This window comes from Myotis myotis, unplaced genomic scaffold, assembly GCF_014108235.1.
Source record: "Myotis myotis isolate mMyoMyo1 unplaced genomic scaffold, mMyoMyo1.p scaffold_m19_p_8, whole genome shotgun sequence".
Taxonomy (NCBI): domain Eukaryota; kingdom Metazoa; phylum Chordata; class Mammalia; order Chiroptera; family Vespertilionidae; genus Myotis; species Myotis myotis.
Genome location: NW_023416390.1, coordinates 14,676,339 through 14,964,696, shown reverse-complemented (window position 1 = coordinate 14,964,696; position 288,358 = coordinate 14,676,339). Strand labels below are relative to the sequence as shown.

Below are 288,358 nucleotides of genomic sequence, written 5' to 3'. Positions count from 1 at the left end.
GGGGGTAAGGTCCTTGTTTCCCCAGTTTTGACCATTGCTAGGCACCCATGGCTTTCCGCCCTGGTGACTTTCTGTACCTGGCCCATTGTCCTTGCTCTGCTCATGTCTGTCTCACTGCCTACCACATTTATATACTACAATTTTGTTGTTGTTTTGTTAATCCTCACCGAGGATATTTTTTTCATTGATTTTTTAGACAGAGTGGAAGGGAGGAAGGAGGGGAGACAGAAAGAGAGAAAAATCGATGTGAGAGAGACACAACGATTGCTTGCCTCCCCAACATGCCCTGACTGGGGCTGAGGCTCGACCCTGCAACCGAGGTATGTGCCCTTAATTGGAATCGAACCTGGGACCTTTCAATCCACGGGCTGACACTCCAACCACTGAGCCAACCGGTTAGGGCATGCTACAATTTTTTATAAAAAGGTTTCTAAAGGTTTTTCCCCCCATCATTTTTATAGTAGTGATTGAAAAACATGTGCATAATTTCAAAAGTACAGAATGTAACATAATAAATATCCATAAACCTCTAATCAACAAAGATTAACATTTTTATTATTAGTCAGAGTTCTCCAGAGAAACAAAACCAACAGGATGTGCAAATATACATACTAGAGATTTAGTTTAACGAATTGGCTCACATGACTGTGGTAGCCTGGCCAGTCCAAAATCTGATGGGGTAGGCTGGCAGGCTGAAGACGAGGGGGGAGTTGCAATTCAAGTCCAAAGGCTGTCTGCTGGCAAAACTCCTTCTTGCTTGGGAGAGGTGAGTCTTTGTTTTTTGAAGGCCTTCAACTGATGGAATGCGGCCCACCCACATAATGGAGAGTAATCTGCGTCGCTCAAGGCCACTGACTTAAATGTTGATATCCATAAAGCACCTTCATAGAAACACCCAGAATAATGTTTGACCGAATATCTGAGCACAATGGCCCAGCCAAGTTGCTATATTAAATTGATCATCACAATTTGCTTTAAATCTTGTTTAAGAAATAAAACTGAAAAAAAAAGAAATAAAACTGAAGATATAGTTGATATGCCATTTATACTGTTCCCTGGGCACCCTATTCAACACTGATGATTTTTTTAAAATATTTTTTTTCTTTTATTGATTAAGGTCCTTATCCCTCCATGGCCTCCCTAACTCCCCCCTCCCCCCCGCTCGTTCATGCCCTCACCCCGCTAGTATCTGTGTCCATTGGTTACAAGTCCTTTGGTTGATCTATCCCCCTTTCCCCCACCCTCCCCTGCCTTCCCTCTGAGGTTTGATGGTCTGATCGATGCTTCTGTCTCTGGATCTGTTTCTGTTCATCAGTTTATGTTGTTCATTATATTCCACAAATGAGTGAGATCATGTGATATTTATCTTTCTCTGACTGGCTTATTTCACTTAGCATAATGCTCTCCAGGTCTATCCATGCTGTTGCAAATGGTAGGAGTTCCTTCCTTTTTATAGCAGCGTAGTATTCCATTGTGTAGATGTACCACAGTTTTCTAATCCACTCATCTGCTGACGGGCACTTAGGCTGTTTCCAAATCTTAGCTATTGTAAATTTACACTGATAATTTTTGTTTTGTAAACTTTTTTTGTGACTTCAGAACCCGTTTGACCCCATCACCTAAACTCCAATTTCTGGTTCAATGTTGGGGTAGGAACTGAAGACATGGTCTCACATTTGCCATAACCACATGGTCTTTCAAGGACCGTCTGGCCATAAGAAGTTGTGCATGGGCTCTATAGAAAACACTATTAGGAGCCATTGCACCGGGGGAATTCACTGGGAGTCGCTAGGTCCAATGTACTCAGAGCTCAAACATATTCAGAACACAAACCATCCCCATTCGGTTGGTTCTCCCCAAATAGTCTCACCCGCTATTATACAAGCCTGGCCTGTTTTACTTGCTAGTTTATTGCAAGGGTCGGTAAATGATGAATGCTGAAAAAACTCCCAAGGAATGAGAAGTGCCAGATAAACTCACGGTACAGTGCACTGGCCTCCAGACAGCTTTCTGCCCTGGAACCTGCTGGATAAGAGGCCTGAGCTCTGCACATTCTCGGATCCCTTCCAGAGCCTGGGACTCCATGACTGGTATTTGGAGTGATAGCGTCCCTAACTCCAGTTCTCTCTGATTTGCTGCGGTAGCTTCTAGGCTCAGAGAGACTGCATCTTCCTAACAGACATCAGGTGCAGTGTAAGCTGCAGATACCTGCGCAGCTGGCTCAGCCTTTAATCATGGAAAGAAGGCTCCTAAAGAAGGAGGTGAAAAGGCTCCTGTAAGTAAGACTGAGGATAACTCTCATTTACCATACTCAGCATTTGGTGGGTTTCCTGTCATGGGTGGTCTGATATTGGCAGGAGGGTAAACATCTCAGGAAGGTTTTATTCCTGCACTATCGAAAAAAAGCCAGACAATCTGGCCTGTGTCTCCGGCACCAGAGGCCTCACACGGGGTGCAAAGCCGGATGCTGAATCTCTAGGGAGGATGCTTCTGCCAGCAGCATGCTCATCCGAGGCATCCCTGTCCCAGAGCCCAGGATCTGGGACCTCAACCCTGACCGCTGTGCTGGGCGGGGTGTGCCTTTGGGAGGGCTCTGCTGGAAAAGATAGAGGGGAGATTTCTGAAAAATGTACTCAAGGGCCCAGCATTGAAATTGCAGCCTCTGCCTCTCTTATGGTCAGTCCGATCAACTCAGTAATTCATCTCCTGTTTCCTGCCATCGGAACTTTTATTTTTAAACAAACAAAAGAAAATATTAAGTCTCCCCATGGAAAAATGTTTTTTCTCCTGTGCTAGCTTTTCTTTGACTTGGTATTTTGTTAAGAGGTTGGTGAAAATAACAGCCGATATAAAAAGGACGGGAGGTGGGGGGGGGGGCAGCTATGTCCTATTTCATATGTATTATAGGCACAATAATAATGCCCTTTTCATCAAAGACTTCATCACAGTCCCCATCCAATGTGCTCTCTCCGCTGCTAAGATAATGATCTTGGAACAAATCCTTAAGAAACGCTGGAGTAAACTATGTGAGAATTCACATGTTTACAGGTACGTGTTTGAAGGCCAAACTATAATAAAGAACAAACCATAATCAGGAATGTTCATTCCTCCACCTAGAACTGGAAGTTCAAAAGGGATGTAAACGTAAAGTTATAGCCAAAGAATACATTTAGGGCACTCTAAATAAAGTACCATGGAATGACAGAGAAAAGAAATTGAGGATTTTTATCAATCTAAGTGTAATAAATCAGAAGAGTTTGAGAAGGCAGAAACAGACTTATCCCTCACAAGGTTACTTGCCCAAAGTGTGTGCCAAAGACCTTGACAACCAGAAGCGTGGCCTCATGGGAGCCCAGAGATGTGTGGAGGTGGACCCCAGGGCCCCTTGTCCTGCATCCAGTGCTCTTTCTTCCTGACTTTCCAGAGCAGCAACCCCTCTAGTCTCCTCCCAGAGCCCTTATTCTGTCCTCTGGAGGGATCTGAGGAGGACACACTAAACTGGACTCACTAATACATTTTTATGTATAACTCCTCCTATAAGGGTATTTGCATTCCAATGAGGAAAAGCAAAAGAATACATCTGGCCCGAAATTTATCAACCTCATTGACATTTTGCCTGAATTTCACATGGTTAGCAAGGGAATCTTTATTTTAAACAGCGGGTCTCAGTCCTTTCATTTTTGTGAACTTTTTCTGCATGTGGGGATTTATCATACTCCCTGCTTTCCTATAAATTCTGTGCCCACTATGTGCATTTAGTTTGTAGATAAATGTAGTTTAATTTCATTATGGTGAGACATTTTAAGCCTACCGCATTGCAGAATTGCCTTTGAAATCAAAATGGTGTTTTTTGGGTAATACAGTAGCCCAATAATTCTCCATATAAAAAGAAGGAATTGTGAACCCGGCTCCCAGAGCTGTCAGTGACTGCTCTTGTGTTTGGCGGGAGGGAGGGGCTGGGCAGGAACCCCCATCTGCAGATGGAACTCCCGTGTCATTTCCAGTGGTTCAATCCTGCTCTCTTGCTTTTAAGGGGAGATTATATTGGCATCAGACTTCGGGAAAAGGAATTTGACCCAAAAGGAAGAAGGCAACTCACCTTTCTAGATGATATGGTAAAGAAAGGCATGCGGGTGGAAGCCACGTCTGTGTTACATGTTAGTGAAGGGGACATAAGTACATAAAGTATGTAATAAACAAGGCTGGCCCTGGTCTTCTAGAACGGCCTCTTTCTCATCTCATCCTGGCATTCCCCACATGGTCTTCTCAACCCATTAAACTGAAAGCAACAAGAATGAGAAAATAAAAGTCATGTGACTTCTGCTATTGGCCTTAGAAAAGATAAAAAAGCAAAATGGGTGCAGGGGCAAATATTACATATGATGTTAACATTTTTTTGGACAAAATTAGCTATCATGTAGTTCTCAAGTATAATACTGGGTGGTTTTTTGTTGTTGTTGTTTGTTTGTTTTTTTACCATGTGCATTAATGGAGAAAACCAAAGAATTGAATAATCCTAAAATCCTTTCTATTATTATTCGTGTTGAATCTTAGGTTCATGTTATGTAATAAAAATTCACTTCCCGTAAGTTAAGAAACTGTGTAAAGATCTAATTCAAAAGAAACTAGTAAACCCTCAGCTTTTTATCCTCCCATTTACTGTCCTGGCACTAGCAGGGAAGAAAGGATCTCTCCCTCCTCCCCTTCTGTCTATCTGACTTCCCTGGGGGTAAGCGGTCAGGCTTGGTTTTCTTAAGTGCTTCTCAGTGCACTTATTAGATGGAGAAATTAAGTCAATTAGATAATTGCTTCTCAAACTTTAATGAGGTCTTATTACAAGGCCATTGTGATTCAGGAAGTAGGGGGTGGGGCTGGGAATTTGCATTTCTAATAAATGATCCAGTGTCACCAGTCCACGAATCAGTCTTTGGATTAAGTTTCAACAACTGACCAGGGTCCATTTCTTTCCTTTCTTTCCTCCTCCCCCCCCCCCCCCCCCTCCTCCCCACCCCCCACCTTCTCCTCCTCCACCTCCCTCTCTTCCTCCTCCTCCTCCTCCTCCTCCTCCTCATCCTCCTCCTCCTCCTCCTCCTTCTTCTAATTCACTTTTCAGTCTGGTTCAGCCCCTGGAAGAAATAGAAATAATCACATTGTTTTAAAAAACATGGGTATGAGATAGAACCTTAAAACCCATCTGAAAATGCGGAAGTCAAACTAACCTTCATTGGAATTGGTCCTCAGCTTTCCGTATGAGTCTCTTAGCAGGTCACTTAATCAGGTCTACCTCAGCCCTTTGCTCATGCTCACCCCTCCATCTGGAGGTCCTTCCCCACCTTTATAAACCCTCCCCCTCCAAGCCCCAGTTCCACCATAGCCTCCTCTCTGAAGCCTCCCAGGCTTCCCCAGTGGACACATCAGTTCCCCTGTGCCCCGGGAACACATTTCCGTCATTCTACTTACAGAATTAGGAACTGTTCTCTGGGTCCCTCTTCGTCCAACTGCACCTTTCTCTATTTCAAAATTTTAAGGGGTGGGGGCTGGGGGGTGGTGGGATTGAGACAAAAAGGGGAAAAAAGAGAAAGAACTCATGGACAGAGACAAGAGTATGGCGATTGTGAGGGGAGGGGAGTGGGTGGAGGTGGAAGAAGGTATGGGGGGGATAAATGGTGACGGAAATAATAAAATAAAAAGTAAAAAAACCAACAAAACTTAAAACTGAGGCCCACAGAACATCAATTGTTCACCTAAGGATACAGTACCAATTACTGGCCATACCTAGATGTGAGTCCAGATTCCCTGATTCCGAATGTAATATTCTTCCCAAGAATCTCTGTTTTTGATCCACAGGAGCCAAGAACAAACAAACAAACAACGACAATAAAAACAAACAAGAAAAACAACCCCTGCTCTAGTGGGAGGTGAAGGCAATGCCTGAAGATCTCTAGGATTTCTGTCTGAGCATCAGGTTACTGGGCAGAGCTAATGATCCTCACCATTGCGGACAAAATAGTAGAACAGGTTTAGCAGAGCCATTGTCACTGGGCCCAGGGAGGGCTTCGGCCAATGTCTAAGCGGGTTCCTTTGCTCTCTGTGCTTCCTGCTTCCAGGCGCACTATGACCTGGCCATCAGTGTTGCCTTGCAATGGCTGGATTGCTCGGAAGACTTAACTTGGCTGGAGTGGGAAAAAGTGTAAGTTGAAATAGTTTTTTTGTGTTTTTTTTTAATGCGTGACTATGAGGAATGAAAGAGGAAGTTCTAACTGGCATCTTCCACCGTGAGCACTCTGATGTGAAAACACTGCAGCGGAGTTCCCTCTGCAACCAGAAATCTGAAGAAACCCCACAGCTGTCAACCTGGGGAAGTCACCTAGTGTTTACATTTGTTACATCTCTGCTGATCGGTTTCCTTTTTTTTAAAAAAAAAAAAAATACTTTTATTGATTTCAGAGAGGAAGGGAGAGGGAGAGAGATAGAAACAATCGTGATGAAAGAGAATCATTGATCGGCTGCCTCTTGAATGCCCCACATGGGATGGAGCCCACAACCTGAGCATGTGCCCTTGATCTTAATCGAACTCAGGACCCTTTAGTCCACAGGCTGACGCTCTAGCCACTGAGCCAAACCTGTTAGGGCCTAATTGGTTTCTATCACATGAACATCTTTCTTGCATAGAATGTTCTCCCTTAGAAATAAGACAGTGCTTTGTTGTGCACAGGCCATGATTGCTCAGATGGCCAATTCTGTGGGGAAAGGCTACAATCTTTTCCTAAGGACCATCAAACGCAACTTTTTAAGCATTTGACCAGATATGTACCTGAGATGAGCTGTTCGAATTGTAGAATAATTTCCTTTCCAGGATTATCGGCATTTTCTCCCTGTGTGCCAGGCAGACACACTCAATTGGTAAGAATGTGGAACTAATGAGACCAGAATTGAGCAGCTTATTCCAGAGGCCAGTTATTTTTCTCCGTTCCATGGCCTTAGAACACACACCTGGCCCTGGATGGCTGTATCAGTTAGAGTGCAGTTATAATAAGCAGAAAATCCAGTTTGAACAGACTTAAGCAAGAGAGAGAGAGAGAGAGAGAGAGAGAGAGAGAGAGAGAGAGAGAAGGAGGGGGAGGAGATTTACTGCTTCTGTATTTGAAAATCCATGCGTAGCTCTGCCTGAGGCAAGACTTAATTCAAACTCAAACCACATCATCAAGACCTACCTCTTGACTATTTCCTCTGGCTAGACACTGTGCTTAGTTTCAGCCTACTTTATTGCAAAATTCAGTCCAGGGAAAAATGGATTTCTAAAAATCACAGAATTGTGTCTCAATAGCTCTGTTAACCCTGACTTGTCTGGGGGTGGAGTGGGGGATGGAAGACCGTGACTAGCTTAGTCCACAGTGTGTTTTCCAATCTTTGGAATCCGGGGGTATTTTCACCTCCCCTTGAAGCACTTAGGCTTACAGTGGAGTAAGGCAGTTCCCCCAAGCAAATTGCCACAAGAAGGGAAAGGATCCTGGTTGGCAAATCCATACTTGTCCACCATAGTGACAAGTCAGCCCATGTTTGATAGCTGTGAAAACTTGGATAGATGAGGGCAAATTCATCACCACTGTTGGAAGATTCAAAATTCAAAGATGGTGGGTTCATCATATCAGTTTTGTGAACAAGTGCAGAGAACATAGCACATGGCCATTGGAGATTACTTATGGATTATTATCACAACCTTAGCAGGTGTCAAAAACAACAAGAATAAACCCTCGATTCTTATTTATTCATGTTCCCCCTTAGGAAAAGGCCCTTTCGTGGCAGACCCATATACCCAAACCATAGAGAAAGAGAAGCAATGATCTTATCATCTTATGCTGGAATCTTAATGGTAAGGAAAAGAACACTCTTTGTATATATGAAGATGCTATATTTTCTATGCACATTTTGATATTAATGCATATTTACTTTCTCTTTAACCAATGCTTATAAATGTTTAAGATGTACTGATATTAAATGTTTCATTTTTTAAGTTATAATAAAAAGACTTTGACTTCTATATTGTATTGTGGAAACATTTATTTAAGGGACAAAAGACCCCAGAATGAAATGCATAACTAATTGGATTCAGCATATTCTGGTTTAAAATTTATTCAGAAGTTGTTTATTTAATGCACATGCTACACAGGCACAGTGCTGGACATCCTGGAGCTTTAACAGCTTTGTTTTGTGCCAAAAGAAAAGCCATGATATGATAATACATTTTGTTGTTGTTGTTGTTGTTTAACAGAACAGCATCCCAATCGAAGAAGTCTTTAAAATTTACGGGGCGGATTCTTCTGCCAATGCTGGTGCTACCAAGGTAGGGGTGACCTGAGTCTATCAATTTCAGGGATTTTTAGAGAACATTTATTTGACACGTTTATCATGTTGTACTTTTAGGCATCAAATAACAGTTTTATATCAAAACGTACAAAACCAGATGTAGCCATATCTTACTTGGGTAATAAATGTTTGTAAAATGCTTTCCTTACGTGAAGGCTCATAGGTAGACCCTCAACCACTGAGCAACACTGGCTGGACAACACTGTGCCTCTTTCAAACCATGAGATGTCACAAAAGGTATGATATGATTTGAGCTACAAAGATAAGATTCTGAGGATCACCTACCCCTGTGGGCCCCCCAAGCTCGTCCCTGCTCAGGCCTTTCTCTTGTGGGCAGGTCAGCTGCACTGAGGACCCCCTCCGCATCTTAAATAAGGAATTAGCAGAACCGCTCAATGGACATATAGCACTTCAATTATAGTAAATTGTAGGAGCGATTTTAAAACGGTCCTAGGGGCTTAATAATTTCAAAAAATTTTAACTAAGAGATGGGTTGCTATAAAAAAAGTTATTGCCAAAAGTTCCTCTCTAATTGCTGCATATATCTGAATGACCTTTGATTCCTTCAGATAAAATATCTCCTAAGCAACAGCTAACATCCTTCCCAAGCAAGAGCTTTTAAAGCCCTGTTGAATACTAATCAGATTATGTCGAATTTCCAGCCACCAGAACTGCCCACATGATACAATGTGAGCACTGTGCACAGCCCTGATGGCTTTCTCCAGGACTATTTGCTGCCACCTGGTGACAGAAAGGCATCATGGGCCCAGTATCATTCACCAGTTTTACTAGCTTCAGGTTTTTCTCCTGGTAGGGAGCTGTTTTTGCTGATAGGGAGCCATTTTTCTGCTCAGGACCTTGGACCCATAGAAGTCAACCAAGGGCCAAGTAAGTGAGGGTTACACAAATAGCTTCAGATAGATATAAACTGTCCTACTCAAATTGAACCTGGAGAAAAAAGAGCACAAGTCTCCCTTCAACAAATAAAGCAAGCAATACAAATATTCTTCAACTCTATTTGATGGAGAAAGGGGAAGAAAGAAAAGAGAGGCCTTTACACACATCTGCCTTCTTTTCCTCCGCCTACCCCTTTCTATTGGAAGAAATTTTTGTTGAATGTGCTTTGGACATAATTTGGCACTCAAGAAGTACTTGAATCAAGAAATAACAATCATAATAATACTGTTACTATGCCACAATGAAGCTATGAATAAATAGCATTAAAGTAAAAAAGATATGATTAACTCTAGATTTAGGATTTGAATTTCATTCTGCATTTAAACGCTACATTAACTGCTTGCATGCGTCATCAGATTATCGGGACTCAGAGCATATCTGACCTGGAAGTGACCTTTAAAATCATCAGGTTCGATCTGCCCCAGTAAACAGGGCAACTGGAGCTTGAAAAGCATCCGTCTTGTATGTTCTAACTGCGTCAAGAATGATGTATGGCCGAAACCGGTTTGGCTCAGTGGATAGAGCGTCGGCCTGCGGACTGAGGAGTCCCAGGTTCGATTCCGGTCAAGGGCATGTACCTGGGTTGCGGGCACATCCCCAGTGGGAGATGTGCAGGAGGCAGCTGATTGATGTTTCTCTCTCATCGATGTTTCTAACTCTCTATCTCTCTCCCTTCCTCTCTGTAATAAATCAATAAAAAATATATTTAAAAAAAAAAAAAGAATGATGTATGGCTTGCCCTAGCCAGTTTTGCTCAGTGGATAGAGCATCAGCCTGTGGACTGAAGGGTCTCAAGTTTGATTCCAGTCAAGGGCACATGCCCAGGTTGTGGGGTGGATCCCCAGTACGGGCGTGCAGGAGGCAGCCAATCAATGATTCTCTCTCATCATTGATGTTTCTATTTCTCCCTCTCCTTCTTCTCTGAAATCAATAAAAATATATTTTTAAAAAATAACTTCATAAGTTATATAAGTGTCTAACCACTAAAAACAAACAAACAAACAAACAGGAGCCAATTCTCTCTCTCTCTCTCTCTCTCTCTCTCTCTCTCTCTCTCTCTCTCTCTCTCTCTTTTGTATCTGGCATATATTTACCCGAAGGGCTATTGCTATTATAGTCACAATTGCCCCATACTTATATAAAGCCTCCTTTCAATTACTTTCAGTGTTATAGGGTCACCTTTCTGAATAGATGTTGTGCTTCTGAGGTTAGAGGCCATAGTTTATGTTTAATTCCTTACAATGCTGGATATGAAGTGAACTCTCAATCAATATTTTTGCCATTTGAATAAAAGACTGAGGTCAAAAATAAAAGTTCCCCTGCTGAGGTGGCTCTAAACTGTTCTGTTGGTAAAGAGAACACATCCTCATTTATTGTTTAATACTGGCTTCCTGTATGATACAACCAAAAGCCCATAATAATAATAGTGAAAAATCGAAGTTTACTTCTCAGGTAAAAAAATAAAAGGAATCTGGAGGTGGGCAGACCAGGGGTGGTACCACAGTTCCACCCAATTATCAGGAAGCAGGCTTCTTCTGGGTCTCTGCTCAGTCATTCCTGTTGAAAATGACAAAATCCTATCTAATAAAAGGCTAATATGCAAACTGTCCCCTCGACCGGGAGTTCAACCGGGAGTTCGACCAGGGCCAACCGCCTGCAGCCCCTCCCCTCTGCTGGCCCTGTCCCTGATTGACCCCCTCCATCCCAATTGGGGGCCAGGGGGCCCCCAGCCATGCACGAATTTGTGCACCGGGCCTCTAGTAATATATAAATGTAGTCCCTTTCTTTAAAAAAAAAAGACACTCCCCCCACCAAAAATACCCCACCTGTATATAAACTACACAATTATCTTGGAGTTCAAATTTCTACCTACTTCAAAGATGATATCAATTACGTGGGAACTTGCTCATTGGGAGTGCAGTCATTAAGAGTTTTGAATGATAGAGATAGAGCAGAATATTTTCTACTGACCTGGAAATCTAAAACTAAGTATTTGTTTTGTTGTCCTTGCCTTTTTGTTTTTGCCTCGGTTATACATCATGCAAGGGTGTCCTGTTGATGAGATGGCATCTTTGTTGACATGCATAAAAAGATTTGTGTAATCAACTTTTACTCCTGAAACCTAAAACCTGAATCTCTGTCAGTGAGAAAGCAGAAAGTTGTTGATCTTGCAGGGGGTGTTAATCATTTAAGGCCTCTTGGCTCTGATTCATTATTTGTCAGCAATTACTCAACCTTTTTCTGGGAGATGAGGCAGGATTCCCTAAAGGAATTGATGGCCAAATTGTTGCCATGGGTAATTCTATACAAAAAAAGAGAACTGAGTCAGGGAAATAAATGATGCTGCTGATACATATAAATATTTATTATTATTAATTTTAAGGCTACTATATTATACTGTGTACCAAACACTACTCTAAATACTTTACATACGCTAACTCTTTCACCCCTACCACAATTCTATAAGGTAGGTACCAGTATCATTATTATCTCATGAAGAAACAGGCACAGAGAAGTTAAAAGACGTGCCCAAGGTACATGTCTTATACATGGTTCAGCCTCCATTCCGAATCAGCCAGTTTGACATCAAAGTCCATGCTGTCAACCACTTATTGCCTTGACTAGAAGCATAGTTCAACTAGTCAATGACATCTGAGTGCCTACTATATGCTAGGCACTCTCTAAGGCTCTAGAGATAAAAGATTAAATTAGTTAATCAGCCTCTCTCCTTCCACCCTTCAATCCATTCTCCACAAAGCAGCCAGAGTGATATTAAAAAAAATAATAAAAAAATTAATTAATATAGATATATATTTCAGAGAGAGAAAGGGGAGAGAGAGAGATAGAAACCCAATGATGAGAGAGAATCATTGATTAGCTGCCTCCTGCACGACCCCTACTGGGGATCGAGCCCGCAACCCGGGCATGTGCACTGACAGGGAATTGAACCGTGACCTCTGGTTCATGTGTCAACACTCAACCACTAAGCCACCCAGCTGGTTACTCCCTAGCACATCATCTGTTTAGTATATTTATTAAACTTATCATGATGTATAATTACCCAGGTTGCCTAATAGTTTAGTGCAGCTGTGGACAAACTACGGCCCGCGGGCCGTATCTGGCCCGTTTGAAATGAATGAAACTAAAAAAAAAAAAAAGACCGTACCCTTTTATGTAATGATGTTTACTTTGAATTTATATTAGTTCACACAAACACTCCATCCATGCTTTTGTTCCGGCCCTCCGGTCCAGTTTAAGAACCCACTGTGGCCCTCGAGTCAAAAAGTTTGCCCACCCCTGGTTTAGTGTCTCTCCTCACTCAGCTCTTAAAGCAGAGCCTGGACCATGATAGGTGCTCACTGAAAACTTGTTGAATGGATGAATGAATGAATGGACAGTTCTAGCCTTGAGTAAGTTTCCAGCGCCATGCAGCCGACAGTGGATTACAATCACAACACACTGGGTTTGTTCTATGTGAGTTCAAAAAGAGCTTTGAATTCACAGATGAGAGTCAGTAATTCTGCCTTGGGGTGGAGGAGGGGGCAGAAGGCCAGTATAGGAGCGCGAAGGTGTGGAGACATTGGGCACATTTCTCAGAAAAGGTGATATTTGAGCTGCATCTCAAAGGAAGAGGAGGGGCCTTCAGGAAAAGAGCCCCTGGGCAGAGAGGAAGGAAGTAGCCACTCCAGGTAAAGGGAACTCTGGGGAGTATCAGGGTGATTCTAGGCAGGAGGGACCCAGCCTGGGAGGAGAAGACAATGTGTGAACGTGCCTGACAATGAAACCTGGGCTGCCAGGTGACTGGTAGGAACGTCTAAGGACTGTGGGCTGGGTACGCAGGCCAAGTGCCATAGGCAGCAGGCAGTAGCAGCACAGTGTGTGCAGCGTTTCAAAGGAGGACTGTTTGCCTTTCAGGTTCCCCGAGCTCCACCTTCCCGCCTCTCCTTGCACCCTTTTGCCATGTTAACAGCACCCAGAGCAGCAGAATATGCCCGCAAACAGAGTAAGCCTGCTTACTTCCATCCGTTAGAGAAGTTTAACACGGGAGGGGGACTCACAACGCCAGGTCAGAGGTGGCATGGTAAGAACAGCTCTCTGGGTGAATGCGAAAGAACCAGGAGTACTGACGGCTTGATTTCCCTCAATTGTCGAAACCAGGGAAGTATTTCTTAGACGCCTTGGTAATGGGAGCAAAACACTCATGAAGGGAAAGATCTAGAACTGTGGGTGGACTCCTTTTTTAAAAGGTGTTTTTGTTGTTGTTCCTACATGTGTCTCTAGGTGTCAAGCTAAGAAGGGGAGCAACGAATAAAAATGCCACCAGCAGCTCTAGGAGGGAAGCAAATGCCACGGAACAGAAATCATCAAAAAAGTTACCTTTGGACACACAGCCAAAGAGCAAAGTAGGTCTAAAAACACAAATTGGACCCAAATGATACCAGATGTTGGGGAGTACTTTACTTATATTGTAGTTAAAAGTCTAGCCTTTAGAATGAGATGTTCTGGGTTTGAATCTAAAGCTTACTACCTACCATCTGTGTGACTTCAGGTAAGTGACTTAGCCTCTCGGTTCCTTAGTTGTCTCTTCTGCAAAATGGGAAGAATGATGGTATCGCCTCTTAACCCTGTGGGATGATTATCTGAGATTATACATGTTAAGAGGTTAGAACAGTGCTTGTACAGAGTAACCCTAAATAAATACTAACCACTATCATCTTTTAGCTTTTGAGAAACGCAATTCACAAGTTAATCAGCTGTTATATTATGGGTTTAAGTAAGTGTGTATGTGCTTATAGTAAAAATTTCAAACAATACAAAAATTACAAGTGAAATCCACACCCCTTTCCTACTACTTAGAAATAACCACTGTTAATATTTCTTGTTGATACTCAAATATTACTATACATTGTATGTCCTACTACTGATTTTTTAGAAATAGCCAAGAAATAAATTAAATAAACAAACATCTTTATTAAAGTAATAATTATTTTATAAATGTATGAGAAATATACTTTCATGGTTTATTGTTTAAAGTAGTTTTTCATTTTATATATTTGAACTTTTTAGTCTTTTTCTTTATAGCTTACTGATATTATATCATGTATTTTAACTGATAAACAATTTTATAACCTCAAGATGAAACAATGTCTTAGTCAGGATTTTCTATATATTTCCAGCCACTGCCTTTTTTCATAAAGTAAGGGAAAAGGAGAAATTATTTGTTAAAACTCCCAGTATTCTGGAAAACAGTTTTAAGTATTTCTTTTAAACTGTATTGGTATTAGTACCTCATTTATGAATAGAGATGGGTATGAGCAACATCACATCCTAGGAAAGTGTCAATATTGGGCAGCGTTCTAGGACATGAATTTGGAATGGACAGAAAACAGCATACTCTAGTGATTAAGAGTGTGGATTCGGAGCCAGATAACTAGATTTGAATCTGGTTCCTCCATTTAATAACTTGGGTGAATTATTAAGTGAATCTCTTGTGCTTCGTCTATAAAAGGTGGATGATAACAGTATGTACCTCATGGGGTTGTTACAGGGACTGTGAATAGACATGGAAGGGCTTAGGAAGTGCCAGGACTGTCACAGGCAATAACGCACGTGCCCCCTTATTGCCACTCCGGAGGAACTCACAGCATCATGGGAGGGAAGAAGGATGGTGAGAGGACAGTCTGGGGGATCTGGTTTCCATTTCCACACAGAAGGGGCTTGGATATCAACGCTCCACTCTAACAAGTAAAAAGCTGAACAGACTGGAAAATCAGCAACTCTTCTTGGAAATGAAAGAAAGGGGAAGGCACAGGGTACACTGCTGCCCCCAAGAATAAGGTGGACTGATGGATGGGTAGAGGGATAGAGAATTGCCCTGATGTATGTTAAAGCAAACACGGAAAACTGTTTACAGAATTAGCAGGTTATGGGCATATGTATCTCATGGTTCAATTCTTTCAACTTTTCTGTATGAAAAATTTCATAATGAAATTTATGAAGAAGAAGGAAAGAGACAGAGATTGTCAGAGTGGATCAAAAAACAAGGCCCAATTATATGGTGTGTATAAGAAACCTATTTGAAATATGAAGACACACATAGATGAAAAATAAATGGATAGATAAAAATATGCCAAACTAACACTAATTTTTTTTTTTTTTAAAAAAAAGCAAAAGTAGCTATATTAATTTCAGACAGAGCTACTTCAAAGCTAGGAATGTTATCAGGGATAAAGAAGGGAAGTGCATGATGATAAAGGTTTATTCTCCAAGAGGCATAGATTCCTTAAGTAGTCACTGAACAACAGAGCATCAAACTCCATGAGGTAAAATCTCATAGAACTGCTGGAGAAGCAGATGACTTCACTGTCCTAGTTGTAGACGTCAACACCCCCCCCCCCCCCCCCGCCGTCAGAAATGGAGAGGGAGCAATTTTAGTTTAAATTTAAACCAATATACAAGAAATTCAAAGTAACATGCTGTACGAATAATACACAACCGCGAAAGGGCAAAGAAATGATTTGCTTCAGGTGTGGTCCATCAAATGAAGTATTACTTTAACTATTTTATTTTATTTGGAAACAATTTTGAGCCTAGGGAAAAGTTGCTAGAGTATGACAAAAAACCTGTGCATACATTTGACTCACATTCGCCAACTGTTAATGTTTTGCTCTATTAGCTATATCATTTTTCTCTCTGCCTCGCTATCTTCCTCTGTTCCTGTCTCTTTCTCTTTGTGTATAGATATAGATACATATTTTTTCTGATCTATTTGCAGTTACATCACCATCTCATTTTAACCCCATATAATTTAGTGTGTACTTCCTAAGAACAAAGTCATTCTCTTGAATAACCATAGTATAGTTACCAACTTCAGAAAATCTAGCATTAATACTTTGATCCAATCTACTGTCTATATATAATTTTGTCAATTGACCCAATAATGTTTTTTAAAACATTTTTTTCCCTTCTGTAGAGGATACATTGTGGGACTTATTGTATTTAGTTGAAAAATATAACTCAATTTCCAAATGTCTCAGAACAGTTCCATGGAAATTCTTTGGTACCTACATTCATCTTAACCCATCATGGTCAATAACTTAGTACCTGATACTTGACCTTAACTCCCTGTAGGTTGAAAGCTACTGTCTGTGTCCATGCTTGATACCAAAATCCTCTTTTTATTCTGCAGGTCACTTAGAAACTTGGACTTGCACCCTGGGACTTCACAATAAAGTCTCTGGGAGAGGAAAAGAAACATCATCTCAAAACTGCAGCTCTTGCCAGCATATTTTTCTTTACAGTTAGCTTTGATGCTAACTGCATTGCAGTGTTATTTTTGGATGTTGAACATTCTTTTCGTAGAGTCATATTATACGGCTACATTTGGGTTTTTAAAATGTGTGTATTTTATGCTACTTCATTGTGAGTGGAAGACTGTTAGTTGGAGAATTCCAAGAATATATAGTATTTCTATGTCAGAGCAGGCTGGCTTTTAGCACATTTTACAAATGTGTAGCATTGGATAGTGCAGAATGGTGGAGTAAGAGGCAGTTTTCCAAACTTTCAATCCAAAATAAAATTAATCTATCATTTGCCTTTACTATGTTGTCACATGGAAACATGTGCAATCCTTTCAATAAAGCATTATAAGAAAATGGGTGTAGGCTTTCGTTTAATAAAATATCATGATTAGAAACATTGATGATGAGAGAGAACCATTGATCGGCTGCCTCCTGCATGCCCCACACTGGGGATGGAGCCCACAGCCTGGGTATGTGACCCAACCAGGAATCGAATCAGGATCTCCTGGTTCATAGGCCGACGCTCAACCACTGAGCCACACCAGCCGGCCTCTTTCTTTCTTTATTTCTTTCTTGTCCTTCATACTATGTACCATGAGGTAAGTACTATAAAATAACTCATCCTCTGAGAGCTTATGTGGCTACGAAGTGGACATTCTCAGTCCACCAAGCTTTGCTCCCTCCCCCAGCCCTGGGAAGCAATCTATAAAGCAATAAACTTCCCAGTCATGGACCCAATGACCATAAAAGCCTTTCCCCTGATCCTTATCACAAGTTGACTACCAGCCGCCGATTTCTAGTTACATGAAGTACAAAGGGGAAGTTAGTCGCTGTGCCTTAAAGCATCTGTCAAAACTGGCAAAGACCAGCATCCAGATTCGTGTCCTGTACTCGACTGGCACGTCGTGGACAAAAAGAGAATTTAAGTTAGAGGGTCTCTGTCAAGGGAAATTAGTGGGTGCTGGGCATTCTGCTTCCCCAGGGCCCCTCTGGAATTCTGCGGCTCTTCTAGAAAGGTATAGATTTTTCCCTGGAAATACATGGGGCGCAATTGAATTATGTGTGGAGACACAAGCGTTTCAGGTCAAAAGTTCAGACTGATGTGCTGATAAGTTTAGAAAAACACTGGGAACCGGATAAAAGCCACTGTAGGGGCCCAGCAGGACACGTACAGGACAGCGTTGGAATATGCCAGAGAATGAGGGCAACTCCACAGGCATTTCCCCTGAACGCAGCATGGAAGAGGGCTCCATGAAATCCCCTCCTCGCCCGGGCCCCTTTGTGCTGCTCCTGCCAACGCAGCAGCCGCCCGCGATATAGACCCGCTGCCCGCTGCCACCCACCCACTGACCTCGCTGCATCCCAGCCAGCCAGCCATGGGGAAGGTGAGCGGGACACAATGAAATAAGATGGCGGTAAAACCCCTATACAAGACCGACTGGGGGCAAATGATTTCCCTGGGCTGTTCTTCCTTGCAGATCACCTTCTATGAGGACCGCGGCTTCCAGGGCCGCCGCTTCGAGTGCAGCAGCGACCACCCCAACCTGCAGCCCTACCTCAGCCGCTGCAGCTCCATCCGCGTGGACAGCGGCTGCTGGATGCTCTATGAGCGCCCCGACTACCAGGGCCCCCAGTACTTCCTGCGGCGCGGCGACTACCCGGACCACCAGCAGTGGCTGGGCCTGAGCGACATGGTCCGCTCCTGCCGCCTCATCCCCCAGGTGAGTGTGGCCTGCGGGCGATCAGGCTGCGGGGGGGAGGGGGGGGGGGGGCTCAAGTATTATTGAGGGGCATTAGGGTGAAGGTTTCCTTTAAAAGCACCCAAGGATTGCCCTGGCCAGGTAGCTCAGTTAGTAAGAGCATCATTCCAATAGCCAAGGCTGGAGGTTTGATCCCTGGTCAGGGCACAAACCGATGTTTCTCTCTTTCTCTCCCCCCCTTCCTCTCTCTCTTTCTCTCAAATAAATAAGTAAAAAATTATTTTTAAAAAAATAAAAGCACCCAAGGATTAAGTGGGCTTTAGATACTTGCCTAAGCTCAAATAGATACTTGCACAAAAACAGCACAGAATATGGGGAAGAATCCACTTAGGGAATGACTCTGTTTTGTTTTTAATTTTTGTTACCAATAGGTCAATGAAAAGTTGTCTGCAATAAATGTAATAACATTAGAGGGATATAAAGCAAAGCCTGCAAATGGGAAATTGGTTGGACAGAAAAGACAGTATTTCTAACAAACTAACGTATACCTATAGTAAGGGAGTTGATTAGGAACGAAATTATTTCCACTGTAGACTAGTAGAAATGGAGAACTCTATTGTTAGTGTAGGCTATTCAAAGGTAATGTCCAAGTGTTGGGAAAAGCAGTTGTTCTTAATTTGGAAAATCAGCTGAATTAGGATTCAAGTGACTAAACTAATTTTCACTGAAGTATGTGATTTTTAAAATCCTACTTTAGTGGTAAATTTATATGTATATAAATTCAGGCGATAACACTCATATTAAAAGAATACTAGTCAAACACTTTACATTATCCCCCTAATATGGGTTTAACACCTAGGAATCAAGGAGTTAGGTAATTAGGAGTTAAGAAAATAAGATATTTGAGCTCTAGATGGATTCTAACCCAAACATTGGATCTCTTAAAAATTTCGTCTCCTCGATCTGAAATGGAGAACAGGCATGCAAACGTTTGTTAATGTGAGTAGGACACAAACCCATACACAGCAATCTTAGAGCCTCAGGTTTTACATGGACAATCCCACGCCCCAACCCACCAAGTTCATCTGTTGTTTGCTTGCTTCTCTCTCTGTGGGTGGAGCAGACGGGCTCCCACCGGCTGCGGCTGCATGAGAGAGAGGACCACAAAGGCCACATGGTGGAGCTGAGCGAGGACTGCTCCTGCATCCAGGACCGCTTCCACTGGGGCGAGGTCCGCTCCCTCCACGTGCTGGAGGGCTGCTGGGTCCTCTACGAGATGCCCAACTACCGGGGGCAGCAGTACCTGCTGAGGCCCCAGGAGTACAGGCGCTCCCACGACTGGGGGGGCACGGATGCTAAGGCTGGCTCTCTGAGGAGGGTGGTGGATTTATACTGAAATCGGTTCACGCTACCATTTTCTCAGTTTGGAACCTAATAAAGTATTTCGTCTGTATTGTTGGCAATTGCTGGCTTCTGTTTTTCTTTCGTTGTGTGCTAGTTAATTCACCGGTCAATGGTCCCTGACAAAGGAAGCATTTCTAGAGGCCTTTAAGGAGTGAATACGTAGGAGGGGGTTCTAGAAGAGCTTTAAGGTAAAGTCTTGAACAGGTTCAGAAGTGGGGGTGGAGAGAGGAGGTAGCTTGCCTGAGAATTGAAGGCAGGTCAGCATAGAGAATTGGGAAGGGCGACTGGGGAGAACAGAGCTTCAGCCTCTGCTTTGAGGAACAACAGTCTTTTTGATCCAAGACATGGTTGGAGGCCACAGAGGGTCAGCGATGAGTGGTGAAGAAAAGCCCCCATGGCAAAAAGCCTGATTATACTACATGAGGATTTTTGCTCACTCTCAAGCACAGTGCTATGTAACTGATGCCAGGGCTGCCATTGGCCACTGCCAAACTTTTGGACTCAGTTGCAGAACCTCCTTCCTTGTCTAAAACAGCTTCTGATTGGGGTGCACCTCTTGGCCAGGACAGCAGCTGGGCCAAATACTGCGTGAAGGGCAGAAACTGCACAGCTGTACATGACACCAGCTAATACAAATAAATGGATGAGATACACGTTACTATTTCTTTTTATTATCTATGCTCATCCGAGGATATTTTTCTGTTGGTTTTTAGGGAGGGTGGAAGAGAGAGAGGGAAAGACAGACAGAGAAACATCAATGTGAGAGAAACATATCAACTGGTTGCCTCCTGCATGAGCCCTGACTAGGGCCTGGGCCGGAGAGGAGCCTGCAACCAAGGTACATGCCCTTGACCGGAATTGAACCTGGGACCCTGTGGTCCAAAGGCTGACACTCTATCCACTGAGCCAAACTGACTAGGGCCATGTTACTATTTCAAATAGATGATATAGTGTGCCATAACACATGAAAATTCTTTTGCTATAATAGAACAATCTCAAATCTAAAGACACATTGAAGAAAGCCGTAATTTTGGGCGCCCTTTGATTGAAGTTAAATCTGCTTGCTCACAAGCAAAGCCCTGTATATTAAAAATATTTTTCATTCATTTCATCAGTAGAGAATTAATTCATTTTTAAGTTGAAATTTTCCCTCCAAAGCAAAAACCTCCCATAATCTTACTACTTTACAGATTCTATATATAAAGAAGTGGAGGGAGTCCTTCTGATCCCTTCTTCATTGCTAACACTTGTTTACACGGTAAACACCCTTTTCAAAGTTTTCCCTCATTTTGTAGCTATCTCATAAAACACATGCTCCCCCCCCCCCACACACACACAAATGGAATCATGCTGTGTATATTATTCTGCAACTTGCTTTTAACATGTGATATGACATGGACATAAATCTAGGTCAGTCCCTTATTCTGTTAAGCAGAAGCATTGTATTCCATTGTTGGGAGTGTCCCTAGATTATCTCACCATTTATCTGCTGGTGACGGGCTTTTCCAATGTTGGTTTTACAAACAAGGCTGCAAAGAATGTTGCACATATACCTTTATCCACACATGTCATAATTTTTGGAGGATGGAGACCTAGAAGTGAGACTGCCTACTCACAGCACAAGATATTTTTTTATTTAAAAGACTTTGCCCAACCCAGCCAGTGTTGTTCAGTGATTGAGTATGGACCTATGAACTAGAAGGTTATGCTTTGATTCCTGGTCAGGGCACATGCCCAGATTGTGGGCTCGATCCCCAGTGTGGGGCATGCAGGAGGCAGTTGATCAATGAGTCTCTCTCATCATTGATGTTTCTATTTCTCTCTCCCTCTCCCTTCCTTTCTGAAATCAATAAAAATATATTAAATAAATAAATAAATAAATAAAAGACTCTGCCCAATTACTAGCCACCAGAAATTATAACTTCTTTGAGTTAGAGTCTTCACCATTTATTGAGCACCTGCCATAGGCTTGCCAGATGTGGCACTGGGGATGAAAAAACAACCAAAACAAAGAAATGAAAGGCATTGTCCCTACCACCACAGAGCTCTATAAAAAATACTAAATATGAACATGGTGGCTGGCAGCCACGGACCTGGAGCAAGCAGGAGGCTTGGATGCCCCAATGATGGAGGAAGCCAAGCTTCCTGGCCGGCTGCTGCCTCCTCTCAAGACAACAAAATTCAATTATAGAAGGTAAATAGAAAACCGATTCTGAGAGAACCAAGATGGTGGCATAGGTCAACGCCGGAGTTTGCTGCCTTGAACAACTACTTCAAAAGTGAAACTAAAAAACGGAACGGACATCACCCAGAACCACAGGAACACTGGCTGAGTGGAAGTCCTACAACTAGGAGGAAAGAGAAATGCATACGGACACTCAGAGGAGGCGCAGTGCTGAAGTCAGATTCTGAGGTGCAGAGTGCGCGGAGCGGGCTGGCGGCGGAGGGCGCGGTTGGCGTTTTCAATCGGGAGGGAGTCGCAGACTCTGAGCTCCAGATACAGGCGAGTCTTTAGGGACCCAGACTCAAATGGGAGAAGCGGGACTGCCTGGCTTCGGTCAGAGCGAGTGCAGCTTTCTCTCTGAGCTTTGCAGCGGGTGCTGGGACTCAGAGAGGCAGAGCCCCTGGGGACAGGACTGAGAGCCGCCATAACTGCTCTCTCCGGCCCACCCTGTTGATCCTGTGTGACCCACCCCGCCCAAGCCCTGCACAGAGGTATTTGCCAGATAGCCCCAGGCAAAGGCTAGATTAGCACCTCCCTAGAGGACAGAAGTTCTCTCACTGCAGACACAGCTGATTCTCATAGCCACTTGGCCTGGAGGTCAAACCCTCCCTGGTATTAGCTACAACAATCAAGGTTTAACTATAAGACTGCGCACAAAGACCACTAGGGGGTGCACCAAGGAAGCATAACAAAATGCGGAGACAAAGAAACAGGGCAAAATTGTCAATGGAAGATATAGAGTTCAGAACCACACTCTTAAGGTCTCTCAAGAACTGTTTAGAAGCCGCCGATAAACTTAATGAGATCTACAAGAAAACTAATGAGACCCTCGATCTTATATTGGGGAACCAACTAGAAATTAAGCATACACGGACTGAAATAACGAATATTATACAGACTCCCGACAGCAGACCAGAGGACCCCAAGAATCAAGTCAATGATTTGAAATGCGAGGAAGCAAAAAACACCCAACCGGAAAAGCAAAATGAAAAAAGAATCCAAAAATGCGAGGATAGTGTAAGGAGCCTCTGGGACAGCTTCAAGCGTACCAACATCAGAATTATAGGGGTGCCAGAAGATGAGAGAGAGCAAGATATTGAAAACTTATTTGAAGAAATAATGACAGAAAACTTCCCCCACCTGGTGAAAGAAATGGACTTACAGGTCCAAGAAGCGCGGAGAACCCCAAACAAAAGGAATCCAAAGAGGACCACACCAAGACACATCATAATTAAAATGCCAAGATCAAAAGATAAAGAGAGAATCTTAAAAACAGCAAGAGAAAGAAACTCAGTCACCTACAAGGGAATACCCATATGACTGTCAGCTGATTTCTCAACAGAAACTTTGCAGGCCAGAAGGGAGTGGCAAGAAATATTCAAAGTGATGAATACCAAGAACCTACAACCAAGATTACTTTATCCAGCAAAGCTATCATTCAGAATTGAAGGTCAGATAAAGAGCTTCACAGATAAGGAAAAGCTAAAGGAGTTCATCACCACCAAACCAGGATTATATGAAATGCTGAAAGGTATCCTTTAAGAAGAGGAAGAAAAAGGTAAAGATACAAATTATGAACAACAAATATGCATCTATCAACAAGTGAATCTAAGAATCAAGTGAATAAATAATCTGATGAACAGAATGAACTGGTGATTATAATAGGATCAGGGACATAGAAAGGGAATGGACTGACTATTCTTGGCGGGGAAAGGGGTGTGGGAGATGCGGGAAGAGACTGGACAAAAATCGTGCACCTATGGATGAGGACAGTGGGTGGGGAGTGAGGGCGGAGGGTGGGGCGGGAACTGGGAGGAGGGGAGTTATGGGGGGGGAAAAAGAGGAACAAATGTAATAATCTGAACAATAAAGATCTACTTAAAAAAAAAACAAAAAAACAAAAAAAAATACTAAATATGAACACTAAATAATAAATATATAATCATGTGACAGAATCAAGTCCTGCCCAAGTATTACTTAATACATAGGCAATCACTTTTGTTTATCAAGTACTTTTACTTAGTACTTTTAAGTCATCCTATCTAATAAAAGACAAATAGGGTAATTAACCATACCTCCGATACGCTTCCCATTGGCTAATCAGGGCGATATGCAAATTAACTGCCAATCATGCAGCTGAAGCGAACATGAGGCTTGCTTGCTCCAGTGATGGAGGAAGCCAAGGTTCCCCGCCTGCCACAGCCGGCTCTGAGCCTGAAAGCAACAGCTCTGAAAGCAACTATGTTTCAATTATAGAAGCTAAACAAACCCCAGATACCTGCTTTCAGCCAGTCGAGGTCTCAGAGCTGGAGCTGCAACAGTGTTTCAATTATAAAAGCCAAACAAACCCCAGAGACCTGCTTTCAGCAGCCGAGGCCTCAAGCTGGAGCTGGGCCTCAGAGCTGGAGCCGGCTCTCAGCTCCAGTGACAGCCATAGAAGGTAAATAAATCCCAGAATAAAAAAAAAAGAAAGAAAAAAAGGAGAAGTTGGGAGCTTCAGTCGCCCACCAGTCTGAAAACAGCCCTCAGCCCCTCACCCAGACTGGCCAGGCACCCCAGTGGGGACCCCCACCCTGAAGAGGGTGCAACCAGATGCAAACGGCCCTCAGCCCCTCACCCAGACTGGCCAGGGACCCCAGTGGGGACCCCCACTCTGCCTTTGTCCTTTCAGCTGGGGAACTGGAGGCCAGAAAAAAGCAGCTCACCAATTCTCTACCACTTCCTCCTCTCACTGTCTTCCTTTCTTTTTGCCCCTCCTTCCACCACCACCCTCCATCTCCTCCTTTCTGCCCCTTTATTCTTCTGTCTAGCCCACTGGTCTTAGGGTACTAGCAAAATGAATTTTACAATGTCCCCCTCTTGCTTTGGAGACATTTTAACAATGACCCAGAGCTACAAAAGCTTCTGTGCCAAGAGGGCTTGAGACTCACATATAAATCTTCTCAGGAAGAGAAATTCTAATAACAATACAAACATTTTGTAAATGACTTATTTTCTCTCATGCAAAATTACAATGAGCTTGCAACCCAGCATGAAATGGCCTTTTTCTTCCTTAAAATTTCAAAAGAGGAATGTGAGAAACCAGCCTCCAACCACATTTTTTACGGTCAGTTTGTGCCTTTACTTCTGTAAAGGGTTCTGAGAATAATAACGATGGATGACAGTTAATGGCAGATAAGGATGAAGAAGCTTGAGTCATACTACTTCAGTTAAAACGGAAATGTCATGTGACAAAGAAGAGTACAACAGTTGTAAAACTATCTAGTATTTAATGAAGAACACTATATATTTTCCAGTTTTGAGATAGAACTGACATACACCACTGTAAAAGTTTTCAATGTACAGCATAATGACTTGGCTTATGTATAAGAAACATTATCTTGAAAGTGAAAAAATTAGCTTGATCCAAGTAGCTTATACACTAGACAAATTAAATCTATTACTTACAACACCTGTGAAAAAACTGAGATTAAGTTAAATTAAAAAACATGGCCAGGGTCCCACAGTTAGAAGAGGCAAGGATGAGACTGTAGCTCAGGCTTGTTCCAGGTTCTTAACTGCTATGCTGGCCCTAATGTGGGGAGTTCAATGGAGGAATAATTTCTGAAATAACCCTAGGGTAGGATTTTGAAGCCTTATAACAAACAGATCCCCCATAAAAATGTTCGCTATATTTTTCATATTCTTTAAATCAAGTGGTTCTCAGTATTTTAGATTTCCCAGACCAATGGGGACCAACACAGGATCACCAATTTTAATGACGCCAAGGTCATTTAAAATTAAAAACAAAACGACACAAATGTAAAACAAATGTAAGCACCATCTATTTGTACATTCTTTTATAAAAGAAAAAAAACCCCATTTACAAAAGGAGATTTTTAATCCCCAAACACACAAGTTGCTAATAAAGTATAGTTCAGACCAAGAGATAATGCTTGCGAACTTTGATGTACAGTTTTTTGTTTTCATTTGGTAAAAACTGATAGAAACTGAGTAGAGTTCGAAAACTCTTGTTTGCGATTGCCCTCAGTACCTTCAGGGGCCAGGGAGATGATGTAAATAAGTGCAACAGCCTCCTATAAGACAAAAAGGAGTGATGAGGAGTGAAGGGAAAGTGTGGACTAACCCAAAACATTACAGAAACAGCCCCGCCAGCATGGCTCAGTGGTTGAGCATCGACCTATGAACCAGGAGGTCACATGCCCGGGTTGTGGGCTCAATCCTCAGTGTGGGTCATGCAGGAGGCAATTGATCAGTGATTCTCTCTCATCATTGATATTTCTCTCTCTCCCTCTCTCTTCCTCTCTGAAATAAATAAAAAAATATTTTAAAAAATTACAATAAAAGAAATATCTAAACACTGGGCCAACCAAGTAAAACACATCTCCAGGTCCACAGCCCTTGGGGTTACCAGTTCTCATTGTGAAAACTGGGAAGAGCCACAAACAATGAACATCACAGCAGTCCCCCACGAATCCTCTAAGTCTAACCCCATGAAATTCCCTGGTTTCATGTGAGCCCACAGAACCCAACCATGAAGCCTGAAGCTTGGAAAGAATGGAGAAGAAACCCAACAATGACTAATATAAAATTTTCTCTCCAACCCAGTGGAGATAAATAAGACTTAGATTCTTAAACTATTTTGAATTATAGAAAATAAGAAAGTGCTATTTCTCAGATACGTCATTTTGTAGACTATTTACTCCAATTACACGAACCATTGCCCTGCATGCAGCAAACTCCTAACGTGAACTAGTTTCTTTTTCCTTCACTTTTGCTTGAAACCACCTGAATGTTTAGGGAGTGACAAAGGGTTACTTACTTCCTGGACTGGAGCTCAGACAACAGAGATCCTGTTCCTTATCTCCTGCTCTCCCTCCAAAGACAGTCCCCACCAGTCATTCCTGACAACTAGCACGGAGCGCTGCTCCTATGCTGCAGGTGTAAGGATTCTCCGGTCTTAACGTATGTTCACTCAGCACACTAAGTACAACCTGGAGCTTAGGTCTAACTCACATTTGTCACTCCCAGAATTGTGGAGAGCATTGAAATCAAGCCACATCTTGGCCCAAGCCATACATTTTTCAGTTCTATGAGAAGGGTAGGGTTTTTCCCTTCCCCCACTCCCACTCCCAGGCTGAAATAAAACCTTCTTTCTTCTTAGTTTATGAAAAAACAAGCTCAAAGTCCCTTGTTTCAGTGCCCCAAATGTATCTTACATTTCAGTTGTAACTGGTCAGCGGAGGTGGTGGTCCCCACAGACTCCCCCCCCCTCCGCACACACACACTCCTCGATAAGCCCTCTGGGACTCTTCGCATTTGGTTCTCTCTCATCTTTTACTGTTTTCATCTGTCGACACTCTTCCCACAGAAACAGTTCTCAGTAAAATGATGATGTAAAAAATTTTTAATTATTCTATTTTTTAAAATTTTCATTAAAATGATGGTTTTTAGTCTTTAGATTCTGGCTGCTTATTTTTCACTATAAGTAACTTTGGAAACACATGCCTTTATGTAGTGAATAACAAGTACTGAGCTCATCATATTGTACACAGTTGGTGTTTCATGAATAAATCTCGACTTAACAAAGATTGATGACCCAAGTCAGGACAAAGCATTTCCAAGAGACAACACAGGATTCGGGGTAATTCTTTGAACATGAAAGAGGCTAAAGGCACCAGGCATCTTCCACTCCAGTGCCAGGCCGAGAAATACTTCCTCAAGTCTTCCCAACGTCCCAGCTCTAGATCTTCATCCCACCACCCACCCCATTCCAGCTGGGGCTCTGGGGCCCCTGTAACGAATTTCCTGTGAGTCAAAAGCCTCCTGCCCTCTAGTCCCCCAGAGAACAAAGGTGCATCTAGATCCCTCCAGAAACCATTTCTTGGGAATTTGGTTTTATTTTTTAAGGATCTAGCAGGCCATCTATTTTTTGTTTTGTTTTAAACATATTACTTTTTCTTTATTTCCATAAACTTAGAAATGTCCCTTTTAGTTCGTCTTTCTGAGGTTAAGCATTTTACAGCTTAACCCCCTTTAACTCACAATTAGCCAAGATAACACATCTAATCCTCGTCTACTTCCCCGTGTGGCTGCAACAAAATGAAAACCAGACCCAACACCGAAGCTCCGGGCTTGCTGTGTTCGTGTGGTTCTGTTTGTTTGCTTACCACACTGAAAGCGTGAAATCCTAGGAACTCCCTGGGTCAACATCCCAATTTCCTATCCTCTTTAGGGAGGAAGTTGTCTTAAAGGACTAATTTGAAATTCAACACTCAGTCAAAGTCATTTTCTTCCTGGTAATTAGTATTCGATGTTGCACATGAGCAGTAAGATCATTCTTACAGATTATTTCACATAAGAAGGCCCTGCCTTTTTTTCCCCTCTCCCATGTACACTTTTTTGTTTCCCCCAACCTATACAAACAACAGTGTAGACTATATACAAAAAGGCTGAAGCTCCACTTCTATTATTAAATAGACAATGCCCCAAAGACTTTTTTTTTCCAAATACACTCCACAGCATCAACCAATAATAGCAACCCGAATACTCCAGAGAGAATGGGACCAACACCCACAATAAGGCCCCTGGACTATGACAGCAAAGAGAACAAAGCGAACACGATTTGCCCTCCTCACCGGGGGCCCCTTTTGTGCTGTTCCTGCCAACGCAGCAGCCGGCTGCTATATAGACCCGCTGCCCGCTGCCGCCCATCCACCGACCCGCACGTCCATCCACCAGCCATGGGGAAGGTGAGCCGGGCGCGCAGGCCGGCGGGGGCCCCTGCAGACCCGGCGGGGCCCAGGCCGCTGAGCCTCTCCTTCCCTTCCTTGCAGATCACCTTCTACGAGGACCGCGGCTTCCAGGGCCGCCGCTTCGAGTGCAGCAGCGACCACCCCAACCTGCAGCCCTACCTCAGCCGCTGCAGCTCCATCCGCGTGGACAGCGGCTGCTGGATGCTCTATGAGCGCCCCGACTACCAGGGCCCCCAGTACTTCCTGCGGCGCGGCGACTACCCCGACCACCAGCAGTGGCTGGGCCTCAGCGACGTGGTCCGCTCCTGCCGCCTCATCCCCCAGGTGAGTCCGTCCCGGGTCCCTCTGCGCCCTCCAGTCACACCCCCGCTCACTCACCCTGCAGGGCCGCAATCTGCTTTTCCTGGCTGTAATGCTCCCTTTCCCTTTATTAGTATCTTTAAGGTTTCTTCCATTGAAAAAGTATGTGATGTAATGCTTTTTTAAATTTTTTTTTTTTTTTATTTCAGAGAGAGGAAGGGAGAGGGGGAGAGAGATAGGAACATCAATGATGAGAGAGAATCCTTGATGGGCTGGCTCCAGCACGACCCCCACTGGGGATGGAGCCTGCAAGCCGGGAATGTGCCTTGACTAGTAATCAAACCAAGACCTCCTGGTTTATAGGTCAGGGCTCAACCACCAAACCACGCTGGCTGGGCTGTGATGGATGGCTTTTAATTGAAAATTTTATTTCACTTTGTTAAAATTAAATTGACCTCCACTGGGCAAAAGTACGGCGCGATATTGTTCAGAGTGTCAAGACCCACAGATGGTGACTGAGCAACTCCTTACTACCAGGTGGCCTTAGGGTAGTGCCTGGGACCGTTTCTCTCTTTTCCTCATCTGTAAAATGGGGCCACTGGGAGTCACTAATTCCTACAGTTCTCATGAGGATGAAAGCAACTTATCTTACACATGACAAGCCACTCCCCCCCAAATAGAAACTATTGTTATGAATGTCAAGGGCCCCTCCAGTCCTGCCTTTTGATTGGGCAAAACAGGTCACCAACAACGTGATTACAACAGCTCCTGCCAAGCCCTCTTTACCCGAACCACGCCCCAGCAGCCTGAATTCCACCCTTAGGGATCCTTTGATTTGACTATGACAGAGTCTTGGGGGAAATGTACCACTTTTGTGAAGTTTGAAACCCCCTCCCAGGGTCTAATGCCTTGATCGGACCCAGACTGCCATGAGGAGCCTGGAAATCGGGGCACACCCTTTGCAGCCCTGGCTCTTCTGATCACAGACTGCAAGCTCTGGCCTTCGTTTCCAATGAAAGAGGAAAAGGCTGATAATGTTGCTCCACAGGTGCCAGGATCAAATTAGGAAACGTACCTGTGAGTCCTTTACGGACCTCGGAAGATGCATTATCACAGTCTTTTATTCGGCAGAATGAATTGCTGATGAGAGCCTTCCGTGGCAAAGAGGATTTCATGGTGGAAGAAGGAAGACGCTAAATGGGTACCTGCTGGGTAGGAACAAGCAGATAAAAGAACAAGGGCTCAAGGAAAGACAGGATTGGCCCAGCACTAACCGCTTACCTTTCCATTTCTCCAAAGGTTTTATAATCTCTTGATCTGTAAAGGCCTCTTTCATGATCTTGAGCTTCCATTTGTATTAATTACCTAAAACGGTTTTGCCGGAACATATATTAGAGCTGAGAACAGAAACCTAATCTTTATGATGGTGCCCACTTGTCAAAATTTTAAGAGTAACAGGACTTAACATAGAAAGGAAGATATTAAGGAATTGCCTATGCATAATTGCCACCAGTCTGTGCCTGACTTTGGGGAAAGCAATTTGACTTTTTCTGTCCCTAGCCTCTTATAATACTGTCAAGAGTCAAAATAATACCTGGCTGGTGTGGCTCAATGGTTGAGATCAACCTATGAACCCAGAGATCATGGTTCGATTCCCAGACCAGACACATGCCCTGGTTGCGGGCTTGATCCCCAGGAGGGGTTGTGCAGGAGGCAGCCCATCAATGATTCTCTCTCATCATTGATGTTTCTATTCCTCTCCCCTTCCCCCTCCCCCTTCCTCTCTCTGAAACCAATAAAAACAAATTTTAAAAAATAAATATAATGAACTCTTTTTAAAAAAGAGTCAAAATAATGCCATTTGGCAGTGATATATTTGTCTTTTTATTTTTTATTATTTTATATCATCCAGTATGCAGAGCCCCAGAAGACCATAAGTCTATGAAGGAGAGAGCAAACCAAATATATAAAAGTGTTATTTAAAAATGGTACTAAAGCTCTGGCCGAATGATTCAGTTGGTTGTAGTATCATTCCTTACATTGATGTTTTTCTCTCTCTTTCCCCGCTTCCTCCCTCTATACATACCCTTAGGTGAATTTTTTTTTTTTAAAAAAAGGATGGTTCTAAATAGAGCCAGCATGTATGGTCGATATAGGTTATGACCCAAAAAACTCTAGGGAGCACCATTCATATCATGGTCTCCATGAATACTGACTTTTTGAGTTTTAGGGTGTACAACCTCTCCTACTGTACACAGCAGCCCTGGTAGCGGAAGTCTCTTTCTTTAACGTGTTCAGCTTTGATACAGAAAAGATAAAGGCATGTCCACCCCCCCCCCCCCCCCAGAGCTGTGTGGGGTTGGTTGCTACCGGCTGGGTTTTCTGACTTTTCCTCGTTGGCCGATTGCTGGATCCACAGAGCAGCTCCCACAGGATCAGACTGTACGAGAGGGAGGACTGCAGAGGCCAGATGGTGGAGATCACGGAGGACTGCTCCTCTCTCCAGGACCGCCTGCACTTCCAGGAGGTCCACTCCTGCAGCGTGCTGGAGGGCTGCTGGGTCCTCTACGAGATGCCCAGCTACCGGGGGCGGCAGTACCTGCTGCAGCCGGGGGAATACAGGCGCTCCCACGACTGGGGGGCCGCCAGCACCCGAGTGGGCTCCCTGAGGAGGGCCACGGATTTCTATTGAAAGGTTTTTCCTCTACCCTTTCCTCCCTCTGGAAGCTAATAAACTATTTCCTGTGTGTTTCATGCAGCCATGCAGTCCTGTTTTCCTTTCAGGCTCCTTCGAAGGGCTCAGCAAAAATCAAGCTGGAATAATGTGCACTTTCTTACACGTATTAGAGGAAAGGGTGGTGTGGGGAGCAGTTGAGAGCACAGCCTCTGGGGCCAGAATGCCTGGGTCAAGTCCACGTCCCAGCTCTAGGTGACCTGGCAAGCTACTTAGCATTGCTGTGCTTTCACTTCCTAATTTGGAAAATTTGGGGTAAGAGCCCTGTTCGGTGCAGTTCAGTTGGTTGGAGCATCATCCCTTACACCAGTGGTTCTCAGTCTTCCTAATGCCGCGACCCTTTAATACAGTTCCTCATGTTGTGGTGACCCCCAATTTCATTGTTACAAATTGAACATAATTAAAGCATAATGATTAATCACAAAACAATCTGTCATTATATATGTGTTTTCCGATGGTCTTAGGCGACCCCTGTGAAAGGGTTGTTCGACCCCCCCAAAGGGGTCTCGACCCACAGGTTGAGAACCGCTGCCTTACACCCAAAGGTGGCAGGTTCAGTTCCCGGTCAGGGCTTGTATGTAGCTTGGGGGTTCAATTGCCGGGTCACGGTGCATGCGGGAGGCAGCCGATCTATGTTTCTCACATGGATGCTTCTCTTTCTCTCCACCCAGAAGGAAGGTAAGAGTGGTTTAAAAGCCTTTTCCAAAATCATGAATGGTAAGAGATTCTTTTGCACCTTTAAATATAGTTTGCTATGCAGTGTATTCAGAGCATACTTACAATTTAGCCAAAGCGCTCACTGAGCAAGGGTAAATGTTGTTTTGAGGGCTCCGTGACACATCGTAAGCATTTCATAAAGGAAGCCGAAGAGCGATCTGGCAGTTGTTGGGTGTTCCCTGGCTGGGGTGGCCCTTTCGAGCGGCTAGGCCTGTAGCAGAGCCTCTTGTCTTCTTCCTCCATCTCAGCACCTGACAGATCCACTTCTAACGTGTGAGCCTTTGGGTTCATGAGCAAGATGGACCCCACTCTTGTTCAAATATTTCCTCTACTTCACCTTCTAGTTCAACTCCCGTTCACTTGTGATTCCAACTCTTTTTTATACACTTCACATTTTTCTTCTCATTGTATGTACAGGATATGAGTTGCTTTACAGATGTCTTCATTAATATCCTTTAGAAGACAAAAGGATGCCTGGTCCAAATCTCATTGCCTAACTTCCTGTGTTCCTCTACCCCTCTCTCATCTCACTGGTCTTAAAATATCCCAGATCAATCTAAGCGTATTCGGAGATGACAAGCAGTCGGCAGATAATAACAGTGCCTCCTCCACTGCCCATCCTTGCATTTAAAAGCCACAACCAATCGATGTGTCTCTTTCACATCGGCGTTTCTGTCTCTCCCTCTCCCTCCACTCTCTCTAAAAATCAATGGAAAAAATATCCTTGGGTGAGGATAATAAAAAAATAAAAAATAAAAGCCACAACCTCGGCTCTTAGAATAACACCCAAGCTGTGTGTCTTGAGGGTGCCTTGAACAGTATCCTCCGAGTGATGTTTGTCTCTGCCTGAACTCTCCTGCTCCCAGCTTACTCTGGTCTGAAAGGTGAGAATTGTTGATGTGGCTCAGCAATATAGCTCGTGTCCTTCTATCTTCTGGGCTTTGCTAAGCATTCCAGAACACCTCGACCATGTGTCCTACCTGGAAGGGGAGCGCTGCCAGGCAGCCCAGGCCCCAGAGCCTCCCCGACACTCCAGCTTTGAAATGTACCCTCTCCCTCGCCCTCAGACTTTGTGGCCACCTGCCTCTCCCTCTCAGGGTCCTGGCTTAGAAAATAAGATAAATCCTGTCTTAATCTCAATATCTTTTCATTCCATGAAATCAAACTAGCCCATTCTAAACTGTCTTACCATCAGAGTCTCCATGAGCCAGCACAGAATTGCTCGAAGTGTAGCCCTGGCTGGTGTGGCTCAGTTGGTTGTATGTCATCCCAGGCACCCAGAGGTCACCAGTTCGATTCCCAGTCAGATCACATGCTCAGGTTGCAGGAGGCAGCTGATTTATGTTCTCTCTCTCTCTCTCAAATCAATAAAAACATTTTTTTAAAAAAGAATTGCTTGAGGTATAGAAAAACCTCCACACATTTGATGGCCAGAAAATAGACGTGTTCAGAGTATTGTATGTGGCGACAAGGAAAACAGTAGTGTGTTTCTGCTTTAATCTAAGCATCATTCTCCAATAAAAGAAACCAGGGCTCCTAAGGAGAAGTGATTCATTCCAGGGCAGGAGCAGAGAAAAAGACAAGATGAGTCTGGAACACCTCGTGGTACCCAGAAAGTAAGAAAATGCTCAAAGGGAGGGCGCGAGGAGGGGAGAGACACAGGAAGCAAGCTGGTGCGCGCCTAATGACAAAAGCCGGGACCCTGAGACTGCTGTCTCTCAGCTTGCCCCGGGCTAATGAGGGTTCAGTGTAACTGCCACCCTCCGGGGAGCTTTTAAAAACCGAGACACGGTGGGAAGAGCCCGCTTTCCTGCCCCCTCCTCATTGGAGCCATCAATTTTAACATCTCTATTGGCTCAGGGGCCAACAAAAAAATTCCCCATGTGGTATAACACACACAATTATAATGGCAGAGATAAAGCCTAATTGGCCCTGTTGAGTGCCAGTCGCCGCTGAGGTGATTCTCCACCGAGGCTTATGGCCCAGGAAAACACTGCGATTCTTTCGGCATCTGGAATCTATTTGCAGACACGGAGAGCCGCCTTGCTGGCACGTGGCCTGGACGGCCCAGCAGCGAGCGGGGGCTGAGCAGCTGCTGAAAGCACAGCAGCCCGGGAGGCCGGCCTGCTGTTTCCACAATGTTTCTTTCTGCCACGCAGCCAATAACAATAATCGTCCACAGTTATAGCGTTTCCAGCGCCTCTGGCGCGGGGCCAATCATTCACATCCCTCTGCTGGTTCCATCCTTTCCCAGCAACCACAGGAGGTCGGTGCTGGCGCGTCTGCTGCATTCAACGAGGGTGTGAGTTCAGAACAGGGATGGAGTGATCCCCAGCCCCGGACAGGCAGGAGCTGGGCCCGGATTCGGAGCCAGGGCTCTCTGACTGCAGAATCCTCGCATTTCACAGCCCCTCCGCGGGGTCAGGACGCGCGTGAGCATAGGAAGGTGGGGTGGGCGACCGGAGCTGGTGTACTCCCTGGATGTGGCATTTCTAGCGGTGATTTGCCAGAAGGAAAGGGGCAGAGGGAGAGGCGGAGAAAGGGCCCCACCTAGAGGACTGGAAACAGAAGGGAGGGATCTTTGAAACGAGAAACAGCTGCTTGGGAGAGTTCAGGCCTGTAACACTCAAGAAATCAGACTGGATTTGTCATTTCTGTCGTTTTAGAGATCATCAGCAAGAGGATAAAAGGTGTGGCTAGCTGAGTTCCTGCGTCCAAAAAACATTCCTGTAGCACATTTGCAGGCCCAGAGACAGCAGTGAGCGCCCCGCCCCCCCCCCCCGCCCCGCCCCCTCCCCCCCTGGCAATCCTGCTTCCTCTGGGAGGAAAGGGTTTGATAAACCATCGCTCATGTCCAGAGCATGATACCATCGGGCATTGCCAGGGTTTTCTCAAAAGATCACCTGCACTGTTACACAGGGAAGAGCACAAAGAAGTGCTGCGATGTCCCAGTAAGCTGCCCTCGGCCAGGAAGCGTTAAGGATGCTTTCCAATAACAGGAACCTGTCTCTGTGCTCCCGATGAGAGAGGACAGAGCAGCTGGACCACAACCAACTGCCTTGTTCATCAGGAGGGAGCTGGTCACTCTGCCCCCTTCGAAGGAGGGGCTAGCTTGAGTCTGTGAGAGCAAGCCAGGGACCCCTCCTATGACATGGGGATTTAGAAATGGGAGTGGGTTCCCTGTTGAAAAATTTAAATTTTTTTTTATTTTTCAATTACAGTTTACATTCAGTATTATTTTGTATTAATTTCAGGTATGCGGCGTAGTGGTTAGATAATCATACACTTTACAAATATATATTTTTTATTTACTCCTCACCGAGAATATTTTTCCATTGATTTTTAGAGAGAGGGGAAGAGAGAGGGAAATACAGAGAGAAATATCGATGTGAGAGAAACACATTGATTGGTTGCCTCCTGCATGTGCCCTAACCAGGCCCGGGCTGGGGAGGAGCCTGCAACCGAGGCACGTGCCCTTGATCGGAATCGAACCCGGGACCCTTCCATCTGCAGGCCGACACTCTATCCACTGAGCTAAACTGGCTAGGGCTACAATATTGTTGACTATATTCCCCTATGCGGTACTGTACATTCTTGTGTCTATTTTGTAACTCTCAGTCCCTTCACCTTTTCACCCAGTTTCCCAACCTCCCTCCCCTCTGGCAACCATCAATCCATTCTCTGTATCTCTGTTAAATTTTTTTAAAAAGAAAAAATGGGAAACCCATGTGGGTATCATATGATTATTGTTAATTATCTTGAGTTGAAAATGTTATGGACTTTTTGTTGTTGTTTTTGTTTGGAAAAGGGCAAGTTTCGTTCCTTGCAGGACTAGAAGGCCTGAGATCTTAGAAGACAAAACAAAGAGAAAACTTCAGCTGGAAGCAGAAGCTGAGAAGAGCAGGGAAAAGTGAGCACACCCGGGAGGCGCGGGGTTCCTGGCGGGACGGGAGCAGAGAAGGGCTCCTCCTCCGACGAGCACGGACTGTGTGAACCTCCGAGTTCCAGGGAGAAGCACACAGGCTGGTGGGTCTGAGTGCTCACAGTGTTCAAGACCAGACAAGACGCGGCGGCGCAACGTCCCGGCAGCGCCTAGAGATGCGTCAATCAAAGGGATTACAGGAGCTGGAGAAAGAGGGACATGGAGACCTGGCCAGGAGCCAGGAACACACCGGCTGGGCTGCTGCTCCAGTCTGGGCTGCTGGCCCAGCAGGGAACTCAGGCAAGAAGGGGACGCCGGTCAAATGTCACCCCTGCTCGAGGGAGAGGAGGCTGGTGGGCAGAGAGCTTGATGTCCAGTGGGAATCTGGGATTTTGTTCACCTCCGTTGCTTCTTTTCATTGTTGTTGGTAATCCTCACCGAGTATATTTTTCCATTGATTTTTAGAGGGAGGAGAAGGGAGAGAGACAGAGAGAGAAACATTGATGTGAAGGAGACATATCAGTGGGTTGCCTTCACATACACCCTGATCAGTCTGCAACCGAGGTACATGCCCTTGACTGGAATCGAACTTGGGCCCCTTCAGTCCACCGGCCAATGCTCTTTTAACTGAGCCAAACTGGCTAGGGCTCATTGATTTTTAGAGAGAGTGGGAGGGAGGGGGGAGAGAGAAACACCAATGTGAGAGAGAAATATTAATTGATTGCCTCCTGCACGTGCCCTGATTGGGGCTGGGGGTCAAACCTTAACTGGGAATCAAACCCGAGACCCTTTGGTGTGCGGGCTAATGCTCCAACCACTGAGCCACAGTGGTCAGAGCTCACCTTCATTGCTTCTGGGATCACTGTGTTGGGTCCTAAGTCACCAGCCTTTCTAATATCTTGGCGAGCCCACTTTCTCCTTGGCTTGATAATTAGAAGAGCAGAGCCTGCAGGCCACGGGTATCGCTGGCAGCTGGGACGCTTGAGCAAGTAGGGACTGGGCCCAGACACAGGTGAAGACCTGCTATGCCAGCCACGCATTCACTCAAGCAATAGTTCAACACGGGTTAACTGAGCACCTATTCTATCCCAGGTCCCAGTGCTGCTGTTAAGCAGAGGAATTTCAGAGACAGTGAGATGGTACTGCCATTAAAGCGATGGGGAAGGAGCTGACATTGATCGTTGATCGTTGATTGAGCCCTTACCTGCCAGTCACCATAGCAGGTTCTGGGAATGCTCGGAGGAATAAGGGCCTTTCCCTTTTAGGAGCTCAGAGTCCAGCAGGAGAGCCAGACCCACAATTCACTTGAGTTAAAATGCACTTCACCGGAAGGCGCTGGGGACGTGAAGGGCTTTGAGGCGCAGAAGAAGCCCGCGAACTCTTCCTGGGTAAGTAAGGAGAACCTCAGAGCGGGGTTTCTCTCTCCCTGGGGCACTGACCTTGGAGAAGGATTTTAAATAAGACTGAGAACTTAGCAATTGAGAAAGAGCAGAAGGACGCTGATAGCACCAGAACAGCCTGAGACAGGGTGAACGCAGAGCTATGGCCGGGCCTGGTGCCTTGGCGGGCAGAGAGGAGCCAGCATGGCCGGAGGAGCGGGTGTCAGGAGTGGGGGAGGCCCAGGGTCAGGGAAGACACTGGGAAGGCGGTGGAGAAGGGCAGGGGTACTTGCAGATCACAGGGGACCAGGGAAGGCATCAGCAGGCTGGTGCCACTGGACCTGTTTCCTTAGAGACAAAGGACAGACAAGTGGGAGAAGGGATGCATGCAGGGAACCCAGGGAGCCCCAAGAGCATCCGCAGGGAACTGGGCCACCTACACATGGTCCTGCCCCTTAGGAGCAGCTGGCCATACCCCCTGCCCCTGGGGAAAGGAAGGCCCAGGGTGTCAGGATCTTCCAACTTTTCATGAAAATCTAGAATTGTACCTTCTGACGTTAACTATCCTCCCGCCACCTTGACTTTTAATACTGGCTAAAGTTTTAAAAATCAGCCCAGCCTGCATGGCTCCATGGTTGAGCGCCGACCTATGAACCAGGAGGACACGGTTCAATTCCCAGTCAAGGGCATGCGCCCGGGTTGTGGGCTCGATCTCCAGTGTGGGGCATGCAGGAGGCAGTCACTCAATGATTCTCATCATTGATGTTTCCCTCTCTCTCTCTCCCTCTTCCTTCCTCTCTGAAATCAATAAAAATATATTTTAAGCCCTAGCTGGTTTGGCTCAGTGGATAGAGCATCATCCTGCGGCATAAAAGGTCCCAGGTTCGATTCCAGTCAAGGCACATGCCTGGGTTATGGGCTCAAATCCCAGTAGGGGGCGTGTAGGAGGCAGCTGATCAATGATTGTCTCTCATCATTTCTGTTTCTCTCTCTCCCTCTCCCTTCCTATCTGAAATCAATAAAAATATATTTAAATAAATATATATATATATGTATTTTAAAACTTTCAAAAATAATCACATAGGGCAAACAAAACATCCTCAAATTTCTGTACAATTAGGAACAAAGGATGGAAACTCCAGAGAGTATTATTTGGTAATTAAGCCCTGAGATTAGACAGACCTGTGTTTGAATTCTGGTTTTTCCAACTAAGCAATCAGGAGGCCCGGAGTAAGGTCTGTAGCCTCTCTGAGCCTATTGTGCAAGGTGATTGTCAGGGTTGTGAGGGTAAATAGTGCGTGTTAAGCATTGAGCACAGGACCTGGCGTGTGATCAGGCTTTAATCTGTGTGAGCTTCTGTTGTTGGTATAGCTACTGCATTATCATTACTGCGCGTTATGTATTGTGTTACCGTGTAGTCAACGCATTATTCTCCTTTTCATAAGTTAGAGTTGAGGTTGTTTTTTAGAAGATTTAAAGCACCACAAATAACCACTACAACTGCCGGAAGCCGGTCCATCCTTGCTGCTTGACACAGTCGCTGCAGGAAAGAAACATCTGCACAGCATATGTTTCAAGGGACCTGGCGTATATAGCATACTGTTCTTAATATGTTTGCTCCCCTTAGCACTGTGTGTTTTAACCAAGGTCACCTCTCCGAGAAAGGTTGTTTCCCCAGGTAGGGATTTTTCCCTGAAGTTAGGGAGGGGATGAAACTCCTTAACTAAGTGCCAGGCGGGTAGTTAATCACTTTAACTACAATCAATCATGCTTAAGCTACATAATCTTTACTCCCTGGAATGGAGATAAGAAACGCCCTAACCTTTGTAATAGAAATTGACAGGATTAAAATCAACTGGTATAAATACGGATGTAACAAGACAATAAACAGCAGAACCTCTCTGGAGATCCAGACCAGAACTTGGCTGGAGATCCTGGCTGGAGATCCTGGCTAGGCTGCTGATCAACTGAACACTGTCTCCGTGTCCTTCCTTCTTCGCAGACTCCGTCTACGCCTTTGGGAACCCCTGGACCTGCTGGGGTTGGACCCCGGCATACAACCTTTAAAAAAAAACAACCCTCATCTTTCCCTAGATTTGGTACCCATAGTGGTAAAAAAAAAAAAAAGAAAAAAAAAAGCAAATAATGTAGCTGGCGTTATTTATCTTCCAGAAAACATAAACCTGAAATCATCAAATCTTTCTCTCAAGAGTATGTGCTAATTACATTGTTTAATGAGCCTCATTCTTTCTCTCACTTCTCTCGAAGTCTTGCAAATAAGTTTTTAACTCAGAAGAAATTTTCCAGCTTACTCTCTCAACAATAATGGAGTTTGGTAGACATTTTAAATACCTGAACCTAAATTTAAAATTAAAGGCAAAGTTGGCAGCTTAAAGGACCCTGAGTGAACAAGTATCTCATGGCAAGAGCTAGGTGTTCAATGCTTTACACCAGGGGTGGGGAACGTTTTTCTGTGAAGGAACATTTGGGTATTTATAACATCATTCTCGGGCCATACAAAATTATCAACTTAAAAATCAGCCTGCTCTATTTGGTCAAAGATTTAATTAATTCACCCCTAATGCCTTGGCAGGGCCAGACCAGATGCTATTGTGGGACTTATATGGCCCGAAGGCCAGACGTTCCCCACCCCTGCTTTACACGAATCCCTCAAATATTTTGGGTCCAACTTCGCTCTGAGGGCATTCGGTAGATTGGCAGTTAGGTTTGACCAATACTGGGGTTTCATTTCTGCCTTCTAGCACAATAGGAGAGGTAAGATCAACCCACATGGGGTCAGAATGTACATAACCCTGAACTGAGACCACTGTCATATTGGGCAGGACTCTTCCAATAGCAAGTGACTGAACACTAACTCTCGAGGTTAAACAAAAAGAGGACTTATTGGCCCACATAATCGAAGGGCGTCAGACATGCCTGGAGGCAGGCGTTCAAGCAGTCACTCTCTGGACCCTCCGTCCTCCTCAGCTCTGCTCGCCCCTGTTGGCTTTCCTCTCCACAGGCTCTATCCACGTGGTGGACCTCAACAGCTCCAGACTCTCAGCATCCTAGAATCCCAACGGAGAGCTCTAATAAAGTCTTGGCATTGAGTCTCATTGGCCTCGTTTGAGTTAATTTCCCTTTTCCGGAGCCAGTCACTGTGGCCGGTAGAGTCGAATAGTAACAAATGGCTGAGATGGAAGTTTGGCCTAAGCGCTGGAATTGGAGCACCGAGTCATGGGACCTAAGCCGCATAGAACGAGAATGAGGAAGAGGTGTTTACTTGAGGGGGAAAAGGGATTTAAGAAAACGGAATAGATTCCAAGCAGGAAAAAATTCCCAGCTGCCCGCTCCCAGGTGATGCCCCACGTGCACTGCATGTAGCAAACACCTCTGCCATTCAGCAGGCGCTACCAGTTCCATCACTACGAGGGCCCCAAGCTGAGAGTGCGGCCTGTTGGTAGCACCTTATATTTCTCAGGTCAGCACACTGTCAACTTCAAAGCAGAATGTGGTTTCTTCTTCCTGGGAGTTAGAATGCTTTTTCAAAAATCGTGTTACTGGAAGGATTTAGGGTTTGGTTGGAACTTGAATAACAGTGAGTAGACCCTGGGATGGAATGACTGCACTAAGTTGTAGGATTGTTCTACCATGAACTGTCTGCAACACGGGGCCAATGAACTAGCTGATCTCTTCACGGCAAGTCTGGGGGTGACCTACAAAATGACCCCAGCTCTTTGTATGGCCAAGTCTCCCCACAACTATATAACTAGTGTTGTCCTTTAAACTATTATCTCATGTTGAAAACCAGAACTTGAACTTCTGACAATTTCTGAAACCAGGGCTTTGTAAAGCCCCCACTTATAACTTCTTATGGTAGGATTGTGCATCAAGAAGAGGCTGAGATTTTGGGGTCACAAGCTTTGAATTCAAGTCTCCAATATGCTTCTCTTTTATGTCTAATTTGTGCTTTTTGTTTGACTGAGATAGACTTGACATAGAACATGATGTTAGCTCCAGGTGTACAACACAATGATTCAATATTTGCACATATCAGAAAATGACCACCACAATATGTCTACCTGGTAGTTAACATCCATCCCCACACAGAGTTACATTTTTTTTTTTTTTTTGTGGTGATAACTTTTAAGATCTACTCTCTTAGCAACTTTCAAATATACCCGACACTATTGTTAGCGACAGTCACCAGGCTGCGCATGGCATCCCCATGACATGTGCTCCTTGTCAGCAGCTCTCCGAGCCTCAGGTTCCCTTTCTCTCAAACTCCAATAGGAATTCCTGCCCTGCCGACCTCACTGGCTTTTTATGGGACGCAAATTTGATAATGTTCGGGAAGCCAGCATTTACACTGGAAAGCGTTCTGCTTAATTGTAGGGTGGACACGTGGGGTTACTCTATCGTAAAGCTGCTGTTAGAGAGCCTCTCGACTTCCAACACATTCCTCCACTCTCCCAAGTGGGCAGCTGTTCCTATTCGAATAGCTTAGTGAATGTGGCTAGACGTCCATTTAAAGCTTAGCTTGCTCGCCTTTCCTTTTAGGGAAACAAAACCGTATTTTCTCCTTTAATAAGTTACACATTAATTCGTGTATTGTTATTTTTTTTCTTTGTAATTAATCTATTTTTTTACCTTTAGAGTATGGAAGTGTTTCTGGAGACAATATTTTTTCATCTGTATGTTATTTCTGGCTGACATTTTCCCATCTTGGATCCCTTTCCACTTCTTTCCCTCATACCCGACACGCTCAACTTCACACTCCCCACCTCCACCCTCCACCCCCTTCAGGCAGGAAATGACACGTGGCGTACACACACACACACATACACACACACACACACGAAACACATGGTCAAAAGACAGAAAGAAAATTAGGAAAAAGACAAAATTTAGGGGACCCAGAGAAGGGTGTGGACAATTGGGTAGAATTTCAAGCATTTGGACAAGGAGAGAAAGAAATTGCCAAACCGTGTGGAATGAATTGAGGGGAGGAGAAGGGGGTGCGAGTCCTCGCCGAAGAAGCCCAGAGCTCCTCTTTAACAGCTTGTTTCTTTAGCCGCCCAAGGATATGGAAGATCGTGCTCAGTGCAGGAGACACTGCTGTGTTACTACTTCGGATAACTTAAGCAGCCTCTTGTGGTTTTAAGTAAATGTAGATTTTGGACTTTGGATTCATTTTTCAAAAAGTAATGTATACAACAACATGAATGAAACTCATAAATGTACTATTTGCAAAAGAAGCCAGATGTAAAAGAATACACGCTGGCCCTGGCCGGGTTACTCAGCTGGCTGAAGCATCGCCCCATACACCCAAAGGTTGCAGGTTCAATTCCTGGTCAGGATGCCTGTGGAAGGCTACTAATGGATGTTTCTCTCTCACATTGATGTTTCTCTCTCCCTTCCTCTCTCTCTAAAATAAATTTAAAAAACTATCCTTGGGTGAGGATAAAAAAAGAGTGCATGCTATATGATTCCATTTTTATAAAATATAAATACAGGCCAAGTGAATCTATGCTGTTAAAAGTCAGGGTTGCAGAAACCGGTTTGGCTCAGTGGATAGAGCGTCGGCTTGCGGACTGAAAGGTCCCAGGTTCGATTCCGGTCAAGGGCATGTACCTGGGTTGCGGGCACATCCCCAGTAGGAGGTGTGCAGGAGGCAGCTGATCGATGTTTCTCTCTCATCGATGTTTCTAACTCTCTATCTCTCTCCCTTCCTCTCTGTAAAAAATCAATAAAATATATTAAAAAAAAAAAAGTCAGGGTAGTATTACTCTTGGGGTGAGGTAGGGAACAGGTGGGTTCTGGTAATGCACTATTTCTTAATCTTGGAACTGGATATGTGGTATGATTGTGGAAAATCATGTAATTGTCCACTCACAATGTGTACATTTTTCTGTAATATTATACTTTAATTTTAAAAATGTAAGTAGCATCAGTTACTTTAAGAACATGTTGAGTGCAGCTGCCCTGACCTTATATTTTCCCCTACTTGCTGCGGTCAGCTGGAGTGAAGAAGCATGAACAGTTGCCATCCAAGGCCTTCATTGCTCAGTTATTCATTCATTTACCACGTTTATTGAAAAATGATGTCAGAATACAATCAAGTTAGAGGAGCTGGAAATGGATGACAATCAAACAATCACCCAAATCAATATATGAGATGGTGAGGAGGCAGAGGAACTCTCGGGAAAGGCCTCTCTGAGACCTGAAGGGTGAGGACATGTTGGCAGTTGAGGATATTAGAAAAGAACGGTTGTCTGGTGGCGTTTACATATTACACTTAACTTGTCCACTAGAGGGCGACCACAGACAGGCGTTTGTGGCGGGTCCTAAACCGGTCAAGAAACTGAGGCTGCAAGTTCCCATAGCTTTTGCTTAGTTTTACTCTGGTTGACAGTGTTAGAGGAGCACAAAACACCCAGGAAAAACTGAAAGTCGAGTGTAAATTTACATGTAAATGTTGCTTTTTAGTCTTGCCCAATAGTATAATGCGGATTCCTACCAAATGCCTAATGACCTTAAAAAGAAAAAAGATAAAATGTTGAAAAGGAATGGTTGAAATAATATTTCTTGGCTTTTACACATCCTGAAAGAGCTGATCACAAGTTACAGATAAGCTATTACTATTTATGATTTATTAATGCCCCCCCCCCCCCATGCCCAGGTCCCTCCTATCTGCGGCACCTGTCACCCCCTACAGACAGTATTCCACTGTGGCTCTGCCTCATAGTAGCATCTGTTTCTCACTGAGCCAGCTAATGAGCAAATCTAATTTTACATGTTGCTTTTGCAGGCAAAAGGCGGGACAATCAATAATTTGTCACATCCTATTAAATGATCATGGTTGAAATCAGGATTAAAACCAAGATGTTTCAGCCTGGTCGGTGTGGCTCCGTGGCTGAGTGTCAACCTATGAACCAGGAGGTCAGGATTCGATTACCGGTCAGGGCACATGCCCAGGTTGCAGGCTTGATCCCCAGTGGGGGGTGTGTAGGAGGCAGTGATTCTCTCTCATCACTGATGTTTCTCTCTCTCCCCCTCTCCCTTCATCTCTGAAATCCATAAAAATATATTTTTTGAAAAATGGGGGGAAGGGACCTCAGAGGTCACTTTGGACTGCAAAAACACCCTGAAACACACCAGGAAAATGATTGGAAGATTCTTAAAGCTCCTAAGTCTGATAAAAATGATTCTGTGCCCACTGAAGCTAGCGCACGGATGGAAGGAGGGATATTATGAAATCGTGTGAGAGAGATCACATTGCTGAAAACTGGCGATCAGCATTAAGCAACCATGATGCAGATCTTCTAAGCAAAAGCAGAATTCTGCTTTGAGCGGAATGCGTTTAAAAGAATTAGAATGAATTAGAATCAACTGGCTTTTGCAGGCAAATGATCTAATATCCTTCATTAAATATTTAAGCAACGTTAGTAGTTTGTATGAGGTGGACAGCTTTTTTTGCTTTGGCAAACAAGAGTGAAATCGCTGAATTAGCAACATCATTAATGAGAAGACCTTTGTGAAGGAAAACATGCTTTATCAGAAGAAACGCCAGAGGAGTAAATGTCGTGGACTATTCTTTGTAAAGTCCAAAACTGTTCTAAAATCTGAATTAGCAAAAATACTGTGGACGTCAGCCCTAGCTGGTTTGGCTCAGTGGATAGAGCATTGGACTGCGGACTGGAAGGTCCCAGGTTCAATTCCGGTCAAGGGCACATGCTCAGGTTGTGGGCTCGATCGTCGGTGTGGGGCATGCAGGAGGCAGCCGATCAATGATTCTCTCTCATCATTGATGTTTCTATCTCTCTCTCCCTCTCCCTTCCTCTCTGAAATCAATAAAGATATATTTAAAAAATAAAAAAGAATAATGTGGACTTCAAGGGCAACATCAGAGAAAGACGGTATTTTAATCCTTAAAAAGAGGTAACGAGTTTATAATAAGCAACATGCACCTAATGACCAGCCTGAAGATACTTCTGTCAACGTAAGAAATGTCCAAACCCGTGGAGAACTTTTGAGTGTTTGGAGCCAAAGTGAAGTGGGGACTGGATTATAGGACATGAATAAGATAATGTGCTCTCTTGAGGGTGCTTATTTCAAAGGTGTGTTAACCTAGATGCACAAAAAGAATGGGCAGGGCTTGCTTACAGTAAAGATAACCTTTTACTAAAGAAGTAATGTGCCAGGGGCTACCCACAGGACGTGCCCAGTAGGAATTTGGTCACTGGACTTCTCAGATTTATTATAAAGCCCCTTTTTCATCCTCACTTCTAGACACACTCTCAACTAATGTCGACACAAAATGAAAGAACATTCAGTATCTGGAATATTTATCATAAAACGGATCATGACAAGCGGATAAGTCAATCCATGTTTGATGTGTTTTTAAATTTCATTTTAAGAACTATAACTTTTAAAATATAAATGTTGTCGAGTGTGTTTCCCTCCATGTCCCGCGTGGATTAGGGTTCGGGATCTGAAAGAGGAGCCGCACACAAATGAGAGAAAAGGGACAAGAGACAATTTGGAAATGTTGGGGAGCCAGGCGGGCAAGTCCACCACAAGGAGAGGAACTTCCACCTATGCTCAGGCCGCTCCAACCTTTTATTTGATCTGAGGTAGCCCTAGGGTAAGGAGGTTTGTCTGGGGTAGCCCTAGGGTAAGGAGGTTTGTCTGGGGTAGCCCCAGGGTAAGGAGGTTTGTCTGGGGTAGGCCCAGGGTAAGGAGGTTTGTCTGGGGCAGCCCTAGGGTAAGGAGGTTTGTCTGGGGTAGGCCCAGGGTAAGGATGTTTGTCTGGGGTAGCCCTAGGGTAAGGATGTTTGTCTGGTAGCCCCAGGGTAAAGGAGGTTTGTTGGGGTAGCCCTAGGTCGGAGGTTTGCTGTTAGCCCTAGGGTAAGGAGGTGTTTGTTCTTGTAGCCCCGGGTAAGGAGTTTGTCTGGGGTAGCACCAGGGTAAGGAGTTTTTCTGGTAGCCCCAGGGTAAGGAGGTTTGTCTGGTAGCCCCAGGGTAAGGAGGTTTGTCTGGTAGCCCCAGGGTTAAGGAGGTTTGTCTGTAGCCCCAGGGAGGAGGTTGTCCTGGTAGCCCCAAGGGTAAGGATGTTGTCTGGTAGGCCCCAGGGTAAGGATGTTTGTCTGGGGTAGGCCCAGGGTAAGGAGGTTTGTCTGGTAGCCCCAGGGTAAGGATGTTTGTCTGGTAGCCCCAGGGTAAGGAGGTTTGTCTGGGGTAGCCCTAGGGTAAGGAGGTTTCAATGACACACAGATACTATCACGATTAAAGGTAGGGAGGTTGCTTCAGCTACCATTATCTAGATTAACTGGGTGGTGCACAGTCCTGACCTTTGCTAGGACTTCAAAGGTTACTAACTTTTGGGGGTCTCTGTCTATACTCAATTAGTGAAGACCATAAATGGACTCCGGCAAAATGTATTATTTTTAATTTTTAAAATCACTCTGTTTGGTATTTGTTTTGTTACTGTTTCCTTCTTTTAATATTTTCTATTATCAAATGTCTATATCAGGTAGAGATCATTTTTACATGTAATTGAAATGTAATATAATCCTATATCAATAGATATGTACATAATAATACTAAACCATGCATTTATTTTTTTTTCCACAGTAAATTTCAGAAACATGTAGTATAATCCTATCACAGGAAGATGGTTCACTGTTTATTATGTCAGTCACTGTTTAAAAACATGTAAAGAAGGTATTCTGGAACCATCCAGAATAATTTAGGATTTTGACAATTCCCAAGACTCCCTAGGAATCCCAATTTTTTGTTCCAGAATCCTGAGGATTAGTGTCCATCAGGAATTTGCAAACACTCCTCTAGTGCCTGGCACCAAGCAGACACTCAGCATGTGTCTAGAATGAATGGATGTTGTTTTGTTTAGTTGCCCAAGTCCCGGAACATGGATGTGAATGTGACCAATCTATGCATCCTGGCCCTCCTTGGCCCACAAGTCACCAGGTTCTTAGAAGTCCTCGTGGGCCTTCCTGAAATTCTTCTGACAAATCTCACAGCCACATCCTGGATTTGATCTTAGCCCTGAAGCCAGGTCTCATCTGGAAGTCTTTTAATGGGAGAGACTGGACGAGCAAGTTTTACTTTAGAGCCCAGTCAATCCAATTCTGCTAAAACCTTGAACAATTTCCTTGTTAGATCACCTCTCGGGTTTCATAGTTTATCGTTGGCAACTGAACCCAGCCAGCTGGCACCTCCTCTCCTCTGCTTGGGCATCTCCCCAGCCAACCCCAAGGTCATGAGTAGCCTTTCCATCTTCCACATTATTTACAGATGACATCATTGCCACACTTTCTGCCTCTGCATAAAAAGAGTCCTGTTTTTCAGACTCCGGCAACATTTCTCTCCATGTCCTTCATACCCCCACCAACATTCCTCATGGCCTCTTCTGCTTCTCCCTGACACCCCATCCCAAAACCATGGCCAATGTCACAGGATTTAGGTGACAGTTAGGACAGCACCCCACTTCCAAGTACCAAATTCTATTCAAGTTATCTGTTGTGCTCAATAAACTTAGTGGCTTAGGGGCCCTGCCGGCAACGAGATGAATGTCCGGGAGGCGAGAGCCACTGGGGCTGGCTGGGCATCCCTTTCTCTCTCTTGGTCCCTCCCTCTCCATGGGGTTTCCTCATGTGGCTCCATAGGCGTCCTTATTTGACGACAGCCTCTGTCTGGGTAGTTTGCCTTCTTACATGGCAGCTCAGGGCTCCAGTCAATGTCCATATGTTTTTGGTTCTATTTCTGGGTTTTTAATTCTATTAGTCTGTTTGTTTAGCCATGGCCCCGTACCACACTGCACAGTATGTTTTAATATCTGATAGGGCTAAGGCCCCTATCAATTTTAAAAATTGTTTTCCTGACTATTGTTACATGTCTTTCCCACATAAACTTTATAATTAAGCTGTCTGGCTGTACAGAAAAGCTTGTTCTTTTTATTAGGATCTTGATAATTAATAAATTGACCTGAGGACAACTGGCATCTCTGTGATGTTTAGTCATTCTATCCAACAGCTTTATAGAATATTATAATATCTGGCAAGGCTAGTTCCCACTCAGTTTTTAACTTTTTCTCCCTGACTGTCCTTGCCTATTTATTTTTTCATATAAGCTTAGTATCAACTTGTTTGGCTGCATAAAAACTTTGTTGGTATTTTTATTGGGGTTGTGATAACTAATACATTCAATTAGGGCACACTTACAAGTCTCCCAAATTTGATCATTTCAAAATAGATAATTTTGGTTTGAATACACACACACAACAGAATCTAAAAATTCGTGCCAGATGTGAAAAGAACCAATTTAATTCAATTCATAAAATATTTACAAATTACATACTACTTGTAAGTAATATGTAATAAAAGGCTAATATGCAAATTGACCAAACAGCAGAATGACCGGTCGCTATGATGCACACTGACCACCAGGGGGTAGAGACTCAACACAGGAGGAGTGCCGCTCAGGCAGAAGCCGGGTTCACGACTGGTGAGTGCATTGGCAGTGGTGGAAGCCTCTCCTGCCTCCATGGCAGTGCTAAGGATGTCTGACTGCTGGCGAGAGGGCACAGGCCGGGCTGAGGGACCCCTCGAGTGAACGATTTTCATGCATCAGGCCTCTACTAAAATATAGGAGATGAGCCCCGACTAGGTGGTTCAGTTGGTTGGATTGCTGTCCTGTGCATCAAAAAGGTTGGTTCGATCCCTTATTGGGGTACAGGGGAGGCAACCGATTGATATTTCTCTCTCAGTCCCTTCCTCTCTTAAACAATAAAGTCAGTGGGGGCATATCCTTGGGTGAGGATTAAAACAAAACAAAAACTATAGGAGCTGAGCAAGCCGTGGTCTCTGCCCTCAGGAAGATAACTACCTGAAGAGGGCCATAGGCACTTACATAAATGACTGCAGTGTGCCTTGCCTAGCATATATCTATTGGGTTAGCATCTCATTGAGCCACAGAAATCTGCAGCCCACATATCTGCATGAAGTGCTTACATGTATCTATAGTGATCCATGGTAGAAATGTAATTTATTTACTATTGTATAGGTTGCATGCTGATTTATTATTCTCTAGGTATCCTGACCACCCCTGAAATAGTCTCTTTCAAAGGAGAAGAAAGGATTAAGATGAGGCCATGCGTGCGTTCTACAAATACTTATTGACTGCCTGCTGTATGTGAGGAACTGCTCTTGGAGCTGAGATCACAGGAGATACAAGAAAGACCACATGTGTCCTCCTGGTGATCGCATTCTAGGGACAGAGACAGAAAGCAAGCATTTAAGATATTTAAGATATAACATCATTTCAAGTAGTGATAAGAGCTAGGAGGAAGAGCAAGGAGAGGAAATACAGAGTCAGATAGCATCTCTCCCCTGGGGAGAAAGCATTTGGGCAGAGATTTGAATGGTATGAAAGGGTAAACCAAGGAAGCAGTCCTTGGAGAAGAGCCTTCCAAGCACAGGGGGGCGTCTGCAGAGCTAGGGACGGTGTGGAGCCCAAAAGAGCCGGAGGAGAAAGTAAGGAAGAGACTAGAAGGGAAGGCTGGAGGTAGACAAGATCAAGTGGAAACTCCAGGCAAAAGGAGTTTGGCTTTTGTTCTGTGAGAAGGGCTGCTTTTGGCAGGGGCATGGTATGCGTGATCTATTTATGTGTTAAATCTGGCTGCCAGGGGGAGAATGGATGGTAGTGAAGGTCAGAAGTGAGAGGTTGGGTGGGAGTCATTGTGTTGCTCGTGTGAGAGGTGAAGGGGGCTTGGATCCCTTGGGGACTGCTGTGGAGAGGGAAAGAAGTGGAAAAGAGGAAGAATGTGGGGATTTTTTGGAAGCCGAGCTAACAGAACTTGCTGAGGGACTAAATTTGGGAGTAAAGGGAAGACAGCAGCCAAGGACAGCGCTGTGGTTTTTGGCTTGCGCAACTGGGCGAATACCAGCGCTGTATATTGAAGAGGGGTGCCTGCTGGAGAGAGAACAGATTTGGGGCAAAGATCTAGAGATTTATTTTGGACACATTAGTCCAAGGTACTTGGTTACTTCCCATTAACTTTTAATATCTGGGAATAAATTCTAGGTTCCTTTTCTATTTTTCTCTAGTCTCCAATCAGACTTGTTTCCAGGAATGTTGAAGCCATATGTAAGAGAAGATATGGTCAGTGGTCATCTGGTCACTTCTCAAGGTCACATACAATATGGATTAAATCAATATTATTGTTGATAATAAAAGCTAGATAAGTCCAGTTTATTACAATTGTAATCAAGCAGGAAAGAATTAGTGGAGGTTAAACTCAGTTGCTTGCGGTGTTGTACCTGGTCAGAAGCAGTGATGAACTGATAGTTTTCAACTGGTTCAGGCCACTGGTGCATTGATTACCTGGGGGCAGAAGACTTGGTTAAGTCCTGGTGTCATCTCTGAATTGGAGTTTTCTAGTCACAGAGCATTTTCTCAGCATCTGCCATAAACAGGCCATATCACCGTGTGGGATTCTGGGCCACTGCGGTTGTTATTCTTGGACACCCTTTTATTCCCAGAGGGTTTCCCATGATTTCCCAGACGCAACTGATCACTTGGGTTTTGTTTGTTGCACTCTGATGAATCTACAAGCCCAAGCACATATTTGATGAGAACATAAATGGGTTCGGGCATGTGAAGTACTTGTAGGTGTTCTGGTGTGGAAAGGATGAGGAAGTCCCAATTAATATCTTTCCCGTAAAAGTAGCTCTTAAACAAAACAATAAGCAAAATGTCGGTCAAAAATAGCTGCGAAGGTTTCTACCAAAACCTTGGGTCCTGCAGTCGGTGCTCTCCTGGCTGAGCACCCCTGGCTCCCGTGAGAGATGGGGAAGCCCCGTCATTCCAGGCCCAGCGCGATTTACGAGCAGGGAGCGCAGAGCAGGACGCCGGCAGCCATTGTGAACCGTAAATCATTGTGCATTTGGTGGGAAAAGAAGAGTGGGTTGGTGACAGAGGAGACGAGACTTGGGATGTTGAACACATGATACAACATACAGATGATGTAGTATAGAATTGTACGCTTGGAACCTACACACTTTTGTTAACGAATGCAACCCCAGTAATTAAAAAACAACAACAATGGGTTTGGACCGTGTATGAATGATTTACATCTTAAGCACCAAATGTGCACATTTTGCCCAGCTGGTGTGGCTCCGTGGTTGAGCATTGCCTCACGCACCAAGTGGTCACCAGTTCAAGTCCTGGTCAAGGCGCATGCCTGGTTTGCAGGCGTGACTCCTCAATGGGGGACATGCAGGAAGCAGCCGATCGATGTTTCTCTCTAATCGATGTTTCAATCTCTCTCCCTCTCCCTTCCTCATTCTCTCAAATGAATAAAAACATATTGTAAAAATAAAAAATAAAAAAAATAAATGTGCACATTTTTTTCTAAAAGTAGAGGCCATTTCTTCCTATAAGGAAAGTAACATAGATTTAATATAGAAAATTTAAAATACAGAAAATTATAAAAAAGAGAACTTACCTTAACTATAACCACTACTCAGAGATTACCATTGTTAAAATTTTATTTACTAATACATACTACAAATATGTATGCGTGTATATATATATATATAAATCATTTTTAAGAATATTGATTTCTGTACACATATTTGTTAAGAGAACATTATTGAAAACTGAAATATCAATTTCTCAAAGACTTCAAGTTACAGTGAAAAGTTGCATAGCATAGATGTAATAAGTTATTTGCACATTATAGCAATCTGTGCATGAACTCTTTTACCACTACTAATAATAGCTATTATTAACATCCCTAATAACAATATTATTAATAATTCATAACAATTAGTACTGACATATTGGTAACAGAAGAAAGAATATTTTGCTGGGAGATATAAGTCCCAGCCCAGAGTTATGATCAGACATAAGACAATGAACTGTATTAAGCCTCCGTGTCCTCAAATGTACAATAAAAATCTTGGGGCTAGATGAAGTCTGAGGCCTTTTCGGTTATAAAATCCTGTCCAGGTCTTGTTTGGGAATATGGGAACTGACTGAGATGCATTTCCTCAGATGCCAAATTTTACTTTCAAATATTTTATCTGAAATACACCTGTTTTCAAGCCAAGAAAAATGGACCGCATTTTTGAAGACTCTTCCCAGGCTTTGAAGATGGGGCTTATTTACAGAGACCAATTTGTTGCTCTGCATTATTTTAGCGTGTAACTCTGTTCCGTTCCTGAAGCTTCCTAGCGTCTGAGGCTTCGGGAAGGGGGATGGGGGTGGAGGAGGCTTATTACCATGGAGATAGATGGAGCAAATGGTCACATCATCAAAAGCAAACTAGAAATGTGCAAAGCTTTTGTGATACCGATCTTTTTTTTTTTTTTAAGTAAGAAGAAGAAGAAGGGAAAAAGGCACAAATAAAAGGACAGATCTCTCTCATTAAATCCAACACTAATTTAGTAATCAGTGAAATAAAGGTACCCTTGAGAGCCCGCTGCCAGGAGCAGTACAACAAAGAAGCACAAAAGGTTGCCGGCTGCCAGGTGTAATTTCAGGTACTCCAAATGCACTTGGACCCCCTGTGCTCCTGGCTTTTCTTTCCTGATTGCCATCTTCACGGTAGAGTCGAACTACCCATTTAGTCGCCCTAGTGTGCTATCCAAATATTTAGGAGGAGGAAAATTGCAGGAAAATAACCTTTAATTTTATGATTCTCCAAAGGAAACTGTTGAAAATCAAGAGGTATGGGAAGCTAAGCATGAGCGTTAACTTATTTTTCTGTTTGTTACCTATTGCTCTGCATGACCTGGAAATCATTTTGACAGTGGGGGTAAGAGTCGAAGTTGGGATAAGAGTTAAATTTTACAGAAAGTAGCTTATATCAGAGTAAAGCCACCATCAATTAAATTGCTCATATTTTGTTGCTTCTCGGCCTTTTGGCTAAGATTGCGTGTAGATTGTTCGTATTTATATAGCTTTTCTATTAACTCCATTCGTTGCTTCATTTTACTCTGAAAGAGGCTGCCAAAAGCCTAAAGGCAGAAAAGATTTATACTCAGTTCTTCATAAATACTCCAAAGAAAGAAATCACTTAAGAACAAACATATAAAAGTTAAACTTGGCAAGATTCTGCCTTGAGCTTTCAGTCTATAAATTAGAAATAGTAATTTCATGCTTTGGGGATGTGTTAGAGATTGAGGTGATGTTTTTAAAAGTCTTTTGTGCTATTCAGAGGAAAATGCATTTTACACTCTATTTTAAATGTGAATTATGAGAAAATTTCTCTCCCCCCTCCACTTCAGACTTCTTCTCTTTGCTTACAGAAGTAAGAGAGTAGACTAATCACAATTATAAAGACATTAATTCCTCTTTTTAAAGACATTCATTTCTTTAATTGATCTATAGATTCAGTGTAGAACCAAACAAAAGCACCAAGGTGTTTTTTGTTTTACTTGAAAAAATAATACTAAAGTTCATCAGGAAATGGAAATGAGGAATAAGAAAAATTCTGAAAAAAAGAGTAAGGGGGATGTACTTAATACAACTATATGTTAAAATGCATTATAAAGTTATAGTAATTAAAATTTTTTGTACTAGAGAGGAAATAGTTGAACAGACTAGAATCGAATGATCAGAAATAAACCCAAATACATATGTGAATTTAATGTGTAAGAAAGGCAGATGAGTCAAATATATGTGAAGTAAGAAGGAAGGAAGACATATTAATAAATAGCAATGGGTAAACTGGATAGGAATAAAAAATAAAATGAGTCCTTTACCATATTTTTTTAATCCAAAAACTTTGCAGAATATTCGGTTTTAGAGGTAAAAAAAAAAAAAAAAATTATGCCCAGCTGGCGTGGTTCAGTGGTTGAGCATCGATCTATGAACCAGAAGGTCACAATTCAATTCCCTGTCAGGACACATGCCCAGAGTAGGGCTTAATCACCAGTGTGGGGCATGCAGGAGGCAGCCGATCAATGATACTCATCATTGATGTTTCTATCTCTATCTCTCCCTTTCCTTTCCTCTTTGAAATCAATAAAAATACATTTTTTTAAAGAAAAAAATTATAATATTAGTAGTTCAAACTTTGGTGAATTTACTATTTGGTAAATAATCTTGTTATACAAAAACTAAGGTACAGAATCCTAAAGTCTTAAAGGAAGAAAAAAAATCTCTTCCCAGTGTTATCTCCCACAATTTTGCCTTCTGCACTAGCCTTACAAGGTGATGTACAAAATGTTTGCCTTATCTGCCCATCTCTATCACAGTCAGACTGCAGATCAGACTTCAGTCACACATTTTCCCTAGAGCAAGCGTGGGGAATGTCCGGCCCGCAGGCCGTATAAGGTCTGAGAAATCATTGGGTCTGGCCCTGCCAAGGCATTAGGGGTGAGTTAATTAAATGTTTGACCAAATATAGCAGGCTAATTTTTAAGCTGATAATTTTGCATGGCCTGCAAATGATATTATAAACAGCCAAATAGCCCTTCGCAGAAAAAAGGCTCCTCCACCCCAGCCCACTGCAGTAATTATAATTACTTCCTCATAAGCTCACCCAACAATTCACATCGTTGGGTTCACTCTGCAATAGAAGAGATGCCAACACCTCCACACAGAGGCTGGGTCTTTATAGAATTCTCCCTCTTCCCCTCTCTTCCCATCCCCCCCCCCCCCCCATTATTAATCCCTCTCTGGACTGGCTGCTTCCCATCTCCATTTAAAACTTTTCAAGAGTGTCCAATTATAAGTGACCCAGAAAGTGTGGCACAGTCCAAGCCAGGTTGGCTCAGTGGATGGAGCGTCGGCCTGCAGACTGAAGCGTCCTGGGTTCGATTGCAGTCAAGGGCACGTACCTCCGTTGCAGGCTCGATTCCACACTCTGGTTTGGGTGGATGCAGGAGGCAACCTATCGATGTGTCTCTCTCACACCAATGTTTCTCTCTCTGTCTCTCCCCCTCTCTCCACTCTCTCTAAAAATCAATGGGAAAAAATATCCTGCCCAGCTGGTACAGCCCAGCATTTGAGCGTTGACCTATGAACCAGGAGGCCACGGTTTGATTCCTGGTCAGGGCACATGCCCGGGCTGTGGACTCGATCCCCAGTGGGAAATGTGCAGGAGGTGACCGAACAATGATTCTCTCTCATCATTGACTAGAGGCCCAGTGCATGAAATTAGTGCCTGGGTAGGGTCCCTAGGCCTGGCCGGCGATCAGGGCTGATTGGGGCCTTCTGGCTGCCAGCCAGGGCCTTCCTTTGTTCTGTGCTGCCCCCTGGTGATCAGCGCACGTCATAGTGAGCGATCGAACGCCTGGTCTCCAGGTCGAACTCCTGAGGGGACACTTTGTATATTAGCCTTTTATGTATACAGACTAGAGGCCCAATGCATGAAATTTGTGCAAGAGTAGGCCTTCCTTCTCCAGCATCGGCTTCCCTCTGGCACCCAGGACCCAGGCTGGCTTCCCTCAGGCCCCAGCTTTGTTTGGAAGGATGTCTGGTCTAATTAGCATATTACCCTTTTATTATTATAGATGTTTCTATCTCTCTCTCCTTCCCCCTTTCTTTCTCTGACATTAATAAAAATATATCCTCAGGTGAGGATTAACAAAAAAAATTTTTTTTAAAGTGTGGCACCATGAAAGTTCAGGTCCCCCTAAGTTAAGTGCTGAGAGGGAACAGAGAGGAAAACCACTGTAGCAGTGACTTCTGGAGCTTGCAGTTTTCCATGCCCGGCACTAAGCTTACAGCATCAGAAAAATCAAGCAGCAGGCTGGTGGAGTGGGGTAGCCCCAAACTGCAAGCAAGTCAAATGTCCATCAACAGGAGCGCGAATAAACAAAATACAGTTGTACTGTATGGACACGTGTGTGTTAGGGTGAGCATGGAAGAGAACACCAGGAGTGGTGACAGTGAATGAACTATGGCTGCATGGAGTGACATGGGTGAAGCATGTCAGCCACCAAGAAAGAGAAAAGCAGCCCCTGTTGGCCGGGAGCCCGTCTGCAACTATCAGTCAGCCACTCACAGGCTGGCTGGGGCTCGGTGGAGCACAAATGAGTTCACACAATAGAACATCAGACAAGGCCTGTCTGTGACCACCGCCGATCAAGACAGAAACAAGATGACCTGACCACAGACAAAACATGAATGTTATTGCCAAACCACAAAATGACCAAATATCCCCTTACGTAACCAATGGATGACGGCTGCTGCTTTCCCGCTGTGGCCTTCGCCTGGGTCTCGCCCTCCTCCTTCCAGGTAAGACACAGTGTGACACCCAACCACAGAACTGCCTCCGCTTCCTGACCAGGGGTATCCAGCCAGAGCAAATCACCCAACACAAGCCCAAATCCTGTAATAAATGTGAACACCCTCTTGCCCAGCCCGTGTGGCTCGGTGGTTGAGCATCAACCTATGAACTAGGAGATCAGGGTTCAATTCCCAGTCAGGGCATATGCCCTGGGGCGGGGCGGGGGGTGGGGGGGGGTGCAGGAGGCAGCCAATCAATGATTCTCTGTCATCACTGATGTTTCTATCTCTCTCTCCCTCCCCCTTCCTCTCTGAAATCAATAAAAATATATATTTTTTAAAAAGTGAACCTTCCTTACTGAGATGCCCTGGTTTTCCAGGTGTGTGATCTCTCTGACCGTGAGGAGTAGCAAGCCCAGCGGCAGAACGTGCCTGTTTGACTGCAGGGCGCAGATGCATTGAACTGAGTGAAAGACGCCAGTCCCCCCAAAATATAAACTTCCATAAACATGAAGTTAACCAAAGTCAATACTAATTAAATAGTTTAGGGATGCATTGCCAGGTAGACAGTAAAACTACAGAAAGAAGAGTAAGGAAATGATTTGCCAGATGTTGGTGGAGTGTTAGTTCTCAGGGGAAGGCAGGCATGGGAGGGGTTGAGGCTTGACCATGGAGTGGGCACCAGTGGCCCAGGTGAAAACGAGCAGAAGCCTGGAGGCTGCCCTGCCAGCTGTGGGGGTGACCTCTTCTCCAGATGTGCCTGAGAGAGAAGAGGACTCAAGCATTATGCCACCGGACAGGGAATGGAATCAGGAGCACGCCACCTGATAAAGCTGCAGTCCAGACATAGCTGACTTGATTCGAGGATGAGTAAGAAAACACAGCGGCCTAGGAAAAGGAGAAAAGACACCATCTCCAGGAGTCTCCAGGGAAGGGCTGGCCCAGGACTTGGTTTACTGTAGGATACTGAAGAAAACACCAGGAACTTTTATTTATTTATTGTTTTGGGTTTTTTTTTAAACTGCTTTAAAAGAGAAAAGGGGGAGGGGGAGAGAGAGCAAGAAAGGGAGAGAGAGAAAGAGAGAGAGAGAGAGAGAGAGAGAGAGAGAGAGAGAGAGAGAGGAGACAGAGAGAAAATGTTAGAAACACTAGCTGCCTCCTGCACTTGCCCTGACCAGGGACCGAACCAGCCACCTTTTGGTGTACCCAACGTACCAGATGATGCTCCAACCAATTGGAGCCACCAGCCAGGGCCCAAGATGGGCTTTTTAAAATAGGAGGGTTATGAGTTAAAGGCATGAAATAAAATGAGAAGACATTAGGATGAAATGAAAATGCAACCAGATTTTTCCTTTTTAAGGAAGAATAATGTGATCAGGAAAGATGGAATTTTTTTTTAAAAAAAACTATATTGGAGGGCACTAGTCTGTTTGGCTCAGTGGCTAGAGCATCGGCCCGAGGACTCAAGGGTCCTGGGTTCAATTCCAGTCAAGGGCATGTACCTCGGTTGCAGGCTCAATCCCTGGCCCCAGTTGGGGTGCATGCAGGTGGCAGCCAATCCATGTGTCTCTCTCACATCGATGTTTCTCTCTCTGTGTCTCTCCATATCCCTTCTACTTCCTCTAAAAATCAGTGGGAAAATATTCTCTGGTGAGGATTAACAACAACTACTACATTGGAGGTACAGCAAAATTGATGCTGTAGTGAAGCAGAAGACAAGTTAAATAACTTCCAAAATACGGAGAAAAGGACAAGGAGGTGAAAAGGGAAGCTGATAGAAATGAAGGCTAGAGAGCAATGCGGAGCAAGTCAACTGCTACTTGAGGAAAACCCAGAACAAGTGAGAAGACACAATCTCCAGAGAGCTGAGGGAAGAGTGATCTCCATGAGGGTGAGGGTGAGGGTGAGGACGGCTGATGCAGTCCTGGTGGCCACGGGACCAGACTGCCCAGAAAGGAGCCCTGTGCTTTAAACTGCACTGATGAGTGACTGCAGGTCAGGCTGTGTGGGGTCCTTCAGTTGTATCAGAAAGAGTGAGTAAATCAGAACCCTGCTAGAATAGATCCCAGATAAGGTAACGTATGAATGAATATTAACAGGTACTTAACTAGATCAAAAGTGCTAAATCTGCTAAGTCAGTGAAGAACAACCCACACTCAGACACATTCGGACAAAATTTTTGAACCACAGGATTCAAGGGGGAAAATGCTACCACATCCATTTTCTCCCCTTAAAGAAAAAAAAATACCTAAAAACAGACAAATAAAAAAAAAGTAGGACTTGCTACAAATTTACCTTCCTCTGCCATACAAAATTCCTAATGACAATGAACCAACACGTACAGAATGCTAGGGAATGAGGTTCAAATCTAATAGTACTTGAATATGTTTTCATTCAGAGAATGGCCTATAAAGACATCCCCTAGTCACAAACACTCAGGAAGGATGCAACCCGTGTACCTTCTTCAAAATTACTTAAAGAAGGTGGACCCCAGCCGACTTAGGATTGGTAAGTCATTTCTAACCGTACCCTGGAGTGAGGTGGATGCTGAAGTGTGGGGAAGGTGGGACTTGGTTGGAATGTCTGTGAGGAGGATTCTCTGGAAGGTCTGAGGCCCTGGGGGGCTGGGGTGGGCCTTGCCAAAGGCAGCAGCCCCTACCTTGACTTTTCCAAACAAGTCCGATCCCCCGGGGTGTTTTTGCTAGAATCTCTATGTTTAGTCTTTTAGACCCGACCTTGTAGAAGCATATACTTTCTCAAGGATACTTACCCTGCTGATCTAGAGCTTAATTTTAGTTCAAGCGGTTATGACGATAAAAGCCCAAGGAGGCAGGCGAACATGGCTATTTGGCAGCGGTAGCCAAGTAGTGCCTTAGCCCTCTCTTTCACAAAAACGTGTGTTTAGAGGAATCATCCATCCGTCGCTCGGGGTCTGCTGGTCAGCCCCGGCACTGAGGGTTGTGGGTTTTTAGAGGCACGGGTCTACAACTTAACAATGTAGGACTCAGCACATTCTGTTGCTTTATCTTATAAACCACATACCTCTTTCATTAGCTTGTCAGTTCCTCGTGGCTGGGTACCTTGTTTTGCACTCTGTGTCCTGGGCAGTTGGAGCGTGAGATGTTCCTAGAACACATGCTGATGGAGGCTGGGAGATTTGCAGGTTTCCCAGTGACGGAGGCAGGGGTAAAGATTACGTAAGAGTTTGCAGCAGTCTCTTCCACTAGCGTCAGCTCCAGAAAACCCTGGCTCTGAGCTTCAATGCATCTGGAATCCATGCGTGTGACCGTGTGACTTTGCATAGGTTAAGGGACCCCGTACAGACCGGCCTCGGGAGGACAATTCCTTCTGTTCTCGGATTCTCTGAAAAGACGACTTTATAATCAGACTTTCTTTAATTTCCAGACCGTTCCTAAAGTGGTGGACTCCTGAGGCTGGCTGTACAACCTGATTATAATGGAGCAGCCTGAATGTAGTGGCCGTAACTAAGTCTGAAATGCAAGCATGCGATTGACTTCTAGCTGTATTTTATAAAAGGAAGGATGAGATACGTGGGCTTGGTCAGCCCATTGTACAAATGCCTGATCCCACTCAATGCAACTCGGGGTACACTCAGCTGTCCCCATGTAGGCCAGCCTGATGCCCACCTCTCCAGAACAGCCTAAGCAATAGAACCCCTTTTCTCCAACCAGTAGAAAACATCCCCAGTTTTTGTTTGTTTTTTTGCGGGGGGGGGGGGGGGGACATAGACAATTGAAACAATCCCACCATCCGCCTCTATGCCCATATGTCTGGAGTGCTGAGACCCTCAATCCTTGATTTTCCTCTCTGGCTAAACACCCCATTCTCTTTCCCAGGAGGCACCATCAGAGCTTGTGTGTGTTTATTTGTGCCTCGTGAATCTATGTTCCTGCATAGAGGTCCGCTCAGGAGAATAAGAACGTGCTTTTAGTTCTACGCCAGTAACTAGAAAATTAGTCTTTAATCACATAGGAAAGGAGACCTGGCCCTCTACACTGAGATGGGAAAATATGGGCTATAGGTAGTTCCCAAATATAGCAGTCATGGGAACCTCTCAGGACACGAACCTTGGTTGAAATATTGCAAACAGGCATGAAGAAGGGGGGTGCAGTCCTTTGAATTGCTGTCTAAAATGTGACAAATATTTACCAAGCCCTCAGGTCACAGACATTGTCCTGGGAACTGAGGACATAAAGATACACCAAACACAGACGTAATTATTGCCTATGGAGATTATGCTTTTCCCATGACACTTACTCATGAGAAGGTAGTTCTGAATAGAAGACCATTCAAACAAATATAAAAGTTTAATTGCAGGAGTGCTGTGAATGAGGAGTGTACAGCGCCATAAATGCATGACATAGAAGTTGTTGACCTAGAAAGGCTGCAAGGGAAGGCTTTCCTGAACATCTGACTACTGAACTGAGCGCTGAAGGATGAGTGGTGGCTACCAGTGCCAAGAGCGTTCCAGGCAGAAAGGTATGCAAATGCCTTGCGGCAGAAATCAGCATGATGTGGCCGGCGTGGCTCAGTGGTTGAGTGTCAACCTATGAGTCAGGAGGTCAGAGTTTGATTCCAGGTCAGGGCATATGCCAGGGTGTGGGCTCAGTCCCCAGTGGAGGGTGTGCAGGAGGCGACCATTCAGTAATTTTCCCTCATCATTGATGTTTCTCTCTCTCTCTCTCTCTCCCTCCCTCTCTGAAATCAATCCTATATAATAAAAGCCGAGAACGACCTGTCGACCAGTCGCTATGACACGCACTGACCACCAGGGGGCAGACGCTCAACGCAGGAGCTGCCCCCTGGTGGTCAGTGCTCTCCCACAGTGGGAGCGCCACTGGGCTGACCAGGATGAGCGGCACTCTCACAGCTGGACGATCCCTGCAGGCCACGCCCCCACCAGTGCACGAATCCTGTGCACTGGGCCTCTAGTGAAAATATATTAAAAAGCAAGAAAGACAGTTGGGAGGAGCAGAGTGCAACACGCTGCTATAGAAGAAGAAAGAGCCACACCATGTCAGGTGGGGGTGGGGGTGGAGAGAGAGTGCTGCTGGGAGACCAGCCAGGGGACTATTGCAGTCATCCAGAAGACAGGAGAGGGAGGCTTCGTGTAGGCTTGGAGCAGAGGAAATGAGAAGCGGACAGCGCGGGCCACTTCCCGGGGAAAACTAATAATGCAGGAGAGTCCCCCCGGTGAGATGGAGGCCTCCAGGAACGCCGTGTGTGTGTGTGTGTGTGTGTGTGTGTGTGTGTGTGTGTGTGTGTGTGTGGCCTCCGTTCTAGAGCTGGCTGATGATAACACAGCAGGTTACATTCAGGTGGCCACACCAAGTTCAACATGTAAACGTGAGGTTGACTTCTAGCTTCAAATTTTAAAGGGAATCATGAGACGGGCGGTTTTTTCTGGAGAAGCCAACCACTGGAACATGAGTAGAAGCAGCCGGCGTGGAGAGCAATTGCCCAGGCGTGTCTTTCCGCTTTATCACCACTGAGTGATGCTGTTTCCAACCACAAGTTTCCAAAACACCAAGGGCCAAGGACCAGTCAGAGGAAGTGGGGGGAAATCACCTTGGAATAGAAGAGAGAAAAAGACAAAGATGTTTCCTGATTTTGAAACCCTGAATCCTAAGGAGCAGGGGTCCCCCAGCCAGTTTTTGTGAAGGGCGTTTTGCAGTATGGTAACTCCTGGCTTTACCGTCAGCATCTCTAAAGACAGTCCCCAGAAATAAAGGGGCCAAGAAGGGGCTGTTTTAGGGCCATTGGGCGCCCCTCCCCCACAGTCCCATTAGCGGACCTTATTAAACCAACTCAGACAAAGAGCAAAGATGCCCTAGTTAATGGAGAGTCTCCGATAATTACTCTGCTCAGCTGCTGCTTTTACGGCCTGAATGGCCTTTAAATAATGTTTCTCTTGCTTCGGTAGCAGACAATGACCTGGCAGCCTGCTTTAAGCAGTGCCAATCCCATTAGCGGAAGAATAGCAAACTCCGTGTGTGTCTGTGCCAGTGAGCGAGTGGCTGGGTGTGTTAGTGAGTGTGTATCTCTGTGTTGAGAGGCTCAGCTTACGGTAGAGATCACATTTAAATGTTGCCTTCTTCCTCTCTTTTCCTCCCTTGCTTTATGCACCTATCCCTTCCAGGAATCTGTCGGGGCCCAGAGTGCCCCAAGATGTGCCTCGGTGGTATGCAGATTACTTTGAGCTAAAGGCAATTTTAGCTTGACCAGTGTGGTTCACTGGTTGAGCGTTGACCCACGAACCAGGAGGTCATGCTTTGATCCCAGTCAGGGCACATACCCAGGGTGCAGGCTCCATCCCCAGGAGGGGGCGTGCAGGAGGCAGCTGATCAATGATTCTCTCTCATCTATGTTTTTCTCTCCCTCTCCTTCTCCCTTTTTCTTCCTCTCAGAAACCAATAAAAACATATTTTAAAAAAAAAACAAAGGCAATTTTAGCTTCAGGCTCAAGAGAAACTTCTGCCCCTCCCTTTAACCGCCTAGAACAGCGGTTCTCAACCTGTGGGTCGTGACCCCTTTGGAGGTCGAACGACCCTTTCACAGGGGTTGCCTAAGACCATCAGAAAACACATATATAATTACAAATTGTTTTTGTGATTAATCACTATGCTTTAATTATGTTCAATTTGTAACAATGAAATTGGGGGTTACCACAACATGAGGAACTGTATTAAAGGGTCGCAGCATTAGGAAGGTTGAGAACCACTGACCTAGAAGAACTTGAATCAGGGACCTTGCCCATAGTAAGAGATTACCAGAGATAACTTCTTTTGACCTATCTAGAGCAGGACAAACTTGTACTTACTAAGCATCTGCTCATCCTATCATCCTTCAGTGAGCCTTTGCAGCCCCCATGGCACCTTACCTCATTCCTAGCTCAGGAGGTCTTACTAGTATATTCCTCAACCCCCCTTTCTATCTCTGAACCTCTCCTGCATGTGGGGTCTCTGACTCGCCATGTATGCAGGATTCCCATACATATGTCGGTATTAAATTTTGTTACTTTTCTCTTGTCTCATGTCTATTTGATTATTAGACCAGCCAGAAAAACCTTGAGGGTAAAGTTTGTTCCTCCCCAACAAACCAAAGGCCTCACTGTGTCCACTGGGTCCCCTATTGGGCGAAAATCTCTTCCTGAAGATGACAGGGGCCCTCTCCAATGCTTGCAGAAGAAGCCTCGCATTCTTAGTTACTAGTCATGTCACTGTAGGATGTGATTTTAAACTTATGCCTCGCCTCTAAGAACTTCGAGTCCCAAGCCACAATAATGCAAAGAATATGGCATCACCCAGTATGTGGCAGGCAGTTAGACACAAGCAGAGCAGGGACAACAGGCCAGGTGTGGAAGGTCACCAGGGTGGAAAGTCCTGACCAGGGCCTGGGCCGGGGAGGAGCCCTTGACTGGAATTGAACCTGGGACCCTGTGGTCTGCAGGCCGATGCTCTATCCACTGAGCCAAACTGGCTTGGGCTCAAATGCTTTTACTTTACCTAAGGGGACAAACAAATTATATTATACTAGAGGCCCAGTGCATGAAATTCGTGCACTGGTGGGGGGGTCCCTCAGCCCAGCCTGCCCCCTCTCACAGTCTTGGAGCCCTCAGAGGATGTCCTACTGATGGCTTAGGGGAGCGGGGAGCGGGCCTAAGCCACAGTCTGGCCCCCCTCTTCGGGAGGTGACCGGCAGGCCGATTGGGATGGCACGGGCAGCGAGTGGCCGGCCCTGCCCCCAATTGCGCCATGGCCACTGGTGGCCTCCCTCTGTGGGAGGCAACCCCAGCAGGCCTATCTGGGGGACGGTGCTGGGCGGCCCTGCCCCGAATCGCTCCGCCGCTGCCGCCGCCAGTGGCCTCCCTCTGCAGGAGGTGACCAGGTGGGCGATCAGGGGATGGCGCGAGCCCCCATCGCCCCACCGCCCCACCGCCCCACCGCCACTGATTGCCGCCACTCCCCACCCCCACCCCATCGCTGTCCCCTCCCTCTGCCCACTGGCATTCGCCTTGGCTGGCCTGGCAACACCAGCTTGCTGGCCCTGTCCCCCACTGACCAGTTGTTCTGCTGTTCGGTCGATTTGCATATTACACTTTTATTATATAGGGTTGCTTTACTTGAAGGGCGATTTATCCACCAAAATGAGCTCTTTAAGTAGTGTTTTTTAAGGTGTGGTCCTACATTTTAACAGGCAACCCAGATAAGTGTTATGCATTGTAGTATTTGAGAGGATCTCTTTTGAAGTGTGACACTTCAGTAAAGAGACATTGACTCATTAAAATTATGCCTCTGGCATGACCACATTCAGTATGATTTTTAAAGTTAAAAATTGAGCATCCAATATCTCTTTACCAACTATATAGGCTCATAATGTTTCCACATCTTGAAAGTCCCCATACTCACAGAGCATCGAATGACTTCGATAAGTATTTGTAAGGGATCACGCAGGAAAGCTAATTTAGGTGATAGGAATGTGTAGTAAATAGATCATATCCTAGATCAGGAGAAAAGATGGCACATCAGCCTCCATGGTGGTGGCTGAAGGCAGAAGAACAAACGTTGCAGCAAAGAAAGAGCACCAAGTCTGTCTTCTGTCCTAACTGTTTGGCGATTGCTGAACTAAGCAAGCTCCCTTACGCTGTTCCTCTTCCTCGATACCTTCTCCCAATTATTAGAATCACCCATTCAACGAAGTTGCCCAAACTGGAAAACCTGGGCTAATGCCATTTGCTTTGCTTGCTTTCATCCCTGTGCAATCAGCCAAATAGTTCTGTCAGGTTTCCTCATAAATCTGTCTCTGATCCACTGCCTCCGTCTAGTCCTAGTTCCCAACGTCAGTCTCTCTTTTTCTTGGGCCCAAAAACACTGCAGCTGTCTAAAGTGATCCTTCCCACAACCACCAGAATGGTTCCCTTAAAATGAAAGCAAGACCAGGATGCTCCCATGCTTGACATTCTTCACTTTTCCTCCTTCTGTGGAATAAAATCTAAGCTCCCTGCTATGGTATATAAGACCCTCAGTGGTCTGTCCTCTGCCTACTGCTCAGGCTACCGAGGACCCAGGCCTGACTGCTGCTGCGGGCGGCTGGACCCGGGCCTGACCTCCACCCCAGGCCCCCCCTACCCCCCTGGCTCCCTCCCTGTGTCTGCTTCAGAGCTGTGCGAACAGGCGCAGCAGCTCAGCCAGCCCCAGGCCTCCCCTTCCCCCTGCCTGTGTCCGCTCCGGGGCTGCCCCCTGTCTGTCGCCATCTCCGGGCCTCACCTGCACTGTCTCCGTTTCCGGCCTCACCATCTCCTGGCCTCACCTGCATATTACCTCTTTATATATATATAGATTGCTCTCAATGAATATCTGAATCATACATATATTTTTAGATATTTTTTATTGATTTCAGAGAGAAAGGGAGAGGGAGAGAAAGATGGAAACATCAATGATGAGAGAGAATCATCAGTTGGCTGCCTCCTACACACCCCACACCGGAAGTGGAGCCCGCAACCTGGGCATGTGCCCTTGACTGGAATCGAACCCAGGTCCCTTCAGTCTGCAGGCTGATGCTCTATCCACTGAGCCAAACCAGCTAGGGCTGAACCATATTTACTTGAGCATATTTGGGGAGATGAAGTGAGGCATACTTGGCTTGCAAAGGTTAAGTTATAAATAGCACCAAAATTTTTCTGATTAAGTTTAAAACATTTTTTGATGAGATTTTTATTTCTTGGAAGATAGCATTGCTTTATTGAATCCTGGCTTGACCATGACTTTAGTAAATGAAGGCTAAAAGGAAAAAAAAAAATTAATGAAGGGATATAATAAAATCTCCTTACAGGTCATTTGGTGTTTTATTTTGTTGTAATGCACGTTTATTGAGATCATTTACCAGGAACCATGATAAGTACTGTGTGGAATGCAAAAGTGAATGGGACAAGGTCCCTGCCCTTCAGGGGACGCAGAGGGCAATATAATGCGATGACGAGAAAGGAAGAGTATCCAGGAGTGTTAACAATGTGAGCCCGGAGATTAGAGTGGGAGCAAAGGTATATTCTGGAGATGTCTGGAAAGGTGGAATGTTAGTCATGATGCTTTCAGTCGTGACAGAAAAACACTCACACTACCTTGAGGAAACAGGGATTTAATTGATAGTATCAGTTGAGAGGCCTAAAGGTATAAAGAGACAGGTGGCTCTGTGGATTTGGGGTAATAATGATGTATCAGTGTAAGTTCATCAGCTGTAACAAACACACCTCCCTGGTGCAGGATGTTGATAGTGGGGGAGGTTGTTCATGGATGGGGGCAGGGAGTAAGTGGGAGCTTTGGCTTTCTGCTCAATTTTGTTGTGAACCTAAAACTGTCTACAAAATAAGGTCTATTTTTTTTTTTAGGTAGGGCTACTGTTAGTAGACAGCCTTTTGAATGGAGACATGAACTGAAATATTTGGAATTTAGAGGAAGAAAATGTCCCCTTCTGACCAAATGGAGGAGCCTGCAACCACGGTACGTGCCTTTGACTGGAATCGAACCTGGGACCCTTTGGTCTGCAGGCCTATGAGCCCACAGCTGCCCAGCTGAGACTGTTCTCAGTCTTTATTTTTTATCCCTTTTCTGGTATCACTCCCTTGGGTCTGGGCCGAGGGTCTGTATTAGTGATAGTACGAGAATACAGTCATTCTGCAAATGTGGCTTAATGCATTTTCAGTGCCAGACCCAGTGCTTCATGCACAGTGGGAAACAATGTCCAAGCCTGGCCCTGCCCTCAAACTTCATAAACTGGTAGAGTTTTTCCCAAAGAAAAAAATTCTGAGATGTCCCAGAAATTTGCATTTTTAATAAGTATCCAAGAGCCTTGTTGCTCAAAGTGTGGTATCGCCTGGTAGTTCAACCAGAGGTGCAGACGCCCCATCACAGGCGCCCTGAATCGTAATCTGCATTTTAACAGGATCCACACACATTAAAATGTGAGAAGCACTGTTCTAGTACAGTGGTCGGCAAACTCATGAGTCAACAGAGCCAAATATCAACAGTACAATGATTGAAATTTCTTTTGAGAGCCAAATTTTTTTTTGATTAATTAAATCTTTATTGTTCAGATTATTACCTTTGTTCCTCTCTCCCCCCCCATAACTCCCCTCCACCCAGTTCCCACCCCACCCTCCTCCCTCACTCCCCACCCACTGTCCCCATCCATAGGTGCACGATTTTTGTCCAGTCTCTTCCCACATCCCCCTCACCCCTTTCCCCCCCAAGAATAGTCAGTCCATTCCCTTTCTATGCCCCTGATTCTATTATAATCACCAGTTCATTCTGTTCATCAGATTATTCACTTGATTTTCAGATTCACTTGTTGATAGATGCATATTTGTTGTTCATAATTTGTATCTTTACCTTTTTCTTCTTCTTCCTCTTCTTAAAGGATACCTTTCAGCATTTCATATAATACTGGTTTGGTGGTGATGAACTCCTTTAGCTTTTTCTTATCCGTGAAGCTCTTTCTCTGACCTTCAATTCTGAATGATAGCTTTGCTGGATAAAGTAATCTTGGTTGCAGGTTCTTGCTATTCATCACTTTGAATATTTCTTGCCACTCCCTTCTGGCCTGCAAAGTTTCTGTTGAGAAATCAGCTGACAGTCGTATGGTACTCCCTTGTAGGTAACTGACTTTCTTTCTCTTGCTGCTTTTAAATTCTCTCTGTCTTTTGCTCTTGATGAGAGCCAAATTTTTTAAACTTAAACTATTTAGGTACGTACATTGTTATTAACTTAATTAGGGTACTCCTAAGCTGGCCTTTGCTAAAAACGTCCTCAATCTGAGGGGTCGACCTCAGCGAACATACCCCCGCTTCTTCTAACGCCACTTCTTCAAAATAGACTCGCCCAGGCCGAAAACCGACTTCTGCGCATGGGCCACGAAGTTTCAATCGCACTGTTGTGCGCGCCCGCACGTGGTATTCTGTGGAAGAGCCACACTCAAGGGGCCAAAGAGCCGCATGTGGCTCGTGAGCCTCGGTTTGCCGACCACTGTTCTAGAAGATGCTGTTACATACTGAAGTTTGAGAATCACTGGTCTAGGAAGACTGATGAGCATATAGAGGAACCGGATACAATGTGATGAATGCATTTAAAGAGGAGCCTGTGAGCTCCTCTGGGCATGCATAGAAGGAACAGGTTCCTCTGCCTGAGGTTCCCAGGAGAGCTGTGACGTATCCTGCTCCTTAAAGAGCAAGGACAAGTTGGCCAGGCTAAAGAGATAAAGAGGGGATGAGAGCTCTCATCAGAGAAACCCACAGGTACCCAAGTCCTGAGGCAAAAGAGAGCACTGTACACAGTATTTAGGGAACAAGAAATGCATCTTGAATTGCAGTGTTGGTTTTATTTATTTATTTATTTATTTATTTATTTATTTATTTTTAATTGACTTCAGAGAAGAAGAGAGAGAAAGAAACATCAATGATGAGAATCATCGATTGGCTGCCCCAAACCGGGGAATCTGAAAGGCGCGCCGCCCGCCTCTCCGGGCGGTGCGGGAGGAGGAGTCTGGCCGCTGGGCTCTGGGATCCCTCCGCGCCCGCCCTAGGGCCTGGCCTCCCCGGAGCGGGTCCGAGTGTCCGGACCGGCTGCGTGGTGGCCGGCGGCGGGCCGAGGGGTGGGGCCGGGCGGCGACCGAGCGCGGGGGAGGTCATGGGAGCGGAAGGCCTCACCGCCTGGCTCTTCCCTCCCTTCCCCCGTGGTCGGCTCCCCGCTTGCCCGCGCTGGGGCCGGGGGTCCATGCGGCCCTTGGGGCCCGGTCGGGGGGGCCGGGGCCTGCGTGGGCCAGCCGCTGGGCCCCATGGGGGGGCATTGGCTCCCCAGCCCACGGCGGGAGCCCGGCGTGGGCTGCCACCCGCCCGCTGCCCCCCGGACCGGGCCCAGTGCAGCAGCGGCGGCAGCGAAGGGGCGCGCGTGCCCTAGCTCGGGGAGGCTGCCATGCTGCAGTGCACCCGCCCCATGGCCGGGCCTGCTCCGAGCGGATGCCGCCTCCAGAGCTGGGCCACTCCACCGGCCGCACCCCGTTTGCTGGGCCTGTGCCGCCCAGACGCGCTGGAGTCCCAGTCTGCCCGCAGGCCAGCTGCGGGTGCTGTGCGGGAGGGCCATCCTGCCTTGTGGCGAGTTCGAGTGGCAGCAGCAGGAGCCGGGCAAGGACTGCGCCCTCCATCTTGCCTTGGGTCTTCCATCTTGGGACAGAGCCACGTGCGCCCTCCATCTTGCCTTGGGTCCTCCATTTTGGGACGGTACCATGTGCTTCCTCACGGGAAGAAGCCGCTACTAGCCACACCCAGGATTTCTCTGGACTAACCAATAATAATCAAGGGAAGTGCACGCCATCACTATGACCGACTCGCGCCTGGCCAATCAGCGGGGCCCACAGTCCCCTCTCCTGCCCTCACTCCACCCCCCTTTAAAACCCCCTGTCCCATCAGGCGTCTCTCTCTCTCTCTCTCTCTCTCTCTCTCTCTCTCTCTCTCTCTCTCTCTCTCTCTCTCGGCCACTGGAGCTTACCGTTGCATCGGTGAGTGTGGCAGGGGAGCCAAACCTAGGTTTGAAATAAATGACTCTTTGCTTTTGCATCGGACTGACTGGCTCCCTGGGGGTCTTGGGAACTTTGAATTCTGGGCACAACAGAATCGAGCCGGCAACCCGGGCATATGGCCCAACCAGGAATCAAATCCTGACCTCCTGGTTCATAGGTCAAAGCTCAACCCCTGAGCCACGCTGGCCGGGCCGGGGTTTTCTTTTTAAATGTATTTAAATTCTGAACATCAACCAAAGAAGATACTTAAAAAAAAATTCAATGGTTAAAGATTTTCTTATTTTCTTTTAAGGGGGAGAGGTAATTAGATGTTTCCATTCCTATCACACTGCTTTCTCTGGTCTCCTTTGTCCATTTTTTTTGCATTCATGTCTTCATTCATTCATTCAAATATATAGATTGAGCATCGTGCTTTGAGCCTATTATGTGGTGGTGAGTGAAACCGAAACAGTTCCTGCCCTCAGGGAGTTCATAGGTGAGGCTGGAGCGATGGTGAATAAGCCAATGAAACAGGTAAATGAGTAAATTGAGAAAATGACTAAGAAGTGTGTTATATTGTTGAAAAAGGAAGGTCTTCCAGAAAGATCAATACATCACCATGGGTGGGGGAGGCGGGGCCTCTCCCCGGGAAGCGCCCAGCTCACCTGCCAGCGTTCCTGTTCTGCTGGGAATCTGAATGGGGGTTGAAGACCCCCCCCTCAACACCACCCCCTTTCACCATCTGGGGGCAACACCAAAGGCCAGTGAAAACTGGTTTTCCTCTCAACTCCAGCTTGAAATGAGAAGCAATCTCCCGGGTCTAACAGTCCGAGTTTCAGAACACTTTTCTGAGTAATTAGACTAGGGAGCTGCTAAAATGGGTCCCATGCAAGCACGGAACACAGAGTGGGGAACCTCGGAGGGAAGGCGGGAGGCGATCAACCAAAGACCTGGTATGCGTATATGCATAACCCACGGACACAGACAATAGGGCGGTGAAGGCCTGGGCGGGGGCGGGGGCGGGCTGGAGGAGGTCACTGGGGGCAAAGGGGGGACATAGGTAATACTTTCATCAATCAAGATAAAAATAAATAAAAATGGGTCCAGACCCTGGTAGGTTCCAAGTGAAATTTTCCAATTGCAACGCAGCATTTGGGTGTGGGGAGGAGCGATGAGGAGACTCGGCGGCACATGACATTGTTTTCAACATGTGAGTGATGCACACCGACGAGGAAAACAAAGAGGGAGGAGGCCGCAGGGTGTGGCCCGCCGGCCGCCAGTCCTCGGGCAGGAACGAGGGCTTCGCGGCCTGGAACCTTGTGCTGCGGGTCGTGCCGCCCGGGCTGCTGGGGGGAAGCTTTTCCGAGTGGGACCGTGAGCCGCGCTGGTAAACAGAGCGCCGGTCGGAGGGTTCGCGGCCGGTCGGGGAGGGTTCGCGGCCGGGCCGGGCTGTCACCGCGAGTCGGGCGGGTCTGCAAGCCCAGCCCGAGCCGGGAGTGGACGGCAGGCCCGGCAGGTGAAGGGCAGGAAGCGGCGGGGCCAGGTGAGCATCTGCCAGCTTCTGGGCAGCCTGCTGGCCACCGGGGGCGGGGTGGGGAGGGCTGGGTGGTAAATATCCGAGCGCTCCCCCGGGCAGCGGTGATGATCTCGCTGTTTCTTCCAGGCGCTGTTTTTTTTATTTCATTCTGGAGGCTGCACTAAGATGCAGTGGGTGATGGGTGATGGGTGAGGGGAGACTCCCTGGTGCCTCGTCTGCTCGTTCGTATGGACTCGGTGTGTAAGTGGAAGGCAGTGCCATTGCTGGTCCTGTTCTGTGCGTTGTCTTCAGCCCCCACCCCTCCCCCACCTCCACCCCCACCCCTCCCCCTCCCCCGGGTCCAAGAAGCCAGACCTCAGCAGAGCTTTGACCTTACATCAAGCTGGGCTCCGGGAGACACAAGTGTTGTTCCTTCCGTCGACTCCGCTCACCTTTAATGTAAAATAAATGCAACTGTGTAACCGACGGCAAGCATGGCTTGGTCTCCTGTGAGAGAATTACTGAGCTAAGAAAAGCAGGATAAGGGAATTTCAGACCCTCTCCTCCCATGGAACGGGTTACTACCGATGTGCACACGTGGGTGACAAGCTAGGACTGATCTAGAGTTATGGCTTGCAAAGCAGGGCAGACTTGGATTTCCCAGGTGAAACAGATGGAGCTGTGTGCTGTTGTCAACTTATTGGGAAGTTTTCCTTCTCCTTTTCTTTGCTCCTCCTTGGAAAAGAGAAACACCTGGGGTTTTTTTTTTGTTTGTTTTTTGGGTTTTTTTTGGTAATATTTTCATTTCAGCCGTCACAGTGAATTGTGATTTGTATTCATTCATAAGTTATTTTATTATAAACTACCATGTGCAAGTTATAATTGGAGTACCTAAAATAAATTCAAGACCGTTGTTTTCTTTTTGTTTCGTTAACTTCATGAACATGCCTGAACCATCATTGGGCTAAAAGTTCAGTAGACATGTAGCTCCTTGGTCACATAATGTAACTTTTAGTTAGTGGAAGAATATTCGGTTACATTGCACATAGGGAAGTGTTTTAAATGTACACATCAAGGAAATACTGTTGATGCCTGATGACGTCTCTACGGTGAATATTTTCACAGTGTAGTGGTTGATAGCAGGAACTAGCAAGCCAGATTGGGTTTGAATTCCTTCGTGATGACTTCCCATTTGTAATCTTGGACCATTTACTTACTGCGTTTCTTACTCTGTAGAATGGGGATAAGAACAGTACTGATCTCATAGGATTGCTATGAGGAATAAATGCGTTAATATCTTTAAAGTACTTCGACCGTGTATGTAGCAGTTGCTATATGCGTGTTTGTTAATAAATACATAAAATAAAAGTAAAGCAGTGTTGAAAGGAAGATGGTGGTAGCCAGGAGCTGGGGAAGAGGAGGGTAAAATGCAGAATAGTTAACCTGGTATAGAGTTTCAGTTTTGCAAGACGAAGAGTTGTAGAGATTGGTTGCACAACAGTGTGAATGTACTTAACGGTACTCAACTGTACACCTAAAACGGATTTAGATGGCAAATTTTATATAATGTGTATTGTAAAAGTTTCCCCACGATTACAAATTTAAAAAAGTATCCGTGTTAGCAAAGTTATGTATTAGCACACAGCAGCCCCATCCACAGTGGCCTTTGCCATCGCGAAAATGCAACTTTGGCAGTCACCAGTAAGATTCGTTTATTCGACAAATGCATGCAATTAAGGCATCATGAAGAGCACAAGCAAATTACAAAAAGATAGTGCCTAAGAGTCTATGGCAGGCACAGTTCTAGAAATGCCCCTATCCCAAGATTGCATGCCCTCATCCCCATGATGAAATACCCCTTGAATGTGTTTTATATGGCACAGTTAAATTTAGGAAGGGGACATTATCTGGGTTGGTCTGATGTAGTCACAGGAGCCCATAAAAGTAGAGAGTTTTCTCTGCCTGGGCAAATCAGAGAGATTTGAATCTGAGAAGGACTGACCCTGCTGTTGCTCTTCTGAAGATGGAAGGGACACTTGCGAAGGAACAGGGGCCACCTTGAGAAATGTGGGGGGCCTCGAGTTGCTGAGGGTCGCCCAGCATGGAAACTGGAACCTCAGACCTAGGGCCACAGGTAACTGGAGTCTGCCAGCAAATGGATTGAGCTCAGAACTGGATTCTGTGGCCGTGCCTTTAGTTAAAGGCCCCTCCTGGCCAACCCCTTGATTGCAGCCTTGAGATAGAGACCCCGAGGAGAGAATGCAGCCACGCCCACCGAGATACAGACCTCCAGAACTCTGAAATACAGAATGGGTGTTGTGTGAAGCCACTACGTTTGTGGAAATGAATTACGTAGCAATAGAAAACAAATACAGACTCCAGCAGAAACATGGGCAAAAGACAGGAACAGGCTATCCATAGAGAAGAAAATGAAATGGCGCGTAGACATATGAACATGCTTTCTCTTAATCAAAGAAATGAAATTGAAGCAATGGCAAGGCACATTTTTCCAGCTTTTTGTTTACATAGATTTTTAAAAATTATAGCTCCCCACTTTAGTAAGTGTGCAGTGGAGCAGACACTCTCGGATGCTGTGAGGGGTTTACAACCTTTCTGAAAAGGTTGTTGGCTCAGTGTATGAAAAACTTCACTAATGTTCCTACCCCTTGATCCAGTAATTCCACTTCTAGCAATCTATCCAAAGGAACTTATGATAAATGTTTTAAAAATGAATTTTCATAAATGTTTTAAACGTTTTGGTTAGGAAAGTCAGATATTGACAAGTCTAAATGCCCAACAGCAGAGGATCAGTTGAAACAAATTATGGTATCATCGAAAGATATGGTGCTATACAGACATTTAAAAAGATATTTATGCAGAATTTTAATTATGGAAAGGTGTTTACAAATTATTGTTAAATGGGGGACAAATAGGATGCCGTGGTCGGCAAACTGCGGCTCTCGAGCCACATGCGGCTCTTTGGCCCCTTGAGTGTGGCTCTTCCTAAGCCTTAGACAGTGATGGCAAACCTACGACACGTGTGTCAGAAGTGACACGCGAACTCATTTTTTTGGTTGATTTTTCTTTGTTAAATGGCATTTAAATATATAAAATAAATATCAAAAATGTAAGTCTTTGTTTTACTATGGTTGCAAATATCAAAAAATTTCTATATGTGACACGGCACCAGAGTTAAGTTAGGGTTTTTCAAAATGCTGACACGCCAAGCTCAAAAGGTTCGCCATCACTGCTTAGGAGAACCCTAATTAAGTTAATAACAATGTACGTACCTATATAGTTTAAGTTTAAAAAATTTGGCTCTCAAAAGAAATTTCAATCGTTGTACCGTTGATATTTGGCTCTGTTGACTAATGAGTTTGCCGACCACTGGATAGAGAACTGTATTACAGTATGTTCTCAACTATGTTTAAGACAAAACAACCAGAAAGATGTACCTACTTAAGAAAGGGGCTATTGAATAGGCATCGTTTATTTCCTCTTTTATACTTTTCTGTATTTTCAAAATGTTGAACAATGAACATGTAGTAGTTTTTTATGATCACAATGGTCTGTAAACATTATTTTGAAAGCAGTTAAGTCTCTGTGCTTTGGGGAATACAATGCATCTAAAACATTGTCTAGTTCAAATAATGGAGAAAATAAAAATCCATTAAGTAACTTAAATATGTGGCAGAAAGTGATTCGCCTGAGATCAGACAAGATTGGGCACGTTCACAGTGGTATGGCCACTGAAATTGATTCTTTTAAAAGAAAAACTATGCGATAGGAAATAATAAATATTGTTGGAAGGTTGGAAATAAAGTTGGATAACTTATTTCTTAATAGAGTGATCAGTGAAAGCTTTGTGGTAGAAGGATCACTGAATATTATACTGAAATAATAGGAAAGGAAGGTACATGGTTGAATTTGTATTAAAAGTGTTTGTTTTTCCATAGATGGATTTTAGGCTTTGGGCTCTCGACCTTGGTTACCTATACAAGTGGAAAATAAAGAACTATGATGGATATGTAACCTTCTGCAAAAAAAGAAAAAAAAAGAAAAAATGAAAACTCTGCATGTTATGAATAGGAAAACCAAGCTCGACCTAAGCAATTAACATTTGCATTAAAAAAATCCAAAGCAGCCCAGCTGGTGTGGCTCAGTGGTTAAGCATTGACTTATGAACCAGGAGGTCACAGTTCGATTCCCGGGAAGGTCAGGGCAGGTCAGGGCACCGGCTCGGTCACCAGTGTGGAGTGTGCAGGAGGCAGCCAATCAGTGATTCTCTCTCATCATTGATGTTTCTATCTCTCTCTCTTCCTCTCTGAAATCAATAAAAATATGTTTTAAAAAAACCCCAAAACATCCAAAGCTAATATTTTATCAGATACTTGATATGCTCTAGTCCAGTTTGATCATGTGCGGAGCCTAGTTACAGTACTTGAAGTCAATTAAGAAGCAGGAAGGTGTATGGATGGGTGCTACTCTCAATACTAGCTTCGGAACACCTGGTTTTAATAGAAACATTTGGGCAGGTTTTTTAGAAGACTTCTCTCTAAACCTTGGTTCTGAACCTTGGCTGCACATTAGAATCACCTGGGAATCTTTTTAAAATCCTGATTTCTGGGCCTCATCCTCCGGAAATTCTGTTTCTTTGTTACTAATGTGGCTTCACCCCATAACAAAGAATTCTAATGTGCAGCCAAGGTTCAGAACCACTGCTCTAAACCATTTGGAGGGATATCTAGCAAGAATTGCTTCTTTCTTTTTCTTTTAGGGTAGATTTTGTATTTGGTTTATAAGTAGCCAAATGACATGCCAGTTTGGAGCTTCTGGTGCAGGCTAAATAATTCAGAGGACTGAGGTCTGAGAAGGTGATAAAAATGACCACCAGTAGTCAGTTCCATGCATGATGTTTGCTCTCTTTCATTGGCCACTGTAGATATTACCAAACAGACAATAAAAAGCCCACATAATTTATTTTCATACTGACAATAAGGTAAGAACTTTATTTGGTCCATGAGTGTAATTAATTTTGATGGCAGCATGAGTCATGAGCGGAAATCAAAGTCAAAATATAGAGGCTGTTGCATTGAGATCTCAGGCTTGCTATTTCCATGAACATTTTGTTTGTTTTTCAGATACTCATTAACTGTAAATTTGAGTTATGTGTTTCAAATTGGATTCCCAGGTTATATGCCACCTGAGTGTGGTAGAGATTTATTTGTTCATTTATCTTGATTAGCGTAACCAATTTATAATTCAGTACAAACTAAAGCTGCCTGTTCTGCCTTATCTGGTTTGCGTTTGGACATTTATCTAACTGGAAATTTGCTAAATATCCCCTTCACCTTGTGGTCTGTAGATGTGATTATAAATGTACATTTTTCAGTCACAGAACAGGAACATATAGGTTAGAAAACATCAGAAATGTGACCAGCACTTTTTATGCTCTAGGAAATTAGCGAAATGATCTCCTCCCAGGTGTTCTTGGTCCATTTTTATCAGCACTCTAACTTTTCCAGAACAATTTCTCTTCTGCCTTTAGGGATTCATTTATTAAACATGTAAGAATTGAGCACTTGTTTTGTGCCATGGCACAGAGCTCTTGAGCTTGAAGCTAGGAATACAATATCGAACAAAATAGGCCCATTCTTGCCTTCATGAAGCTTATCATCTAGTGGGGCAGACAGACGAGTCATCAGGCCATTTCACACAGAGTGAGAAATATGATAATTGAGGACATCAGGGCGCTACTGGAGCACATAAGAGGGGCGACCAAAATGGACATCCAGGTTGCATGCCTGTGTGTTGCAGGAAGGTGTGAGGAGAGGGAGATTAAAGAGAGAAGCCCAGGAGAGTAAGTGGCCAGGAGCCCCTACAGGCAACGTTAAGGACTGTGGTTTATCCAGGAGATAACAAGTTTTTAATTTTAGAAATGGCTCAGTGTGGCAAATGGATTCGTGGAGGGCAAGACTGACTGCGAGAAGACAATGGTGGTGTCTGAACTAAGACAGTAACGAAGGAGAGCAATGGATAGATTTTGCAGATCTTGTAGAGGCAGAATCAGTATGACCAGCTGATCTGCAGTGATTGTGGGTGAAGGAGCAAGAAGGTGACGTTCATCTTTCTGGAGTGGATGATGATGCTCTTCACTATACGGAGAATGCCAGGGGGAAGGGAGAATGCGGGGGGGGGGGGGGGGAGAATGCCAGGGGGAGATGAGGAGTTTGGTTTTGTGTCTGTTAGGAACTAGGAGACAACCAAATGCAGTTGCATATGTGAGTCTAGAGTTCAGAACAGTCTGTTCCTCATCTACCATGTGGATTGTAGCTGAAGCCACAGGAATAGAGAAGACCATTCAGGAAGAGGAACTTATTAGGAGGGTCACGGGGGAATGGAGGAATGCCTTCATTTATGATATGGGCAGAGGAAGGAGCTCCTGGAAGGGACTGAAAGGAGCACCCAGAGATAAAGGAGAAATACCAGACCGACTGTGTCAGTGAATTCACGAGAGCAATGCAAAGAGTGGGTGTTCAGTAGGCCAAATACTGCTGAGAGGTCAGTCAGGAGGGGGGTGGAAAGTCTCCTGGGTTTAGCAATAAGGAAATTGTTAACCCCTGCCTGTGCGTTTTCAGCCGGGCAGAACCAGATTGCTTCTGGGGGAGAATGAATGGGTGGTGAGAGGTGGAGTCAGAAAATATAAAGAATACATTTCAAGAAACTTAGAAGAAAAAGGGAGGAGGGAGAAGTGTCCTAGCTGTGGAGGAACTTGGGGGACAAGGGAGGGTATTACTTATTTATATTTTTTCTTCTTTAAGAAGAGATACTCCATTTGAGTCATCCTGATCTTGCACCCTGGAATCCCTTCACTCCAGGACCACTAGGAAAGCCGATGCATAGCAACTCATGCTGCTATGTGCACAGTGCAGGAGGGACCCTTGACTAAATTAAAACCTTTTCCCAGAGCTTCCTGAACTCATTGCTCTCACCACTCTCTTCGCCAGTTAGTTGGTTTATAATGGAAGGAAATGAAAGAGAATATGGTGACCCTTTCCCTGGGACCATATAGACAACCCCAATTGCCATCCTGTACACAAAGCACTACATCCTATCATTTGATTCACACTCCAAAACAACCTGTGAAGAAGGTGGAACCTGAAATTCAGGCTCAAGTGACTCGCCCAGAATTCTGCATCTGGTACTAGTGCATGGAAGGTTCAAGCTCAGGTGTTCTAATTCCAGATCTTCTGATCCAAAATAATTGCCCTTCATTGAAAGTTAGATATGATGCCTCTATTTCCCCTGTAGTGGGGTCATGTGAAACCCTGGGCTTATTGTCTTCTAGTACATTTAAGAAGTAAGACTGAAAGTTGTGTGTCAACTTTGTTATTTTGTTTATACACTGATATTTCACCCCCCATCAACTCCCCCCCCCCAAAAAAAGTTATGTTGGTTTTAGAAGGAGGCAGTTTATTTGGACATGCCTGAATACTCAAAATGTGTTTGAATTATCTGTAGTCACATCTGATTTGAAACTATTTCTTTTAATTCTTTTGACACAAACACTTATTTCCAGGTTTTTAAAAAGCAAACATTTTTACGAGTGTTTGTATTTATTGGCTAAATGAAAAATGATGTCTCAGGGAAACATTTAGTGAAAGGTTTGTACAATTAGGACTACGCAAACATTTGCAAAAGCACTTGTTTGGCCTAAATGAAGTCAGTTATTACACCCTTGCAGGCATTCCAAATATCGTGTCCAAGGTCACTGAGAGAACTCAGGTTATCCGTTCAGAGAACAGCCCTTATTCTGTTTGCTCAGGCACCTCTCATCCACCATTCCGATGACACAGAAGTATTACAGAGGTGATTTTTATTTTTTTGTAAATTAAGTATAAACTGTTTCCCTGGGTATAAAGATGATATTTGGCAATTCACTTTCAGAGTTGTGGGGTTAACGAACAGTAATATTTAAAAATCAACATGAAAGTTGCTGGTGTTGGACACTAAAATTCAAAGCATCATGTGTGTAAAATTTTAGCTGTATTATCTCAAAGCAATTAATTTACTATGAATTGTGACATAGGACTGTGTGTGCATTTTAAAGATTTTTGAAAGTTGATTTTTAGAGAGAGAGTAAGGGAGAGGGAGAGGAAGTGAGAGCGAGACATGGATCAGCTGCCTCTTGCATGCACCCCACCGGGGATGGAGCCCGCAACCTGGGCATGTGCCCTAACTGGGAAGTGATAGGGAAGTGAACTGGCAACCTTTCGGTGAACCGAATGACACCCAGCCACTTGAGCCACACCGGCCAGGGCTACGTGAGCGTTTTAGAGTCTTGCTTCCACTCACTGATTGGCCAAATGACCTTGAACAATGTACTTTATTTCTTAAGTCTCGATTTCCTTATCTGTAAAGTGGTGATGACAATACCGGCTCTCTAGTAGGGTTGTTGTGAGGATTTGCCAATATAATGCAGAGAAAGGGCTTACCATAATGACTGCCCTTTAGTAAGTACTCAGTAAGTATTAGCTGTGACTCTTTAATCTTGGTCTTGGCTTAGGAATTATAAGAACTATCTTTATTGTTCTTATTTTATTAAATACATCATCCTACATTTAACACGTGTCCATCCACATTGAAGGAGTCCCAACTATCATGCCTATCATTCTAATGTCAGATCAAAACAGTTAAGGAAATATGGGCCAATCAGAGTTCCAGAGCGCAACTCCAGAATGCTTACACGCTGCAGGGTTGTTATGTAAAAATTCATTCCATACTAATAGTAGTCCATAATAAAAGAAATTTAGACCCAGATTTGGAGACAAAAGTATAGTTTCTACTGTTCTTCATACCTTGTAAATTTTTCCTTTATCCCATATGATGGGCAGAGGTTTTTCTGGCCTTCACGTTGTACATAGTAAAATAACAAGGACTCATCCTGCTATTTTGCCTTACCTTGTCCTTATCTTTGAGGGTCAAAGACAGTATTTTGTCTGCCTTTGCCAGCCTTGCTTTGCCTTTGTAGCCAACGTTATTGTCACAGATTAATTCCAGAAGGGAGGGGTCATGGATGCAGCCCATCACCACGGAGTGTATCTGCCCTTTCAAATGAGGAGTCACCTTTTGATCTTATCATGGGCTGTCTCTCTCCAGGTGCCATTTAACAAAGACCTAGGCTTAAGTTTTTTTAGCAGGTTCAAGTGTAGCAAAGAAAGAAGAAAAATCAGTTAATTACCTCTCGTGTTCATTCACCATGAATACCCACAGGAAGCAGTTTTGTAAATATGTGCTAACTTACAAGCTGGTTGTTGTTTTGAAGGTTAGAGTTGTAAGTAGTCTTCCTCCTGCTAACCAGCTGCAATGACCTAAGGAATTGAAGTCAACAGGAAGTGAGACGATTATTCATTTCCTCTAACATCCAGCAAAGGCCTCCTGTTGAGCAGGTGTGTCTGTGGGTCAGAAAGACTTGGACAGCTTGTGAAGAAGCTCTCTGTACTCTTGCCTCCCATCTGTGCGGCTGTTAGTTCACTCCAAACTCTCTCCTGGATGGGACCTCTGGAGCTGTTACTGTTGGGACAGCTTCAGGACAGAAGCCCCATTGCTAGAGCAGGTACATTGGTTCTGTTTGTTTCCTTTGTCTTTGGTTTCTTTCAACTGAAGTCATCTATATGAAGACATATTATTATGTCATTTAATTGTGTTCTGTCACTTAAGACCCTTGCTTTATTGTCCCTTGCTTAGTAATGATTCCTTGGTTATGTACCCATTTTGTTTACTTCTGTTGAAGCACATTTTACATTTGGTTTTGTGTTGTTTCCCCATTAGCTAACTCGAGGGCAGGAGCTGTGTTTTGTGTTCCTAGCATCTAGCTTAGTGTTTGAGTACTTGGCCTGGCCCATCCTCTTGTAAATGCTTGTTGAGTATAAGTGGTTGTGTGGTTAGGATTCAGCTAGCTTCTAATAGGAATGGGAACTGTTTTTGATTTTACAAAGAACTTCACGTGCATTACCCACATTTGTGCTCACAGCTCTCTAAGGTAGATGTGGGCAGGCCTTGGCAGGATTTTCATTTTGCAGATAATAGGGGCCCAGAAGCACTGAGTCATCCTGACTTGCCGGAAGTCATTCAGCTTAGAAGGCAATGCGAGGACATGAGCCCTTTTCTGGTGTCAGAAATTTGTGTTCTTGCCATTGCTACACCTTTGTCCCACTGAATAAACTCAAAACTGGGAAGCTCACACATGGGTTGGTGCTGGGGTCCAACCCCAGCAGGTCCAGGGGTCCCCAAAGGTGTGGATGGAGTCGGCGAAGAAGGAATGACACGGAGACAGCATTCAGTTGATCAGCAGCCTAGCCAGGATCTCTAGCCAGGATTTCCAGCGAAGTTCTGGTTAGGATCTCCAGCCAGGTTCCGTAGCCATGTTCTCTTGCTAGGTTCTCCAGCCAGGTTCTATAGCCATGTTCCCTCCCTAGGTTCTCCAGCCAGGTTCTGTCCAGATTCTCCAGCCAGGTTCAGTCACCAGGTTCTAGTCAGGTTCTCTTGCCACGTTCTATCCAGGTTCTGTAGCCAGGTTCTGTCTCTAGGTTCTTCAGCTAGGTTCTCTCGCTAGGTTCTGTCTCTAGGTTCTGTGGCCAGTTTCTGTCCAGGATCTTTTGCCATGTTCTCTCGCTAGGTTCTGTCTCTAGGTTCTTCAGGTTCTCTCGCTAGGTTCTGTCTCTAGGTTCTGTGGCCAGTTTCTGTCCAGGATCTTTTGCCATGTTCTCTCGCTAGGTTCTGTCTCTAGGTTCTTTAGGTTCTCTCGCTAGGTTCTGTCTCTAGGTTCTGTGGCCAGTTTCTGTCCAGGATCTTTTGCCATGTTCTCTCCAGCGAAGTTCTTCTGTCTCTAGGTTCTGTGTAGGTTCTGTGTGTAGGTTCTGTGTCTAGGTTCTGTGTCCTGTTGTCTTGTTACATCTGTATTTATACCAGTTGATTCCAATCCTATCAATCTCTATTCCAAAGGTTAGGGTGTTTCTTATCTCCATTCCAGGACGTAAAGATTTATGTAGCTTAAGCATGATTATTCGTAGTTAAAGTGATTAATTACCCGCCTGGCACTTAGTTAAGGGGTTTTATTCCCTCCCATTAACTTCAGGGGAAAATCCCTACCTGGGGAAACAACCTTTCTCAGAGAGGTGACCTTGGTTAAAACACATAGTGCCAAGAAGGTGAGCAAACATATTAAGAACAGTATATGCCATATATGCCAGGTCCCTTGAAACAGCAAGGATGGACCGGCTCCCGGCAGGTTGGATTCAACCTTCTTGTTTGTGGTCCTTCTAACAAAAGTGATTCAAAAGGTAATTGAACTTGGGTGGCTCACAGGACTTGGTAATTAGACAGGGGTTCCAGGAACTCTTTTTCCTTCCCCATAGGGACTTCATTTGACTATAGATGAGTCATCTTGATCTCTCTTTCATCATCTTTAAAATAGTCCTGCTGCTTTATTCACCTCTCTCTGGTGAGATGCTACATGTATTTATCAAGAAGTATATCAACACCCGGCTGGTGTGGCTCAGAAGTTGAGCATCGACCTATGAACCAAGAGGTCATGGTTTGATTCCAGGTCAGGGCACTTGCCTGGGTTGCAAGCTCATCCCCAGTAGGGGGTATGCAAGAGGCAGCTAATCAATGATTCTCATCATTGATGTTTCTATCTCTCCCTCTCCCTTCCTCTCTCTGAAATCAATAAAAATATTTTTAAAAAGAAGCATATCAAACAGTGTATAAACTGTACTCTAAACCATGCATGCGAAGGTGGTTATTCTCAGTAAAGCCAAGTGATTTTTGCTCAGGTTAACTGAATTTGAGGAGTTTGTGAGAAAATTGAATTACATGCAGTTCTGTATTGTGCTTGGAAATGTAGTCGCCAGTACTCAGGTTCAAGTAGAAGATTCTAAGAAGTTATATGAGCTGACGACATCTTTAAATCTAAAGCTACTTCCCTAGCTCTTTTTGGGTGTTTTGCATACTGGGTCTTAGTGTACCTCCTTGGGGGTGTCATTACCTTTGTTGTTGTAGTGTGTCACATGTTCAGCCCAGGCCAGCTGGCTTTGCTCAGCGGGCACCTACATGGACACTGGTCAGTTATTCCCTGTTGCAGTTGGAGGGTGATTTTAGCAACATGTGGTTGTTATGATGGAAATTTTCACCGTCTTCATCTCAGTCCTGGGAAGAAGATAATTTGAATGGCATTTCGGTTTGTTTTTGAATCACTGTTCCCTGCCATGGAGGTAAAGGGAAATGGAAAACATGGACTCTGCATTTTTGGACACTTACATAACCGAAGTGTGTCTTGTTTCTAAAAGCAGGACATTGGAACTTGTTGGTTTTACAAAATGGGTTTCCCAATCAAAAGCCTTGGCTCTTCAATCCGTGGTTGACCTAGGGGCGGAATAACATCACTGCCTTCAATAACAAAGCAATCTGAGATTTGAAGTGCCAGGCTTATATTTAGTTTGGTTTCTGGGAAAACATCTTGGGGCATCAAATGCCTCAATGATTTTGCAAGTGGCAAACAATAAACAAGCACAGAGATGCACTGAAAAATGCTTTAAATGGGTTGTCTGGGGGTATTTCAAAGGGACATCTCCTTACGGGTGTTAGAAAGAGCTAGAGCTCGAAGTCGCTGGAAAAGGAGGCCAGCTAAGCTGCTGATTTGGAGTGGTTTACAAAGTAACCCCCAAGTGCAGCCTCGGTGCTTTTGTTTCTGTGAAAGGTCTGAGTGAGGTCTTTTGCTACCTGACCTTTGCCATGTTATTTTTAAACCTGGTTTCAATAGCTTACAAGCTTTCTCTACCAAGAAAAAACTTAAAAGCTCAAGTCAACATAATATTTTGGAAAGCATGTCAGATTTTACTTCAGTGAGCTTATAATGAATTCACATATGCTTTTGTCAGAAAACCCAGAGTAGTCTTTATATTTACAGTTGTCACTGCTGTGCAAACACACTCTCTATGCAGTTGTTCATTCAACAAATACTTACCAAGCACCCATTGTGCCCTGGCCATACTTCTAGGCCCAGTGGAGGATTATAAAAATGAAATAGGGTAGAATTGCTGTTCTCAAGTTGATGTAAGTACAGTAGGGTAGGTGTGTGACTTTAGACAGTTTATATATCTCTGGGCCTTAGTTTCTCATCTGTAAAACGGAGATAATAGTACTCACATTGAACATTGTGAGAGTTAGAGATATAAAGTATCAAGCGATGTAACCGGCACAAAATAGGTTTTTGATAAATTATATAGTAAATGTGATCATCATTTCAGAAAGAACAGGCAGCATGTGGTATATGTGTTGGGGGCAGTACCAAAGACGTGTGGATGTTTAAAGAGAGAGCAGACTGTTTTAGGATCAACAAATGCTTGTGAAAGAGTGGATAGCATTGGAGCGTGAAGAGTGTACCTCAGGGATGACTGTAGGCAAAGTCTTGGAGTTGAGAAAGCATGGCATTTGAGAAATAGCATTCTAGTTTGGAGGAAAAGAGTATATTTTATGGAAGAGAAGTGGGAAGTTGTACAGGCAAGTGATGTCAGGATTGTGAAAGGCCTAGAGCGGCAGGTGAAAGAGCTGGACATTGTGGTCAGTGGAAGCTCCATTAAAGGATTTTATCTGCTGCCGTCTCCCAGTGTCCTGTACTTTGTCCAGCCCTTCGAGAGCACTCGGCACATATTAATTGAATGAATAACTGAGTATGATTTTAGACAAATTGAGCTTAATTTGGCCATGAGAATGCCAGGGTAGATTTGTCCCACAAGCAGTTGGGACCAGAGGTCAGGCCTGAGATTGAGACTGAAGGTGGACATTTGAGAGGCTTGGACATAGAAGTACTGTTGAAGTCACAAGTCTGGATAAATTGACCAGAAGAACCACATGCAGCTGTAGTGGGAGAAGAGAGCTTAGGCACTGTCCCCATTTGATGAGGTGACCAGTGAGGACAGGAGGAAGATGGAGACTGAGAGGGCGGTGTCTCTGAAACCCAGGGGGAAATGTGTGCAGAGGCAGGTTAACAGCATCAAGGAGGGTCAGGACTTTGAAGAACCGTGCATGGGTAAGGAGGAGGTCGGGGTAGCTGGAGAAGAGACGTTCAGTCAGGTGGCGTCAGGTTGTACGGTGTAAGTGGCACAACACGCTCTGCGGCGTTTCTTTCTTTTGTCAAGGTTAGTATTTGCCAGTATTGCTTTTTGAGCGTACCCTTAAACAGCGTGCCCAAACTGTATGTAATCTGATTCCAATGAGATATTGGACAAAAACACACCTATTGATTTATTCTCTGAGTTATGGGATCGTGACTGATTTTTCTTTTCTTACCCATATTTGTCATTATTTTCCAGAGTTTCTATGAGTGTTTATTACTTTTAGAACTGGAAAAAAACACTACAAATTATTTTTTAATGTTATACTCCTTATGCATTGTATGTCAATAAACATCTCATTTATTGAAACTTGTATACAATGTAGCCACATTTTAAAAACATATTTTTATTGATTTCAGAGAAGAAGGGAGAGGGGGAGGGGGAGGGGGAGGGGGAGGGGGAGGGGGGGGGGGAGGGGGAGGGGGAGGGGGAGGGGGAGGGGGAGAGGGAGAGGGAGAGGGAGAGGGAGAGGAGGGAGAGAAACATCAATGATGAGAGAGAATCATTGATCGGCTGCCTCTTGCATACCCCACACTGGGGCTCAAGCCCACAACCCCGGGCATGTGCCCTGTCTGGGAATCGAACTGTAACCTCCTGGGTCATAGGTTGATGCTCAGCCACTGAGCCACACCGGCTGGGCACAATGTAGGCATTTAATGTTCTCTCTAGGCCTATGAAAATGGGATCCCACGTGTGTTTCTAGCTGTCCTTCTCCGAAAGACTCCTAAATGCTTCTTACGAGGTCTCCATTGGTACCGTTTCCTTATCGGCTGCTTGTGACTTATCTGTACTTTACCAATGTGCTAACTTTGTCTTTATGACAAAAACCACCATGAAAAATCATACCTCTTGAGCCTCATGGTCCAGAAGTGTCATCTTACTGGACCAGATCCTCTTGTGGCAGATCCTTCATATTACGTAATTTTAGAAAATTCTCAGTCAGCCACAGCCTTAACCAAAGTGAAGAACATGTGAGAGCCACATGTGCTGACCATTCTTGCAATCACTCTTGATTCTGAAAAGGACTGGCAGAAACAGTTTATCCTAGGTGTCCTTGGCATTGTATTCTTCTCTATAGTCTCAGCACCCATTCAATTCTGATCACAAGCCGTTTAGTCATGGCGGGGGGCTTGGGGGGTGGGGAGCGAGGAAGGCGGGGGGGGGGGGGGGGGAGCCAGCACTTTTACCAAACAACTTGGGAGAACATGGCATCTCTGTGTGGGCCAGGCTGGTCTCACTGCTCATCTCTGCTTCTGCCTCTGTGTGGGAGGACTGCTGGATTCATCCTGTTGATTAGCCTTGCCCAATGAGCATGTAGACAGCAGATTTCCTTGTCAGACAGTAGCAATTCACTGATTCTCCATCCTGTTGCCTGCTGATGCATGCATGGGTTCTTGGGTTTGAGCTTTGATTACCACCTTAACCAATGGACCTCAGCTTCTCAGTCTATTAAATAGAGGAAATAACCCTTTTTACAGAAAGAGTATTCTATACAGAAATAAGGTGAAATATCTACAGATCATCAAGTTGGGCTGAAGCCAGTGTATCATCCGCAGTTGGTTGCTGACTGCGTTAATTGGGCTGGCGAACCTTTCCCGGGAGGAGAGACCAGGAGCACCTGGTTGTTGAATGGGTGAGGCCCAGCGGCGTGTGTCATAATTATACGTCAGTTTACAGTTTTTAAAGGCATGTTTGGACAGCTACCTCGTGAATGATCCACAGGTGAAGCAACTTGATATTAGCAACTGTATTGAATACAGGTAGCTGAGTGAGGCACCCAGGGTTAATGGTTCGCCCGAGGCCACCCAGTGTGTGGTTGGTTGGGCCAGATTTGGAACACAGTCCTAATTAGCCCCCGATTTCCAGTTTTGTGCTGAGGTAAACCACACTGCACCCACACACTGGTTTTACCCAATTCACTTTTGTCAGAGGGAAGTACTCTTCATATTTTGCCTTGTCCAAATATGTTGTTATTTTTTAACGAATTCATTTCAAAACCAGATGAGGCAAGCTAGCAGAAGGTGTTTACTCATAGATTTTAAATTTGGGCATTAGACCCTTATAGCAAAGTTAAGGGCTGTTCATCCTAATACAACATAATAAAATACTGACAAATATGGAAAATATGAAATTCCAAAACAGGTGAGGGTGGTAAACAGAGCCCAAAGGGATGAAGACGTAGAATAGAGATTCCATCGGAGGGTCAGGAGGGCATTGTGCCTGTTCTCAAGTAGCTCGGAATGCAGGGTGGGGTCAGGAGAGACTGTCGATTGAGCACAGTGCGGCAAACCCAGGCCGCTCTGTGAGCCCGAGCAGTTCGGAAGGCTCCCAACTAGGACCGAAGCGTGAAGGAGTAAAACCACGAGGTGAGTGTTGGTCAGGGGCTGCCAGTTGGAGAGGTGGAGAGGTCGTGAAGGGCCATGACCTTCCCTCAGAGGAATAACAGTGCATTCATTCCCCCGTGTCAGCTCAGAGCCTTTTTGTGTGTTGGGTACTCTTCTACGCACTTGGGATACTTTAGTGAACAAAATAAACATAAACGCCTGTCCTCAAGGAGCTTATGTTTTACTTGGAAGAGAGAAACCCTGAGCACTAAGAGGTGTGTTAGGTCAGTAAAGGAATAGGGGAAAAGGGCCCAGCCAGGTGAGTAACATGAGCAGTAGTAGTAAGTCATGTTGACAGTGTCAACCTGGATATGACAAGAATGGTTTTACCTCTCAAAACATAGAGCCCTAGTCCAGTCAGGAGAAAAACATCAAAATAATCCGTTGACCAGTAGTCATCAAAACTGTAAGTTCATCAAACACAAGGAAGTCTCTTGTCATAGCCAAGAGGAGGCGAAAGAGACATGAGAACTGAAAGTCATGCGGTATCCTGGATGGGATCCTAGAACAGTAAAAAGATAGTAGGGGAAAATGGAGGAAATCACAACAAATCACCTAACAACAATGCATCAACATTGGTACATTAATTGTGATAAAATGTACCAGACTAATGTAAGCTGTTACATGGAGGAAACTAGATGTGGGGTGTATGGGAATGCACTGTACTATCTTTGCAATAATTCCATAAATCTAAAACTGTTCTAAAATTAAAAGTTTATTTAAAAAGAAAAAGGCAGAATAAGGGGACTGAGAACTCCAGGGCAGAGATATGTGTTAAAATTTTAAATAGGGTGGTCAGGATAGGCCTCATTGAAAAGGTGCCATGAACAATTATTTAAGGAAAGAGTTGGCCAGTTGACATCTGGGGAATAGCCAAGGCAAAGACCCTGAGGTGAGATGTGTCAGCAAGTTTGAGAACCAGCAGGAGGCCAGTGTGGCCAGATGGGAGGGAAGGTGGAGGGCAGAGGGAGCATGAGGTCATAGAGGAAGGATGATGGTGCTGACCGGGCAGCGAGAGGCTTTTTAGGCTTGTTGCTCGTGTACCCTGTGCCAAGAACCAGGCCACCTATTGCCTTGTTCAATTCTCTCAACTGTCCTAGGAGAGAGGTATTACTCACTTGTTGATTCTGCAAATGAGAAAACTGGGAAGAGAAAGGTTAAGTAACTTATTGAGGTCCCCTTCCTCCTGAGCCCCAGAGTTGTCTCTGCTGACCTGTGCCTCTTCTTCGGAGGCTGGACTCCATCGTCTAGGCCACAGGGGTAGAAATTTAATCTCTTTTGTTCACTGTTGTATCATCAATGCCTAGAACACAGTCGCTGCTTCAGAAAACATGTATGGAATGAATAGATCACTGCTACTCTCAATAACTCTTTTTATCTATTTAATTTGTACTGTGCAAATACAGGCAAAGACTTGGATTTGTCACACTGGTCTGTTAATTCATTTATTACACTACTAGAGGCTCGGTGCATGAAAATTTGTGCACTGGGGGAGGGGGGTCCCTCAGCCCGGTCTGCCCCCTCTCACAGTCCGGGAGCCCTCAGGGGATGTCCTACTGTGGGGAACAGGCGCAGGGAGCAGGCCTAAGCTGCAGTTTGGCCTCCCTCTGCAGGAGGTGACCTGCCAGCCAGCCGATCAGGGGAAGGCGCCACCCCCATCATCCCACTGCTGCTGCCACTGGCCACCACAGCTGCCTGTCCTCGGCCCTTGCAGCCACTGTGGCTTTGTCTGGAAGGATGTCCAGCTGTCTGGTCTAATTAGCATATTATACTTTTATTATTATAGAATTACTGATTTGGGGTGGGGCTGTTGTTAAAGCAGTAGTTGTCTTTATTGTTTATTGCTAGAGATAATCATGATGTGGTGCGGGCTGTAAATCAGAGGTACTGACAACAAAGCAAAAAGGAGAAAAAGAAACAATGTCAAATGATTCTAAAGATAGCCAGTCAAAAAATTCACTCATTCGTTCAACAAATATTTATTGAGCTGCAATTGTGTCTGGGGGTCCAAGCGTGAACAAAATAGACAGTGCTGCCCGAGGGGATGTTGACATTGAAACTGTGATGTGTGTAACTTACGGAAGTACAGGTGCCATGGAAACCTAAACAAGGACTTTAACTTAGTCTGGGACACTAGAGAACGCCTCCCTGCGGAAGTGATGAGTCCTGATTATTGGTTGCTGTGTGACATACTACTCCCAAACTTCGTGCCACAATTTATCACCCTCATGGTTCTGGGTTAACTGGGCTCGGCTGGAAAAACCTCATTTGGGATCTCCTATGCGTTATAGTTAGATACCGACTGGGGCTGGAATCCTTGGAAAACCCACTGGGCTCTCATCCAAGATGGTTTCTTCACATGCATGTCTGGTGCCTGTGCTTTAATATGTGGCCTGTGTCTACTGTCTGTTTCTGTCTATCAAGGCATTTTAAAAAATAAATAAATTTTTTTTTATTTCAAAGAGGAAGGTAGAGGAAGAGAGAGAAAGAAACATTAATGATGAGAGAGAATCATCGATCAGCTGTCTCCTGCATGCCCCCCACTGGGGATCAAGCCCACAACCCGGGCATGTGCCCTTGACCGGAATCGAACCTGGGACCCTTCAGTCCGCAGGCTGATGCTCTATCCACTGAGCCAAACCAACTAGAGCCATTTTTTTAAAACTTATTTTCTTAGGTGCATCATGATAGACCGAGCCTCTTTAGGACGAGAGGTGTGTCTTATTCATCTTTCCATCTTTAGTGTCTTGATTCTGGTGTGACCTTATTAAGTGATGAAAGGAGGAGAGAGGAGTGATTTCCAGGATGCCGTGTTAAACAGCACAGCATTGAAATGGTTTTAAAGTTGAATTGCTACTACCCTTTCATGAGGATTAAGTGAGGCAATGCATACAGAAGTGTCCATGGGATCTCTCACTCTCTCTGTACCGCAATGGCTCCTGTGAAAGGTGGGGGTCGAAAGCATGATCTCAAAGGCCTATGGTTAGTTTAGAACATGTGGGATAGAAGTGTTCCCCAACCCAGGAGTGCTGGCCGTCAGTGGCTTTTGCTTCTCACCAGTCTATGAATGCTCTTCTCACAAGCAAAGAGCACAAAGGGTATGCTCCTTGATATTTTGATTAGAACAAGAAAGGAAGGAAGGAAGGAAGGAAGGAAGGAAGGAAGGAAGGAAGGAAGGAAGGAAGGAAAGAAGGAAGGAAAAGAATTACTTTGAAGGTATTTACTCTCTAGTGTGATTAAAGAACTTGATACTGAATTGTAAGCACTGGGTAAGAAAAGGAGCATCCATAATATACTAGTAATCTTAGAGGAATAACTTAGTGCTCTCTGCACCTTGGTGCCTATTGTATAAAATGGAAAACGTATTTTGTTGTTATATTTATTTGAAATTATAGTAAAGAAAGAACTAAAAGCTTTAAGATTTATTATGTATTTCTTTTTTTAGCCTCTCACACAAGATAAAACTGAAAACAAAACCCCACGTTTCAGAATTACAGAAGTAGTGAAACCCTGTTGCATAGTTCAGGGGGCTCCAGTCCTCTTGGAGACATGGGAAGCAAAACCGTGTCTGCAGTTAGAAAAATATAACCGCTTTCATCTCCAAACCTTCAATCTGTGCCTTGCTTCATGAGTGATGGCAAATAAATATCAAAATATAAAAGTAGACAAATTCACTGTCATTATCGATTTACAAGGTTAACCACAGAGTTCGGTGAACTCCAAACCTCCTTGATACATTTAAAATAAAGGGCTGTAATACTAGTTTTGTTTACATACAGTAAGCAATGTAGATTGGTGTTGTTGATTGAAATGTAACGGTTTAATGACCTAAGTGCTAAAAGTGGTTTTAATTAACCATAAAATGGTGCCTTTTTAAAAAAGAAAACACATCTATGTACTTTTGAAGCAGCTTGCAAAGGAGTTGTAATTGCTTAATTTTACCTATTTGTAAGTAGGTGGTGGTGGTGGTGGTGGTGGGGGAGCTCTTGCCTCGTTTTGTTTTTTGGCAAAAATACAAAGGTATATGTGGCTATTGAGTACATGAAATGTGGCTAGTTTGATTGAGGCACTTTATTTGGTTTTAATAAACTGAAATAGCCATGTATGGCTAGTGCCTGCTGTAGAGGACAGCTCACTGTCAAGGTCTGCTCTAATTTGCCCTGGTCCTGGAGGTCTACGGTTTCCCAGAGAGAGTGAGTTAGTGCTAGGATTCATTCTTCTCTGCCCAGAGGCTGGCCCTGTCCTCCTAGGCCAGTCCTCACAGCCTCTTTCCAGGAGGACTGGAGGAATTCTGAAGTCCAGAGTCATCATTCGGTACTACATAATCTAAACCTAGGAACCACAGCGCAGGTACATTCAGGTTTAATGAAAGGACAGATTCTCCCTCTCTACTTCCCTCTTGTGCCTTTAAACCTAACAAATTATCAGTGCTTTCAAGGTTTGTGAAAGGACTCATGCATTTATGACTTGCAGACTGATTACCATAGAGGCCCAGTCAGAGAATTCCTAGTCTTTTTTGCTTACTATTTTAGGTCAACATATCACAGAGATTTGCCAGGGCAGGCTTTTCACAATTGCTCTCAAAGGCTTCTCTGTGTGAGTAAAAGCTATTGACCTTAATTCCCCTTATCAGGAGTTCCACTCGGCTCTGTGTAAGTTCGAATACAAAGCGGGGAGTGATGTGGAACTTGACAGTGGACCTTCTGTGTAGGTGTTGTGCACCTTTGGGCGGGAAAGATGGGGAAGTAATTGGGCAGATTTGTATACTACAGAATACAGTGAACTATGTGTCAACGTTGTCCTTTTTATTATTTTCTTCCAGGTAATGGAAGATTGCCATGGCACTGCTTTGACAAGCACTTCCTGTTGTCTTTACAGAGATCTCACTGAAGAATAATCCCAAAGGAACATTTGTCTCCCGGCACCTTTGTTATTGGCCATTCTCAGCTTTTAGTGACTGGGAAAACACCAACCACCCTTATGCTTGGCCTGTTCCAGGCAGCGGATGAGGTTCCTTCCAGTGGTCCCCAGAACTCTGTTGCCCAGAGCATCTCTCTGTTGGGCAAATGTTCATGAAGCCGTTCCCTGAGCCAGTGTGGGAGGCAGAGGCCTCTTAGAGCCTGCAACATGGAAGCTTTGGAAGTGGATGATATCAGCCCGGCCCTGGAGGTTACTGAAGATTTCTTCAGTACTTTTGACAGTAAACTAGAGAAGGCTGTTCAGCAAGCAGAGGTTTATGGGATCCAGGAAGTCCCTGAACTGGTGGGGCACGAGGTACTCAGTAACATAACAGACAATGGTGCTATCAGAAATGTTGCCTCCCTAGGCGAGGGGGGCATGCTTTGGGACCACTGTCAGACCCGGTTCTTAGAAACCAAAGTTCAAAATGTCTTCCCCGCCAAAGAACAGTTTATGGTCCAGAAAGGGACGGCCCCAGATAATCTCTCCTGGATGGAACAAAAGGAAGCATCAACCTTTAATTTTTTCAACATCTGTCAGCGTCGGAGGGACAGACCTCGTTCTGTGAATGACTTGTTGGATGAGACCACTACCTTTAAGCCAGGGCATGCTCGATCAAGGTCAGATGTTACCCAGGTGGACTGGAGGGTGATCCTCCAGACCACGCCTTTGCAGCAGCAGCCGCAGCAACCATCTCTTCGGGGCCCTCACTTCACCAGGCCGTCCTTCCTGTCGCCCTCACCAAATAAGATAGAAGATGCTCAAGGAAATACTGGTATGTTTTTATATCTGAACAACTGCCGATTTTCCGTTGTGTCTTTTACGTTTGCTCAGGAGAATCTTATCCTCCAGTATCCATGTCTGGCTATGCTTACTTAAGCTTTCGCTTCCATTTACGTTCACACTTTATCCTACTTCAAGTCTATAGTCTTATCTTCACGGGAGGGACTGAGCGAAAGGACAACTCTGGTGAATTCTTCCTTTCTAGTCTTGTATGTGAGAATCAGCTCTCATAGTGAATGGAGCATTTTTCCTTTGAACATTTATGATACTGTTTCTTCACTTCAGGAGATGTTCATCAGATCACACCTTGGGTGCAGCCTTGTGCTGTGAAAGAGTTAAAGGTGTGTGAAGACGCAATCCCTGCCATAAAGAACTTCTCCTTTAGCTGAGGGGTTCAGACACAAAGACTCAAGAAGGCACCCAGTAGTGAGAGAAAGTAGATGGTCCACTGGAATGTTTCCGAGGGAACTTCTGTTTTCCTCTCTATTGTTGGGATTCTTTGGATGAGTGAGTGACAGCGACTGAAAGAGCATGGAGAAAGGAGAAAACTCCCTAGGCTGGGCTGGTCAGGAAGGGCTTGGGAGAGGCATGGAACTTGAGCTGGACCTTGAAGGACACGAAGATGCAGAAAGGGTCTCAGTAGAGGACACCTGGTCAGGATTATGGTATGAGAAAGGGGAAGAGATGGGAGGTGCAGAGACATCAAGTCAACCCTTGTGAGGGGAGCAAATGGTCCCATGGCGGACAGAGGGAGGAAAAGGTTGGAGAGGTTTGTTAAGATTTCATAGTGTAGAACCTTGAATTTATTTTTTCCCCATACTTTATACACATACATGCACTCATATACTGTATATACATATAGTCATGTACTCACACATGAATTTCCTCTTCTGTGAGACATGGTAAACCATCTCTCTGTTTCCCTCAGCATTTTCTCTCAAGATAACCTCTTTTGTATAGGATACCCATTTTTTTTTTAACTGATGATTCTTCAGTTACCCTGCTTAACTCTTAATTTAGATTGAGCTGCTCAATTAACTGGGGAGACTAATTTATCTACTTACCTGCTATTTTAGTGTTACTTCAATCCTCTACCATTGCTTGGTATTCCGTTGGTACATTTAACATTATAATAATAAAACTTAGTTTATAAGTGCAACTTGAGGCAAGGATATAATTTAGTGTCTGTTAAGGAAAGGCAGCATTCCCGTCTGTAAGGTGCTGCCTTATTTTTATATCCAGTTCAGATCCATCCTTTTAGATACTTTTCTCAAATTTATGACTTGTGATTTCTCCTACTTTCACCAGTCCTCCGTAACATCTAGCCAAGGGTGGAGACCATGGGAGTAAGAAGAAAAGGACATTGTAAAGCACAGCATGTGGTAACTGATTAGACATTAGGGACAAACAAGTTTCAGGGACCCCAGTGCCTGGAGAATGAGAGCTCTGCCTTGAGTCCAAGTACAAACAGGTGTGCTCCTTGATTAGCAGTCAACCTCTGTTGTTTTTGGTTTCTTAGAGTTTACATAGATTTTTATGACTGTATCATCATAACCATTCTAAATCCCTGGTACAACCAAAGTTAAAAGGTGTCATGTTTCCAGTTTTATTTTTCCTATCTTGTTCGGATTGTAAATGCAAGAACCAGACCTTCTTTAGAGTCTCTCTTTAGTATATTACGATTTTTTTTAATTCTCAATTTTAAAAAGTTGAGTATTAAATGATGTTGAAATGTAAGTACTGAATGGTGTTCTGAAAAATTAACTGTAACAAATGGCCTTTGCAGATATTAATATAACCTAACCTGGCCACCTTTGTGTTGTCCATGAGATAGCAGAGAGCCGCAAAGTTGGGCAAATTCTGATGCTTTTTCTTTCTGGCATCGGAAGAGCAAGCAGGCCAAGCCATGTTTTTATTACTAACCTGGTAAAAGGCAGGGGTGAGCAGTGAGTGCCCACGGCCACAGAGGAGTTCTGGGTAGGCTGCCAACTGCCATTCTCACCTTTGGGAGGGGTATGCCAACATTCAGGTGCATTCTAGTCAAATCAGCCAAGATCTTTGAGTTGTTTACTTTAAATAATATATTTTTTATTTATTTCAGGGAGAGAGAGATAGACACAGCAATGATGAGAATCATTAATTAGCTGCCTCCAGCATGCCCCACTCTGGGGATTGAGCCTGCACCCCGGGCATGTACCTGACTGGGAATCAAACCATAACTTCCTGGTTCTTAGGTCGACACTCAACCACTGAGCCTTGCCGGCTGGGTCGAGTTTACTTTAAAACCTTTGAAATTAGTGATCCAAACTGAAGAAAGGCTTACTGTTTCTCCTGAAAGAATATGCCAAAAGCAGAGGAAGGGGTGTAGATCTTGGCTAGCGCTGGACATTGGGGCCAGGCCAGACCTCTTCCGTGAGCTCCAGACGTGCACATCCGGCTGACTGGTGAGCACATCTGCTGGAATGTCTCACGGGCACTTTAAATTCAGAGTGACCAAAAGCGACCCATCGCCCTCCCATCTCCTACTCCTGCTGGTCTAACAATTAACCAGGTTAATGAGAGGCTGGGGCTCTTAGAAGAAATAAAATTTAGTCAAATTGGTTTTCTTAGATGAGGTCAACTTGATTTTGTGTCTAGCTGTGTCACTCTCTTACCTAAGGGCTTTATAACTGCAAAATTGTATGTTTTCTCCAGTTAAATTTTTTTTCTGGCTCCTAGTCTGAGCTCACCTTGAGTAGCTTAAAGACGTACAAGGAATAGTTCTACTCCTCCTCCCCTTCCTTCTCTTTTGCCCAACCCCCCTTATTCCCTCTTTTTCCTTTCATAGCAGCAACCCCAAGGATCTTCATTAGGTAGGAATGCTGCATCTTCTGCCTCATTTATTGACAAATAACTGGGCTTTTGAGCCTTCCTGAGGATAACCGCCACTTTGGGGATAAAGCAAATTGGGTTCTGGCATGATGAGGGCAGTGGGTAGCTGGGGGTGTAACATCAGCTATTTTGTTAATGGGCAAGCCTGTCTGAAGAAAGCCTTCTAGTCAAACAAGATATTGGTTAAAAACACTGACTCTAAACCTATGCTATTAGAGTTTCACTCCTTGTTACAGTACTTATTAGCTCGTAACAGAGGTTTCTTAAGCTCTCTGTCTTTATAATTATATTATATTTTGTCATAAAGCACGGAAAAGTGGTAGTATTCACCTCAGTTTCTTGTGAGCATTAAATGGGTTAAGACATTTAAAAGTACTTCTTCTGCCCTAGCCAGTTTGCTCAGTGGATAGAGCATCAGCCTGCGGACTGAAGGGTCCCAGGTTTGATTCTGGTGAAGGGCATGCAACTGGGTGCAGCTTCCCTGGCCAGGGGTCAAGGGCATGTACCTCAGTTGCAGGCTCCTCCTCAGCCCGGGCCCTGGTTAGGGTTCATGCAGGAGGCAACCAATTGATGTGTTTCTCTCACATCACTATTTCTCTCTGTCTTTCCTTCTTTCTTCTACTCTCTCTAAAAATCAATGGAGAAATACCCTCAGGTAAGGATTAAAAATAATAATAAATAAATAAATAAATATAAAAGTACTTAGAACCATGTTTGGCACATAGTAAACAATAAATGTTTTAAAGTTTTAGTAATATTGATTTTGCTATTAATAGAATTTGAAACTCATCAGTGGGAATCAAGGTGACATTACCAATCACTCCTCGTTTTCCCTGGCAGTCTATTTCATAAAATGTCCCCACAGTAGATATTTCTTGAATTGGCCTTCTTGAAGTGTACCTTTTCACAGCTCTGAACTGGTTTGTTAACGGGAAGTGGACCATTCATTCCCTTTCTCATACTGACGTGTGACCAACTGTTTGCTATCTTCTACACCAGAGTTTATGATTCCTGAGGAAGGGATGGTCTCTTACTCATTGTTTTACCCTCAGTACCTAAAATAGGGCTCTCGAAATAGTATTGCTCAAACATGCCTTCAGTCTCACAGCTAGGAAACAAGGGCACCTCGATTTGAACCCAGGTAGTCTTCCCCCAGAGCCTATACTCTTGACCACTAAGCTAGGCTGTATCCTTACTCTGCAACCTTCCGCTTCGAAAGCGTTATTGGCAGTCAGTCTCTGTGGGGGTAGAGGGCGGGAAGAAACAGACCTGGATAATGTTCATCGAACTAAAATTAGATCATTGGTTAGGAAAAACTGAGACGCACCAAAGCAGTCTAGCTGAAAGCAAGGATTGTCTTCTGCATTTAACATATTTGCTAAATACATGGACAGTCAGAGCCGGTCACAGTTCTTTAGGAGACCAGTGAATCTGCAAAAGGAAAACTGTAACTTTGTCTTTCACTTTCTTGAATGTTAGCTATGCAGAGAGCTAAGTGAACCGACTCCCGTGGGTTTGTAACCATGGAAAGATGGCTGTGGTTTTGCCCCATCTTTGGCAGCTTTTTTTAGTCTTACTTAGAAGCATGCAAATACATTCTAGAGACTGCATTGCCTCAGGCAGAGACAGACCTAGGACAGACTTCCTAAGCTGGCATGTTGCCTGTGCTGACGGATAAAGGATATTCCTAGTGGGTCCTACCAAGATGAAGGTGTGTGGCTCGACTCCAACCTGGTTAGCACTATCTGCACTACCTGGGGTTTGGATAGTAGTGTCAAAACAGTTAGCTTATAGGTTCATAGGAAGGACTAGATCTAAGGTGAAATGGCAACAGAAGTAGTTATTTCTAAAGAATCCAAGGCAGTGGAGGAGGCCAGAGCTTCCTCTCCTTGCTGCCATCCCAGTGTCTGCCATGCCCCGGGCAGCGGGAGTGAGGTCTGCCTGGGAACTAGCCCTGAGGGAAGGACTCATTTCTAGTCTTAGCCCTAACCTTAGCTCTATACAAACACGCTCTCTCAAGTGTACATACTTGTCCTGTTAGTCCTTTGCATCACTGCCATCTTGTTTTTGTTCACTGACTAATGGTTCAGCCGATGCACCGGGGAATTCCCTGTAAGATGAAGAAGACGGGGTACTGGCATTATAGAATTACAATCCCACTATAAACATATATTAAGTTAGGAACATAAAAGGTCCTATGAACATGTGGACATTAGCTGTGTTACCACTATGAAAAATAGGTTATTTTATACCTCGAAGTGTGTACACTGAGTAGAGGAGGTAAGGCTTCATGGGAAGAACACTCAACTGGGACACGAATGTATAGTATCCTAACTCGCCAGGTTTGGAAAAATCACTTGTCTGTTGCCTTTGATTTATAAACTCAGTGAAGCAGGTTAAATTATTTCTACAGTCCTTCCCAACTCTAAAATGACATCATTCTCGGATGTACTTGAACTGACCCTGACTCATGGTTGTGTGGGAGCTAATTACTGTAGTCAGCTCCGTGATGGAAATATAGGTATGCTTGAAATTATTCAACACAGAGATTTGTGTGTGCCTGGTAACTCTACTTCTGGATGAACTACTGTTGTGCTTTTTAAAATCAAAATATTTTTAAAGACATTCATTGCATTAGCTATGAAGCTCTGAAACTCCACAGACTGCCGGAATCTGACTTACTTTCCTTCCCTGACTGTGTTCACGTTTTCATCTGCTTGGCAAGGGCAGTGGTCAGCTGGGCTTTTGTTTCAGGAGGATTCACTCTCTGGTGACCTGGTACCATTCCTGTGCCTGTATTTTCTTGTTCTCAGTGCTTTAGGAGAAGGTCTCAAGCAGAGATTTTCTTTAGGGCTAGAAAAACCATGCAGTCTGGTTTCTTTATCCTGAGTTTTATGTTACTGTGTTTCGATTCCCTTTTCCCCCATCTTTCACTTGGGGAAAAAAAAAAAAAAAGCCAAATTTGGAACTTATACTGAAATGACTGCTTTTTCAATTATGATGTTTCTAAAAGCCTCGGAGCCAGTAGAGGTGGGAATATTCCTGCAGGCTTAGAACAAGTGAGGTCACCAGGACATGGTCTCTTGCTGAATTTATGATTCACCCTTCAGCAAGATTAGTCAGTACAAAGACGTTGCTAAAATAGGTCAAAGAAAGTTGATTTTTATATGGTTGTATAGTTTCCATTGGTTACATTATTGAATGTTGGCCAGTGGCAGCTATTCGGAAACCCACCGTGCCTCATCGACAGCCACATTCTGATTCCTAACATTTCTATATGGGAACTCTGAAAATGAAGTGTCTGACGTTTTTGTGGCTGCTCTGTTAATGTATTTTATCTCTCTTGGCTAAGAAGAACTATAGTTACTAATTTGACAAACTGCTAAAGTTACCTTTTTAAAACATAAATCTTTTCAGGCCACTCAGTTCTCAAAGTTGAATCATGCTTCTCTATTTTTTTCTAAAATCAAGTATGAATTTTATATAGCATTCAGATATATTTCTAACTTTATCGCCCACGCCCACACCGTTCTTCAGCCCATCTATGTGCCCTTTTTTTGAATGTGCCATGTGCTTTCAAGCTCCTGGGCCTTTGCTCATGCTGTCTCTTCATCCCAGAATACTTTTCCTGCCTTTTTTCATTTTCAAAATCCTCCATTATCTTTCAAGGGCCAATTCAAATGCCACATCCTCCCTGAGACCTTTCCATATTTTTTCTCAATTAAAATTCTCTTTTTTCTTTCACCTTATGTTTCTACAGCACATTTTATGCTGCTTTCATTATAAGTAATTGCTTGAACATCCATCTCCCACACTAGGTTGGAAGTTCTTTGATGCTATGAACCACATTATAGAAAACGTTGTATTGTGCCAATATGAGCATATGCAAGGTGTCCTCTTTAATTTTATGTACTGGTGCTTAGAAAATCAGGACAGTAGTTTTTTCCCCCAAAATGGAAATTGCCTCTCTTTCTATTTTCCTTACCTATAGTTTGAGTCAAGTTGAATGAAGTTTGTTATTATTTATACTATTATTTAAGAGTGCTAAGACTTGTTCATAATTTATCTTATTTAATATATTTTTTAAAAATATATATTCATTGATTTCAGAGAGGAAGGAGGAGGGAGAGAGAGAGAGAGAGAGAAAGACAGAGACAGAGAGAGAGAGAGAGAGAGAAACATCAATGATGAGAGAGAATCATTGATCAGCTGCCTCCCACATGCCCCCTACTGGGGATCGAGCTGGCAACCTGAGCATGTGCCCTTGACCAGAGTCAAACCCGGACCCTTTAGTCGCAGGCCGACATTTTATCCACTGAGCCAAACCAGCTAGGGTTATCTTAAAACCCCATATCTTAAACTAGTCATAATAGTTTAATACGATAGGTGATATAGTTCTGATTTTTAAAATGAGGAAGCGGAGCCTTAGAGAAGTTGACCTCACACCAGGCCATACAGCTAGGGCAGTGATGGCGAACCTTTTGAGCTCGGCGTGTCAGCATTTTGAAAAACCCTAACTTAACTCTGGTGCCGTGTCACATATAGAAATTTTTTGATATTTGCAACCATAGTAAAACAAAGATTTATATTTTTGATATTTATTTTATATATTTAAATGCCATTTAACAAAGAAAAAGCAACCAAAAAAATGAGTTCGCGTGTCACCTCTGACACGCGTGTCATAAGTTCGCCATCACTGAGCTAGGACTTAGCATCCCAAGCCAGGCCAGACATTGGAGGCCACACATAACCATTCAATAAGACTCTGTGTCAAGCCTGAGGAAGTTCAGGACTTATTTCTCTCACCACAAATAAAACTCAATTTGATCCAGATTGAAAGTCTGGATTTTGGAGTTCTGCTCTCAACTTGCCCTCTTTGTGGTATAACCTTGGCCAAGTCATTTTTCTTCCTGGAGTCTCTTTCCAAATCTGTTAAATTGGTTAGGATGTTTTCAGAAGCAAGTAATATCATACTCAACAAAAGTGGCAGAAATAGTAAGGCCACGTACCATATTCTATTTTCATCTATCTAACAGATGGTGATTGAACACTTTGTGAATGTCAAGCACTGTATGCAATAAATACTTAAGAAGTTCATGTGTAGGTAGTCCCACGGTCATCAAGGATCCAGGCACTTTTCATCTTTTTGCTAGGTTGTCCTTAGTGTATTGGTGATGTCTCTTCTCTCCCCTCACTCATACAAGATGGCTATAGCAGTCCAAAGGATCGTTGTCTTACATATCAACAGCCAAAGTCAGGAAGGGGAAGCAGGGCACCTCCTCTGAGTCTGTTTCCAATAACACCTTCTCAGTAACCAGAGCTGGGTCACATGCCCACACCTAAAGTAATCTCTGGCAAAAGAAAACAGAATTACTGTGATTTGGATTAAACAAATTATGATTCTTTTCATGGGGCTGGGGAGAGACCATCTCCTCTAAGCATATGCCACTGTACCTGAACAAAATAGGGTTCTGTTGGTAAAGAAGTTGGGGGAGAGACCTAGCCAATGGGGCAAGCACATGACAGTTTCTGCCTCTGATGGGCATAGGCTAAATACATTTCTAAGTTTCTGTGATTCTGTATGATACCCAAGATATAGTAATGACAAGCATTTATATTAAAATCTGCTGGCCTAAATAGGAGATTCTTTTATACTTAATTTCTATAGATTAGAGGAAAAGAGGAAAAAGCTTACTATGGCAATGACGGAGCATAGTTTGAAAGTTGATGTTTGGAATTTTCTGGGTCAAAAGTTCTATTAAGATGAGAGATTACCTTTGTCACAGAAGGCAGAAAGCCTCTTTTAAGAAGTTGGTTGGGTGTGTAATCTCAAGGCTCACACTTGAGAAGTGAAATTGGCCGGGACTGTATTGACTTATGCTCTATCCCTGCTGCCCATAGCAAAGAACTTAGATGGAAAAGATCCCTATTGATGTATCTAGCTAAATGTAGCAGATATACTATGGGTCTATTTCTGAGAGTCTACACAGATAATATGTCTTTCCCTAGGTTTATTATGAAGGGAGAAAAAAATGGGATATTACTTTTTATCAGTAAAGAAAGGTATCCAGAGTAGCTCACAGGATAGATAGTTCTTGAGCATAGTTCATTTCTACCAGGATAAGTTTAACAAGTATCTGTGAGCACCACGGTGGCCAGCACTTCACGATGGCCTGTGGACCATATTTAAAACGTACAAAACAAAGCCCCTCTTTGGGTTCTGTAGCATCACTCTCGTCATGTTCTTTGCTGTGGTCATTTGTGGCAGTGTCATGATTAATATGGATCCTGTTCATTTCACTTCTCTCCTGTGCCTCTAATGAGGAGAACAAAGACTAAAACTAGTTAAAAAATTTTTTTCTATAGTTTCTGGCTTAAACACAGTTGAATACTATAACATGATACAAATAGACTTGGAATGCTGTGTTTTGCTAACCAGGACTGTAAAGAAAAGAGTTGATTGTGATGGAGAATGTCAGAGAAGTCTTCACTGGAGAAAGGAAGTTTCAGCTGAGCTGGGAGGGTTGAGCACAAAGTCACGGTCGAGATGAACACAGCACGTGTGTGGGGTGGCCGGGAGGCTAATCTGGAACAAGTCTGCATTTGGGAGAGTACAGTAGTAGGCTGAGATTGTGGAGTTCCTTCAAAGCCAGACAGTTAGACTTAATGTGATAGGTTTGGCAAGAAGCACTTGAAAATTACTTGAGAGTCAAGATTAAAGGGTAATTACAAGAAGTCTGGAAGTCTCAGGGTTGAGGGGTAGTGTGTGTTGGGGAGAGTAGCAGGGAACCTTCTTTCTTATAGATTTTGTGCCCATGTAAAGGGACATCAATTAGACTAACACTCTTGCCTCTATCCCTCCTTCGTGCCCTTCACCCCTGGGAGGTGTGACTTAAGGGCAGACTTTGGAGGAAACAGGTATTTAGAACTGGCCTCTCTCACAGGAGGACTAATTCTGGTTGCTCCTCCATAAGGGCTCTGCCATTGTCCCTCAGGAGGGGGAAGCCTAGGGCAGTAACTGCTGCTTGTGACTCAGGGTAAGTCTGTATAATCCTGGGGTTCAGTTAGGAGGACCCCCCCCCCCCCCCCCCCCCCCCCCGCCAAGCTGTGTCTTCCAACTGGCTGATGTTTTGGTTTCCACGAGCCTGTCTACCCTCTGTTAACCTCAGTTGGTTTGCAATTTGGGTGAGGAACAGGGATGCTATTGATTGGCTCTCCTTAGCCCCCAAGAGTACATGGGATGGATATGTAGGTGGAAAGAATGGAAGGGGGTGGAAGCCAGTGAGAAGTCTCTGCCAGTCATCATGATGTGAGGCGATGAGGACTCAAATAAGGGTGACTAGCAAAAGAGAAAGTGGGACTTGTGAAAAGAAAAAGAAGGGCTCTAATTGGGCTATAAATAGAATAGTTCTTTGTATGTACATTTAACAAATATTTATGGAGCCAACCACTGGGTATACAGGGGTGAGAGAGACATTCAGCTCCTCCCCACCTCCCCGCAAGAAGGAGAGAGTTCTCTGAAAGAAATAAAGCAAGTTAGTAAGATGGGGGGGGGGGGGGGATGGCCTCACTGAGAATGGCACCTGAGGTGGAAAACTGAGGAGACCAATAAGTCAGAGGCCTTGAGGCTAGAGTGTGCTTAGCTTGTTCAGAGAACATAGAGGATTGTGGCTGGAGGGAGAGAAGGGATGTAGGCCGATGTGAGATGAAGTCAGAGCAACAACCAGAGGCCAATTGGAAGTGGAGGCATTATAACAAGTTGGAATCTGAAGGAAAGAGACAGATTGAGCCATAGGAGAGGTGGTAGGATCACCGTGAATAATTTTTTAATAGATACATCAAGCCTTAGGATTTTGGAAGTCAGGAGGAAGAGAGATTAATCGAGGGATGATTTAAACAGTTATAGAAAAAGAGATTCTGAAGAGGTGGGAAGGAATTAGGTACAGAGTAGAGGTGGAAGGCATTAACAAGGAGGCAAGAAGTTTCTTCTTTTGAGACTAGAAGACTAAAATAGGAAACATCTATTGAATATTTAGGATGTATCAGGCATTGTTCTTAAGAACTACTAACTTCTTCCTCACAATGGAACAATGAAGCAGGTTCTGTTATAGTTCCATTTTAAAGATGATAAAACTGAGACTCAGGTCAAGTAATTTGCCCATGGTCGCACAGCCAGTAAGGCCAAAATTATGATTTAAACTTAAGCCACTGGGCTTCAGCACCCGTGGCTTTAACGCTGTCCTCTAGAGCACTTGTACAGGACGTTGGTTAGTGTAATGTTGCAGGATTAAAAATATGATAGAAGTTGAGCAACATGGATCTGTTTATTGATGCTGTGGTGTGAATATTTGAGTACCCCCCAAATTCACATCTTAAACTCCTGGTACCTAAAGTGATGGTATGAGGAGCTGGGGCCTTACTTGTTAGAGATACACCCTGAAGTATTTAGAATAGATAAATGTCTGCAATTGGCTTTCAAATATTCCAGCAAAAATAATAATAAAAACAAGTGGGGTGGGAGAAATGAAACAAGAATAGCAGAAACTGGGTGATTTTTGAAGCTGAGGGATGATTCCACAGGGATGTTCATTTTATTCGTCTACAAGTTCGTGAGTGTGTTTGAAAATTTCCATAATAAAATCCTATAAGGGTTCGTGCACGGGATTCCAAACTGGAGTTTGGAGTTTACTATATAGCACCAGGACACTTGTGAAGGGGTTTGATTTATCAAGTGACCCAAAAAGGTTAACCTAGTAGCTGTGAAATGGCCAGGAAGGAGGCGGACTAGATGTGGGAGCCTATTCACCAGTAAGAGTTTGATTAAGGTGGTGGCCATGAGAATGGAAACTTTTTTGAGAACAGATAGAGGAAATACTAGCAAAAGGGGAACTCTTTGGTGACAGTCTTAAGCTAATTGAGTAATTCCCTATAGAAAACAGATGTTTGGTGAGTGGGCAGTACAGAAGTGACTCAGGTGCCGGGGTGGGGGGTGGGGGGGGCGTGGGGGGAGAAATGCCCCTCTTCCTCTTCAGTTGGTAGTAATTATTGTCCGTAAAGCACAGCACTGGCTACCATCAGACGAGGAGGAGAGGAAAAAGGGTCTTCGCTGAGAAGGAACTGAGCCAGGTCGTCCTGCTAGACAGTGGAAAGCAATGGGTAAACAAAGAGTTGTTTTTGTCTTTCTTTGTGTATATGTTTATTTTTTAATGAGGAATTACTGTCTTGTGGCTGCAGGATGAAATTTATAGGCACAGCAATTCATTTTGATCATTGTTCTCTATTTTATTGAGGCAATCACAATATCTTTGTCAGTGGACCCATCTGAAGTTGGGACATTAGTTAATTTGTGATATTAATAATTTGTGATATTAGTTAAGACAGATATCATATTGATTTGTAAAATTGAACACTTTACAATCGTGTGTGGGTTAATTAAATGAGTTGAAATGATATGGTCTGGGGAAACAAAAGTTGAACTATAGTAAATTAATGAAGCTTAGATTTAAATATATAACTTCTACTTTGTCAGTAGAAAAAATATTAAAAATTAAACTTCAAATTTAGTAGAAAGTAGCAGTTGTTAGAGAAATGGTAGTTCTCCAGTTCTCTACAATCAAAGATAATTAATACTTCACACCCAAAATATTAATAGGGTCTGATATAAACAGGCACTCCAGAGAGGAATACACACCTTAGGGAATAGTTTTCTGATCACATTTGCTTTCTTGATTCTTCTTTTTCAAGAAATTACACTATAAACTTAGCCCTTAAGTATGGGCCATTGCCTATGACTAAGACCCCCTCTTCTGTCTCCAGTTAATATACCTATTTAGAAAGGTCTGAGCCGAGGTAGGGAAAATTATTGAAACAATGCATTTCTTACCCCTTATTCTGCATCAGGAAGGTGAGGGAACTTTTGAGACTCCCTCAGAAGACTTCTCATCTAGTTCACCAAGCAAGGACTTCTCATCTTCCACCCTAGCTGGTACAGTTAGAAAGAAGTGAGGATTTAGTCAGGTTTGCTACTGGTTTGGACCCAATTAGTGTAGAATTTCTAGTTCATGGTAGTTTTTATAAAAAGCTCTCGAGCAGGAAAGAAAAGGAGAGGAAAATTCCTAGCTAACAGTGAGAGAGGTGATTTTTATTGTACTCAGGGCTGCGTAGCTGAGCCGCTGGGCAGGAGGGATGGGGATGGAGGGTCGCTTGGTTAGGAGTCTTATGGAAAAGGTGGAGCTCTCATCAGCGCTGGGTGGAGATGAGAGGGGAGAGGCGGCAGCAGTGTCTAACAGCACCGCTGCCCTTATTGCAGTATCAGAACAGAAAGGTAACCTGAGAATAGGCATCCATTATCTCTTTCTACAAAGGGATTAGTGTGGGTTGCAAGAAGCCAGTGGCTTTTGCGTTACCACAGAAATACAAATGAATGTCAGGACCAGGGATGTAAAGCAGGTGAAACAGGCTCGTCTCTGCCTCATTTCTTTCCTTTCCTCTCTGGTTTGCTATTTTAAGATCTAGATCTGTGTTACTCGGCTTTTGTTCGGCCAAGATCAGAAATCATGCCCTTTGGGAGTGTGGTTTGTCTTCTCTTGGGAATGAGTCAGTGAGCTTATGCCTGTCTCCAATGTGTGTCAGCAAAGAGGTTGAGAAACATGTCAGAAATAAAGGTCTCTACCAGGGAGGACTGCGTCCTCTTGCAGGGTTATCATTTTCATGCCTGAGGAAAGCATCGGGAAATCTCCCAAGTGATGTCCCCTTTTATTAAAGTATCAAACTTGTTTGTGTTTAGTCATTGATTAGAGATGGCATGACCAGGTAAACTTGTGAAACAGTGCGGAAGGGAATTATACCTACTATATGCTGGGCATTGGGCTAGAAGCTTTATTTCTAATTCAACAAGTTCTTTTAAAGTACCTACTGTGTACCAGGTATTGCATTATGTGCTTTGATATAAGGATGAAAAGACAGACCTCACCCTAGCCCTCAGTAGGAAGGACAGACTTTTAAAACAACTTCAAAATGTATTTTATTTTGATATTTAAATAAATGATTATAATACAGCTTGACAAAGGCCCATGGAAGAGGAATAATATGTAGGGAGGCTGATACTGATCCAGGGGTGTGCATGTGCAGGCAGGGGGAGGGGATTGGGGCGGGGCGGGGGTGAGGACAAACTCCCCTGCTAAAGAGGGGGTAGCTGAGTGAGGGCAAGTGTCTGGGAGCTGGTAGAAGTGGTAGGAAGGAGCATTGCGAGCGGAGGGAATAGCGTAAACACAGCCGAGCTCAGAGGTGAGAACTGTTATCTAAGCAGAGACCTAACGAGAGAGCTTGTTGAGTCACGCCTGGGGAACTGGCTATAAGATGGAGGCTCGGGAACTGGCCTTGAAGGCTAACGGGGTGTCTGAGAAGCAGAATCAGGGAGCAGCACACTCCTGCTCTGTCCTTTCTGTCGGCCCTGCCTGGCTTCAGCATCTGAAGAAAGATGAGGCTTAGCAGGGAGTCAGGCCAGGTGGCAGGAGGAACATTCTGTCTCGTGTATTTCGGACTCTGTAGAATGTTACCTAGAAAACAAGAAATCCTGGCAAAGTGTAATTGTTTGCCAGGTCTACGGGGCACAGGTAGTCACATGTTCCCAGCATTTCTGTTTTCCACACAGACTTCTGCATGTCACATCTTCTCCCCGATTCTTACTTCTGTACTTTTTATTCCACCCTAGTTAGGTTTCTTAGACCTGAGGTTTCCCCAGTTACATCAAGACTATCTTGTAATTTTATTACCTCCCCTGTGTTGAGTTTGAACTAGAAAGGTATCGACTCCTGATCCACTTGGTTTCTTGCACCTGCCTTTTCATCGCACTCGATTTATTCATATGAATGCATGAGTACATTGCTCTTTTGGTCTTTTTTTTCTTTTTCTTTGTAGAACACAAGCAGGCATTCCCAAACATTCTGAAGAAAGGTTACCTGGAGATTAGGAGGGACCACGACAGCTACTGGCAAAGCTGCTACGCAGAACTCTCACCTTACAACTTGTGCTTCTACAGCCGCGACAGCAGCGGGAATCAGAGCCTCTCTGCCACGTACCCGCTCTCCCACTTCCAGAGCGTATCTGTCCTGGGCAACCTCGAGGCCAGGCTGGTGGACACTGTTCTGTATGACAACTCGCAGCTGCAGCTAAAGGCAGAGTCCCCGTGGGAGGCTTTGGACTGGGGGCAGAAGCTCTGGGAGGTCGTGCATGCCGCCGTGCCCGGCAACGTGGGGCGGCAGGATGAGCTGGCCAACTCACCACGGCCTGGTTATCATTTTGACTGCACACAGGGTCATTGTTTACAGAAGCCCAGCGAGCTGCTCGCGCGGTCCCCTGTGGCGGGCGGCCCCAGACAGTACCAGGACGTCCTCAAGTCCGGGATGCTCTACCGGCTCACCGTGCAGAACAACTGGAAGGCGTTCACGTTTGTGCTGAGCAGGGCCTACCTCATGGCTTTTCAGCCCGGCAAGCTGGACGAGGACCCCCTCCTAAGCTACAACGTGGATGTGTGTCTGGCTGTCCAGATGGACAACCTGGATGACTGTGACTCTTGCTTTCAAGTCATTTTCCCCCAAGATGTCCTCCGCCTCCGGGCAGAGACGCGGCAGAGGGCTCAGGAGTGGATGGAGGCTCTGAAAACAGCTGCCAATGCGGCGAGGAGTTCAGAGCAAAACCTGCAAGTCACCCTGAGGAACAAGGCCCAGGATCCGATGGGGGGGCACGAACTCAGGAAGAGCAAGCGGCAGTCCGTGACCACCAGCTTCCTCAGCATCCTGACGACTCTGTCTTTGGAACGAGGACTCACTGCTCAGAGCTTCAAATGTGCAGGTAGGAAGCAGCCTTTTAGCCTAAAGCTCATTACCCAGTGCTGAAGCTCACAATTAGAATTCGGTTTAAAAATCCCCTCCGTAGGCCAGTCACAGCCCCTTCAGTTTAACAAGCTGTCTTAGAACGTCTGTTTGTCCTCACGCCATGCTGGTGAAGTAAGTGTAGAAGCAGAGGTGATAGACACCATTGACTCCAAATGGCTTGGCCAAACCATTGCCTCACTAGACTAGGCCTCCTGCGTCTGCCGGGTTCTGTTTCCTCTGCCTCCTTCAATCAAGGTCACTGTGAATGTGGAGGCCACGACTGTCTCCTACGAGACATTCAGGCCCAGAGCTGACGACCGACATTCTTAGGCAAGGAACCCGTCCGTGGTCAGTCATTGCCATGGCTCATGACTTGTCAGATCCTGTTAAGGTGGAATCTACGGAGTCAGCCTCGACAGAAACGTGGAGGGTGGGTGGTGACTAAGCAGATGGCCTCTGAGTCACGATGGGCCTGTGCCTCATCCTGGGGAAGTGGGGGCTTCTGGGACTGCCATGGAAGGCAAGAGACCGAGGAGTCAGGGCTAATCATCTGTTACTTCTTAAAACCCTGTCCTTGCTCTCTCCCCTACTCCCCAGGCCTCTCACCTTCCCCAAAGCAGTAAACCAAATCTGTATGCCTACTATAAACGAAATCAAGTGATTTCCCTTTTGCTTAACCCCACTATTTGTGACGAGAAATTTACCAGGACAGCAGCTTTAATTGTCCCTGTTTTGCCTGGAGGGCCTCAGGGACTGGAAGCAGAAACTTGCCTGTGGGGTTGGAGAGGTTGGAAACACTCAGCCAATGAGAAAGCTGAACTGGGTGATGAGCATATCCTCCGCGCCCCCCCCCCCCCCCCCGCCCCCCGAAGGCACAGGCGGGAAAGGCCTGTGCTGAGCCAGCCATTTGACTTTGGAAAATGGTTTTGAAATAAGGAGACACTGGTTTTAGTGCAGGTCTTTACAAATGATTGATACTTTGGTATTTGATTAAACTAATTGATGGAGTATATTTCAAAGTCCCGACATTCGACAGTAATTTACTGAGAGCTTGCTTTGTGCACATTCTGGAATTACAGTACATGTCTCTCGCTTTAGATTGCTGACAGGTTCAACAAACGTGCTTGTTATTGCAACCAGGGAGGACAGCTCAGGTTAATTCTCAAGACGTGAGTAGCTGAATTGGAAACTTCTAGTAAAAGGGGAAGAAAAGCCTCAGGTGTAACATAAGGATTGTCACCTGGTTGTTGCCTAACTCACCTCCCTCTCGTGAGTTTGCTTCCCAGGGACGTGTGTACTGTTTTGTGCTGCAATAGCAGCGCCCTAGCACTCAGACCGAGGGAGGAGAGTGCAGGCGGAGGGTACCATTCCATAGGCAGTGGGTAAATGAAACAGGAAAAAGACAAAGGTGAATGGGAGGCCGGGGGAAGGATGCTAAGTAGAAAAGAATAGGAAAAGGACTAGATAATGGGCAGGGGTAAAAGTTTGGGGCAGCTGCTTTGGGTGCCCTGTTTTAGGGTGCCTCCCTTGGCTGTGTTCACTACAGTTGGTTGGTTGGACCATAGGTTGGGATGGGTGGTAGTGAGGAATCCAGGAGACAGGGGTACGGTGGTCTCAAACTCACTTGCTCTGCTCAGCTTTTACCTTCACGCTTTGGTTTGGAGTTTTAATAGGGCACAGGCAGCTTTTTAATTTGGGGTGGGGAGAAGTCAATCCTAATTTGGGTAGTGTGGCCAGTTCCAAAGTCCAACGTTTTAATTTCATTTCTTTGCTCTCTCTCCCATCGGAAACGGCTACCTTCAGTTGCCTTGTGATACGAGTGGTTTTACTGGGCTGCTTTTCGTTTTCCTTCTTTGCCTGTGCATGGAACACTTGCTTCCTACCTCAGGTAGGAATACCTCATCTCCTGTAGGGGGCAGAGTCTCAAAAGGAAAAGGCAGAAACTTGTTAAGCAAAACTCCGAATGTTTTTTAAATTACTTGGGAGGCTGTTCATTATATCAAGGATTATTATAGCAGATGGAACTTTAAAAATTGATCTATGTTTCTCACAAACACAGTTAATCTAAACCAGCTGTTTCTCTGTGTAGTACTTGTGTTCCCCAGCTTTGCATTCTCATAAAAACACTCATTCGGTGAAAGAGCTGGTTCCATAGCATGTTTACCTTCCAGAGGCCAAAAAGTCCAGTCAATTGTTTTTAGTTGAGTCTTGGCTTTGTCTGTTATTTTAAGGAGAAGCTAATTCACAATATTTCATGGTTTTAGTGAGCCTCTTTAGACTGTAAGTTTTTATGTCCACTTAGTCCCTCCCCCTGTGAATATTTTTGATGAATAAGCCTTAAAAGTGGAAGATTGCACTGGGTAGCTCTTTATTAATGATGTCATTCAGTTGCTATTCAGGGGAGCCACAAATGTTGGCTTTTAAATCTACAAAATAGTGCAGTTGCCCTTATTGCACTAAATTCTTTCTATAGGTGAAGAATTTTCTATATTCTTCAAAACTTTAAGTGCCCCTGCAGAGAAAATGGATCACAACCATCCAAACATGTCTGAGGTTATGGTTTTGAAAAATACATGTTTATATATGACTGTATATTTCTTAGCATGTGCTTGAACTTTTTATAGTTGTATTTGATTATGTGCAGTTTGGTGCACGACTTCCTCTCAGCTCCACGGCCGCCCTATGCTTGGGAAGCCCCAGCCACGGTGGTCTTCTCGGCGTTCTGGAACCTACCTTGGTCAGTCCCGCCTCCACAGCCTTTACACGTGCTCTTCCCTCTTTCTGAAAATATGCCTTTGAAAATTAACTTCTTCCATTCCATCATTTATTGTGTTGTAAGTCTCTGACCAGGTGCCTTGAAATGGGTGCACCTGGGCAAGTCAGTGCTGCAAAAAAGCAGACATGGTCCCTGCTCTCAGGGAACTTGCATTCCACTAGGGAAGCCAGACATCATTTATATAATCACTTCGTGACTGCCAAATGGCAACTGAGACAAGAGCTGTAGAAGGCAGGCCCACCTGGAGTTAGAGAACTGACAGAGGTGGACTGTAGGAAATTGCAGATATTGGGTTATTGTCGACCTACAAAAACCGGGCAGTTTGGCAAGGCTGAACCTAATGTCCGACCCTGAAGCTGCAGGAGGTGCTGAGCAGAGGAGCACGTGAGGACAGTGGTGTTTAAGGAAAACTCGGTGGCGCTTCAGTGCAGCTTTTCAGAAATACCTCTGAGCAGAAGATGAGGGCCCCGCCGTTAGTGAAGTTGCCGGTGGGATTCTAAATTGTGTTTGGCAATGGGGAATCTGTGCTATTAAAATATTAATGCTAAGACAAATGCTTATGCGGCTTATTGAAATATTTATCAAGTAGGTACCTATAAGTGCTTCTAAGTTGGGCCGCTCACAGATAGCTGTGGTGTGAGGCAGCAGCCCTGTTTTCCTCAGGAATGCGACGTGTGTACATACCAATTTCCCCTCCATAGATAAGGCTTTCTTGGCACTAGTACACACAGATATTTTTTCCTGTAATTTCCCCGCAATCAAGAAACCTAGCAATTGAGTCCAGTACCATAATAAAAGGGCCCAGGGCCTTGTTTATGCCGCATCAGGGAGACGCACAGCTCACCTTTTAAAACGCCTTTCCTTGCTGCTTTGTCATCTGGAAGTGAAATCCGATGGCTCACTGTGGGGCAGTGTTCCTGATTCTGAAGTTGACAAGGAAGAGGCTGCAAGAAAGAGTGAGCCCTGGGGATCCCTCACCGTTGTCACGCTGTCAGTTTTCATGGGTTTACTTCTTCGGCTGCTGTTTAACCTCTTGGGGCTGCTGTTGGTAATTACGTTTCTCTGGCTTTAAGAGCTTTTTGCTTTCCTCGTCCTGCCCCCCCCCCGCCCCCCCCTCCCAGCCTTTGGGAGGGGTAAACCCAAGGTGGGGAGGGTGGGGGGAAGTTTTGCTGTGAATTCTTCAGCCATTTAGTGCAAATTCCTGTAATTACCGGCATTGTGTCCTCTCTGAATGGCACATAATACAGCAGAAGCCATTCCTAATTGAGACCTTACAGGAGGTACAAATCCTCTCTTTGTTCAGCCTGACAAATTAGTGCCAGAAAGTGGCAGGGTCCGAGTGGGAATCAAAGGCAAGAAACACAAAGATGGAACTTAAGGCTACAGTAATAATCCTCTCTTGTCCTGAGGGGAAAAAAGGAATGACCAATGAAAAATGAAGTTTTTTTGTTTTGTTATAAATTCCCTTGACATGACAGCACCTCGGGGCTGCTCTATTTATTTAGCAAAAGTGATTAAATAGTAATACAACAGGGCTGCCCATTGTTTCCCCGGGAGCCCCCACCTCACAGACCCCTGCTGCCTTGGCTAATTGATTGACAATGAACCTCTGATAAAGAAGTATGTTGTTAGGACCTGAGCTGGGGGGAGCACTTTTTCCCTCTCTTTGTGTGTCTGAGTGTGTGTGTGTGTGTGTGTGTGTGTGTGTGAGAGAGATTTCATTTTTGTTTGAATTGCCCTCTAGTTTTTCTTTGCCCCCTCCCTTCCCCCCCCCCCTTTGCTTTTTTCCCCCAAAGCTTTTCAGAGCTTGCTCCCAGCTGACATTCACAAACAGGTAGAGAGGCATTAGTATTGTCGTGCAGGCTTTTGACAAGTTTATCTGTGGAGCCAACTTCCTCCTCTCCCCCTGCTCCATGTAAGGCAACACAGCAGTGTGAGAAGAGAGAAAGAGGAAGGGGGGCTGATTGTTGGTGCTTTAAGGTCAAAAAAGTGTTTTTTTTAAAGTTTCTCATTTGTGGGAACGGATGTCTGAAAGTAGTCTTTGAACTAAGATTTTTCTCTTAAAATCATTACTCAACTTAAAAAAAAAATCTGTGCACTAATAGCATTTATATGTTGGGGGTGGGTGTTGTGAAGTAAGAAATAGACATTTGAATTATTTAGTCTCCCCTTAGATCCTGCGAAGTGGGGATTGATTATTTAAGGTTAGAATCTGGCTGCTTGTGGTGTAACTCAGTACCCCAAGGATGCTGTAAATTGTGGGGAGATGACCAAAGCCCTCCAGGCAGATAAGTAATAGCTCCTGGTTGTTATTTGTTATATATGCTCAACTAGCTCAACCGGAGCTAAATCCCTAATTTAACTCTGTTACAGCTGCAAAAACAAATCATTTCAAGCCCCTATGAAAGCAAAATATATTCAACAAACAGTATCGACCTTGTTAATACCACATGGCATTTCGTGTGATAAATGAGGGTGTCTTTCTGGCAAAGGCCTGTTTTATGACATTGTTTAGACATAAAGGATACCTTTACCCTGGTAATACAAGCATCCCTGATAGAAAGTAAGGAGTGGTTAATTATTCATTAAATGGCTGCCAGTCGGGAAATAGGCAATATTTCTGAGTTGGGCATAGTTACTTATTGGCCTCAGAGTAAATCATGCAGAATAGCAACTCTTAAGAAAATGGGAAATTAAATGTGGGAGCTGATAATGCATGTGAGTCTAGATAAAGAAAGATCTGTAGGTTTTTAAGTGTTAAGAAGGGAAGTTGTATATTATGCTCTTGGAGAAAAAAAATGTTCTAATGTAGCCAAAATCTGTCTTGACTTCCATGTGAAAAATCAGAAGAATCCTCTAGCAGCAAAAGTGCCAGGTCTCTGAAGGAAATGAGAGAAAAAAAATAGAGAGAAATAGACTTTCCTTGGTATCTCCAATTCCTGTCTTTACTGCTGTTTTCAAATTTGTCTTCCACTTGCTAGGAATGGTAGTGAGATGAAAGTTTATTTGAGTTAAGGAGTAGACAGGTAGCCAATTAGAGGAGAAAAGGACAATGAAGGAAAACTTGGATATGCCCCCCCTCCCCCAAACATATAAACAGCTTAGAACTGTTTAGTCCACTGTTGTCTTCTCACCTTGTAAGGTCGAAGTCATTTTTGTTTTTCGATGTGTTGGATTGCTGTCTTCCAGAGGAGAAAGTTCTAGTTCGTGTGTGTTCATCCTGACTGGCTAAGTTTATTTACATACACACACACACACACACACACACACACACACACACACACATATACACATACATACATATACATACACACACACACATACACACACACAAATAAAAAAGGATAATATGCTAATTAGACTGGGAGACCTTTCAGGATATCTTCTGGATGTTCTTCTGGACAAAGCCATGGTGGCGGGGCCAAGGTAGAGGTGATTAGGGGTCAAGAGGGCAGGACAATTGTGGGTGATCAGGCCAGGATGGGACGGCAGTTGTGGGTGATCAGGCTGGCAGGGGGCAAGTTAGGGGTGAGCAGGCTGGCAGGGTGGCATTTGGGGGTGAGCAGGCCAGCAGGGAGGGCAGGTGGGGGCGAGCAGGCCAACGGGGGGGGGGGCAGTTGGGGCAAGCAGGCTGGCTGGGGGGGAAGTTGGGGGCGAGCAGGCCAGCAGGCAGAGTGCTTAGAGGCAATCAGGCAGATAGGCAAGTGAGCGGTTAGGAGCCAGCAGTCCTGGATTGTGAGAGGGATGTCCGACTACCAGTTTAGGCCCGATCCTCCGAGGAGTCCCAGATTGGAGAGGGTGCAGGCTGGGCTGAGGGATGCCCCCCCCCCCCCCCGCCAATGCACAAATTTCATGCAACAGGTTATCTATCTATCTATCTATCTATCTATCTATCTATCTATCTATCTATCTATATACACACACTAGTGGACCGGTGCACGAAATTCATGCACAGAGGGCGTGGTGTCCCTCAGCCCGGCCTGCACCCTCTCCAGTCTGGGACCCCTTGGGGGATGTCCAACTGTCGGTTTAGGCCTGATTTCTGTGGGATTGGGCCTAAACCGGTAGTCAGACATCCCTCTCGCAATCTGGGACTGCTGGCTCCTAACCACTCACCTGCCTGCCTGCCTGTCTGATTGCCCCTAACCACTCTGCCTGCTGGCCTGCTCGCCCCCAACTACCCTCCTGCTGGCCTGCTCACCCCCAAGTGCCCCCCCACCAGCCTGATTGCCCCCAACTGGCCCCCACTGATGGCCTACTCATCCCCAACTGGCCGCCCCTGCCGGCCTGCTCACCCTCAATGGCCACCCCCCCACCGGCCTGATCATCCACAACTGCTGTCCCATTCTGGCCTGATCACTCACAACTGCCCTCCCCTCTTGACCCCTAACCGCCTCTACCTCGGCCCTGCCATCATGGCTTTGTCCAGAAGAACATCCAGAAGGTATCTTGAAAGGTCTCACAGTCCAATTAGCATACTACCCTTTTATTAGTATAGATAGAGGCCTGGTGCACTGGTGGGGGCCAGCTGGTTTGCCCTGAAGGGTGTCCTGAATCAGGGTGGGGGCTCCCTTGGATGGCTGGGTGGCCTGGGTGAGGAGGCTGTGGTGGTTTGCAGGCCAGCCATGCCCCCATTGGGATGGGGGTCCCCACTGGGGATGGTGCTGGCCTGGGTGAGGAACTGATGGCTGTTTGAAGGCTGGCCATGCCCCCCAGCAGGGACCCTCACCCCATGGGGGCATAGCCAGCCTGGGTGAGGGGCTGAGGGTCGTTTGTAAGCCCCTCCTTCGGTGGCCAGCCGGGCGACCCAAGCCTCCCACGTGCTCAGGCCGGCTCTGTGGCGCCGCCCACAGGCCCTTCCTTCAGTGGTGGGCCAGGGCCGGTGGGAAGCTTGGGTCACCACCATCTTTGTCCCACTGATTTGCATATTCCCTTCTGATTGGCTATGGGGCATCATAGGGGTACAGTCAATTTACATATTAGTCTATTAGTGTAGATATTTATTTATTTATTTTATTGATTTCAGAGAGGAAGGGAGAGGGAGAGAGCGATGGAAACATCAATGATGAGAGAGAATCATTGATCAGCTGCCTCCTTCATGCCCCCTACTGGAGCTTGAGCCCGAAACCCCAGCATGTGCCCTTGACCAGAATCAAACCCAGGACTCTTCAGTCTGCAGGCCAATGCTCTATCCACTGAGCCAAACTGGCCAGGGCTGTTTCCCCCCAACCTTGAATATGACCGTGAAGGGGCTGCTGATAGTAAAATCTGTAAGTGGAGTTTGGTGGAGGGTTCATTTCAACAAACGTTTATTAAACTCCACACACATGCTCTGCCAGGCACCTTGGCAAATGCAAGTGGGGTGAGGTACACGCCGTGCTTTTCAAAGATTTATAGAATCCCTTCCATGAGGGTATGAGGGGCTTGAAAGGGGTGAGCAGGAGAATGGAACTGGGAGATAAGGAGTTAAGCTTGGATGGCCATTGGCTTGGAGATCAATACAGCCTGCTCTGTTTATGTCAGAGAATCCCTGTGGTAGAGAATTTGAAACCTGAAGAGCTGAAGTGGTGTCTCTCCCACTTCCCTATTTTAAACTTCGTCCTTATATTTCCTGCAGTATTAAACTCGGAGAAATCTGCTTGGCTTTTACTGCCTGTCTATCCAGGATAAAACTAGAACCTCTGTTGTGTGCTCATGCAGTAGGTGCTATGGGAGACATAAGAGAGGCATAGATCGGGGCTGGATCCCAGGACTTCAGAGTCTGGTTGAGGCTGCACAAAGGAAAATGAGGGAGTACTAGACAGGTCAGTTTATGCTGTATAGCAGCGATTTTCAACCGGTATGTCGCAAGAATTTTTAAAACATGCAATACCTGACCTCTTTTCCCTTAGGCTGTGAAATAAAAAAAATGACAACAGCCAACACAACAATAGCCATCCAGTGTGAATGAATCAAAATTATACCAATTTTTTTTAGTTAGATTAGGTGTGCCACAGAATTTTAGTAATTAGTTTGTGTACCATGAGATGAAAATGGTTGAAAATTGCTGCTATATAGCACTTAGTTTTCAAAAAAGCAAAAACCTCAAGACAGAGAAACTTGGGTTATCAGAAATTACAGTTATATAATTTTGTGAATGATCGGCTGCTTTACCCAAGGATTGTTGACTAATGGATCCCTTTCAGCCTAGAAGGCTGTCGTGAAAGGTGCATGATAATAGTGAGAAGCAGCATAGCTTAGTAATTAAGATCAAGGACTTCGGAATCAGACTGGCTGGGTTTCCAGATCTGCTGCTCACTAACTGTGTGACCCTGGGTAAATTACTTAACCTTTCTGTATCTCCGTTTTTAAATCTCACATGTGAGAAAAGAATCACATCTACTTCATAAGTTTCTTGTGAGAATAAAATGAGTTAACAGGGCTTGGAACTGTGCCTGGCACATAGTAAGTGCTATATAAGGGTTAGCTATTTTTATTATTTGTCCAGATAGGACAATAATTACCTCGATAAAGATATCAGTGGCATACTTATCAAATTTGTAGCGTTACCAAAACTAGGTTGGACAAATAATATGCTTAATGACAGAATCCAGATTCTGAAACATAAGCAAGAGGAATGAACCAAACAAGATGTGATTTAGTAGGGATAAACAGACACTCCTATACTTATATTCAGAAAATTAACTGCAACGATAGAAGGTAGAGGACACTCCATCTAACAGCAGCTTGTGTGGGCAAACAAACGAGGCAAGAGGAAGCCAAAATCTGTGCTGCTGTGGTTACATCAAAAGCATGCACAGCAGGTCTATTGGGAGAAACGACATTCTCATTGTGTTCTGCCATGGGCAGACCTGGACATCTCAGCTGTGGATGCTGCCCCTGTAGAGCAAACAACCACATCTGTTGACGTGATAGGATAGTGAAGGCACTAAAGAACGTGCCATGCAAATAGGACCTAGACTAGGGAGAGAATAAGTGTTGTCTCCACTTAGAAAATAGGCTTTCTCTGTGTCATTTCTTTGGACAAAGGTAATAGAAATGTCCAGAGTGGAATGGATTTTTCTTAAGATTTGATGGTCATGGGTGAAAATGAGTAGGGTGGTAAGAGCTCTGGCCAATGAGACTGGAAGACCTCGAGTTTTGACCTCAAGGCAAGTCACTTAACCTGTCTGAGCTAGTTTTCTCATCTGCAAGATGACAGATTTATTAATTCAGCCCTTCTGAAAATGTTTATTGGAGCCCTACTATGTTCTAAGCACTGCACTTGAGGCACAGTGAACAAGATAATCCCATTATGTGTCTTCACGGAAGTTGGAAGCCAGACAAACAAGTAATTATAGCACACAGTTGAACTTGAAGGTTTGTGAGTTTTCTTCCAATACTTCCATCTCTCTGGGATATTTTAGAGGGAATGGCCTTGTATTATATGGTCCCTTTTATCTCTCATTCTATGAATCTTTAATGTCTACAGAAGATTAGAGAGAATTAGATGAATGTGGTCCTCCATTTAAACCTCATTTAATAAGTAATACCTTTTTCCTTGGGGAAGAGATTTTAAACCTGTAGAAGTATCACTTGAGTAAGAAGACTGGAGACACAAATCTTTTTCCTGGCTCTGATGTCTATCATTGGATAAATTACTTTGCTTTTTACCCCCCTCCCCCGCTTTTTCCCCCCCGTTTTGTTTCTAGGTTCAGAAAATCATTTTAAATAAAAATGAATGTATATTAAGAATGTAAATATACACTGAAATAATGTGATTTAATGGAAGAAGAAGAATGTTATATAATTTGGGTTGAACTATTTCACATTCTAAAATTCAGAGAGATTTGATCACTTTATATAAGTAGGCCCTTTGATTTTATAGGACATAAATTTGCTTTTTTGATTTATTCCTGGTATTCTCATCATAGAAGTCACATGTTGGTCTTTGATATGTTTCAGAAGAATAAAATCATTTTGAATTTCAGAAGATATGGATCTTTTGATAGACCTTCCTGAACTTCATAGGCCATAACTGTGCTATCATTTTTTTTTTAAGCTGTTCATTTCTCTCAGTCTTTGTTGCTATACTTTGGTCTGGAAAGTTCTTGTCCCTTTTTGTAGCTTCCTTTATGGTTAACGTAGTTCTCATCATGTGTTCATTTCCGGCTAAACTTCTAAAGGAAGTGTTAATGTACTATTGGACTCTACATTGAGTTAAAAGTTTCTATCTATTGACCTTTCATTAGGAGAGAAATTGATCTAGGTGCGGTTTTAGAACAGATTGGGGTATCTTATCTGGGGGTATGTCAATATTCTCCTTAATTTCCTTGAAAAACTGAGCTTTCACAGGCTCCTCTAAGAGTAAGAGCTACTTGAGAGGTTTTCTAAAATCCATTTCTGCCTAAAAGCAGAAACATACTTAAGTAAAAACTTGCAATTTTTAAATACAGCTCTAAATAAGAAATTCTAATAATATAGTGATACCATTTTACTTCTTGCATTACTAGTTTCTCTTTTAAAATTTTATCAAATATCTTTATTAATTTTTTAATCTCTATTGTTGAAAGTATTATATATGTCTCCCCGTTTCCCCCCATTGACCTCTTGTAGCCCGCCCCTACCTCCCCCAGCCTCCGCCTTCATCACCGTATTGTCTGTGTCCATGGGTTATGCGTATATGCATACAAGTTCTTTGGTTGATCTCTTTCTGCCCACCCACCCACCCTCTGCATTACTGTTTTCTTCCAATCATTCATTCATTCAACAAACATGTAGTCCCAGAAATTTAGGTGTTGGGTTAAACTAAAAGTTAACTTTAGCAGTAGAAAATGTGACTGTATACTGGTCTTTATACTTTGAAATATGTTAACATAGAAAATATTTTAATTAAATCACATTAATAAAAAACAGAGCATGAAAGTTCTTCACATGTTTCAGATAAAAAATGGAGCCGGCCTGCAAAGCAGTGAACTGAGATGAGGAGAGACAAGCAATTTTCTGGGTATAGTTTTGCATTATGCTTTATTGAAGACTTTTGGGTGTGGAAAATCCTTTACACTCTTAAAGACTTCCTTCCAAACCTCCCTTGACTACCCTGCCCCCCACCTTACTCTAATCCCCTAGGTAGAATTGAGCATTCCTCTTGCATGACCCCACCCCCTCCACTCTCCTGGACTCCTGTCGTGGGCCTATAACTTTCGTCTGACTTTTGAGAGCAGGACCCAGCACTTTTCAAAGTGTGGCCAGAGCACCATTTGTATCAGTTTCATGAGGGTGATGTGGGGAGCATTGGTTGGACTCTTCCCTGTTGAAGTCAGGATCTCTGGGATCGGGCTTAGAGATTTTAACAAACTTTCCAGTTGATTTGATTGCATACAAAGTTTGAGAAACCACCAGCTATCCCATAGAATGTTCTTAGTGAATGAACCAAGTCATCTTCAGTTTTCTCTGGGTTATTAAGCACACTTCCTTCAATTGTTTCTTCAACATATGTCGAACATTTGCTGATAATCTCCAGGTTTCCATGTCTTCCTTATATTCTGGAAACTGCAATAGGGTTCTCATAGGATTCTACCCAGTAGTGAATGCAAACGAAAAAAGAGATTAGTTCAAGATGTTACCCACATTCTAGCTTCCTTTTTAATACATCCTAATATTCCGCTTAGTTTTATTTTATAGTTGATAAGCATACTTAGCATTTGAATTTTTAAAAATATATTTATATTGATTTCAGAGAGGAAGGGAGAGTGAGAGAGATAGAAACATCAATGATGAGAGAGAATCATTGATCAGCTGCCTCCTGCACACCCCCTACTGGGGATCGAGCCTGCAACCCAGGCATATGCCCTTGACCGGAATCAAACCCGTGAGCCTTCAGTCCACAGGCCGACGCTCTATCCACTGAGCCAAGCCGGCTAGGGCAGCGTTTGAATTTTGAGATAGTCTTGACCTCTCTCACGCTCTTTGCTACCAGTTGGGTCGTCTTTCACCAAGACAACTATAGTGGTCTTCTAACCAGTCTTCTGCTGCCAGTCTAACCTTCCCAAGTCTTGTCTTAACTGCAGAGCATGTGATCTTATTAAAATTCAGATGGACCCTCTTTACAGTCCTTCAGCAGCTCCCCACATCTTTTGGCAAGATGAGCATCCTTACAGTTACCCCGAATGATTTGACTCCTGTCCCCTGCTCACATTCAACTCTTGCCCTCTAGTCACTCTCTCCCTCATTCATTCCCAGTCAGCCACTGGGGTGTGCCTTCCAGCACTGACTGCACCCACAGGGGAGGGAAGGTTTCTAGTGGCCTCTTCTTGGGTCTTCCTGGGACCAAGCAGCTCAGAAGCAACCAAGAAACTGGCTGGCTCTGGGCTGCCCGCCTTGGCTGCAGCCTCCCAGAGCCCCCGCACTGGTGGTGGGATGATGTGCACATCGGTGACTTTATGATCCCCACTCTCAAATCTTGGCTTGAAATAGCGAGCGTTTTCTTTTTTAAAGGATATTATAAAGGTGACCAACAAAATGAATTTTATGTATTAGCTTTCATGGGAAATGGTTCAGTGTGTGCTATTCACCACTTCTCGAAGGGAACTAGGATTCCAAAGCCAAAGACATGCAGGCTTGTATCAATTTTAAAAGATTGAAAATCACATTCTTTTCTCCCCCCCCTCCCCCAGCCTTATCGAGTTATCATTGACAAATAACATTGTGTATCTCTAAGGTGTACAGTGTGGTGATTTGATATACGTATATATTGTGAGATGATTGCCATCTTAAAGTTGGCTAAGACATCGCCTCACATAGTGAACATTTTTTTTTGGTTTTTGTGAGAATAAGATTTATTTTATTATCAACTGTCAAATATACAATAAAGTATTGTTAACTGCAGTCATCATGCTGTACATTAGATCCCCAGCTATACTGAGATATAACTGATAGAACATTGTGTATATTTAAGGTGTACAGTGTGATGCTTTGTAAAGCATAGATTCTGCAAAATGAATACCACAATAAGGTTAGTTAACACACCCGTCACTTCACTTAGGGGTGTGTGTGTGTGTGTGTGTGTGTGTGTGTGTGTGTGGTGAGAATTTTTAAGATCTACCATCTTAGAAACTTTCAAGTATAAAATACAATATTGCTGACTATAGTCACCATGCTAAAAATCACATTCTAGCCAGTTATGTACCAAGGTTGTGTCCTGCTCATTTTTTCAGTGAAGTGAATCACGGGGGCTGAATCAGAGGCCTGCTGCAAATCACCTCCCCTTCAAATCACCAGCCCTTACCTCTGGCAGAGGATAGACTTAATGGGAAAGTCTTGGTCTCTTACCAATAAAGATGCTCTTCAGCCCCCAGACTTTAGACCAGACAGAATAGTAGTCACACATGACTTGGTGGCTGGGAAGCACCCACGCTCAGTGGGGTAAGTAATACATTAGGAGTACAAGCTCGGTCTTCCGTTTATAGCCCTGCCTCTGGTTGATTATACAGCCTCGAGCCAGCCTTTTCACAGTCTTGCGGGTCAGTATCTTCGACACTATAACTTGAGGGAAGATTAAGCTGCCTTGATTATGTACCATTCAAATGTTACAAAGTACCAGCCAAACCCAAAGTGCCCAATCTTAATTTAGTAATATTGAACATCACTGCATCCCCCATCCCACCCCCAACCCCCGAAAATATGAGAGGTTCCCCATACGATTTCTTAGATGATCAGAAGTCTATTTGTGGTCTAACAATGTATGGGAAACCTTGAGGAAAACTCTGTGTCTCATCCATGGTAGGATGAGGAATTTTAACTGAGTGGAAGGTGCCCCATAATGCAGAGGGTTGTCCTGGCATCGCCGGGACGATCCTCGGGGATCTTCACCCACTGACACCCATGTTCTGGTTGCCTGATTGCCTTCCCCTTACTTCCCCACCGGTTATTGGGTGCTATCTGTGTGAGCCGTCATCCTTCCAGGGGCTTTGCAGGGTTAAAAATCCTACCTCTTTATTCTGCTCCCAGGGGTCAGGAAGATGGAGACCACGATAGCCACGTACATTGTTTATGGATCACAGTAACTAGACCCTTACATTTGATAGGCTTACTCACAGCTGGAGCCAGTCCCCAAGGCCCTGCCTCCTGCAGGCTAGGCTGAGCAGGCCAGGTCCTTCGATACTCACCAGTCAGATACCTTATTTTTCCATTTGTGAGGAAGGCTGGATACACCATGGGAGAGAAGCTGGGGATATATTACTCTAGAAGAGTAGCAATATGAGGACCAGGAAATAAGGGTGTCCCACCTACCACTTCTAAATCTCCTGTTATAAGCAGCCTATCTTCAAATACTAAATAATGGTTAAAAGATTACCTTTGGAAGTGATCACAGACCTGTGTGGGTTTTTTGTGGGTTTTTTAATCCTCACCCAAGGATTTTTTTTTGTCATTGATTTTCAGATAGAGTAGAAGGGAGGGAGGTAGAAGGGGGGAAGGAGAGAGAGGGGGAAACATCGACATGAGAGAGATACATCGGTTGGTTGCCTCTCGTACACTCCCTGAATGGGGTCAAACCCAAAACTGAGGTACATGCCCTTGACCAGGAATTGGACCCTGGACCACAGGGTGGTGCTGTAACCACTGAGCAACCCAGCCAAGGCCAAACCTGTGTTTTTAGAGAGACAGAAAAGCGTGGAAAGCAGGCCAAAGAAGGCATAAGGGAAAAAAAAAAAGAATACAGTGGACCAAGGCAGTCTTCAAGTCTTCTAGAACATGAAGAATTCAGTTTAGGGTGAAAATGAAGAAATTCAAGCATGGATTTGAAGGAAGCTGATGAAAGTGGTCTTTTCACTTTGAGACTATTTCTAGCACTATTCACATCCACTCTCATGACTTTAATTTTATGAAATTGTTGTCATTACTAAAATAGCTCAAGGAGAAATTACTCTAAGAGATGCTGCCATGGAGGTTTTAGCAAAGAGGAAAGGTTGTGTTTTAAAGCTACTGCCAAGTTCAAAGAGATAAGACTCTCACAAAATAGCAGGGGAGAGAAACAAGCATCAAGAATGGAGAGTGACATGAGAGAAGTGGTGGGACAGTGTATGTGGCAGAAACTCCAGCTGGAAGAGGCTGATGTATGTAGGGATGTCTGTGTACCGCAGGCTGGAAGGAGACGGTAAGGAAAGACGGGTTGCTTTTCAGGTAAACCAGAAAGTTAATCTGAACTTCCCAAGCAATATGCGGTCATTGACTTTTGAAGCAATCGGGGTAGAGCTGTAACGAGGGAATCGCTAACGAGTTAGTGCTGGCTTAATACAATGTTAAATGCCAGGGAAAATCAGTGTAGCAAGAACGTAATTTGGGCAGACAGACAAGGGATTCTCTGTGAGAAAAAATGGTTCAGAGCAGGGCTGGGACACAAAATTTAAGGGGATGCCAAAAGCCCTCAGTCATCAAGGTAAGTCATATTTTAAGTAACATTATTGAACAATCAAAAATAGTACCAAAAAATCCATGAAGAACAAAATACAAAATTTTAAATAGAGACAGGACAGTCGGGCTGATTTTTCCTGTGGCCTCAGGCTCTGATACGGTTCAGAGGAACATCCCGTAAGAGTTTGTGTAGTAAGACAACTTGCCCCAAAGCTCTCCGTGTAAGTTCCAAGTAGCCCGGCCCAGCGTCTGCCTCGTTACAAGGATGGTGAGGCTGACCTTCCATTGCTGTCCGGGACTGCAGGGCTCCCGCGTTTAAGGTAGAACTGACCGAGCAGGGGGTAAGTGGTGATAGAGGAGCCTTAGTCCCACCACTGGCTGCTTTCATGTCTCAAATAATCAGCTTAGTTTGGCCTCTTCTGACTCTGCAGTTGTTTTTCAAGTAAGAGTTATTCGTAGGCAAGTGTTTCACCAGAAGGATTAACTCATGAAGGGAAGAGCCTGGAGCTGGGAGCTGTGTTTCTGCGGGTAGTCTAGTGGGCGGTGCCTCCCGTGGATGGCACCTCTTTGCTCCAGTCTGGCAGCTGACTGGTTTCTGTAGATAAGGAGGTAGAGCTGGTGAAAGGGCGTTTTCTGCTCCCCGTAGTAGATGGCATGTCCCTCGCTTGTGGAGGACAGTGACTAGGTAATCACTCACTTTGCTCACTCGCCTTTGTACTGTCTCGAGGTTTTACAGCAGTGGCACTGTTGGCATTTTGTACCAGACAATTCTTTGTCGTGGGAGGCTGCCTATGAATTGAGGGATGTTTGGAAACATCTCCGGTCTCTACCCATTCGGTGCCAGTAGCTACCCTGACTCACCCCTTTGTGGAAACCAAAGATGTCTCTTGATGTTGCAGATGTCCCCTATTGGGACAGAAGTCTCCCCTGGTGGTGACACTGTGCTGCCAAGAAACAAGACCTACTAACTCTGTCTTCGCTTCCTCGCGCTGCTCTCCCTCACTTCTGTAGGAAGTGATAGTGTCTCCTTACTGAAATGCATGTTGATTATTTCAGACCATCTCATGGCTCATAATAAGACCTCAGCATCGTCACGGGTAGGTTTAAGTAAAAGTAGTAGGTTATAGAAATGGAACCCTCACCCACCATCATTCAGTGTAAATCTCTGAGATGCTTTCAGTCACAAGTAACAGGAAATCGAATTCAAACTGATTTATACAATGAAAGAGAATTGTTTTCCATCAGTGGAGCTTTAGGCATCAGTTGATCTGCTAGCTCAAATTTTTGAACTCTATTTTTTTAAATTAGTGTTTCAAACAAACGATATTTTCTCCCCCAAAGCTCTCTCTGACTGATAGATTTCTCACCTAATAGTCGTAAGCTCAGCACATCCTGGGCATTTCTGAGGAGCCCCTTGCCATGCTCTTCCCTCTAGTCAGCTGCTAAATTGTTTGCATTTGCTCTCCCTAGTATTTCCTCCTTCCCCCCTGGGGGCTCCCCTGCGCCCTGCTTACTCAAGCTCAGACTGACTTACCAACCGTCCCTGCGTCCAGTGTCTTCTTGCCGGTTAATCTTTCCAACGCTGGGGTTGCTGTTCTGCTTCAAACCACCCTAGCTGGTCCTGTATCTTATTGATTAGTTCGGACTCCTTCCCGCGAGCATCCAGGATCCTTAGGTTCTAGCCTCAGTTCATCCTTCAAAGCTCTCCCCACGTCCCTCTGGCTACAGTGAGCTTCAGACAACTGGCAAAGTCAGTGTTTTCCAAACGTGCTCCCATTTTTCTGACTTGAACTTTCATTTGTCAAAATCTTTTTTCTTTAAGGCCCAGCTGGAATGTCCCTGTGTCCACACAGCCGTCCTCGTCCTCTATCTCCACAATTAGACGGACTGCTTTCTCCCTTGCGCCTCTCTTATCTTCTGCTTCCCACCTTATAGAGTTGTATTCTTTCCTCCCCGCCCCCACCTTCATATTCAGAGATGATGCTACTGCTTGTGAGGTCCAAGGCTGAATCACTAATGAACTAAATTATGTATTTTTGTATAGTTGATTCATATTTTCTGTGCTTGTCATATTGTCATCCACAGCAGACAGTTTTTCTAATACCCCCCACAAGGAGATAGCCACATGGAAATTCACCTATTAGTTCACTGTATTGCTCACAAAGTGCCACACACCAGCCAGTTCAGGGAGGCCCTGCCCTTTTTTGCCAGATGCAAACCCATGGACAGAATGAGTTTGTCACCTTCTGTCTCAGTTTCTTCATTTGTAAAAAAGGGATAATACCCACCTCATAGAATTGGTGAGAATTGTGTGTGTGTGTGTGTGTGTGTGAAGTGTGTATAACAGTGCCTTGGCATATAGTATGCACTATGTAGAAATTTATTTGTCCCTTTCCCTGTTTATAATTTCCATTTTAAATTGTGTTCCATTTTCTTGAAAGTCTTTGGGGAAAGAGCAGATGGGGACAGAAGTTAATGAGAAAGTCTGAGAGGAAAACAAGTATGAAAAAATACTAAATTTAGACTGATTTAAATATACTAGATGGTGAATTTGTAGCATCTCATTATTAAACTTTTCTTATCTTACCCTACTAAAATTCCAGTATTGAAGCATCTGATCGTAAGAAAAATTGAAAGTAACTAAACAACTCAAATTATTCTTTGGAAGTGAAAATATGTGTCACAGATTGTTATATTTATAAATCAAAGAAGGTAGCTATTTAGTACGTAGAAAAGCAGTCAGAGTCTCTAGAGCAGTGAACATATTTACTTACTTCCCTTAGCAAAAATCAAGATTTATTGCCTTTCAAGATAAATTTTGACTAAATATTGACTTTAGGTTCTCAATCATTGTTTACCTGAAAGACTAATAAATCTTGACACTTCTCAACTTGAGTTGGAGTCTACTTGGTATTTATTAATTTATTTAATAAGATTTATAATCTTAACATTCCATGAGCTTGAATAAACAAACATTATAGAGTTTAGCAAGAGTAGAAAGTCTTTAGTTTATATTTTCTTTCTTCCTTTTTTTTTTTCTTTTTTGCTGCAAAAAAAGCTTTATTGTTTTCAGTTGGTCCACGGCTTGAGAGGGGGCTCCAGGGTGGTAAACACTGCCTAGTGGCTGCAGGGGGCAGGAGCTCTGACACCAAGGGGGTGCAGAGGGGCCCCTCCAAGCCTACTAGGCTCCAGAGGCTCCTAGTCCTGCTTGAGGGTGAGCCTTCCCAAGAGAGATTCACCTAGCCCAGCCTGCACAGGTTAGTCAGATGCTCGCCCATCTTCCCGATGAGTTTCTCCTCATCATCTAGGAAATGACTCTCCAGGAAGTCACAGAGATGGAGGTCAGTATGGGCAGTACCCCAGTGCACACATCGCAAAACACTAGGCTTAGTTTTTCTCCAGGGCCATGGCGGCTTCATGGCGTTCGTGGCTCTACCCCACTCATCTTGGGACAGCTTCTGCCTGTCCTGGAAAAGGATGCGGCCACTGTTTTGCATTTTCACGAGAAGCTGGGTGCTTTTGGGCTTCTCCTTGACCAACTCACAGATGTGGCCCATGCCCTCCAGAGCCACATGGTGGAAATACAAGCCCAGAGAGAGGTAGGCATAGGAGGCCCGTAGGTGCAGGTTGACCAGGTGGTTGGTGGTGGCCTCCACCTGGGTGGAATAATTCTGCTAAATCTGGGAGCTAATGGTTGTTCGACAATAAGGAGCTAACCACAGAAGTCTGTGCCGGATGGTCCTGGAGAGAGAGGATGGCTGACAAGATGGTTTACAGTGGTTCTCAACCTTCTGGCCCTTTAAATACAGTTCCTCATGTTGTGACCCAACCATAAAATTATTTTCTTTGCTACTTCATAACTGTAATGTTGCTACTGTTATGAATCGTAATGTAAATATCTGATATGCAGGATGGTCTCAGGCGGCCCCTGTGAAAGGGTCGTTTGACCGCCAAAAGGATCGCGACCCACAGGTTGAGAACCGCTAGTTTTGGAGGTGGGGACTGGAAAGGAGTTTGGAGGGTGGAAGAAGGGGGACTCCCCAGGTCTGTTCTTTCCAAACACTGTTGAAGCAAGAGACAGGTTTAGGGCACCCCTGACAGGCTGCCTTATAAGTTCAATCAGCAGCAATTACATAGCATGTGATTTTCACTTCACTTCTTACTTAAACATAGTACATTTAAATAGTCACTGCTAAAAAACCACATACACCTTACTTTAGGCTTGTAGAATACTTCTAAATTTTAAACCAATTGTTATTCAGATGGGATTTTACAAGTATCTTTTTTTGGTTGCCTTAGTCCTGCAAGTAAAATCAAGTAACACATGATTAGACTTTTAGATGGCCTCTGTCCTGGTCAGTTGCTGTCTGTTGGTCCCAGCCTCAGTCTATTTCTCTAGCTATAATGTGGATTGAACACTCATTGTGTCCAGGGGCAGCGCTAATAGGTTACAGGCCTCACATGCGCCATATTGCTGTGTGGAAATGAAAACCCTTTAGTCAGGTGCTTCCGTGTTGTCCAACAGGAGTTACTTCTCATATTCTTGAGGACAGAGCTGTCCTGGCAACCGCTACAGCCCATTCTACAAGTGCCAACAAGTTATCCTAGGTGTGTGTCAGCCACAGTGGGAAGTGTCCTTAAAGAGCTTTATTTATGCTTCTTACAGGTCAGCCCCTTGTCTGTGCAGCCCAACTTTCTGAGTCAAAGTTTTGGCCAACAACAAGTGACAATTTTTTTTACACTCTCTCACTGTTATAAAGGCCATTTATAGACAAACATAAAATGAAGCCCATCAGAAAACGATTATTTTTCTGATGGACAGAAATGAAATTTAGTATAGATTTGGGGAGAACCAGTCAGTGCATTTCAAGATTGTGCTTTGCTTTATTGTGCTTCACAGATGTTGTGTTTTTTAATAATTGAAGGCAAGACCTTATACCAGTAAAGCGATTACTACTCTCTTCATTGCAGTACTGTATTTATTGGGGTGGTCTGGAACCAAACCCACAATATTTCCGAGGTATGCCTATATGTGTATTCCCTTCCAGCCGTGAATTTTCATCCCCTGGGAAGAGAATTCACTATCAAAAGACTTAAAACCTTATGGAGAAATAGTTTTGAGATACTGCAGTTTAAAGTGAGCCCAGAAAGTAAAAAAAAAAAAGGGACTACCAGCAGTCTGCCATACTGCAGAGTGGGCAAAAGTGGGTGTACAGTTGTGAGTACGTGAAATGTATTATTATTTATTAACTAGAGGCCCAGTGCACGAAATTCATGCACTGGCGGGGGGTGGGGGGGTGGGAGGGGTTCCTAAGCCCAGCCTATGCCCTCTCGCAGTCCGGGAGCCCTCAGGGGATATCCGACTGCTGCGGAGGTGGGAGAGGCTCACCTCCCCCTGCGCTCACCAGCTGTGAACCCGGCTTCTGGCTTAACAGCCCTTCCCCTTTGGGAGCGCACTGATCACCAGGGGGAAGCTCCTGTGTTGAGCATCTGCCCCCTGGTTGTCAGTACTCATCATAGTGACCGGTCACTCCGCCGTTCAGTCGATTTGCATAGATTATTATACTATTTATTTGTATTAATGCCATATGAACAACTGTAAACCTACTTTTGCTCATGCCTATATTCATATTAGCAATCTAAACAGTACACATGGGTTTTTCTTGATTTCCCCTTTTGTTCCTTTAGTTTCACTTGAGATGCTTATGGGTGCTGTTTGCTTTGGGACAGACAAAATGCATACTCAGAGGCATTTGTTTTCGTGTGCCTGATTCTCCATTCAAATATTTCATGGTATAATTGATTTAATGACTAAGGAGGTGCCTCCTACTTTGTGGGCCACTCACCACCTTCTCCCGCAGACCGAGTAACTTAGCCATTTGATATGGGAAAGTTTTAGATCACATATAGTAGTCCCCCCTCATCCACAGTTCTGCTTTCTGGGGTTTCTGTTATTCATGATCAACCTTGGAAAGAAAATATTAAATGGAAAATTTCGGAAATAAACAATTCATAAGTTTTAAATTGCATGCCGTTCTTAGTAGCCTAATGAAATTTCACACCATCCTGCTCCGTCCCACCGGGGACATGAGTCATCCCTTTGTCCAGTGGATCCCTCCCCCCGAGTAGTCACTTAAGTAGCCGCCTGGATTATCAGATCAACTGTTGAGGTATTGCAGTGCTTGTGTTCGAGTAACCCTTATCTTATTGTTGTAATTGTTCTGTTTCCTTATTAGGTTCTGTTGTTAATCTCTTACTGTGCCTAATTTATAAATTAACTTTATCATAGGTATGTATATCTAGGAAACATAACATTATATATAGGGTCTGGTACTCTCCGCAGTCTTGGGCATCCCTGGGGTTCTTGGATCATATCCCTTACAGATGACGGGGGACTAAACAGGTGTTTCTTGATGTCCCTCCCCTGGCTCTTTTCATTACCATTATGTAGAATTCCGTAGCCTCAGTTCCATGGGCTACCGGTTACCTAACCTGAGAACACATCCCAGCCCCGCCTCCTCCTGCAGTGGAGGATGCAAGCCGGCCCCAGCTTTGCTTGGTCTCCACTTCCTTTAATGGACACCAGAACCACATGGCAAAGACAGTGCCCCTGCTCTCTCTCCAGCAGTCCAGCGCTGTGCCCAGCTTTGTGCTGATGCCAGGCTCACTAAACATAATTTTCAATTGTATACCTAATGTGACACCTTATTGTTAAAAGTACATGTTTAACTCTTAACTTCTTAAAGAGCCTATGGTTACAGACTGGAAGCTAGGAAAGCTAAGTTCTTTGTGATTCTGTCCCCTCCCTCCCCCACAATTCTTGTAAAATAGCAAGTCATTGAACCCCCATTTCTGTTTTTTTTCTTTTTGGCAATTCTGGTCTCTAAAGCATATGGTCAAGCCACATTTTGCACAACGCTTACCACAGCTCACTGTCCCATGCCCGGACCCTGGACAGAACCGAGGAGGGATGGGCAGGGCAGTCCCTCTCCCCCTCCTGGGGCCGCCTCTCTCTGCCCCGTGTGCCTACAGTGAAAGGGGGTAAGCAACTTGCCAGTCTTATGTTTTCTATTTTAACGGAGTAAATGGAAATTTGTCCTCGCACTCTCTTTATTTTACCCCCTCCCTTTTATAGAGGTGCCTTCTCCTTTTTTTTTTTTTTCTTCTCTTTGTCCCTGTTCTCTTCTTAAAGCTGTCTACCGTCCAAATACAAAATACTGCCTTTACCTTACCAAGCAGGGTAGAGGGGGTAGGTAGCATGGCTGTGTGTGTTCTTTCCTCAGTGAGAGACTCACCTGGGTCCAGCCGGAGCCCTTGCTACTTTTCTCTTATGCCCATCAATTTTCCAACTGCTGGTCAGGGGCTGCAGGACTGAGCTGGTAGCCGTGCAATAGAGAAAAGCTGGCTGGCTCCTCCTCAGAGCTCAGCTCGGTAACACCACGCTGCCGCCAATTGAGCTAGCTGGGTACACTTGTAAGAAGAAAGATTGTGCCTCTGTGGAACGTTATGCCAAAATTTCTGCTTCAGCCCCCAGCAACAGATTCTTTGGGGTGTCTTAAAAGGCCATTTGGGAAATGGACTTAATGCAGCAAATAGGATTTCGGTTAAATGGTTACATTTGTTTCCCAAAGTGTATCAGGGGGAAGCTAAACTCTTCAGAGCATGTGTTCATTAAAGATTTGAAGTGGGGTGGGAAGCAATAAAAAAAAAAAAGGCCAGTGGGTTCTCTTGTGAGATCGTTTTTTGTTCCTATGAATTGAATACACTCTGAAAAGTTTCAAAAAGAGACTGGGAAGAATGTATTTGCTTTGATCCAACATGTGGAGTGTTCCCCACTATAAATGCCCTTTAATTTAGAAACATTGCTGAAAAGTCTATTTGAAAGTCCATACAAATATAATATGTAAATGAGCTCTAATTAGTTATTTCAATTAATTATTTTTTGTTTCTGCTTCCCAGCTCTCTTTTTCTCCCCATAATGTTGCTTGTCAGAGTCCACCTTTGGCACCCTCCAAAAAATGTGTTTTCCTAACAGTAATTATTTGAGAAAACACATTTTTCCCCTCTGTGGAAAACTTTATAATGATAGTGGAATCCCAGATTCTGTATGTTTATAAGGAATTGTTTGAGACATTTTTAGTCTATGATTTGCTAGTATATTGAAGAAGGAAATCTTGTAGTTAATTGAAAGAATGGTTGTTTCCTTCTTCAAATAAATGGTGTGTGTTGGTTTTAGAAAATGAATCTGCATCAGGCTACCAACTCGCTTCTAATCTTTCCCGACGATCCTGTGTTCTTTCATTGGACTTGAAGATGGAAAGTTTTAATTCTTTCTAAGTCAACTAAGATTCTTCTCAGTGGGGACAATGGATGCTCTGGAAAAACATGAGTGTAGTGAACTCGGGTTTTTCCTATGCAGCAAATTTTTGGAAATAGACTGAGAACCTGAAATGTTGATTTTGGAAGCCTAGAAAGTAAACTGTGTGACAGATTATGAGCTTTTCACTGATAAAGTGCACTTTCCTTGAATCAAATGAGAACTCTAGAGCTTGGAGGGCTTTGGCAGCCACCTCGAGACCAGGGAGCAATGCTCAGTTTTTACCACCTCAGCTCCTGGGTGTGGTTGGGTAGAAATGCAAGTTCCTGGGCCCGACTCCAGTCTACAGAATCACAATGTCTGGGGTGGGATCCACGCTTTTCACAAACATTTCTAGAAAATTCTGACGCTCAGCAAATTTGGCAAACTGCCGATTTAGGCTAACCCATTGAATCTGCAGTGAGGAAAGCAGGCCCAGAGAGTTGATGGGTCAGACGCCCATTGTACCCGAGGCAAGAACAAGCTTCCTGACTCTAGACTTGTGCTGTCTCTGCACCAGGTATCCAAAACAGACCTAAGCAGGACTGTTAGGGTAGGTTGAAACCTACTTCTGTTACTAGGGGTGATTTCATCACCGAGATTTGGAGAGAATGGTTCTCAATAGGGTATAAAGGTAAAGACACCCAAGGCCTAGAGGTCGGAGGTTTTGTGCTGGGGCCTCTGTCTAAACCAGTGGTCTGCAAATTGCAGCTCACGAGCCACATGCGGCTCTTTGGCCCCTTGAGTCTGGCTCTTCCACAAAATACCGACTTCTGCACATGGGCCATGAAGTTTCAATCGCACTGTATATGCGCGCCCGCACGTGGTATTTTGTGTAAGAGCCACACTCAAGGGGCCAAAGAGCTGCATGTGGCTCGCGAGCTGCAGTTTGCCGACCACTGGTCTAAACTAAAACCTGAAGGAACCTGAGCCGTGTCGTCTGTTCTCTTTTCTATGAGCCTGGAGACCTATGCAAATAGGTAAGGATGTTTAGCTCATTTGTTAGCTCATATAGTTGCGCCCCAGCACATTAGGCATTGGATACGTGTGCCTGGTTGAGATACACATCTTTAGGCTATATGCTTTCTTAAAGTGCATTGTGTGTTCTAATATTGCCTACAGATGTTCCATCTAGAAAATTATAATAAAGTCATTAAAAAGTACAGACTGAAAAACCCAGTAGTACCTACTGAAGCATATATGAATATCCAGAAAATGCTTACTGATGTTTATTATATTCAAATAACCAGAAAAGATAAAATAACCTAAATTTGTTTTTACAGTATTCTGTGGTGAGAGTTTCAACTATGATGATGATCCTGAATTTCTACAAGATCAGGATCACTTTCTAAGTCATCAGGGAAGGCTGAGTTCCATTCAGCCTCACTTCAGCATTAAGTCAGTTGACTGCCTATTTTTGGAAACTGCAATATCCCAGTGTCTAGAATATGTCACAGTCCACTTAACTCTGTCCCATAGTTCACATAAGAGTACGTGTGAAATGTAGAATTCTTAGAATAGGCAACGTATTTTCATAGGGAAATGAACAAAAGTAGGCTGTGTCAAGAGGCAGATCCAGGGTAGCGGATCAAATCTAGAACAGCCATGGGAAATTTAAATCTCTATGTAAGCATGTGGCTGTACATATGCTAAATGATATTCCGTTTCTCATCCCTTCCACATAAACATGTATTGATGGTCTGCTTGTGCAAAGCCTTGTGTTAAGTGCTGAGGATAAAAAATAGATCTGAGAAGTTTGCAGTGTGGTTCTGGCTGTCCCGGCACATAGAGAGGCCACCAAGCTGAAGGCAGTGCGGTCAGGGAGTGCAACAGACAGCATTCCAGCGTTCAGAGCTAGTGATTGTGACGGCACCTCCCGCGCACCCGACAGAAGCACCATGTGTGTTGGGTTCTTCCTTATCTTTCACACATACCTCATTCCTCAGGAGCTTGGATTTTGTTGCTGTTCTAGGAAGGAAGAGTAGTATTGAGCTCTTGAAGCCTAACACCAACACATTTACTTCTGTCTTTCATACCTCCCCTATTTAAAAGCAGTAGGATCTCATTCTTTCTGGCCCATGCACTATGAAACGGCTTAATTACTCATGCTATTTTATTTGTGATGACAGTGAAAGCTCTGTGAGCTTTGTGATCCTTTTATTCAGGCTCTTCGTGTTGAATCAGTATCTTCTTTAGTTGGGGATTTGTTAAATAAATGTGTTTTAGCTCCTTCTAATGGAAATGGGGTGCAACACTGATCATTATTAGTAGTAGTACTTTATTTTGTACCCATATATGAAATTGGCTTAATGTGAGATTTCTTTGAAAAACGTAGTTCTTAGCACCCAACCATGAAATGGGCCATATGGAAGGAGTTCTAAAATGAAAGCTGTAAATCAAAAACTGTCAGGAAACTGCTGCTGTTGATGTAATCATGACTACCTGTTCTGGATTTTGTCCATTGGATTGACTGTGACAGTGTCTCTACACTCACCAGCAGAAGGTGGTTCCATCTAAAAACCAATGGCTCCTCTGCGGCAGAGCCATGGTTATTACCAGGACAGTGCTCACAGAACCATGGACTCCCTTGGAAACAAAAAGGGCCTTAGCCATCACTCACAGGCAACCAGTGGCCTTGAGTAACCGGCAGGATTTGGCAAAGTAGAGATCGGAGAAGAGGACCTTGTGTAAGGAGAAATAATGTGCACCAAGATATGGAGGGTGGAGAGAGCACACTGTTTATTTGGGGAACAGTATGGAGAGTTCTCTGACTGGAATAAAGAGGTTATATTCCCACTGGAGAGTAAGCAATAGAGTAGGTAGTTGGAAAGGCGAGTTGGAGGCCAGTTAATGGACAAATTCCTTTCATTTATTTTGGAAGCAAAGGAAGGCTCTACCTATCAGTTTTTAGGATCATTTTAGAGTCAGACAAGCATAGAGCCAAATCCAACCCCACCTCTTATTGGCTGGGTGACCTCAAGACAAAATACAAACCTGGCTAAAACCTTAGTTTATTCATCTGTGCAATAGAGCTGATACAGTTCTCTCATAGAGAAGTGTGGCTTGTATAAGATCCTGTTTGAGAAGCCCCAGTAAAGTGCCTCATGAAAACAGGGTCTCTGAGTGAAGCAGGGAGAGACAAGTGGGGGTGCAGGGAGGCTTACCTGCTGAAGAGCTGGAAATCAGAACAGACCAGAAATAGACCAGTTTCAGTGGTTCCCCCAGGAGCAGGGGGAGGGAGCTCTTGGGCTGGAAAGAAGGACACATGCATATACATGGATTCTCTGCAACTTCTGTCCTGTTGTGGAATTTTAACTTGATGTGAGCGTTGTGTAGCCTTGTCCTGTGCTGTTGAAAGTACAATAATCATAGACCTTTGCTTTGTTTTGAACAGGATGCCAGCGATCCATAGGCCTTTCCAATGGGAAAGCCAAGGTGTGTAATTACAGCGGGTGGTATTACTGCAGCAGCTGCCACGTGGACGACAGTTTCCTCATCCCGGCACGCGTAGTCCACAACTGGGATACGTCAAAATACAAGGTAGGTGCAAAAACTCCGTGCACTTCATGACGGCAACTTGTCACATGGATTATTAAGATAATGATATGAGCATTTGAAGCGAACTTGAGGTAGTTTTATAAAAGCTACAAGATCTTCTCCCACTTTCTACTCTGCTGTGTCATCTCTCTTCCTTCTGTGGCCATAACCACCGGAACTCACATGCTGATTCCCACTTTTAGCTCCAGGTTTGCTACTGAAAGTGAGGTCTGTGGAATTAATTACCTAATGGACATCCCAGCTTTAGTTTTAAACCTAGTTGTCTTCGAGCTGTCTGGTTGGTTAGCTACATTGTACAGCTTCTCCACCCTTCCATAGACCACCCTTCTAGCAGGTACTAGCAGTCGGCAAGGCGAGGAATCCAGCCCCACACTGGGGTGGCACTTTAGGCTTAGGATTCTTCTATGGTGCTGTGCCTGCCACATGGCAGAGAAGTCTGTTACCTGGTCTGACTAGCCTGTCCTGTGGGCACCTCAGTCTCAGTACACCCCAAGTGGGCTTTATCACCCTCCCAGATGTCCCCCCAAGTACACACGGCTCCACCAGTCACCACTGCCAGTGCTGGGAGACCTACTGGACTCCCCTCTGCCACCCCTGCCCTGCCTAATCAGTTAACAGAAATCACGTGCAGAATTGTAACTCTTGAGATCATGCTCTCCACTGCACCCACCATTCGACCACACTGACTTAAACCCTCAGCGTCACTCATGTGATGGAATTCAGTAACTTCCTAGCTGTGCTTTCTGCTTTCAAGTCTTGCCCCAGCAATATTGCAAAAAAAAGTCCTAATCTCACCTTGGGTCAATTTTGTACTCTCCGCAGCCTCAGTTTCTTCACATTCAGAGTGGAGATAATAATAATCGTACCTATGTCATAAGGTTGTTCTTTGCTTAAATACTAAATGATTCACAGAAAGCACCTAGCGCAGTGCCTGGTGCACGTAAGTGCCCAGTTAATGGCAGCTTTTACGTGATTGTACGTAAGGTAAATACAAATCTCTTAGCTTGACATAGAGACCTTTGTGACCTCTAGTCCCTGCCTTTCTAGCCCCTTCGCCCACTACCTCCCTGCCTCCACGAGTCTCTTCAGTAAGATCACACGCCTCCCTATCCCCAGCCCTGCCATTTCACACCTCTTGCCCTCACTCAGCACAGCAAATCCTAAACCCAGCTTAAACCTCATTTCCTCTCCTGGTTCTTTCCTTCCCCTCTCCCAGACAGTTATCATTCGCTCCTCTGCATCTTGTACTTGACACTCTGCATATAGGCTATAAATATATTTGCCATGTGTGTATTAGATAAAAACTTAACTTAGAAGGAAAGAACACTGGTTGAATTTGGTTTAGACAGTTTAGATTAATCTGCTTGGAGCAGGGATTTGACAGCCAACAGAGATGTGTAAGCAAGTGAGTGAGGCAGTCCTAGCCCCGTGATCATTGAGGGCTTAGGCTGTGGCACCTGCCAGCGGAATATATGCCAGTCAGCCGAGCTAAAGCAGAAAAGGTGCCACCGAATGAGGAAAATGAGCAATTCAGGCATAGTTTATGAAGATATGAGAGGAGGAGGAAATCCAGGGTTGTTTGCCGTGAGCTGCGAAAGCTACCAAAACCATTTAGCCATCGTTGACACCTGCAATCTCTACGCAGCAGTCATTTGCCATGGTGGTCATTCAAATGACGGTTTGATTTTGAGAGGACAGGTAACTGATTGAAGATGTCGGGCACCCTCCCTTCTTCCATGTGGCACATGAGGAGGATCTTCTGTGTCAGACCATTCCTTCTTGGGGTGTCAGTGAGCAACAGGAGATTTTAAAGCAAGAATAGAGCTGGTCGATTTTATCTGGATCATCTCTCACAGGCATTAGTAACTATATTCCATTTAGTGCAGTGTCTATCTTTGCTCAGATGCAGATTTAACTTAATATTCCTAATTGAGAGGATCAATTCAGACCTATCAGTCCCCCAAACCAGACATCTTTCTGTGAGATCTGCCTGCTCTCTCTAATAGCTAGTACGTGACTGGCTTGACTGGCCGTTTAAGCCAGTGAAAAAAGGGTTTTGCAGAGCAGGATGAAGTCTGTCATCTTAAGCGTTTCCTTGTCTGCCCTCTGGAGAAATAATAATCCTAATTATTTTTAAAGCAGGATTTCATCTGTTTTCTGGTGTACATCCTGCAAATTGAGTTGAGCTCCAGGATTACCCTGCAGCTAAGCCCTATCCTCAAATTTTCTAATGAAATTCTCTTTTGACTATAACTTCCCTCCACCACCACCCCCATTCAAAAATACCAGCATGACAAAGAGGCGGTAAGGAACTCAGATCTAGCCTCAACTCTTCCTAACAGTTCCCCTCTGTTGTACTTTTTAAAAATATTTTTGTATCCTAGCCAGAACAGTCACATTCCATTTCACTAGGGGTTTTCCATGTTACGTAAACCATTTCCTATCTCTGTTACTTTGAGAGGCATTCAGAGCAGGCTCTATTGCCCTCGCAGAGCTGGAGAGTAGTTCGCTGATGGGGAAAACCACTTGTTTGGAGTCATTAGGAGATTTTGAGAACAAATTGTAATTAAACTTAAGATCTCCTGATTCCTCCTCCATTAGCCCACAGTGCCTGTCTTAACAGGACCAAGAAGTGTTATGATTGGGATTGATTTCAATAAGGAAGGCTTTCATCATCATGTTTCAGAGATGGGAAGAAAACCTTATACCAAAGCAGTGAGTGGTTATTTGTGGGAAAATTATAGGCGATAACTTTTTTTTATTCTCCTAATTTTCAGTAATGTGACTATATTATTTTTATTATTTTGTAAATTGTCACTTAGCTCTATATACTTTAACAAAATATGAATTAAAACATTTTTTTAAAAATATATTTTATTGATTTTTTACAGAGAGGAAGGGAGAGGGGATAGAGAGTTAGAAACATCGATGAGAGAGAAACATCGATCAGCTGCCTCCTGCACACCCCCGACTGGGGATGTGCCTGCAACCAAGGTACATGCCCTTGACCGGAATCAAACCTGGGACCCTTCAGTCCGCAGGCCGATGCTCCATCCACTGAGCCAAACCGGCCAGGGCAAAGCTTATTCTTTTTAATGCCTCGGAACAAGAATTATGATTGTTCTGTCCTGTGATAGAAAACTCCCACGTGGGGAGGGAGGCTGTTTTTCCATAAAGAAATTGCCGTGTGCTGCTATACCTTTATTCTTTTTTTGAATATACTTTCACAAATTTCAAGATTCAGAAAGTACAGAGGAAAGTGTGTGTAATCTCCCTCCAGCAAGCAAATTACTCCTTTCTTACGAATCCTTCCAGAGGTCATTTCTCATACCTGTGTTTACACAGAAATGGCAGTGGGCAGTATAGTACACAAGCTGCTCTTGGGAGAGCTCTCCATTTAGAGCAGTGGTTCTCAACCTTCCTAATGCCGCAACCCTCTAATACAGTTCCTCGTGTTGTGGTGACCCCCAACCATAAAATTATTTTCGTTGCTACTCCATAACTAATTTTGCTACTGTTATGAATCGTAATATAAATATCTGATATGCAGGATGTATTTTCATTGTTACAAATTGAACATAATTAAAGCATAGTGATTAATCACAAAAACAATATGTAATTATGTGTTTTCCGATGGTCTTAGGCGACCCCTGTGAAAGGGTCGTTCGACCGCCAAAGGGCTCGCGACCCACAGGTTGAGAACCGCTGATTTAGATCATAAAACTCTTCACTGGGTTTTTTTTTATAGCCACTCCATATTCCATCATGAATTTTACACACATCAATTTATCCAACCTGACTTTTTTTAATGGACATTAGGTTTTTCCCATCTTTTGCTGTTACAGATAGTGATTCAATGAATAGCTTTATGCATCCTCTTTTTTTTTCAAATATTTTATTGATTTTTTACAGAGAGGAAGGAAGAGGGATAGAGAGTTAGAAACATCAATGAGAGAGAAACATTGATCAGCTACCTCCTGCACACCCCCTACTGGGGATGTACCCACAACCAAGGTACATGGCCTTGACCGGAATCGAACCTGGGACCCTTGAGTCCGCAGGCTGATGCTCTATCCACTGAGCCAAACCGGTTAGGGCTATGCATCCTTTTGAATATAAGTTCTTTCATTTATGAGTGAGACTCCCTGCAGATAACTTCCTAGGTATAGGTATGTACATTTGTGAGTTCGATGGATATTGCCCTCAGTCAGGGTTCTGTGCTATACTTTTACCTTCTATCTTCTTGCAGGTGACTTTCTTCCCTTAGGACCAGGATGTCGGCTGTCACATCTGTCATCACTGTGCTGTCCTTTCCCACTTTATTACCTCTAAATAAGTTGGATCACATAGATGCAGGGCTGTGGAAAAAGAACCCCCTCACAGATTGCAGCACAGTCCCAGATTTGAGTTCTTATAGCTTAAACCAGGGGTGGGGAACGTCCGGCCCGCGGCCTGCTAAAGCTTATGAAATCATTTGGTCTGGCCCTGCCAAGGCAACCGCTTATTGAATTTTTATTTAAAATTCAATAAATCTAGGAGCTTTTTTCATAGCAACATAAGTTTATATTAAGTGAATTATATTAAGCGAATGATGTTGTAAATATTCAAATGATCCTTGGCAGGAAAAGGTTTCCCACCCCTGGCTTAAACTATTTTGTTCTAAGGTAAAAGAGCTATGAAAAAATTTCATTTATGTTAGTAATAAACACTAAGTATTATTTAGTAAAATACTAATAGGTCAATGAACTGTTGACCCTGAAAAATAGTTTCTAATGTGAATGGAATGGGGTCATGGAAAGAATGCCAAGTAAAACCATTTTTTTAAAAAGAAAGAGTACCGGGTTCATCCATCTGCACTTGCAAGCTGAGTTTTCACTCTGACTTTTCACAAATTTGGTTGGCAGGAAGTAGGACAGTAGCTTTTAGGTGAAGTATATTCGGCATTCACACATAACTCATGAAGTATTTATATTAACAAGAAAGAAACTCCGTCACATAAACTTTATCACCTAAGAATGTCATTGGCTTCCTTCCCTAAGTAACTCTATATTTTTAAACATTTTCTTTTTTAAAAAAGCTTTTAAATTACAGTGGAGTTTGAAAGTGGAACCCTCATACCAGCATGCAGGCCCATTTAGAACTTAGGGGGGAAAGTGCTCTATTTTGCAAAAACGGCATTTCCTGCTGAATTTGGAGTCCTCTCAGAAATTTCCTCCCCAGTGTAAATGATGGATTCTCAAAAGCAAGCATGTGCTCAGCCTGGCTGCCAAACACGGCTCAGCCTGCAGGGATCCGTTCACACACTCGGCAGCCGCGGTCGCAACACGCTCTGTATTCCTAACACTCGTTAATAACCCGTGAAGCAGCGCCTCGGACGTGATTGAAACTAGCTCTGTTTTTGTTTTTAGTAATTTCAGTTTATGAATGCTGACGTCAGTAGCTGCTGTCCCATTTGTCTTACTGCTTTTACTGTCTCTGTAAAAGACTTTTTTTTTTTTCCTTTCGAGCTTAAGTGCCACCTGAAGAGAGAAGCCTTTTAAGGCCTGGGAGACTGGCCAGTGCCCTTTGTCCTTCTGTTCACCTACTAAAAGGTAGCATTGTTAACCTAATTCAGCAGGGCCCTGGCTCAGTATAAACACTGCTCAATAGGGCCAGAAAGACTAATTGAATTGTACAATACATCATTTTTCAGCAACAGTTTCAACTGGGTTGTACTTCATTTTCCAGGACACCATTCGTTTTTCCCTCGTTTTAAGATATTTAAATATCGCAAATATTGAACTATGATCAGTAAAATCTGTTTGAACCCAATTCTGTCTTTCCCCACTGAGCTGTGAGCTACGGGAGGAAGGGCCCCACCTGGCTCATTCTCCACCACGTGCCTCGCGCTCACCGCAGTGTCTGGCATGTCCCCACGACTCTGCCTCAGAGCGAGGCGTTGTTTAGTCCTGCCAACTGTTCTTTCCAGTCTGGTAAAACAGTCACAGGTTTTGGCAGATGCTAGGTGCGTCTTTGGAGCTGGAGTTACAGAGACTGTAAACTTCATTAATTTTAACTCTGCAGGACCCCAGAGGATTACACAGCACAGCAGGTACCTCCAAAATAATTGCTTTTAAGAGAAAAAATGATACTTTTAATAGAAAAAAAATTGACTCATATTTTGCATCTCTGTAAGGAGCATGAACTTTTATATGAGCTTTATAATAAAAGAAAATGATAATATTGAATTTCATAAACATCTGTTTTTAATCAACATGCAGTAGCCACACATTTAGTTATCACATGTGCATATTGATGGCTTTTCATGGCTGTGTCTGCTTGTTGTACTCTCCTCTGCCCCATCCTTGCCCACCAAGTGAATTTCTGTTTCTAGACCTCGAGCCAGTGTCACCTGTTTCGCCAGGCCTGCCTGGCTCCTAACCTCCCCCCCCCCTTCCCCCACAGCAGTTGATTTATCCCTCCTTTCAGTTACCTGTGGATCTCACCCATAGTGCTTTTGTGGTAGATGGCAGGCTATGTGTTACATGTATATTTTGTTTTAAATATTTGTCTATTGTACTAAACAGTGAGTCCCTTGAAGGTAGGGACTGTATCCTATTTAACTTCATTATTAAGCTTCTAACCTAGAGTGTGAAACCTGGTGGATTTCCATTTTCTTTTTCATAAGCAAAGTTGTTTGTTTTGTTTTTATGGTGAATTCCTGCCTTACTCCCAGTACTAGAGAGGTTTTGGAGGAAACTTGGTGAAGAGGTTTTACCTTTCATAAATAGAACTAAGCCAATTCTATGTATCAGTAGTGAGTCCATGTCTCTGTGAATTAGAATGTACAGGCCCCCCAGATTACCCATGTGTCATGCATTATTTAATCAACCCCCTCTCTCTCTTGGATGCATTATATTTCTACTACTTATTTCTACTGATGACAGTGATATTTTATAGTCAACTTTTGTTGTTTACTACCAGAGGTAGATACAGAGTTGGATGAATATGCTAGAGGCAGCCCAAGTTCAAAGTTGTTCTAATAAGAAAAACTCCTTTATGTTCACTAAAGTGTGTATTTGAGCCCTAACTGGTTTGGCTCAGTGGATAGAGCATTGGCCCACAGACTAAAGGGTCCCAGGTTTGATTTCGGTCAAGGGCATGTACCTTGGTTGCGGGCTCAGTCCCCAGTAGGGGGCGTGCAGGAGGCAGCTGATCCATGTTTCCCTCTCCTATACTTCCTCTCTGTAATACACACACACACACACATATATGTATAAAAGTGTGTGTTTGAGTCTGTTTTCTATGCATTGAAATTCTTCTGCACATATTTATTTTTCAAAACGTTATTTCTTTGACTTTTGTAATATGTGCCTTTACCTCTTTTTTTAAAAAGTGGTATAGAAGTGGACTGACTATTCTGGGGAGGGAGGGAGAAGGGGTGTGGGAAGAGACTGAACAAAAATCGTACACCTATAGATGAGGACAGTGGGGGGGGGCGGTAAGGGCAGAGGGTGTGGAGGGGAGCTATGGGGGAAAAAAGAAGAACAACTGTAATAATCTGAACAATAAATATTTAATTAAAAAAAAGTGGTATAGGATACACATACATACATACGCATATACATATATGTATTTTTAAAATCAGGGAGTATTAATCTCCCCTCCCCTTTTTTTTTTACCTTTTTCTGGAAATAATTATAGAGTCACAGATAGTTAGTGCATAGATAGTACACAGTGGTCCTGTATCCCTTTCACCTAGTTTTCCCCATTGGTTACATCTTAAATAATTAAAGTATATTAAAAAAACACCCAGAAAACTGACCTTGGTGTATACTGGGTCTGTGTAGTTCTGTGTCATTATATCACGTGTGTAGATCCAGGTAATCAGGATATAGAATTAATGCATTCCTTTCAATGCCAAGGATACTTTTACCAGTTAAGTTTCTAGAAGAGAGAAGGAAGATGAACTTCATATTTAGTTTGGGCTTTTCACTTGGCTGGGATGTTTAAGCTGTGGTTCGTAGTTTGAGGCGGCGTGGAAAGCCGGACGAGTCAGCAGAACTGATGGGGGACGTTGATTTTGTAGGTGTCTAAGCAGGCCAAGGAGTTTCTGGAGTACGTGTACGAAGAGCCCCTGATCGACATCCAGCAGGAGAACCCCATGCTGTACCTGCACGCCGAGCCGCTGGCCACCGTGGTGCGGCTGCGGCAGCGGCTCAAGTCGCTGCGAGCCTATTTGTTCAGCTGCCGGGCAGCCGTGGCCGAGGATCTGCGCCGCAGGTAAGAGTCATAAATGTCAGATGGCTCCAGTTTGTTTTCTTTCCTGCCCTGGGAGGGTGGTGACATGATCTCTGAGGGCCTTTCCAGCACAGACCGGCTGGAATTCTGTGGTTCTGCCTCTGGGCTCATCTTGGACATTTTCCTCTGAGGTCCCCTATCCGACTGAGCCAAGCAAAATGGAAATAACATCTCAGCATAACTGCAGGCGTTTAACCCAAGGCCCGAGTTCCCGAGACGGTGAAGCCTTCTCTTACCTGTAGGTTAACTTGAGCGAATGATGGTGGCAGTATCTCTTCATGGATCCCTTCTGTGGTGTTTCCCACTTTCAGTTCCTATTTATCATCAGTAAAAATAAGCATGTTTGAAATATTTCATAACTTAAAAACATTTTTCAGTGGGAAATAAGTAGGTGGTTATGCAAATCTTATTTTCCACAGAGAGAGAAACTTGCTCAGTGATGCAGGCGGTAGGGCCAGGACGGAAATGCACAGGCCCAGATTCGGCCTTTTCATGTTCCCGTTGGTGCAGGCTTCCTACAGCTTGTTGTCTCCGAGTTCAGAGAACTCACAAGTCCATACCGGGCTCAGATCTCTAAATCAAATCGGAGTGAAAATGTGCCTGCTCTCATCAAATTCCTTCTTTTACAGTTAGATTTTATTGGCATCTAAATTTTCACTCTTGGCTTATACAGACTAGCTTATACTTGACATAATTGTTGATGGTGTTCATAAGTCCCTAAAAATACCTTTTAATTTTTTTTTGTTTTAATAGAAATGACCAAAGCATATATTAGTCATGGGTTTTGGAGGTATTAAAAGTGATATAGTTTGCTATTTGAGATCCAGTTAGAATCCAAAGACACTGACATAACCCCAGGCATCTGAAGAAGACATTTTTAAAATAACTAAATGTAGATAGTGAAGAATACATAATATGTAGACAAGCGCTCATAAAATAATAATGAAAAGGCAGCTGCCATAAAGCAAAATACCTCTCAGTGGTAGTCATTCTACTACCTAGTTGTTTTTTAGAAAGCACTAGAAAATGGTCAGGATTTGTTCTTATAAAGTCCAGGCACATCTTAATTCTAAAACATCAGGGCTTTTCCTGAAAGGCAGTAGAATTATATGTCTCCAACCAATTTACCAACTAAACTATATAAAAGAATTTTAACATTCAAAGTATTTTCAGTACCTTTTGGCTTTCCTCAAAGCTTATTTTTCTTGAGCCTATATATTTAGGTAATATTAAAATCTGTACATGGGAATTATGTTAGATACCTTTCTGATATAGTTTTACTTTGGTTAAATATGCCAAATCAGGGCACACATTTAGAAATTAAATAGGAGATCCTCCCTCCATATGGATGACTAAGAATACCTATGCTGTTCCCACTGTCTGGTGGTTTACCACCCTGTACTGCACCCATGGCCAGGCCACCAGGAAAGGAATGGAGGTTCTAGAGAGAAGGCACTCCCAACCAAGCCTGTGAGAATGAATACAGTAACTTTTTTCGTTCCCTTGATTTTTCTTCTCTGGACTTGTTCATGACCATTGGGTAGTGCATGCCTGGCACAAGATAGGTGCTTACTAAGTATCGGATGGATAGGTGGAAGGAAAGAGGGAGGATCAATGGGTATTATGGTGCCACTTCAGACCACTGAACAGTGGCCAGTAGCCTGATTTTGAGAAAGGAGTCATCTCTAGATTCTTCTCTTCCTTACTCCCCTGTATGTTACTTAGCACAGCGTCTAACCCATCCAGACCCCTTAAAAATAGTTGAATAACAAATCTAATCAGTCAAAAAGATGTATTTAGTTGGTTCTGTTTCTGGGATAAGTCTCAAATCTGTCCTCTCCTCCTCACTTCCAGTACAGCACCTGCTTTAGTCTCAGGATACTGCAGTATCCTTCTGTCTAATCTATCTGTTTCTTCCCAGTTGAACCTTCGCACAAGACAAATTATTAAATAACAAGTATGGAATTCAGGATCTGCCCAAATCTGGTTCATTATATTGCTCTATAAGATATTCTCTAATATCTTGCACTTCACACACAAATAATTAATTTTGTTATTGTAGTTTCTCTGTATTTATAGGCTTGAGGTTACCATGTCTTTCCAACCTGGCACAGAGTAAAATATATACCAGTAACAAGCATTCTTTTACAGCCTTTGGCGGGGGGAGAAGTATGGGGATTGGTCTTCTTGAATGACTTCAAATCATGTTTACTGACTAGTGAAAGATGTCTAAGATTTTCTGGGCTGGGCCATACTTAATATCAATTCTGCCTACTTCAATGTCTACAAAAATAGCCATAGATACAAAGGAGAATCATTGCCCACCTAATATGCTAATATCCTATTGCCAGAGGTCATTTCTTACCTATCGTTCACTTTTATATGGAATCTGACTTTTTCGAATAATTAACTGGCAGTTCCTTTAGAGATGAGAAGCTTCCCGGAAAGCAATATCCAAGGTTCCTTTTGTGTCACCTGGGGATACAACAAGAGTGGAAGAGTTTAAACAGTGAGGAGAACCTCTGGGCCCTTCTGATCTTACACATCCTTGATAGAAATTAAAAGAGCAAAGAAAAATCCAGCTCTTATCTGGTCGTAAAAGGCATTCTCTCCTTGCCTGGTTTTTACCTCGGTAGAGGAGTAGCCATTAATCTCCAGCAAGTAGGCCCAACATGCTGAAGACTTGTCAGCACCATATAAACAGAATAAAGCAAACTGTTAATATTGCTGTCGTGAGAAAACTGAAAACAGACTGATTAATTGTATTGGCGCTCGCCCGCCAGGGAGCCAACTTTGGTCGTCGCCTTATTAGGGAAGTCACAGTTTGCTTTCAGGCCTTTCATTACGATGGCCGGCCAGTTTTCATCCTCACTGTTTTTGTTATTGTTGTTAAATGAATGCCTTGTTCTTGAACTCGTACTGCAAATCTTGACTGGCAGAGGTAATTAGTTAGAAAAAGTCAGTGTCTTCCATGAAGTCTAGAATGTTTACAGTGCTGACAGTTCCGTTTCTGAGGACTCCCAGATGGCGACCCTGCTGGACTGGTTCAAGGCCTAGTTCACTTTTCATGAGAAGAGTTATTTACAGTGTCCACACGTGAAGGTGCATGAAGAACTGTGGAAAGTGGAAGCACTGTCAGGGCACATTCGGAGCAGCAGCCATCGGGGGAGTCTTTGGGAAGGCCCAGCCCTGAGTGTCCCACTGAACACAGGAGCAGTGGGATAAATGTGCACATCAAGTCACAAAGGGCACCTCAGGGCCAAGTTTGGCCCTCAGACATGGCCTTTCAGGGATGCCCCCTATTGTTAAAATAGCTCAGCCGGCGTGGCTCAGTGGTTGAGCATCGACCTATGAACCAGGAGGTCATGGTTTGATCCCTGGTCAGGGCACATGCCTGGGTTGCAGGCTCGATCCCAGTGTGGAGCGTGCAGGAGGCAGCCAATCAGTGATTCTCTCTCATCACTGATGTTCCAATCTCTCTCTCTCCCTTCCTCTCTGAAACCAATAAACATATTTTTTAAAAAGTTGTTAAAACAGTTGCTAACATGTCAATAATCAGGAGTTTTCATGAACATACAAAGGGAAGCTGGCCATCTGGTTTCTCTGAGGAAATCGGAAGCTCTGATTGCAAGGCCTCCCTTGTGTCTGGCGAGTTGCCCTCAGCTTGAGGTCCTGGCCCCTCCACTCTGCTGTGGTCTCTGTGCCCCTGCTGCTCCCCAAACTCAGTGCCATGTGCTGTGAGATAATGGCCGCCATGGCTTTCCTGTCCCAGCCCACTTCAGTTATTGCTGTTGGTACCTGGGCCCATACGTAATCATGATTTCACCAATTAAGAACTTCCCCATAAGTATGTTATTTGTTCTTTACAATAGCCCCCTTGAATGGGTAGGACAGGTGGTATTTAGACAGAAGAGAAAGGACTGTGACTCGGAGATGCTACATGACTTGCCTGAGGTGACGGGGCTGGTGAGCAGGAGGGTCCATGCTCGGAACCAGGTTTTCTGAGGCTCACATTGCTGCTACTTTCTTTCCCTGGCGTGCTTGCCATTGGTGAGGGTGATGTCCAGAGGTCTCTAGACTCTGAAGTGGAACTGCTTTTAATTCTCCTGAAGCCTTGATTGAGGTCCTCTGAGAGAGTGTGAGGGAGGCAGGGAGGGGCAGGGAGTACTGTCCCGTGAGTGGGGAGGTGGGTTGGCTGATGGCACCCCTGCGCTCACTGCCAAGCTCAGCCAGTCCCGCAGGGTCGGCATGACCATGGCTCAGCACGGTCTCTCTAGTGGGTGTTGACCAGACCTTTGCGTTTCACAGACCTGTACATTTAAAACAAAATGTGGAGATATCTATAGGGTTGTCGTATATAAACGTCTGTAGCCAAAACAAACATTGTCACCCGTTTCTTACTACATTTCATAAAAGAGCATAGTAACACTAAAAAAAATAGACAGCTTTATAAAATCAAATAGATTTAACTTTATTCTACTCTTCTTTTTTCTTCTTCTCATTTTATCTTGGACTAAAAACATCACCAGACCGATACCAGCTGTTTGGAGCAGCTTTTCAGAAATCCTGATTTAAGTCATATTTTCTCTTCTGAGTGAAGTGAAATCATCCAGTCCAGGGAAAGACATCCTAGAAATGAATGTGGATGCTGTGTGTTTCCCAGTCTCTATCAAAACATGATTTGGGGACCTGGGGAGCCCGCTGACTCCAAGTCAAATTTATATTATCATATAATTTAAAACTGGTTTCTCTCCGACACTTGTTGAGGCCGATAGTCAATATTAAGCCTATTCTCTCAGTTGCTTAGAGCAGAACCCGGTCAGTTTGGGGAATACTAGTACATTAGTCCTACTTGTTTGTCAAGTTTAGTCCTTAGACCATTCGGAAACAATTTAACAGCTTAATTGGGAGTCTCAAGAGAGTATGAAAAGTGATTCCTCTACCGCCTAAACCACCTCTTCTGTTTTTGATTTCACATTTTGTTTGAAGTTATATTTATATCCAGCATTAGTTCTCAGTGACATATCAGCTTTACCGAATGATGAGAAATATCTATCACAAAGATTGCCATTGTTATTAACATTACATATCCTGGTGAGTACCAGGAAAAAAAAAAGGGAGTGTGCACGGGGGTTGTCAGAATCTCAATGCGTTCTTCAAGCAAAATTTAGCAGCTTGCTAAGTTCTTAGAGGAATCCCCATAAGTGTCACCTGATTTACCAAGACCCCCTTTCCCCTCCTTCCCTTGTTCCCCCAGGGAGAGCTGTCTTTCTCTAGAGTTCACTGGAGGGAGGCTATGTTCAAAGGTTAATGTGTCCTTTGGCCTCCTATCAAGGTGTCCAAACCTGAGCTCCCGATATCCCTGCCCCGACTCCTGATGCTAACTGTTCCTCTTGCAGGCTTTCCCCCCGGGCATACTGGCACCTCCATCCATCCAGGTGTGCAGGCTGAACTCCTTTCACATCCTTCACCCAGCCCATCAGCAAATCCTGTCAGTTTCCCCTTCAAAGTATATCCACTCGTCACCCCCTCCACTGCTACCACCTGGATCCAAGCCAGTCTCTCCCCTCAGTCTGCTCTTAAATTGCAGATCAGTAGTTTTATTGCTAGCTTTACCCAGTGGCCAGATAAGTCTCTATTGAACGAGCACAGAAAACGTTTTACATAAATGTTATAGGCACACTTTAAAATTAAATACCCATTGCATTTTGAAGTTATTTATTACAGGTCCTTACAAGCTAATATCTTTTTAAAGTATGATACTTTGTAAAACACTGTGTAATTTGAAGCCAGAGTTCTCATGGTCCGTCCGCAATGTGTTAAGACCACAGCTGGAGTTTACTAGCTGATGCCACCCCTGATCCTAATGATCTAATAGCTTCACCTCTTGCTCCAAGTAAAAGCCAAGGTCCTATGCGGCCCCATGCCCCGTGGCCTCTCATTGACTCTGTCCCAGTCACACTAGGCTTCCTGTTGAGCACACCAAGCTGGCTCACTTGTCCCTCGCCTCCCCTGTCCCCGCCCAGATAACTTGCTTCCTTATCTCCATCATGTCTTTACTCAGCTCACCTAATGAAGCATCTTCAGCCACTCTATTTAAAATCGCAACCAGTGAGTAGTAAAGTACAGCATAGAAACAGTCAATAATATGTAATAACTATGTATGGTGTCAAATGGGTACAAGACTTATGGAGTGATCACTTCGTAAGGTATATAAATGCTTAATCACTATGCTGTACACCTAAAATTAATATACAGTGGGGCCTTGACTTACGAGTGTCCCGACTAACGAGTATTTTGAGATACCAGCTGTCTCTCGGCTGATTTTTTGCATTGAGTTGATAGAGTAATTTGAGTTAACGAGCTCCTTAATGAGCTTGGTCTTGGAACGAATTAAACTCATAAGTCAAGGCCCCACTGTAATGTATGTCAATTGTAATTGAAATTTTTTTTAAAAGGAACATTAATCTGAAAAAAAAATTTTTTAATTTGTAAAATTTTTTTAAATTGTCACACACTTCCTTGTGCTTATTTCCTTCTGCTTACTACCACATAGCGTGGTATTTTGTCTGTCTCCCTCTCCTCCCTCCAGATGTAAGCTACAAAAGGGCATGGCTTTTTATCTGTTTTGTTCACTGCTGTCTCCCCAGGGCCTAGAGTCAAGGCCCTAGACCATACCTGACATATAGTTCGGGCTAATCAATACTTGTTGAATAAATTAATTAAATGAATAAAGTACTATCACCAAGATCCACCCACTTAATTTGGCCAAACTTTTTTTTTTCTTATTACAAAAGAAAAATACTGTTCACTATAGAAAACTAAAATAAGAAAGCCACACATTATTCTACCACTTTGATACATATCCTTCCAGATGTTTTCCTCTAAGCTTTATACTGTACTTGCTACTTTTAACCCAATCCCTTCACTTAGTATATTGTATCTTTTTAGGCCAGTTACTATTTGCCTAAAGCATCATGAATCACTGAGTGAAAATGGTGTTTTGATAGTTTTGAAAGCAGTCATTCTCACTCTGCATCAAGAATTCCCTTTCCCTTGGATGACTCTGGAACTAAAGTTTTCAAGTCATCCAACCTTCTGATCTCCTCGTAGCTCCTCTCCCTTCATGTTCTGTAGAGATCTCACTAGGCAAGTTATATACATACCAACATCAACACTCTGAAAGGGGCCTACAGACTCTAAAAAAGGCATTGTCACTCAAACTAAACAGCTAAACTAACTTTGAAAAAAGAACGGACAAATTATATATTAATTTTACTATAATATACACATGGCCTTTTACTTACTGAGAAATCCTTCAGAAAGTTAGAAAGTACTTTTATCTTATTCTGAGGTTAAATTAAATATACATAAGTTATCTAAAATTGTTTTCTAAAAGACAACAACAACAACAAAAAAACACACAACACATATTGCAGGAACTGTTAAAAAAAATACCGTAAGAATTTGAGCTAGGATCTTTACTAACTGTCCTATAATCTGTCACCGTTATCACCAGACCCCAGAATAATCACAACCAAAATGACTTCCCAAGTATCCCTACTCCAGGGAGATTGTTGCTAAGAAACTTAAGCACAGTGTCTGAATGAGCGGGCGAAAGAGACCCTTATTTCCCATAATCATCTGCCAAGATGTAATATCCGATGTGATCTTGCCACTTTTTCAGCCAATGAGACTAGCAAAATGAGTTACCTAGAAAAAAACGATTGAAGTTTGTTTCTTCCACATGGGTTGCTATCGAAATATCTGCCTTTGATTTCAAATTGTTTTTCCATTAGCTGGGAGCACGGCTGGGCATATGAGTCCTGTCCACATCCAGCCTAATGTAACTATTTCAGAAAGACCTACAGCTCATAGCAAGAACACCAAATTGCATCTCGCTGGGGATGCTTCGCAGTGGTTTGTGTGCTTTTGGTGTGGGCGCCTGTGCCCTGCAAAGGAAAGACACCGAGGCGCTCTCGGTACAAATCACCCACCCTGGAGCACCTCTTCCTGGAAAACACAGTAATAATACACGAATAAACGGTTTTCCTTTCCTTAGGCACCTCTACCCATAGTCTTCCTGTAGGCCCTTATGATTTAGAATCAAAATTAGAGATTTTCCTTTGATGTGTTTCATTTCCTGTGTGTGTGTGTGTGTGTGTGTGTGTGTGTGTGGAGACGGGGAGAGAGAGGCAGCAGGTTCTTTAAAGCCTATCGCCTATCACATGTGTTGTGATATTTCCATCATTTTAATCACTGGGTTTTTATTTATTTGACATTGGTTAATAAAATACGTGCTTCAGGTGCACATGCTACAACACATCCTCTGTAGATTGTATTGTGTGTTTACCAACCCAAGTCAAGTCCCTTCCATCACCGTTTATCCCCCCTTCACCTCTGGCAATCACCATATTGTTGTCTGTGTCCTTGAGTCTTTTTTTCTTGCTTAATCCCTTCACCTTTCTCCCCCAGCCTGCAGCCACCTCCCCTCTGACAGGTATCAGTCTGCTCTTTGTTAGTTTATTTTGTTCATTAGATCCCACATATACACGAAATCATACGGCACTTGTCTTCTCTGACTGACTTATTTCACTCGGCATAATGCTCTCCAGGTAATCGGTGGGTTTTTACATGCCAGCTGTGCAACTCTAAGGGCCGAGCTCCAGGGAAATGGCGATGTCATTAAATCCATCAAAATCCTGCAAACGGTCTGCCTGCTTCAGAGCCCACTTAGTTCCTTTTCTCTCGTGACCATCAGGCTTGTGGGAGCCGAGTTGAAGTCCTCAGAAATTAGTCAGGTTAAATGAGTCTTGATGTGTTTGACTCAGTGTCCTGGTACAAAATGGAAGGAGGAACCCCCTACCTCTTTTGTAAAGACTCCTGCCTTTGATTTCATAGGCAGTTATCTCTGCATTTTTAACCTCAAGTGCCAACTGCGTAATATAAGGGCTCTGAATCATATATGATCTTTTCCCTCAGTTTTCATCTTCTCTCACCTTTCTCATTAGAGCAATCTATAATGAAGCCTACGTTACCATCTCGGTGTGCCAGGCAGTCCTAAAGGTGATGAAATAGAGCATGTTGGCACTGGGAGTGATTGTGCGGGTTGGGTTTCGTGGTCCTTTTGCAGCTTTCTTCCTGGTTCTTCGGTGTCAGAGGCCCTGCCCGTGCCCCCTGCCAGTGATGGGCGAGTGAAGTGCAGAGCCGACTCCCCTCAAGTTTGTCTGGTGTCAGGACCGAGCGATGAACTGGCATTGGCAGGAGCAGGGCTGTCCTCGGGGCTGGCCTGATGGAGAGCCTGTCAGCCCTGATGACTAACAGGCCTGCGGTGCAGCGAGGTCACTTCATGGACAGAACACCCGAACACGGCAGTCTCATCAGAAAGCAAAGGCAGCGCCCACTGCAGCAGAAACCTGCTCCCCAAGCGACTACTGAGTCAGGTGGCGTCAGTGCGTCTGTAGCTTTGGTTCCTAATACATTGACGTTTGGAGGGAGCGTAGGATAAATTAGTAATTACCTTTTAACATTTTAGCAAAAACTTGAAGCATTTCAATTAAGAAAACTCGGGCGGGGAGGGGGGGGGGGTATTTGGAAGAGCTTCCAGGGGGTCCACATCCGTTTCCTCTAGGCCTTCCCAGGGCCAGGCTCCGTCAGTTACCCCAACTCTTGTATCTGTAGCTTCTGCTGCTGCACTAGCTTCTTCATTTTATCATATGAATATTATATAAATACGCCAAGTCTCTCCCATCTGTAGGAAAGAATCCTTTCTCAGTCCTACAGCCTTCCTCAGCTCCGGCCCAATTTCTCTTCTTTAAAGTCAGCTTCTTACAAGAGTAATAATTCAGCCCTTCACCCTCAGTCTGGCTCCCCCCTCCCTCCCCCGAAACCATTCTGTCTGAGGTCACTCATGAATCCCGTTTGCCAAATCCAGCACTTTCGGGCCTCCTGAGGGTCTTCCTCCTATGATGTGACCTCTCCGTGGCCTTTGCTGCCCTTGACCCTCTTCTTCCTCCCTGAAGTCCTCCCCTTCCTTGGCTCTTCTGCTCTTTCTCCTCCTGTCAGGACGCTAATTCCTGGGCTTCTTCCTGCGGCCGCTCCTTAAATAGTCCTGCTTTGCCAGGCTCCCTCGTTTCTGTTGCCCTCATGTGTGCTGCCCGGGCCTGTCATTCGTTCTCCTGGCTTCACCTAACACCTGTGGGCTGGGGCACACAGAGCTCCCACCATGCACAGCCAGGTCCAGTCCCCTGCCCCGAAATGAGCTTCCCTTTCTCCGCAAACACAACTGCTCTTCCTTGTGCCCAGTAAATGGAGCTGCCGTTTACCTGGGGGACCTCGCTGGAAACCCGTGATTAATACCACACGCCTTCCCGGCCTTTGCTTCCTGTCAGTCATCATGACCTGTGGATGCTGCTACAGAAACCTATCTTTCTGGAGGTTTCTCTCAGCCCCCTGGCAGCCATTTAAATTCTTTGCAGGCCTCCATCATTTCTCACCTAGGTTACCAAAAAAATTATCCATCCCTTCACTCCTCCTGCATCCCGTTCTGCCATTGGTGATTTTTTTTTTAATTCTCACCCAAGGATATTTTCCCCATTGATTTCTAGAGACAGTGGGAGGGAGGAGTAGGGGGGAGAGAGAGGGAAATATCAGCGTGAGAGAGACACGTCGATTAGTTGACTCCCACACTTGACCCCACTGGGGCTGTGGAACTTGCAACCGAGGCAGGACTGGGAATCGAACCCGGGATCCTTTGGTCCGCAGGCTGACGCTCTAACCACTGAGCACTGGCCAGGGCCGTAGGTGATCTTTTAGAGGCATAAATCTAACCATGTCTTTCTCCTGCTTGAGGCACTTCTCCGGCACCCTATTTTAGGGAATTCGCGGCATCTTGTGTCTGGCTACCTCCTGTCTGTCTAAGCCAGGGGTGGGCAAACTTTTTGACTCGAGGGCCACAATGGGTTCTTAAACTGGACCTGAGGGCCGGAACAAAAGCATGCATGGAGTGTTTGTGTGAACTAATATAAATTCAAAGTAAACATCATTACATAAAAGGGTACGGTCTTTTTTTTTTTTTTAGTTTTATTCATTTCATATATAATGTTTTATTCATTTCGAACAGGCCAGATCCGGCCCCCGGGCCGTAGTTTGCCCACGGCTGGTCTAAGCTCATACCCTATCCCACCCCCACCCCCACCCCAAAATGTACCCAGGTACAGCTCCATCTCAGACAGCGGTTCCCTGGGAGCAGTGTGCTCCCGCGGCCTCTCTGCTCTTCCCCACCTCTACCTGGAATGCCCGTCCCTCCACTTGTTAGACGAACTGTCCTCTGTGTTCCTCTGAACAAGTGGAGACTGGTCGGTGGTCTGAAGCCCTTCCTGACCAGGTATCTGCAGGCGTCTGCCCCCACCCCTGCAGGCGCGACTCAGAGCGCAGCCCTCCCTGGTGTGGCCTGGAGCTGTTGGCTTCTGTCTGCTGGCCCCACCGGTCTGCATATTCCCTGAGAGTAGAAAAGCTCCACCTGGACTCCACATCTCCAGGGCCTAGCATGATGCTTGTCGCATGTCACATACTCAGCATCTTCTTAACTGCCATGAAACACGTATGTGCGGCTTTAGGTCCCAGGTTTAGGTTTTCACCATAGTGACGTCACAGAGGTCATAAGGCTGGACTTGGTTTGCATTAAATTCATGAAAGATCTGACCACATGTTGTGACTTTCTTAAGGGGACGGGAGCGTTGCCTCCTGGACATGAATGGCTCCCCAGGCAGTCCCTGAAGTGGCTGCAAGTTTATCTCTGTATGTCCTCTCCTGGTCAGATCCGCCCCAGGCAGCTTCCTGCTACCTGAGCATGCCTGGGCCTGAGAGTTTTCCACAACCCCTGCCACCGCGCAGAGTTTAAGGGGACTGGCCCCTGGAAGTCCCCGGAGAAGGGCCGGCTTGTGCCTCTAAGCCACAGCAGGGAAAATCCCGGGCGCCCCCAGATGGGACATGGTGAGGCTTCTGTGGGCTTGGCTCATGGCATTATTTACCCCGCGCATCCCTGTGGGTGTCTGCGGGAGGGAGATATTCAGAGAGTATCTGGGGAAATCAGTCTGCCTTGAAGACGGGGCATGGGAAAGAGGAGGCTGAAGCAGGCGTGAGCCTAAGTTACCTGACCCTGCCTTCGAGCCCCTACCCTCCTCTAAGCAGAGGAGTGTGTGCCTCCCTCTAAATAGCTGCAAAATCTCTTCCTCATTTTACTTTCAGTAAAAGGCATCACTGTGACAGCTCTCCATCTCCCCTCTCAGAAAATTGATTCTCACATTTGACTTGGGTGCTTTCATGCTACAATATCCATCCTCCAGGGAGAAAAAGAGCTGATGGGCATGATCTGTACTAAAAGTCTGTATTTTTTATGGCTACCACTAAATCTGGACACAACATCTTTTTCAGACACAATAAGCTCAGTCTCTTTATCTTGTCTGCATATGTTGCATTTTCCAGTTCTTTACGTCTGTGATGACCTCTGGAGTGTTAGACACCGCAGAGTGATAGAGGACGCAGTAGATAAGGTGTTGCTGGAGGGGGTCCGCGTCTCTTCTAAAGGGAGAGAGAAACTAAACACTTGTGAAACACATTTACATTCATAGAACCACCAAACAGATGCACAGCTCCCTTGAGCTGTACAAAAGGAAGTATTAGGAGGGATGCTAGGGATGACTGTGCCCAAAGTTGGTTAACTATTGTGAGAAGAAGCAGCATGAACTGTTGGAAGCAAGAAGGACCTAGTCTAGTCAGGAAAAGCTCAGAAAAACCCATGCACATATGGTAAATTAAATTATGACCATAGAACCAAGAAAAAACAATGGGGAAAGGACAGTCTCTGGAATAAATAGTGTTGGGAAAACTGGACCAGTATCTTACATCATACACTAAGTTAGCTCAAAGGGATCAAACACCTGAACATAAGATGTGAAACCATAAAACTCCTAGAAGATAACCTAGGCGATAAGCTTCTTGACATAGGTCTTGGCAATGGTTTTTTTTGAATCTGACACCAAAAGCAACAAAAGCCAAAATAAATAAGTGGCACCACATCAAACTAAAAAGCTTCTGCACAGCAAACCGTCAACACAACGAAAGGCAACCTACTGAATAGGAGAAAATGACTGCAAATCATATAGCTGATAAGGGGTTAATATCCAAAGTACATAAAGAACTCATACAACCCTATAGCAAACAACAACAACAAACAATCTTATTAAAAAAACGGGCAGAAGACCTAAGTAGACATTTTCCAAAGAAGGCATACACGTGGCCAACAGTTACATGAAAAGATGCCCAAGATCACTAATCATCAGGGAAATTTAGTCAAAACCACAATAAAATATTGTCTCACACCTGTCAGAATGGCCATTGTTAAAAATAAAAAAAATGTTTGCGATTTCGCTGCCTGTGGATTCCTCTAGTATTTTTATGGTTTCCCGTCTTACATTTAAGTCTTTTATCCATTTTGAGTTTATTTTTGTGTATGGTGTGAGTTGGTGATCTAGTTTCATCCTTTTGCATGTATCTGTCCAATTTTCCCAACACCATTTATTGAAAAGACTGTCTTGACTCCATTGTATGTTCTTGCCTCCTTTGTCGAATATTAATTGGGCATAGTGGTTTGGGTTGATTTCTGGGGTCTCTATTCTATTCCATTGATCTATATGTCTGTTCTTGTGCCAGTACCAAGCTGTTTTAAGAACAGTGGCTTTGTAATACAGTTTGATATCTGGTATTGAGATCCCACCTACTTTGTTCTTTCTGAGGATTGTTGCAGCTATTCGGGGTCTTTTTTTATTCCAGATGAATTTTTGGAACGTTCGTTCTAGATCTGTGAAATATGCTGTTGGTAATTTAATGGGGATTGCATTGAATCTATAAATTGCTTTGGGTAGTATGGACATTTTGATGATGTTGATTCTACCAATCCATGAACACGGTATATTCTTCCATCTGTTTATGTCTTCCTCTATCTCTTTTTTCAGTGTCCTGTAGTTTTCAGCATATAAGTCTTTTACCTCCTTAGTTAAGTTTATTCCTAGGTATTTTAATTTTTTTGGTGCAATGGTAAATGGGATTGCTTCTGTAGTTTCACTTTCTGTAAGTTCACTATTGGTGTAAAGAAATGCCATGGATTTCTTAGCATTAATTTTGTATCCTGCTACATTGCCGAATTCATTTATTAAGTCTAATAATTTTTTGATGGAGGCAGCGAAATCGCAAACATATGCCGAAGAAATTTCTTCTCTGATAATGCTCCTAGGGCAATGGAAACTAAAGAGAAAATAAACAAATGGGACTACATCAAAATAAAAAGCTTTTGCACAGCAAAGGAAACCATCAACAAAACAACAAGAAGACCCACTACATGGGAGAACATATTTGCCAATGATACCACCGATAAGGGTTTAATTTCCAACATTTACAGGGATCTCATGAAACTTAACAAAAGGAAGATAAACAATCCAATAAAAAAATGGGCAACGGACCTAGATAGACACTTTTCGAAAGAGGACATACAGAAGGCCGAAAGACATATGAAAACCTGCTCAAAGTCACTAATTATACGAGAGATGCAAATCAAAACGACGATGCGTTATCATCTCACACCTGTCAGAATGGCTATCATCAACAAATCAACAAACAACAAGTGTTGGAGAGGATGTGGAGAAAAAGGAACCCTTCTGCACTGCTGGTGGGAATGCAGACTGGTGCAGCCACTGTGGAGAACAGTATGGAGCTACCTCAGAAGACTAAAAATGGAACTCCCATTTGACCCAGTGATCCCACTACTAGGAATATATCCCAAGAAACCAGAAACGCCAATCAGAAAGGATATATGCACCCCTATGTTCATAGCAGCACAATTCACCATAGCTAAGATTTGGAAACAGCCTAAGTGCCCATCAGCAGATGAGTGGATTAGAAAACTGTGGTACATATACACAATGGAATACTATGCTGCGGTAAAAAAAAAGGAACTCTTGCCTTTTGCAACAGCATGGATGGAACTGGAGAGCATTATGCTAAGTGAAATAAGCCAGTCAGAGAAAGATAAATACCACATGATCTCACTCATTTGTGGATTATAGAGAACAACATAGACTGATGAAAAGGGACAGACTCAAAGACTGAGAAACAGCAATCAGGCTATCAATCCCCAGAAGGAAAGTAGGGGAGGGCGGGGGTAAGGGGAAGAGATCAACCGAAGGACTTGTATACATGTATATAAGCCATACCAATGGACATGGACAACAGGGGGATGGGAGCATGAGTGTGTGTGGGGGGGAGGTTGGGGGTTAATGGGGGGGATGAGGACACATTTGTAATACCTTAACTAATAATAATAAAAAAATAAAATAAAAATAAAAAAAAAAAAAAAAAGGGGGGGGGGGGGGGGGGGGGGGGGGGGGGGGGGTTAGGGGCTGGGTGGAGGTGGGTAAAGGGGGGAGGATGGGAGACATCTGTAATACTGTCAACAATTTTTAAAAAAGAAAAGTAATTGACATACATCACTATAAGTTTAAGACAGCCGTGGGCAAACTATGGCCCGCGGGCCGGATCCGGCCTGTTTGAAATGAATAAAACTAAAAAAAAAAAAAAAAAGACTGTACCCTTTTATGTAATGATGTTTACTTTGAATTTATATTAGTTCACACAAACACTCCATCCATGCTTTTGTTCCGGCCCTCCGGTCCAGTTTAAGAACCCATTGTGGCCCTCGAGTCAAAAAGTTTGCCCACCCCTGCAGCTTGATGGTTTGATTTACATGTATTATTACCACAATAGGTTCAGCTAACATACATCTTCTCATATAAATACAATAAAAAGAAGAAAAAAGGAAAAAAATAAGTATTGGTGAGGATGTGGAAAAAAGGGAACCCTTGTGTACTGTTGGTGGGAATGTAAATTGGTGCAGCCACTAGGGAAAACAGTTTGGAGGTTCCTTAAAAAACTAAAAATAAAACTACCATACAATCCAACAATTTAACTTCTGGGTATTTATCTGAAGAAAACTAAAAGATATATGCACCCCATGTTCATTGCAGCATTATTTACAATAGCCAGTTATGGAAACAACTAGAAAATGTGGTGTATATATACATGGGATATTATTCAGCCATAAAAAGAATAAAAACTTGCCATTTGCAACAACATGGATGGACCTTGAGGGGTTTATGCTAAATGAAATAAGTCAGGCTGAGAAAGAGAGATACCATATAATCTCATTTATATGTGGAATCTAAAAACAAAATGAAAAACAAAAACCAAAGAAACCAAACTCATAGATACAGAGAACAGATTGGGGGTTGCCAAATGTGTGTGTGTGGGGGAGGAGGGGGCAGGCGGGATGGGTGAAGGGGTCAAAAGGTAGAAACTTCCAGTTATAAAATTAGTAAGTCATAGGGATGTAATGTACAGCATGAAACGCTCATTAATAATGCTGTGTTGCATATGTGACAGATGTTAAATAGACTTCTGGTGGTGATTATTTCACAATGTGTATAAATATAAAATCATTATTATACACCTAAAACTAATACAGGGTGGGGCAAAGGTAGGGTTACAGTTGTGAATATGTGAAACAGAGTTCATTCTTTTATTATTTATTAATGATTGTATTATTTTCCATGTGAACAACTATAAACCTACTTTTGCTCCACCCTGTATAATGTAATGGTATATGTCAATTATCTTCTATAATAATAAAAGCATAATATGCTAATTAGACCAACAGCCAAACGACCTTCTAGACGACCTTCTGGGTGACCCGGACAAAGCTGGGGCTGTGAGGGCTGAGCCCCTTGCACAAATGTCGTGCACCGGGCCTCTAGTACCTTAACAAATTTTTTTTAAAACTGGACATTGTCTTTATTGCCCATCAACTGTGGTCAGTGACATATCAGCAGTTGTTAGCACAACACCTGGCTTATTTTCGGCCCTCACTAAGTGTGTGTTGACTAGATAATTGACTGACTACAGTACCTTATTAAGGGAATAAGTATGATTTGGTTTGTAAATGTATAAATAATTCTTATATCCTGTGTTCTCAGTTATAGAATGTTCTGGTTTTGGAGCAGAAGAAACTTTAAGTAGCAAAACATTATAGATATGCTACCCTGCACTTGTCCCTGCTGCAGTTCATTTCAGTTGCCTTCCTTCTTCTAACTCTTCCTGTAGCTGACCCAGGTTTGTACACACCAAGGGAAGCAGCAGAAGCTAATTTTGAAACGATTTTTCCAGCCTACCCACTTGGTTCACTCTGTCTCCATTTATCAGCCCTGCTGCCACATTGTTTTCATTTTACCTTATTAAAGGGATTTTGTTAATAAGCAGTCGCCTTTGACAAAGATTATGCCTTCCATTCAGCTGTGTTCAAACACCCCCCATCCCTGTATTAGATTTTGGCACATTGATTTCCTCGTAGTCCCACTGAAAGACTGTCCTGTGTTTCCTTTTTTGCACATATGTTTGGGTCTCCAGTCTTCTTACAAATGAGTAAATACACACACACAGTAGTCCCTGCCCCCCTTATCCATTCATGGGAATACCTTCCAAGACTCCCAAGTGGATGCCTGAAACTGAAACCACAAAGTGTACAGAATCCTATATATTATGTTTTTCCCTATACATACATACCTACGATCATCTAATTTACAAATTGGGCATAGTAAGAGATCAACAACAATGGCCAGTAATAAAGTCGAACAATTATAATAACAAAATAAGGTGACTTGAACACAAGCACTGCGACACTGCCTCAGTCAATCTGACAACTGAGACAGTTACTAAATGACTAAAGGATGGTCAGTACATACAGCATGGACACACTGGACAGAGGGACGATTCACATCCCAGGCGGGACAGAGCAAGACAGTGTGAGATTTCACCACACTACTTAGAATGGGGCCCAATTTAAAACTTACGAATTATTTCTGGAATGTCCCATTTAATATTTTTGGACTTGGGGTAACAAACCATAGGAAGTGAAACCGTGGATGGGGGTGGGGGGCTACTGTGTTTTTAAAATCTATAAATGCAATGCTGTATTCTGGTTTGTATCTTTGAACAGAGAAAGGACATTGGTGAAATCTGAATAAAGTATACTTTACATAATAGTTTATTTTTTAGTTTTGATCAATGTACTTGGTTGAGTAAAATGTTAATACTAGGGGAAGCTGGGTAAAGGGATAAATGATTTAATCTCTAGGATTTGTCAAGTAATGCATACTTAATAGAAAGATTGAATAATGAATTTCCCAGTGAGCTGGGTGATTATTAGGGCAGAGATTGTAAACTTTGGCTGCCCTAATTATCAGAGGATATTTTGTTTTGTTTAACACTGATTTCTGGGTTCTACCCAGGCTTATGCCCTATGGTTTTCTAAAGACTCCCCAAGTGATTCTAAGAGATGGCCAGATTTGGGACCCACCGCATTAGACCATTCCAGAAATAAATACCCAACGCATAACTCTTCAATAACCACACATATTGTAATTACCAGTGTATGTACCTCTTCCTCACTTGACTTTATGCTTCTTGAACTCAAATACTATGACTGTCTTATTTATAATTATCTTCCTAGTGCCTGGCACAGTGCTTGGCACATAGTGGACAGTTATAAAGATTAAATAAATTGGTGGTTTCTTTCATTGAGGACACAAAAAAATTGCAGAGTACCATTAAAAGAGAGAGAAAATGTGAGAACCATGAGTTTTACTTGTGTGTGTGTGTGTGTGTGGTGGTGGTGGTGGTGGTTGTTTCTAATCACCTATACCTTGGTACCTCTATCCTTATCCATATTCTACTGGGATGTTTGTGTGTTTTTGAAGTTCACTCACTGTCATTTATCCAGATGCTATGAACCGACAGCAGCCAAAGATATTGGACGTTGTCAGGGAGTCCAGTTTGAACGGTTTTGTTCTATTGTTCCCATTTGTGCCTGTGTTTTAATACTATTACTATACACGTAAGAGGATAGTTCATTGATGTGATATTGAGCAGTACTATCCCTACTGATGAAACCCATAGGAGTCTGTAAACAAAAGACACACAAGTTGCCACTCCACTGATTTCCTCAACTCTATTAATTTAGACATAGAATAATGGAGCTGGAAAGATACTTAGAGAATGGAGTTCAGTCTACTTCATTCCATAGTGAAGAAGCTGAAGAAGGTTTTGCGACTTGCCTGAGATGACACAGCTTGTTAGGGACCTGGCTGGTACAAGAACCTGGTGCTGTGGCCCTCAGGCCTGGACCTTTACATGGTAGTGCTAGCACCTTGGGTTACAGACGAAATCCAAGATCAAACGTTTACTTCCATCTTGCTCTCCGTGTTAGGAAGAAAAAGATCTGAACAAAGGGATTATTACCGACTTCTCGGAGGGTGTGAGGAGGAGTACAGTTGGACATGGGAGCAGGCAGACGAAAGAGATCTTGAATGAGACTTTAAAACTTCTCAGAACAAGGGTGTTTTGTGGCAGCACCACAGGTCATGTGTGTTTCTGTCCTTGTTTTCAGAATTTTCCCCAGAGAATACCTCCTTCAACAGATCCACCTGTATTCCCTCGCCGATCTGCAGCAGGTAGGCACTCAGAGGGGCCATTTCATTTCTCTTTTCTCCCTGGGGGAGTGCCTTTGTTTATTGTGGTCTTGGCACTGAAATCTGCCATGTTTGGAGTAGTTCTCTTTGTAAGCCCTGATAATCGATTCCGATTCATAATGGAAAAAATAAACTTAGTATAAAAAGATATTCCAGGACAGTAACAAATGTTGGCAAGGGCGTAGAGAAATTGGAGCTCTCATACACTGCTGGTGGGAATGCAAAGTGGTGCAGCCACTGTAGAAAACAGTCTGGAAGCCCCTCAAAGAATTAAACAGCTACCATATGACCCAGCAGTTCCATTCCTAGATATGTACCAACAGAATTGAAAACATATGTTCACTTTAACACTTACTTGTACATGCATAGTCATAATAACCAAAGAGTGGAAACAACCCAAACATTCATCAACTGATGAATAAACACAATTTTTATATCCATACAATGGAATATTGTTTGGCCATAAAAAGGAGTACAGTACTGATACATGCTACAATATGAATGCACCTGAAAACATCGTGCTGAAAGAAGCCAAACAGAAGAGAATACATATTTTATGATCTATTTAAATGAAATGCCCCAAACAGGCAAATCCCTGGAGATGGACAGTAGATGAGTAGTTGCCAGGGCCTGGGAGAAAAGGGAATGAGGGGGGACTGCTAATATCTGGGATTTCCTTTGGGAATGTTGAAAATATTCTGGAATTATATAGTGGTGGTTGGTTGCACAACTTTGTGAATATGCTAGAGACCAGTGAATTGAATACTTTAAAAGAGTAAGTCTTATGGTATGTGAATTATATCTCAGTAAAAAAAATTGTACAAGGAGAAAAGATGTAAAAGCAATGACTATTAAACTCTTTGTGCTCAAGCCACACAGTTGGTTGACTGTAAATTTTAATAAAACATAAAGCATATAGGAGTCAAAATAATCTTTTTATACTTTTGTTAGTATATGTTCTTTTAATGATTGACAGGTGAGCAACCAGGAAGAAAAATATCATTTGTCTGTTCAACCCAAAGTTCCGAATATGTTAAGCTTAGTTTTAATCCTTTAAATCAGCAGCTCCTTCCCTAAGAAGACACTAAATGAAGGCATGTCTATTAATTCTTTCAAGAGTTAATTTTAAAAAGTAATTACGACAACCTCCAGAACATCTCCAACTGCTGTGATTTTGCTCTTTTGTTGGTTGTTTTCCTCTCTGGTGGTTTCGTCCAGAAGAAATGAGGTCAACTGGAAAACTACAGATCCTTAAGTCATTTTTCAAGGCAAAAAAATCTTAATTGTAGTTTAAACTTAAGACTTTTGTGTTCTCTTTGTCCCTTAAAGGTAGGAAATTTGTTTTAAATGAAAGAAATACTTTTAGAGCATTTAGTGGGAGAGGTCTGAGAGAACATTAGAGTTTTAATTTCATTTGGGTATTGAGTTTAAGCCTATTTGCACCTATCAGCTCCCTCCACTCCTTCAGGTCTGCCTGTCCATCGCTGCATGATCAAGCTGCAGCGAGCAGTCTGCTGGCTGGGGTGGAAAGGGATAGATTTTTATTTATTGTTATTATTTTTAATCCTCACCCAATATGTTTTTATTGATTTTAGAGAGAGAAGATGGGAGAGAGAGAAACATTGATGTGAGAAACATCGATCTGTTGCCTCCTGAACACATCCCCACTGGGGATCAACCCTGTACGGGATGATGCTCCAGCCAACTGAGCCACCTGGCCAGGGCAGCAATATATTTTTAGTAATGATTTCCCAGTGGTGTTCAAGGGGAAGCATGATGAAAATGCCCATTATGCATTTATCTATTTTCTAGGATTTTACCTGATCGTAGTATCTGAGCACCAGACTATCACTTGAGAAGTATGTTTAAAGGCACCAACGTGGTCTTGTAGAGATGGCTGAAAATAAAATGGGTGGGCTCCAAAGTGAGTCCTCTTTGAGGAAGGCTTTCATAAATGAGTTTTGATACCAGATGAAGAGAAAGAATCAGAGTAATTCCATATTCCTTTGAGAGCGTCAAAGTAGTACATCTATTTGACATAATAAAACCTGCTTTCTAAAGCTTTCCTATACCCTGCTGTCTCCCCCATCTCCTTTTCTTTTCCTTGTAATACTCAAACCATACACACCAAGCAGCTTACATAAATCTTGGTGGGCAGACCATTAACCCCATAAGCAGCTTAATCACTTTTCAGCCTCAGTAGTAAAGTGATAGAGGCAAAGCAGCAGCTCATCAGACTCCCTGTGGGCGGGGCGGCTCGAGCTCCCTGCGTCCATTTACTCCAACCTGGCTCTTTGTGCCTGGCTTTAAAACCCCCAAACTTATCATATTTAGAGGAGGTTTAATTCAATTACTTTTCCTGCCTGGGGTGGGTTAAATTGGATTTAGCTTTTGATCTGTCTACATCTAGGCTATCAATACTGAAGGGCACCTCCACCTCATCTAACCTTGGCTTCTGAGTAAATCTCATCCACGTTTTCTGGCTCTGAACTGTTCTTGCAGATAAACAGGTAAGGGAACACACAGAGGAAAAAAATACTGTTGCTTTGTGACAGAGCATATTAGTGGTGGCAGGTGGCCCGGCCTACCTGCCCCAGCTGGCCAGCCCCATTTGTCCTGTACCGTTTGGCCTCTGTCTGGCTTATTGTCATCCTGTTTCATGTCAGCTGAGGAGTTTCACAGTCAGTCATTTCTCCCACTTCATTTCTCCCCTCACCCCTGAAACAAAGTTCTCTCTAAACACAGATCTTTCTCTCATATAAAACAGCTATAGAGACATGCATTTCAGTTTATAAATTTTGCAGGGGAGAGGAAGATAAACTAAAGCAAGTAGCTAAAGAGTTATAGATCTCAGTAATAATACAAATATCCTTCCTAAAGGCAGATTTCTTTCTCCAAATTTCTCTTAAGAATTTGATTATTTTTTAGTAGTTTATAGTTTAAAAACACAAAACATAGACATCTTTCTCTCCAGAAAGAAAAAAGAATTTAATAAACATTGTAAAGGAGGATTTATAATTTAAGTATATACAATCTTAACATAATGCAGTACACAAAACACTAATAATACAAAAATTACGGTGCTGAAATAATTCTGGCACAAAAATATTTACTATCTTCTTATCTCTCTCTGTGTGTCTGTTTTCATTTTCATAAATAACAATCCCTAAAGTTATAGCCAATAGACTCAGTTCAGCAATTTGGCTGAAGAATTCAAGCTACTAATGCAGCTTGAATTCAAGGCCATTTCCCGCTTCTCATTATCTGACCGTCCTGGCCTCTCTGCCTGCATTCTCCCCTCTGATCGTACACTTGGGTGTTGGAAAATACACAGCACAGACGGACCCTGCTGGACAAACGAACCCCCTCAAGTGGTGCTGGAGCTGGTGTCACCTGTGGGTGCCAGTTACTGGCCACATTCGTAGCTTATGCTGCTACCGAGTCCCTAATGGTCTATTTCCCCAGGGATTAAGTTACTCACTGGGTTTTACTAGCACATCGTGGAAGCAGCAGCTGAACAACAAGTCACTACCTGACTGTAATCGGCGCCGTAACATGTAACATGAAAGACAGGAGCCAAGGCCCCTCCTGGCCTGGTAGCAGGGCCACGGGAGGGAGGAGATGGGGCAGAGGCTGGAGTTACTCCTTAAGTTTGGAATTTCAGATGAGTTTCTGATCAGCAAAGTAAAAATTTCTAGAAAATCCTATTAAATCCTTTGACTGTAAATCTAACAGAAAATAAAATCATATGAACAGAAACTTCCTTTCAGGAGGTGAGACTGCACAGTGGTGTTTTGGAGCCCACAGGTGGTTCTTATAAAGGATTTGGCAGGCAATGACTAAGCATATGTGAACCAATGGACAAGTATTGGTGCTTTAAAATCTATAAATCTCAAAATTTCTTTTTTTTAAGTTGTATGTTTCAATTACAGCTTACTTTCAATATTATGTTGTACTGGGTTCAGTGTACATCATGGGGATTACTTTACAGTGTGTCGTCCCCACCCCCACCCCCGATATTTCCAGTACTGTTGGTGCATGTTCTGAAACGGAGGCACTACTTTTTAAGGGCTTTCTCCTGGTTTGATACTTTGAGAATGGGAAGCAGAATAGAATTTGTGTTTGGTTATTTTCAGTCTATCCATCACTATCACAACCCATGGAAAAGCTTTAAGATGGGGATACAATAAAAAGAGACGCTCCTGTGAGAGACAGCAAGGAGACGCCCTAACTCTGCGTGCATAGCTCTCCCCTTTCCCTGGGAACCACGGGGCGAACCATCCCCTTCCCGCGTCCCCTCAGCTATTTTAACACTGAGAAGGTTCCACGTTTTACCAGTAGAATACATTAGTCTATGTAAGTTAATGTTCAAGAGAGTGTAGTTGCTCGTAAGGAGCACATCAGACCCCTGGTTTAATGTGTCACTCCTCCGACTGAGTAAGTGATAGGAGATTTCTTCTCAAGTTCCCGCTACCTGCTGAAAGGAAAGGTCAGGTTTAACTTCTAAATTTTGGCTACTCACGCTCTGGTGACAAAAACCCAAAATGTATATTAATGACTAACTCTTCTGGTGTTACTCACCTTTGGGGCATGTGTAAGCTAAGCACTAAATGATTCTGTTTGTCCATGATTCATGAGAAAGGATACTGGAGGGTCCCATGGGTGAGGCAGCCGGTTAGAGGGGGCCCCTCCCCACCCACTCCCTGCACCGCCTCACTCACTGCCCAATACATACATTCCTCTTGTGGGACCGTCTGAAGAACGGACTTGCCCATGGTTCACCTTCCCTACATTTCCAAACCAGACTCTACCTGCAGGTTAAGGCAATTTAGATTCTAGTTAATATGAAATATATTACCTAAGAAGAATAAATTATTTTGGCACCAATTCATTTGTCTGATTCATCAGTTGAAAACATAGCATGATATTTGAGGGGTGAGAGACTTGAACAGAGAAGTTTTAATGATGAAAAAGATGGAAAAGTCTGGAGTTTGGAGTACTCACTAAAGAGACGTGAAATGGAAAGGATGCCAGAGAGGGGGACCCATAACTCTCAGGAGCCAGGGAGAGGGGAGTAATTTGAGTGCAGACTGCCTTTCAGCAGCGGCCCAAGGGTCTGCCGGTTTGTTTTATGCTGACACAGTAACACTTACTCTCAGCAGCTGGGCATATACTTCCAATGAATGGATGGATGGATGAATACACACACATACGTACACTAACCTAAACTCGCTAGCTCTCTTCCCAACAGAAAACCAACTAATCATTTTCATGTTAGCCCTGAAACAAAACAGTATTAGAAATGCTGATCTCTAAAACCAAATGACAGTCTCTGCTTTTCATGTCAGAATATTGGTGACTTGTTCAACCTCCTGAACATTAAACATTCCTGAACAGCTAGCTACCTTTTCAGTGAACTTTTCTGCTAGTCTTCCGGACCCATGCGTAGGGATTGTCATCTGCGTGACCTAAACATATGTCAGCACTGGCCTCGGAGGAGTCATGCAGACGGTGGTCCCAGCTTGCAGATTTTCTCGTGTTGTCTAGCTAGTGAGCGTGATCACCAAAAGGCCATGTTGAAGGCATTTCAAGGCCACTTGTTAAAAACACACTTTACTGAATTCTTCTCCCAGGAAGTTATGCAAGTAATTTCGCCTGGCCCTGCCCTGCCAAGCAAACACAGACCCAGAGAATGCTATTGTCTGTGGGCGCTATTCAGAGCCGGCAGACAAAGGCCGAGCCTAAGTGGGCACCCAGCGCAGCTGCCCTTTCACCGGAGAAGTAACAGGTGATGACCTTTATTCACACGGGGCTGCTGTCTTTCAATTCACAGCCGAGAGGAGCACGGCGCCTCAGGACCACAGCCAAGTCAGCAGTCCCCCGGCCTCAGGAGCCGAGGAACTCGTATTCACAGCCTCTCAGCACCCCCGATCCCCACGCCATTGTCCGCCCAAGCGTTATCGGGCAGGATAACTAATTAGGAGCATTCGGATTTAACAAGCAGAAAAACAAAGTGTGACAGCTCGCCTGTGTTGCTCTGTGGCCAGCGCCGGTGCCCGCCACTGCCCGCTGCCTTCAAACCCCCCTGAGCATAACGTGGGGTGAGGCTGGAATGAGGCCTCGGGAAAACATCACTAAATCTCTGTTCACTCCTTTAACCAGGGTTGCTCCAACCAATTAATGAGTTAGTTTTCCATATGTTATCTGTGGGAAAGTCATGCCTTTTAAATAAGTGGATCTCTAACAAGCGCACGTGTGTGTTTCCCTTGACGATCTTTCCGGAGGGAAGGAAGGGATCGAATGCTATTCTGTGAAGGATGGGCAGGTTGGCAGCAGAGCAAACAGTTTCTCGGGGGAGCGGTGGGTGCTGAGCGGTTCCTGCCTCGGGTTCAGTCTCCCCGGCATTTCAGATCTTGGGTGGAGGGAGGAGTGACAGTACTGCCACACGCCAGGGCGGACGCCAGGTCTCTGCTCCCCCAAGGCCTCCGTCTTTGGAGTCCTGCTGATCTTACTGCTGGGTTTTGGTGTTTGGGTGATGGAACCAGCTCTCTGAGTGACTTAAAGTAGTTGATCAACAAGGTGGTGATACAGATTGCTCTTTATACCAGCTGATTAGTCTTTGCCTAGATAAAACTTTGTCTGCAGACCCAGGCTCCACACCCAACTGTGTCCACACATCTGTGTCCGCAGAGCAGTGACTGAGCACAGGGAAGGCGGGCAGTCGCAGTGGCAGGCAGTGTGGCTGCGCTGGGAACCAGGTGGGAAAGATGATTGTGTGTGAATGTTGGATAGAGAGCCTTGTCCTCCAGGTTGAGAGGAGGATTCCAGAAGCCAACCCTCAGCCCGTAAAGTATAAACAACATTGTAATAGATGAGGATACACCACAGAATTGAGTACTGTTTAGTCATTGCTGAAATTGCTTTCCCGGGCATCCAGTTTCCTGGCATCCAACCATCTGGATCAGACTGGCGGTGGAATTGGACCCTCACACATGAATGTTATGAGTCACTAGGAATAGGCAGGAAAGGATTTGGATCGAAACTCACTCATCACACGGTCAGAGAAACAGATGTCTGCCACACCACTGGTTGGTTAGTATTAGTTAGCTGTTGCCGTATAACAAATTACCCCAAAACTTAGTAACTTAAAAGTCAGCCTTCATTGTCTCCCCGTTTCTTTGGGTGAGGACTTTCGGTCAGTTTAGTTGGGCAGTTTGGGTATGGAGTCTGTTAGGAGGTTGCAGTCCAGATGTTGGTCAGGATTGCAGTCACCCAAAGACACCTTTGCCTCCCAAGGTGGGCTAATCGCACAGCTGGCGAGTTGGTGCTGGTGGTTGGTGGGAGGCCTCCGCTCCACCCCACGGGCCTCTCCACGGGCTGCTCACGTGTCCTCGGGACGTGACGGCTGGCTGGCCAGCGACCTGGAGCTTGGAAGCAGGTGAAGCTGTCCTTCCTCAGGACCTTGCTCCAGAAGCCAGCTCGCATCACTTCTGCCACATTCTGTCCACTTGAAGGAAGTCACATTGTTGGGCCCACATTTATGGAAAAGAGAATTAGACTTCACCTTCCAAAAGCAGGCTTGTCAAAGAACATGCGAATGTGTTCTAAAACCACTGTATCCTGCAATGATCGAATTTGGTATTTGTATTTTGCTTTATCTTTTAAAAAGCATTTTTCCAAACAACTTTGAAAGAGAGGCAGGTCTGCCTTTTTCACACCCCCCTTGACAGGCAGGAAAACTGAGATGTGGAAAGGTAGTGGCTGGCAGAGCTACCCAGCTCCTACCAAGTGACTGGACCGAGACGGAAGCCGAGGTTCTCTGGCTCCTTGTCCAGCGTCCGGCTGCTGTGCGACATGAGCGAGCGTCTGAGTATTAACAACAGGCAGCCTCTTGGGCAATCTCATACTGCCATGCTTGAGACACAGAGGTACAAAGGGGGAGATACTTCCAAAAAGCCCAAAAAAAGAGAGACACGAAACCAGCAACAACTCTTTACAGTCACTTTCTATAAACAGCCTGAGAGGCCTAAGGAAGCAAGCATTCCCTCTCATGTGTGATACACTCACAGCGAGTATCATACATACTTGGCCCCAGAAAGGGGTCTGGGTGCTCTCCCCTCACGCTAATTCTATTTCCCTGGTCAAACTTCCCTTATGCCACCAACAGCCAACAGGAAAGGGCCCTTCTGGCTCTTCCTTTCTATTCGGTTCAGTTCAACAAATGTGTTGAATGCCTTCTGTGTGCTGGGCACTGTGCTGGGAACAGAGGGCATGAAGGTGAGTAAGTCCCGGTCCCTTTCCTCATCCAGTTCACAGTCTAATGAAAGCGGCAGATAAGCACCTTTTAAGTCAATGGGTTTGAACACAGGGCCCTTGGGAAACACATCTAACCAAGTGTGGCAGGTTCTATTTTGTGAAGGTGGACACAGCGGTCGCTTTCATCCCGCACGCCCTGCGTACACTGTGACTTTGACATTCCTCCCATCGAGAGGGGGCGGCGGGGTCTGCGTTCCCTCTCCCTGGATTTGGATGGGCCTGTGACCATGGGGGTGATGCTGTGTGACCTGCAAGGCTGGGTCACAGAATGATACAGCTTCATCCTGGTGCTCTGTGTGGACGTTCACTCTTGTTAAGCAGCCATTATGTCAACCAGCCCATGAGGAGTCCTGGCTGACAGCCATTATCAACACCAAACACATGAGTGAAAATGCCTTCAAATGGCTCCCACCCCTAGCTTGCAAGGAGGCTACAGAGAAGGACAAGCCACCACGGAGCTCAGACAAGCCATCTCCACTGTGTCCTGCTTGAACTCGGGCCTGTAGAACCTAAGCATAATGAAACGATTGTCTGGAACTGCTGCTGACTTCAGGGTCAAGTATATGAGCCTTCCTAGTGGTATAAGTACTGGTCTTAGTGTTGTTATGAGATGAGGCTGCGGCTGCCTAGGTTTTAGAGGCTGCCTAGGTTTTGGGGTAATTTGTTTTCAGCCGTAGTAACCAGAACAAACGCCTAGGAACTCAGCTGTCAGGGAAGGCTTCCTAGAAGCTGTGGTTCTAAAGGTGACGCAAGGCCCTGTGGATGTGGGCCAGGCAGAGGGGAGTGACAGAGGACTTTTGGGCCTTGGGAGCCCCGAACCCCTCGTGACCAATCACAGTGTTTCTGTGATGGAAACGAGCAGGAGAACATTTTCATTACTGACTTGGACGTTTCTGAAGAACGTTTTGACTGCATGCTTCAGGATTATTTTGATAAATTGTCTCAGCAAACATTCATGGAATGAGTATGACGGGGGTCACTCTGCTTTCCTGAGACATGAAAGTCTGTTCTAAAGACATTGTGAAAGTCTCCCCAGCCTAGAGCTGCAGAGGGTAGAGTTTATAACTGTTCCCACCCACCTGTGCTCCTGAAACATGATCGTTTGCTATCACCAAACCCCTGGCTGGGTGTTCTCTTCCTGTTCATGTTTTCATTTAGCAAACATTTACTAAGCACATACTGTGTGTCCAGAGCCATGGTCACCTTGAAGTTGAGAGAACTTATTTTCTCAGAAAAGGACTAATGGTTCTTACTGATTGTGGTCAGACTCCTGTACTCTGTCTGTGTGCCGAGAACTTCTGGTATGAGGCTGCCCAGGATTCTGCTCAACTTAGCAATACCAGTGGGACTTTACCCCGCGGGGCCTCATGTCAACAGTCTACATTTGCTGCTGCTCTTCAGGGGGCCGGGGGATAGAGAGAGAGCTCTTTCTTGTTAGGTGTTGAGGCCTTAGGAGGTTCTAGCACTTCCACAAAGTCCATGCACTGGACGATGCTCCAGAACTGGAACCGGAAGTGTGGTCGCCTCAAAGGACAGATTAGCACGTGTGTCTTAGCCAAGACTATTGGCTGTGACAGCAGCCTGCAGTTCCATCTACATTTGGAACTTGCTGCTTTTCAACAACATCGCCCTCATTTTTCTGAGAAAAAAATAGCTCTTCCTATTATGACTTGTTTTTTGTTTTGTTTTGTTTTCATTTCTGGCTAAATCCTGTTAAACCATCAACACATTTGCTCCTGGAATGTTAAACAAGATTCAGAGTCATTGGTGACAGCAGGGAAGATCTTTACAGCACAGCAAACAATGCAAAGGCCTAGGCAGCAGCCTCAGTCATTCAGAAAGCTGCCGAAGCATTAACAAGCCTGGGCTTCATAGCTGCCGAACAGGTTTCTTGTCCCTCAAATTCACTTTCTTCCTGAGAGCAAGTCCTTCATTTATTCACCCAGATAAAAAGGAAGCGATAACTATCTCTTATGTGCCACTTTCTGTGTCAGGTGCTGGGGACAGAATAGAAAGGTGCAGCTGTAGGGGTGGGCCAAGCACACTGGGCAGCGCCGTCCGCGTTCGAAAGGAGGGAACAGGGTTTTAGAACAGGGTTCAGTAGACTTGGATTATGGCAGAGGCCAGGCAAGCGGCATCTGTGCCCAAGCAGGGCCAAGGTGAGACGTGCGGCGGCCGTGATGACAAACCAGAGAGTGCCCCCCTCTGCGGGGACAGCTGCTACTCAGTCGCCCCCGTTGTCATGCCTTCCCGTTTTCCAAGAAAAGCCGGAAATCCGTATTTTTATGTGAAATTTCTCAATATTTAAACACACTGCAGGCCAAACAAAACACAGCCACTGGTTTTGACCTCTGCTTTATACTAGAGAATGCCTGCTTTTGTTCCGTCAAACTAATGAATGCTCAATTACGAGAAGGAATCTAGAGGTTAGGGTTAGATTGTGCTCCTCAAAAGCCCGCAGACCCCATCCCCAGCCCTCGAGGTCCTAATTGACAGACATGCGCAGGCTGACAGCAGGGCTCTGAGAGTGGACACGCACAAGGAAACGGGCAAGCCATTCCAGGTCACTCTGCAAGGTCAGGGCAGCAACGCAAACATTCAGAGGTCAGGTGGCAGCAAGGAAGCCCTCCACTTCCCGGAGCTGTCGGTTAATAAATCATATTCAAACGGTATCCCCAGATTCCCTCTGCCCGGCACTGCTTTGTGAGGTGGAAAATTAAATAGAAATCAAAATTAAGATGGCTGTCAGGAGACCAGCAGGCCAGCGTGAGGCCTGCGTGGGATGGAGTTTCTGCCTGGAGCAAAGGTCTCCAGAGCGGTAATGATACCTGACCTTGGGCATCGCAGACAGGTGGATGGTGCAGTGGTTATGTGCTGGGGCCTTGGAGCCTGACTGCCCACGCTCAAATGCCAGCTCATGCCAGACTCACTAGGTGACCTTGGGCAAGTCACTTCTCTTCCTCAAGAGGCACTTCATCTCTGAAGTGAGGAATATAGTACCTTCCCCAAAAGATTTTTGTGAGGTTTAGCGGCATTCATATCTATCAGGCACTTAGAACTGTGCTTGAGCGTCTTGAACCCGAGTCTCAGCCTCTCACCTTCCTCCCCAAACAACATGAACTTCAGCACCCACTCCAGCTTCTCCAGCCACCCTGGGCCCCGTGGGACTGGCCAGCAGCACAGCCTGTGTCTCTGCAGGCATCGGGCTCTCGGATCTCCGTGTCCCACTCCACCAGCGTGCAAGACAGCTGGGGGCCCGGGGCCTGGCAGTGGGGAGGGCGAGGGGGGAGGGCGCATAGGGGGATCCAGAATGAGAAGGTGACTATGCAATGTCTGAATGACCTGGCCTCCTACCTAGAAAGGAACCTGGAAGCTGATATCAGAGACTAGAGAGCAGAATCTGGGGACACCTGGAGAAGGGACCCCAGGTTAGAGACAGGATATTATTTCAAGGCCACTGCGGACCTGAGGGCTCAGATCTTTGCAAGTTCTGTGGACAATGCCCGCTTCATTCTGCATATGACAATGTCCTGAATTGCTGCTGACTTCAGGGTCAAGTATATGAGCCTTCCTAGTGGTATAAGTGCTGGTCTTAAGTGTTGTTATGAGATGGGGACCTTTTCACCAGTGGCTCCCTGTAGCCAGCTTTCTCCAGCGTCACTAAGACTCTGCATCTGTGGACACTAGACTCCAGCTGACACCACAGAAACAATGTTTGCTACACCCAGTTTTACCCCTCGGGTTCTGTAGGTGTTCCTAGTCCTGGATTTTGCCATAGCAGCAGCTGTCACCGTAGGGCCCAGCACCTGGGTAGGGAACGCTTTCCCTGCCTCCAGGGTGGTCCTAGACTAGCCTTCCCCTGGTGGCCGCACAGGGAATTGCACTTGGAGAACCCACCCCCAGGCAAGGAGCTCTCCCTGCGGTTATGGTGGAGCACTCAGGTCTGGCCCTCCAGCCTCACCACCTTTCTTTGGTCTTGCTGAGAGGCCTGAGGTTGGACCAGAGGGTTGGTTTGGGCTTCCCCCAAACGGTAGGCACCTTCAGCACCTGTCTCTTTGAAGGATGCATGCCCTTTGGGTGGGCTGTGCACAGGTACCTTTTCAATTTTACAGAATCAAAGACTATTTTCTGTGCTTAAAAAAATATTGAGTCCACCCTATTTCTGCAGGTAGAGGAGGGAGGAGTTTCCCAGACTGAAATGTTGGCAGAAACAAAGAAAATCCATGTTTCTTCCCACCTGCAATCATAGTTTTACTAGCGTGTAAAGCACATACAGAATTTGCAGTGCATTCATTCCTCCCTTGCAGTAGGGGGGAGGCCCTGCTGTGAGTGTAATTGGCTTTCTGGCTTCCTTTAATGCTGAGGCGGAAGGCAGCTTGGACTGAAGGGCCTTTACTCTTGGAATTAACTGGCGTTGAATTGTGTTTAAATTCCACGCATCTCCCTGAATGCGTGTGTCCCATTAAGTCTCACTCAGGAGTGGAAGCTCGGCTTACCTCTGAAAATATCCCCGTCCCTAGCACTTCTCGGGCTTCATAAAAGCTGGGTTTCTTTTCTAATAGATTTTAACTTAACCCTTATAGGGATTATTCTTAGCCCTATTAACCAGTAAGTTAAAGATATATGGCATCTTTAAATGACAATTTTATATAGTACATCCAAATTTGGACCACTTTTTTTTTTTTTTTTTTTTTTTTTTTTTTTTTAGGCTTTGGCTTTGTCCTATATCTGTTCCCAAAAAGAGAGTCACGGTCTATTTGGATAGAAACCACCTTCATCCCTTTACTTCGAGTCTGAAGTGTCCTCATTTGTGAGGTAAAAGGTTGAATTAGCGATTTTTACAGCCCCTTCCAGCTTCAGGACCGGGGTTCTATGACTTTATGATACTTGAGAAGCAGTGAAGTTTTGGAAGCCCCTCTACTTACATCTACTTTCTGGAGTTTCCCAGACAGTTTGCACAAAGCAGCCCGGCTGTGGGCACAGCCAGGAACCTGGAGCTGGAGCCAGATCTCAGCCCCTCCAGTCCCCAGGGACAAATGTCAAGATTTTCCTTTGCCAGAGGGCAACTGATGATTTGCTTTTTTTTTTTTTTCTTCTTCCATGAAATAGCTGTTTCAAGCATTTTTACAGATATGATATGAAGGACAGCTTATATAAACAAGTTAAATATTTTGATTTCACATATTCCTTAAAGACAAATTATCTCAGTACCTTATTATCCAGTGGCAGTTAGAATAACACCCAGCACACACAAGTTGGCCAATAAAAATATAAGAAGATGATATGCCATGTAGTGGGTTTGCTACATCAGCCAGGTTATCTAGGAGTTGGTGTTTGTGTTGGGCTAACAGCGAGAGCCCACTGCAGCTCAGGTGTGCATAAGGGACAATAAACGGATGGCGCATTATAAGAGGAGGTTTAGAGCTGAAGAATAAAGGGGGTCAGGGGGAGGGTATTGTGAGTGGATTCCTGGCTAGAGCAGAGGTCAAGGGTGCAGAGAGAAAGTAGGCTAGGCAATCGCAGGTAATAAAACTACCAATTTGAGTTTCATCTTTTTCTCCTTTCTCTGCCTACTGCCTGCTGGGGGGCAGGGACTGTTCGTCTGACAGGCAGGAGGAGCTAAAAGGGCCTGGGTTTTCAGTCTGCTTTCTTCAGTTCCTGAGCTAGGCACACTCACTGAAGGCAAGGGGCTTGCTCATTTACTGTCATTTCATATCACTTAGTCAAGGAGAGAGAGCGGAGCATTTAGAAAACCCACAATCCAGGGTGACAACAGCTTATCCTTTAGTAAGTCACATAATCTCTCCGGTGCTTAAAAATCTTTGTAAAGTGGAAAAGCTGTCCTAATGATTAGATTAATAATATCTGCTTTTTAAATATGCCTCCAAAATGTTACTTTTATTATTGAGTGCTTATCTTTAGGCCAGACCCTGTTTGCAGTGGACACAGATGACCTCGTTTGATCCTCACTACAGCCTCTGTGATAGAGACTATTATTATCCACCTTTTACAAATGAGGTGAACTTGCCCAAAGCTGTCTATCTAGCTAGCAGTGGAGGAGCTAGGGTTTAAACCAGCGGTTCTCAACCTGTGGGTCGAGACCCCTTTGGCAGTCGAACGACCCTTTCACAGGAGTCGCCTAAGACCATCCTGCATATCAGATATTTACATTATGATTCATAACAGTAGCAACATTACAGTTATGAAGTAGCAACGAAAATAATTTTATGATTGGGTCACAATATGAGGAACTGTATTTAAAGGGCCAGAAGGTTGAGAACCACTGGCCCAGGCTGTCCTATTCTAGCCCTCTCCCTCCTTTGTTTTGTTTCAATGTGGGATGCAATGTTTCTGACTTAAAACAAAGAATAACGAATACAGTCAGCTGCAGTTGAGGGGTCCCCTTCTCCAGAGGCACACTCTGAACCGCCACCTTCTACCATTTCCTTCCAGCACCAACATTCTCCATGTCTAGAGGCAAACTGGTACCAAGACCCAGGAGGCAGCAGGGCCAGACCCTGCTATTGCCGAAGCCCCACCAAATCATTCCACTGGGTGGTGGAGCAGGGAATAAGAGGGGAAAGTGGGGAACAGAACCAGGTAAATGCACCCAGAGTGTCAGCACCCCACGGGCCAAAGAGCCTAATGACCAAGAGACTTGGTGCCGATGTGACCGGAGCCACCTGGCCCGAGTAGGCCACAGCTCCTGAAATTCCTACAGGTGCGTTTCACCGCTGCCATGCGGTCAGAACAGTCCCATTCCGTCCAACCCAGTGAGTGCCCTGCAGTCGTCAACAGCAGCAAAATTCTCGAACAAAGAAACTAGACACCGCATAGATTATACCCATTTATAGTCCCAAAGGGGAAAGCAGGCTGATTACGTGGGATTTATGATACCATGAATTTGCTTTTCGTTTTGTTTCCAGGAGTTTAGAAGGAGCACATTCTATATTCACAGCTCGGCTGACCTGGGTCAGTGCATGTTTACGTATTAGCTAGTCTGTCCCAAACAGACCTTTGCGATAGAGCGTCTTTCTCGCCCTGCTCGTGTGTGTGAGCGTGCGCGTGTGTGTTCACAACTGCGACTATTTTTAATGCTCCTCCTTGCCCATTGGCTCCAATCACTGGGATACACACGTATCCAAAATGAAGCCTTGCTGCCCAAGACCCTGCCTGCCTGGAGTCCTGCTAGCATCCCTCCCACATAATGTGGTCAGAAAACCCGACTCTCCTGGAACGGCCTTCAGCCTAAAGCTTCTCTCCAGCCCCTGGGAGCACAGAGCAAAAAGCTCTGGAGCAGCGGGCATTTTAGGTGTGTATATAATTTACCAAACTCTTGGCCGCTCAGCTCTTAGCCAGTGGTCACAGAAGGAATTAGCAGTCCTCCCTGCTCCCCCAAAACCCGAAGGAGGAAGGGTGTTACTCGGCGTCGGCACAGCGGCCTGCTGGCACACGGTGTCAGACAGCAGTGCAGCGGCACACGTTGGCCACAGAAGGCTTCGGGGTGGCGGAAGGGGCCAAAATAGTTGTGGCATAAGTTGGCCAAGGTATTAAGCAGATCTGAGTCTAATTTAACCTAGAGATAACAACTCTTTTTTTGTTTTCCAACTGGCTGCTGCTTTCTCTGTCTCCACGGGTCCAGAATTTTCAGCCAGGAGTCAGTTCATAAGGACATCCAAGTCCTTTCAAAGCGAGAGGTAATGGTCTTTCCATGGGCTTTCACATTTGGCCGGGCAGGATGGGGGGAGGATGCAAAGCACGTGGGATCTGGGGAAAGCTGAAAATGGATCTTGAGGCTTGAATTCCTTCTATGAGTTTGCTTAAGCCACAGTGCCTGCGCTTAGAATAGAGAGGCAGGCAGTCTGTCTCCTCAGGATAAGGAAGGATTTGGAACTCGGCTACTGTGAGGTCTTGGCCCCTACTGTGTTTTCTGGTTTGTTTTGTTAGCAGGAGCAAGTTATTCTAGTTTCTTGCTGCTGGGGTTTTCTCCAGCACACTTATAAGCGATGCGTCTCCACCCTACTGATGGCAACGGGGTGGACCGAATGGGATAATGAAAGGGGTGGAGAGAGAAGTTGATTCAGCTGCTTCGAATGAGGGAGGCAAAGAAACCTTAGACCTCTGAGTAGCTTCTGAATTTATCGAGGGTGGGGAGGGCAGGGGACCACAAGGCCTGAAGTCATCCCAAACTGGGTCTCTCTCAGATACTAGCATGGCCAGTGGTGCCAGTTGGGAAAACCCAGCTTATTGCTTGAATTACAACTTTATTACCCATGAAGTGGTTAGAAGTAGAGAAGAAGCCATGGTACTTAGGGAAGTAATCAACGAAGTGTGACCAACAGTGATTACGAGATATACCTAAAAATGGCGGGAATGGTAAGTTTCATGTCTATTTACCACAATAAAAAAAAGAATACTATCACCTTAAAGAATGGTTATGAGCACCTCAGGGAATTACTGGCACTCCTTGACTGACGGACTGTGTTTTACAGCCTCTCAAGTATTTAAGTGCTAGGCGCTACACACCGTGGTGCATGAGTTCAAAACGTGTGTGAGACAAGACACGTCTAGTGGGTAGTGCTGGGAGAGCCCCCCTTGTGGCTGTCCTCAGCTCCAGGCTGGGCACAGAAGGGGAAGATTTTATGGTTTCTGCCAAGACTATGTTACTCATTCCCATATTACAATACACCTGTGTTACTTAGTCTCAGGTCTGCTCCCAAGAGCCTTTTAAAATAAACCATAAGTGAAAGATCCAACCTTGAATCAAGTCTTTATCTTATTCATCGTGGTCCCCACCACTAAGGGCAGGGCCCGGGCAAGAAGAAGTGCCCGGTAAGTCCGAGGTAAGTGGATGTGGCAGTTACAGGAAGAGGAAGGCAAGGATGAGAATGAACTCAAAAGACGCTGTTAACTCTGGCTCTGTTATTGCGTAAGGGAGCGTTTGTGAACCGAAGACCTCACTAACGTTTATCTCTCGTTTTCTCTGTAGGGCTGCCTTTCCCGTAAGCCTTTAATTAACCGCAGTCCGTTGTTTAGCTCCGGCATGCCCTCTGAAAGGCAGGCTAGCATAATGGTTGAGAGCCAGACAGCCTGGGTTTGCATCTCGGCTGCATCTTAAACTTGTTGTGCCTCAGTTTCCTTATCTGTGAAATGGGGTTAAAGTAGATACCCACAATGTTGTGAGGTTGTTACAAATGTGTAAAATGCATAGAAGAACGCCAGGCACACAGGGAACACTCTGTGAGCCTGTTGTTGAAAGTCCCTCTCGGTCATATTAACAAGGTGCAGCTGATTTATGACACTGTCGTGTGGCTTTATCAGACACTCTATGACCACAGGTGCTTCCTTTCTCTGTATTTTTTCTAACAGTGAAAGCTACCAATGAATAGGAAGGACACCTTAACTGACGCTAGAAACTCAGATCTGTTACAAAGGGGATTCCCTGCCTGGACAATTGGACATTTATTTCAGCTTCTATTTCTACGACCACCACCAATCTTTTCTAGTTTAGATGACCTCAATTTCTCCATCTCTGACATGGTTAATAATTTACTTTATATGACTAATAAGGAAGTGAATAAACCATCTATTGAAACTTTATTGAAGTATGTTAGCAAATTATTAAAGTGGGTAGTGAAAATGCTTTGTCAAATGGCCCAGCAAGCACTGATACTAGAAATTTAAAAAAATACTTTGAAAACAGTAGTTGACTTTTTAGTGATCATACCCTTTAAAAGCCATATTATAAAGCTGAGTGATGACAGCCCAATAGAAGCAGCAGAAGAGACACTATGTGGTCATCATGATGTAGAGCTGAAGCTCAAAAACCAGAGTCTGGCCCTGGCCGGTGTGGCTCAGGGGATGGGGCATCTTCCTGGGCACCAAAAAGTTGCTGGTTCGATTGCCAGTCAGGGCACATGCTAGGTTGCAGGCTTAATCCCCGCCCGGTAGGGGGTGTGCAGGAGGCAGCTGATGGATGGTGAGCACTCACGTCGATGTTTCTTCTCCCTTCCTCTCTAAAAATCAATAAACTATTCTCTAAAAAAAAAAAAAAAAATCAGAATCTGGTAGGGGTGATACTGCTTATTAACACTGCATTTAAGAGTGATGGCCTTTTCTATCATCAAGTCTTATAGCACATTCTTAACAGCAAATTACTTTATATGTCAGTGTGCACAAACAATGCAAATACATATTATATACTATCACTTATTTAGGGAAATCGTCGCCTTCCCATAATTTGAAAATTCCCAGTAACTCCATTTTATTTTATTAAGCACACATTCTCACTTGATCCTAACTACCTGCTTCCCAGGATGCCCTGTAATTTATATTGCGGGCACTACCTTGTGACAGGGAGTATGAGGACTACAGCCAGTTCGAGATTCTTAAATAATGAATGAAAAACAAAGAGGAAAAAGTTATAACCTGTGAGTGGGGGAGGGCCAGGGTGGCCGGAGGAAGGGAGGGAGGCATTGGCCCAGGAATGGCATTGGGACTGGGGAGAAGGGAGGGAGCTGGCTGCCTCAAGATGTGTTATTTTTGCTGTGGCTTCTTGCTCCTCTCCACCCCCACCTCTTCCAGTCTGAGCTTGGAGTACAGTTGAGTTTTCACCACAAAACTTGGCTAGGCCTCCTCAGGGACTTTCTCTTTCCCATCTTCCCATAAATTATAGGTTTGCACATGAGAGCAGCACAGATGATTCCCATTATCTTTTGGGTTGGGTTAGGATTTTTTTTTTAACCTCCTGCCCACTTGTAAATGTGTCTCCTAGTTCAGGGAGGTGGAGCATTGGCTAGTATAGTGCCCCATCCACCGACGAATTGATCCCCCTCTTCCTTAATGGGATGGCTTTAACCTGGCTTCCTTGACCATGTGACTGGGGTCATTTTCCTTGGCCTTCAGATACTCTCAGAAGTCATTGCTCCAGGAGAGGGGGGCCTCATCTGAGCTGTCCACCCATATCCCCAGTACCTGGAATAGGGCCACACCCACTGCGGACTCCTCCCGTCTGTATAAGATTTTCCTCCTTATTTTGATGGTAAAGTGACATTTCTGGGACACTATTATACCTTCATCAATGACCCATTCAGATCATTGTAAAGTGATCAGACAGCTCTAGAAGAGTTAGTTTACCCCAGAACATAGAGGCCATTTATAGGTAGGGTGTAGAACTCACTAGAAGCTAGAGCCACCGCTAGCAGTTAAGATTTATTGACAGCCACCAGTCCTGGGCACTCTTTTTGATGAGATACCCAGACCAGATGCAAATTCAGTAAAGGAAGGGGAAAGGCGTTTTCACTGCCTCACATTTGCTCTTATTCTCCTCTGTTTGGTCTCTGAAAGTACTCGAGATAAGCCTTCTAAAAGAAGTAGGTCCTGGGGAAAAGGGGAAAAGGAAAATTAAAAGATGTGACCCAGTTCCACTTTCAGGTTCTGGAACATTCTATTGCTTATAGACATAATAAGAATGAAGGAATTTTTTTTTTTTTAATGTCCTTGACAGTGTGGGAGGAAGAAGAGAAGTAGGAAAGGAAAGGTAACATTTTCAAGAAAAGAATAGTTAATCTTTGAAGCAGAATTCAATAGAAACGTTGAGAGACCAACCTGAAAGAGCAAAGCAAATGAGGACCATAACTTGGCCTAATCAGAAGAGAAGCAGCCTGGCAATGAAGAGGTTGGTGGAGAAACGGGAGACAAATTACAAACGGGGGATTCTTGACAACATAAAAGAAAACCTGAAGTGCTCAACTGGACACGCTGGAGGAGGAAACAGCCAAAGGGGAAAGGGAAGGAAAGCGATAAAGATGCTACCAAGAAGCATGTTGTAGAGTCGGAAGATGCTGTCCTACCGTAAGCGGACAGGGACTGAAGAAGACAGATACTCTTAAACTCTGGGTCCTTGGTAGTCAGGCCACCGTCAAGGTAGACTCAATGTAAGCTCTAGAGATTAAGTTTCCAATATGACCCTACCTTCTATTTTAATAAGCTAACTATGTACTTGTCCACTATCTCATGCCCTAACCTTGACCAGGACCCACTAAATTAATACCCTCTCTTTCTACTTGACTGCCCTGGCAGCGCCCTTGTTCTCTCTGTACTAAATATAGTTCCAGGGACAAAAGGGATGAGACACATGAAAGGCAGTAGCTTAGGATATGTTAATATGTGTCTTTCTTGTTCAAGACCAACTAATCCATCTCAGGAGCCCCCTAGAACTACTGCTTTTTGATGTTAGCGTATTTATTTGATGATTTGGTGATAAGTCCTCCCTTACTGTATTTCATAATACGAATTAAATCATAACATGTGTAGCCACTCGGAGGGTTAAATCTGGCATTAATTCTGTTGTTTACTCTGAATAGAAGGAACATTGATTTCATAATTTAAAACCTAATGTATTTGGATGGCATTGTTTGCCCAAAGAGTGACTTTCAGTTAAGATTCTGAAAGCTGTTCTCTACAGTGTGACCTTTTTATGTCAAAAACATTGTTTACTGAGCCATAAAAAAACAAAAACATACCATTCAGACTTGCCCTTGCCCAAGAAAATGGGGCATGGAAGGAAACGTAAACTAAATGAACTATAAATTGTCTTCAATGCATGTGGACCAAGTTCTTTTAATTCAAGTTAGCAAAGAAATTGTCACTCTTATCCCCGAGCTATATGTTCTTCCCAGAAATGTGTTACTGTATTCCTGTATGCCTGGCATAGTCTAACATAAGCCTAGCCCTTTTCATGCTCCTCAGAGTATGAGATAATAAGTATAGCTCACATTTTTTAAACTCTTAATGTGTCGCTTATGGTTTTAAGAGCTTAATGTGTATCTACTCATTTGATCCTCACAGCCAACCTGTGAAGTGGTATTACTGTTATGTCCATTTCATAGATGAAAACCTGAGGCAGAGACCGTAAATAACATGCTAGCTGGTACATAGAGAAGTCTCAGAGTGAACTCGGGAAGACTGATTTAGCCAGTGCTTTTAATTACTATTCAAGGACACCTCTGGGCTCATAAGTGGCACCAAAATGCTATGAGTTTGTACAGGAGATGCTCTGAGGCTGCACATGGTCATGGCATTAAATAACATTTAATCCCATAATGAGAAGGTTATTCTCTTTAGTCCTCTTTCTGTCCTTCAGGTGAAATCAAACAGGAAGTTCATCCTGGGGCTGGTATGACTTGAACTCCGAGCACCTGCTAATCTTCCTTTCCAAAGAGCGTTGGCTGCCAGCTCGGGCCTTCCCACAGTTGTGTTATCTTGATATTATGGCAAGAGAGACTGGCTTTCCACTTATGGTATTCATACAAGGCTTTCACTTTTAAATTAAGTAAACAAATGACGCTACTGCAATTAAGTAAATAATAACACCAGTGACATTTGTGAAGGTGTTTTCACATGACTGAAGTTTGGGAAACACTGTCCTCATTCTTCTGTTTTGAAATTCACTTTAAAGCAGTGGTTTTAGCGAACAATAAGGCCCCTTGTTCTCTTATCACAGACCTTCCCAACTTCCCTTGTGGGTTAAGGGCTCATCTGGGATGGAGTGTTCACCAGGTCATACAAATGGAGGAAAATAATATAATGCGGTGAATTTTCAATAGCACCACACATATTCAGTTTAAAATATTTTTTTTCCCTGAAAGCATACTGTTTCTTTTTCTTTTCTTCTTTTTTTTTTTTTCTTTTGGTGTTAAAATTTCCTCCTTTCTTGTGAAATGATGGTGATAGATGATAGATTTTGTTCTTAGTGTCCTTATTTGGCAAAGTTAAAAATTGTAAACTTTTTAAAAGTTGTAGTGACCCAGAAAACAAAGTTTGGGTACCATATTCATGGTATGAGGCCTCTCAGTTGCCTAGCAGTCTTGAGTACTTTAGGAAGGGCGATATGGAACCACACCAATCTTTCTAAAGTGCATTCAAGCATTTTCTTCAGGGAAATTATTAAAGAGCTCCTGCTTGTGAAATTCTCTTATGTCTATTAAGTGTGTAGTTTTCCTATCAGGACTGCAATACTAATTATTAATGAAATAATTTTTGAAAGATGAAGTATCTGAAATACCTAGTTATTGCAGCCAATCCTTACTTACCTACTTACATTTGCTAGGATATGTTTATTTCATTTTCACTTCCAGTATGAAAAGCTCAGAGCACAATTTAGAAATACTTAAATAGTCACTCTCCCCCCCTTCCGACTTTAATGTTGCTGCTGTTGTTAGTGGGACTCTGGAGAATAGAGAAATTAAAAATCTTGGACATATTTTAAAAGATTCTAGGTCACTTTTTCTGTTCTTCATTGCTTTGACTAGCATTGTTTTACATAAGGTTTCAGAGCTGGTCTGGAAAGAGGCCATGGGAGATGTAGAAAGATGTGTAAAAGGGAGAGCAGGAGGCCTAAGGTACCCAGTACCAAGGAGGCTAGAGTCGGAAGGGTTAACTGTAGGGCCAAAGCACAAACAAGAAGCAGAGTTCAAAGACTCCAGCAGGTTTTTAAGGTGGTTTTTCAGGATGTTCTGAGTTAGCTATGGAAGATCTAGCAAGTTCAAAGCCAGCAAACCCAAAGCAACAAGATCATTACCATAGTCACTGCTCAATGCAAGAAAGTAAGAACTAGTTAGCTCTCAGGCCGAGATATTCCCAAGTACCTGGGTCACTCTGTAGACGCAGTGGATATTACTGGCTTGCGTGGAGCTTTTATTTTAGTAACTCTAAGACAGATGAGTAGCCTTCTATCTTTTTTTGTTGTTGTTAATCCTCACCTGAGGATATTTTCCCATTGATTTTGAGAGAGAGTGGAAGGGAGGAGGAGAGACAGAGAGAGAAACATCGATGTGAGAGAGACACATCGATTGGTTGCCTCCTGCATGGGCCCCAAGCAGGGCCAGGGATCAAGCCTGCAACTGAGGTACATGCCCTTGACCAGAATTGAACCCGGGACCCTTCGGTTTGTGGGCTGACACTCTATCCAAAGTGACTAAGTATTTCTAAATTGTGCTCTGAGCTTTCCATATTGGAAGTGAAAATGAAATAAACATATCTTAGCAAGTGTAAGTAGGTGGCTAAGGCAAGTAGCCGTGTCTCCTACATGGCTTTCCTTTGTAAAAGTTCTCATCTTCTTCTACCCAATGGCCTGTTTCAATAGCAGATGCCAATGCCTTGTTTCTGGTCTGACTCTAAGTCTATCATGACTCTGTATAAAGGGACCTGGAGCAGGCCTATTAGATTGTCATCTTTGTTTTCTTGGGAGTAGCCATGACCTAGAGTACTTGCAAGAGGCAGGGCCAGATACAGTATGTGGACACCGGGCAGGCTAATTGGTTGGCATCCTACTCACTGATATTCTTTAAACATTTTCAAATATGTACTAAAATAGTTTGTAATATACTTAGTAGATAGGGGAAGGGAATCTAACTATCTAGTAATAAAAATACATTTATACCTCTTTCTTTATTTTCTCTAGGTGTTTTGTTTGCAATTTTTACCAAATCAGACCACTTTAACCTTTATGTAATAAAATTACTCTCTTGCACCCATGTTAGTTGATTGCTTACTCAGATGACTGTCAGCTGCTTCATTTCAGGACTATTCCCATGGCCTACAGTTGTTCTGTGCACCTTACTTGTGCTCACCAACAAAATGCTAGTGCCCGATATATAGCTAAGTTGGGGGTTTTGTGTTTTTAAAATATGTTTTTATTGATTTCAGAGAAAGGAAAGGAGAGGGAGCGAGAGAGAGAAACATCAACGATGAGAGAAAACCATTGTGCAGCTGCCTCCTGGATGCCCCAGACTGGGGAGTAAGCACAGAACCTGGGCTTGTGCCCTGACTGGGAATCAAACTGTGACCTCCTGGTTCATGGATTGATGCTCAACCACTGAGCCACACCAGCTGGGCCAGTTGGATTTTTTAAATTTTCACTGCTATCTACTTATCTTCAGGTGGGACTAGCTCATTTGCTGGTAATATCAGGAGTGCCTGTGGGAACCTGAGCTCACCGGCACCTTATTTGCAATTTATTTGGTTATGATGTAGTTCAGTGTGTTACTTCATGCCCTGGGACTGCTCGGCCACACCTTAATCTAGCTCTGATGGTGGGGCTGAGAAGACTCTGGACTCTGTTATTTGGTTTTCTAATCCCTGATAGAATAGATCTAAGGCTACAGAAAAGAGCTCTCTGGGATTCTTTCCATTTTCTATTGTGTCAGCCATGGTTTTGGAAAGCACAGTCACAAAACAGCACACACATCCTATCTTCCCTTTTCAGTCACTTTCTTTGCAAGCAAGGACCCAGAACACCCAGCTGAGCACATGGTACCAAAGGCTTGCCAACTGGTGAAGTCACATGGGGAGCCTCCCAGGTGTAGTGCGTGATTCAGTCCACCTGAGCGAGCTTGCTGAGCAGGTATAACAGGTACCAAGACACAGACTTGGAGCTGCCTTTTAGCCTGAACTAACCACATCATCAGTAGATGATTTCTGTTACTTGATTAGCCAACTCTCATTGTGATAACTGAGACCTCTTATAACTGTTTTCAGAGAGAGAAAGAAAACAAGAGAGAACAACTCTGACCATGGTCTGAAGCCAGACTTCTGTCACTAAGCAATAAAGAAAAAAGCTCAAGTCGCCCTTGCATAAGTGGGAATTTGCGGTTTCTAAAGCTGCCCATTCCCCAAACGACTAAAATATGTTATTGGCATTTGGCACTGTTTCCTATGTTTTGCTCTCCTTAAATTTCTCTTTAAAAGGGTTTGAGTTTAAAGGCAGAACCACTGAAAAATGCTATTTAATCATAGAACTGTGAAAGGCCAGCCCAGAGTTAACCCCAGGATGCCCCGTTTTGTTTTTGTTAAACCAGAACCTTGAACCAGGCTTATTCCCAGGGGTTCTAGAAAGCCTAGGGGTCGGAGGGAGGGAGGGAAGGAAAGGAGGGAGGCAGAGGAAAGAAAAGCCAGACCAAACCAGCCTTCGGACATCGGACGGCGCCGCCCTGCACGGAGGCCTCCCTCCCTCCCTCCCCAGGCCAGGCCCAGTGACTCCATGGTTTACACTGGAGAGAGGAGGAGAAAGGGATAGAAGATGGAAGAGCCACCCACTGTCAAGGGGAAGAGTCACAGGCCCCCTTGGCCCCAAATCGCTTTTTAGAAAGTTTCTCCAGATTATAAATGCATACTCATTACAGAGAATTGGGGAAGTAGAGAAAATAGTCATCAGGCAGCAATGGCAGAGAGGTTCAGATCCCAGCCCTTGGCAGACCCAAGTCCGCGTTCCACTTCCCAGCGTCCTCATCTATAAGGCAAGGGTAGTGAGATCCTTATGGATGATGAGAGGATTGAATCAGAGGACATACCCAGCTAGTGCTGGCCACTGCTGCTATCAGTATTATTACTAGTCCACCACTGCAGTGAACATGTAGGTAGGGACCCATCAGCTAGTTCTTTTCTGGGCATGTCTATATAAAACGTGGCTCATTCTTCACAGTATGTAAGTTTTTATCTTTTTTTTAACATATTAAATAATTTTCAGAAGCACTAGCTATTCTGAATTCCTGTATAAGATCTCATCGGCTATAGATAAATACATTCTTCTTCTGGTTGGACATTTAGGGGTTTTCGATTTTGTATTATAAATAGCATGATAATATACATCCTGTACAAACTTTAGTTTCTGATTAAGATATATTCAGAAGAAGGACTATTATAGTCAGAAGATTTGAATTTTTTAAAAGCTCTGGATACAATTTACTATTGTTATACCCACCAACAGTATAAACATGTTCTCCCTTATATCACTGAACCATTAGCAATCATCATTTAAAACACACACACATAGTTTTGGTCATTTTAGAGACCAAAAAATAAGATTTCTCATTGTTTGATTATTTTTTTTATCACTTGTAGTCTAAATATTTTTTATGTTTTACTACTACTTTTTCTTTTTTTTTTTTTAACTTTCATCCAAGGATATTTTTCCGTTGATTTTTAAAGAGAGTGGAAGGGAGAGGGAGAGATAGAAAAACATCCATGTGCGAGAGACACATTGAGTAGTTGCCTCCCACGTGCACCCTGATAAGGGCTGAGGATCGAGCCTGCATCCTGCAACCCTTCAGTCCATGGGCTGATGCTCTATCCACTAAGCCAAACCAGCTAGGGCTATTTTTTAATGAATTGTTTGATCATGTCTTTTGTCCATGTGAGGGCAAACTATCTTTTCAGTAAATTTATATGAATTCTTTAGATAGTAGGCTATCAACACTTTGTGTGATATTTTCCCTAGTTTTATTGTTTGCCCTTAGATTTTATATGTGACTTTTTCTTTTTATAAACAGAAGTTTACAACATGTATGTTTTCAGATCTGTTCACTTTTTCCTTGTGTGTTTTTTTCTGTAGCTTTAAAACTTGCATAGCCTTCCCCATGTTCAGGTTAGATAAATGATATTTTGCATTTCCTTGTATATTTTTAAACAGTTTATTTATACATTTACTAACAAATTTCTGGGATTTATCTTACTTTGTGAAGCTGTAGCTTGATTTCCCTGCCAAACTGTTAAGCAGTCATTGCTGCTCCACTTTTTAATGATCCGTGCTGTCTGTGTTGACTTTCGACTTCAGATTCATCATAATTTAATTACATGTGTGTCCTGGAGTCTGCTTCTGACCAATCATTTCTGCTTCCTCAATCCCAATCATGCCAGTTCCAATTACTTAAATATTATGATATATTTTCATGTCTGGAAGCCCAAATACAGCCACATACTGTTTTACACCATTGTCTGACTTGGGCCTGCTCTTTTATTCCTCCAGGTCGACTTTGGAATCACCCTGTCAGCCCAATTTACCTTTTAAAAGATTTCCATAATTATGCTGTTCCAAGTTGGATACTTGTACTTTTTTCCTCAACAATGAGACTCTTTAGGTAGCTCAGAGCTTGAAAATATACATATGGAGTTTAAATATATGCAAAAAGGCATTTAACCATCTTAAATACAAGTATGATTGGGTAATCACAGCCAGAGCTGCCAGAGCTTGTCGGGAGGCCACCGCAGGGCCAGCCACTTCCTGTCGACTTGTGTGACTTTACAGATTGCACATTAATATTCAATCCTGAGATACAGAAGCTGAACATACACCAAATGTTCGGATGCTTGGGTGGTTGTTGTTTTTTTTTTTCCTTCTACATCATCAACAAGAATGTTAGCTATTCCAATAATAAAATGCTTTTCAAGATCAGTTCAAAAATTGCCCAGCATGGCCTTTCTGGCTGCCCACAGTCATCCTCCATTGTCCTCATGTTTGGAGAGCTGCTGGCTCATCCTTCAGGAATTACAGTGTCCCAGGAGCTCTTGAATCCCACGTCCCCTAGAGGTTCTGATAAAGCGTATGTGGTGTTTAACTGGCAGCAACTTCTCCTTTTGCCCTCTGCCTTCATGCCATTAGACCATAACCCCATCTGGCCAAAGATTTGCCATTTTGCTTGGACAAAGTTGTAATTTAAATGTTTGCTTCTAGGGCCTGCAGTAGGAATATTCCAGAAATACTCTGTTTCAGTTTTGTTAACGCAAAAGTTGCCTGTACTTGGAAAGGCCTAGGATGGAAATGAAGCAAGAGCCATTCCTCCTTAATTGGTGACCTGTTTATACCTGTGGAAGGCACAGAGCAAGAGGGGCCTAGCTGGTGGCCAAGTACCAAATGCCTTTGAAAGTCAGTGGCATTTGAGGCAGGAGTGAAAGGGGTGGTGGCGTGGGAAGGACCGAGCCCTGGAATCAGGTGTCCTGGGTTCACACTCCAGCTGTGAGGGATATTGGTGCTCTCACCATGAAGCCAGACCCTTCATCTTTCTGTGTTTCTGTTTATTTAGCTGTAAAATGACTATGTACTACTTATTGTGGGTAGCTGCAGTAAGAATTAGAAATAAATACGGAAAGCTTTCAGAACTCATGTGTGATGATAGCGGTGAATGATATTTAGTAAGATCAAAACTTTTCCAGGGAAGAATGAGTAGACAGTCATCCCCAGAGCAGATGAACAGATGGTAGATAGAAACTGGAAGCAAGTGTGGGAAGACAGGCTTGTGGGAAGACCTGGCGGGGCAGGGCACACGAAGGAGGTGAGACCTTATCCTATAGCAGCTGAAGAGGCTTCAGGGGTTTCATTAAAGAAATGCCAGCTCTAAGGTGGCACTGAAGCCTAGTGGTTAGCCCTGGGCTCGGGAGTCCAGCTCCCTCCTCTGCACGTTTAAGCAGAGCAACCATGGGCAAAGGACTCAAGCCTTGTAAGACTCAGTTTTTCACCTATAAATTGGTAATGATAAAAATACTGACCTCTTTGGGCTCCTGTGCATAAATAATAGTAGTAATACAGTGGGGCCTTGACTTACGAGTGTCCCGACTAATGAGTTTTTTGAGATACCAGCTGTCTCTCAGCAGTTTTTTTGCATTGAGTTGATAATTTAATGAGCTCCTTAACGAGCTCACTCTCAGAACGAATTAAACTCGTAAGTTAAGGCCCCACTGTAGTTACTATTTAATGCTCACTGTATGGCTGGCAATGTGCTAAGTGCATGACTTGTCTTATCTTAAAGGAGATAAGGCATTAAAGAGCTCAGAGCAGCAACTGGCACATGTTAAACAGTCACTGCTGTGGGGGAGGTGTAACAGCTGATGCCATTATTCTTACTGTTTGGTCACATCTGTATTTTCTAAGATCCTCTCGTGGTAGCATAGAGCACGGGTTGGAGCGGTTGGAGCTGGAAGCCAAGAGCACAGATGGGACAATAGTTGTTTCACATACATGTTTAAAATTCACTGAGTTGTGCACTTGAGATCTGTGCACTTGACCTGTGTATCTTATACCTCAATTTAAGGAAATATATAATAAAAGAGACCAATGAAACCTCTCCCAGTTTTCATAAGCTACTCTACAACTGCTTGGAGTTTCAGTTAGCTGAGCTCTCTCTCTCTCTACACACACACACACACACACACACACACACACACACGATTGTGAGGGACTAATTCTCTTCAGATACCCATGCTGCTGAAGGACAGGGTGCCCAAGGACAACTGAAACCTCTACACCAGCGGTTCTCAACCTGTGAGTCGCAACCCCTTTGGCGGTCGAACAACCCTTTCACAGGGGTCGCCTGAGACCATCCTGCACATCAGATATTTACATTACGATTCATAACAGTAGCAACATTACAGTTATGAAATAGCAACGAAAATAATTTTATGGTTGGGTCACAACATGAGGAGCTGTATTTAAAGGGCTAGAAAGTTGAGAACCACTGCTCTACACTCATACAAAGTTCTGACCTGTTTGAAAGTTTTCCCTTTACGAGAGCTCCCAGCAGTCGCAAATGAATTTTGATGAACCTCTTCTGGCCTGGCGTACAGAAATGCCAGAGGGAGGAAGGCCGACTATCGGGGTGGCACAGAGAGGGACGTTCGACGCTGGGCCAGATCACAGACCCTCCGCCCTCAGCCCTGGAAGCGGGCCGCTTACTGGGCTTCCCTTCTTAGGGCACTTTTCCATTTAGATTTTACCAAGCCTCTGACATGTCAGTCACAGGTGGACATACTATTCAAAACTCGTTTCTCTTTGATTATATTTGAATGTCCTGTTGTAAAACCACCGTTTCCATTTCTTTCTTAAGGCCAAGTCTAAGGCAGGTCAGTCAGTTCATAGACTTTCCTTTGGCGTGACACCACACTGAGTGGTTAAAAACATTCAGGTTGAGGAACATCCTTCCTCTGCCCAGTGCCTGGGGTGACGTGAAATGGCCGAGACCTCTGAACAGATGGGGACGGGACTTTTTAAATCTGATACCATTGCTGTTTCTCCTCCTATTGACTACACAACACAATCGGACACTGTTGGAATTTCCAGACCAGCCAGGTGAAGGGGATCAAGTAATGTGCCTGCGGGGATGGAGCGGGCAGGTAAGTCACTCCTGACAGGCAGGAAGGAGAAAGGCCCGGCCCAGCAGAGCTGGGAAGGGGCATTGAAAACGTTTAGGTGAGATTCATAGAAAAATGAAACGTGCATTCTAGCTGATTGCTTACTTACTAACTCCCAGTTAGGTATTTAAAGAGATAAGATTAAATGTCTAGAATTCGGTGATAATTATGTAAACAAAAACCACCTTCAATTGCCTGGCATTAGATACGGCTGTTGACACTCTGCATATCTTATAAGTCATTCTAATTGGGGCAGTGTTACCTTCCAGAACCTAAAAAAACCATAAGTCAGGAAACATTCTGATTAGACACACAGGTCTCCTTGGATACAAGCACTGAGTCTGATGCAGGCGCGATACGTTCACTGATAGGCGACTTCCAAAGAACTTTTGTGAAAATAAACATGTTGTGGACGAGTGAAAGCACAAGTCATATAAAACCAAAAACATGAAGGCTTTTCTACATTTTTACCATGCTTACATATGCATATGCAAATTGCATGTATATATTTCTAAAGCCATTCTTTATAGAGCCGTCACTGGTTTTTTAAAGAATTTAAACATTATAAAAGTGGCAATTTGTATTCCTTATTTAAATATCCAAAAAGCACGGAATTTTTTGAAGGTATAAAAACGTTTATGACTTACATAACTGAGGTCCCTGGGGTGGAGCTGAGATCTCCGCGCAGATCCCAAATGCCGGAGAGAGGAAAGCAGCCTCGCGTGAGCTTTTATGTGGCTGGGGTGGGAGTTCTGGGTAAGGATTCCCATAGGTAGACAGGAGACGTGGTTTGATCTCCTTGAGGTGCTGAAGGGGGAACACTTGGCTTCCTAGCAGCCTGCCCAGGTGTGGGGCAAGGAGAGGCAGGTGTGAGCCTTCACAGCTGTTTGCAGTCAAACCGCAAAATAGAGTTTAACTCTCCCACAGACATTATCCACACAATCACCATGTTCTCCCACTGTCACCACCCAGATGTTTCTTCCCGCTCCACTCTTACTCTATCCTGTTTTCATTTTGAGAAGTGTCATCTTTGAATTCCCGTGAATGATATATTTAATTGAGGTATAATTGACATATAATATTGTATTAATTGCAGGTGCACAACATAGTGATTCAATCTTTTTTTTTTTAATATATTTTATTGATTTTTCACAGTGAGGAAGGGAGAGAGATAGAGACTCAGAAACATCAATCAGCCGCCTCCTGCACATCTCCCACTGGGGATGTGCCCGCAACCCAGGTACATGCCTTTGACCGGAATCGAACCTGGGACCTTTCAGTCCGTAGGCCGACGCTCTATCCACTGAGCCAAACCGGTTTCGGCTCAATCTTTTTTTCATGTTTCTCACTACCTTTGATCAGGTCTTTATTTATAATTTGCTGTCCAGCCCTAGCTGGTTTGGCTCAGTGGATAGAGCGTGGGCCTGCGGACTGAAGGGTCCCGGGTTTGATTCCGGTCAAGGGCACATGCTCAGGTTGCTGGCTCGATCCCCAGGAGGGGGCATGCAGGAGGCAGCCAATCAGTGATTCTCTCTCATCATTGATGTTTCTAACTCTCTCTCCCTTTCTCTCTGAAATCAATAAAAATGTATTTTAAAAAATAAAATCGGCTGTCCACAGTGATTTGACCTTTAGGGAATAAACACCTTTAAGTTTACGCCACAGATACCTTTTCTTCCGTGGTGGGTTTTCCCCCTGCAGGCTTCTCGGCTGCTGGCTTCTTGGTAGCTGCAGCCTTTTTTCCCACCAAGGCTTCTGCTTCGTAACGCCAACAGCCTCCTTCCTTCCCGACCACAGGCTTCTTGCCTGGAACCCCCTTCTCATCTGATTTAGCTTCTAGCGCTGCTGCTGCTGCTGCCGCTGCCTTATCCACCCGGAGCTTGTGGTTCTTGGCCTGGAGAGAATGGTGATTCCGTGCGTGGTCTTTGCATAGGGGTTTAGCTTCAACATGATTTTCAGGTTTTTCAGGGGATTCTTCTTCAGGTCTCTGCCGTGAACCTTCTTGCGTGGTGCTGGAGGGCTCTTTGGATCTCTGGGCTTTTCAAGATTCTGCTCAGGTCTGAACTGAGCATCGAGTGCATGGGAAGGTGTAGTTACTCCGCATGGCCATACGGACCATCTAACTTGCGGAAAGCACTTTTAGTCCACCTGCCCACCAGCAGCAAGTTTCAAAATGTTCAGTTTGCTTCCATTAAGCAGAGTAATTCCAGGGATGTTTCTGAAGGCTTTCATGATACCGTTGTCCTCGTTATAGATGAAGCAAGGTTCCTGTGCTGGATACGGCGACAGTTTCTCATTTTCCCCTTACCAGCTCTCATTCACTGAGAGGCAAAGACCTTTTTGCTATCATTCCAGGCCTTAAACATTTCTTAAGAAGCAAAATAGCCTCCTTGGTCTTCTAGTGGCCTTCAGTGTTATTTTCTGCCACCCAAGGAAGTTCAGGAACTTCCTCAATACCATCCTTTAGACATGACAACGTTGGGAAGGCCAAGGCAGCCAGGGCAAAGCCGATGGCACACTGATGTTGTGTTGTGTTCACGCGACAGTGCCAATGGCGCCAGATGTTGGTTAGTGCAAACGCGCCTCTCCCCCCTCAAGACTCATATTTCCAAAAGCACCTGGCCAGAACGGTGAGTCCCACCTCCTTGAACTCTGGGAACTCGAGGCGCAGCTCTGCCAGCACCCCCAGACTCAGCACTGGCTTGATGACCTGCCAGTTCTCTGACAGCATAGACCTGCCTGGTGTTCTTACACAAGTTGTGTGAACAAAGTTCCCAATATCTGGTTGAATGGATCCTTGAACGCAGCAGGCACAGTGACATTTTGCCAGATGACTCCCCTTTCGGAGCACACTGGTATCAGTGGATGAGCACACGCCATGGTGTGGAGTAAAGGCCACGCTCCTCTCAAGCCCGTGGCTCCCACAGGGAAAAGCTGGTTCAGTATTTTTATATTTTGCAAAATGATCACCACATGTCTACTTAACATCCATCACCACACAATAATTTTTCTCTTTTGGTGAGAACTTTTAAGATCCCTTAGCAACGTTTAAATATGCAATACAATATTAACTGTAGCCAACATGTGGTATATTACATCCCTATGACTTATCTAGTTTATAGCCAGAAGTTTATATCTTTTGACCAGCTTCACTCATTTCAACCTCCCACTCCCACCCCCGGACACTTCTGGCAACCACCAATCTGTTCTCTGTATCTGTGAGCTTGGTTGTGTGTGTGTGTGTGTGTGTGTGTGTGTGTGTGTTTAAATTCCACATAGAATTGAGATCATACAGTATTTGTCTTCCTCAGTCTGATTTATTCCACTTAGCATCATGCCCTTAAGATCTGCATATGTTGTAGCAAATGGCAAGATTTTCTTCTTTTTATGGCTGAATATTATTCCACTGTATAATATACCACATTGTCTTCATCCATTGCCCAGCATGGACGTTAGGTTGTTTCCATATCTTGGCTATTGTGAATAATGCTACAGTGAACATGGGGATGCTAAGCCTTTTTTGAGTTAGTGTTTTCCATTTCTTCAGATAAATATCCAGAAGTGGAATTGCTGGATCATATGGTAGTTCTATTTTTGATTTTTTTGAGGAAACTTCATACTGTTTTCAGAGTGGCTTCCCCAATTTACGTTCCTACCAACATTGCACAAGAGTTCCCTTTTCTCCACATCCTCACCTACACTTATTTATCTTTTCTACATAGCCATTGCAACAGGTGCAAGGTGAAATCTCATTGTGGTTTTGATTTGCATTTCCCTGGTGACTGGTGACATCGAGCACCTTTTTATGTAGCTGTTTGCCATCTGTATGTCTTTTTTGGGGGGGAAATGTCTATTTAGATCTGCTTCCCACTTTTTAATCGGATTGTTTTTGTTTGTTGTTGTTGTTGGGTTTTTTTGGGGTTTTTTTTGCTATTTTGATAGGGATAACATTAAATATATAGATTGCTTTGCAGTCGTAGGGACACTTAATAATATTAATTCTTCCAGTCTATGGTCATGGAATATCTTTTCCATTTATTTGCGTAGTCTTCAATTTTTTTTCAGCAATGTCATAGTTTTCAGTGTACAGGTCTTTCACCTCCTTGGGTTAAATTTATTCCTGGGAATTTTTATTTTATTTTTTTATGCAATTGTAAATAAAATTGTTGGTCTTCATTTCTTATCCAGTTTATTACAGAAATCTGTTTTTAAACCTCCCCTTCTCGCTCCTGCATTTCACTTTGCAGCGGTAGCTCCTGTTAACTCTAGCCAGCTTGCTGTCTTCTTCCACACATTTCCACACATTTCTAAGTGTGGGGTTTTGTTTTTTTTACTTTCTTTCCCTTTGCATATAGGATCAAACTATCCTGCCTTTCTGCTCTTGCCTTTTCTAGTGGACAGTATACGGTGGACATGTGAGTCCATGAGCGTGTTCAGTACACATAAAGGCTTACCCTCTTGCTTTTATCAGCTGCAGGGTTGAGAGTTCCCTTAATGTTTAACCTGTGCAGTTTTCTCTATTAGAACCAGTCTTGCAGTGAACACCCTCGGCCATTTCCTGTGCACGTGTGTAAATGTATCTGTAGTGTAAAATCATTAACATGAGAATGCCCGGTCAAAGGGTATGCCTGCTCTGCGGTTTGATACTATTGCCACTTGCCTTCTAAAAAGGGAGGACCAATTTCTACTTTCATTGAGTGTCTTGGGAATGCCTTGCACCCACATTAACTTTCCATACTGACGATATTTTTAATCTTAGCCAATCTAAAATATAAAATATAACCTCACACGGTTACTCTAATTTGTATTTTTTCCCATTGTAAGTAAGGTTGAGCATCTTTTTTCTATGTTACTGGCCATTTGTAGCTTTTGTGAATTGCCTATTAATTTCATTAACTTGTCTTGAAATTATATTGTTGATCTTTTTCTTATTAATTTGAAAGAGCTCTTTCTATATTAAGGAAATTAGCACTTCTTCACATAAATAGGAAATATTTTCCCCAGTTTCCTGTCACATGACTTTGCAAGTGCTATTTTGTATTGTACTAACTTTTAAATTTTATATATTCACATTCATCACTCTTTTATGGTTTCTAGGGTTATAAAATATTTACTCCCATGTAAATATTTCTCTGACATTTTTCTCTAATACTTTTTTTTATCATTTTAAAAATACTTTGTAAATGGTTTTCTTTTTATATTTAAATGTTTGATTTATCTGGAATCACATTTTTTATGGAATGAGTTGGAGATTCAGCTTTCTCGTCCTCGCCCCCCCCCCCCCCCGCCATGGCGAACCAGCTGCCCCACCATCATTTATTAACTTATTTCCCCCACTTTTATTGTATACTAAATTCCCACGTGTATTTCAGTCCATATCCTGGATATACAGCTGCCCAGCATATAGACGCCACAAACACTGCAGATGATATTCTTGAAAAACAAGATGTGTGAAATCATAATCAGTGCTGTGTGTAAGTGGTGGTTTACTGCTTGTTGACACCTGGAGGCAAAGAATACAAATTACCGACAACCTTAACACAATGGCATGCAAGCTAATAAAGCGCCTCGCTCACTTTATATGCAGGACTTGCTTTTTCTCACATCAGCGACCCAGCTATTTATTAGATCACAGCATTCTAGACAGGAACTTATTTTGTTTTCCCATTTAATCTTTGGCATTGCTAGTCTCATAAAAGTGATTAAGTAATAATAATGTTGAGCACTTATATTGTACTTTTCATCCCTAAGTGCTATCTAAACATGATCACTAATTAAATGCATTAATGAAAGGAAGGGATTTCCAGCTTCTTCAGGAAAACCGGTGTCTGGTTGCACACCTGTGAGCGGACAATTCCTAAAAAGCATTAAGTCCTCTTTGAATGGCACTCAGCAATGGTGACATCATTTCACTCCTTTTGAAAATGTCCTTGGGTATCTTCTAATTAGTCTGGCTAAACTCACCTTTTATCTGTCTCCCCAGACATTCCCTTTCTACATTCCTGGGGGTATTCAACAAGCTTCTTTTGATGTTTCCCCTGTTCGTCAATCACAAAATCATAGACTTTTCGAACAGAGAGGGATCCTTACTGGTCATCTAGTTTTGAATGACCTGGTACAATCACTTGATTTCATAGATGAGGAAACAGGCCTGGAGAAGTGAAGTGGCTCACACAGCTTTCAGGGGACACACCTAGGAATAGAAGCCTAGGTTTCTAATGACCATTTCAGGTCTCGGGTAGCTGCATCCTGGCTTTTTCCTCTCTGTGAGCTTCTGACTTGCCTTCCCCTTCTTTTTCTTAACCTTTTTTTTTTTCTTCCATCGTTTCCCTGCTTCTCCTTCCCTTCTTTGCTTTCTGCCTCTCCTAACTCCTAATGGGTCATCTGACATGACCAGGGAATGTTGCTTTTATTTTCCTCTATTTCTCTGTCCCTTTTAAACCGGGGGGGGGGGGGGGGGGGTCTTTGTTGTTTTTCGGTTAATGGTCTTACATTGGCCTCTGCGCAGGTCTTCTCTGAAAAGCCATATTTCTTCCATTTCTCCCACATACATGCATACAGGCAGTTGTTGGTTTTGCCTTATTTTTTTCAAGTTGTAGTTGCTTCTCCATTTAATAAAATCATTTCTCTAGTTTTGGTAAATAGAATAGCGTTTATGTTGATATTAAGTCCATTTTTGTCACAGTTTTGTGTTACTTTATCGATTTCCCAGTCGTTTGATCAATGCTCTTCAGAATCATACTTCATATTCAGGAATTTACATAAGATGTGCCCATTTAAGAGAATTTCTGTACTAGAAGTAAATAGGTTGGACAGTAAATCTTCCTATAAGCCAGTGGTTCTCAACCTTCCTAATGCCTTGACCCTTTAATACAGTTCCTCATGTTGTGGTGACCCCCAACCATAACATTATTTTCGTTGCTACTTCATAACTGTAATTTTGCTACTGTTATGAGTCATAATGTAAATATCTGATATGCAGGATGTATTTTCATTGTTACAAATTGAACATAATTAAACCATAGTGATTAATCACAAAAACAATATGTAATTATATATGTGTTTTCCGATGGTCTTAGGCGACCCCTGTGAAAGGGTCGTTCGCCCCCCAAAGGGGTCACGACCCACAGATTGAGAACCGCTGCTATAAGCCAAAGGCAGATCCAGTTCAGATCAAAACTATGGTTGTAACCTGGATCTATCTAGACTGCACATCTTGCTTCCATTTAGGGACTGAGCCCGTTTTAGAAATCTTCCATTTCTATACGGTGGGTCAGGATTCTCAGGCCAACACCCTAGAGCTGTGTCTGACCCCAGATGCCCTAGGAAAGTCCTTTCCCTGTAGCAGTGAAGGCTGCTTAAGAGGGGAGTCAGGGTCTGTCACTGATCCGCTGGGTGATCTTAGGCAGCTCACAGGACCACTCTGGGCCTCAGATTTCTCATACACCTATTACATAAGGACGCTGAGTTTAAAAGATCACTCAGGGCCTTTCCTTGTTTACTGTTTGATGAGTCAATAATGTCATAACTAGGACCAAAGTGAATAGAGACCTAAATCAGATTTACTTCAGGTATATGGCCAATGAATTCAACACAGAAGTAAAATTCTGTTGACCGTACCATGAGAATTTTCTGGAACTGTCTCAATGTAAAATAATTTAATCATTCCCTTCACAGATATGTCAGACTATGTGGTCTGTTTGGGAGCTCAGCACATGTGGATCACGTAACTGTACTTCACTCTCTGCAAATGCTTCCACAGAAGTTCCATGAGGCTGTGCCTTGACAAGGCCACACCCCTTAAGGCACTCTCTGTAGTACAGAAAAACTATATGAAGTAGCCCCCATCCCATATATTCTTATGAGTAAGAAATTTATGTTCACCCTGGCCAGGTGGCTCAGTTGGTTGGGGTGTCATTCTGTATACCAAAAGGTTGCGGATTTAATTCCTGGTCGGGGCACATACCTAGGTTACAGGTTTGATCCCTGGTCAGGGGAGTACAGGAGGCAACCAATCCATGTTTTCTCTCTCTCTCTCTCTCTCTCTCTCCCTCTGCCCCCTTTCCTCTCTCTCTAAAATCAATAAACATCCTTGGATGAAGTTTTAAAAAATAAAGAAGAAGTTTATGTTCTTGGGTTCATCTTTGCCACTCAACAACTGAAGAAAATTGAAATTCTTTTATCTTGCATTCCCTAAGACTTAGTTTCCAGCAGGAGGCAAAATGTAATTTGATGACCACTCACAAATCTACCCAATTACATCAACTCAAAATTCAATTATCACATAGTTTCCTAAGTCTAAGTAGAAATTGTCACCTTTGGGAAAGGATCAGATAAGAGCTAATTGGTGACATCATAATCCACCCTCAGTGAAGCGCTTGCTTAGCCAGAAGCCCAGCAGTGTTAGAGCAGCTCCATGATGGGTAAAGAGGGGTGGGGAGCGGCTAATTAGAGAAGACAGTTTTCTGTTTATATACAAACATCCCAGCATTGAGCCACGATAAGGAGCTCAAAGGTTAATTATGGGAAAATGAGGTTTTAGCAAAACTTTTTGAAATAGGAAAATCCCCTATGCTTTTTATTTTCCAATTTCAAGGACTTATGATTACGATGAGTACCATTTATAATTGAATGAGAACTCAGAATATCCTCACTGTGTGTTAGGGTTTCAAACTTGAGCAGAGTCCACGGGCTGTTTTTCCTTAACTCTCCATGAACTTGCACGGCCTAGATCCCTAGATTTCATTGTACCCACCCGTCGATGCGGAGAAATGACAAGCAGGGAAAATAGCGAGGGCCAACTTCCACAGGCCTCTGGCCAAGCAAATGCAAACTGAATTATATTGGAAATCATTTTACAATGTGTGACCATTTTGATTCTTCCATGTCATCAGCTAGCTTGTTACTAGTGAGTGGCAGGTGGCTTTGTGCTCTGTGAATGGGGTCTTTTGGTTGGACTTTTAGAGGAGGGGCCATTTGTCAAGTGCAAGCAGCCTCTTCATCAAAGTCTTCCCAATAGTCATCCAGATTCTAAATGCCGCACAATGGCCGAGGAATGCTCGCATTCGCATGGAAGGTAAGTGACAAATCAGGGGGAAGGAATTAGCCAATGCATACAGGAATGCAATGAAAAAGAGCTTTTCCTTTGTTTTTTTTCTTGTCCAAGTTACTAGTGCTCTGTCTCTCTCCCCCTGTAGATTTTGAATTCTGTGGTGGTGCCAAGGGAGTGAAGGTAACAGACATAAAAGAATCATTTGTGCCCATTTCCCAATCCCACAGATCTCTATTGGCTGCAGACCTTGAACATGACACTGCAATTTCCTGGTGCCACACATGAGTAATAAGCAGCTGTTTCTGAAACTGTGGTTTGGAGAAGGCAGCACTAGGTTATTTTTTAACTTAATTGTAATTTTTGATTGGTCTGCAAGAAAGCAAATCAAATAAAGTCTGTTGTCTTAGTCTGCAAGAAAGCCATAGGCCTCAAATTCCAATGCTGACCATCTTGACCAGAATAGAAGAGGGGGAGGGAGAGAATGAATGTGTGTATCCCTGAACTGGAAGTTCAACCAGGCAGCTTCCATGGGAAGCATATTTGGTGTGTCTGTCAGCTAGCTGGAGCATGGAAAGTAATATTTGATGGTTCCTGGAGAAGTACCTGAAATGATAGAGTGAACAGAATTCGGAGAGAGATCACAAAAGTGAAAAATAGCAAAATCAGGAAGAATAAGAAGGTATCAGTGTGATGCTGCAGTTTGTCCTTATCCTACTTGCAATAAGAGGACACAGCATTTTAAGTTACAAATGGAGTGTGTGTTCTTTGAATGCCCGGTCACTAAAATACCTCTGACATACTCATATATGCATGCTCTCCAAGTAAATAAAATCAGACCAGTACCTTCCTTAGTACAAGAAATTCAGCTGAATGGAAAACAGACACAAACTCTTTTGCCCTGTTTCAGACATCTGCCTTTTCTCAAGAAGATAGGGCAACTTGGAATATGGAGAAGGTGAAGGAGGTTGAGTGCAGGGGGTTGAGGAGATGGAGGAAGTGGAGGAAGCATTCTGCTAACTACTTTGTCATGATTTTGCTCATGTAGGCAGGCACTTTGGGGAAAAATAATAGAGGGATAACGAAACCTCATCCAGAGGCCTATTTTGCAATCACTTATGACATATCCAAATGACCACCTGGTTAATGGTCTTATGACTTTTTAAAAAATCATTTTCATTATTTTTGAATTACAGTTGACATGCATTATTATATTAGTTTCAGGTGTACATCTCAATGATTAGACATTACATAACTTACTAAGCAATTATACTGATAAATCTCATACCCATCTGACACCATACATATTAGAATATTATTGACTACAAGAAGCCCGATGCACGAAATTTGTGCAAGAGTAGGCCTTCACAGCCCTGGCTACCTCAGCCCTGGTGGCCCCGGCTGCCTCATGGCCCCGCACCCGCCCCCTACCCACTGGTTGTTCCAGAAGGTTGTTCAGGAAGGTCGTTTTGCTATCTGGTCTAATTAGCATATTAGCTCTTTATTATATAGGATATTCCCTATGTGCTACTGTACATCCCCATGACTATTCTATAACAACTAATTTGTACTTCTTAATCCCTTCACCTTTTACTCCCATCCCCACAAAACCCCCGCCCATGTGGTAACCGTCAAAATGTTCTCTGTACCTATGAGTCTATTTCTGTTCTGCTTATTCATTTACTTTATTTTTATTTTATTATTATTATATTAGTCCTCACTGGAGAATATATATGTTTTTATTGATTTGAGAGAGAGAAAGAAAGAGGCAGAGAGAGGGGAGGAGAATGAAACATTGATGTGAATAATATCAACTGCATTTGCCATGACCAGGATTAAACCCCCAACCTTTTGGTGTATGAGACGATGCTCCAACCAACTGAGCCACGCCAGCCAGGGCTATTTTGTTTTTTAGATTCAATTATTAATAGATACGTATCTATTGCCCTTTTATTGTTCATATTTTTATCTTTTGTTTCTTTGTTCTACTTCTTAAAGAAGACCCTTTAACATTTCATGTAATACTGGTTTGGTGGTGATGAACTCCTTTAACTTTTTCTTGTCTGGGAAGCTCTTTATCCGTCCTTCTATTCTAAATGATAGCTTTGTTGGGTAGAGTAATCTTGGTATAGGTCCTTGCTTTTCATTACCTTAAATATTTCTTGCCAATCTCTTCTGGCCTGAGAAGTTTCTGTTCAGAAATCAACTGACAATCTTATGGAGCTCCCTTATAGGTAACTAACTGCTTTTCTCTTGCTGCTTTTAAGATTCTCTCTTTGTTTTTAACCTTTTGCATTTTAATTATGATGTGTCCTGGTGTGGGCCTCTTTGGGTTTATCTTGTTTGGGAATCTCTGTGCATCTTGAACTTGTATGTCTATTTCCTTCACCAAATTAGGAAAGTTTTCTGTCATTAAGTTTTCAAATAGGTTTCCAATTTCTTGTGCTCTTTCTTTTCGTACTGGATCCACATGATGTGAATGTTGGTATGCTTGAAGTTGCCCCAGAGGCTCCTTACATTAGTCTCAATTTTTTTGGAATCTGTTTTCTTTTTGCTGTAGGACTGTTCCCCATGCTGGGCCTCACTGAGGACTATTGTCACTCTAGGGATGCACTCCAGTTTAGGGATGACCTACAGAGCTCTCAAATCTGACTTCCCTCAGGCTGTGTACTTGTTCTCATGTTGGCCATTTGACCTTGCCATAGTCATTTCCCAGGTCCATTGGCATTCTAATAGTTCTTTTCTACTTTTCATTCTCATTAGAAACTAAGGGTAGGAGCTCCTTGGGCTTTGTTCTTCTTTAAGGCTGCCATCTTCCTGGTGTTTGTGGAATATGGCCCTAACCCTAAGCCCCCACCAAGATGGCTAGGAAATGGGATTAGAAGTTGTAAGACTCGGGGGCAGGAACAGATGATGGGAGGCAGATCATTTAATTTTGTTTTTAAACAATTATCCAAAGTAAAGATATATCTGATTTTCTTTTTTTAAATTTGTATTAATATATTTGATTTTTTAAAAGAACCCTTGGAGATGTCACATTTGGAACCTACTGCTTTGTTGTGATGAAACCTCTAGACGAGAAGCCAGAATAGTTGGATCCGGTTCCCAGTGCTGCTAGTAGTTGTAGTCAAAGATAAGATTTAAACCTTCTAAATATATCTTTATCCCTGGACAATTATAAGTATAAACTTTTCCTTTCTGAAATATTAAAGATATGTTTGTAAATTCTAAAACATAGACTATTACCTCACTTTCTGGAAGGAAATCTTTCAGCAGCTTTAGCCCTTTGGAACATGGCCATGAACTTAAGCTGACAAATAGGAAGAGCAATTAATCAAATGAAAAGAAGCCAAAGGAGTCCCTGAATAGCTGAGCTTCCACCAGGGCCATGCACTCTTTATGCTCCTCCCTAAATCACCCAGCAGAATGATTGAAAATATTTGTGACACAAAAACAGCCCTAAGATATAACCACTGCAGCCAAGGAAAAAGACAAGAAAGCATCCTTGGTCAGTCATCAAGAACTTAGGTGCCTGGCAGAAATAAGATATTTAAGACAAGTATGAGACTCAGTCTTGCCTCCAAGCAATTTACATTCTCTTAGGTTACTCCATATAAAATTTACATTTTTTTTAAGTAAAATCACCATTTTATAGTTAGGCTCACCATTTCGATATATTCAATCAACAGTTGGATAAGCAAAACAATCACATGTTAAGCATTAGTAAAGAGTACAAAACAGCATCAAGTTTTATATTACATTACATGGTGTGCATGATGTAAAAGTAATTTATGTGAAGCACGAGAGATCCAAACAGTGAAGTGGCCAAAGATGGCTTTCCAGATCAAGCCAGAATAGGTCGGAGCCATGAAGCCTAGGTGAAGTTAAAAAAGTGTTTAAGAAGAGAAGCGAAACTTCAGACAGAGGAAATGACATGGTGAAGGCACAAGAACAAGAGTAAGCATATTCTACATGAGGAAACATTTGCTCACAACAGAAGTTACATCGTAAGAAATGGAAAATGAATTTGGATAGGTAGTGTGGAACCAGCGTATAGACCACCTGCACACCAGGCAAAATGTAAGTTCCAGTTTGACCCAGTTCACTCTTGTATGGAGAACATGGGACATAGTAATTCAATATAATTATCTGAAATGATGAGTGAAGAGTTTTTAATAATGATAAAATAAGAATTCACCAAGGTTTGAGGGAAGACATGATACATGATGAAAGTGGTATCTAAAACTGATTAGTATATATATTATGGTCAGATCAAAGGAAAAAGACAGGCATCTGGAAATAAAATTAGAAGATTGATAGGAGAGATACGAATGTAGGGCAGGATGGAAAAAGGAGACTTACATTAGAGGTGTTTAGAAGAGAATCAACTTGAACCTTGAAAACGTTAAGCTAAGTGAAAAGCCACATATTGTATCATTCCATTTATATGAAATGTCCAAAATAGGTAAATCCAGAGACAGAAACTAGACTATTGCTTGGTTAGGGCTTGGGGAGCAGTTTAGGGGAAAGAGAGTAATTACTAATGGGTACAAGGTTTTTTGGAAGAGTTGAAGAGATGCTCAAAAATTGATGGTGGTTATAGTATACAACTCTGTGAATAAACTAAATGCCATTTAATTGTAGACTTTAAATAGGTGAATTACATGGTATGTGAATTATATCTCACTAAAGCTGTAATTTAAAAAGAGAGGAAATCAATAAAATGTGGTGAATGATAATATATACGTTTCTGGTGGAGAAAATGAACCACTCACTAGACTCCATAATTTCCAGTTTGATTCTAACACCATCGTTACTTAATATTGTGTTAAGAGCACTGAGTGATGCAATAAGACATGAAACATAAATAAGAGGTATAATATTAGAAAGGAAGGGACCAGTTTTTACTTTCAGAAGACCCAAAAGAATATCCTAAAAATGCTTTGCATCCCTGAAAATACAGTAAAATATAGTCATATGAGGTGTACACAAATGTCAATATATTCTAATATACCAGCAATGGCTAATAAGAAAACATATTACACAAAATTCAATTTGGAAATAACCTAAATATAGTAAGTGTGAGTGGCATATACAAGGAAAGAAAACAAATTTTTATTGAACTATAATAAATGAAAATGTAATAAAATGGAGATATAGATCAGGTTCTTCGATAAGAAGACTAAATATTATAAAGCTATCAGTCCCCAAATTAATTTTTTAAGCTTATTAAATAAGTTTGGTGAGTTATTTCAAAAGCCTTCAAAATTCTCATACCCTTTGCCTCAAGGAGATCATCTAAAATGGGGAAAGCTTTATGCACAAGACGCCTGGTCTGCTCCTCTAGATCCCAGATAATAACTGTCAGGTCCTCCCCAAGGTCTTCTCTTCTCACCCTGGGTTCCTTCAAGCAGCGTTTACTCACCTGGTTTCCAGAACTGTTCTACATCCCGATGTTTTCCCCAGAGTGGACTATAGTTTGCGCCTCTCTTTAAATGTGTCATTAACCTTGGTTGTTTAGGAAATAGTAATGTAAGCAAAACCAAGTAGAACTGAAGTATTGTCACCACAATTTAGAAATAACCCTATGACACATTGGAAAGTGTTTACTGGTGGTTGGGTATATGATTTGGTAGCGGTTATTTCTTAGAAAGTGTATCATGTGTTGGTATTAGGAGTACGCTTTGCTGGGGTTTGTCGAAGTTAATGGTCCTTGAGAAAATAAAAATAAAGAGCTCTATCTATGGCTTTCTAAAGGTAATAGAGAGGAAAATAAGTTAAAGAAGGATGGAAAATGGACTTGCTTGACAGAAAAACAGCCAGCATAATTTCTACCCTCTATATTAAGAAAAAAAAAATCCACTTTTTTAAAGCAGTAAACCTGGTTTTTCTGTTCATTTTCTGTACCTTGATGCAAAACGATATACATTGTTTTTAAAAATGCAAAAAGACAACTGTATACAAAGTGAAAGACTTGCTTTTCCCACTTCTTCCCTTCCCTAGAGTTAACTACTGTTATTTTGAAAATATCATGAGATTATACTGTGACCTTTAAAACCACTTCAGACTTAGACGGTTTGGGTCAGTGGATAGAACATAGGCCTATAGACTGAAGCGTCCCAGTTCGATTCCAGTCAAGGGCACATGCCCAGGTTGTACGCTCAATCCCCAGTAGGGGTGTGCAGGAAGCAGCAGATCGATGATTCTCTCCAATCATTGATGTTCCTATCTCTCCCTCTCCCTTCCTCTCTGAAATCAATAAAAAAATATATATTTTAAAAACCACTTAAGTTTTTATTTCCAGTATTATGAATAGCTTCATTTTTAGCAAAACACATTATTACATTCCTTGCAGTCTTTTATTTCCGAAATGTTAGTTACTACTAATTTATTCACCTTGGCACTGTAATTTCCATTTAGGTATGATATGCATTGCCCTTGGATGTTATTTTTATCTTATTGTCATTCAAACTATAGATTCATTTGAAAGTCTACAGCTATTTCCAAATATTTTCAAATTAAATTTTCTTTCTTTTTTTCTTATTAAAATCATCATGTATATACATTTGCACTAATAGAGAGAAATAAAGGCAGGTTTTATCTTGTTGGTACACGAACTGCTGAACACTTTGAAACCCACCATTTTAGAGAAGTGAGGATGGGTCAGACTAACCATTGGTTCCAAAAACCAGGTTGTTTGCAGGCCAACAGGTGTGGTCCCTGTGGGAGGCAGGCAGATGCAAGACACAAGGGCCTGGCAGGGACAGCTATCAACGGGAGGCACGTGCTCCGGGGGGAGCAAGCTGCCTGTCACAGGCAGGATCATCACCATGCTAGAGTTCAGGCCTAGCTCTGCTAGATATAATGATTTTTCAAAAGAAACCCCAAATCTGCATTTTTATGTGAAATCTCCCAATTATTTTTATTTATTTTTTAGATATACTCTTACTAGAGGCCCAGTGCACAAAATTTGCGCAAGAGTAGGCCTTCCTTCCCCAGGCTGCCAACACCGGCTTCCCTTTGGCACCCAGGACCTGGGCTTCCCTCTGGCCGCCAGCAGTCACCCGGGACCTGGGCTTCCCTCGAAGGTCCGTGGCCTGGGCCTCCCTCTGCAGGGCGAGCATGGGGCAATGGCCTGGCCCCCGACCAATTGCATTGCATCTGCCTTGGCTGGCCTGGTGCCAGTGGATGTCATAGCATGGTCCCTGATGGTTGTCTGGAAGGTCATCCGGATGTTTGTTCCGCTGTTCGGCCATCGGGTCTAATTAGCATATTACCCGTTTATTATTATAGATTGATTTCAGAGAGGAAGGGAGAGGGAGAGAGAGATAGAAACAGCAATGATGAAAGAGAATCATTGATCGGCTGCCTCCTGCACGTCCCACACTGGGGACCGAGCCCACAACCAGAGCATGTGCCCAGACCAGGAATCGAACCATGACCTCCTGGTTCAGAGGTCAATGCTCAACCAGGCTCCTAATTATTAAAATGGCTCATTCTTTAAAACACTAAGAGATTTTTTTTTAAAAAAAAAACTCTTCAGGCTGAATATGACCCTCTGTCTGCCAAATTTGCAACCTCTTTATATTAATATACTGGTACTTGTCAGCAGCAAAAGAAACCTATTTTTCCACATTTGTTCTGTGTTCGTGGGGGAGATAGTGAAAAAACTATCCTATTAATTCATCAGAGAAAAGGAACTGTTGGATAGACAACATAAAGTATGAAGTTCTGCATTCATACTTACCCTAGCTGTTTTCAGTCTATTCCCAGAACCCCGCTGCATTCCTCTTACACCGCACCATAACTGTGAGTCGGTCTATGCAAGTGGGGCTCCCCGTTTGTTGGTCTTCAATCCCTTACACCCCACTACAAAGAAAGAAGAATACAAAAGAAGTTTCAACATCTTCATTTTCTAACCTCCAGTGGTTTAAACCAGAGGGTTCTTTTGGAGCGAAAATACTATGTCTTTTCTTTCTCAGAGTTGCTGAGAAATTATAATTAGAGGTTTTCCTGTTGTGTAGAGGAAAGGAATTCCAGTTCTCCTCATCCGCAAGATTTCTGTGCTCAGTGACGTTCCCTGTCCCATTTCTCTTCCTGCAGGTAATAGAGGGAAAGCTGGCTCCATTCCTGGGCAAGGTCATTAAATTCGCCAGCTCTCACGTGTACAGCTGCAGTCTCTGCAGCCAGAAGGGGTTCATCTGTGAAATCTGCAACAATGGAGAGATCCTCTACCCTTTTGAAGATATTTCAACAAGCAGGTACAGAATCTCGTCTTATAAACGTATACCTGAATGTGTCACATGCAGTCTTATTTGGCCAGATCAGACCAACTTTTAGTCAAGTACTGTATCTCTTGTCTCATCCTGGATCAGATTTCCCTTATTCTTAGAGAATGTTTTTACCCTTTGGTTTTCTAGATTTCTTTGCAACTCACCTCACTACCTTTATCCAGAATGAGATAACAGAGTTGCAAAGAAACATTGCCTGGCTCTGCCTTATTAGGTAACAGAGAGTGTTCAGATTCAATTTTAGAACAAAGACGGGGGAGGAAGAATCCTCACAACCATTTCAGGGCCAAGTGACAGATGATGGGGAAGAGTCTCAGAGGAAGGCCAAAACGGATGGATTACTAGGAATAAAGACACCGGTGAGCAGCTGCCTGGCTCACCGCATGCTTTTATCCACAGAGGCACTGCGTATAGTGATGAAAGTTTGAGGACCAAAAGAGAGAAAAGTGGGAGTTTATGTGGGATTGTTTTTCTAACCAAAGTAATATTTGGGCATCATCACATCTATTGATGGATAGATGATTTTTCCCTCCCACTAACTTGAGAGCAGGGTTTTTACCATTGCTTTTCTTGAATCACAAAATGATACATATCACTTTTCCTTTTATCTGAAAAGCACGATAGAAATATACATTTTTTGTGCATGTACACTGGCTTTTTGGGGCATGCATGTCATGGTCCATTTCCCACACTGCAGGCCTCACTTACACTGTGGTTCGGAACAGAAGGTGAGGCATGGAGCCAGGGAGAGCTGAAGCGTGGAGGGCAGAGTTAAGATATTAAGAGTTGACGCAGCCCTTCTGGCTTCTTCTTAAACCCGAAGACTCTTTGTAAACATCCAGGAACTTGGGTCGTTCCCACACATAGAAAGACAGACACATAAACACAAAGACAAAAAACACACTCTCCAGCCTCCAGGTTCCTGAGTGGCTAGGTACTTAGCTTATAACCTTGAGATTCTATGCTAATTAAGAAGGTGCACCACACAAAAACTTGAACAGAAATGTTCATAATAGCCAAAAAGTGGAAACAACATAAATGTCCGTGAGCTGAAGAGGGAATAAACAAAATGTGGTATGTCCACGTAAGGAATATTATTCAGCGTAAAAAGGAATGAAGTGCTGATACATGCTGCCATATGGATGAACCTTGAAAATATTATGCTAAGTGAAAGACCACATATTGTATGTTCTAATTATATGAAATGTCCCAAATAAGCAAATCCACAGAGACAAAGTAGGTTAGTGGTTGTCTAGGGTTTGGGGAAAGAGAATAGGGCCTACCAATGGATATGGATATTTTGGGGAGATGATAAAAATGTTTTGCAATTAGATTATGGTTTTAGTTACATGGTCTTGTGAATACACTGAAAATCAGTGAATTGTATACTTTTTCCCCAAAATGAAGAATTAAAAAGGGTACAGCAATTAAAAGAATTATAAGGAAGTACCATATAAACAACTTCATATCAATAAGCTGAACAACTTAGATGAAATGGATAAATTTCTAAAAAGACAAATTACCAAAAGTGACTCAAGAAGAAATAGAAATATGAATAGACATATAGCAAGTAAAGAAATTGAATTAGTAAATTTTAAATCTTCTCATAAAAAAGGCAAATGGTTTTACCAGTGAATTTTGTTGAATATTTAAAGAAAAAATACCAATCCTTCATACAAGGATAAAGAGGGGCATTATGTAATGATAAAGGGGTCAGTTACCCAAAAAGACATAACAATGAAGCAAAAACTGAAAAAACTGCAAGGAGACACATATATAAAAAAGAAAAAAGGATGGGGATATATATCCCCATCCTTTTTTCTTTTTTATTGACTTTATTGGCGTGACATTGGCTAATAAAATTATATAGTTTTCAGGTGTACACTTCTACAATACATCATTTGTATATTGTATTGTGTATTCACCATCCTAAGTGAAGTCTCCTTCCATCATCATTTATCCTCCCTACAAATAAATGGAAGCATATACCGTGTTCCTGGATAGGAAGAATTAACATCACTAAAATGTCCATACTATCCAAAGCAATCTATAGATTCAATGCAATTATATCTTCACTATTATAGTTAGAGACTTCAATACCCCTCTATCAGTACTGGCATAACCAGGAGAGAGAAAATCAGTAAGCATATAGCTAAACTGCAAAGCATTATCAGTCAACAGGATCCAATTGACATCTTTCTCAATTCCCGTGGTTCATCAACAACAACAGAATACACATTCTTGTGATGATCACTAGGAACATTTACCAAGAGAGATCACATTCTGGGCTTAAAACACATCTGAACAAGTGTAAAAGCATAGAAATCATGCAAAGTATTCTCTCAGACCACAGTGAAATTAAACTGGCAATCAATAATAAAAAAATGCCTGGAAAACCCCCAAATTTTGGGGAGTAAACAATGTACTTCTAAATAACACAAATTGGTAACTTATACCCTCAAAAGAAACCTGCACATGGATATTTATAGCAGCTTAAATAATCACCCTTAACTGGAAATGACCAAAATGTTCTTCAGTAGATGGATGGATAAATAAAATGTGGTACAGTTGATCCTTAAACAGCACAGGGGTTAAGGGCTACACATCAGATTCTCCTGGGAGACCTGCTGGTTGTTTTTAACCCTGAGAATCTCTACCTTCAAAGGCTCCCCAGGTGGTTCTGCATCACAGCCTGAAGGTAGACCTCCTCTAAAGTAGCTGTGGTCATAGTCCGGGTTGCTGGTTACTCACAGCCAAAATGACATCAGCACAAATGTCTGTGGGCTCCTGGGGGTCTTTACCCAGGAGGAAAGAATTCATGCTGTTGAGGACCCTCAGTTTCTCCCTTGCTCGGATGCACCTCTCCAAGCTTGCACAACCATCTGAGTCGCCTCCCTGGACTTGCAGGATAATAATGCTTCTCAGGAACCTGTTGAGCTATTTCTTGATGTTTCAGTTTCCAGTTAAACACTGGGAGCGGTTTATACAAGTCTATAGAAAAGGATAGAAAGAAACACTAATAAAAGATTTAGTAAAAGAAACTTTAACCAGAAATAGAATTGCAGATGTAAAACGTTCATAAAGATGTGCTAAGTTAATAAGTGTGATAAATAAAAATAAATTTGAGTAAGGAGGGTAAATTGTTAAATCTCTATGTAACTGAAATCTTTGTGGATGAAGTCGGATGGTCTCTGGGATTTGCTTCATAATAGTCTGACTGTGGGAGAGAGGGGACAGATATGGATGAAAGATTGATCGTTGTTGAAGCTAGGTGATAGGTATACAAAGGTTTATTATACTCTTCTCTCTACTTCTGAGTATGTCTGAAATTTTCCATAAGAAAACATGTGTAAACAGCTATGTGTAAAAATCTCAGCCAGTTTGGCTCAGTGGCTAGAGCGTTGGCCTGCAGACTGAAGGGCCCAGGTTCCATTTGGTCAGGGGCACAGAACTCGGTTGCAGGCTCCTCCCCGGCGCGGGCCCTGGTCGGGGCAAGTGCAGGAGGCAACCAATCGATGTGTTTCTCTCACATTGATATTTCTCTCTGTCTTTCCCTCTCTCTAAAAACCAATGGAAAAATATCCTCGGGTGAGGATTAAAAAAAAAAAAAAGTCACAGAAATGAAGTATGTAGTGAATTTCTTACTACACATATCCTTGCCCAGCTTGCTAAATTCAGCCCCTCCGTGTCCTCAGAACATCCTTTGAGATCCAGATATCATTGAACTGAAACTGAATTCAGTTTTTAAAAATTCCACAAGCATTAGAACTACTATCCGATTCTTTCATGACGCGATTTATTGAGTGCGCTGTGTCTGTGCATCGGGCTAGGCTCGTGAACATGGCGTGCTCCTTGCTCATGAATAGTTGGCAGTCTCCAGTCGGAGAGACGCTCGCCAAGCCATGAGGAGGTTGTATTGAAGTGTGGGAGAAGCCACAGCCAGGGTGTGAACCCGAAGCTCCCACAGGTGGTGTGTCATCAACAGGAATGATGCACACTGCAGATGAAAAAGAAGTTCCATAGTTTCTAAGAGCATTAGAGAGCTCTCTCGGACTCTCAAGCACTGATTTAGGTATTTAGTATTCCACTATCCTTGGTTTTAACATCCTTATTTGATTAAGACCATCTATCAAACATTGGTCAACTCTTCAGACTTTTTTTTCCTTGTTAAATTAATTGTTATACAGGAGGAAACGTCACAAATGTGTAATTTAAAATAGAGCCTTAACAGCTTGGTACTGGCACAAGAACAGACATATAGATTAATGGAATAGAATAGAGACCCCAGAAATCAACCCAAACCACTATGCCCAATTAATATTCGACAAAGGAGGCAAGAACATACAATGGAGTCAAGACAGTCTTTTCAATAAATGGTGTTGGGAAAATTGGACAGATACATGCAAAAGGATGAAACTAGATCACCAACTCACACCATACACAAAAATAAACTCAAAATGGATAAAAGACTTAAACGTAAGACGGGAAACCATAAAAATACTAGAGGAGTCCACAGGCAGCGAAATCGCAAACATATGCCGAAGAAATTTCTTCTCTGATAATGCTCCTAGGGCAATGGAAACTAAAGAGAAAATAAACAAATGGGACTACATCAAAATAAAAAGCTTTTGCACAGCAAAGGAAACCATCAACAAAACAACAAGAAGACCCACTACATGGGAGAACATATTTGCCAATGATACCACCGATAAGGGTTTAATTTCCAACATTTACAGGGATCTCATGAAACTTAACAAAAGGAAGATAAACAATCCAATAAAAAAATGGGCAACGGACCTAGATAGACACTTTTCGAAAGAGGACATACAGAAGGCCGAAAGACATATGAAAACCTGCTCAAAGTCACTAATTATACGAGAGATGCAAATCAAAACGACGATGCGTTATCATCTCACACCTGTCAGAATGGCTATCATCAACAAATCAACAAACAACAAGTGTTGGAGAGGATGTGGAGAAAAAGGAACCCTTCTGCACTGCTGGTGGGAATGCAGACTGGTGCAGCCACTGTGGAGAACAGTATGGAGCTACCTCAGAAGACTAAAAATGGAACTCCCATTTGACCCAGTGATCCCACTACTAGGAATATATCCCAAGAAACCAGAAACGCCAATCAGAAAGGATATATGCACCCCTATGTTCATAGCAGCACAATTCACCATAGCTAAGATTTGGAAACAGCCTAAGTGCCCATCAGCAGATGAGTGGATTAGAAAACTGTGGTACATATACACAATGGAATACTATGCTGCGGTAAAAAAAAAGGAACTCTTGCCTTTTGCAACAGCATGGATGGAACTGGAGAGCATTATGCTAAGTGAAATAAGCCAGTCAGAGAAAGATAAATACCACATGATCTCACTCATTTGTGGATTATAGAGAACAACATAGACTGATGAAAAGGGACAGACTCAAAGACTGAGAAACAGCAATCAGGCTATCAATCCCCAGAAGGAAAGTAGGGGAGGGCGGGGGTAAGGGGAAGAGATCAACCGAAGGACTTGTATACATGTATATAAGCCATACCAATGGACATGGACAACAGGGGGATGGGAGCATGAGTGTGTGTGGGGGGGAGGTTGTGGGTTAATGGGGGGGATGAGGACACATTTGTAATACCTTAACTAATAATAAAAAAAAAAAAAAAAAAAAATAGAGCCTTAGTAGTAATTTTCAGAACACTATCTCCAGCAAATGAAGAGACTGTTCTGGGATTGTAGAGGGCCTGGCACCAATACTTACTAATCCTAATGCTAGCAGTTTACATCCCTCACTTAATCTTATGCCAGTGGTGTGAGGGAAGTTTGACCTTCATTTTAATAACAAGGAAACGCAGGTTCAGGGAAGGTGATTACCTTGGCCCAAGAGATAAGGCCAAAACTTGAACCCAAACATATAGAACTTTTTTTCCTTATACATCACTGTTTCTTCTGGACCTGTAGTCTTCAAACCATGTTTGCAAGCATACCTCCTAAAGAAATTGGGGGGTTGGGGGTGGAAGTGGGGGTAGGAATGGGACTGTGTGCCTCTCATTAAAGAAGCTTCCCCCAAAACTTACTTTGAGTTTTCTTTTATTTGGCACCGTGGAAGTTTCTACACTTCGAGCCCTGAGCCAGCCGGGTTGGGTGGGGAAGGAGATCCCAGCAAGCCTCCCTGGCGGCTCCGCTGGCGGCTGGCGAGGGGGCCCGGGAGCTGCCTTAGTCAGGGCTACCACCTCCCCTCCGTTCTGAAGGTAACATTGACAGTTTCCCTGGGGATGTTCCTTCTTCTCAAGCGTAAGTTAAATACATACCTCTCAAATTAAGTAGGAGAACTCTAAAAGCCAAATCTCAAGGTTTTAAATACAATAGGAAGACCCAGAGCTGCAGACTGAGTTAAGACTCATCCAACATTTGCCCTCCTAGAGGACGAAGGCCAAAGTCCAGCATTAGGAGAGAGAAGCATTCTGCGAACACAGAGAGAAAGTTCCACGTCCTAACCAAACAGAAATGACAACACGGGCCCTCCCTGGTTGAGAATAAGAAACCAGACCTCTAACTTTCCATAATTCGGAATCAGAAGGTTAGACTGGTACTGCTCTAAGATGTAAGGGAGAATGATGAGAAGCAAGAAAGTCAAATAAATCCACAAAATGACCCGGAACATAGACTTTTTTTAATCCTTAAGTTGCCTCCCATCCAGCAGCTTGCTTCCTGGCACCTCTGCAGATCACCAGTCCTCCCTCGTTATTGAGAGCATAATGCTGCTTCACACCTCCCTGGAAGATGGCATTCCTGAATCTTGAAACGTGTCCAGATCCCAAGCACATAAAGACTTCCTCTTAAAAACACCCAGAGCGCATTTTAACATGGGACTCACAGAATGTGCCAGCTCCCGTGGACCAGCGCCATCCTTTCTGCCTGACGCATTCGCTCTGTTGACTTTTTCATGTGACATACAAATCATCCCCCCAGGTTTCCCAATAGGGAAAACACCCAAGACTCTCTGAGCCCTGTGCCGTCGTCGGCTGTATTTGAATGTGGCCATACTTCACACGGAATTTGGTGTGTTACATATATGCTAGGCATCCCATAAAAATTTACTGTTTGGTTCAGCTCTCCCAAATATATTGTGAGCACTCATTAAGAACACAGACAAAGTTTTTTAAATAACCTGATTAGTTAGCGTTTAAAATGCTTGCACTAAGCACAGTAAATCAGAGAAAGACAAATACTATATGATCTCACGTATCTGTGAAATCTAAAACAACAACAATACACACATACACCAAAGAAACAAAACTTCAGATACAGAGAAAAGATTGGTGGTTGCCAGAGGCAGGCGGTGGGCGAAACGGGTGTAAATGGTCAAAAGGTACAAACTTGCAGCTATAAGGTAAGTTCTGGGTTGTAATGTACAGCACAGAGACTAAAGATGACAATATTGTCCCAGATCTGAAAGATTCCAAGAGAGTAGATTTTAAAAGGTCTCATCATAAGAAAAAGAAATGTGTAACTACTGTGTGGTGATAGATGTAAACTAAACTTATTGTGGGGATTATTTCACAATATACACACATATCAAATCATTATGCTGTTTATCTGAAACTAGTACAACGTTATATGTCAACTTTATCTCAGTACAACTCGGGGGGGAAATACTTGCAAAGATAGAGGAGCATGGTAAAAGTCTGAAGCAACACTACAGCTTTACCCAGAAGGTTGGAGCAACTAACCTACCATTAAAGTATTTCTTGGGCACCAGCCTCAGCCGCCCAGGTCAATGGTCGGCGAACTGCGGCTCGCAAGCCATATGCGGCTCTTTGGCCCCTTGAGTGTGGCTCTTCCACAAAATACCGACTTCTGCGCATGGGCCACGAAGTTTCAATCGCACTGTACGTGCATGCCCGCACATGGTATTTTGTGGAAGAGCCACACTCAAGGGGCCAAAGAGCCGCATGTGGCTCGCGAGCCGCAGTTTGCCGACCATGGGCCCAGGTCAACAGCACTCACTTGCCGGAGGGAAGGCATCCACAGAGGGTTCTCCCAGTGTTGGGGGCATCTGCAGCTCAGTGGCCACTCTTCTGAAAGGGTTATGTGGGTTTTTTAAACATTTATCTTTATTGCTGAAAGTCATACAGATGTGCCCTTTGTTCCCATTCCCTCTTCCCGGTCCCTCCTCCCGTCCCAGGCCTTCACCACACCACTGTCCGTGCCCGTGGGTCATGCATATATGCGTGTAAGTTCTTAAAGCACTGGGTTCTAGAGAAGCAGACTGAGCATTACCTGCCAGTTTTTCCTTGTGCACAATACTTGGCCACGCCCTCCCTGCCTCCGAGAAATAGCCATTGCCCTCAGGACCTTGAACTTATTGGCACCAGACTGTCCCCAATCGAGTTCACATACTCTGACACCACATCAAACCGGCACACATTCCAAGAACATTTCCTACACCTCTCTGGTGGACACGAACATTGGTCTCATGGAAAGTCCATAGCAAGTGAGTTTCCAACAGGGCTTATCTGTGTTATTTTTAAAACCTGCATTGTCAAGTTAGCGGGCAGAGAAAGAAGGTCTCCAAAGAACTGGCCAGCTCCGGAATCGTCCACCTTGCACTGAAGAACATGGGGTTTCCTCCGAACACACCTGACCTTATGAATCGGTCTTTGTCACTGTGCATTTCACTGCAATCCCTACCACCTGCCCCTGAGGACCTGGACTTGTTGGGGCACGGACTTTGTTCTTCGCCTTGGCACTTTCTGCCCTCCTCGGAGCTTCATGTACACAGGAAGCTTCCGACAGCTAATTGTAGTCAAACCTTGTAAAGGTTTGTTTCAAAAGAGAAAGAAACTGCTTTCTTGTAAACTACAGAATGACTTCTTCCCTTGGCGGATGCTGAGATGCACCGTTTTCTCAGCTCGACCTGAACAGTCCCTGCAGAGCTGTGTTTTCTGTGGCCCTCATTCCCTTTAATTTGTGGAGGTGGCTTTGCCTAAAGTTGTCGCTTATTTATGTGCCTAGAAAATCATCAACACCCAGATTTGCCAGCAACCTGACAAAGGCTCTTCCATTTTTCTGGGGAGCCAGTTCCAGTGTGTCACTTTTTGAACGAGAGCTTCATGTTCAGGCAGGAATTTTTTCGGTGGGGGCGGGGGCAGTAAAACAAAACTCGAAAGGAGGATTGAGAGCATTGCCCAGAAGCTGGTCTGTCCTTGTGGCTTCCTATTTGCTCAGCCTCCGTTTTGCTGTGAGTCCTTGCGCAAACAGACTGAATACCTGGATTATGCCCTCATCTGGACTAGAGTACACATACATTACATACCCTTTTCTCACTAATCAGCCTGACACATTCCTTTGTTGGGAAAGGCTCCAAAACAAACACTGTCAGGGCATCTAATTAGCAGGTTTGTGGGCAGAGCTTGGCAGTCCTGTCACATCCTGTTCAACAATAGAGAACAACAGCCTTGGCTCGGCCCGGGCTTAAGGGAGGGAACGGCTTCCCTTAAGCATATACACTTTTTTAATGATATTTCCTTTCTGTGGCTTTTCTTGGGAGGCAGCCACTCCGTGAGCGTTGTAATGAGGTGTGGGATCCGCGCAGCAGCGAGAGGGAGTGGGGCCGTGGCGGAGGAAGCAGGAGTCTCCATCCCCGTGCTCTTTCCTCCCTCTGGTATGGAAGGGGGGCACACTGAGGCATTTCTCCAGGGCCCTCTAACACCAGGGGTGGGAGACAGGACTCCTGCCTGTGTTCTAGAATCAGAAAGGGACAGAGGCGGAGGGGCGTGTGGAGAGCAGCTAGGCATTCGGAGAGGAGAGAATCAGGCTGAGAGCTCCCAGATGTTGTGGCAGCGCAGGCTGGTGACTGACCGGGATGGGATTCGACTCTTAGGCCCTACGACTACCCGCTCTTCTGTGTATTTGTGTCGGTGAAGGTTTTCTTGGATAAAAACTCTAGCACATGCTAGTTTTTTTGGCTTTTAAACTTTGGTCACAGAGGAACTTGGTAAATAACATTTCACCTTGGCCCAGTGGCTCCTACATTCACGTGTCAAAATGTCTCGGAATGTCTCACACAGACAAGACTTTTGTGAAACCCTCAGGACTGGCCTGACCTTTTATGCCATTAAGCCCCTTGATAAATACGGTGCGTTTATAAACACGGTCTTAGCTGGCGAGGCCACCATTGTTTTTTTGAAACCATTTGGTCACTTGAATAGATGGCTGTCATCTCCACCTAGACACATTCCTTACCAGGCATCTAATTAGGTGTCTGGCTAATATTGTGTTCATCATCTTACCTCTAAACATTTTAGACAACCTAATTTTTTGTTGGAGGGGGAAATGTTCACCATTGTTTCACTCGTATTTCAACTTTCTAACTATAAAATTAACTGATGTTCATTATGAAAAGTTTGAAAAGTACACAAGAGTATAAAGAAAGTTTCTCTAATATATGTATGCATACTAGAGGCCGGAAGGTCATCTGGAAGGTTGTTTGGCTGTCTGGTCTAATTAGCATATTACGCTTTTATTATTATAGATATACATATATATGTATTTTGTTTAGTCAACTTGAAATCATATTAAATACATAATTGTACATCCAGCTTTTTTGTCACTTCATATCAGATCCAGGAGAATAATCACATTTCATTTATAAACTTTTATTTTACTGGCAAAGATACAATTAATTGGCTCTAAAATCAGTAAGATCCTTTTAATAAATAAAGGCAGGCTAGCCCACAGAAAGCTCACTGGCCTAGGAATGAAGAAGTCTGCGTGTCACTCCTGACTCTGCGACTAACTGGCGGTGTGACCTCTGATGAGCCACCGCCTCTGGGTCTGCACCCCAGGCTCGTGGCACTGATTTAAGCTCCAACTGACCAAAGGAGTAAGAGCTTTACTTCCGTTTCATTGCTTAGCATTTTGTATTAGTCTTTTTGATAGTTTGTCATAGTGTTTTCAGTAAAGTTGACTGGTTTTTGCCAGAATTCACCCAGAGGGAGTAAGATAGAAATTGAAATTGTGAGTCAGTCCATTTGGAAATTATAAGCTTCCTGAGGAAACTGGCTTTGTCTGTTTTGCTCACTGCCCCATCCTCTTCATCTAGAATACCACATAGTAAATGCTCAATAAATAGCCCATGAATAAATGAAGAATTTGCTTTGTTTTAGTTCTTCAAATCTGTACTTAACATTTTTTTCTTTTATTTTAAATAGCTTCTAAACTAATTCCAGGGAAACTGTCTACTTCAATGTAGACATTACCAAGGTAATGTGACTTTATTGAATGAGTGACAACGCAGCATGTTAGGGACAGATGTGTTTTACTGGCCCAGTGGAAACTTTAATGTCAAAAATATGAGCTTTGCTAAGCTACTCAGATAATCTAATTTTCAGAACATCTCTTAGGTCATTTTTTAGTGTGTGCTTTTTCCTGCCGTATGGGACTGTAAATAAGTAACCTGAAATACACAATAGACAAGAGAAGGAGTATTTACCTTTGCATACAAAAAAATGTTGACTTTTCAGACTGAGCAGTATGTTCTGAAATGAACTGTTTTATGCTTTAGAACTACAAAAGATACAATCGTATCTTGGTTTTGTCGGTATATGTTTATGATATTTTGAGACTTTTTTCATCCAACTAATTATGGGAGTACAAGTGGTAATATCTTCTTAAAGTTGTTTTTTTAAAAATCCTTTTTGGTTTTATTGCAATATCTAGTGTCTGTTATCATAATTTTCTTAAACCCCTTTAGCATTCTGAATATTAAAACACTCAATGTTGCATCAGGAAACATCTGCATATGCTGCCTATAGCTACCATCAATAAACTCTGTTCAGTTCGGGATGCCTTCAAAACACTTAAAATGGAGATAAAGGCCCAGCCCATAGATGTTCACACTCTGTACAAAAGTTGGTATTTGGACTGAATTTATATCAGAGCACAGACCCTTTGTAGAGTCAGAGGGAACTTAGCAATCACTCTCCCATCCCCTATAACACGCTCCCCTCCCCCAACCCCACTTCCAACCCTTAACCCCCATCAAGGTCAGCATCCCCACCCAAAACCATAGCCATCGCTAGAGGAAGATTCAGGCTGCTGAATCCAGTGTAGTACTCTTTCTGCCTCACTCTTTTTGTCAGAACACTAGCCTGAAATTTGAGGGACCCACAAACCATCTTGGGAGGGCAAAAGGCTCCACTGCCTACCTTTCACTAGTCTCGGGTACTTCTGGTGATGGTCGATGGTTTCCAAAGACTGCAGTGGAAACACTGGAAACCACTAATTTGAACTGATTTAACCCAAAGATCTGATTTGGCCTTGACAGTTAGGACTTTGAAGGATCTTAAAGCCTTTCTCTGAGAGAGATGTTAATACCTTTTTGCTAGAAAGAGAATCCTTGGTGAAGGGAAAGAAAATTTAAATTAAAAGACATAGCTGGAAAGCAGTGTGCATCAATGATTTGGAAGAAAAAGTGCAGAATTGAGAATGAAAAGAGAAGCAAGAAATCCTTGGCAGTAGGGACGACGGGGGCGGAGGAGAAGGACAGGGTGGAGTGGTGGGGAGTGACGTGAATGTCAAAGCAGCAAGCAAGAAGGATGGCTTTTCTCTTCCTCTGACTGCCCTGAGAGCACACGTGAGGTCTACTGTTTAAAAGAGACCTTAATACTTGGAAAGTACCTACGAGGTACGAGTGGTACCTAACTCTTCTTCCCCACACCCAGCCCCACCTGAAAGTTCCTTACCTCCGTTTTTCTCACTGAATCTAGAGGTTGCCCAGAGACAAAAGACAAAAGAGAAAAGGCTTAGTTATTGGTCAGCACAGCACATTGCTCACCAGACCTAAGCTGCAGGCTCCCGTTGGATTCCCTCCGTGAGTGACTGTGTCGTTGCCTTTGACTTCCCTTCGCTGATATACCAGCATCCAGCCTTCGCCCTATTCCTGTCTTATGAATAAATGTAGTGTTGAAAGAAATAAAATTTTCAGTGACTTCTAGGTGCCTTACCTGTGTATTGCTTGACATAGCATAACTATTTTTATTACTGTGATTATCAGTTCCGTCCAACTTCACTAATATGCAGAGTGGAAACCAAAGTTCCAAAGAGTGTTCTCACTCAGTGAAATGGGCTGCCAAAGCAAGCATGGTTGCTCACGTCTCCTTCCCTTATTCACTGTTAACATATACCTGCTTTTACGCATTATTGCGATAATTGACCAAGATAATACATGCTTGGTTCATGCATGGTAGGATCATGTTAGTGAGTAAATATTTATACATCATTACACAATTGAACTGTGTTTCTTAATTTATAAACATGTCAACAATCAGGCTATTAATATAACTCACCAAATTTGCACAATACCTTTATCACTAAATAAAGATGAAAAAAATCTGAGATGTTCAATACATTAAATCTCTAAGCAAGGAGTAATCTTTGACCACCTGGGATATTTATACAAGTGCATCTGCATCTCATTTTAAATAAACTTTATAAATAAAACTATATAATATAAATTTTAAATAGTTGATTGATTATATACATTCCAAATTTTTTCATTTAACATAAATATGGGCACCAGTATTATATTTAATACAGAATTGATTTCTACAGTTGTTTACATAAGAGGAGACTGTTTTTACCAGATATAAAAATCTGTAATGATAAAAGTGTAATATGCTGATTAGACCAGACGCCCTCCCATCCTTCCATCAGGACGAAGGCGGGGCTGCAAGAGAAGCCTAGGTCCTGGGCGCCTGCCGGAGGAAGGAAGGCCTGCTCTCGCACGAATTCCGTGCGTCAGGCCTCTAGTATGTTATAAATACACAGCATAATGTAGGCATCGGAACGCACTGATCAATGGGACATGATTTCAGACGTGCAGAAATAGGCCCAAGAGAAATGGGATTCAGTGTATGAGAAAGGTGTCGCAGCGAATTAGTGAAACAAACGGCATCCTTCCACAAAAGGAGCTGGGGGCTAGATAGGCCTTTGTAGGAAGAAAAGTGCTGGATTTTACCATTCTCCTTTCATCAGAATGTATCTAGATGGATCAGATATTTTCATGAAAAACATTTAAACCCATAAAGTACTAAAATAAAAGACGGAGGAATATTTGTATGATCTTAAATGGAGGTCTTTCTAAGCCTAACACAAACCCAGAAGCCATGAAAGTGAAATGCTTTTAAAAACATAAAAAATATTAAACTTTAAAAATTCTATAGATAAAGACAGAGCTAAACAGTAAACTTGGAGGAACATTTTCAACAGATGTGACAAAGTCCTAATGTCCTGGATATAAAAAAATCTTTAAAAGTCAGTAAGTATAGTAAAAGTCGATATAAAACAGGCAAAGGGCATAAACTAATTCTGGAAAAAATATGGAAGTGGCCAATAAATACAGAAACTACTACATATTATTTGGAATTAAATAAAATGAGATTTGTTTATTAGCTTTGAGGAAAAAATAGATATAAAATGTAAAGCCTTATACAAAAACATTATTTAATAATTTTCTGATTTCATTTTGCAAAGTCCATATTTTTGTTTTAAATATTTAGAACAGCTCTAATATTAGCCTGTTGTCTTTGGAAATGATTGGCCTAGAACAGTGGTTTTCAAACTTTCACGTTCATAAAATTCTCTGGAGGGCTTGTTAAAACATGGACTGCTGGGCCCCACCCTAGAGTTTATGATTCAGTAAGTCTGGATTAGGACCTGATATTTTGCTTTTCTCACAAATTCCCTGGTGATGCTGGTTTGGCTGGTCCAGGGACCACACTTTGAGAGTCGCTGGCTTAGAACACATGGAGAATTAGAAACTCATGTAATGCCGTCTCATTAAGAGAATTGTATTGGTGAGAAGAGACAAATAGGGGATTAGTCCGAAGTTATGACAAAACACTTTGGGTTGTTTCTTTGAAAGCATTTCTCCTTCTAAATTTATATCACTACCTCATTCCTAAGCAACCAATCATGCTGCTCATAAAATTAGATTTGGTTTACCTTCTAAACTTTTTTGCATTTTTCTAATGTACTCATGCTTGAAAAAAAGTTTTTTGCTCCAGTAAGTGTCTTAGTACTTTGAGGAATTGAAATATAATATGTTTATAGAAGTAAATCCTATTCAAAGTCTTAGGTACCTATCATCCTTATAAATTATTTCTTTTAAAGAGGCTTACTTCAAAACTTGACAGTTAAATTTTTCATTTTTACATACAAAAGTAGACTAGTGAATCAATGGAATTCATATATAAGCCAAGATTATTCAAGATTATTGTTTTTTAATCTGCATTAGCCTGGTAATACTCTCATATTCATGCCCTTTGTTTTAGATGTAGCAAGGAATTTCTGAACATTTCTTGGGCCCTTAGATGTTGAACTACTTTAGAAATCCCTGCAGAAAGCCATTGCTCTTAGTTATGGTTCTCTATGGCTACAATTATAATTTACTCTAGCTTTTGACAGAAATTATGGAACATTTTAAAATCCTCCTGCAGTTCCTTTACTTCTCTAATATTAAATAAGATTTTCAAAAGATGGACATTTAATTGTTGAGAATTATATTAACTGCCAGGTGAACCATAAAACAAAACAAAACTGTGTCAGAAATATCAGTTTTTCCCTACCCCCCAAAAATTATTTCATTCAGGTCAAATCTATTATGGTTTTGTACAGCCACACGGACTATTGCTGAGAAGTTGTCACCGTCTACAAATCACCAAGAAGCATTTATTAAGCGTTTGCACTAAAGGCAATGGGGAGTTACTGTCCCCAGTAGGGTAGCAAAATTAACAAATGAATTAATTAACCCTTGTTTACATTCTGTTTCAAAGCCAAGATTTTAAGTAAAGCTTTTGTCAAAGGTATTAGCTAAGCTTGGTTTACAAACTAAAAGTGCAAGACCTGTGAAAGCCAAATGCTTTGTGGGTACAATCAGGGGAAAAGCCTTCCTTAATTAACTCTGGGGATTAAGAGGTAAATAAAAAGATCATTGCAGGACATACCAATTGTTCTTCCCAGATTTGAGTCCTAGCAGGTATTTAGGGATGTTTTGAATAACTTAAAGGAGCATGTGGCCAGTAACAGGGAAAAGGGCCAGGTTTCAAGTCAGAAGACTGGAATCTAGTCCACAGCTGATCACTTACTAGTTCTGGGGCCAGATTAGCCACCAGTTGTTTTATTTTTTTCACTTCATTTTATCTATTTACTGGCCGACTTATTAAAAATAGGAAAACAAATAGTACCTAGCTCAGAGAGCTAATGTAGGGATAATTTGTGTAAAAACAGGGGCAAAGGGCCATACAGATGCTGCCTAATTTAGATGTCTAATCCTGATCATGCTGTATTTCCGTTTACCATACAGAATGATTGCAGTCGCTTGATGAGCTAGCACAGAAACGCCTTAATCGGCCAGACATTTGGCCAAAGGAGCTGGATCTTTTCCAGTCTCTTATAATTCTAGTCAAACCATATGGATACCTGCTTAGCCCCCATTTCCCTATCCTGAGCCAAAAAAAGAAAACAAATTACGAGGAACACTCCTAAATGTGACAGGCCCAAGTGTATCTATTTCCCACTCTACAAGGAGCCACGATAGTTCTGGAATCCAACGTTTCCAGACAGCGCTTTTCCCCACCCGCTGCTGCTTTGGCGGAGTCAGGGGCCTCTGGTCATCCTGGCGCAGGCTTGGCCGCAGGTGGTGCTCCAGGGGGAGGCGTGAAACCTGGGCGCCCCTCACCATCAGCACCAACCAAATCAGTTTCTCTTATTTTTAATATATCTGTGTTGATTTCAGAGAGGATGGGAGAGAGAGACAGAAACATCAGTGATGAGAGAGAATCATTGATTAGCTGCCTTCTGCATGCCCCACACTGGGATCGAGCCTGCAACCGGGCATGTGCCCTGACCAGGAATCAAACCATGACCTTCTGGTTCATAGGTCAACGTTCAACCACTCAGCCACCCAACTGGGTCATAATCAGTTTCTTTTTTTTCTTTCTTTCTTTTTTTTTTTGCTTAAAGTATTACAAAGAGTATTACATATGTCTCCTTTTTTTCCCCCCGCCATTGACAATCCCCTGGTCTCCCCTACCCCCCAGTGTCTTATGTCCATTGGTTATGCTTATATGCATGCATACAAGTCCTTTGGTTGATCTCTTACCCACCCCCCTCCTGCCCTCCCACCCTCCCCGGCCTTCCTGCTGCAGTTTGACAGTCTGTTCGAGGCAGCTCTGCCTCTGTATCTATTTTTGTTCATAAGTTTATAATGGTCTTTATTATCCAGAAATGAGTGAGATCATGTGGTACTTTTCCTTCATTGACTGGCTTATTTCACTTAGCATAATGCTCTCCAGTTCCATCCATGCTGTTGCAAATGGTAGGAGTTCCTTCTTTTTTATAGCAGCATAGTATTCCATCGTGTAGATGTACCACAGTTTTCTAATCCATTCATCTACAGATGGGCACTTAGGCTGTTTCCAGATCTTAGCTATAGTGAATTGTGCTGCTATGAACATAGGGGTGCATATATCCTTTCTGATTGGTGTTTCTGGTTTCCTGGGATATATTCCTAGAAGTGGGATCACAGGGTCAAATGGGAGTTCCATTTGTAGTTTTTTGAGGAAACTCCATACTGTCTTCCATAGTGGCTGCACCAGTCTGCATTCCCACCAGCAGTGCACAAGTGTTCCTTTTTCTCCACAACCTCTCCAGCACTTGTCGTTTGTTGATTTGTTGATGATAGCCAGTCTGACAGGTGTGAGATGGTACCTCATTGTTGTTTTGATTTGCATCTCTCAGATGATTAGTGACTTTGAGCATGTTTTCATATGTCTCTTGGCTTTCTGAATGTCCTCTCTTGAAAGGTGTCTATTTAGATCCTTTGCCCATTTTTTTATTGGATTGTTTATCTTCCTTTTGTTAAGTTGTATGAGTTCCCTATAAATTTTGGAGATTAGGCCCTTATCAGATATGACATTGGCAAATATGTTTTCCCACGCAGTGGGTTTTCTTGTTGTTTTGTTGATGGTTTCTTTTGCTGTGCAGAAGCTTTTTATTTTGATGTAGTCCCATTTGTTTATTTTCTCTTTAGTTTCCAATGCCCTAGGAGCTGTATCGGTGAAGAAATTGCTTCTGCATATGTCTGAGATTTTGTTGCCTTTGGATTCTTCTAGTATTTGTATGGTTTCCCGTCGTATATTTAAGTCCTTTATCCATTTTGAGTTTATTTTTGTGTATGGTGTAAGTTGGTGGTCTAGTTTCATTTTCTTGCATGTATCTGTCCAATTTTCCCAACACCATTTATTGAAGAGACTATCTTGACTCCATTGTATGTTCTTGCCTCCTTTGTCAAATATTAATTGAGCGTATTGGTTGGGGCTGATTTCTGGGCTCTCTATTCTATTCCATTGATCTATATGTCTGTTCTTGTGCCAGTACCAGGCAGTTTTGAGAACAGTGGCTTTGTAATACAGCTTGATATCTGGTATTGAGATCCCACCTACTTTGTTCTTTCTCAGGATCGCTGCAGCTATTCGGGGTCGTTTTTTATTCCAGATGAATTTTTGGAGAGTACGTTCTAGGTCTGTGAAATATGCCATTGGTATTTTAATGGGAAGTGCGTTGAATTTATAGATTGCTTTGGGCAGTATGGACATTTTAATGATGTTGATTCTACCAATCCAAGAACATGGTATGTTCTTCCATCTCTTTATGTCTTCCTCTATATCTTTTTTCAACGTCCTGTAGTTTTCTGAGTAGAGGTCTTTTACCTCTTTAGTTAAGTTTATTCCTAGGTAGCTTAATTTTTTTGGTGTGATGGTAAATGGGATTGCTTTTTTAGTCTCTCTTTCTGCACATTCACTATTGGTGTATAGAAATGCCATAGATTTCTTGGCGTTAATTTTGTATCCTGCTACATTGCCGAATTCTTTTATTAAGTCTAATAGTTTATTGATGGAGTCTTTAGGGTTTTTTAAGTATAATATCATGTCATCTGCAAATAAGGACAGTTTTACTTCCTCTTTTCCAATTTGGATGCCTTTTATTTCTTCTTCTTGTCTAATTGCAATGGCTAATATTTCCAGTACTATGTCGAACAGGAGTGGTGAGAGTGGGCATCCCTGTCTTGTTCCTGTTCTTAGGGCAAATGGTGTTAGTTTTTGTCCATTGAGTATGATGTTGGCTGTGGGCCTGTCATATATGGCTTTTATTATGTTGAGGTATGATCCTTCTACTCCCACCTTGCTGAGAGTTTTTATCAAAAATGGGTGTTGAATTTTGTCAAATGCTTTTTCTGCATCAATTGATATGACTGTGGTTTTTTTCTTTCAATTTGTTTATGTGATGTATCACGTTTATTGATTTGCGGATGTTGTACCATCCTTGCATTCCTGGGATAAATCCTACTTGGTCGTGGTGTATGATCTTTCTGATGTACTGCTGCATCTGCATAATCAGTTTCTTATTGAAATTGTGTGTTAATCTGTCTTTATCTTAACCCGGCTATTCCCTCCCCCCCCCCCCAAAGTGAATCTGTTACATTATATGATTTGTTTAATCATATTGAATTAATTTTATCTTAGGATATTTAGTAACGTGTCTGTGTTTTCTTCTAAACAGCAGACATGTATGTAAAGTAAGTACATATATACCACCTACGTACCGACACAGGCACACAGCGTAGGCACTATTGGCTGATTTCCTATTCAAGCAAATTACAAGCTGTTTGCTTATGTGATTTACTTACCTAATAACAGAAGAAAACACCAACCCAAAACATTAAAATAACCAGGCCCCAATTACTACCTTCCTTAGCTAAGAGATTTAAATCATCACCCTGGTTTCTTGGAAAAACCAGTCATGGCTAGTGGCCCTATGGGGCGCCTTCCATAGGCGCTATCTACCAAACCACACTCGCATGCCTGATAACGTGGGCCTACTTCTGCACCCCGCCCTGCTCGCCGTGGGCTCCGTGGGGGAAGCAGCCACAGCGATACCCCCGCGCTGCGGGCCTGCCCTTTCGCTCGTCAGAGATCTAGCCAAACTCAAGCCTGAATCTGAATCCTAGCGAAGTATTTGAGGTCACTGCCGGAGCCAAAAATAAAAATGCAGCAGGAGTAGGACCCAGCATCGACAGAGCAGAGCGGACAGTGACCTCAGCCTGGGGCAAGGGCCAGTAGCAGTCTCCTGTGGCCTCCTGAGCAGCTAGAACAGCTGCAGGCAAACTACGGCCCGCGGGCCAGATCCGGCCCGTTTGAAATGAATAAAACTATTGAAAAAAAAGATCGTACCCTTTTATGTAATGATGTTTACTTTGAATTTATATTAGTTCACACAAACACTCCATCCATGCTTTTGTTCCGGCCCTCCGGTCCAGTTTAAGAACCCGTTGTGGCCCTCAAGTCAAAAAGTTTGCCCACCCCTGAGCTAGAACCTGGAAGGGCGCAGACAGCACCTCGTGCCTGTCTCTAATTGCTCTCACATCATCAGCATTCCAGAACAGGAAACTGTCTGCAGCAGGAATTCTTGCTTCTGTGCCATAAGGTTTGAGCAGCGACCCTTTCCCCTGCATACATCTGCTTCTGTGGGTTTGTGGCAGGTGGGTCTTCTGGGTTTTGATGGCTGTGAGAAGAACAGTGTGTCTGTCCCATCTCTTGGCAACTCACTATTAGATTTCCGGGTTATGAACTCCCCCCTCACTGGCCGCCGGTCAGTCAGGAAGCTCATTGTTAGGTGAACGACTGTTCATAACATGTACAGTCTCGTGCCAAGGTGCCTGAACTAAGACACAGAGTGAGGTTCGTGTTGCCCAGATTGTAGACATGTTCTCTTGCCCCCGGCCCAAGAAAGGGGACCCGCTTGCCAGGAACTCGGGGATAATGGATGCCATTGTCCCACAGAGCTTCCACATAGGCCAAACTCAACCTGCTCCTTTCTCGTCCCACATCCTATGGTGAATCCAGTGCGGACATGCACCTGGTTCACTCCAACACGCCGTCCTAACGGTTCAAACACAAAACTACTTCCACAGGCGGCGGTGATTGCTGCCTCTAGCCAGCTGCCACCCCTCACCCTCAAATAAAAGCCCCAATTATTTTTCCCCCCCTTGGAGAGAGCTGGTGTGATGAGCGTGGGAGAGGCTTAGAGAGAAACCCTTAATATTTCATTGTAATCTCATGGGATAGGGGCAGCGTCAGCTCCTTTGGGCCTACTTCCTGATAGTCAGAGCTGCATGTACTAATTCACCTAAACTATTTCATAGCTTTTGCTTAGTCAGTGCAAATAAATACAATTTAAGTAGTGCTTTTCACATGAAGGCTCGTCGCCTCCAGTCCCAGCTTGCCAGCTGGGTCTTTCCCCAGAGCGGCCAGCAGGGCTACATGCTCCTCTCATCCACAGGCGCGGTGGGGCCAGGACATTTGGGAAAGAGGAGGACAAAACCCAGAGTAGCCCTGCTCCCTCCTGAAAAAGTCTATAAGTTGAAGGAACCTTGGATACCCTCTCATCCAACCTTCCCCTTTGTTTTTGTGGAGAATGAGGTGCAGAGATCAAGTCAGTTACCCAAGACCACAGTGATGCTAGGCCAACCTGGGCCACGAACTCTGGGCTCCTCACTGTGGCCAAGCTCTCCCGCTGCAGTCAGTGGCCTTGCTATTTACTGGCCTCCCCTTCTCTGCAGTGGCTGCTGAAGCCTAGCTGCTTTGGGTGCATAAAAGCAATTTATTTTATGAAGCAAATACAAAGCTTTTTGGTTTTGACTCACTAGATGGCCCAGACAAGCCTGAAGACGCAAAGGGTGCCGCAGAGAAGCCACCCAAAGGGTCTGGGCGACCCAGGGCCAGCCACCAACATGGCTTGGGGAGAACTAAAAATCAGAGTGAGCTGAGAGAAAGTTAGGGTTCCTGAGCAACGCAGAGAATCTGTCCTGGGTATCGACTTCTTAAAAGATATTCTAAATTATTTTAAGAAACCACAGGGTGGTTAATGCTAGTGAGTTTCAGCTGTTTTAATCAGTTGATGTATTACAAATATGTATTTGTGCCCAGCTAGTGTCGCTCAGTGGTTGAGCACTGACCCATGAACCAGGAGGTCATGGTTTGATTCCCGGTCAGGGCACATCTCCAGGTTGCTGGCTCCATTCCCAGTAGGGGGCGTGCAGGAGGCAGCCCATCAATGAATCTCTCTCATCAATGATGTTTCTATCTCTCTCTCCCTCTACCTTTCTCTCTGACATCAATAAAAACATATTTAAAAATAAATGTAAATATATATGGAAGTGATGTGGGCTTTATCGATTAGTGCGAGTATAACGGGGGAAAGGGGCTGTTTTGGCCCCTGGTACCTCTGCTGGGATGCCTTCCCCAGGTAAATTAGGTCAGTGGTTCTCAGCTGGGATGACCTCCACCTCAGGGGACGTTTGGACATTTGTCAGTGTCTGGAGACGTTGTTGGTTGTCACAAAAGGAGGGAATGGAGGAAGGGTGGTACTAGCATCCAGTGGGTAGAAGCCGGCGATGCTGCTAAACATCCCACAATGCACAGGACAGCCTCCCCACAACAAAGGACTATCCGGCCCAAAATGTGAGACGTGCTGAGGTGGAGATGCCTGGATGAAGTGAAGCCATGGATGCTTTCAGGAAAAACCGCTGGATGGCTGTGCAGCCGGCGTGTCCCTGCAGTGGCATTCTCCGTGGCACCGGAGAGGGAGGCCACGGGTCTTTGTTCTCCGGGCTGTACAGCCATATGCGACAGCAAGGAAGCCGCCGATGGCAGGCCTGATGGCTCCGGCGCGAAGGGGCTGGCCCTCCTTTGATTTACCCCTCAGGACTCCAAAGGGACGTTTCCCTTTCATTATCTGTGGCAATTTTCTGCACAGATGATTACACTAGTGGATTTGTCTTAAATAAAAGACATGTTCCTGAAAAGTTGCGTTGGTTAAATCATATTTTAAGGACATTCAGTAAATACTAAGGAGCCAATGACTTTTTAAAGTGAAAGGTCTGTTTAAATAAAGTCCTATTCTTAAAGAGGAGCATCCCTATAGATTGCATTTTTAATGCAAATACTTTATTTTTCCTGTGCATTACATTTTTATCTCAGCGCGCCATAAAAATGATATAAGAGGAACAGTTTCTTTTCCTTCTTCCTGTTCCTGCCCCTATTCTTTCCCTTTAAAGGAAAAATTAGGGGGGAATTAACAATAGAGTCTCAGAATTTAGGAAGGTCATTGATCAGTCTAGCCATTATACAGTTCAAAAGACGCCTGCTGGGTTACAAATTGTTAGAAAATAGGACTTGGTTCCATTTTGAAATCATTAATTTTTTTATCTCACTTTTTTTTTTTTTTTTTTTCAGTTACTGACCTTTGGCTAGAAAGAGCAGGTGCACCGGTCCCTCCATCACCCGTGGGTGTTTGCTGCACCACAAACATTTGATAAGACTCAGCCTCTACCACGGGGTGGGGTGGGGTGGGGTGGGGGGACCGGTGTCAGCAGAGATAAGGGGTGGCACTGAAGGAACCCAGCGGTTCCCTCCTTATCAATCACTGCCCTGGGCAACATCCCTCTGTGTGTAAGTCGCTGGCTGACCCCGCAGGGCAAGGGGCAGGAAGGAGGAAATTTATTTGATAAAGCTGCCATTAGTGTTACTTCCCTGACAGGGGCTTCCACAGAGGTCTGACCCAGTGGGGACAAAGCCACTGCCACTGGGAGGAGCCGGCCCAGACGAGAGGCTCCAGGCAGATCTGGGCCGACCTCCCCCTCCCACCTCCACCCTCCCCCACCCCCGCAAGGAGGGAGGGGCTGGGGCAGAGATGCTAGCATGACCCGGATGTCAGCTGCCCGGGTCAGGACAGCGCTGGTGTGGAGAAGCCTGGAGTCCCCGTGAGAGCTGGTGTCACGCTCGCCTGCTCCTAGAGCCCTTGCCCTCCCAAGGCCCCTCCTCACAGTTGCCCATTTCGGTCTCGCAGACCCCGGTGGGGAGGAAGGAGGTCATGGAGAGCATCCTTTTACAAATGAGGAAGCCCAGCACCAAGGAAGTGAGTCCCCGGCTCAGGTCACTCACGGGAAGCACCACATGCCAGGGACTGTGCTACGTGCTTTCCTCATTACCTCACCTGAGCCCCCCACACCTCTGTGAGGCCTATGGTCATGCGAACCTGCCTAGCTGCCTAGCAGATAAGGAAACTGACGAAGCTCCGAGATGTGAGTAACTTGCTCAAGGCCACGTCTCCGTCTGCCCAGCCTGTCAGACACAGCCCCACGGTGTTCCTTTCTCTCGGTTCTGGGCCTGGGTCCGGTAGAGCCCTCTTCCTGGCTGGTGGAGGCCGCCGGGTCGCAGGCCTTTCCTCCGAGTCCTCTGGTCCCTTCCTGTAGGGCACTAACCCTGTCAGAGCAGGGCCCACCCTTAATTACTTCCCAACGGCCCCCTCTCCTAACAGTGACATTGAGGGTTGGGGCTCCAACATGGGAATTGGGGGGCTGGGGCCGGCACAGTTCAGTGCTTTCACGGCGGGATTGGGGTCAGCCATCTCACCCACTGCTTGCTCTCCTGGCCATGAGGCTCGCTGGGCCAGAGAGCGGGGCTGGGCAGAGACCGCGGGCCATGGAGCTTCTCTCCATCGCTGACGCTGACCCTCCCCAGTGTCTCTCCTTCCAACTTGCTGCCTTCCCTCCTGGGCACAGGCGATGCTAGGAAGGTCCTCGTTTCACAAAATGTTCTGACTCTTGATTGGTGCCAGGGGTAAGTCGGTGCAGGCGAGGGAAGGCGCTTGAAAGACCATCCTGGTCCTGGCCATGTGTCCAGTTGGTTGGAGCATCAACCCCAACCAAGGTCGCAGGTTCCATCCCTGATGGGGGCATGTGTGGGAGGTGTCTGACTAATGTTTCTCCCTCTCTCTCTCTCTCTCTCTCTCTCTCTCCCCCTCCTCTGTCTACCTTCCTCTCATCAGTAATTTTTTAAAGAAGATCATCTGGAGCCCAGGAACAAAACTCAGGCTATTATGGGAAAAGCAAAAGAAGCCCAAGGCTGAGCCCTGAGGGCTGGTTCCCTTGTAGCAGCAGCGGCTTTGTACCAGGCCCAGGCAGGCCTCTCCCTGGTGTTGCTGGTTGAACACAGTCATGTGGCCCAATTCCTGGGCTCCAGGGGCAAGGTCATAGTCGCCTGTCGCTCGTGGGGGGTGGGGGGGATGAGAAATTAATGCACATGGGCAAGCCACCCACTGAGCCAGCCATCGCGGTGCCCGTCGGCTCCTCATTATTAAGACTTTGCAGTAAAAACAGCTGTGTAGACTCCTGCTCAGGCTTCCAGCACCGAGCCAAGCAGCAGACAGGCATCCATCCACCTGGAATGTCTCCTCACAAATCAGAGTATCTGTGTGCTGCTCGAGACTGTGTTCTCTTCCTCGCTCTCTCACGCCTTACTGTTCCCACTTGCTTCATAAAGGTAGACTTAAAGCGGGGGAGGGGGAGTCCTAATTAAAAAAAAACAAAACACTAAGATCAACAACAGACCACAAGACAGCATTCAAAAATGAAAGTGTGTCATTTTGAGTCAGGGTGTTTTCCTGAGCAGGATGCAAGGATGATTTCTTTCCCGGGCCCTTGTCTAGATGGATTCGAAGGATAAAGCCACGACAAGAGGTGGTAGATGAAACGGGTGGGAATGTATTGGAAGCAATTACAGACTCGCACGTAGGGAAGGGGTTCCCAGGGGATAACCCACTAAACCTGCCTATTTTATCCCTAAAATTCCTTTCAGTTTTACCTCCGGACACCGTCAAATAAAGGTGGGGTCCGTGGGGAACCGCTCAGCTCACGGTGCCCGGAGGGGCCTGCGCTTTCCTAGCGGTAACGGGGGCTGTCACAGTGCTGGGCGTGTTTTCCCTCGCGGAGGCCCTTCCCTCTCGCTTTCTGTCACTCCGCCCGCCGGAGAGTTACTAACAGCCTTCGCTCCGGGTGGAGAGGAAACTGACACGGGGCTTCCAGAGCTCGGCGCGTGGTCCCGGGGGTCACAGAGTCAGCTGCCTGCAGGCTCCATTCCAGAGAAGCCCCAGGCGTCTTCCCAGCTAGTTCTAATCACACACTCACTCACACACTCACACACACACACACACACACACACACACACATACACACACACACGTTTTCAAGTGCAATTCGACCTGGAACATTTGGGAAACGGAGGTGCTCGTTTCCATGAGTCATTCCTCTTCCCAGCAGCAGGGCTGTCTGGAAGCGAATCTTGTGTCCCAAGCGGCGCGCAGGCCCCGGGGTCGCCGGCATGTGTGTCGTGCCCGTCGCTGCCTCGCTCATCGTGTCCCTGGTTGGCTTTTGCAGGTGTGGCAGTTGTGGCGCCGTGTTCCATTCCGAGTGCAAAGAGAAGTCTGTGCCCTGCCCGAGGTGTGTCCGCCGGGAGCTGCAGAAGAAGCAGAAGTCGTTCTGGCGGAGGCTGAACGTGGACGAGAGCCTGGAGGAGGCTTGCAGCATGTTCGAGCTGTCCTACCCGAACACCTGACCCGGCGGGGCCCGAGGTCGGGGTGACCCCTCGGTGATCCACTGGCCCCGAGGCTTCCTGGCGGCCAGGCAGGCCCCTTCCGAAGAAGAGTGCGTCTCATCTTCAGCTGGACATAGATACATACTTACACATCTACACGCGCACACACCTGTAGGGACGTTCTGTGTACACCCATGTCCGAAAGGTCCACGGAGCCTCTGTGGCGCCAACAACGACCAACAGCCACTTACACTCAGCCATGAACCTCAGCTGCTCGCTCCCGGGCAAAACGTGGTTTACACACAATGCTTCACGCGGGACTGTTTCTTCTCCTTTTTTGTTTTTTGTTTGTTTTGCTTGTTTTTTGTTTTGCTTGTTCTTTTGGCTGTCAGGGCCACGGGCCAGGAAGGAAGTATTATTACACGGAACAGCAGGCTTGGGCTACTTTCATGTTATTTATTTTTAGCCTTCAGGGCCGATGAGGTAACTGAGGCAGGCACATCACCACGTTTCCCAAGAAAGGCTCCTAAACCCAGGAGTGGCGTGGGATCCCTCCAGGACCCGGCATCTCGCCCCGGCTCTCCCCCAGAGGTGGGGGTCCCCTATGCTGAGCCACAAGGCTTGGAAATCAGTGGTGCAAGCTCCCCCTGAAAGATAATCTGCACCCCTAAGTTATCGGGAGAGCTAATCCTGGTTTTGAAGTCCGTGTCAGAAAAGTGTTTTTCTTGACAAAGAAGAGACCTCGGCGGCCAATTACTGCCGTGGTTGCTCTGTTTGCTGGTACGAACCCACCTCGCCTAGTGATGCAGCGGCCGCCACAGTCCCAGGTTGTCCCCGCGGCTCTCCTGTGAGCATCTCTCCGGGGCTCGGGTGACACGTATGACATGTTAGTGGAGCTGGCGTGGGGAAATGTCCGAGGCTGTTAGGACATCGGTGTGTAGACTGGTACATATCGAGCGCATGCATTCCAACAGACGGTCTGCAGTTTCTTTCCACAGAATCCTGTGCAGGCAACTCCTACCTGTTCGTTGTAAATGCTTTGTTTCTCATTGCTCTTCATTGCCCTTTCATTTTGACCTTTGTCAAGTTAACCACTTCTACTTTCATCTTTTCTTAATCTTAAAAAAATAATTCACAGGAACCTGGAACTTCAAAATACCAACCTTAGACTATTAAGAAAATACCAAACTTATAAATATAATTAACAAATTCAATCTAATATCATCTAAATACATACATATATACGTATATAATTGCCATTTTAAAGTAAAAAAAAAAAGTGCTAAAACGATAGGAAGAAGGGATATAACACCGATTGGCCGCCTGGCAGGGGAGTCCTCCCACTGCAGTGCCCACGTAGGGAGCGCTGTGCCGGAAACAGCGGGCACGGGGGCCCGGAAACCATGGCTCCCTTCCGTCCTCCTCACCTCTTCCCAGGACAGGAAAACACGCTCACGTCGAAACGACGGTACATTGAACCCCATCCCCTTGCTCCCCGCAGGCCCCGGCCCAGGACCCCTCTGCCCATTGAAGAACGCAACGTTTCCCACCGACTTTGGTGCAGACTGTCAGTTGTCAGCATTCCGCCTCCGGACCCGTGCCAGCTCCCTCGCCCCGGACCACACATTTCCCCTGACAGCTCAGCGCCACGCGCGCGTTTGCTTTCTGATCACACAGTAGCTGAATCCAAGGCCTGAGACTTGTTAAGAGGCGGGGGCCCCTTCACCAGACGCCTCCCGGTGCCTTTTACTCTTGGAAAGCAGGTTGGCTCCCCCGACTGCAGCTACAGAGAGAGGGAAAGGGCGGGGGAGCTCAGCAAGCGCTTGGCAAACAGGCGAACAAACCCGATCGTCTCCTCTTTCCTCCTCCCCTTGGTGAGATAGAGTATATTTTTTAGCTCAAAGAAGACCAGGATCTTTCACGAGAGAATTATGGACCTGCTTATTACAATGCAGATGTGCTCCATGGCAAAGTGCCTTTTCCCTCACCCTCGCCCGTCCCCCTGTCCCCCCACATCTCCCCCATCCCTGCGGCTCCTTCTGCCTCGGCTGTAATTAATGCATCTGCAACTCCAGCTGTCAGCGGGGCGACCCCCCGCACACTGCGCTTGCAGACCTGAGCGAGGGCCTCTCCTCCCTCCTCCCGTGTTTGCCCCGCGCCCAGAACTTCCTGTCCCACCTCCGGGCACGCAGGGTCAGACCTGCCGCCAGGCGCCAGGCGGTAAAACCCTGGGTCCCTGTTCTAAAGGCCTTTGTTGCTGCAGGGCCCCGCTCAGCGTCCGCAGCCCCTGCGAACCGGGGAGCTTTCCGCTCACATCGTTTTCTGCTTATTTTCAAAAGGGAAAAAAATAGATGGGCTATCGCCACCCAGAACTGGCACCGCCTCCCAGGGCTTCTGTTTTCTCTCCTCGCGGTGCGTTTCTGACAGCCTGGCCGGTGCCCGCGCGGGCCTGCACCAGGCTCGATGCTCGCAGCCACCACCACACCTGCCAGGCCAGCACCTGCGGAGCCGGCTTGGGCGCTGGGTCTGCCCCGAAAATTCACAATTGCTGCTTTCGGCCCAGAACGCCCTCATGCACGTGAACGCCCCTACTGTCTCCAGCTCTGACAGCCGCTGGGTGGACGGCGAGGGTTGTCCCACCGCTTGGAAACTGTCGCAACAGAAGCAGACCTGTGACCCCCACCTCGCACGCCACGCCGACGCCCGCCTTTTCTCCCCGGTGAACTCGCCCGCACAGCAAGCCCACGAGAAGATGCAGTGCGTCTCCCGGAGCTGGCGGCCCACTTTTCACTGGAAAGGCCCCTCCCTGCCGTGGGGCTTGAGGAACTCCCTCCTCCCAGCGCCAGAGACCAAGTGTGAGACCGTCCAACCCTGGTGAACGCTGGCACCTACCCCTGCAGCACAGGAGCCAGCTCCTAAAATAGCCCTCGCTGCACGGCTGCAGCCGGCCACACGGCACTTAAGAAGCAGGCAGCCGGAGTGCGGCGCGTGTTCTTCCCAGGGCCGCCTCTCCCCACATTTCAAAGCCTCTTTGTATGAAAACCATGTAAACACGCGTCTCCCCGTGCTCCGCTGCCTTTCGGGGGACCGCGTCACAGCCCTTTTCATGTCTGCGGCGCTGACGGCTAGTCTTCCCGGGAGCTGTCCTATTTGATTAGCTGAGGAGGTAACCCCCTTGGATTGTTCTAGACCAGGCCTCCCCAGAAGGGCATGGTGCCGGCACCTGGGATCTGTGGCTCCCCACCAGCTCGGCGGTGCCCGCCAGCCTCCGGCAGAGGGGCTGCGTGCGGACCGAGGCCTGGCATCACTGGCTGTTGCCAGCGGCCTTGGCTAAGCTGACGGAGTCCCTGGACGGGGACCGGCCTCTGTTCTTGTCTCCGTATGTACGTGCTGAGCATTGTCACCAGAGAGGGTCCTCCCGGGCCTCCTGGAAAAGGCGTGGCTCCCAAACCTCTGGGTTTGCTTTCGACCCCCTGGCCGGAAAGGCCCGTGGGAACTACTCACTGTCAGGGCGGGAACCGCGCCCTGCCACGCGGACCTCCCTGCAAAGGGCGCCCCCCGAGGAAGCCCAGGTACGTTCTGCCCTGATTTAGCGAAAGCTGCTGCTGCTGTTGGTGTCGGGCCGAATGACTCATGGCCCTGAGCTGCCCACTTCACGGGAGTAGCCGGATGATGAAGTAACCCTTCTGCTCCTGCTCGAAGGCTGCCTGGAGTCAGCACAAAGGCTCCTTTATTTTATACTTCCCTCCTCCCAGTAAAGAGAGATGCATGCCGTTTCCCCCTTCTTTTTCTGGAGTCTTCTGTCTCAGTACTTTCCTTGCTCTAAGGTAATGTGAAAAAGTAGAGGTCTGGGGGCCAGGCTGGCAGAAGCGAACGCCGCCCTCCGTGGCGTGGCTCGCGTCGTGAGAAGTACGGACTCTTCTCCGCTCCGGGGTACTTGCTCAAGCCGGGCGTCAGGAGCTGCCCGTGTGCCCCGGACGCTGCCCCTCACCCCAGGCAAGCGGAACTAGCTGCTCGGGCTGAACCCAGAGATGGGTGACCAAGCCCGACGCAGGTCATCGGAACAGACCACTGTTGATTGCTCTCGTGGGGGACGGTATATGGACAGTTAGCCCAGCGCCCGGCAGCCTTCTTATCGGTAATTCTAGTTTCATTGTATTCAACTATCTCTAACTTGAGGGGTTTCATGTGTGTTAGTGAGATTTTACCTTGGCAGGTAAAATCCAAGTCACTGTTAAACTCTAGGCAAACGTCAAAAGAAATGTGTGAAATACCCGACCCCTCAGCACCCCTGTAGTTGCTGTCAGGGGTTTTATTTAAAATGGGTCCCAAGAGACCACGATCCATGGCACCTGCCCGATGAAGTGGCCTGGGTGTGGTAGGAGGCATTGCTAAACTCCTGCTAAGCTCAACCGAGGCGACAACCGCCGTTTCGCTTTGGTTCCTCCCTTTGGAAAGAGCTGTCTCACCCTGGCTGGTTTGGCTCAGTGGGTAGGGCATCGGCCTGCAGACTGAAGGGTCCTGGGTTCAGTTCCGGTCAAGGGCACATGCCGGGGTTGCAGGCACGATCCCCAGTAGGAGGCATGCAGGAGGCAGCTGATCAATGATTCTCCCTCATCATTGATGTTTCTCTCTCCCTCTCCCTTCCTCTCTGAAATCAATAGGGAGGGAGGGAGGGAGGGAGGGAGGGAGGGAGGGAGGAAGGGGTCATCTCGTTAGACTGGGAGGGAAGCCAGTAGTTGCAGGTAGAAGGTCAGGTGCCCACAGCTGCTCAGCCCAGAGCAGCGGCCTTCCCGCCGGCCGCAGAGCTGCAGACCAGCCGCCCTCCCTGCCCTGCTCCTCCTGCCCCCAATCCTGAGCTCCAGCCTAGATTTGGCCTCATGGCTAGTACCCCAGCTAGTGCCCAGCTGGGCCCGTGGCTCCTCCACCCCGGCCACCCCATCCCTTCCCCGTAGGAGTGCCTTATAGAACCAAACGCCCAGCGCTTCTAGCCCATCTGACCCCGTGAAGCCGGCAGGGCCCTCTGCCTGCACATGGATCCCGTTGCCCCTGCCCTGCTGGCTGCTCTTCACTCAGATCCCTCAGAGCCTGCGCCCGCCATCGCACGTCTGACCTTTCACCTTCGTTAACCTGGTGCCTTACGCTCCCGAGTGAAAGGGGTTCCTGTCGGAAACACACTGTTACGGCAGAGTGGCAGACACGTTGGCCTCTTAGCTCCACTGGACCAGGAAACACAGGAGATACAAACCACATGTTTTAACTTTGATGCTGCTTCTTCAATCACTCTGTTTGTCTGCTTGCTCTCATTAACGAAACTCAGGGGACTGTCACGATGTCACCGAGGCCAGTGGGAAGAGAAATCGAACCAGTTATCCAGATTTGAATCTGGGAAAGTCAGTGAACGTGGCCGTGTTCAGGTTGAGAAGTTACATAAACATGAGGATTTTTTCTTTCTTTCTTTATATAAAGGTTGGTTATTTTGCCACCCGCTTTCCAGTGAGAAGTGGGAAGGCTCTCGGGGAAATGGTGATAAAAATGTCTCTGTGCAGGTCAGGCAGGCCACTGAGCTATTGTTACATTGGGCTTTCCCTGCTGGAGGCCTAGGTTCTGCTTTTGGTCATCTATCAGAATCCTATTGTGGATAGCCAGTGGCCTGCTGCGGGAAATGTACGAGAAGAACCTGTCTTGCAGGGAGGGTGAGACGGACACGCAGAGCTGCAGAGGAAGACGCTGAGCACGGCGGGGGAGGGCCTGCGCGCTGGCGCTCGCGCTCCTGGGTCCGAACTGTCATTGCCCCTCCGTTCTGCTCGGGCACCACGGAACGGACTACAATTTTGGGGTCGGGCTACTCTATCACCCTGGGCTGAGCGATGTGTAATAGCTGACGTGCTAACTTACGCAGGCGTTGTTTCTGTTTTCTGGATTTCATGGCCCTTTGTTTTGGCATCACTTATCCATACTTTTGTTTACATCATTTTTTAAATATCCGTAACTGTAATAATATGAAATGAAGTTGTACTGTTGACCAAACCACTCGTTTTCATGGCTATCTGTTATATAATTTAAGTGCACCAGTTCCCAATGTATAAAGTTATCTCGCCCTCAATAAACAATGCGGAAAGTACTTTCTCTTCTCATAACAACTTCATTAAATTAGTGTTTTAGGGGGAGCTGTGGGGGGGGTGGCGGGGTGGAAGCCCAGGATAAGCCCTGGGTGTTCATTCAAAGTCAAGATTTGAGCTTCATTGAGAGTGAGCTACTGGGACTTTAAAATATCTCTTAATATTACTCTTACAGAGAGACTGGTCTTCGATAAATTCATCCATCTGTAACATTCTCACCAGCCCTTCCTATGTTTACGAAAGCCATAGCATAATGTTTTTTAAATGCAGATACTGTGCTATTGGCCTTATTTTACGAATCAAATCTGCCAAAGCTCAGGGATGAAGTGTCCTTCCGCCAGAGCTCCCTGTGCCCTGACCTTCTCGCCCCGGTTTCCTCTCACCTCTGCACTCTCCAAGCCAGACGGACAAGTGCCGGGCAGGAGCCACTGGGCAAGAGCAGTCCGCAGACCCGATCTGGGGAGCAAAGAGTGAGAAGTAAAGAGGGGGGGTGTGTGCGCGAGCAGCCCTCTGGGAGGCGAGGAGTGATCAGAAAGGTCCGCCCTACCTTGCCTGGACTGGCCCTCCCCCTCTCCCAGAAAGGCCATGGGTGCAAGAGCTGCAAGGAACCCTGCAAAAGCACCACTTAAACTCGCTTTCTCAAAGAAAGACATGGGCGAGACTAGAAAAGGTGCTGCTGGTTAACCATTCACCACAGGTGAGCCCTGCGCCTCCCTCCCCAGACACACCTAGACACGTTCCTGCCCGGCCGCCCGCCTCCACCCGCCGGAAACCAACTGGGGCTCACACCCAGGCTGTCCAAGGAGCACCCGGACTTCATCCTCACAGGAAACCTGACGCGACCCACGATAAAGAGCAGCGAGTTAATGTTTCACTGAACCGAGCTAGACACCCGACGCGGTCAGAGCCCCGACTCCTCTGGTTTGCAGGGCGAGTTTGCTTTGCCCCAGCTGCGGGAAGGAGTGGCTGGGTCACTCAGGCAAGTGTGGGCATTCGCACAGAGGAGACATGCAAAGGCGTTTCCCGGGGGTGGAAAGGGTGGAAAGAAACACCACGGTCTCTCCCACCCTCCGGAGATGGGATGTCAATCTCCCTTCACGGCCCCACCCCACCTGTCCTTTCCACAGTGGCTCAAGGTGGTGGACTGAATCAGTGGTTCCCACGTTAGAAACACAAGAAAAAAAGCACTATGTCAGGAACCCATCACAGACCACTGAATCCGCACCTCTCTGGATGGGGCGTGAGTGTTTTACTTCTTAAAACTCCCTGAGTGATGCCCATGTGTCCTGACAGGTAAGGACCACCAGGTTAAATGCAGCCAGGTGCCCAGAAATGGACACCCTGGGGCCCACAGAGGGAAGGACGTCAAGGGGTGTGGAGGGAGATTGGCCCTGGTTGTCCCCTTCCTGTCCTCCTAGCAGAACAGCACTTTGGAACTTGCTGCTCGCGGACTGCAATCATTTCCATAAAACCTTACCTTTATATCCTTTTTATATTCTTCCAGGGTGTGGTTAGTTTCCATTTAAGCAGCATATCCTATCGCCAGACAGCCTAGTAAACAGACGTGGCCAGGTCACGGCCACAGGTGACTGAGCTGGCTACGGCGGGAGTCTCTGCTCTCCCTTTCATTTTCCCATGCTTCCTGGTTAGGCTGCAATTGTCCTCAAATGCAGGCCTAGGAGAGTCCCAACCAATGAACGTGAACCTCATCCCTCTGGAGGAATGGAAAATCACTAGGTGCTTCTTGCCCAGAAAGGCCTGGAAACTTCAGGAAATCTTGAGCTGTGTCCAGATTTACCTTGGTTCCGTAGAAGAATGATTTTACAGTGAACCAGAGTCATTCCAAACCCAGGCACCTACTGAACTGATAATTTTCAACCTCAACTGCCAGTTACAGGGGAATGACATCAATACTATAAGAATGACAATAATCCTCACTGATGGGACACTTTTCCAAAGGGTTCAGAGTCTTAGAAATGATGTGATCTACATGCTCACCATGCCCACCACATGGCGAACACCCACAGCAGCAAAGCATTTATTTTGAATGAATGAATGAATGAATGAATGGATGAGATCACTGCAGGGAGCTGGCAGTGCCAAGGGGCAGGAAGGCACTAGAGGTGACCTTGGGTCTACCAGGGTCTCACCTGAACTTGTTCTAAAGCAGCATCATTAGAAACTACATTCCTGATTAGGAAAAGAAAATAATTTTCCATATATTTTTATTATTACATTCAATTGTCATTGGGGACAACTCCTCCCCGAGGAGAAGAAAGGCTGGGTGCGTCACACCCAGGAAGCCCGAGGCAAACACACCCAGCAGCAAGACCTCGTTCCTTCTCCCGTTTGCACCCATTTCTTCACAGCCGAGGCCGGGAAGTCCAGCAGGAGAACACGTGATTCCCAGGCTGCGCACACAGAAATTCTGATTTATGTGCACTGACTTCCAGTGTACCTGGACAATAGGGAAATCCATGACTCCTCCACCTTTATTTCACACCCCTCCATTAAGGGCTTTTGATTTTAAGCAAATCAGCTCGAGTTCACGGGTTCATACCCTGTTTCAGATGCTGCCATACGCCCCCGGGCAGCCGTGGGCCGGGGAAAATTCCTCCAGCTTTTGCCCCACGCTCCCAGACAGACCGGTCCAGAACCGCTCTCAGGGACGCCCATGTTCTCCCAGGGCCGTCTGTTGTTCTGCAGCTGAAAAGCTGCTATTAGCACCGTAATTTTTTCAAATGAACATTGAGCTAAATTATCTCAAACGTATAAAGGAACATCTCTCACTGTGTTATGGAAAATTGCCTTCCAAATTACAAGACTATACAAAGCACATATTAATTTGGGGCCCGAGGACATCCAAATTGCCTTCGCTCCCATGCTGTATCGTGATGACACCCTCCTAATAATGTCAGGTTGCGAGGACGCCGCAAGGTGCACGCCGTCGGGAAAACAGACCAGAAGCTTTCTCCGTGAGGACCGCCGCTCGCGCGCACAAGCCCAGCAGAGGCATTTTGCTCTGAGATTCAAGCCTTTTGCAGAGGAAATAAATTCCAATTGCACAGGCAGGGGAGTGAATTGGAATTCTAAACTGGGTCAACCTCCCCAAAGGGCTTTCTCGCTGCCACCCAGGAGGGAGGCACCCGAGGAAGCAGCCCCCGCAGCCCGTGCCCAGCGGAGACGCCTGACGACTGTGTCTGGAAGGAGCGCCCACTCCTGCATGTTCACGGGGAAGGGAGGGCAGGCACCGGCCGACAGAGCTTGCCAAGTGCCAATGCGTGTAGTGAGCACGTGTGGACATGTGGTCCGACATCGGCCCCGCCCAAATCGCCCCAGACCGGCCCCCAGCACCCCGATAGTCAGCTCATACAGCCCACCCGGGGCGTTCGCAGTGAGCATGATTAGATTTTGCCTGGTTTGTTTCGCCTCCTCTAGCTTTTCAGTTTCTTACTTTGCAGAAATATCACAAAGCAAATCCCAGACATCATGCCACTGATGCCCACGTGCTGCAGCTAAAGAAGTGTTTATTTTTTGTCCATAGTCACAACGCCATTACACACCTCACAAAAGTTAGTCATTCCTTGTTATCATCTGATGCTCAGCTCAAATTAAAATAATCTCATTGTCTTAAAAAGATCTTTTTTGTATGTCTGTTCATGCAGTAAGACTTTTACAAAATAAATATAAGAATATGTGTGCCCCGCCTTGATAAATTAAATAAATTGGTGCCTTCCCAGCTTCTCCCCGCCCCCTCCCCCCGCCCCCGTCATTATTATACAGGTGCCCACTTCTCCTTCAGAGGACAGTGCCCCCCCATTCCAGGGGGACCTGGTGGGCTGTCAATCAAAGTCCCCTTTCTCTTTGGACCCACAGCCGGAGCTGGGCCAGCGAGAATTTTAATCTTGAGGGAAGCACACACATTGATTGCAGCGTCTGAAGGGTTGTCCGTTAGTTCCTGCTCCCTGGAAACCCCCCTGAGCCCTGTTCTTTTATTGCTCAAATGCTATGAGGGAGGCAGCAAATGGCTCCTCTCCAGTTAAGAGCTGCTTTCTGACACAATGTCTTTCCCATGCAACGTCTCACTGCAGTTTCTCCGGTCTCCCTGCATTTGCAACCTCATCCTGACCTAGGCACCGGGCAGACAGCCCCGTGAGCCCTGCCGGGCCCGTTCTGGCCGCTGTATTCAGAAAGCAGTGCCACAGCTGGGAGAGGTACTTCTGCAGGAGCTTGCCACAGCCCCACCGCCACGTAGCAAAGGGTGCTGAATGCCTGACTACTGAGACAACCTGCTCCAGAAACAACTGGTTCCTGCGGATCTGAGTGGAGAGAACCATTTATTTGCAGACACGGCAGTTGACCCCCAGGGTAGTGAGGTCCCATCTGCTTCCTGGGGGTCCAAGTTCCTGAGCCAGCACCCTCATCCTTGTGGGCAGATCCCTCCATTCCTCACCCATCCCCCAAGATGCCCTCACCAAAGATTTTATAATTCTTTGTATATAGACATAGATAGATAGATACATAGATTATTGATTTCAGAGAGGAAGAGAGAGATAGAAACATCAATGATGAGAGAGAATCATTGATTAGCTGCCTCCTGCACACCCCCACTGGGGATGGAGCCTGCAGCCTGGGCCTGTGCCCTGATCGGGAATCAAACCGTGACCTCCTGGTTCACAGGTCGATGCTTAACCACTGAGCCACACCAGTCGGGCAAGACTTTAGTTCTTTTGTGGGAGGACTATTTCACTTTAAAGCCTAAGATATTCTTTAAATAAAATTTCAAAGCCCAAGATTCTGTGAGATAGAAGGGCCTCCCTAAGAGGCCTCCCAAATAAAGGCTGTGGAGATGCTGTCTAGGAAACGCCGTGGAGTGCAGTGTGGTTCGCTGGGCACATCGCTGGGCACCCTCTTTTAATCAGCCATTAATGACTGTTTGATTAAGATTGTAATTTAATGCAGGCAGGAGCCTAAGATTATCTCTCATTATGGTCAAAACTTTCAACTTTAATTTCTCCTTAATAAAACTCCTGGTCTCTGGCCATGAAGAGACAGAGGATCATGGAAGGAATGGAATTCCCTGCCGCAGTGTGAATAGCGGTTCTCACACTGTGGTCCCCGGAGCAGCGGCAGCGGCAGCGGCTGGGGAGGTGTTAGAAGGGCACACTCTCGGGTCCCACCTAGACCCGGGAGGGACTCAGGGGTCTGTGTTCTAACACCTCCTCCCTCCCCACCCCGGGGACTCAGGGGCAGGCTGAAGTCGGGGGGCCTACGGGTCACAGAAGAGGACGGCCTGTAGTTCAGCCCTCCCTGCCTCCCCCTGAGTCAGCAAGCATTTTGGGAAAGAGGCCTCCCGTACACTAAGCACTCTGCTAGGTGCTGGGGTGCAGCGACAGCAAAGACACAGCCCCTACAGAAACACAGAAAGAGAACAGGGAGGGGAGCCGGGGACAGCACTGCTGCGGCCACCAGGTCTCGCTCCCTTCCCCGACCCCCAGGTTCCCCTTCCTGCTGGGTGTCCCTGGGCAAGTTACTTAACCTCTTACAGATGTGAAGAGGCCTCAGTCTCCCCTTTCTGTCTCGGTGGGGATGATGCTAGTTGTCCAGGGAGGAGGGTCAGGTCCTGCTGTTGTAAGGGTGCAGAGGGAAGGACAAAAGAGGGTGTGCACTCTCATCTGGCCAGGGAAGGCTTCTGGGAGAAGGCTCATTGGGTTTTTTTTGTTGTTGTTTCTTAAGATATATATATATTTTTATTGATTTCAGAGAAGAAGGGGGAGGGGGAAAGAGATAGAAAGAAACATCAATGATGAGAACTATTGATCAGCTGCCTCCTGCTTGCCCCACACTGGGGGTTGAGTCCACAACTCAGGCATGTGTCCTTCACTGGGAATCAAACCGTGACCTCCTGGTTCATAGGTCAACACTCAACCACTGGGCCACCTGGCCAGGTGAGAAGGCTCGTTTGGGGTTGGTCTGGGCAGGTGGGTCATTCCATATAAGGAGAGTTCAGGCTGGACCAGGTGGCTCTGAGCTCCCTGCAGGTCCCAGGTGACATTCCGGGGTTTCTTGGGCATCCTCGTGGCCCCGAGAGCCTCCTCCCCCCCCCCCCAGCATTATTTGTCGGCCATGGTGTCTGTTCACCGTCCTGCCTACGTCCCCTATAAGGCCGCTGTAAAGGTCAGAATCACCTTCTGCGGCTCCCAGACCCGGAGGTCTACTGCACCCCACCCTCTCTGGGTTCCTCCCCCCTCGTTCAGAAATGTGGTTGAAATGGGGACTCAGAACGCCAGTGCCGGCCTTCAACCATCCTTTTTCTCGGAGCCTTTTCTCACCAGCCTCTCCCACGTCCCGTGGTTCAGAGAACCACGGAATATTGGACGTTTCCCTGCCCTCGGAGCCGTCCCGGAGGGGGGCTCACCCACCCATCCCACCCGGGACCCTGAGGTTGTCCTGCAGCAAAGTCTCCATATTTTTTGCCACAACAATAACTTTCTCCTTCACTTTTATCATTTGTTTAGAAAGACCAACGCAAATCCCAGCGCTGTGCCCCTCTCTCCGCCTGGAACCTGGGCCTCCGGCCTCCTCCTCCTTCGCTTTTATTTCAGTGGCCGGCTGATTGGAAAAGAGCGGCCCCCTCCTCCCCCCAACCCCACAATTGTCACCGCCAATTAGTGCATTGTCAGGCCGCACAATGGCGTTACTGTAGCCAGTGGAACGGGGGCCTTTGTGCTTCTCCAGCCGGCCGTGGGGGCAGTCAAGTTTCATTTAGAGACTTAACACACAGCGCCAGGAGGAAAACGCTGTCCGTCCGAACAGCAGAAAGAACGAACAAGAAGAAAAGGAGAAGGTGAAGATGAAGATGAAGGGAAAGAAAGGCCGGCGGCAAATGTTGAAAAGAAGAGAGAAAAAACCCCTGCTATTCAGGAGTTAGCCCAGCGCATGAAAGGGCCCAAGTGGCCGCTGCCCACTGACGTCCCCTCCGAACACAAAAAGGGCCCGGGCTTAACAGCAATTAGTGGCCTGATTGTGCTGGGACACTGTGTGTCTTCAGAGGGTTTTTCTATCCGCCCCCCCCCCCCCCCCGTCTTCACAAATAAAGGGGGTGGGGGAGGAAGGTTGGGGCTGGGGAGGCAGGGGCCTGCTGACCCCCTCCCCCAGCAGTCCGGGGTGGGGGGCATCCGCCTTTTTCTGGACAGGTAGATTGATTGCATTTTATTCTCTAAAGCGTGTAAGTAATTACAGAGCGTGTTTTTCTGTCAGAACGTGGCATATGGGTGCATTTTGGAGTCACTGTTGTATTCGTGTCAAGTACCTTCCGAGCAGCCCTTTTTGCAGCCCGGACGATGCCCCCAGCGGCCAGGCCCTTCCACCGGCGCCCACAGGCTGTGTGTGGGTTTTCTCTGTCAGCGAAACGCGTATGTCCAGGAGAGCTTTCTTCTGCGCGTAAACGTAATATTCCCGCTTCAACACACGCAGACCCGCCAAGGCAGCCGCGGCCCGAGCTGGTGCTGGGTCAGGCACCTGCCAGGTAGCTCCTGGGCGGGTTTCCCTCCCGCCTCCCGCCTCCCCGGTCCCTGAAACAGGATGGGATGTGCTCCCTGCTTGTTGGCGCTCTGGCACAGAAGCCGTCCTGAACCCAGGCTGGCCTCGCACCTGGCTCCCACCACACCCTCCAATTTCTAGAAAGAGCAGACTCACCCCGTCAGACGGCCACCGAACAAGGAGGCCTGTGTTTGTTGGGCAGTGTGGCCCCACGCAGCCAGTTCAATACCGGTGCCCACTTCACTGCATTCCTGGTATCTTTTATTTCCCTTCAAACGCATTAAATATGCTCCCCCCCCACCCCCCCGTCCCCTCTCTCTGGGTCAGACCAGATACTAATTTTGTTTAAACAAATAAATGGAGACATCAGGCCATGCACGGTTTAATAAAATCGCCCTCGTTTTGGAAACAAGAGAGTCAGAACTGAGCCAGGACTGTCTCACAGTGAAGCTGAAGCAAAGGAAACGGGGGCTGTTTCCAGGCCTTTGCTGGAAAGGGGGGGGGGGGGGGCGGCGGCGGGCATCCAGGAATGTGAAGACCCGAGTTCTAATCCGCATCCTGCCCGCGCCTGGCAAGGGGGAGGGGGGTCACAGTTTTGCCCTCGGGCATTGTCATGAGGGTCGCAAGAGACGTCCTATGAAAAGGGAGGGCCCTGTCGCACGCACCCAGAGCTGGCACCCAATGCACACGGCTTCTCTCCCTGCAGGAGGCTGTCGGTTGGGCTCCGGGAGGCGCCCTCCACGGTTGGTTTTCTTTCCCTGCCCGCTGTGCTGTGGGCTGCTCCGAGCTCTCGGTAGGTGCCTGGTCACACACTGGCTCCCTCCCCACGACACCACCCCCAAAGAAGGGCAGTCTGGCTCAGGCAGGAAATGAAAAGTGAAACCCTCAGAAGGGCCCGTGGAATGTCACAAATACCCAAGTCAGGAAATGCAAATCGAGGGAGGCATCGAAACAATGAGACCGGCTTCCTCCGGGTAGTGTTTCTAGGACGAGGAGAGGGGGGTGATTCTGCTCCAGATCTAGGTTAGGGAAACATCTGCCGGGTGCAGGTGCAACCTCAGCACCTCCCACTCCCTCCACCCTCAGCCTGTGCTCGGGGCTGACCGCAAAGGGGGAGGCTCAGGAGGCCCGTCCCAGTGGGGCCGGCAAGTGAGACTTCAAGCCTGCAATAGCGGGTCCCGGAGTTCACCTCCACAAGCCCCACCCCCACCCACTCGCTGTCCAATCAGTGTCCGGTCATCGAGTTCACCGCCTGCCCGTCTTTCAGAGTCCAGTCCTCTCTGTCCACTGCCACTTCCCCTGCCCTTGTCCTCTCTCCAGGACATGCAATCGCTTCTTAACCAGCCTTCCTTCCAGGCCTTTCGGTGCTGCCCCCAGCCTGGTCTTTGTCAAGTGCAAGCCTGCTCTTGCCTCGGCCTTAGACATCTCGCCTGCCTCTCTGTCACCTTCAGGAAGCAGTCTCCGCGCAAAGCATGGCTGGCAAGCCCTTGATAACACGGCCCTACCTGGTCTTTCACTCCCTCGCCCGCCCCCGGGATGGTCTCATGGGCATGCGACCCATGCATTCACACTGGCCTCCACCTTGAGGTCATGGGGCCTCCAGATGTGGCGGCTGGTCCTGCCTCTCCTTCCCGCCACTTCACATTCCTCTGATGCCAAACTTCTCCCACTCATCCAGGGTTTTCTGTAGTTCCTTCTAATTTGAACGTTCTCCCCGTCTATCTGCTGAGCTCCTCATCACCCATCACGACTTTGCTTACAGGTCTCCTTCTCTTGACAATCGTCCCCTATTCCCCTGTCCAAATCATGGATCGCCTCTTTGCAGATATCCACTTCCGGCCTCAGCACACTGTGATGTAATCCCTGCCTAACATGTAGGTGACAAGCTCCAGCACAGCAGTATTGCGTCTTGCACAGTACCAGGATTTCTTTTTTATATTTACATTAAATTTTAAAAAATTGTTTTTTAATTAGTCTACATTCAATAGTATTTTGGATTAATTTCAGGTGTACAGCAAGGTAGTTAGACAAGTACCAGGATTTCAAATGCTTGTCTGAGTGACACTGAATCAAGTGCTATATTTAAGAAATAAAGGCTGATGGAAATTGTCCTTGAGTTTTCACCCCAACGACCACACCCATGCTGTGTGTGTGGATTTACCGCAACTCTGTCATCTTCACGCGAGCCTCACAGGGTCCCTCGGGGCCAGGGTGCGGGGACCGCTGCTGTCGGGACCAGTGGAGTGGCTTCTGCTGAATGGTGAGCCTTAGAGCTACGCTGCCATGGACCGTCCGCGATGGCAGAGGCGCCGTGTGGCTGCACCGTCCAGCACAGAGGCCACCAGCCACGTGCACTACTGAGCACTCGACACGTAGCTCGTGCAACCGAGGAGCAGAATGTTTCACTGTATTTCGTTTTCATTCGTTTAAGTTTACATCGCTGCACGTGGCCAGAGGCGCCCACAGGACAGCACGGCCGCCTGTGACATCACTGCTCCCCCCCCCCCCCCTCCGGGCCAGGGAGCAACTCTGCTCACAAACTCCTGCTGCAGAAAGACTCCTGGGCCAGTCGCACGCCTTCAAGCACCTCCCGGGGAGAAAAGGTTTTCACTAACAAGAAAACGGTCTCTTCTGTCTTCCTTACTGAAGCCAGCAGCCTCTCTCGGCACACACTCTGCTGACAACCACTGTTTGGGGCTCCCTGGTGTAGACACACTTGGTCTTTCTGTGAAACGAGGGGAAGGGGGAAGCCTTCTACACCTGGGAGGGGAATACCTGTTGGAGTCAAGTGTTTCTACAATGGTTACCAAGGGCAACAGGCCAGCCTGCATTCCTTTCCTCCGCTGTGGCCAGGGGTGGGGTTCCTACTAATGCTCACTTGGCTCCCCTGCCACTGGGCCTGGGGGCCAGGACCATGTTCTGGGCTGGACACCAGTGGAGCATCATCTGCCACTGGGCTGTTAAAATCACTGAGAAAGGGAGGGGAGGGGAGGGGAGGGGAAGAGAGGGGAGGGGAGGGGATGGGATGGGAGGGGAGGGTGTGGTGGGGAGAGAGAGGATTCCATTTTCAAGGTGCACTTTCTTTCAGTGGCGACCTCTGTGACTGATCTAGGTAACAATAGATCACCTGGGGACAATTTCAAAGATGAGAGCAGCAACAATCTAGACACCGAGAATCAGGACTAGAAGAATGAGCCCCTCAGGCCCTTTGTATTTAAAATGATCCACAAACTTGCAGAAAAGAGAACCCCCCCCACCCCCAGAACTTGAATTATAATTTCAAATGCTATTTGCAATCATTATCATCAAAAATAAAATGGGGATCCTTCCTTCCCCTCCCCTTGGCCTCCACCACTCACACCAGCAGGGCCTCCATGTTCCCAGGGGCACCCCCTGTTCTCCCAGGCCCACGGAGCAGGAAATGAGCTCCACCTAAGAACTGGAAAGTTAGGAGGAGAACGAGGGAGAGGATCAAGGAAACGGTGGGGGGTTTTCTCTTCAAGTCCTGAATGCATTTAAGACAGGTACACGGCACTCCTTCCAGAATTGTAACATTCCATCTGCGGGGTCCTTCCCAGTCGGTCCTCTCCTGAGCACGGCTGTTCATGCTCACGACCCTCAGCTGGCTACGTGCACGGCGGCCCTGAAATGGTTGTCCACTAAACATACACTTTATCAGTCAGGACTTGGGTCCAGTGCTGTTTTTCAGAGGAGTTGTGTCCAAAAAAAAAAAAATGTAACCAGGCCTTTGGCCCCAGAGGCGCCGCTATTTGCCTGGTGTGACAGGAACAAAGTTTAGAGAGCAGTGCAAGAGTTAATCATCTCCGAAGGACCTGGAGACTACCAGGCTCCGTGAAATAAGCCAATCAGAGAAAGACAACTATCACGTGATCTCACTGACTTGGGCAATCAATGAACAAAATGAATTGATCAACAAAATAAGACCCGAAGCGCGGAGGCGAGGAGCAGACTGACACGCCTCGATGTGGGGTGGGGGACGAGGAGACACTAACCAAAGAATTTACATACTTCTATGCATAGCCCACGGACACAGGCCCAGGGTGGTGAAGCCCTGGGGGAGGGAGGGGAGACATCTGTAAACAATAAAACATAAAGAATTAATAGAAGTCTGCTCAGTTGTGAGGTGCCTCTCCCTGCACCGGCAGCGTTGGGAAGGCACAGGTCTCGGGGACGACAGTCAGGAGGCCGTGTCCCTGAGGAGGTGACAGGGCCATTCCCAGGGAGGACAGATTGGAGCCGTCACCCTGGCCTGAGAGGCTCCGCTGTCCCCGAGGAGGAGGAGGAGGAGGAGGAGGAGGAGCAGGAGGGGGAGGAGGGGGAGGAGGGGGAGGAGGAGGGGGAGGAGGGGGAGGAGGAGGGGGAGGAGGAGGGGGAGGAGGAGGGGGAGGAGGAGGGGGAGGAGGAGGGGGAGGAGGAGGGGGAGGAGGAGGAGGAGGCACTCGGCAGTGGAGCCGAGGACCTCGGAGGATGGAGGACACACAGTGAGTCCAGCCTGGTCCCCACGCCCAGACCAGGGGCACAGCACAGCACCAGTTTCCCTCCTGCTCCCCTCCCACCACATACGCAGGCAGAGCCACCCGCTCCTGGCCCGGTAACCCTGATCCACGGTGGGGTCCATGGACACAGAGTAGGACGATCATCGGGGTTTCAGTGACTGCCACCAAGGGACAGGGATAAACTCCCAGGTCTACTGCTCACCCTGAGCTGCGTGGCCTTCAGCAGTGCCCGAGCCTTCCTGGGCCTCCCCATCTGTCAAGTGGGAGCAATGGCCCCCTTTCGGGATGACTATGAAAGATTAAATAGCAACGGTACAGAACTCAGCAAATTGCCTGATACATACTAAGCGGATAATAAATGGTAGCTATTATACGTTATCTTTCTATTGAGAAAGATGGACGGTATCTTTCCTGGAGAAAGGTGGGAAGACAGAGTTAAGAATCTGTCCCTTTTCCACTCTTTCCTAATCTGTAAGCTATTTAACCACTGATGTTCTCACTTTGACAAAGCCCGTTGCAGTACGGGTTCACTACAGTGCTTTTCAAATTGCGGAACCTTGATTGTCGACTATTTTCATAGCCATTTGGCTTAATTTTTTTTTCTTTACTAGCCTGGTAGAACAGGTTAAAGTTAGGGAAAATTTAATTAGTGTCTGGATGTGACCCATCCCAGTAAATCCTAAAAAGGAAAACTAATGAAACATGTGCTGCCCAAAAGTAGCTTCGTCACTCAGTCAACATGTATGAAACACCTACTATGGGCAGGCTCTGAGCTACATGCAGATGGCTGCCTGCCTGTGCGCTCCCTTTTCATAATAAAAATTCTCACCACGGAATATTCCTTAAATAATCAAAGGTATCATGATGAGCACTTGGATCTGGAATGATGTAGAAACTTACTTTTAAATGAGTATAATTTGTCATGCATATAACAGGTAAAAGAAAGACTATCCAGAGTATATAAAAATTATCTAAAATCCTATTAAAAATCATCCCCACAATGGGCAATTCACAGAAAAGAGAACTTAAATTAGCCAACAACACATGCAAGATACAGTGGAATATTATGCAGTGGTTAAAAAGAATGAGTTAACATAGAATTACCATATGAGCCAGCAATTCCACTTCTGGGTATGTACCAAAAAGAATTGAAAGCAGGACTCGATCACATTTGCACACCCATGTTCATAGCAGCATTAGTCCCACAATAGCCAGAAGATGGAAACAACCCCAGTCCCCATCAACAGATGAACAAAACGTGATATATATATATACCATGAACTATTATGCAACCTTAAAAAGGAAAGATATTCTACCACATGCTACAACATGGATGAACCCTAAGACATAATGCTAGGTGCAATAACCCAGACAGAAGAGGACTAATCCTGTGTCATTCCATGTATGTGAGATAGCTAGAGTGATGAAATTCACACAGACAGAAAGTAGAACCGGGCTGCCAGCGGCTGGGGGAGGGAGGAATAGGAAGTTGGTGTTTCAACGGTGCAGAGTTCAGTTGGGGAGAATGGTTTGTAACACTGTTAATGTAGCTAATGTCATTGAACTATATATTTAAAAATGGTTTAAAATGGTCCATTTTATGGTACGCGTATTTCACCACAATAAAATAATTTATTTCCAAACTTGGAATAACTATCAAGCTATCATTCTTTTTTTACTTTTAATTATGCTTAGGGAATTTTCTTCCTTCCCCTCTTATCACTGAAGTTTTTCAGTGAGCCTTTATTGTTTAAAAAAAAAAAAAATGCAAAGGTTGCGGGGAGAATAAGGTAGACACAGAAAGAGGCCTAAGAGAAATCATGTGAAAAGGCTGATTCATACAGTAGTTTCCCATTTATGTTCAGAAAAAAAACACACATCGTGTGTGTAAAAGCATAGACTGGTCACAAAAGTTGCCTCTGAGAATAAGAATGAGGGGTAAATGGGAACTTCTGATTTATGCGGGGGGGGGGGGGGCGGGGAGGGAGGCAGTTTCTTGCGGTTTGTGTTTTTTTAGAACGAGAGGGAGAGGGAGAGGGAGGGAAGGGGGGAGAGGGGGGAGAGAGAGAGAGAGAGAGAGAGAGAGAGAGAGAGAGAGAGAGAGAGAGACATCGGTTGGCTGCCTCTCTTACACACTCCAACCAAGGACTGAACCCAAAACTTAGGTATGTGCCCTGACTGGGAATCGAACCAAAAACACTTTGGTTTATGGGACAATGCTCCAACCAACTGAGCCACACTGGCCAGGGCCTGATTTATCTTTATTGTTGAATAATTTAAAAATAGATCCATAAATCCCCAATACCAGGGGAGGAAGCCTGGGGCCTCCAGCCCAGTGGGTTTGGCACACGAGGCCTAAGACTGCCATATCTGAGTTTCAAAACATCCTAAAAGTGAAAAACAAGCTAATACAGGCCCAGGGTATAAGGGGACCATTCAGAGTGCAAATATTATAAACCATTGTCTGTCAAAATAAAACCATATTGTGAGGTCACGAGTTTCAGTTTTTGGCATGGAAAATACGGCCAGTACAGTCCTCCTCTACAAGACTTGAGCCAGAATATACAAGTATTAATACCATGACACCACGGTTTATTGGTATGATGTAGACAAACTGTCTGCCTCTCCAGACCTGTTTCCTCATCTGTAAAATGGGTATAACAAGACTGCAACTTTGGGTGGTTGTGGGGAGGTGTGAGGACGCTCAACAAATGCCACGAATATAAAATAACGTCTCATTTCCTTATAGGGTGCCTGGAGGTTAAACCAACGCCAGAGCTCTTCCCGCCCTCGCACAGCACCTGGCATTTAGGAGGCACACATTGACCCTGGGCCTCACGCACTGAATCCAGGGGCATCCAAACCATCTGAGGAGCTTATTACAAATACAGATTCCCGGAGCCTGTCCCTGGAAACTGTGATTCCGTTGGGTTGGAATGTGGCCCCCAAATCTGCATGTTGCCTCCCGCTCCGTACAGAGTGCAGGTAAGAAACGGTCTTCTAGGAGCAGTGCTTGGAAAAGACGAGGCCGAGTTCAAATGTCCTCCCTCCTCCAAAAAGATGTCCCTTCTCCTGCTCTGCTTTCCCATCCTTCTCCACAAGAAAACGACCAACCAGTCCTTTCCTTCTCCTCCCTCGAGTCTTGGGAAGTAAGTTTCTAGAAAGGATGCCCTTGCTATTTCTGGACAAAGTCTCAATAGGACAGTTTTGAAGAGAGAAGGGGCGGGGGAGGGGAGAGAAGGAAAAAAGGCAAGACGGCTGCTTGGAGAGGGTGGAAAGGTCCTAGGAAGACAGAGGGCGTCGAAGCATTTGGCATTTACACTAAAAAGACTGAAATCCCTGAAGAGTCCCCCGTGATGGGCAAACAGACCTTTTCCATCCTCTAGGACAAAATCCAAAGAGTTTTCCAGTTGGGAGAAATAGCGGAAATGAGAGAGGGGGAAAAAATGGGCTGGAGAAAAGGAGGTTGGGGAACGTACAGGGAGGCAAATGGACAACCAGGGACCTAACGACATAACTTGGATGTGAGTCCAGGCCCAGACAAAGGGTCCCTTTTTCAGTACCTTTTACACAAAATAAATAAATAAATAAAAATACAAACTTACCTAATGCTTTCTTTGGATTCCTGCCTCTCTGCAAACACCAGCTAATGACTCCACCGCCCAGGACAGCCCCTCCTGCGGGAGGTAAACAGCTACAGGCTCTGGGGCCGTATCTGCTCAGTAAACCAGAACCACCATGCACTCCTAGAAGCTAAGCGGCTTGTGTGGTGAGAGGCTGTGCACGGTTAATTAATTGCGTCACGTCTGTAGCTGATAAAGCAGGTCTCGTGGGTGGCTGTTTTCAAGTCTCACAGCTTTAGTTGGAAGTTGAAAATTAAAACAGTTGCTTCTCCAAGAGATCTGAGGTTCCAGGATTGAACTTTATTAAAACTAGGGCCTCAAAGGAAGCGGTGAAGTTGATCAGAGAAACTCGAGTTGGAGTTGGCCTGGAGGGGTTCGAGCTGCCTGTGGGAGTCTGATGCTAATGCAACCATTAGCGTGGACTTTTAATTCAAAAGACATGAGCACCTAGAACTTACATACTTATATGCATAGCCCAGGAACACAGGCAATAGGGTAGTGAAGACCTGGAGGGTGGGGAGTAGGGGCTGGGAGAAGGGGGGGAATAGGCGGGAAAACCGGAGGTATCTGTAATGCTACCAATAAAATACACATATTTTAAAAAGACACTGGCACCAATACAATGCTTGTGAAGGACATTCAAGAGAATCCATTTGTCCACCCCTAGATCCAGGGGCCAGCCAGCTGTGACCCCTCCCCCACACCCCCCTGCCAATGGGCTTAATTATTCTTTTTTAAAATATATTTTATTGATTTTTTACAGAGAGGAAGGGAGAGGAATAGAGAGTTAGAAACATCGATGAGAGAGAAACATCGATCAGCTGCCTCCTGCACAACCCTTACTGGGGATGTGCCCACAACCAAGGTACATGCCCTTGACCGGAATCAAACCTGGGACCTTTCAATCTGCAGGCCGACTCTCTAGCCACTGGGCCAAACTGGTCAGGGCTATTCTTTTAACTGTTACAGGAAATTTCAAACATACTTATGAACCCCTTCACCCCAAGTACTTATTACTCAGCCTCAACAATCCACTCCTGGTGCCTCTTGCTTCATCTAAGCCTCGTGGTTCTCAAACTGGAGCGTGCATCGGATCACCTGTGAGGGAGGGGGAGGGGCACACACAGGTGAGCGGCCTCTCCTCGGAGTTTCTGACCCAGCAGGTCTGAGGGGGCACCTGAGCTTTGCTTTTCCGAGTTCCCAGGGGCTGCGGATGCTGCTGGGCCGGCACCCCCACCCTGAGAACCAGTGGTCTTCACACCCACGGGTGTTCCTCCGGGTAGATCATCCATCTGATCTCGGCCTTCATATCTTCTGAAATAAAATACCATTATTACACCTAAGAAAATAACAATCCAGTAATATCATCAAGTTATCGAGTAAGTCTCACATTTCCACGTGCCTCACAAAAGTCATCCTTTTTTACAGTTTATTGTCATCAGAATCCAAGTAAGGCGTACGTATTGTGATCACATAATATCTTTGTCTCTTTTCATCCTTCCCCTCCTCCGACACTTTTGTTTCCTTGCCATGAACTCGCTGAGGAGCCTTTACTGTTTTTCAGAGGCAGCCTAGCCTGTGGCAGGCTCTGGAGCCCGGCCGCCGGCTCAGCTCCACCACCCGCCTGTGACCTTGCTAAGTGAGTTAACCTCTCTCAGCACAGGGGGACTGGTGAATGTTTAACAACCAGTTCTCTGGGGGGGGGGGGGGGGAGGGGGCGGGGAAACAGGCCCTGGCTTGTCCATTTGTCGATTTCTGTGGCGCAAAAACTCCCACCATGGCGGGTTGCGAACTGCCAGAGCGGAGCGGTGGCCGCGGCGACAAGCACGCGGCACAGGCTAACTCGTGTCCACCGGACGGACAACGGAAGCAGACGCCAGGGACATGCAGCTAAGTCATTAGGAAGTGATGGATTTTGAGTATTTATTTCCTGTTTTTAATATAATTTATGTATAAGTTTATACCATTTAATTTCTAAGAATGGTCGTATTTGACCCTAGGTTGCCAAATTCCTAGAAGCTGAACACCGCCGTGTCTAAGTCTCGCCTCCCTCACCTGTGACATGGGAGGTATAGTAGCTGTGACTTCGTGGTGAGGATGGAGAAAGACGGTGTGTAAAGATCCCGTGGCTGCCCTCGGTCCAGTGGACAGCAAATGGAGAGTTACTCGCTCCCCCTGGCTGGGCAGGGAAAGCGATGAGGGAGTCTGGGTCAGGTCCACACACAGAGGAAGCCGGTTTCAGAATTCCAGGGGCAGAAACAACCCGAAGGGTGTGGGCTCAGCACCCCTCGGCCCAGGAGGTGGGCCTGGCTTGATTGCCACACAGACCCCAGCTTCCCAGAAGAGAGGCCATTTCAGCGAGCTGACTCAGCCCTGCTCCGCCCCTCCACTTTACACAGAGGCCACTTCAACTGTTTGCTAAAATCAAGACCCTTCGTTTGAGGTAGATCAGGTTACTGGGCAAGGTGATTATTGTTGCTAATGGTCTGCAAACAGGTTCTCAACTGTTCATCCCTCCGGTCTCTGGGGACACGTGGACAAGCCGGACTAGACAGAGGCAAACACAAGCATTGGGAGCTCGGGGGTCTGAGAGATGCTACAAGCATGAGGTGGATTTAGGAGGGTCCTGTGCCAGTGAGCAAGCTGAAGCTCAACTCTAGGCTGAGGGCTGAGCACCTACATCAAGCATGTCAAACTCGCAGCCCATGGGCCACATACCTCATTTGTTTGGCCCATGTTAGCCTTTGAGTTTGACATGCTTGACATTATTCCCCAAATAGCCAGTGACTCCTTACTGGTGGTCTCCAATTCTGGGAAGCCCTGAGGGTTCAGCCAGGGACTGGAGAATTCGGAGGCATGCCAAACAGTGTCCACAAAATAAATAAATAAAGGAGGCGGGATCAAGTGGCATTAAATCCTTCACGCCTGTCAACTGAATTCTCAGGCCACCACTTCCCACCAATGTGAGCTTGGGCAAGTTATTTATTCTCTCTGAGCCTTGGTTTCCTCATCTATACAATGGGGATGATAAAGGTCTCCATCCACCCTGTAGGGTGGTGGGTGAATTATGGACAATGCATGTAGAGCACTTAGCAAAATACTTGGCACATAATAAGTACATGATAATAGTAGTTGCCATTAATATTGTCACAATACTTTAAAGCTGTAGATGCTATCATAGTTCATAGAATGCCAATCTAGCTAAAGAGATTACGTTTCATTAATAGTAGCTTTTTCCCTTCCATGTATTTTCTCACCCATAGATATTACAAGTGTCATAGGGAGTGTCTTTGGGGTGTTTGGACCTTAAGAAGCAGTCCTCACTCTCTGTCTTTGGGTAAATCAACCCCGCAGGACCCCAGCTTCCCCATCCGGGAAAGAGGAGCCCTCTGGGCACACCTCGCTTTATTGTGTTTCACAGATACTGTGTTTTGTACAAGTTGAAGGTTTGTGGCAACCCTGCGTCAAGCAAGTCTATTGATGCCATTTTCCCAACAGGCTCGGCTGATGGTTGGCATGTTTTAGCTAGATCAAGTATTTTTCAATTAAGAATGTCCATTGTTGCTTAGCCATGATGCTACTGTACACTTAATAGACCAGTATAGCAGAAACATCACTTTTTTATGCACTAGGAAACCAAAAACTGTGTGTGACTCACTCTCTTGTGGTCATTGGCTTTCCTGTGGTGGCCCCACACCGAACCCGCACCACCTCCGAGGTATGCGGTGACGACAGACAGGAGGCAGGGGCGGATGCTTTCAGGTGGACACACCAAGAACATGGATGGCTCCTTGTCAGACCTCTTGCCCTGAAGTTGAGGTGGGAAAGCCTGGCCGGCATCCCCATCCTGGAGCATAGGTAAGGAAAAGACGATGCTCACCATGACTTTCTGGATGTGGCTAGGGAAGAATGAGTAAGTGACTGATTGGTCTAGACCAGTGATGGCGAACCTTTTGAGCTCGGCGTGTCAGCATTTTGAAAAACCCTAACTTAACTCTGGTGCCGTGTCACATATAGAAATTTTTTGATATCTGCAACCAAAGACTTATATTTTTGATATTTATTTTATATATTTAAATGCCATTTTACAAAGAAAAATCAACCAAAAAAATGAGTTGGCATGTCAGCTCTGACACGCGTGTCATAGGTTCGCCATCACTGGTCTAGATCCAGAAAGTTCCCCCAGTGTCGTCTCCAGCTCACAGTTTCCTGGGGCCAATTTCCCACCTTCTGCACCTATTCTTCATTCCTCAACAATCCGACAGGGCAGAGGATCCAGGCCCAGCTGTCACGCGATGATACAAAGTTCTCCTGCGGCCCTGGGATGGAGAGGACAGCACAGGGATTACAGGCAATAACACTGTAATAACTGTGTGGGGTCAGGCGGGGACTTGAAACATCACTCTGTCAAGAGCATGATTGTCAGACTGCTGTGCTGTACGCCGGGACTAATACAAAATCATACTGAATGTGAACTGTAATTGAAAAATAATATTTAGCCCAGCCGGTGTGGCTCAGTGGTTGAGCATCGACCTACGAACCAGGAGGTCACGGTTCGATTCCCAGTCAGGGCACATGCCTGGGTGTGGGCGATCCCCAGTGTGGGGAGTGCAGGAGGCAGCCAATCAATGATTCTCTCTCATCATTTATGTTTCTAGCTCTCTCTCCCTCTCCCTTCCTCTCTAAAATCAATTATATATATATATATATATATATATATATATATATATATATCCTGTATAATAAAAGAGAAACATGGTAATTAGCCATACATCCACTACCCTTCCATTGGCTAATCAGGGCGATATGCAAATTAACTGCCAGCCAAGATGGCGGCCAGCAGCCAGGCTACTGACACGAACAGGAGGCTTGCTTGCTTCAGTGACGGAGGACTCCAACATTCCCTGCCTGCCGCTGCTGGGCTCTGAGCTGCTAAGAAACATTGTTACAAATATAGAAGCTAAACAAAACCCCAGAAACCTGTTTTCAGTCAGCTGGAGTCGCAACAAAGTTTCAAATACAGAAAGTAAACAAAGCCAGAAACCTGCTTTCAGTAGTGAGGTCTCACAGCTAAAGCCAGCTCTCAGCTCCAGTGACAGCCATAAATCCAAGAATAAAAAAAAAAAAGGAAAAAAGGAGCGGTTGGGAGCTTCAGTTACCCGCCAGCCTGAAAACGGCCCTCAGCCCCTCACCCAGACTGGCCAGGCACCCCAGTGGGGACCCCCACCCTGAAGGGGGTGTGACCAGATGCAAACAACCATCATCCCCTCATCCAGGCTGGCCAGGCACCCCAGTGGGGACCCCCACCCTGATCCAGGACACCCTTCAGGGCAAACCAACCGGCCCCACCCGTGCACCAGGCCTCTATCCTATATGGTAAAAGGGTAATATGCCTCCCAGCACCAGGATCAGGGGAGCCGCGAGGCCTCCCGGCACCAGGATCAGCGTGACAGGGGGAAGCGCCCAAACCCCCTGATCGTCCTGCGGCTCTGTGTGTGGCAGGGGGTGGGGCCACAACCTCCCTATCGGCCCTGCTCTGTTCATGACAGGGGAAGGCGCCCCAACCCCCTGATCACCCCTGCTCTGTGCCTGATATGGGGGAGCTCCCCAACCCCCTGATTGCCCTGCGGCTCTGTGTGTGACAGGCTGCAGTGCCCCAACCCCCTGATCGGCCCTGCTCTGTGTGTGACAGGGTGTGGCGCCCCAACCCCCTGATCGGCCCTGCTCTGTTCGTGACAGGGGGTGGCACCGCAACCTCCCCATCGACCCTGCCTTGAGTGTGACAGGGGGCGGTGCCCCAACCCCCCAATCGGCCCTACCCTGAGCGTGACTGAGGGTGGCATCGCAACCTCCCAATCCTCCCTGCTCTGTGCATGACAGGGGGCGGTGCCCCAACTCCCCAATCGGCCCTGCTCTGAGCCCGACCAGGAGCTGCACCTAGGGATTGGGCCTGCCCTCTGCCACCCGGGAGCAGGCCTAAACCAGCAGGTCGTTATCTCCCGAGGAGTCCCAGACTGCAAGAGGGCACAGGCCGGGCTGAGGGACCCCCGCCTCCCCCCCGAGTGCACAAATTTTTGTGCACCGGGCCTCTAATATATATATAATTTTAAAAAGAAAAAAATTAAACAAAAAACAATTCTCTGGTGGGGTGAGCTAGGGTGCTGGTGGGAATGGAACGAGCCCTGTGAGAGATCGTGGGAGGCACAGGAGGCCTTTTAGAGTTTGTAGAGGGGAACTTGGCCGTGAGACTCCAGCCTGGACGCTGGGCAGAGAGCAGCCAGGCCGCGGCTACGGGAGGATCCCTGGGAGTCACCGATCACCACCCACGTGGCCCCACAGCTCTCCTGCGCGGGGTTACTCCCGCCGCACCGTAATCTAGAAGAGCCTGTGTTTTCACTTTGGATCTCTTCAAATTCCCTGTAAATAGCAAAGATCATTGAATATTGAATAAATGCATGCACCATCCTCCTTGTGGCTTCGAGCTGGGGAGAAAAGAGGCTGAGGCAACCGTTTTCCGTCTGTGCAGGGTGGCTGCGTTGCCCAAGTGACCTAATGCTGGGTCATTATTTCCAGAGCGTTAGATTTTCCTGCTGCCAATCCCAATAGAAGTCTCCAAACGCCAAGTCCCTTCCATGAAGCTTTTCCTTGTTTATAGGCAGGATATTTTCCCTGTGTGTTCCTGCCTCTGGCAAGATTTTAAACAGCGTCAGGGCAGAAAAGTCCACCGCTCAGAGCGGGAAGGGGAAAAAAGAGGAGAATGTAAGCATTACTATTTCACAGAATCTCCCCCTCCTGGCCAGGAGAGTGTCTGTGGGTCTGATTACAATCATTTTGCCTGGATCCATTAGTTCTTATTTAACCAAAACGACTTACTCTTGTTTTTCTTTCCTTGCTCCCAAAAGCATGGCCTTGGGAGGGAGACGGTTTGGCAGCTGGGAGAGGCGTGGGAGCAGGAGGAAGTGGAGACTCTGGGCCTGAATTTAAGGCAAAGGCCTGAACAGTGACGCCGTCGCCGCTGCGGCACAAGCCCCTCGGATCCTAGCACCCAAGGAGCAGTAACACCGCCCCCTTTTATTTTATTTCAAAATATAAAGAGCCATGTAACCTGGCAAGTAAGCCTGTGCTCTTTAGAGTCTAGTCCTGGCTGACCACCAGCCACAGTAACTTGGACAAGCCACTCTGGCACTGCAGGGAGCTCCCATTCCGAAACATGTAAAGCAGTGAGATATTTAGAAGTTACAATGAGAGGTACTGAGGACTGCGGTGTAGGGATGTAGAGGAAAGCAATTCAAGGAACCCTCGGCTGGCATCCTGGCCGCACACTCCTGGCACATGTAGATTTGGCGAGTTGCTTAATCCCACAGCCCCATCTATAAAGTGGGGCCGGTATTATCTGCGTTGGAGGACTCCTGTGAGGATTAAGAGAGTATGTGTCTAGCCCTGGTTGGTCTAACTCAGTGGCTAGAGCATTGGCCCGCGTTCTGAAGGGTCCTGGGTTCGATTCCAGCCAAGGGCACATGCCCAGGTTGCTGGCTTGATCCCCAGTAGGGGGTGTGCAGGAAGCAGCCAATCAATGATTCTCTCTCATCATTGATGTTTCTCTCTCTCTCCCCTCCCCCTTCCTCTCTGGAATCAATAAAAATATATTGGGGGTAGGGAGGGGAGAGAGTATGTGTCTAGCTAATGCTAGCAGATAATAGGTGCCCAAATAAATATTTGAGTGAATAAAGGTACAGAATGATCCATGGGTGTTTGGGGAGCTGTGAAGTGTTAGGTATTGTCAGAAAAGAGCCTGAGATCATGACCTTAGGGACCTGTCTGTCTGTCTCGTTTACCTGACCTAGTGCCTGGCATATACCTGGCACTTGGTCAATGCTTGTCTGGTGAGTTATTCACATAGAAGTTAGAGGGCAAGCTGAAGTCTGGTGATTATTTTCTCCCATTACTCAGCTAACATCTGTTAAGTGCCAACTATGTGCCAACGACGGCAGCTTCTGGGGATGAAGAAGCCAGGCCTTGCCTTCCAGAGACTACAGAACAGCCTGCTCTCAGGGTTGAGTTGGCAGGAGGGTGGGATGTGCTGGAGAACAATGCGTGAGGGAGGCCGGTGGACAGGAGGGGCAGGCAGAGCTGTGAGTGTGGCCAGAGCTCGGGGTTCGAGAGACAGGCCAGGGGATAACTCTTAGCAGGAAGGGGGACAGGGAAGATCGCAAGGTACATTCAGGCTTTTACAGTCAGATTTCCTGTCTGTGTGCTTGGCCACTGGAGAGTGGAAACTTCTCTGCCATGGTGGTGACAGGTCGCGGGGCCTGGGAGGATGCATGCCCTCATTCCAAGAGGGCGGCAGGTTTCGCATCAGCGGCAGGTGGAACTCCGGAATCCCCGAGCCTGTCTGATCCCCGAGGAGCAGGGTTTTTCCCAGGCCCCGGGGAGGCAGTCCTTTCACCACCTCCAACACCTACCTCCACCCTTAGCTAGACACCCTGTCCTGCCTGCTGCCGGGGAGTCTGGGCCTTCAGACGCAGAGAGTATTTCCTAGTGCAACACAACAGGCCACAGCCTGAGACCCAAGGCCGGAGACCTCCTGAGAGGGATAGGGCTTGGAACTGGGCTGAGCGAACAGGAGTTTAACTGAATATTAAACAGCTTTCCCTCTACCACCCCAGGGTGTTTCGGTTTGTCTCCTCAATATGCAGTTAACTGTCCCCACTTTATTCTGTATTAGTTCTCTCTCCCTCCCTCCCTCTCTCAATGGATAGATTTTTATCTATCCGCTCATTTAACAATTATCCACTGAGAGCAAACATGCTGGAGATACAGAGAAAAACAAGATAGAATTCCAGCTCTCCAGCTTGGCCATAGTCATTACGAAGTTCAATGTCAACGCAGCCTTTGACTCAGCAATTCAACTCCCAAGAATTTATTCTAAATATATACTCCCACAGGTGCCAGGACTTCTGCGTAGAAGGACAATCCCTGAACTATTTTAAATAACAATTCAAAATTAGAAACAATACAAATGCCCACCAATAGGAAACTGATCAAATAGATTATGCTACATCTAAACAGTAGAATACTATCACTGTCCAGAAAACGGTTGATCTTTATGGGAAGGTAGAGAAAGATCTCCAAGAAAGATTAGGCAGTGAAAAAAAGCATGCATGTTATGTTACTTTTGTTTTTAAGAATGTGTGCAATTATATGCATACAAAGGTTATCAGGCTATCAGATAAGCTGTCCAGGATGGACGCCCCTAGCCCGGGTGGCGACTGGGCCCTTGAAATGGGGCTAGTCCAACTTGAGATGTAACAGCAAATTTCAAACACTTAATACAAAAACAAGAATGTAAAATGTTTCAATAATTATTTCTTTTGATTACACGTTGAAGAAATATTTTGGATACATTGGATTAAATAAAACATGTTATTGAAATTGATTCCACTTTTCAATTTTCATTATTATTTTTTTATTTTTAATTGGGGGGGAGGGAGAAAGAGAGAGAGAGAGAGAGAGAGAGAGAGAGAGAGAGAGACCTAATTCTTCTTTTTTAAAAAACTTTTTTTCAGTATGGCTACAAGAAAATATAAAGTTACATATGTGGTTCACATTATATTCCTATTAAACAGCAAGTACTATTCTGGAACAGGAATCAGCCAAAATGGGCTAAAGCCTGCTTTTGGAAATAAAGTGTTATTGGACCACAGCCATACCATTTGTTTAGGTATTTTGTCTGGATATAAGGACAAAGTTCAGTAGCTACAGCAGATACCATGTGGCTGCTAAGCCAAAAATATTTACTACCTTGCCCTATACCAACAAAGGGCCATGGTGTAGCCCCAATTCCTACCCTGTAGAAACCATAACCAACAAAGATTATCTTTAGGGCTTGAGATGAAGGCAGATTTTTTTACTTTCTTTGGGGATAATAGAATGTATTATTTTGCCGTAACCAGTTTGGCTCAGTAGATAGAGCATCAGCCTGCGGACTGAAGGGTCCCAGGTTCGATTCCGGCCAAGGTCATATACCCTGGTTGTGGGCACATCCCCAGTAGGGGGTGTGCAGGAGGCAGCTGATTGATGTTTCTCTCTCATCGATGTTTCCAGCTCTCTATCCCTCTCCCTTCCTCTCTGTAAAAAAATCAATAAAAAATATATATATATTTTAAAAAGAATGTATTATTTTTGTCAGCAAAGAAGAAAAACAATTAAAAGAACTTACAAACCTGCTTCTAAGGTGCACATTCTAGTAGGGGGTCAAGCCAATAAATAATTAAAGGGTCAAGGAAAGGTACAAGGGCAATGCTAAGTGTTTGGAAATGTCAGGTAGACGATGGCAGTCATAGCCAGTAATTACGGAAGGCCTCCGAGGTGGTGGCCGCCATCTGCAAAGCGGTGCTTTCTATCCCTGAGTTCATTTTACCACAGCTGCCCCATGTTACAGCTGAGGAAACTGAGGCCGAGACATAAGAAACTTGCCCAAGGAGACAAGTCCAAGCTCTTCACCAGACGAGGTTCTGCTGGGGAGTAAGCCCGGAGAAGCAGTTTATGGACTCACGGAAGACGTTCACTATCGCCTCCCTGCCTCTGCTTCCCTAACTAGCATTTTCGTCTTATTTTCTTATCATGGGCTTGAGCCTGAGGAAGGCACTGTGGGGCTGTTCTTTTCTGGAATACACTAAATGCCTTAAGAATTTCTTCTTTATAGGCATTAACCTGCTCGTCAAATACCACAACAATTCAAAAGCAAAAAGTGACGTGCCCATTCTGCACCCTCCTTCCCACGTGTCCTGTACCCCAGCTGGAGGGTGGCCTCCCCGACTCCATGTCTAACCTATATGCGATGCTTCCAGCAGAAGCAGTAATGCTACTGCCAGGAGACTTGCTCTTACCACTTAGCAATAGAGCATAGACCTCGTCACATGATAGCACCCACAATCTATTTAATACCTTTAAAGACCTGAAAATAGCCACCCTGTTATTATTTTAGCAACCCCCTTTTTAAAATGAAAACATCAACGGAAGTTCTGATCGATACTAGAAAAATTACTTTTAAGAACCACCTGTACCCGTTAGCATTTGCTTTCAGGAAGGGGACTTCCATTTGTGATTTCTCTGTGGGCACAGAAGCAGGCTGGGTGCAGCTCTGAATGTGTGGGAAGCATATTTCACACCAGTTTTCAGTCTGGAACCATCTGCAGACAAACAGCCAGAGACACAACTGGATGAGGTTCTTTGGCCCCCATGTACTTGCACAACAGCAATGTCATACACCTGTAAAACCCAAGATAATAAAACCCAAGATAATTATGACTTGTCCGGAGAATGCACAGTCATGTCCAGGCAGGGTAGGCTGAGAAATAAAGCCTTAGTGTCTCTCTCTCTTTTTTCTACTTTCCCAGCCACCGACCTAGCTTGGGCCTCTGCACCTCGTCCCCGGACTTCTGTTGAGGTGTTCAGGCGTCTCCTAACCTCAGACCTCCTCCGCTGCTAACCACTTGGCACAGGGTGGCCAGATTACACTTCCAAATCATTGCTTTGTGCATGTTGCCCCTGGTTCACATGCCTGAACAAAATTCCAGATCTTTATCTTGGCGTCCCAGGTCCTCTTCAGTATTGCTCCAACCTACCATTCTGCTCTTATCACTGAGTTGCTCTATGAGCTCGTCTCCCCGTCTCCAGCCAAAGTGGTCCTATTTGCCCCCAACTTCACCTTGCTCGTTCTAAATTCAGTTTCTGCGAAGAGAGGCCCGCCTGGCAGGCCCTGCCTGGCTCCCACAATCCTTCTGTTTAAACCCTTCTCTAACTCAAGTGAAATTCTTCTGAAGGCTCCTGATTCCCTGAAGCTCAAACTTTGTCCTCATCCCAACCTCAAGCTGATTCCACATTCATTCACTGATCATGTGATGGTTTTAATCTTTATATATAAAGACTATGTACAACCCCAACTAGACTGTAGTAGGTAGAGGGACTTCTCTCGTATCATTTTAGACATTCTATAAAACATACCCAAGCACTTTCCATATAATACATAGTCAGTAAGTGTTGGCACAGAGGAAGCAGAACTTACTGCCTCTGATCCAGTAAGTCACAGTGCCCTCCTTCTGGAATCCCAGAGACTCCCTTTCTCCCCTGGGCATCATCCTACCATCTTCATGAACAGGACACCCTGGAAATGCTCCATGTGAATGCATGAGGAGCCTCTTCCTCCTCCTCTTCTTCTTCTTCTCTTCCTGTTTTCCTTTCTTCATCATAGTTGCATGCTATTTCATCCTAAGGAGGTACCATAATTTATTTAACTGTTCCCTAGTGATGGTCATTTAGGTTATTTCCAATATCCTGCCAGGGAAAACAAATAATTTTGCTCTGAATAATTTTGTATGTCTATGAATATTTCTGTAGAATAAGTTCCTCAAGCTAAAATTATTAGAACAAAGGACACATTCATTTGTAGTTCTGAAATACCCAGAGTGTCCCCCCAAAATGTATACACACTTTGAATAATTATAAAGGCAGTGTTTATTAAAATACATTTCATTTTCAAAATGTAATAGAATCAGCTGTTAAAGTGTGTATACATTTTGGGGGATACCCTGGCAAGATAGTGGGGGATCAAGAGCTCTAGACCAGGGTAGCATTGGGTCCCCTATATCCCTTCCCATATATCCTTGAGGAGCTATAACAATCTGCACTCTCACCTGTAAAGTTTGATAGTCATTATATTTAATGTTTTCAAAGTGTCCCACTGAGCCGAGGAACCATACTTGATTAAAACATTCCCTTATTTTTGTACATTTAAGCTCAGTCCTTATTCAGTAGAGAAACCAACTTCCAAAGCCCTGGAAACTGAGACCTTTATCCTCTGACTGTAAATCACACAGCTTCTCCAGGGAACAAAAGAAACTCAAGCACCTAACTCTACTACTTTATGTACAGGAATGTGCACCCAAAAAAGTGTAGAAGTAACATTTTTATAAATAAAAACAAACAGCCAACAAAAAGATGCAGCATAGTTCAGTAGAAACAAGACAGATTTCAGGGTCAAAAGGTATACATTTTCTTCTTTCTCTTATAAGCTCTGTGACTTTGGGCAAGCCACTTCACCTCCCTGAGCTATAACTGTCCCCTCGAAAAAAGAATCTAGTGGTATATGCTTTGACATGAATGACAATGTATGAAAAATCCATCTACCTCAGTTGGTGGCCAACTCGGGAACCAGGTCTGAAGACTGTTTCATCCCCAGGGTCCAGCTAGTTCCTGGAATGTGGCATGTAACCGATACATAATGAAGAGATGAACCGTGTTTCATCCACTTGTCCACAGGATAGGCGACTTGTCGAAGCCAGGTAATACACAACCAGGAAAAGTCAAAGGTAGCTCAGAGAGAGCCAGACAGGTGTATTGAACTGCCAGTCTGGACTATTATCTCTCCACCTGACCAAAGACTTCATAATTGTCTCCAGCTTTGTTGTACTCCAAGTGAAGAGATGTCGGGAAGGTGCCTTCTGTAAGCCATATTCAAGGTTTTCTCCTACCTATTCATTCATGAATCCCACACTTTCAGGTCTCTGAAGAAATGGGACTTTTATCTGGCCTCCAAGTCTACCTCTCAGCCTTTGATCAAACATATTCTTCAAAATCATCCAATTCCCCACTCCATGTGTCCGTCCTTTTGGGGGATATCACATTTCATTTATACCCAAATAAATTATTCTCTGACCTCTCTCCCACCTTCCCTGTCTTTTTCTTAACTCTACCAATGAAGTTCTAGGACCATATTAATTTTCTGACATACTCTCGAAGCTCTCATGGCTTTGAGTTTGCAAGCCAGCTCTGTAAGTTTATGGTAAGACCCAGAAATTTTAAATTATCTGCCCAAGTGTGTAGAGTAATTGGGGGCATGAGTGGCTTTGAACTCAGGTCTTCAGGTTCCAGGTCCAGAATGTGTTCAACAGTCTATTCCCTCTCCTCACAATTTGACATTTGCAAAGTGCTTTTGTTTCTCGTTGCTCATATCATGATCATATTTGTCTCAGAGGCGATGATCTCAATGCAATTGCTGGGGAGCAAACCACCTCAAAATTCAGAGGCTTAACACACCAATCACTTCCTACTCCAGCTCCTGCACCTGCAGTTCAGGTGAAGGTTGGCTAAGCAGACCTGCCGATCGATCGTGGCTGGGTTTGTTCATGCATCTCTGGGTCAGTTGGATGGTTCTGTTGTCAGCTGGGCTGGGCTGGGCAGCTTCCTGGGGGCAGCTCTGCCTCACGTATCTCTTACTCCCATCCTAGGGCCCTGGGCCAGCCCAGGCGTGCTCTTCTCATGGAAACAGTAAAGGGGCAAGAGAAGAAGTCCAGTGATGCAAGCATGCTTCCAAGCCTCTGCTGGTATCCCATCTACCAACACCCAGAGCAGATGCCCCAGTCGAATCAGTGGATCATCTCTTGGTAGAAAGAACTGCGAAGTCCCGTGGCAGAGGGTAGCGACGCAGACAGGGATGCAGACCTGGGGCACTTATGCAATCTGCCCCGTGTTCAAGTGTCAAGCCATCTTAGGTTAAGCTAATTTTTCTTCTTGCCTCCAAGCACAGGCCAGTGCTCTAAAGCAGAGGTACCCAGAGCACATGGTGAAGTGAGACGGGGCACGAGAGGCCCTCCCTGGCTGGTGACTTCAGCACCAGGCTGCACTTTGGCTGCCGCCGCAGCAGGGTAAACAGAGAACGAGGGTGACAAGCCGGCACTGGCTCAAACCTCCGGGCTCTGTATCCAGCTGCCCCCACCCTAATGGCTTCTTAGCATGTGATTCACGGCTCTAGGGAGAGAAAAGTAATGGAGGGTGTAATTTATATTGGGAAAATTGCTCCGAAAAAAAAAAATTAGAGAGCAACAGACCCAACACTCTGGCTCAAAGGGAGTTGCATAGCAAAGGACCAGGGAAACTGAACGTAGTGAGTAAAAGGATGTGGGGGCCTGGAAGAGGAGAGGTGGGGGGGAGACCTAAAAACAGGGGGGAACATGAACAACACCAAGAAACTGTTTTCTTAGGGGAGGAAAATGGAAAAGCAATAAGCCTGACATTTTCTGAGTTGTCTTTTGCTCTCTGAAAGTGCTCACGAAGTAAGACTTAGAGTTTTCAATGAAAACTTCTCCAAGAGATTTCCTCACACCCTACCCCTTCCGCTGCCAGAATAAATATGCGAGGAGGCTGATCACATATGACACGGAATCCAAACAACTGAGCAAACTCAGGAAACCGGAGAGGACCCAGTTTCCAACCCAGAAAACTCCGTGACCATCGGCGCTCGATCTGGTTCAGATTAGACGCTCGCTGCACTTGAAGAGACTTTTATAATTACACGAACGACAATACTCACAAGTGAATACGCTATGAAGGTTAACTTAAATAATAATAGTAACATCACTGGCCACAGGTTGTATGAACAGAGGCCACAAGCTTGTACCTCTGAGGCTTGGAGGTCATAGGTCAAGTGAAGACCTTCCCTAGCGTTTCCTCCCCTGGGGCTTGGACTTTAATTTCCTTCCTTCGGCTAGTTAAGGCATCCAAAACTTCCTTTCCTGGCTCGTTTCCTTAGCTATGAATGAAAGAAGGAAGTAAAGCTACCTGGTCATCAAGGCCCCTCGAGTGCACACAGGTAACGATACCTTCCCAGCTCCTTCGACTGAGTGAGGGAATCAGTGTGGCACTCACCTTTGTCCAGGTATTTAGTAGCAGAGGTCGGTGGGCGTAGATTTTTGAAATACCAAGCACAGTGGAGGTACAGCAAGAAGGATCGCAGTCTGCAGGTTAGGCTTTACCCGGTACAAACTGTGTGCCCTTGGGCAAGCTGCCTGTCTGTTCACGACGAGGTTTCCTCATCTGTAAAGTAGGGAAATAAGAGAGCCTGTTATCATCGGGTGTCGTGGGGATTGAGGAAGATAACGAGTAAAGCATTCAGGAAGGGACTTGGTCCTTAGAAAGCACTCCGTACATGGATTTATTATTATCTGCAAATGTGATTTAGGCAATTCTGAAGGTGGCAGGTTTTCTTTCACTAAGAGGTGAGTGCTGGGAAAAGTTGTTTATAAATAAAAGATATTGTTTAAAAAAAAAAACCCAAAAAACACTTTTTTAAAAAAAATCCCTGTTGGCTAGCTAATGTGAAAGTATAGCTTGGAGTTCTTATTTGCTTTCATATTGGTTTACCTGTATCTATGCGTCTGATTTAGTTCATCCCACCTTCAACCAGTAAGACAATAGTCAGTGGTAGCTGCACATTAGAATCATTTGGGGAGCTTTAAAAATCTTAGGCCAGTCCAGCCGGTGTGGCTCAGTGGTTGAGTATCAACCTATGAACCAGAAGGTCACAGTTCAATTCCCAGTCGGTGCACATGCCCTGGGTTGTGAGCTCGATCCCTGGTGGGGGGCATGTAGGAGGCAGCCGATCAATGATTCTCTCTCATCATTAATGTTTCTATCTCTCTCTCCCTCTCCCTTCATCTCTGAAATCAATATAAATATATTTTAGAAGATTCTTCTTTTAAAAAAACTCTAGGCCCAAACTATCTATGCTGTCAGAAGTCTGGATAGTGGTTGGACAGTGGGAGAGGCGGGGAGGAGGAGAGACTAGAAGGGAGCCTGGTGCGTGCTTGTGACATTCTGATTCTTGAGCGGGGTGGTGGTTACACAGGTACCTTCAGTTTGTAAAAATTCATTGCAATGTATACGGACAGCCTGAGCACGTTTCTACATGCATAATATACTTCAATAAAAAGTTAAACACAAATGTCTCTGCTGACATTGCACTGAAAATCAATTAAACCAAAATCTTTAGGGGTGGGACCCTGGCATCAACATTTTTGAAAAATTTCCCAGGTGGTTCTAATGTGCAGCCAAGGCTGAGAGCAGCTGCAGAGGTTCTTCTGGCCACAGTGGGCCCAGACCTTGGAACTGGCATTCAAGCCAATCATAGAAAACCAGGAGCCAGTGGGGTTGACCAAGGACTTGTTTAGGCAGGTCTCACGTCCAAAGGTCATTGGGCAAGATAGTGGGGGTCAAGAGCTCTGGACCGGGATAGAAATCTGGGCTCAGTGCCTGGGTCTCACACTCATTGGCTAAGAGACTTGGCTAGCCATGTAGGTGACCTCACAGAACTGCTACAACCTCAACTGCTAACTGGTGCTCACACTAGCTCCTCCTTACCTCATGTGGTCCCCTATATCCCTTCCCATATATCAAAGGCTCCATACATGAGCTATTGTTATAAGACTAGGGGCCCAGTGCATGAATTCGTGCACCTTGAAAGGAACTGCAGGCCGCAAGGCTGCGGTGGGCACAGGGGCAGGTCTCAGCCCATCCTCCATGCTCTCGCCCAGCCCCTCCCTCCACGGCCTCCAGTCCTGTCTGCCGGCAGCCCTGCTCCCACACACTGATGGCACCAGCCCCGCTCACACCCGCTGATGGCGCAGAGCGACTGGGGCGGCACCAGCAGCAGGTGTGAGCTGCAGCTGCTGCCCCAATCACCCCTCAGGAGCAGCAGGAGGTAGAGAAGCCCTGAGGGGCAATTGAGGCAGGCAGTCACTGCTCGCACCCACTGACAGTGCCAAGTGATCAGGGCCAGCACTGGGCACCGGCAGCAGATGCGAGCACTGGGCGGGATCACAGGGCATGGGAGCAAAGAATTTTCAGTAACCCATTAGAGGCTCATCCGATGACAGCAACCATGCCCCGCCTTGGTCTGGCACCCCCGCTCACCTGCTCCACCATCCCACTGCGGTCAACACCCACCATGTTCTGCGCATGACCCTGGTCTTCGGCACACGTTGTAACGGCCAGTTGTTCGGTTGTTCCACTGTTTGGTCTATTTGCATATTAGCCTTTTATTATATAGGATGTTGCAAATTTTCAAGAGACCCCTTCAAAAAAGTGTTTTGTCCTTGCCTCTTGATTTCCAGCAGAGAGGGTAGGCAGTATTTTGATATTAATCATGGCTATTGCTCCTACCACTCACTGTCTTGCACAGAACCCACAAGGAAGGAAGAGGCACTGATTTGAGTTTCTCTTGCAATCAAGGACTTGCTCATTGCACATTAATTTCACCCAAGGGCACATGGATGGAAACCTGGCTACCATGTGGCTGCCCAGTCTTCAGCATTTGGGTGTTCCCTTTGTTGGGACTTCATTAAGTTAACAAAGCTTTGTGTCCTTTAAGAGAAATCCAGTTTCTTTTTTCCCTGCCTTCTGCTTTCCGCCACCAAGATTCCTAAAGCAAAGATTCTTCCTTCCATGCTTCCCGAATCTTTATTTTACCTACATTTCCTTCTTCCCTTAATCTTTGGGGAAATGAAGAACAATCCTGCTCAACATAATTCCTACATACAGTTGAACATCACCAACATGCTCTTTCTTTTTCCCTCCTTTATCTTATATTTCAGCATATGGGGAATTTTGGATGGTTTCCCTGAACCTTCATTTCCCTATATTCTTTTCATAAGTGTGGCTCCTCAAAAATGTAATTCTCTTGAGCACTCTGTAAGTATTATTGGATAAAGATTCAACAAATGAACTCAACAGCACTTATTAAGGCTTGCTACATGGGAAATTCTGGGCTGAGTAGTGAAAACCATTGATTCCTGCCTCAAAGGAGCCCACATTGGAGGTAGATTGAAAAATAACATAGGTACAAGATGGGCTGTCAGACATTTGTGAAATAGTTACAAACAAGCCAGCCACAGCAGCATGAGGTCAGGAAGGTAAATGCTGTAAGTGACAATCACCGAAGATGCTTGATATAAAAGAGCGGGGTCTATGGTTAAACAAGGGTACCCGGGAAATTGCGATCACTACACGTCCACATCAGTTGTAACTTGCTTTTTTAAAATTCTTTCTTACAAATGTCATTGCCAATTTGAAGTTTCTTATGTTAGAGTCAAAGAAATTTTTTAAAAATATATTTTATTGTTTGTTTTTTTTGTTTTGTTTTGTTTTTACAGAAAGGAAGGGAGAGGGATAGAGTTAGAAATATCGATGAGAGAGAAACATCAATCAGCTGCCTCTTGCACATTCCCTACTGAGGATGTGCCCGCAGCCAAGGTACATGCCCTGGACCGGAATCAAACCTGGGACCCTTTAGTCCACAGGCTGACGCTCTATCCACTGAGCCAAACTGGTTAGGGCCGTGGTCGGCAAACTGCGGCTCACGAGTGTGGCTCCTTTGGCCCCTTGAGTGTGGCTCTTCCTAAGCCTTAGGAGTACCCTAATTAAATTAATAACAATGTACCTACCTATATAGTTTAAGTTTAAAAAATTTGGCTCTCAAAAGAAATTTCAATTGTTGTACTGTTGATATTTGCTCTGTTGACTAATGAGTTTGCTGACCACTGGGTTAGGGCAAAGAACTTTTCTTAACAATATAGAACTTACCATCTTTAAAAAATAAATCAGAGCCCGACCGGTGTGGCTCAGTGGTTGAGCATCAGCCTATGAACCAGGAGGTCATGGTTTGATTCCCAGTCAGAACATATGCCTGGGTTGCAGGCTCTATCCCCACTGTGGAGCGTGCAGGAGACTGCCAATCAATGATTCTCTCTTATCATTGATGTTTCTATCTCTTTCTCCCTCTCCCTTCTTCTCTGACATCAATTAAAAAATATTTTTAAAAAATAAACCAGAGTTGTTTATCTCTATTTCCGTGTTAGGAAGACTGGATTGGCTGAACAATTTTATTGGAAAGACTTAAATACTTTGTTAGCCTTAGAAAATCATCAAGAATTAAGAAGCAATGATATATCCAAAAACGAAATCTAAATCTTTCCTTCTCACAAAGGTCAAACTGGTGGAGTCCACGCGAGAAGATGGAAGCGATGACATGGTCGGTCCAAGCGCACTAATGGAGAGTCAGGGAAGGTCTATAGATATTTGGTGTTTATTGTTCAGGTTGATGCAGAGCCAGCAGCCACCTTCAGATGCTAAAAGTCCCACTCATGACATCTCCCTAGGATTTTCAAGCTTCCTTCTGGAGTCCAGTGATCTCTTAAAGTCTTGCTTCCCAGATATTTAAACACCCTTTTAGATACAACACCAAAAGCATGATGCATGGACAAAAAAATGGTAAGTTGGACTTCATGAAAATAAAAAAAAATGTCTGCTCTGTGAAAGACAATGTTAGAGAATAAGACTTGGAGAAAATATTTGTAACACACATATTTGATAAAAGACATATCCAAATATACAAAGAACTCTTATAACTCAGCAATAAAAAAAATCAAACCGCTCAATTAAAAAATGGTCAAAAGATCTAAACAGACTCCTCACCAATAAAGATATACAGGAGGCAAATAGTGTGTGAAAAGATGCCGTACATCATATGCCGTCAAGGATGTAACAAGTGTGCCATTCTGGAGTGGGTGTTGGTAATAGGGAAAGCTGTGCAAATGGGGAGCATAAGGGAACTCTGTCCTTTCTACTCATTTTTGCTATAAACCTAAAATTGTACTAAAAATTATATTAAAAAGAAAGAAAAAAATGTAGTACCAAGCCACAAAAAGACATGAAGGAACCTTAATTGCATATTGCTAAGTGAAAGAAGCCAATCTGAAAGGCCACATAGTTATATGATTCCAACTTTATAGCATTCTGGAAAAGGCACAGTTTTGGAATAAAAAGATCAGTGATTGCCAGGGGTTGGGAAAGATGGGGTAGGATGATTAAGTGAAGCACAGGAGATTTTTAGAGCAGCAAAGCTATTCTGTATGACATGGTAACAGCGGATGCATGACACAATTTGTCAAAACCTATAGAACTGTACAACACCAAGAGTGAATCCTGATGTAAACTATGGACTTTTGTTCATTACAACATATGTATTTCAGTTCATCCATTACAACGAATGTACCACACCAATGTGAAATGTTAGTAATAGAAGAAACTATGAGTGGGAGAAAGAAGGGATATGTGGGAACTCTCTGTGCTATTTGCCCAATTTTCTGAAAACTTAAAACTGTTCTAAAAAACAAAGTCTACAAATAAAAAAAAAAGTGTAACCCATTGCTTGACCAGTTCATGATGCACTTAGTTAGACAGAAAACTACCTTTGCAGAGTGCCTTCGGGCAACAGCAATTAATGTAGGATAGCCAATATGGGCAGAAGGGGTTGGAAGCCAACAAAATCACCCCCAGCCAGAGTGTGAGTACAACGGCAGGAGGGGAACAGACGTGGTGTGGTGTTTGGTTGCACTGAGTTACCCTTCGTCATAGCGACTACCAAGGGGTCACTGAGCGCATGAAAGCAGCCTGGTGAGTGCGGCCCAGCTCTGAGAAACAAATAGTATTTGTGACTTGCTTTAACCAAATAGCCTAAATAAACAAGTAATAACCAAATAATTCCTCCTACATGAGCTTTGGTTTTCCCATTGGTACAACTGAGCACATTATTTGTTACAAATGTTGCTGTGATGTTTTCAAGGCTTCCTTGAAAGTCTTAGCAAAGACATCAGAATGTTCTTTTATATTATGACTAGAGGCCCGATGCACAAAATTCATGCAAGGGCCTTGGCCCCGGCTCGCGCCCACTGTGGCTTTATCTGGAAGGAAGGACATCTGGAAGGACGTCTGGTCTAATTAGCATATTATGCTTTTATTATTATAGATGAGGAAGAAGTAGATGTGGGTGATCATATATGACATGAGATATGTTATTAAGGAAGGTGGGAGAGTTGTTTGCTTTAGAATACATATTTTCAAAAGCTCTTCTGGGCAGTAGATATACTATTTTCTTAATTTCACTGCTGTTGTTCTACTTGTCTGAAATTTTGTCTAAGATTTTATTTTAATTTTTTAAAAATATATTTTTATTGATTTCAGAGAGGAAGGGAGAGGGAGAGAGAGATAGAAACATCAATGATGAGAGAGAATCATTGATCGGCTGCCTCCTGCATGCCCCCGACTGGGGATCAAGCCGGCAACCTGGGCATGTGCCCTGACCAGAATCGAACCATGACCTCCTGGTTCATAGGTCAATGCTCAACCACTGAGCCACGCCAGCCAGGCTTGTCTAAGATTGTACACCCTCCGTGAAATATGTGGACCTTAAAGGTTATTTGTTTTTTGTTTTTGTAACCTTGCAAATAAGTTCTGTTGAACAGGGCCTTGTCATGCTACTTGTTGCTATTGATAGAGTTTGTCAACCCAGCAGTGAAAAGCAATCCACCGTCCCAATACATAGCAGCCTTTCAACAGTGGTGCTTCTGCGATGAATTTTAAAATCAGACATGAGAGGCATGTCTCCCACTTGGGATTGAAAAATGAAAATTCAGCAAAACAGGATGCAGAGTTGAAGAAATTAGTTTGAGTCCACCAAGTTCTAAAACTGAAGAATCTCAGAGGGAAGGTGGGTGGGTAGGCGGGGAAGAGATTAACCAAAGAACTTAACGCATATATGCATAGCCCATGGACACAGACAATAGTGTGGTGAAGGCCTGGGGGTAGAGGTGTGGTAGGGGGCGGGGGTCAATGGGGAAAACAGAGGGGGGGGCATCTGTAATACTTTCAACAATGAAGATAAATCTAAAAGAAGAATCACAACTGCTGGGGAAATATTTAGCAGACTAGAAAAGTGAAATGAGCGCAGGCTGAGTGGGGCCGAATGCTTTCCTAGCCCCAAACAGTGGCTGCTTTTCCCTTCTGCGCAGAGCAAAGGGTTGGGAAGGCATTTCAGCCGGAGATCCACCTGAATAGTCCCTGCTGCGTTCCTCACTGGACGCCATTCTTTTCCTCCCCAAGGTGGCCCTGCCGCAGAAGCTGTCACCCCACCCATTCATTCTCTCTTGGCATGAAACTGTCCCAGCACCAGCGTTCAGCAACGCCGCTCTGAGAACTGATAGGAAGCAAGACCGAATGGACCCTCAGGAATGCACCCCCAAACCAAAAGGACTCGGGCTACAAGAACTGTTCACTTAACGGTTACAGCAGGAATGTATTTTCAGTAACTACAGGCTAATGTGGGTTCTGTTTTTGGAAAAAAGATATTTGTTTTCTAAAAACTAGAGGATATTTCTAAGGGGGAGGGTGTTGTCTCCAGGCCCCCCTTAGAGCTACTGGAGCTCTTTACAGTACAAATGATTTCCTCCCATGAATTGATGTAGTAGATGTTTCATATTCACTGGCAAATACACACAAGTCATAAAATGTCAAAGGCAAATGGGTACCACAGGGCCCTCTGCTTGAATCTCCTCGTTCTGTAATTGAGGAAAACGAAGTCCTGAGAGGATGTTGTGCCCAAGGGCGCACACCTGGCTCACAAGAGGAGACTTGAATCCAGACTGTCCTTGAACTTGCCAGTGTTCCTCCCACTATCTGCGCTCCATTTATCGGCACCACGAGAAGAAGCTCATTGCCTCTTGCAGAATTTAGAGACCGTTTTTTACAAGCCTGGAACTAAACTTGCGACTAATTAGCATCGTGGGCCCCATCACCTTTAAGCCACCAGCTGAAATCCACTGCTCTGTGTCCCAGCACGCCCGAGGCCTTCTGGGCGACCAGCTCAAAGAGGGATTATTGCCTCAACTCAGTTCTCAGTGTCTGGGTCCCCACAAAATGGAAATCGTTTTACTTGGGGAAGAACAAGAGGACAAGATGAGATGAAAAGGAGCCATGTTTAAAATGGATAAAAGGAGGCACTTTTTTCCCCACTACACACAATTGACCTGGGAACTCACGGCAGCAGGGTATTCAGATCAATGGTGAAGATTTGTGTTTTAAAAGATTAGACATTTCCCATGCATATCATCAACAGCGAGACTCAAGAGGATGAAAGTGGGATGGATGAAAGTTCCCAAGCTTCAGTGCATAAGTTGATCACCAACTGGGTCAGGTAAAAGGAAAAAAAAATGTTCTACTCGGTCGTCTAAGAGTTCACAGGAAGGCAAATTGGGGGGTATTTCAGTCATCGCTACCGTGGAGCAAACCACTCCGAACTAGTGGCGTCAACCAGGCATCGTACTGTGCTGGTGGGTGCTGTGGGTCAGCGACTTGGAGAGGGCACAGCAGGGCTGGCTTGTCTCTGCCTCCTGGTGTCTGGGGCCTCAGCTGGGAGGACTTGAGTATCTGGGGGTGACCGGAGGCCGGGGACTAGAATCATCCGGAAGCTGTTTTACTCATAAGTCAGACACCTGGCCTGCCTGGGGTGACTTGAAGGTTCACGCAGCTGGGACTATCAACCGGAGTATCTATAAGTCGGTTCCAAGGAGCGTCACAAGGAGGAACAGTTCAAAAAAACACGTGTTGCAAGAGAACCAGATGGGAGCTGCATTGTCTTTTGTGACCTCTCCATGGAAGTCCCATAGCATCACTCCCAACATATTTTATCGGTCAAAACCACCACAAGCTCACTGAGATTCAAGGGGAGGGGCCTTAGGACCTCCTACCTCCTCTCCCCCCTGGGGTATGGCGAGGGCACGGTGCAGAATGCGTGACATGTGAGAAGCTTTTGCAACCATCTTCGGAAAATACAATCTCCCAGGGGTGAGGTGGGGGAGTGTAAGATTGCATGAACACACGGTATAGTGAGAAAAACTGATATGCAAACAGAAAATCACATAACAACAAAATAAAATTTGAGGTAGTTATTTCCCCCTCTTTTCAATGCTTTCATAAGAATTTTTTCCCTTTAATAAGAGTCGTCACATTTAAGTTTTAAAATTTATTTTCTGTCTTCCCTCTAGAGTGGAATCTCCATGTATTTAGTTCCCCGTGTCTAAAATTTTACCAAGCCCATAGCAGGTACTCAGTAAATATTTGCTGAAAGAGTGGCTGAGTAAAACGCTGTGGTCGAGGAGTGGCAGAGAGGCTGTGGGACCACAGGCAGTAACAAAGAGCTCAGCTTGCCCGGCTGGTGTGGCTCAGTGGTTGAGTGTTGACCTATGAACCAGGAGGTCACAGTTCGATTCCCGGTCAGGGCACATGCCCGGGTTGCTGGCTCGATCCCCAGTGTGGGGCGTGCAGGAGGCAGCCAATCAATGATTCTCTCCCATCACTGATGTTTCTATCTCTCTCTTGCCCTCTCCCTTCCTCTCTGAAATCAATAAAAATATTTTTTAAAACACCAAAAATAAAATAAAAAATAAATTGCTCAGCTTGACAGAAGGACTATTTAACTGCGTCCTCAATGATTTTGAAGAATGAAAAACAGTATTTTGGGTGAAAAGGGGGGAATACATGTTTGTCCTGAAATCTCCTCCAGAGACTTCCATCAGCTAAGTTCAAACATCCTCATCCTGAATACACAGACCGCACGGAGTAGTTATGATGCTTTTGGTTGCAAGTGACAGAAAACACTGTCCCCAGTTGGCTCAGAAATAAGCAGGGTACCGTGTCACGGAGCAAGAAGTCTGGAGGCGGCCGCAGTGCCATCCTTCCTCAGTGTCAGCTCAGGTCTTTTGTGGGTACAAGATGTCACGAGGTAGGCACCATGTGCAGACAAAACAACACCCAATAGGGAAGACCCCTGGTTTTCCTTTTGAGTAAAATCTTTCCCATAAGCCCCTGAACACTTACCTCATGGTGGCCCGTTCCCTTACTAGCCAGAATTGTGTCCCAGGCACACACGAAGCCTAAATACTGTTAAGAAGAGGAGCAACATGATTGGGAAACAATCATGTGTTACTTCTTGGAACTTAGACCAGAGCTCCTGCCTCCTCCTGAAGCACATGGCTGTACAGGAAACAGTGGATTCCCAAACAAATCAAAACAAGACAAAGAACAGGTATTCTGATAGGAAGGAGAATGGGGAGATGACTCGGTGTGTAATCCACAGGATTCATAACATTAAGCTTGGAGAAGGGGAAGGTCCTGTTTTCTTTGTGGATGAGTATCACCCAGCGTTTTTGTCTGTTCTCTTTTGTGTTTTTTTGCTCATTTCCTTTCTCCTTCTGCATTAGATTTACAGTTGAATAAATCCAGTCCAGTGTCAATGAAAAAGTGTGATGTGTTGAGTGTGTTAGGTCTGCGCCAACAGGAGCCAGGCCAAGAGACGTTGTGAGAGTCTGAGAAATTGTATTACATTCTCTCACAGCGGGCGGAGGCCAGCGTGTCGGTGTCAGCACCGAGGGGTGTTTATGTTCTTATGTAGGGTCTGGGTCAGGGCTGCATCGGCCAGCTGGGGGAGCTGCCTGAACCACAGGACACCCTTGGGAGATAGCGGGATGTCTGGTGGGCACACAACTCAGGCAGGCAGAGGGGAGTGCCTGAGTCGGCTGGGGAGTGTATCTTATCTTCTGCAGGTGCAGGCTGTTTGCTTG

The 288,358-nt window shown here is 44.8% G+C and overlaps 4 protein-coding genes and 1 long non-coding RNA gene across 22 annotated transcripts; 4 read left to right on the top strand and 1 right to left on the bottom strand.

Annotated features, from left to right (window-relative positions):
* The first annotated feature begins 1,593 nt into the window (after positions 1-1,593).
* Positions 1,594-17,104, top strand: CUNH2orf80 (chromosome unknown C2orf80 homolog). Of its 3 annotated transcripts, XM_036320536.1 has the most exons (9): positions 1,605-2,275; positions 2,937-3,048; positions 4,034-4,115; positions 6,108-6,190; positions 7,786-7,873; positions 8,273-8,344; positions 13,240-13,327; positions 13,606-13,727; positions 16,514-17,104. In XM_036320536.1, the coding sequence occupies exons 2-9, from the start codon at positions 2,984-2,986 to the stop codon at positions 16,520-16,522; spliced, it is 609 nt and encodes a 202-aa protein (XP_036176429.1). In that variant the 5' UTR covers positions 1,605-2,275; positions 2,937-2,983; the 3' UTR covers positions 16,523-17,104. The 3 variants fall into 3 exon arrangements, with proteins under 3 accessions (XP_036176428.1, XP_036176429.1, XP_036176430.1); XM_036320537.1 differs by lacking the exon at positions 2,937-3,048; XM_036320535.1 differs by lacking the exons at positions 2,937-3,048; positions 13,606-13,727; positions 16,514-17,104 and having other exon boundaries at positions 1,594-2,275; positions 13,240-13,598.
* Position 17,105: 1 nt separating this feature from the next.
* On the top strand, positions 17,106-19,781 carry LOC118661975 (gamma-crystallin C). 2 transcript variants are annotated; one of them, XM_036320539.1, is made up of 3 exons: positions 17,106-18,010; positions 18,104-18,346; positions 19,449-19,781. In XM_036320539.1, exons 1-3 carry the CDS (start codon positions 18,002-18,004, stop codon positions 19,719-19,721), a joined length of 525 nt encoding a protein of 174 aa, XP_036176432.1. In that variant the 5' UTR covers positions 17,106-18,001; the 3' UTR covers positions 19,722-19,781. The 2 variants fall into 2 exon arrangements, with proteins under 2 accessions (XP_036176432.1, XP_036176431.1); XM_036320538.1 differs by having other exon boundaries at positions 17,106-18,346.
* Positions 19,782-28,681: 8,900 nt separating this feature from the next.
* On the top strand, positions 28,682-31,700 carry LOC118661904 (gamma-crystallin F-like). 2 transcript variants are annotated; one of them, XM_036320420.1, is made up of 3 exons: positions 28,682-28,705; positions 28,790-29,032; positions 31,428-31,700. In XM_036320420.1, exons 1-3 carry the CDS (start codon positions 28,697-28,699, stop codon positions 31,698-31,700), a joined length of 525 nt encoding a protein of 174 aa, XP_036176313.1. In that variant the 5' UTR covers positions 28,682-28,696. The 2 variants fall into 2 exon arrangements, with proteins under 2 accessions (XP_036176313.1, XP_036176312.1); XM_036320419.1 differs by having other exon boundaries at positions 28,697-28,705; positions 28,790-29,040; positions 31,433-31,700.
* Positions 31,701-71,849: 40,149 nt separating this feature from the next.
* PLEKHM3 (pleckstrin homology domain containing M3) lies at positions 71,850-253,446 on the top strand. Of its 13 annotated transcripts, XM_036318701.1 has the most exons (9): positions 71,983-72,132; positions 93,489-94,400; positions 109,199-110,131; positions 138,073-138,218; positions 146,305-146,498; positions 166,069-166,132; positions 213,579-213,736; positions 240,110-244,404; positions 245,958-246,390. In XM_036318701.1, the coding sequence occupies exons 2-8, from the start codon at positions 93,794-93,796 to the stop codon at positions 240,285-240,287; spliced, it is 2,280 nt and encodes a 759-aa protein (XP_036174594.1). In that variant the 5' UTR covers positions 71,983-72,132; positions 93,489-93,793; the 3' UTR covers positions 240,288-244,404; positions 245,958-246,390. The 13 variants fall into 13 exon arrangements, with proteins under 13 accessions (XP_036174593.1, XP_036174594.1, XP_036174595.1 ...); XM_036318700.1 differs by lacking the exons at positions 71,983-72,132; positions 240,110-244,404 and adding an exon at positions 71,850-71,976 and having other exon boundaries at positions 245,587-246,390; XM_036318702.1 differs by lacking the exons at positions 240,110-244,404; positions 245,958-246,390 and adding an exon at positions 252,907-253,446.
* A 12,713-nt stretch (positions 253,447-266,159) lies between these two features.
* On the bottom strand, positions 266,160-277,935 carry LOC118662206. 2 transcript variants are annotated; one of them, XR_004969624.1, is made up of 4 exons: positions 277,776-277,935; positions 275,259-276,878; positions 274,216-274,340; positions 266,160-266,389 (listed from the first exon to the last, which is right to left on the bottom strand). It is a non-coding gene; the product is annotated as an uncharacterized LOC118662206 (long non-coding RNA). The 2 variants fall into 2 exon arrangements; XR_004969623.1 differs by lacking the exon at positions 266,160-266,389 and having other exon boundaries at positions 272,167-274,340.
* Positions 277,936-288,358: the final 10,423 nt, after the last annotated feature.

Bases quoted from the DNA above. Each gene is read 5' to 3' on its own strand.
- CUNH2orf80 (XM_036320535.1), top strand. From the start codon at position 2,235: ATGGAAAGAAGGCTCCTAAAGAAGGAGGTGAAAAGGCTCCT. The intron at 2,276-4,033 runs GTAAGTAAGACT...CTTGCTTTTAAG, and splicing joins AAGGAGGTGAAAAGGCTCCT to GGGAGATTATATTGGCATCA. The intron at 4,116-6,107 runs GTAAAGAAAGGC...TCCTGCTTCCAG, and splicing joins TCACCTTTCTAGATGATATG to GCGCACTATGACCTGGCCAT.
- LOC118661975 (XM_036320538.1), top strand. From the start codon at position 18,035: ATGGCGGTAAAACCCCTATACAAGACCGACTGGGGGCAAATGATTTCC. The intron at 18,347-19,448 runs GTGAGTGTGGCC...TGGGTGGAGCAG, and splicing joins CCTGCCGCCTCATCCCCCAG to ACGGGCTCCCACCGGCTGCG.
- PLEKHM3 (XM_036318700.1), top strand. From the start codon at position 93,794: ATGGAAGCTTTGGAAGTGGATGATATCAGCCCGGCCCTGGAGGTTACT. The intron at 94,401-109,198 runs GTATGTTTTTAT...TTTTCTTTGTAG, and splicing joins AGATGCTCAAGGAAATACTG to AACACAAGCAGGCATTCCCA. The intron at 146,499-166,068 runs GTAAGAGTCATA...CCTTGTTTTCAG, and splicing joins GCCGAGGATCTGCGCCGCAG to AATTTTCCCCAGAGAATACC.
- LOC118661904 (XM_036320419.1), top strand. The intron at 29,041-31,432 runs GTCCCGGGTCCC...TCCACAGAGCAG, and splicing joins CTCATCCCCCAGGTGAGTCC to CTCCCACAGGATCAGACTGT.